The 245311-nt window shown below is 35.5% G+C and overlaps 2 protein-coding genes across 3 annotated transcripts; both read right to left on the bottom strand.

The window, feature by feature from the left end:
• Window positions 1-12569: 12569 nt before the first annotated feature.
• LOC129236383 (glutamate-gated chloride channel) lies at window positions 12570-170381 on the bottom strand. Of its 2 annotated transcripts, none has more exons than XM_054870741.1 (14): window positions 169679-170381; window positions 157532-158026; window positions 94776-94955; window positions 91116-91228; window positions 73644-73714; window positions 52140-52209; window positions 47271-47507; window positions 44855-44989; window positions 33178-33330; window positions 32544-32708; window positions 24156-24262; window positions 18309-18433; window positions 14122-14226; window positions 12570-13913 (listed from the first exon to the last, which is right to left on the bottom strand). In XM_054870741.1, exons 3-14 carry the CDS (start codon window positions 94835-94837, stop codon window positions 13904-13906), a joined length of 1353 nt encoding a protein of 450 aa, XP_054726716.1. In that variant the 5' UTR covers window positions 94838-94955; window positions 157532-158026; window positions 169679-170381; the 3' UTR covers window positions 12570-13903. The 2 variants fall into 2 exon arrangements, with proteins under 2 accessions (XP_054726716.1, XP_054726715.1); XM_054870740.1 differs by lacking the exon at window positions 73644-73714 and adding an exon at window positions 89298-89365 and having other exon boundaries at window positions 14122-14238.
• On the bottom strand, window positions 117479-118234 carry LOC129246416 (uncharacterized). The gene has a single exon (XM_054885270.1). The coding sequence runs from the start codon at window positions 118232-118234 to the stop codon at window positions 117479-117481; it is 756 nt and encodes a 251-aa protein (XP_054741245.1).
• Window positions 170382-245311: the final 74930 nt, after the last annotated feature.

Here is a 245311-nt window from a genome sequence, read left to right on the forward strand (position 1 = left end):
GAATTTTGTGTTTCATTGAAAACTTTGAAAAAAAAAGAAAATTTAGGATGAACTGCAAAACCCCCTCCCTTGGTGCGCGCATGCTTCAGGGGCTTACGAGTACAACAATAATTATCAATCAACATTTTATGCGCTGCTTTTGTAGTTATACATCTAAGTTCTTTATTTAACTATTCATAATTTAATTTATTTTTATTTATTACTTTTTATTATTTTACTTAAATATCACTATTCACATTTACAACAAAGCATTTTATTTTATTTTGTCTCATATCAATTTTTGTTTAATTCTTATTTCTTATTTATTAGTTGTTGGTTGTTGGTTGTTTATTTTATTTTATTTATTTTTTATTACTATTTAATAGGTTTTATCTAACGCTAAAGCTCAACACTTACATTTGAACTTTTGAACTAATCAAAATTGGATTTGAAATATATTTGAAAGTTATACGAAAAAATGTGAAGTTGATTTATAAAAATTTATATACATAGTGAAAAATGAAGAGCAGTATTAGTTTTGCGTTATGTAAGAAAAAATAAATAAATAAAAAATGAAAAAATGAAAAACTAAAAAAATGTATAAAAAAAATGCTATGTAAAAGAAATGTTTAAACGCAAATAAAAAGTAAATGCCATTTTTTTAGATACGTCTATTAATATCAAATCTCAAAGCTCGCATTGGGAATTTGCTATGTAGAATTCATTGTGGTTTGACTGCATTACGTGCGCTTGGGTCAACAACGGTACATAATAAATACGAGTATCTAGTTCCTTTATTTCCTTCAGCTAACTCACTTTTGTAGAGCCTTGCAACTCTTATTGATATTTATTTTTTTTTATTTTTTTTTTTTGTTCTGTTTTTTTATTTTTATTTTTAGTTTACAATTAAATTTTGTGGCTGCTAACATTTATCGGATGGCTTGTGAAATTTTATTTGATCTCCAATTTTGTGTTTGTGATTATTTTTGTTTTTGTTTTTCTGTTTTTTTTTTTTGTTCTTATGCATGTTCTCTTCTAAGGTGTGCATGAAACCAATAACTAGATTCAAGGTTAACTGTTATTTTTTTCTGTTCTAAAATTGATAGTGTTTTATGGCAGTTATGTGAAGATTTATTGCTTACTGGACTTTGTGTGTAATTTTGTTATAATTTTTACGAGTATTTAGTGTTTGATCTCATTTGAATTTTCTTATTGTTGTAATGTTTTTACATACATACAGTTCAACTAATAGATTTATATACTCAATCGTATATACTACACTACATACATACATAACTTACTAATTTACATAGTTTACGAATAGGTGGAATAGTGTGGTTTTTTGGAGTTGAATTTTAAAAAATATTTAATGATATTTTTGTTTTTTTGTGGAAAAGTATAAGTATAGGTATTTGATATAATTAATAGTGCTAGAGTCGAATTAAGCGAAAACGAATTTGTGCGTAGCGATAAGAAAACTGCAAAGGATGCGAGATTTACTAGAAAGTACCACCAGGCGAAGGATCAGAGAAACAGATATCAAACCGTCGTATAAGAAAACTGCGAAGGATGCGAGATTTACTAGAAAGTAGCACCAGGCGGAGGAGCAGAGAACCAGATATCACATCGTCGTATAAGAAAACTGCGAAGTATGCGAGATTTAGTAGGAAGTAGCACCAGGTGAAGGAGCAGGGGAACAGATATCAAACCGTCGTATAAGAAAACTGCAAAGGATGCGAGATTTACTAGGAAGTAGCACCAAGCGAAGGAGCAGAGAACCAGATATCAAATCGTCGCATCAAGAAGCGCAACACAGCAAAAGCGACTCGCAAAGTCCCACTTTTTTTGTTTCTTTTGATTTCTTGGTAATCACGAGCTGTATGAGCTATACGATGGCATAGACATCGCTTAAGCGTTTAGCGCGCCAATCAAGAAAAAGAGGAAGTCACGGAAACATAACTGAGTGTAGCGCAGTGCAGCTCGGAACCCAACCCAATTAAATCGTTAAATACTTTTCCTATTTAAGCTTGTGTTGGATCCATCATGAAAATAATAGAGAAGATGTGGCCTACAACATACCGTTAAACGGCTCTCTGCCAATTTGAAGGAATCGCTTGATTTGCTGAGGTAACAGGGGAAGTAATGGCCGTTTGTTTACTACTAAAATGAGACTGTGTTTGTGAATAAGAAATCAACGCGGCCATTACTCATGTCACATCGTTGCCATCTGAGCATGGTTTGATTAGAAAGCTAAACCTCCTAGGATGATAGATTACCAGGTTCGGCCTTCAGCAATGGTGAAAAATGAACTTGTGAGTGTAACTGTGACAGTCATGTCACCGAAAACTGGAAAGCAGGACTTTGCCCGCTCTTTTCACATTTATTCCCACACTCGTTCAAATCGATTCTTTCAAATTCGATGCGAGCCGTTTAACGGTCTTATATTGGCCATTGCACTATGATTTGGCTACAATGTCATAGGAGTTTCGAAAGCAGAATTTTGCACGCTCAGTTCATAAGTATTCTTACGCCGTTCAGCTAGAACTCCGTATTAAGCATTCCAGACGTAACAGATTTCAGCGCTCTATTCAGCCGACAAATACTCGTATTATAGTTGAATAGGGCGCTAAAATCCACTGCGCCTGAAACATTTGATGCGATGTTCCAGCTGAAGAGTGTAGGACTTCGTTTGATGAGTATGAAATGAGAATTTTGCTACCGAATCCCTTATGGTATGGCAACCGAAGTTGCTTTCACAATTTTGCTTCAGATGACCACACCTGGTAATCTATCAGCCTTGAGTTCTATCTACTGCCTTCTCACCAAGTCGGCTCACATTGTTTCCTCATTCGGCGTTCTGTATTTAGAGCCCGGCCATTCGGCGTTTTCCAGATACATATCTTTGGCAGCTTGTTGATAATGCGATGAGTTGCGTGGGCAAATGAGTGTTTTTAAGTTTTGTGATTCATAAAAAGTTGTTTGTGTTGCTCGGTTTTATGTAAACTTTAGCGCTTCCATATTTTCATTTACTTTGCTGCCCTTCTACTTTTTAGAGCCTTGCAACTTTTCTCTAATTTTGCTTTTTTTACATCGTCTTCACCAAACCAACTGGGTGCTTGTCTCGAGGTGGTTCTTAGACAGGCGGTAATCGCTTAAAAAGTTTCCTGGCTAAAGTTGACCTGCTGCCTACAATGAGACATACGTTTTTTTTCGGGATAATTCCCCGAAGCACCATTTACACGAGCGGCTTTTGTTGAGCGCAGTTTAATTGCTTAGAAAATTCATTCACGTAAAAGCTGCTTTAGTTTGTTCTGAAGCTGTCAGTCAGTATAATATTTCTCCAGCCTGATTTTCACGATTTTTCGCTTAAATAATGATTCGGAATGTGGAAGACTTATTTCCAAATGAATACTTTAGCTCTATTGAATGAAAGTACAAAAAGTTCATGAGCTTAATTTGATAGTTGATGAAACGTTGAGAATTTGGCAGGGCGAGTGTGCAATTTAATCCAGAAATAACGACTGGCTCTCGGATCTCAACGAGGTAGTTACCCATTTAATGAGATTTTGCCCAAAACTCTTAGACGATTTGATTGCAAGATCTATATTAGTTTACTTAGCCGTTGATTATTTGTAGCCATTGTCAGTTGTCGATTGACGAATTTGGTTGGTGTAATAATTTTTTACTGGCATAAAGCTGTAGAACACCATTACATTTTATTCAATATCTTTATTTTGAAAGTAACAGTTTGACAGTAACAATAAAGAAGTTGGATTACTAGTTTGAAGTAAGAAATGACGGCTACAGACTCGTAGCGAATAGATCAGAAATTCTAGTGCATTCGCACAGCGCCTATATGCAGTAGGACGGGTCGATTTAAAAATCGCTCATTGCTCTGTGAAAATCGTATTCTAGGGATCAAAATAAGAAACTTTGCCGAAGGAACCATACCTCTAAAACGAATTCTCATGTCCCCCAATTTAAAAATATCACCATTTTTGGCCTTTACATGAAAAAATCAGCTAAATGGCTATGTTTTTTCTTTATTTTTATTTATTTATAATAATATTTATTATTTCTTTATAATAATATCTATTTTTCTCTTAAGAAATTTTTTTAGTCAGACCATATGTAAATGAAAAAATTAATTTAAGTGAGTTAAAGAAAAGAAACTAAAAAGTTCGACCCAAATTGGGGGACATCAGAATTCGTTTTAGAGGTATGGTTCCTTCGGCAAAGTTTCTTATGGGCGATTTTTTTGCCTCCCCACAAATCGACCCGGCCTAATATACAGGTATACTCCACTTGAAAAATCTTGATACACTCCTATACGACTCTGGTGAATATCCGTATCCCACTATGAACGTGGCAACGAAGTTGACCAGCGCGATGAAGTTTCCGTCTTGAGCAGGCCGCATACAAGGCTCAAAGATACGTCATCAACCACTCCATGTATGCAAAGGAACTGCGATGCTTCTATATCCTCTTTTCGTGTTTATATTCATTTCGTTTGATAGAACCGCAGCGGTTGGGGACGGACGTTCCGCACATACCGAACTGGCGCATTTCAACTCTTAGGTTCTTCTAAGCAGATGCATATTTTGGATCGCCAAGTTCGCATAATGATTTCTTAACAACTCTAGAGATGAAGAGCAGATACGTTTTACATTTTTTGTGGAAATGCTTGGTATTAAACTGGAAGTTCACTTCTTCTAGCACCTGAAATGGTTAGGCACAGTTTCGTTGGTTATGTGGATTTAGTGAGCTAATAAATCAAGCAGGTTTAGACGCAGTACAGCTTTTATAAGGATGCGTAATCGATTGTTTTTTATTTTATTTATTTAATTTTTTAGGTAGTAGCTGCCGCAGAAAATAAATTTTGACAAGATTCAAGCGGGAGACCATTGAGTTCGATTAGATTAGTTTACAGTCCAGAGCATCCAAGACGTGAACCATGTAATTTCTACGTACAATCATAGGCTGAATGCGAAAATTCGCATACTTTTTTTTCTGTCTTGTAGTTTTTGAAATATCACCTAATAATGGGCTTGGATAAAAGATAAAATGGTAGATCATAAAAATGCCTAAAATCTGGAGAAATCGGTAACTGATTTGCACGCTTGATATAAAGCACAAAGTATAGAAAATTTGGCTGGGAGTATTCGCAATTTAAATCAGTTGTTGTTTTTGTTATTGTATCAGCATAAACACTCCCAAAACATTCACGGAGAATGCTGCTAGAGTGACAGATCTTGGCTGGATATAAATCCGGGTCGTTGCGGTAACGTACAACCAGCTGCCGTGGAAACGACAATAAGTAATATTGAGTGGTTATCGATCTCATCAACTCAATTATTTGCTTATTAGCTTGACTACCAGACCCGGTCCAGTCGGTCGCTGGGTATGAAAATTTACCCAATTTTTTCTATGTCGCGTAGTTTTTTCTTGCCGGCAAGTGCTACTTTGGACTAAGTAGGCAATTGAGGAGTAAAGTCCACGCTCGCCGAACAAAACTAATATCGTATGGCGCAGAAGCTTGAACAATGACAACATCCGATAAGGCGCCCCATGGAGTGTTTGAGAGAAATATTCTTCGGAAGATTTTGGACCTTTACACGTTGGCAACGGCGAGTATCGCAGGCGAGATATCTTCAAATAACGATTTCGGATTAAATTAAAAATGGTAGATCTTAAAAGTAAAATATGATATTTGGCGGAGTACGTAAACCGCTGCAAACAGTTGTGGCATCAAATTTTGTTATTACATAGTTTTTAGAAAATAATATGAAAATTTTCGATTTATATTGTAAGAAATATATAAAAAGAAAAAACATTTTTGAAAAATATTTTTTTTACTAATTTTTTAAAGATACAAATTACCGATTTTAATGGAAATTTGAGGGTTTGAAAATTGGGTCAAAAATCATATTTATTTTTTTTTATTGTTATTGTTATTGGTATTAGTATTTTTTAGTATTATGCTAAGCAGCGAGGAAACGTGGGAAATCATCAGTAGATTCGTGGAAAAAATTCTAAATTCTCCGGAGGAAAAAGCGAACTTGGACGCAGTCACACAAACGAAGATTTTTCAACCAGAAAGAGGGAACGCCACTCTGAAGTAATGCGAACGCGGTTAAAGGGTGGGCGACACAATAAACCACTGCTGCGATGGCATCTTCGATGATGCATTAGACATTTTAAAACTCCTCATAATTAAAAATTTATAAATATTTTTTTGTTTTTATTTTTATTCTTTTATTATTTCAGTATTATTACGGTTCAATTACTATTATTTTTATTATAATTTCTTTTATTGCAATTATTGTTTTTATTAATCATAATTCAAATTAAGGTAATCATTTTTTTATTTATTTTTTATTCTTTTAGTTTTAAATCAGTGTTATAAAGGTTCACTTAAAATTATGGGTTGTACAACTAATTAATTTCGTATTTGTTACTAATTTCACATCTATTTTTGCAGTCAATATTTTGACAGTGACAGTTATTCTATGTTAAAGCACGTCAAAAAATCAAGTAAATTTGATATGTTACAGTGAATATTAGTAAACACACAAATTTTTTTTATTACAGTCAAAATGTCAAATTACGTTCCAACAAAACAGCATTTGCGGGGAGGTTTCCTTTGGTCTTCAATTTAAAGAAAAGTGCAACAGAAGCACATCGTTTGCTCTCAGAAGCTTATGCTGAATATGCTCCAGAGGTTAGAGTATGTCAGCAGTGGCTTGCTCGATTTAAAAGTGGTGATTTTGACATAGAAGACGAAGAGCGATCAGGTCAATCAAAAAAGTTTGAAGACGAAGAAGTGAAGGCATCGATCAAGATCCATGTCAAACTCAAGAAGAACTTGCAAAAACATTGGAAGTCACTCAACAAGCCATTTCTAAACGTTTAAAAGCAGCCGGATACATTCACAAACAAGGAAGTTGGGTGTCACACGAATTGAAGCCGAGAGACGTTGAGAGACGATTTTGCATGTCTGAAATGCTGCTTAATCGCCACAAAAAGAAATAGTTTTTGCATCGTATTGTCACTGGCGATGAAAAGTGGATTCATTACGACAAAGCGTGAAAGATCATATGTGACGCCAGGCCAACCCGCCAAATCGACACCAAAGCCGAATATTCATGGTTTGAAGGTAATGCTCTGTATTTGGTGGGATTAGAAAGGTGTGCTGTACCATGAGCTATTAAAATTGGGACAGACGATCACGTGAGAGCTATACAGGCAAGAATTGATACGTTTGAAGCATGCAATAGCCGAAAAACGGCCAGAATGGGCGACCAGACACGAGAAATTGATTTTCCATCATGACAATGCTCGGGCACATGTTGCAGTACCGGTAAAAAATTATTTGGAAATAGCCGGATGGGAAATTCTACCTCACCCGCCTTATAGCCCAGACATAGCTCCTTCTGATTACCACTTGTTTCGGTCGATGCAGAATCACCTTTCTGGAATACGGTTCACCAATGTTGAAGGTATTAAAAAATGGCTTGATGACTTTCTGGGCGCAAAAGATGAGAAGTTTTTTTGGGATGGAATCCATAAATTGCCTGTAAGATGGGAAAAAGTTGCCGCTTCCGATGGACAATATTTTGAATAAAATATTTTGTTCACTTTTATACTTAAATAAATGGTTGTTTTAACAAAAAAATACGAAATTAATTAGTTGTACAGCCAACATATTTATTATTTTATTTTTCTTATAATACATAATTAAAATCTTAATAATTTTTTTAATTTTTTTTTTATTTTTTTAACTTTTAAGTCAGTACTATCAGGTTCAATTTATATTATATATAATATATTATTTATAAAGTACTAAAGCAACTAATTTAAGGTCGGAAGTTGAAAACACATCAAGCTTAAGTTTTTTGAATAAACACAGAATCAATATTATTTTGAGTAAAAAATTAAGAATCATCTCTAATATTGATAAAAATTCTATTTTCTTTTATTCTTCCACCGGTAAGCATAAAATTAATCTAAGGTTGCATTAAAGCATTGAAAGCAAAAAAATGTTTCTAAATTTAAAAAATATGCTAATTATTCTAAATCTAAAATTATTTATGTATTTATATTAAAATATAATATAATTTATTGTTGTTAGTTTTGTTTAATTCATCTACATGTATTTGAAGCAAAAATCTACAGTTAACTGGTTTACAAATGAATCCTAGGTAATTCAACTACCATTAACGACCAATAAATTGAAACAATTCGAAACGAAATAAGTAAAAAATAATGCAAAATTCGAGGTAAAGGAATCTTATAGAGCAAAAGTTAAAAATATTGAACTCTAACTATTGGAAAATATTTTTGTTTTTCATATCAGATAAACAAATATTTATAAGTATCTATTAAATATAGCGAAACGTATTGAAATTACTAAAAAATGTAATCTAGAAAAATAAATTCAAAACAGAATCAAGTAAAAAAAGTAGTAAATTTTTATACCCACCAGTCAATTGCTAATATTTTCCCTCAAACCAAAACACCTTTAAAAAATGTGATGAAAATAATTCGTTCGTTTTTTTCTTTCGATTTTACAAAAAACATTGGCATTTTATTTTACAAACAAATTTTAACCTAAATATTTTTTTAGACATAAACTTTTTACTTATTTGGTTTTTGCTTAACTTACACCGCTTAAAATATTTTTATATATAAATAATACAACATTTTTCAAATAACATTTACTAATATTTTAATAACAAATTATTTTAAAGATATTTACAAACATAATCGCAAATACTTTTATGCATGAGCTCGATATTTGTAGAAATACTGTGAAAAAAATTATAATTTTGAAAGTTAAATTAAAGAAGTAAAGAAAAATTTTATATACTAGAATATTTTTAGCCAACAGTAGCGAATTAAAGATTACAAAAAAATTGTACTTCGAGCCGATATTAAATTCCCATGCATTTCTCTCAAGTGGGGCCTTTCACAAACAGATGGCAGCAAGATCGAACGGTTAGTTGAGAGCTTCCTACACACTCGATTTGAGCACTCTAATCAAGAGTTTACAAGAATCGACAACGGATATTTCGCAATCAGCACGAATTCGAAAAAAAAATTCCTCACATATTTTAGTCGTTAGTCACCCTCAGTAAGCAGACACTCTCAGTCGCCAAAAAGACCCTGACCTTTACTGGTCATTGTCTCATTAGCTTGCACGCCACCAGATTGCGCGTTCGTTCGAAAAATGTCTGTGAAAGTAGACGTGCTGGGAATGATGAGAATACTACTTGTGCAACACTTGTTTTGCCGACATCGATACTATATAGTTGAGCAAATGATTCCAATACTCGAGAAGCACTTTGTTAAGCAAGTTGAGAATCATTATGCCTTGAATACCAGGACATTAATATGACAAAAATTATTGGGAATACAATTGAAGTCAATGTTAATTATAAACCGCCTGCTCCATCGTCAGCACCCTAAATATGTCACACTAGGGACTACCGCCAAACCCAACTCAATCTAGATCAAAAGGCTGAGTGGCATCCCAACATAGTTAATTTTAGTTTTTATTTGCTCATAAACATTCCCAATCCATTTACGGGAATTATGTTGAAGTGACATCCCTTGACCGGGCTAGTTATTAATACCGATTCGTTCAGGTAACATATAACAGACTACCTTGAAAACGTAGTCTCTCATGCAGCGTAACAAATTAGAAATCCTAAATTACCGATTTATATATTTTTTCATTGACTTTTGGTCTGGGAAAAAAAAACTCCATGACGCATCTTTTATTTTTTCTTTCAATCAAAATTGAACGCAACCAGTGTTTATAGTGGGCAGAGTTCACTAAAAGTAATACAGTGCTTTTTGTTGCTATATTCACTGATGGCCCTGCATAACCCTATAAAATGCCTGTAGAGCTTTTCACGATTTGCTCGTTTAGAATCGGTAGCTAGCATCGAAGGCGTCAAGTTAGTTTGTAGATATTCAATTGCTGATTGGCTGACAGAGTAAAGAGTAACAGATTCTACTGTAGAGAGAAAGTGGGAGAAGAAGAGGGAGAGAAGAAGATAGAGTGATAAGAAGATAGCGAGAGGAGGGAGAAAAAGAGCGGTCTCCTTCATTGCTGGCTATTCAGGTTAGAAAGATTTTCGCTTCGATTTACTGTGAGCTCTTTTTAGCACACTGTACTACCGACCCTAACATTTTACCTCACCAAACTCTTCGCTAAAAATTATTACGAAATTTGAGTGAGGTGCCTGACCCCTTTTCATAAGTTGTTATCAGGCATTCTGGCGTGTAACTTGTTTTTAAAGTAACATAAAGGAAGAGTGTAATCTTACACATAAATTTTCGAGTGTTCGCGTCTAAGGTCCTTTACATTTGCAGAGTTGCATTGAGTGCAGTTGCTTGGAGACTAGAATCAAATTTGCTGTACAAATCGATTGGTTGAGGTATCAATAGGAATTCCTGCCAACTTTAGAGTTGACAACAATGTCATATTTATTCCAAATCCATTGGGAATTCATGTCTTACCAGAGCTGCTATGAGTTGTGTGCTCAATTCTAAATATAAATCTTTCAACTCACCTAAGGATTCTTGAAGGATTCAATTGTGGGCACAATTTTAATTATAGATCTTTAATTTCATTTTAGGATTCTTGAAGAGTTCAAGTGAAAGCATTCAAGCCGGATTTGGGGATTTTCGCTCTTTGTCGATTCTAAGTCCTGCTCACCGAATAAACTAAAACGCTTCAGTAATCAAAATTGTTTTTGTGAAAAGCTGAATAAATTAATGAATAATTTTTTTTTCGATTTTTTTAGTTGTATGTAAATATGTATGTAGATATGTACATATATGAAATTCATAAATAGAGGCCTTAAAACTAATGATGCGAGGATGAATGATCGGGCAAAAATATGAATGAGTTAATGCACAAATTTTGAAATACATACATAAAAGTGGACTCACTGCTTTTCAAAAGCAGCAAATTGCTGGATTTTAAGAAAATATTTAATCGTGTGTAGCTTACTTTAGAATCCATTTTAATGGAAGTGAAATTCGAGTAACAAAATTTGTTTATGAAAGTTCGGGTTAATTTATCTAACAGAGTAACAGGTGAATGACTGAAGTCTGAAACGTATTTTTTGCAAAAGTCCACAGTTATGTATGCATTTGTATTACTTATACAGTTGCGGACAAAACTCTCCGTACGACCCCTTTTTTCTTAATTTCTCCCGATCTAAATCATTTAAAAGGAATGTAATGATGCAATTTTGTTTTAAGTCTAATTATATAACAAATGTAAACAAAAATTATTTTCAGTATTTACTTTAAAAGTTATTCACGAAAAACCAAAAAAATACACTGACAAATGTGTATATACGTTATATTAAGACACTTATTTTGCTCTTCTTTTCTGCGAAAACTTAACTGTAAAGTACCGTTTGTTTTATTTTGTGATTCTACTTTGCATTCTTCTTAAAATTTATGGCATTCTGTTTTTTGAAATAGCTGAATTATTTCATTTAAGCAAGTCTATGGTACAAACTATTTGTAAAAACTGTGAAACATCCAATTCTCTGTAGAGTAAGCCGTGTAGTGGCCTGCCCAAGAAGCTCAACCGGAGAGATGTATCCTTTATTCGCAAAGCAGTGAATCGGAATCCGAAAATACATGCTACTGATTTGGCCCAGGAGGTAGCCGAGAGGTATCAAATTGTTGTCCACCCACGTACAACAACCAGGGCCCTTAATAATGAAGGTTACAACTGCAGAACTCCTCGCAAGAAGCCCCTTATAAGCGAGAAAAACCGAAAGCTTCGTCTGGAGTTTACAAAAAAGCACCTTAATAAGGGAATAGAATTTTGGAAACTAGTTTTATTCACTGATGAGTCCAAATACAACATATTTGGATACGACGGCAAAGCCAAAGTTTGGAGAAAACCAAACACTGCCATGGATACTAGAAATCTGATTCCAACTGTAAAGCATGGTGGTGGCAGTGTCATGGTTTGGAGAGCAGTTGCAGCCACAGGAGTTGAGAACCACGTTTTCATTCAAGGAAATACGGATCGCTTCCAATACAAGACCATTTTGGAACAAAACCTGATGCCACCCGTGAACAAACTAGGTCTAGGCTCGAGATGGATTTTGCAGCATGACCCGAAGCATACTGCGCAAATCGTCAAAGACTGGCTGCTGTAATATGCTCCAAGGCAACTATATTCACCTCCTCAAAGCCCGGACTTAAATATTATTGAGCATGTTTGGGAAATTTACTAGTGCTCCAATCCTCAAAGAGAAATTGCTGGAGGAATGGCAGAATATCTCGGTGGAGGAGCTTGAAAACTTGGCAGCTTCAACGCCCAGACGTTTGCACGCAGTCATCGATGCTGGTGGTGACCCAACAAAACATTAATTTCCACAAATTTAATCAGTTTTCCTAGATAATTCTTATTTTCTAAGTTCGTAAGTACACGTTTTTCAGTGCCGTTTTTTGGTTTTTCGTGAATAACTTTTAAAGTAAATACTGAAAATAAATTTATTTTTTTATTATACATTTGTTATATAATTAATCTTAAAACAAAACTGCATTATTACATTTCTTTTAAATGCTTTAGATCGGGAGAAATTAAGAAAAAAGGGGCCGTACGGAGAGTTTTGTCGGCAACTGTATATATTGGACCGCAGCAAAAAGTAGGACAAAAATTTGAGATCGATTTGAGCACTTGCTGAGAGAGTAAATTGTATTTTTGGAAAGTCTACAAAATTCGCTCGGCACCTCAGTTGCGGTTATTCGTAATTAAAAATTTCTCATTTCAACAAATATCGTTAAAAAGGTATTAACACAGCTATTTTATATATTCGAAATAATCTACTATCATCTCAAAATCGAATGTTATGCACGTTTTACGGAAAACCGCATCAGATAGTTTATACGAGATTTCATTAAAATAAATTCTATTTTTTCTTTAATTTTATCAGATTAGTACTTTTCAAGTAAATAAGTTATAAAAAAATTATAAAAAGTCAGAAAACGTGAAATATTTTCTGGTGCCGAAATGTTCTCAAATTGCAATTCTCTCAGTAATTGTTCAAAAGCGATTGCTACATTTCGACCTCGTTTTTGTGAAACAGTCTAAGATATAATAAATTCAGCATTCCGCATTCACTTAAAATGTGTTTGACTTTAATTTCAATAAAATTATAAAATTTCGAATTAACAATTTTGAGCTTTTAATTTGTGTGCATTTTGTTTTTTTTTTTTTTTTGTAATTTTCATACATCTGTTTTTCTTATGCGTAACAATCAATAATAACTGTGAATTTATTGCGACTTAAAAGTGTTAATCTTAAGCGTAAATATGTATGTATGCATAGTACAAACATTGATTTAGCCTACAAATGATGACATTTATTGTATTATAAAAATCATAAACCTCTGTCTGCATGTATTAACCGCTAGTTTGTGTGTACATGACATGGCATGTTGGTGTGTGTGACTTCATGTTTTTAAACTTTTCTTGCTATGAATTTTCTAACTGTTTGCCTCATTCGCACACTCATAACATATAACCTATTTTAATAATTAATTTAATTATCTATTTTTTTTTATTTAATTGATTTTTTTAGTTAATTTTTTTTCTTTTTCTTACTTATTTTAAGTTACTTTACTAATTGTATTATTGTTGTAGCTAACGTTCTCGCTGTTACCGATTTTAACGCACCTTTTTCGACGTTTGTGTTTATTTGTATGCAATTGTTTGCCTCTTTAAAATTTGATTTTCGCGCGTAATGCTTTTTATTTTATTTATTTTTATTTTTTCTTTATTGTTTTCTTTTTGCTTTTGATTTTTGGATTCTACATAGCTGCTTATTCCTAGTTTTCTGCACTGTGTTTTCATAGATTTCAACATCACAATCAGATCGCCTTTAGAAGGTCCTTTAAATTTCCAATTAACGCAGAAGAAGCCAAACCGAAACAAAGCAAATGAATCATCAAATCATGACGTAAACACAAAAGCGTTAACGTAAACGTAAACGTAAAGCAAAGCATAGAGAACATGAAAAAGAATGAATACATTAGCGTTATCTTTAGCAAATTCTTTGTGAAATTCAAAAATTCATTTAATTATAATTTTGGCATTTACTCATCCTCTTCTTCCCTGAAGAGATAAGTGCTCCAGTAGACCAGATTGAATAACGCAAATACTAGCGGGAACGTTATTCGTGATATAACATCGATCCTCTTCGATCTAGAACATTGTCTTTGGTGAGTGATTTTGCAGCAGTTTAAAAAATATATATATACGCAAAAGAATTGATTAGTTGATAAATCGCAGTATATTTGGTGTGAATTTGTGTTTGAACGAAGTGGTAATAGTTAGTTTCAGAAAAAAAAGAAAACTGTCTTACAAACATAATTTTTTGAATTTGAATAAGTTCTCGCTGTTTTTTTTTGTTTTAATAATTAGAAAAAAATAAAATTTATTAAAAACATATAATTCAATGCACCCTGAATAAATTATCAGTCACAAGGCTCTACTTTCGTCCATCGTCTATCAGCTGCTCATCTGCTGTTCAGAGAGCGTCTTGTATTTTGCGATTTTTTACAGCCTTACTCATTTTTTCACAATGTGCAGAGATGAGCTCAATATCAGACCGTTAGCCGGTTCTCAGCTAGTTTGAAGGGCTACGCTGATTGGCTGATGGAAATGGGGGTGATGAATGCGATTTGTTTACGAAACAAATAGAGATTGTATTGGTGATATACGAAAAAACTCAATAGAGTTTCCATTAATGTTACTTAGACGGAGTGGGAGCGAGTATTTACTGCTCAAAACTAGGGATAAGGCAGCCCATTAAGCTGCCAGACCACAGCAGTATTTTCCAAGCGGAAGTTTTTGCTGTGGGGAAAGCCGCGGAGCTAGCCTACACTAGAACAAGAAAGAACTCAACAATTAATATTACGTGGACAGTCAAGCAGCAATTTAGTCCAAAAATGTTCGACGGAGCAAGGAGGCCATAGAAAGGCTAGCCCCAAACAGTAGGCTACATATCTATTGGGTACTTGGTCACAAAGGCATTATGGGGAACGAAATAGTAGATGAGATAGCAAAAAGTGCTGTTACACTAGCTTTTGAACAAGAGACCAAACCGCTAAATACAATATACAGCAAAAGTTATGTGTAGAACTAACGACAAAAACTGACTCAATTTGTACTTACGCTCTCGAGAAAGGACTGCAGAACTATCATAGGTATGCTAACAGGCCATAATCTATTGGTTGCACATGCGTACAAGATAGGGATTGCTAACACGGACAGATGCAGAAAATGCAGAGAGGATGTTGAGGAAACTTTAGAACACCTTCTGTGCGTTTGTCCATTATTATTAAAAACGCGACTAAGATGCCTGGGAGCCCCACTGTTTGAGGATCTGGAAGACGTCTCAAAAGCGGAGCTCCCAGCTCTACTTACCATAGATTCGCCAAAAGCGCTGACATACTACATGATGTCTACTTTCGGTATTCATAGAGGTTGATCTCCATCTGGTATCGCTAGGGGCAAAAAGTTTCATGCGCGGCTTATTGCCAACCAGGCTAACCTAATCTAACCTACTTTGTTGTCATTTAAACAACGACTGATTGAACGAGTATGTGAATACGTGTGAAATGAGCGTGCAGAATTCTGCTGCCGACTTCGCGGTGACTTGGCAGCCGAGGTTACTCTCCCAATTTTGCTTTGGATGACCAAACTTGGTAATCTGTCATCCATGTTACTTCTTACCATCTACATAAATAGCAGTAATGGCGCTGTTCGATCCCACTTGGTGTGCCCAAATGAAACTAGTGGTGATTACAAGCAATACGCATTATTACAAGTGGCGCTTGACAAATACAGCTAACGAAAAAGGATAAAACATCAATGTTTTGACCCATTTGGACCGTTTATTTTTCTTTCTTCATTATTTATTAGGCTATGAACAGTTATACAAATTACCGGACTACGGCAGTGTGTTCCAAGCTGAGATCTACGCAGCAGACTAATAACTACTACGAACTCTCAAATAAACATTTGCATTGACAGCCAAGCAGCCATCAAAGCAATTGGAGCTGTAATGACAAGCTTAAACTGTGTACTACAATGCCGGAACAGGATCGATGAGCTAGGAACTGAGAAACAATGCACCATCTACTGGATGGACTATGTGAGATCTACCGGACTACCCAGGTTCTACCTAACCTAACCTATGGCTCATTGTCTGACAGAAAGCATATAAAATTTAGAAAAATTCCAACCTCACATTATTTTCCAATATTCATATCAAGAGCTGGTAAAAGAACAGAAAATCCTAATCAAATTGATACGAATAAAAAGTCTTTAGCACATTTTCATTACCTTCTGAGAAAGGGAATGCATACTGAAAGCAGCGACATACGCGATTTGCTATACTCCTCTCAGTGAGTTTGACAGAATCAGCTGATTTGCTGACGTTAGGTATAATTGGACATTTGTTTTCATTTTGCTGTTTTATTGTTATTAACGATTGAATTTATCGTATTACATCGTTCCCTTCAATGTTTGCCCAACTGTCGCGTGACAGCCAGAAATGCTCTCATAATTTTCGCAATCTTGTAATCTATCATTCTTGCTCATTCTGCATGAAGAATTAACGCTCTCTGATCGAGATTCTGGGCCTCGCCCTCATTAGTGACTTTTTGAATGCTATTTTTTTCTTTCTTGATTACACTCATCACTTTGTATTACCTGGGAGATATTCATGGCTGAGTGAATACAGAAGGCTGAGCATATCAGGTGCTATATTTGTACAAACTTTTTGTCTACAAATAAATTTTATCTCTCTATTCTCTTTTCTATTACTTTTCTTTTTTACATTAACCTAACCTAACTTTTGATGTTTGCTTAAAAAAACTTCGCTTGTTTCAGACTCGCTTCTCAGTTTTCTCACATATTTCATCTACGAACTGTGCTCACTTCAGTTCGCGCGGTATTGTATTCTATCACACTTGGAAGTTAATAAGAACTGTTGAGAGAGTATATGCGAGAGTATTGCGCATCTCACGCTACCGCTTATCAGTTCTCAATAATTTTCGAGTTTTATAATATTTTTTTTTCAAAATTCTTTTCTTTCTCTCCATATTTATATGTTCCGATTAAGAACGTCATTAAATTGCACTGTTCAATTTATTGGCAAGGAAATAAAAAAAATTTTGTATAAACCGAACTTTGTCCCTTTTTTTCTTTCAAAAGTTTGCAAGCTTCTCCCCCACAGTTCATCTAAAGCTACATCTCAGCGAAATTGCTCTCAAAATTCTCAAATTGAGCAATTCTGAATTGCTACTATTGGTTGTTGTTGTTATTGTAGCAGTTCACAAAACTATCCTGCGTCGTGAAGTTATCGGTCGTCGTCGCGTACCTCATCTGACTGTAAGACTAGGACAGTGTGGCTGTTTCGACAGTGTGGATCCAAAGGCAAAGTAATGTTAGATGTGTGGGTTTAACAGGGCATATGAAGATGTTGTTAGTGTCAGGCGGAGTACCTTCACATGCCGGACTTATGCTGAGTATGTGTGGGTAAATGCTCAGTAGGAATTTAAATTGCTACACTAACCAGAGCATAACTATGCCAGAATAACGAGTCTGTTGAAACTCTTCGCCTGCGATATTTGGGCAGAGAGAGCTCATGAGAGGGGTAAGTGGTAAGCTCTGTCAATGTTAGTAACGGCGTGTTTGTATAATAAAAGGACTATTTTTCATCTTGGGCACTTGCTTAGTACCAACTCACGAACGCAAATCATTTTACACGAAACAAGTAAGGCAGTGTAAAACATTGGTCGATTTTTTAAATTTTCGCCGGTCTTGCTCATTCACTCCAAATCGATGGTGGGCACTTTACAATGAGGTGTCTGTAGTTTTCATCGTTTACAAAAACTTATTTCGCGATGAACAGCGTGAACTTATTCAAATTCTCATGCAAGCCATAAAAATGCAAAAATTCCATTTATAAATAAGAAATAAAAGAGAAGCTCTTCAAAGCAGAGAGAGAGAGAGAGAGCTCAAAGATTCATTGCAAAACCAAACACAAAAAATTGTTTAAATAAAATTTACAAAAATTACCATTCAAGTAAATGAAGAAGCCATTAAAATTTGCAACGCAACACAGATCAAACAGCCAAAAAGGAACTGCAATTGAACTCAACTCAAATCAAATCAAAAGAAAATACACACATACATACGCATATTGGTACATACGTGTATATGTATGTATGTATGTATGTACATATAATTTGATAAGAAATAGTTTGATTATTTACCTTGTAGGAAACTTTGACAGCCATGTCTTACAGCAGTTTGGACGTTTGGGCGCCTGCATATGCACCTCGCACTGACGCAACTTCTCCAGGGCCATCGGATCGCCGGGATGACGCACTAGCGGCTTCTAAATTTGCATTTTTTTGTGTTGGCGCACATTTTTCACAAAAGAAGAATGCGCACACACATTTGTTTGTCGTTGTTGTTGTTGTCATGTTTTTTTTTTTTTTTTGGTTTGTTTTGATAACGATGATAGAGGAAGGTTTTTTGATATTGATTGTTTTTTTATTGATTGATTTAGTTTTGAAAAATGTTTAAATTTGTTTCGATAAAATTTTCAAGTTTTATTTTTTTTAGTTTGTTTGGTGGTGAAGATTTGAGGTTGTTGATGTCAATCGAAATGACAAAATGAAAAAGTTATGAAACAAAAATAATTGAAATGTTAATATTATTACGGTAATTAATTTTGCATAGCCAATTTGTTAATTTTCTTTTTGTTCAAAATATTAGTTTGAAATTAAAACTGAAATTTATGTGTAATATTTTTTAAATTAAACTAGGAAGTGGTGTGGCATTAAATACTGGTGTCTTTAGTAGAGGTTAGTGGTTTAAAATAAGTTTGACTTAACGTAGCTTTTAAAAAATTAAAAAAGTAGTCTTACAACATAATTAATTCGGTTATATTGAGATTTTTATACCTTAACACAATCTTTTTTAAGAAAATTTAATTAAAGAAATATTTTAGCAATTTTTTTTTCAACTTGAAAACAAAAACTTGAAGAAAAGTTTTGACCTAAATCAGTAAAATTTGTATATCCCGCAAATATATTCTTCTTCTTGTTACGCGCGATAACCGCTTAAACGATTTTGGCCGAGCGCGCCAAAGCGCGTGCTTATCGACGCCAGTTGGACACACTAAGTGAAGCCAAGTTCTCCTTCACCTTCTTTTGTTTTGTGAGATAACTTTTGTTTTGTCCATTTTGAGCGTAGTCTCATAAATCCACGATTAGAAACGAACTCTTCCGAAAAATGTATCAGCTCTTTCTCACAACCCTCTCTTGAGGCCGGTCTTGTAACAGCAAACACTTTTTTTAATGCTTGATTGGGTGATAGCCACTGGGATTATGCGGCAGAAATGATAGAACGTTCCACCTAAGCTATCGTTAAAGAAGAGTGCGATCTGTCGTGGTTTTTATGGAATGCAACACCTTTCCTATGAACGAATTCTGGTCAAAATTGGTCCATCACATGATTCCATATGGATAGCGTCAAATAAACTACAAAACCTGAATAGAAAGGACTTACGAGCTCTCACTAGATGCATAGGGACATTGTAATCTTTGTTACATTTAAGGCAACTAAGCGCCAGAACTCATCTCCGTGAATATGCACCTCTCGCAAAAACAAGACTTGCTCTAAGTCCATTGAGGATATGGAACAAGAAGTTTGAAACTCAACTCAGCCTCTAATTATAGGCTCTGGGTCACGTACAGTAGACCACATTAGTTGCCTCAGTACACTATGGCCAAATAAGAACTAACTAACTGTTGTATGGTAACAGCTGCAGCCATGGTAATGGTAATGGTTGTACGGGTTAGGCTAAGGTCTTTATGCACTGCGACCAGATTGAGCTATTTGTCGTCCCGAGGAATCGAAACAGCTCTTAGGAGGGTGCAATTGTAGGGCTTCCTCCTCTAGTAGGTACGAGCCCAGTCTCCTGGGTCTGCTGTGGCCTAATGCCCAGTTGGTGATTAAGTGTTCTATAAACTTCTTTTCATCACAGCAGGTATAATCTTGTACTAGATAGCCCTAAGTGCTCTACAAATTAATCTAAGGCCCTTTTTATCTAGGGTTAGAGCAGATTTTGCTTTGTTGGCATTGAAGTTCAAAAACTTTTTGGAGTGATTAAGGCTGCTTGTGCTGTTCCTGTGTTCCCTGATTTTAGTTTGGATCCATTTTTTGGTTTTCTATTTTATATTATTTTGGTTAAAGTCGAAAAATGGGGTTGGTGCAATAAATAGCCTTTCTGACCCTTTTTTGGCATAAAAGTCTGCCTTCTCGTTTCCTTCGTGCCCCTCATGCCCTGGCACCCAAATAAGTGAGACCTGATTATGAGTGGCCAGTTTGTTGAGTGCATTGTTAACTCTTTGACTTGAATGTGAAGATATTCCTTTGTGAACCGATTGGCTGTCCGAAAGATATTTGGATATGATATCCAATGTTTCCATTATGGCGAAGAGCTCCGCATGGAAAATTGTAGTATCTGTACTTAGTGTTAGGGATTTGTGCGCTCTAGGCCCCACTATTCCTGTTCCTACTCCATGGAGTGTTTTGGAACCATCTGTGTAGCCTTTTTGTGAGCCATCATTTATCCGTGTTGCGTTAGTGTTTCCCTAGACGGGAAGATAACCTTGTATCTCTTTATAAAATTGAGTACAGGTGGTCATTCGCTGCAGCCATAACTGAGGATGTAAAGGTTCAATACGGAACCTTAGAAACAAGAAGACTTCTTAATTCGGCTCTACCAGAATCCCACTCTTTTTTGTAAATTATTTGGAAAATATATGAGACTCTTTGTGATGGATAAAAGTTCACGTCAAGGCCTGATGGGGTCAACTTACTGCGATGGCCTTCGCAGCCTAAAGTTTATCGAACAAAAGTTTAGTTCTAGATTATATTGTTCCAGGGATGGTCGTAACCGTAGATGAAGCATACAATTTTCTTAACTAATATTTTGGCCCGCTCTTGCTTTGAGTGAAAGTATACTTTTTCTTCAAAATTTTCGGAAAAATATATTCTCTGGTCATTTTTGAAAAACTTGCCCTCAAAGATCTTTTTCTTATTTTTTATATTAAAAGCTGAGGCTCGGCTTAGTTATCCCCGCAAATTTCTTTTACGGTTTATATTTAAATGAGTGCAGTGAATAAAAGTTAAAAGTTGGTATGGTGGACTTTGAACTTGGATATGAAAAAGGAGCTTAAAGGAAAATGAAAACTTTCTATAAATTTTTATACAAAGAGATCGACATTCATTTGATATAGTCGAAATCCAAGTTATTCTTTTTTTAATTAAAAATTGTGTTAAGGTATTTGAATTCCAGCATTAGACGATTGATTCTTATTTAGTTTTATAATAATTTCTAATTTAGATAAAAGATACAAACAAAAAATTGTAAGTATAATAAAAATATAATAGAAAAAATCTCTATGAGTTTATATCTATCATAGCTAAGTAGGTAAGATATCTTATAAGGTATTTTCTATATCACTTCTATATCAAGATGACCCAAATGGAATAACCCACTAAATTTGTTTTATGGCAGACAAAATGATACACCAATTATTTATTTTTTATTTAATTTGGACATCCAAGTCAAAGTGTAATCCGCCCTCCCCACCTGTCCTACACTAAATTGTGATTAACTTAGGAAGATTCTAAATTTTTAAAATATTTTTCCCAGTTAAGTGGAATCAATAACTCAAATTGGAGTCCTTAAGATGATGACAACTTTTATCAATTTTAAAAATACTTGGCTATCGGTTTCGATAGCTATTTGTGATGTGTGAAAATGCACTGATACCCTGCCTCAGTTGAATTTACAAAACCTAATCTGCTTTTATAAAGTGATGCTCGAATAATTATTCATTTTCTCCGTAGTTCCTAGGTGGAGAAAAAGGTCTCGAAAGGGGCTGAATAATTAAACTCCGGTGACCGTTTGCTCAATGTCTGGTTAATATTGCATTTAACCTGAGGTTAGTTAACCAGCTGATAGATTGAAATGGCAGTTATGTTTTCATTAAAGTCTGATCATTTAACGTTGGGTGGGCTCAATAATTGTGAATGCTATAGAAAATTATTTACAAAGTAGTATTTGGAATACTCGAGAGCTGCACATCAGATGAGTTTGGCTTAAAATTATAGCGTCTAATTTATGATGCCAATTTGTGCGTGCCAACTCTGATTTCTGTTTGTTTACGTTAATAATTTTATTTTAATAAAAAATTTTATTTCACAATTAAAAAAAAAAAAAATTAATACATTTAATAATTTAAAAAATATATTTAATAATTTAAAAAGTTTATTTGATAATTTAAAAATTTTATTTAATAGTTTCAAAATTTTATTCAATAATTTCAAAAGTTTATTTAATAATATCAAAATTTTATTTAATAGCTCCAAAATTTTATTTAATAATTTTTATTTTATAACTTTTTTATTTGAATAAAAAGAACAGCTCTTAAATTTTTCAAACTTTAAGGATGATTCGTATTATTCTTATCTGAGAACTTGCCTTACAGGAATTCAAAGAGGTGGGCGGCTTCCTGAGAGGTAAATCAAATCACTTTGTTTTTGCACGATTTATTTGTTGTTTTTCAATACACTTCTGATTTAACCTAAATAAAAATTCATTCGCCCCAAAACTTTTCATTATTTCAAATATATCCTTAAATTTTTTTGAAGAGTTAACAAAGCAAAATTTTATTTGTTATTTTGACTGCAGCATCAGCGCGTCATTTTTTTTTTTTTTTTTTTTTTCAGAGGTAAATATATGCCATCTGTCTATGTGCAGAGATCAGCTTAGACAGAAACCTCCGGAATGAGGCTCAAGGCTCTGTTATCCTGTGGGATTCAGTCGTCACTGGTTTTTGGGTGTATTGAGAAATTAAACTTGCTAGGAATCCACAATGTGTCGCCGGACACAGAGGTATAACTGAGAACCCGAGCTCTCCCTTGCTATGGAACAACACACCAGAAAGGGGAAGTTTAGAACAGAAAAGCTAAGGCTAAGAGATATTAGCTGGCACCAAATTATAGGCCTGCGACAGGCGAAGTCTTTACTGGGGGGTATAATCAAAAGAGGTTTACAAAACTCATAACACTCTCTAAGGATAAGCTGAGAATGTTCACGGGCATGCACTAACTCTTGCGGTTCCTGCGTCCAGTCCCCGGAGACTTCAGCCCGCATTCTCCTTGAATGTGACGCTATAGCGCGACGAAAGTTGACACTTCTTGGGCAGATGCAGCCAGTAAAAAGGGTATACACTTAGCCTAAGCCAGCTTTATCTTAAGTTTAAGTATAAGACACTATGTTTAATAAAGGATCTGAGTTTTTGAGGTACAGTGATGAGTAGAAGGCACAAAAGGCCATGCGGCCGAGGTCCGAACCTCAATTTTTTTTTTTTTTTTCAATTCAAATTCAACTGCCAATTTTTCCTTCGGTTTGCAGGTAACTGAAGTTTATCATCCAACTAATCTCATTAGAATTTAACTGGCAAATGTTCGCGAACCAGACGTTGAGAAATAACATTTTTAGGCATTCACCGACAGGGTTAGGCACAGTGAACTAAATAATTAATGCAATCAGCGGTCCATCACTTAAAAGTTGAAACACTGAAAAATTGAATACTTAGACCTTATTTTATTATTTTCAATACCACTAAAAAATTACTGATATTGCAGTTTAGGGTTAGTGCAAAATGCGCTACCCTGTTTACCGCTAAAGTTCTGATTGAGCGCTTACCCAGACATTGAGAAAATGGAATTGAACGGTAACCCAGAGTTAAAAATTATTATGTATCTACACTTGTACTTACTGAAAGGGAGTTGTTGTGAAAGCTTGTGCAAAATTTAAAAAACTTCACTCAAGAATTTTAAAAGTTATTTTTCTTAACAATTAAATGGACTTCAAACTGATTTTAAGTGGATAGACTTAAGATTCAACTAAAACTCTGAAGAAGTGAGTAGACGTAAATAACAAAAGCTACGATACTTAAATAAACCGTTAACACTTATAACTAGAAGTTAGTTAGTTAGTTTTTGTTTGATAAGAAAAAGTTTTTGACAAATACCATTGCGAATGTTGCATTACTGTCTGTGTCGAGCAGATCTGAAGCAGCATCTAAGCTGGCCTGCTCCAAATCGCGACGTTTCTTTTTCATATTCTCCTTATGCATGTCTGCGGCCCGATCCGTATATGTTGCGTGCGATAAAAAATGTTGGACAAGAATTTATTTGTTCACACAACATTTGTGCGTGTGAGTGTGTTCGGTGTATGCGTGTGTGTGTGTGTGAGAGTAAAAATAAGATAGTGTTTTTGTTTTCGATGAATAGCAGATGTAGCACAGAGCGACAGATTAAAATACAAATACGAACACGAACGCATTAGTTTGGTTACAAATATAACAACAACAAATGATAATTTAAGAATGTATTGTTAACAGTTAGTTTTTATGCCATATGAGAGTGGCGGCGACAGTGACAGTGATTGGTTTTCCAATTATTCGGAGTTTGTGTGCGAGGTCAGGTGGAATTAAAAAAAAAACATACACACATGCACAATGAGACATAAGCGCAAATGAGACATAAAAAATTAAGAGACACACATTTAGCGACATTTACAGCGTTACGAGTTGCAATGTGTGAAGTAAATAAATTTGCAAAAGACGGAATTCAAATAGTGGAAAATTTGTACATTGCAAATATTCAAAAAAAAAAAAAAAAATAAATAAATAATGATAATAATAAATAAATAAAAAATTAAAAACAAAAAATTTATAAAAAATAAAATTCAATAAAAAAAAATTAAAATAAAAAAAATAAAATTAATTGCAAACAAAAAAACGAAAATTATGTGTTTTATGTAGTATTGTATGAATATGCATGGAAATGATGAAATATGAAATGAAAGAAGAATAAAAAAAATATTATTTTTTAACATATCACATCAGTATTTGAAAATTTTATTTTACAATTCAAAATGCAAATAAAAAGAAATATGCCATGAAAATGCAACCATGTATCGAATATGACAATGTTTTGAAATGCATTTTTTTTGTATACATTTTTATTTTTTTTTATTTTTTATAGTAATTAGTGTGTTGTTAATATTTGTGGTTTATTGTTGTTTTTGTAGTAGTTATTATTAATACGAAAGGCAGGATGAAATAAGAAGATAAAATACTTGTATTAGTAGAATGTCCTCAGTGAAGACTTAGACATTTTTATGGTAATTATAAAAAAATCAATTCACGTGAAAGTCATACAAATGAATATTTATTAGAAACCGTTTGCTTTATTTGAAAGTTTTAAAACAATTTTTAAAAAACGTACGATATTTTTTTGATTGAATTACATTAGAGCGCAAATCATGAATGTACTAAAATATTGAAGACCAACTGCGAGCGTAACACTGGACTTGCCCTAATCACTACTCATTCGTACTCCTACGATTTCTTCTCGTGCTCAAAATTTTAGGCACACCACTATTTTTTTACAAAATATAGTTCATACTACAACAAGAAACATATAAGGCAAAGTTTCAAACTTTGTGTAGCATTTTTCCAAATTTTTTCAAACTTTTATCACCTAAACTTTTTAACCAGCATTTTTACAATTTTCTGGGTATGCAGTTTCATAGAACATTGAATTTTAGTAAAGCAAAGAGGAAGTCTCAAGTATGCACAAAATACCGTTGATTTTTGAGAATTTTTTTTTCGCTGATGTGTCACGCCCGGTTCTTCCATACAAAGTCCGCGCTCGATTTGTTTTAAATGGACGAAAAAGCCCAAACCCTAACACCGATAGCAAAAAAAATTATAATAAAAGCTCAAATTCTAATTTTCGCCCAAATGCGATAAATATTTTTTTGTGAACGTGGACACTCTTGCGATTGGTGCGGAAATTAAATAAAAAGTGCCAACATTTTTGCGCAACGATCAGCCTGCCTGAGATATTACGAGAAAGCTGCTTAAAAGCCATTTGTTGGTTTTACGTCTTGGAAATCAAAAGATGTTGAAAAACCAACAGTCAGTAAAGGTGGAAGAGCTAAAAAATTACAACGGTAATAGCGGTACTTTAGAAGGCTTCGAAATTCGCATAAACGGATGACGAAAATCAATAGCGAAGCGCTAAACAACAAATCAAATATGTTAAACTACCAGGTGGTAGGTGTTAAACACGTCAAGGTCGTTACCCCATCGGAAAATGTATACTTTTTGCAAATGGCGTCGGACATCAGTCATATTTCAGTCTTGAACTAGACAGCTACAGTAAACATTTCTTGTAAAGGTCAGCGTTTGGTATGATTTCCGTGGGTGCCTGTCGACTTTGGGATTACTCCACGGTGCTCAGCGGATCAAATCAATGAGTTGATCAGCGTGCCAATGCGCCAAAAGAATTCACGATACCAGTTGGTAATGCGGAATGGACACACTAGCAATTTGGTTAGGTCCGATAACTATTTACCTTCTCTGCCGTAATTTGGGTCCGGCACCCAGTGGCAATGCAACCTCACATCGAGCATAAAAGGCTTTAACCGCATTTGAGTGTTAAACCAAAAGCACCACGACAATCCCCAAGGGGTTGTCCACACGAACAGTTCGGAGCGAACTCTCAGGTCTCCCGTTACCCGTAGCCCCAGTTTCAAGTATTCGTTCAGACTTCGTAGCCAAGACTACTACCAGCTGAGCTTCCATACAGCTGTGGACTTGTAGCCGAGGGAAAAAATAGTCAACTGGACGTCCAAAATATCTGAACGCCCGTCTAAACACTCCACGTGCTTATTGGCCTAACACTTCACTCACATTATTAACGTCCATCGGTCCAACCATTCCCCACACCTCAAAATTTCTAATGTCTGAGTACATCATGCATTCGCAGAGGACATTCACCGAGTCCTCCCCTGGTTAACCTCATTCCTCACTTACAGACAGTTTCAAAAAAGTATTGGGTAAAGAAAAAACCTAGGCTGTTGTTGTAGCAGAATAAACATTCCCCATACTTACATACGGGGAATGCTGCTGGAGTGACAGTCCTTGGCCGGATATAAATCCGGGTCGTTTCGGTAACGTAGAACCGATTATAGTGGAAACGAGTATATATACGTCGTTGCGTATGGAAGAGGATTTGAGAAAATTCTTCAAATTTCACTATATATGACAAAAAAACAACCATAATGCCACAGCAGAACCACGAATTCTTTGCGCTTCGGGGAGCGAATAGTTGAATATTGGGGTGCTCAAAAAGTACTCAGATCATACATTTTTTTTTTATTCCTTGATATCTCTTGTCAAATTTACAATAAATAGTTTGTAAATGAGATTATTTATATAGTTATATGAAGAAATACCGCTTTTAATCAGAGCATGGGGCGGAAACAAACTCAGACCAACGTGAGCGATCGTGTGTAACTTGTTCGAATTTCATGCCAGGAACATCTTGATTGGTATTCCGCGTGTGTTGATCGCATCCAAGTTGTTCGTGGTCGTCCTCTTCTTCTGGAGCCTTGTGGATTCCATTCTAGGGTCATCTTTGCGATGCCATTGTCTTCTTTGCGTCAGGTGTGCCCAATCCAAACGCCAGAAGAAAATCATATGCATAAATTGCGTGCTCTCACTATTTACTAGGCATGATGCCGAATATGTAAACTGATTTGACAGCTTGCGTAAACATCTTTAAGTTCTTACGTAACTTAAGTCAGGTTTACGTCTGCAGTAATCATACCACTAGAGGCTCCTACTCAAGAGTTTGTGCACTCAAACCGGTTCGTATGAATCAAACGAGTGTCATTACTTATTAGCCGAACAAGGAATACACCTATTTTGAATACCACTCATATCTTGCAAGGGTAGGCTTAGTAAATGGCACAATTTTTGCAATCCACGTAGATACCTATCGAGTTTCCGTAACTGGTATAAATTTGTAAATTTCTTAAAGCCATGCGAAAATGGCAAATGTGGTTTACTACGTTAGGTTAGCATAGTCCCAGCTTGTCCTTATGGAAGATAGGATAGATCTTTTCCACGTGCCCTTTTCCCGGTAGGGGCTTCTGCTTCTCTGAGGATTTCAGAGGGACAACGCAAAACTGTACACATGAAGCTCATTTGCGGGTCGAAAATGTATCCCTATTTTCTTAAAGCCTCCATTTCATACGAGTATCTAAATCCCTCCTGTATACACTGGCCATGGGCTAATAATCATTTCTGGCGCCAGTTTATCGATAATAAGCGCGGGTGCCGAAAAATATTTAAAGCTTATCGAGCTAAGGTAAAATAGAGTAAATTAAACAAAAAAAATAATATAAAAATAATTAGCGCGTACACTTCACTTTGGTGCAAAAGTCGAAGACTAGAAGAAAATCCACAAAAAACGGAATTGATACTGTTCAGCAGAAAATATAAAACACCTGCTCTTCAACAAAAGGGGAAAAATCCCTTAAAGTAACAGAAATCGCTGAATATCTAGGACTCGTACTGGATAGGAAGCAAATTTCGGGGCTCACAGTTGCAGATAGAGTACGCAAAGCTACGACGGCGTTATTACTCCTGCGGAAGGCTCATTGGGGGAAAATGGGGTTTGAAACCCAGAATGATACACAATTACAATTCTCTACTAAGGTATTGCAATACGGTGGAATGCCCTTGAGAAGGACGTGAATATTAAAGGAGTTAACGAGGTGCAAAGACTTGCATCTGTTCTTATAACCGGTGCAATGTCAACCATACCATCGAAAGCACTGTATGCGTTCCGTTAGCACGTTGGGGCTTCCCGGACAGCTGAACTATACAGTCCCGCTTATACTTGCCATTACGGGACGATGTAAGTCAGGGCGAGTCCGTCCATGTATACACAGATGGCTCAAAGCTCAAGGGCAGGTTGGGCGAAGATGTATATTCCGAACATCTGGGGATCCGAGCATGACTTTTGCAGAAGTTGTCTAGACGAGGAAGAGAAAGAGACGATCCCGCACCTCCTGTGTCTCTGTCCCGCTCTGCCCAGATGTAGACACGCTATTTGGGGTAGACAATCCTTTCATGAATTGGAATATCTCGGCTCTGTCGGAATTAAGGAACTTACAAAATTTTTGAAAAATACACACTGGTTTTAGGAAAGATAAGGAGAAGTTCGTCACGCAGCATCACAATGGGCCATGAGCCTGAGTGTGTCCCACAATGAACACCCGCTTCAACCTAAGCTAACCTAACTTCTGTTAAGTGTTTCGTCGAGCTCTGATTCCTATTTGCCGCGTGCGTATTGATGTTGTTCCACAAATGGACGCCGAGGGGCAAATGGTTTTTATGAGGAGCTTTTTCATGACAAAAATATTTTTGGAAGTTTGCCATTGCATGGCGAGGGGCGATTGCTATTAGAAAAACACTTTTTCTATCAGCCATTTAGTGGCCACCAATAAAGTACTACAGGGTTAATCAGCAACCTAATTTTGCTTACCCTAGCAAAGAGAAATGTTTAGGTGCGTAAATCATTGATTATGCAATATAAGCTGGCGTAAAATTAATCATCCAAATTAGTTTATGAATAACTTTTTTAATAAACAAAAAAACAAAATGATTTCAATAGTCTGGAAGAAACTTTTGTATGCACAAGTAAATCTATAATATAAAAATGAATCGCAAAAGGTGTTGGTAAGCGCATAACTCAACAACGCATGGACCGGGAAAACCCTAAAACAGCACTTTTTTCCACATACAAATATTGCGCCTTCGCGTTAGAGGATCTAATGCGTTCACACAAAAGTGATAATATCGTGAACCCGACCAAATTGAAAAGTCAAAAAATGTAAGAGTAAGTTACATCAGTTTTCACGTCGTTGCATGTGTCAAACAAACCGCGTTAAAAAGCGTTTATTATCTTTAATAATTAATTTTGATTGATTTATATCGCGTTTTGGGCAAAGTGTTTTAATATCTGCGATTAATAATTATTGCATGTGACATAATTTAGGTAAGTATATTCGATATGCCTCCTATCCTAGTTTAGGTAGAAGAACCCGAAATGCTACAAACCAAACTAATTACCATTATAATCATACTGCACAAGAACGTGACGACCGAAATGAACGTGAAATAATTCATATATCACGAACGCGGGAAGCGGGAGCGAGAGATTCCACTAATAATCGCGCAAGTTTGAATCGAGCTGCTTAAATTACGATTTATCAATTGACTACAGTAACTACCAATGTGTTACTATTGAATCTATAAACTTGTTTTGCTCTCACTGTAAGGCATTGAAATACAAAAATGAAGCCAATGGATTGTGTTGCGCAAATGGGAAAGTGAAATTGGTACCATTGGATCCACCACCAGAGCCATTGTACTCATTGGTTTCAGGAATAGGACCAGATTCTATATACTTTTTGTCAAATATCCAACAATATAACAAATGCTTTCAAATGACGTCATTTGGGGCAACAAACGTAGTTTGGGAAAATTTCATGCCAACTTTTAAGGTATGTATTATAGCAGTTAATCATTATTATTTTAGTGAACAAAATTTCCTGTTGACTAAGTAAATATGTATCTTTAACCTTCAGTTCCCTAATCCCCAAGAAATAGATTACTTAGTCATAATATTATTTGGTGATTCAAATTAGGAGACAGATATACATTTTAGGAACAAATATTATTTATATTTGGTAAAATCATTTTTTTAATTTAGAGATACAAGGGCAAGTATATCATAGATCAGGTTCACTGTTACCAGCGTCAGATAGCAATGACAAATTCCTGCAAATTTATTTCATGGGCACTTCACCACAAGAAATTAATATTCATTGTTCACATAACAATTTACTAAAGAGGTCTATTGTAGAACAATTACAAACTTTATTTCATGAGCACAATCAATTGATTATGATGTTTAAAACTGCACTGGATCTGATGCCATCTGATAATCACAAAATTGTAATCAGAGCTGATAAAACAGCTGTTGGCCAACATGCAAGACGTTTTAATGCACCAACTATTGATGAATTTGCCATCGTTGTAGTTGGAGAAAACATGGAATTCCATGATATTGTTTTATATCGTCGGAATAATCCATCGGTTATTAACCCTATGTTAATAATAATAATAATTAATTATGTTTTGTCATTGAAGCATCCACTTTATAAATATTGTCAACTTTAGGCTCCCACTATCCCTTTAGATTATTTTTCAATCAGGTTTGAACCTTAAGTTCCCCTCTTAGTTTGAAGTCCTCTGGCAGACATCCCAATCGGAGTTTTTAGTGGGTCCCAAATGAGTGTCCAAAGTTCGTGGAAGCAAAGATACTTAGGTCAACCGAGCTGACCCTTTTCTTTACTACTCCTGAACAGAACCGTCACCAGGATGATAGGGCGGTGTGTGAGGGTCAGCAGAGGAAAAACGTCTTAAGGTCGAAATATAAGCTACCACATTCAAAATCTATTTGACAGAACGAAGTCTGTCGGATCCGCTAGTGAATAAATAAATAAAAGAAATATAATACAAGATGGCGCAAAGTGAATAATCCAGTGTTGTTTTTGAATAACTTTTTTACTAAGTAAAAAAAAAAATTTTTCTTGATCAATTTTTTTTTTTAACTTTTTGCACGCAATTGCTTGTCTGTTTGTATAGTGCAGCTCTCTAGTTCATAAGTGTCAAATATGTGTGACGTGCGGCGTCATTTGCCAAACTTGTAAATCTTCCGATAGGGTGATTAATTTTGCGCCACCTTGCAGTTTCATCAAAGCAAAAGGTATTCTTATTTCGCAAACTCCAATGTAATTCAATCAATTAGAGGCACATTAGGTAATTCCAAATTTTTTTAATTATATTTGAAAATGTTCAAATTCAAAACGCACTTTTCGCAAAATACGCAAAAGACACGATGCAGAATTTTAATTAGTCATTATTGATAAATTAGTAGTGTAATTTTTTTGATTAATTAAAAATATATTTATATGTTTGTATATACGTGTAGAAATTTAAATTGTCATAAATGCTGTTGTTGTGTTGATCTACAATAACATTTGCTGTGTGGCTATACTTTTATTGTATTAGTTTGGCAAGCTGGTAGTAGTGTGTGGTAATTTTTCAAATAGTTGAGTTAATTTTATTCTTTGCTTTTTTTTAATTTTTTTAAATTAAATCTTTTTTAATAAATGTTTTTTTTTTTATATAAAAATTAATATAATATTTTTTTTTAATTTTTTTATGTAGTTTTTTTTTTTTGTTTGTTTCTCATCTGTTAGTTAGCTAAGTAGTTTTGTGATTGCACGCACACTCATTTGTGTATTAGTTTGCATTTATTTTCATATTTTTTGTGTAGTTTTTTGTTTTTTTTTTTTTGTTGTTATTTACAATTACACACACACATTCAAATATGTGAAGAAAAAAATAAACAAAATACACCATCAATTAATACAAATACATTGAATAAGAAGCATATAAAATCTCAATTACTAGCTTTATTCAAACCTGAACGGGAGGCATAGTTCACCAGCGCGAATTCGAGCAACGCTCCAAAGACGAATGTCAAACAGACGCCAGTCCAAACGTCGATCGCCTTTGTGTAGGAGACTGGCGGCAGTGAGGCATTTATGCCAGACGTTTGTGTTGCCATGGTGAGCAGGGTGGTGACACCTGTAAAATGTCCAAGTGAATTGTGACGAAAACTGACGTGGAAAAGCAAATATCGATAATTTTTGACTTATGTGAATAACTAACAAACTAATTACAAAAAAAAATAAAAAAATAAAAACATAAAAATTCAACTAAACAAATTCACTATGAAAATGAAAAACACAACACACAACAGAACTCTGAGAACTCAGCAAACTCAGAAAACCGTAGTTGTACGAGTATTCTTCAAAAAGAGTACCTGAGTTGAAAGGCATAACAAAATACTACTTCGGTAAAAGTATTGTTTAAGTACATAAGTGTCGTTTTATTCTATTACTTAATAGTTTTTGATATATATTTTATTATTTTTTAAATTTTCTTGTTGCATGCTCGTTTAGTTGCTTTTTCGTGTTTGTTTGCATTTACTATTAGTTTACTGTGCTTTGTATGGTTTCTGTTTTTGTTTATTTCGTTATTTGTTTCGACTTACCCAATGACACACGTGCTGGTACGGCGCCTTGATCAAGCCAGAATGACACCCATGAGACAATGACCAACATACAGCATGGGATATAAATTTGGATTAAGTAATATGAGAATTCTCGCTTGAATAGTAGATCGACTTTGAGGCAACTGTATTCACCTATGAGTATACAAGGTATCGTACATAAAAGTCACAACTGAAAACATTTCGTTGGGGAGCTCACACAAATCAAAACAATTATGAAATATAAGAATAAAAGTATTTCAAGAAAATGAACTAAGTAAGTAATAATTAAAAATTCAGAAAGAAAACAAAGAAAGTTAACCAAATTAATGTTGAAGATTAGTAGAAAAACTATACAAGTACGAGTAGTTTGAATACAAAACAAACAAACGTAAAAAAACAAAAATTCCTTGCAGTGTTTCTTCAATATATTTCTTTAAAAATTATTGGAAAATTTGTTTGCTTAGTTTAGTAGCGAAAAATTATATATAAGTACATATCCTTTCCTGAAAGAGCTTGACAGGGCAGAGAAGGAGTTAGCTACGAATCCTGGAGGACTAATAACGCGGATTAAATTTTATGAGGAAAACAAATGATCACCATAGATATCATCGACTGTCCACCCTGGAGGATGAGAATATACTTCTTCTTCCTCTTGATTGGCGAGATAACCGCTTAAGCGAATTTGGCAGAGGATTTATATTTATGTATATATAATTGGCGCTTACACCCTTTAATCGGCCAAGCACCCAAGCTCCTCCACCTATTTGTGGCGTGCGTCTTGATGCTGTTCCACAAATGGAGGTATCTACAGTTTTAAAGGGTCAATCAACAAGGGTGCGACCTGAATTTGCTTACCATAGTAAAGAGAAATTCTTAGGTGCGCAAATCATTGATTATACAATATAAGGTGGCGCAAAACTAATCATTCAATTTAGTTTATGAATAACTTTTTTAATAAACAAAAAAAAAAACAATGATTTCAATAGCCTGTAAGAAACTTTTGTATGCACAAGTAAATCTATAATATAAAAATGAATCGCAAAATGTGTTGGTAAGCGCATAACTTAACAACGCATGGACCAATCTTAACAATTATTTTTTTAAAACGTTCCTTGAAGTCCAAGGATGGTTTTTAAGGCGAGAAAAATTCGAATAACTTCCGGGAAAACCCTAAAACAGCCCTTTTTTCCACATACAAATATTTAAGCCAAGTTCGAGTTTTAAGCCAACTCCGAACGGCAAATGGTTTTTCATGAGGAGTTTTGTCATGCCACAAATACACTCGAAGGTTTGCCATTGCCTGATGAGGTGCGACCGCTATTAGAAAAAACTTTTTCTATCAGTTTGGTGTTTCATGCTCGAGGGTCGAACCAGAATGGTAGCCACGCACTAATTCATTCAGCCGTGGGGGTCGCCAATCATCCAATTTTGATTAACTTATTTATTAAATAAAAAAAAAAAAAAATTCCCAAAAAATCCTCCAATTTTTAATAACTTTTCTATTAAATAAAAAAACATTTTTTTTTTTAGTGACGGAAATCTTTATTTGGACCTTTAAAATATTTTCTGTTAAGTGGAAAAGATGACTGCCGTCAGTATTTATAACATTTCTCTAATCTGGGTTCCAGGACATAGAAACATAGAGGGAAATGAAATTGCTGATGAGCTTGCCAGGAAGGGAACTGAATTGGCCTCAGAGACCAGGCACCGGCATCTCCCTGACAGTTGTTAAAGGGGCACTGCACAAGTAATTTGTCAGGAAAGCGCAGAAAAGATGGAGCTTCATTTCTTCATGTGCTATTTCGAAATCCTTTGCCTCAGTATAATATACACAGGACTCAGAAAATCCTTTGGACTCCTCGCTATTCAATTTCTAAACTCGCAGCTGTGTTTACCGGTCACTGGACGATCGGCACATACGCGGAAAAGCTAACCATTTAACCCCATTGCAGAAGTTGTGGGGACCTTTCAGAGAAGGAGACTGTGAGCATTTGCTCTATAAATACCCGGCTTTGATAGCTAGACCATTAAGGTCGCTGAGTGCCCTTTTTTCTACAGCCTGGAGCAGTGCGCCCACCTAAATTCCATCGCTCTTCTCATCATTACATCAACAGCTCAAGAAGGAGGTCTCGGTATCAAAACGGCGCTTTAATGCTACTTGAAGAGTGCCAGACTGGCACTTTAACCATTTCACCTACCTACCTACCTATGTTCTAATGGTTTTGGAGTGATGAGGCCCTAAAAGACATATAGTGGGTTAAAGCATCAACTGCTACTTCACAGTCACAAAGTGGCGGCTTAGTATGCATTGTCAAGCAGTGCAATAATTGGAGTATAATCTTTAGAAGGTCGTCAAGGGTAAGCAATTTCTGTGGACGGTGCCTGTTATCGGCGCATGCTAAACGCATATTTTCTGCCAATAATGAGAGAACCTCCTAACTTCAGTACACATTCGTGGTTTCAACAAGCTAGCGCCTACCGCACACGACCAGGGAGATCATGGCGATACTGCGTGGTTTCTTCCATAGCAAACTGATGAGCCGTTTTGCTGACATAGCCTGGCCACCCAGAACGCTAAATGGTACCTCAAAGTAAAGTCTATGAAACAAACACAACGACCATTTCAGAACTAAAAGAAAATATCATTCGCGAGGTTAATGCCATTCCGACATCACTTCTCCAACAAGTGGCACGGAGTAAGTGGCTAGATTTTAACAGTGTATCCGACGTATTGGTCAACATTTATAGCAAATAATCTAAAAACAACAAAATTCGGACTTCTTTTTTGTAATATTTATCGAAATAAATGTTTGCATCAGTAATTCCTTTTTAATTTATCTTTTAATTTCTAATTCTGCTACTGGATACTTAGAAGTTTGTGGACAGAAATTGTAAAGGGGTTTCCAAAAACAGGTGTTACAGGTGAATGAATTGCGCTATCGAGAGATGATTAACGATTTTTTATAGCCGGATTTGGATGGTATGGATCTGGATAACATTTATTTTCAACAAGACGGCGCTACGTGCCACACAAGCAACGAAACCATTGATCTTTTACGGGAAACGTGTCCGGGCCGTGTTATCTCTGGAAGAGGGGACCACAATTGGCCACCTAGATCTTGTGATTTAACACCTTGTGACTTTTTTCTTTGTGGCCATTTGAAACAGAAGGTCTACGTCAACGGTCCAAGGTTGATTAAAGACCTCAGAGATGGAATTCGTGAGGCTATCGAGGACATGGGGCAGCCACTTTGCAATTCGGTTATGGAAAATTTCATGAAAAGGATATTGTCCTATATTTTAATTCGTTTTATACAAAACATTTTTGATAAACTATTCGCTCTTACGCACAGTGCGGCCGATTCCCGGAAAGCTGGCCAAAACTCAAAAAATTAAGTAATTGATTCAAAATTTCTTACTCGGGGGTTGTCGGGGTCGCTAATTACGAATTTGATCTTAAAATTTTGAAAATCCACCCCCTTCCACCCCTATTGGCCACCCCCTCACGTGGAATAGCATATATTCAAGAACATAATCAAGATGGATGTAAATTTATATGTTTTCGGGGTCGCAAGGTAGCAAGTGGTAGCAGCTAAATCTTGTTTTATTCAGTAACCATTACTTTTTTGAGTAACCTTTAATAGGTTTCGAAGCAGCATATGACGGCGTTGTATTACTATACAGTTTGAAAACTCAAATTTTATAAAAAAAATTGCAAAAAATGTATCTACGTATTGCTGCAGCTAAAAATTTTGTGTCGAGGTATTGATATGTACTAAAGATTTCTCGTATTTTACTAACCTTCCGAAGATGATTCCACTTGGTTTTGTTCAATTTACTCCATTACAAAATCTTTCAAATGTGTACAACTTTCACTATTCATCGGCAGTAATACGATGCTCAAACGAAGGCCACGTTGCGACTGAAAATACAGAGGATACTTAGGGTACAGGACTTTGCTATGAACGGTTTTCACTACTCAAGGCATTACTGTAGCCAACCCAAAGACAAAAAAACTCTATCTAGAAACTTTTTTTTTCGACTTTTGGCCAGCTTTTTGGGAATCGGCCGCACTGTGTTACGCCCAAAATTTTACAATTTTATAATAACATTCCTCTGATTAAGTAGTTGCAAAGTTGATCCTTTTTCATAGAGTTTAACAACCTTTTTAAGGAACGAAGCTGTGTCCATCGGCCTGATAAGGTGCGCTGTTATATTAGATATTAGTTGGGTTAGTTCCCTATTTCCCTAAAATTCCAAAATTCGGGCACGAAACAACAAATGATAAAAAAAGTGTTTTTTCTAACAGCGGTTTGAGAATGTTTCTCCCATGAAAAGCACCTCATAAAAAACCATCTGCCGTTCGGAGACGGCATAAAATTGTAGACCTTTCCGTTTACCAAGACGCGCACAACAGGACGCGCTCGACCAAATACCCAACAATCTTCCGCCTTCCTCTTTCTCCATAGAATGGACGAACAGTCGATGATACTTATGGTGGCCATTTTTATTTCCCCTATCAGGACTCATAGCTAACTCGTCCTCCGCCTGAAAAGGTGTTTTGCTACTACTCTGTGAAGCTCTTTCAGTGAATACTTGGTTGTTTTGCAGATATCTGAACTGCACCAGCGGCTCTGCTTTAGCTTTATTAATGAAAACTTTGATATAACCTACTGTTCCTGCTATGTTTGACCCTAAAATTGGCTTCGGTTCAATTGTATACTCCAAAAAACTGCAGTTCGTCAATTCATCAGCCAGTTCTTTGCTTTAAATACCAGAATCACTCGGCATCCACTTAATTCAAAGCTCATTCCACTTTGCAACGGTGTTTGGCCACAACTCGCATTGAGTCCTTTAATGGACTATTTTTTAAGAAGAGTACGCGATTTCTAGGACCTTTAGAGATTTCGTGGCTAACATTGCAGACCCGAAGTTTATGTGCTATTCGTAAGTTGCATAGAACTGTGGGTTGTTCCATTTGTAGGAAAACGTTGAAACGTCATGCCGATATGTAGAAACAGAAGTCTTAATCTTCGATTCAGAATTAAAAAAAATGTAATTTTTTTTGTACGTTTTTATTAATTTAATTTTTCGTTGATTTTTTTTTTTAATTTTTGTTTTAAATTTTTTAAGTTTTTACAGTTTTTATTTTCCAAATTTTTTTTTGATGTAGTTAGCCAAAGTGGAGATAAATGGGCCACACAATAAGAAAGGCGGCTTTGATTCACAGCTTAACAAGAGGGGCGCTAGAATGGAGCCAGAAGCTAGGAAGCAGATGTCCCGGTGGCCAAAATAGCACCTGCAGAACTTGCAGCAGCAAATATAAAGGGGGGTAATACAAAAATAACAATAAAAATAACTGCGCGGAACTGGGCCAGATGGAAAAGCCTTGCAGAGGCTATATGCTCCCAAGAGATTAAAAAAACGAATTATTTGGAATGTTAGTTAACTTGCAGCAGCCAATATAAGGAAGACGTTAAAAACTAACAACAAAACTAACTGCCCGGAACCGGGTCAGATGGAAAAGCCTTGTAGGGGAGTGAAACTAGAAGATAAAAAAAATTATTATTAAACATATTGAGCTCGCATTTAAAAAATATTTCTTCTGAAATGTTAGTGCTTCTTAGAGTTTCATCGTATTTTTCATATTGAAAAAACACTGCGTTTGAAAAATAAAAATACAATTAGTCAAAACTCATAACTCTTTTTTAGTCATAGGCAAACATAAATAACAGCAGCTGTTTTCGATTTTTTTTAGAGTTTATTTTTCTTGCAACAAAAATATTAACGGAATTGAAACGTACTTTAAAAATTGCGTTTTTCTGTGAATCTTAAGATAACATCTTTTGTTCATTTCCGTTAATTTGTTGGCTAAGCGTTCCATACTCTTCAAGACAAAGTTGTTTATTAGTACTCATTCTCATATTTTTTGTTAGCTTTGTATTTGATTTTTTCTTTACGAAAGTTTTTCATACATTTTGCTCTACTTTTTTTCGCATTTTTTTTACGCAGCTTTAATTCGATTTTCCCAATCTATCTCATCAATGCATCTGGCATATAGAATTGTTCATTTAGTCCAATTTCAATTTGTCTTGCATTGTGAAGTTCTTCGCAGAAATCGCAAAATTGGGTGAAAAGTTAAGAATGTGAGTTGGAATTCTGAAAGTTTCAAGAGTTGGTTTGTTTCTTTTTTATTTTTATTTTTTATTTTGGTTATTTGGCTGTTGGCTGATAATGGATATTTAAGAATGTATGTGTGTATGTAGTTTATGAATTGGATTTCGTCAATAGAAGTCTGCCTTTTTATCTGAAATATTTTGCATGTAAAATTGAAATCTGAATTCGTTTTATTGTTTTTTTTTTTGTTAGCTGAAATTTTGTATGTAAATATTTATGTTATGCAAATGTAAATTTCTACTTAGAAACGGCGCTAAGATTGTCAGTGAAAGACGCTAAGGTTTTCTAAATTTGGCTACACATCAAATGCATAACGGAAACCATGGATACTAACGAACTAAAAATATTAAAAAAAAAATGTTCATTTACTTTCCTTTTTTTCTCACTTCAATCAATTGCTTGATCTTTCGAGTTATTTTCATATTTCACTACAACAAAATCAATTCATACCTTTGAAGATTTTTCGATAATTTTGCTTTGACCAACTGTTGTCTCATTCAAGTAATACAAATTAGAAATTTTTAATTTTCCTGAGTGATTTAAATATTAAAATTTTTTTTCTTATTTTTTTTATTATTTTCTTTTTTTTTAATAAATGTATGTATGTATTAAAAAAATGCTCAATACCATGCTTTGAACTCATAATGCAAATTAACATAAGGAAAGTATTGGGAAAACTGTGTGGAAGTATATTTTGTAGATTACGAAAATAAGTTTTTAACTGAGTTTTTCAGTCGCCAAATCAATGATTGCTGCTTTCAAAAAGGTATAATGAAAAATGTTTGCCTTATAAAAAATGTTTATTAGTGGTATGGCCAAGACACATTGCGCAAGTAGTAGTAGCAAAATTATTCATCCAAGTTTGTTTTTGAATAAAATTTTTACTACGTAAAAAATGTTTTGAGTGATGAACATCTTTATTTTGATCTTTACGCGTTAATTTCCATTTCTTTTCTTTTCTGCGAAACAAAACCATGATGTGGCGTTGCCAACCACCTTGAGTTTTTTTTTTTTTGAAAATAACTTTCTGTTCCTTCTGCAAGGGTAAAATTTTGTTTATATAAGGTGTAGCAAAATTAATCACCCAATATTGTTTTTAAATCACTTTTTTACTACATACAAAAAAAATGTTTTTGAGCGATGAAAATCTTTATTTTTTTTCCTCTTTCTGTTGCTTGTGCAAAGCTAAACGTTTTTTTTACTGAAGCTGGCGCAAAATTAATTAACCAATTTTGAATTTAAACAATTTTCTAACTAAATACTTTTTTTAATGAATTTATAGAATTAAAAAAAAATTTTAATGATGGAATTTTTTTTTTTAACTTTACGCACCCCATTGTCTGTTTGTATACTGAAGCTGTCTGTGTCAACGCCATTTGCGAAAATTAGAAATCTTCCGAAAGAGTGATTAATTTTGCGCCATTAATTTTTGCGTGATTAATTTTGCGCCACCAATTTGACTTTTTTCTACTTATTCGGTTACGCTTAACTGTCAAGCTTTGTTCATAGATTTTGACATTCTAGATACCAAAAGCAAAAACAAATACTTTGCTCTTGTTGGTTTTGCGCTACTGCTACTTACTAACTCGGCAATGTGCCTTGGTTATGACTCCGCGAATCATCAAGTAAAAGAAAACTTCTGTGTGTTTGTGTATGCGTGTGTGTGTATTTTTTATTGTAACTAAATATTATCATAATTTTTTTCTTTTTTTCAAATACAAAAGCTTGAAGGGACAAAATGGCTTCAGAAGTACAAATCCATTAGTTCAGCGACCAGCATGCAAAGGCAAATAGAGCGAGAGAGATCTATAGATGGATGTAGAATTATTTATGTATATTGAATTCATTCGCAAGCTGGATGAAAGAAAGGGTAGTGAAATTCTCCAATAATTACCAAAATTACTATGGTCACTCAATTTGCTTAAAATGTGGCTGAGGTACATGCAAACGTAGCTCAACTTTGATATCTGCACAACTTCCGAAATAGAAATTTGATGTCTCCGTATTAAATGGGTGATTACTAGTGGTATTTTCTAGTATTTTAGGCACACAGTTTAAGCCAATATATTGGAACAGATAATTAATGGGGTCTATGGTACTACGTATTGTTAACGGGATTCTCCAGTTTTCTGGACGCAAGTTTCGAAAATGCACCTCGATCCTATACAGAGAGGTGAGAGCACGTAAAGGGTTTTTCAATTGGCGCGGGTCGATTTTGGCGCCCTGTGGCAGCCATTTTGTTTTGGTGACATCTGTCAAATCTTTTGTTTATTATTCAGAACAGCACGTTCAAATGATAAAACTTTATTATCAAAATGAGTGTTCATTAACGCAAACGTTGCGCGCATTGCGCCCATTTTTCGGTAGACGTGGTGGCCCTTCCAATTTATTATGGCCCATATTGAACCATATGGACCTAGACGACAAGTGGTTCCAGCAGGACGGCTCTACGCCATTTTCTTCCATTTCAACATCTACCCGCCCTTATTGAAAAACCCTTTATAAGCAGACATAATGCGGCCTATATTGTCTGTTAGCGCACCTGTCATTTCTCGGGAAAAAACATTGGAACAGTGCTCCTTTACGATGCCGTCCCCCACGCTTTTACCCTCGAAAGTCGGCGCGTCTTTCGACTCACCGATAGCTTTCCAAAGATAGCTTTTTATAGAGGGTCTTCCTTTTCCTTCCTTTGCTATCTTCAATAGTTGGCACCTCAGGTACTTTCAGAACTGAACCGCTGCTTGATTTTTATTAACATAAAGCTCATAGACTATGTCTTCATATAGTTTGCGACATTCGTCGTTTTGAATGCGTAAAGATTCATAAATCTTTCGCGCGATTCTCTACTTCCAAGCTATCTAATCAGATCATTTAAATAACATAATTTGCTCTAATTCATAAGACCGCAGTAGCCGAGTAAGTTGGCATGTGACTACGATTTTTCTTGCATTGATTGGCGCGATAACCGCTTACATGATTTTGGTCGAATATCCGAGCCATCCGAAGAGGCCATCCATAGAGAAAGTCACTGATTGTCATTCACTTGGGAGTGGCTACGACGATTCGTCTACATATAGTCCCTGCAGCTCACAACTTTCGTACTTCGCCCAAGTAAGCTCTGGGTAACTTCCGAACATCCGTTCGAGAGCGGGCTAATGTGGGAAGACGAAGCAACCCAGCACAGCTGGTTGTGCGCTGAGTTTGCGGCTCGCCACGTAAAAATTCCATCGCTGCTCAAAGTGAAGTCTGCCTAAAGGAGGTTGGCCCCTGGAGGCAATCTCTCAAGGGACATGGTAATATTTTTGGGCAGTTAACACCGTATTTCTCTGAACTTCGAATAGATCTCTCAATCCGAAACTGGAGTTTGAGGATCGGGTAAAGGCAATCTTTCCAAGTAGGCAGGATTGGAACGAGTGGAAAATCTGAACCGAAGCTGTTACCTCTGCTTTCACAGACGTCTCCAAGATTGAATCGGGATTCCGAGCAGGGGTTTTCTCTTAAACAGCCAATTTATCTTTTTTCTTAAAATTACTGATTAATGTTAGTGTTTTTCAGGCAGAACTCATTGCGATCCTGCATACATGCAAAATGCTTAGGAAACGTGAGAGCGAGGGAGATATTAACATTTTTTCCGATAGTCATGCCGTCGTCAACGCTCTAACGACGCCATGGTGCAGATCTACTAAACAAGTCCTGCAAGGAGAAGATCAAATACCTTTGGTGTGCAGTTATCATTACACTAATCTCTATTCCAAGACATAGGAACATAGAGCTAAATGAAATTGATCATGAGTTTGCCAGAAAGGGGTTGACTGAGTTGGTCGTAGTGATCTCTTGCCCAGCCATCGGCATCCCTTTGAGTGTTGTTAAAGGAGAATTGTACAACTTATTTCCCAGGAAAGCGCAGAAAAGATGGAGCTATATTTCTTCATGTGCTATTTCGAAAACCCTTTGGCTATAGTACAATAGATGCTGGACTCAGAAAGTCCTGGAAACCCCATGCAATTAAATTTGCAATCTCGCATCTGTGTTTACCGATCATTGGACGATCGCGAAAATGCTAGGTTTACCATTTAATCCCCATTGCTGAAGTTGTGGGGTCCGTGCAGAGAAGAAGACTGTTGAGCACTTGCTCTGTGAATGTCCGGGATAGACGATTAAGGTTACTGAGTGCTCTTTTCTTCCGCCTGGGGCAGTGCGCCAACCTAAATCCCATCAATCTTCTGCATTACATCAACAGCTCTGGCTGGCTGTAGATATTTTCCCGTTAGAGGTCTCAAAATGGCGCCTTAGTGCTACTTGGGGAGTGTCAGAGTGGCACTTCAACCACTTCACCTATCTACCTACCTATACAACAACGAATGATACATTTAAAATTAAACAAAAAATTAATATTGCTAAACATTTCAATATTACTTAAAGTTTTAAGAGATTTTGGATCACTTTTCAAAGAAAACATTTATTTTTTAATTGAAGTTGAACTAAGGAAATTTGTACGGTAATTTTTTATGTATTTGTTTTATACTTCTCAGGAATAGTTCAGTAATCTACTAATTTAAAGATCGATTCGGAAACGAGCGGAAGGAAATTGGCAATAAGTGACAATGAAAAATCTATTCATGCATTTAGAGCTTCAATTTTTTTTTAATTGGAGAGTGGTGTTAGTTTAAAATTTAAAATTTTTTCGCATACTGCTAACTCTACGGATTACTAGTTTTAAAATTATCTTTTCTTTCTCATGACTATGACTTCTCGACTGGGATCTAAAGTGGTGACGAGTACATTTCAATTTGTGTGGTGTCTATGGGTATGTATGCAATTGGGTACGTTTGGACTGGTTGTAAGCATTATTATTGGTATTTCGATTAACAAACAACTTCTTCTTTGCATATTTGTTCAAAGAAACCAAAACAAAACGAAAAAAGAAACGTTAGTAAACGAAAGTAAGAACGTTAATAATATATGTAAGTAAGTAAGTAAGTAAGTAGTAAACAAGCACAACAGAAAAACATCAACAAGTATTAAAATTCAAATATGAAATATATGTAAGTAAGTATATAAAAGAGGCAATTGAATAATTGAAAATGAACGCAGGGAATCGATTACGTAATTATTGCATAAATATTATAAGTCAACGACTTTTTATATAATATAAATTTACTAAGGACTTTGAAGTTTTATATAGGTATATGTATGTATGTATATGTATACATGGACTTATATGTATAAGTAGGAAAATGGTTATTATACGCATATGGAAGTATGGCTGTATGTATGAAAGTACCGTTGGGCACAGTGAACGCAAATCAAATTGAATGTATGATAGTTGAATGGATTCATTACAATTTATTAATCACACAAATTATAGAAGAATTTTAATGTTTAGTATATTAATATAATTTTTTTTTTTCTTTTTTTTTGTAATATTTTCGATAATACGCGGAAAGTAACATTGCGCTGAAAAGTTTGAGCGAATAAAATATCCAAAGAAACAACATACCCGTATTGGTTTTACTGTTACAGTAATCAGTCAAGAATTTTTCAAGTGTAAAGCGAGGTAGGTGTAAGTTTTTAACCACTTGCACGGGATCACCCTCCTTCCACAGGAAGACCAGATCGTTTGTTGTCCAGCCATCTGCGAAAAGCGTAATTCAATTAGTATTAAGTATGTATTTGCCTTTATAGTGGATATTATTATTATTATTATTTATTAGAGAAATATAAAATATTGCACTAACAATTTTCACACACTGGCTGCATTGGCCTTCGTTGTTTTTGCACTTAAGTAGTATGGATTTGGTAGTGTTGATTAAGTTCAAGTTACTTTTACAATGCTTTGTGTAGATCTATTTCTTTCAGAAAGTTAAACAAGTTAGTTATGTGTGCCGAATCCTCTTAAGACGGAGCTCGTCTTATTTACGAGGAAATATAAAATACCCAGAGCTCAACTTCCCTTAGTAGCGGGCGCTCACCTGATGCTTTCTGCGAAGGTGAGGTACCTAGATATTTTCCTTGACAACAAGCTTAATAGAAGTCCAACATTGCGGAAAGAGTGAGGAAGGCAACAATAGCCTTGTATGGGTGCAAGGGCGCAATTGGCAAAAGATGGGGCCTTTCGCCTAGAGTAAAGCCTATCTTGTTATATGGATGCATAGTCTGGTGGAACTCACTAGAGAGGACGTCATTGGTTAAGAAGCTGGAGAGAGTTCAGAGGTCGGCGCTCATTGGAATCCGTGGGACTCTTCGAACGACTTCTACTCTGGCGCTCAACGCAATGTTAAATGTGGTACCCGTAGACATCGCAGGAAGAATCGCCGCTACACGTACCGCAATCAGAGTGAGGGGCTCGGGCTGTAAGCTCAACCTCACTTATGGGCATTCAAGCATCCTTAGAAACTTCGAGTTCATCCCCCTGTCAACGGATCAGTGTATACCCTCGCGTAGTCCAACCGGAACCTTCTCCACTCATATTCCATCAAGGGAAGAGTGGACGGGGGGCTACACTTGGAGGCAGGGGCTGGTGAACTTGTTCACGGATGGATCGAAGTTGGAAGGAAAGGTTGGCGGAGGAGTTTTCTGCGAGGAGCTTCCCATTAGATTCAAATTCCGGTTACCGGACCACTGTAGTTTTCTTCCAGGCAGAGGAAGCCGCAATCAAGGAGGCAGCTGATTGGCTGCTCACATGCGTACTAACAGTCAGGAAAGTCAAGCGGCAATAAGGGCCCTCGGGTCAGTGACGGTGCATTCGAAACTGGTCAGGGAATGCCTGACCTCACTTTCGACTGCATGCGAATTCTTTGACATTGACCTCATCTGGGTTCCTGGTCACAGCGACATTGCGGGATACTGCGAGGCGGATGAGCTGGCCAGACAAGAGACATGTGAGGTTATCTCCCCGCGAAAGGTGAGAATTGGGACTACCCTTGACTACCTGCGGTCTGCTCCTGGAAAGATGGGCATCGCGCCAACTCTGCGAGTGTTGGGCAAGTACACAAACTTGTAAGGCCGCGAAATCCTTCTGGCCACGTGTGGACCGGGGGCGCTCGGGCGAGCTTTTGAGATTGAAAAAATATCAGCTCTCGAATCTCGTGGGTTTTCTCAGAGGTCACTATTCACGAGAAATGCGTGCTGTGAGGCTAGGAATTACCTCAAGTCTATTTTGCGATGGATGTATGGAGGATGAGGTGGAATAATCTTAGCACTTTCTCCTTAGCTGCCCTGCTCTGGTGGGGCTAAGATCCAGACATCTTGGCTCTTACTTCTTTGCTGCGCCTGCTGATATAGCTGGCGTTGACATTAAAAATCTGAAGAATTTCATCAGTAGCACAAAGCGGTTGACGCAAACGCAGCGCAGTCATCGTTCGTAATCCACACACTCCAAACCCACCCTCCTAACCATCCCAGCACCACCTCTCGCCGCCCTCTCCCCGCATCCCATCGGTCTTCCTCTCTCACCTCACCTCCTTCATAATGGTATCACAAAGGACGAATCCGTTTTTCCTCGTCCAAGTGTGCCCATTCCTTGGGCAACTATACCAACCTAACCTAAAGAGGCAAGGAATCTGTAAATGTTCAAAAATATGGTTCGAAAAGATAATGTAACGTCAAACTTTTTAAATATTTTTTTATTGTATTAAAAACAACTAGCCTCATAGTGTAAAAAATGAGTTAGGTTTTTAAAAAATTAAATATGTAATGAAATTTCGCCTTGCAAGTGCATGAAATCAAAATCTTGAATTAAATTGAACTGAACTACGAAACTTAGAAGCCGCAGGAACGCAGATATTCTCTGAAAATTTGCTTATTTATTTTATTTATAATACTCAATATTTTTTTTGGTATTTAAATCACCCCTTATAACCCTTATATAACTTATATATTTATTTAGTTTTTTTTTATAGTTTTTTTTCACTTACAACTAGCCATGCGCAGCGAGCATATTTGTCGATCCAATGGATACAATTTCAGGTTCATGGGACATGCCAGAGTCAATGAGATACGAATACTATATAACACGGAGCCATTGGGAAATATGCGAATGTAAACGTTAGGCATGATTATATTATGGAAATGGCCCTCTTTTTCGTTTGAGAAGAACAAATCGGGCATCCACACACGATTCGCTTCAGTCAACGTTAGATACTTCAGACGACCTGTGGGGAGGAAAATGTATTGTTAATAGCAAATAAAGATTTTTGTAGTTTCTTAAGGTAATTAAATGCCTTTCATAGTCACGATTTTATTGCCAACAAAAAAAATTTATATTTTTAATTATTATTTTTTAAATATATTCTTTAGTATTAAATAAATAAATATTTTAAATTGGTAGCTTAAAGATTTTCTAGTAAGAGAGTATACTTGCATACATTTGTTTAACTTATGAATATAAATTTGTAATTTGAATATTACATCAGTTTTCTAAACTTCCCATCTCATATTTTTTGTAACTTCTGGTGTAGTTATTTCCTTTTGCAAATACTTCTGGCTAGCAAAATACCGGCAAGTGCCTTTCATATATAGAAGTCACTCCAACAAACGCTAATCTGACTAAGTGATAATATCTGATAAGGCAAACATTGGGGTATTCGAGAGAAATGATGGTACTTTAATAGCCGAATGGATTGGTGCGTGTCTACCACTCGGATGTACTTAGTTTCGAATCTCCGTACTTAAGACACCAAAACGATAGAAAAAGGTGTTTCTGCCATGAAAAAGCTGCTCATAAAACATATCTGCCATTCGAAGTCGGCTGTAGGTCCCTCCATTTGTGGAACAACATCAAGACGCACCCCACAAATAGGAGTAGAAGCTCGGCCAAACACCCAAAAAGGGTATACACGTGTGATGAGTGGTAAATCGATATTTTTATCGAAAAGTCCGGTCTTTTTTAGTATAAACTTACATAGAACGTTTTCACCTACAAGTTCTTTTTTCAGTGAGTTGAAAAATTCATCTCGTCCAAAAGACTCGTGAAAATTTTGGTGCGTGATTTATTACGAATTTCGACGTGGATAATCGAGATAGAAGTGCATTGATCAACTTACTGGGACTTTTATCATCGCAGCACCGCACTTTGTCACTCTCAAATGCTGGTACTGGCTGTTAATCGTTGCAGAATGAATTTCTTACAGGCCGTCTAAAAAAGATTGTTATGCCAGAAACAATCGTGATATGCCTCAACGCGAGATGGGCATATCGCGAAATAAAGGCATCGGTTGATGTTCGGTATCATTACAGGACAGAACCCATGGGGTCAGCATATGACTACCATTGGAATCATTGAGGACACAGTGTGCTGTCATGCTTGGAGGAGGCGGATAGCACTGAGCACTTTCTCTGTGAGTGTCCTAATATTCGTTCTCTAAAACTGGAGGATATTTACAGATTTGCCAAAGAATACGGAAAATTCTCACAAGACTAACTATCTCTATCTCTGTCTCTATTCTTTCCTATTTCTTTCTCTGATATTTTTCTCCTTCCCTCCTTGACTATCTACCCCCTTTCCAGAGCTTTAAATACAATGGGCTTTTTAGCCTGAGTGTTTAGGAGCCACCAAATCTCCTGGTGCTCCTTGGCTCGACCTTTTCAAATTTCAATATCAAGGCATCGTTGTGCACTAGTGGGATCGCAAGCTTTCAATATTGCATGAGCCTTTGGTTGTTAAGAGGATTTGTTCTCGTTGGATACCGCATAAATTGACAATTGCCCAAAAAAGAACACGGATTCGTATCGATTGGTGTAAAGCAATGCTGAAGAAATTCAGTCGCGGTGATTCAAAGGCCATCTATGACATCGTGGCAATCTTCTTGACCACGAAAAGTATTTCGCCGAAGGACTGGTCTGAATACTCAGAATCCTAAAGCGTATTTTGCATCTATGCATAGAAGCTGGATACGAAACAGCAATCGACAGTATGCGTATTGAAAAAGCAGTTTAATTCAACAAAAGTATTTCGCGGAAGAAGCACCTCAAAGCAAGTGGTCACCTGGTTTTCCCCATAAACTGCTCATGCCGCAAAGGTACCACTACATAGATAAACTTAAGACTATCAATTCAGAGTATTACACAACCATTTATTTCCCAGCAGTTTTCGTAGAATTAAGGAAGCCCAACTGCCGTAGACAAATCATCCTTTACCCATCCAATGCGAGTTCGCACGCATCGGCTCTCTCCCGTGAGCACTCGAAAAATCGCATCAATGGATGATCCGCCTTACAACCCTGATTTGGTAACTAATGCTTTCTTTTTGTTCACGAACATCAAAGTTGAGGTGCGAGGTTGCCGTTTTTTAATGCCTGAAGGGGCTGTTTTGGAGTTATCCGCTTCTGAGCGGCAAAAGTGCTTTGAAAATTGTTTGAAGCGAATGCAGAAATGTATTGACTTCCAGGGGAAATATTCTCAATTATTATTATTATAGACAATTATTTCCACTGTTATTTTACTATACTTTCACTGTTGGGTGCAAAATATCAAAGGTATCCATCGTAAGACCTCTTCAAGACATACAACGGTGCGTGCAGACGGTGCTAGGCCTTTTCTTTCATATACAAAAAATTCGAGTATTTGATTTCTGTGGGAGAAAAGGCGTTACACCTCTGCGAAAAAAATGTCAAAAAACAACGGTATTTGGTAGCTACTTGAAATTTGCACTTTATTATACTGAAATTCAATGAGCTATTAAGCTCTGCATACACAGAAAAGTTCTTTAAATTGTGGTTAAAAAGTTTAAGTGATGAAAGTTTGAAAATCTAGGTGAAATTTTTAAATTTTTTAAAAATATTATACAAAGTTTGTATCTTTACGTTATTTGGTTTTTGTTGTAGCATGAAATAATTTTTCTTATACCGAATTTTTTTTGATGTATTGGAATGAATTTATAATTTTGCAACGGGGTGTACTCATTAAATGAGGTTTTTTAGCAGATCTCGCTAGCTTTTATAAGTTGCGGACTCTGTGTTTTTTTTTTTTTTTTTTTTTTAGGCGTTGTGGTAGCGCGCTACCCTCAAGGCTGAGCCTGTTTCTCTCCATCACCAGGGAAGGCGCCTAGTCGCCGTTGCTATATCGCAGTCTTCCCAGACGCCTCATCTCTTTCATAATCTCAGCCACTAAGTCGCATGCCGCATTCCACTGTTCCTTCGAGAGGAGCATGTGATGTACAAATGTTTCCGGCGAAGGAGGTTCTCCAAAGGTTCTATAGAGTCTTTCTTTTGCAGAACGGAAGCGCCAGCATGTGAAGAATATGTGGTGAACGTCCTCTAAAATGTTTCCATCGCAGTAGTCGCAATAAGGATTGTCGTCGTGGTTAAACCTGTAAAGATATGCTTTGAAGCATCCATGTCCACTCAAAAACTGGGTCAGGTAGAAGTCCACTTCTCCATGTGACCTCTTTAACCAAAGCTTTAGGTTGAGAATGCATCTGTGCATCCAACGCCCTTTGGCCGAGTTGTCCCAAATAGTTTGCCACTAGTCGATGCAATTATCTCGTAACGCGGCCCGAGTAGACGGACTTATAGGTCGCTGTGCTCTCGCTATTTGGGCAGTTTCCATTGCTAATATGCCTAGCGGGTACATGCCAGATATTACTAAGGCTGCATCGTCGGACACCGTTTTAAAGGCGCTACATATGCGTAGTGCGCACAACCGGTAGGTAGACTGTAGACCTCGAAAGTATGATACATGATCCGTTTTATTCGCCCAGATTGGAGCACCAAACAAAATTTGGCTTTTCACGACATTACCCCGAAGCTGACGGCGATTTTGTTTTAGTCCTCGTACGTTTAACATCAGCCTCGACAGCGCCGTCGTGGTGGTGGATGCTTTTTTGTTGGCGTACTCGAAGTGTACTTTGAAAGACAGCCTTTTGTGTATCATTATTCCCAAGTATTTGATTGCGGGAGTGGTCGTTATGTTGGAGTCTCCGATTCTAAAAGAGATCTCTTCTGGCTTTTTTTTGCTAGATATAAGGATTGCTTCGGTCTTTTGTTGTGCTAGGTCTAGCTTATTTTGGGCTAGCCAAGATTGCACGCTGAAAACCGCCTGGATCGCATTGTTGCGGATATCGCCTAGATTTTAGCCGTTACCACAACGGCAATGTCGTCGGCAAAGCCAACTGTCTTGGTTCGTTCTGGAATCCTGACACGGAGTTTTGGCCTCGGTAGTTTAGCGCAAGTGCACTAGTCTGCCATCCCGGAGGTAGAGGGTTCGTATACCACGTAAAGCACGGTCCTGGCACTTTTCCAAATTTACCCACTTTCCCTGTTTCTAAAAACAAAAAAAATCCTCCAATTCCATTCCCAAACCGCAAAAACTTATCCTTTCCATCCTTACTCCCGCACAATAGTCTGCGCATTAATTGCATTGTGGCTGCTAAAACAAGCAAGAAAACAGCGGGCGTCCGCGGTAATAGCGCAGACACACGAAATTTAGCGAAGTCCTCAACCATTTCTGCAATCCTTCTGCTAGAAATATGTGAGACACAGATGGCGCTCCAAGCAGTAAGAAGGCGTTGTTTCTAAGCAACGACAGGTGGGCATTCCCACTTAGGACTGGTAGCGGCAGGCTAATGACCTATTCTGCCAGAAATCAAAACAGATTAACGAAACCAGCGCAAGACTGAGTCTTGTCGAGGTCCTATGCTCCCGAGAGTAGTGAACAAGGAAACAAAAATTTATCTTAGTGCTCTCAAGTATTAACAATTAACTTATGCTTTCTTAACCGCCTCTTGAGCGGTTACTGTTTGTAGATACCACAGATAGGTAGATAAAATGTAAGTTTAGCATCCTTACCTTGTATGTCATCGAATTTCAGCCGCTCGTCTGTCCACTGCTCGCGGAAGGTCAACTGCACGCTGTATTCCTGCACACCCACACACACGAAAACGTCGATTAGTAAAGCTCATCGTAACATAAAAATCGGTTTAATTTATAATTACTAAATGATGATTATGTTTTACTAAACTACAATGGATTTTCTCATTATCTAATGCGCTCGTTCGAATTATTTTTTCAGGTAAATAATTTGCAAGGGTGAAATGGGTCGATTGCAATTTTGCACAATAAAATTTTCATGATTCGAATGGGTGCTACAAATTTCATGTCGAATATTTCGTAATATTCCAAAATTTCCATATTGGTAATTCTAAAAATTGTACGAATTTTTAAAAGAATGAGAATATATTTTTTGGAAATTTGGAAATTTTGCGTAACAGTTTCGTGTATTTTTTCGTTTTTGGTTTTGATTTTTGTTGGTAAATGCAAGTATTTGGTCGATTGTTTAACGATTGGGTTACGAATTGATTTGAATTGAAGTAGCGACTAATTCAAATGGTGGTGGATGGGCGTAATATTTGGTTTACTTTTATGTTTAGTTCTTTTTGTTTTTAATTTATATTTTGCTTTTGCTTGGGTATGTTTTCGATATGTGCCATTATGCGTGGTTTTCATTGACCTTGAATTTTGTTTGTTTGGATTTTTTTTTTTGTTTTTTGGGTTCTTCGATCTGATTCGGGTTTAGCCTCTTCTGAATCGGTTATGATGATTTAGTGTAAGCAATTTTTCGCATAAAAACGGTTTGTTCAAGCATTGAAAGAATATGTCAAGCTAGTAAACGATAACGTCAGGCAAGGTATGTATGTAAATGGGTGAATGCAACATCAAAAGCGAATGCGAAAAGCGAAAGCGAAAACGAGTAGCAGATTTATGGGTTAGTACGAGTATAAAATTGCAAATCGTCATGCAGCTGGTTAAGCGATGGAATTCAAAAATTTCAAGCGAAACATTCAACAGCCGCATACTCCATACAAAGCATTGCAGTAATAATAGACATCGATATAATTATATATATTTTCATATGTAGGTATGTATGTATGTGAATAAGTATTAAATATAGAAAAATAACTCTTATCAAATATAGCGATAAAGACATCGAAACGACAGCTATTTGATATTTAAATAGAATATAAATAATATAGAGTTTTAAATAACTTATCGAAAGCGATGCACAGGCAATAAAGCATATCCTCTAAATATGGCAAGCTTACGTTCATATTATATATAATTTTGTATAGATTTTAAACTAATATAATAAACATTAAACAAAATCGTAGAGAAATTTCTATGTGGCTTTAAAAATTGTGTCTTAATAAATTCTTAAAAAAGAATTGTGCACGTAACAAATATGGCGATGAGCCAAAATCAACACAAGTTGCAACATTTTTTCAGCGGTCGAAATTTTTCTTGGATTTTTCTAAATCGAATCTATTAAAGGTTATATCAGTACACCAGCTGACCTTTTTTATTTTTTTCTTTCGTCGTGCAGAGAACGATAATGATCATTAAGATTCTCTGCGCCATGTACGTTAGAATGCCAGCACAAAATGAAATGACGAAAGCCCTTTGATTCGCACCATCATCGCATGTTTTAGCCCCAACTGTATGGCGGCTGTTCAACATAGTCCGCCTTTTCATTTTCTTTTCTACTTTCATTTGTCGTGAAATTCAAACATACAAAACTTTGTTGTGGGTCTAGTGCCACCACCTCAATGAACCCGACTTGGTTTTATAATTTTGTGCTTCAAACGAAAAAAAAAAAACAAAATACGATTTTGACAATTTTTCGAAATTCGAATTTTTTCCAACTTAGAGTATGAACACATGACGACGGCACTTCAAGACGAAATGACAGAAAATTTTGGTTTGTTTTTGACAATTACTCTCTATGAAATAGGGAAATATGGAAAACTACAAAAACTTTCGATAGAAAAGTAAAAAATATTTGAATAATTGCTTATAAATCCCACAAATAATGGAAATTTCTAAAATTACTTGTGACTCCCGCAAATAATGGGTTTTATAGTATTTAAAACTTAAAATAAGTAAAGAACATCATCGTTAAAAACTGAGTAAAAAATAAAAACCCAGCTTATGCAGGAAAAATGAAAAAATGTCTGTACATTAAAAAATTTTCGAACTTCGAAAAAATTAAAAATATTTCAGTAATTGCTTATAAGTCCCACATATAAAAGGTAAAGAACATCGTCATTAATAACTGAGTAAAAAATAAAATCCCAGCTTATGCAGGGAAAATGAAAAAAAAAATGTCTGTATATTAAAAAATTTTCGAACTTCGAAAAAAATATTTCAATAAATACTTATAAATCCCACATATAACGGATTTTAAAAAAATGAATACTTTAAACGAGGAAAATGAAAAAAGCTGCAAGCTGGAAAGGAATTCGAACTTCGAAAAAAATTAAAAATTGCTTATAACTCCCACAAATATTGAATTTTATAATACTTTAATACAATATACAATATATTTTAAACCAGGAAAAAGGAAATAGCTGCAAGTTGGAAAAAAATCCGAACTTCGAAAAATTGTCAAAACTGTCTTTTCATTTATTCGTGTGAGGTAAAAGGCGATAAAACCAAAGAAAACGTTTCTCCGTCGAAAAAATGTTGATGCACTTCACAAATTTTGGCCCAAATAAATAAAAAAATGTATGCGATATTGTTCTCATATAAATAGTCATCTAAATTTAAGTATGAATTATTAAAATTACCTTGCAGTTTTCTATTTTCAGTTATAATTAATTTCGGAAAACTAACATGCATGGAATGATGATATATTGTTTTCTGTCCTCTATATCATTTACATATATTTAAATATATTGGCCCGTAGTCATAGCCTAAGGTTAAGCCCATTTTAGTTAAAACCAAATTATAATTCTAATCAATTTATTAAATGAAAGATATGTTAAATCTAGCTTCTCATGGTGAAAAACATGAGAAGGTGTGGTTAATATCAGACCGTTAACCGGCTCTCAGCGAATTTGAAAGAATCACGTGATTGGCTGACGCGATTGGGATGATGAGAAAAACCGAGATGGTGTTGTTGAAATATGAAAAAATCAACAGAGCCTCCACTGGTGTTACTTCGTTACGTCCGAAGTTACTCCACAATTTTGCACGGCGCACCAAATGCAAAGCATAACATAGGGCGTTCTCTGATATTACCACTTTGAAAGTGTTCGTATCACCCACAGCTCATTCTTCTACGAATTACAGACTCATCGTAGGTAAATATGAAAGGGTCATCAAAAAGCCTCAGACGTGGAATTCTTCCGAGGGAAGTTGAAAATCAAGAGTAGTGAATATTTGCCACAAAACTCACTGAGAATAAATTTGTGAAGAAACACAAGGTCTCCAAATCCGTATGGTCGTTACGTTCATAAATGTCAAAACTTGTTGAAAAATATTTCATGAGTGTCAGAGAGACAATACGACGGACCCATCTGGCAACCCTGTTACTTTTGACAAACACGTCAGATCGCTTAATGACATACCGCGTTGGAAGCGTCAGTCCAAGCAGATTTTTACCATGGAACAGTACACGCCACGCGAGCGCTCCCAAATTGTTGAAATTTACATTCAACAAAAGAAGTCAATTGTGAAAACTCAACGTGCGTATAAAAAATTAAATAATGTGACAAGTGCGCCTTCTAAGAACATCATTAAACGTTTGTACGAAAGATTTTCGACTGGTGATGCTCTTTCTAATCCAAAGAGGCCAAATCAAAACCGACCAAGGCGTCGCCAAGGACATCGCGAAATTGCCGTTCTCAGCAGTTGGGCACTGCTCGGACTACTTTATAACGAATTATCCGCATTGGTTTGCATTTATTCCCGTGTAAGATTCAATTGACGCAAAGATTGTTGCCTGCGGACAAGCCTCGTCGATTGGAAAGGGCCCAAAGAGTCATCGAAATCCGTCGGGTCCGTCGAATATGGGCCACCCTGTACTATTTGCTCCTAGCGAGGTTATATTTACTTAGTAGAATTCTTTTGGAAGAACACATACCAAGTTTTAACCAGATCGGTATATTTCTTTGTGTTTGGCATTCGATTGAATCGAGGAAGTCGAATGATTTTCTTCTTCCATCACGACAACGCACCAGTTGACGTCTCAGCAGTTGTGGTCGCAAAATTAATGGAAATAGCGGACCACTGGTTTCACATTCCCCCTTTTTCCAGACTTGGCATCCTCAGATTCCTCGGCCTAATATTTGTTCCCCAATTTGAAGAAATGACTGCCGGGAAAAATATTTTATTCAAACGAGGAGGTGATTGCAGAAACGAATGGTAATTTGTTAGACTTGGACAAATCCTATTATTCGGAAGGGTTCAACGAACTAGAACAGCGTTGGATGAAATTAATTTTATTTTTATTTTTATTTTTGCGCGCACTTTTCAAACGACCCTCGAAGTTCTGTATATTTCGACTAGAGCCAGCCATCGGAAAACGACTGAAGTGAAACATTTAATAGAGTGCTATTTTTTCTAAAGGGTGGTTAAATTTCAAGGGCCGATGCCGAATGTGAACCACACCTAAACGTCAACGACACCGTTGGACATCTTTCTTTGGGGTTATTTGAAAGAAAAGATGTACGTCGATAAGCCAGCAACAATTCAAGAGCTAAATGATGAGATATTTTGGCACATTAACGGCATAGAACCTCAATTATGCCTCAGCGTCATCGAAAATTTGGACCTGGACCATCGGATGGAGGTGTGCCGCCGAGGCCAATATTTTATTCTACACGGAATTGAGCCACACCAATATTATCATAATAAAGAGAAATGATAATAATTTCCTAAAAAAATTGTATTTTGTTTAAAATCAACACCGGCCCTTGAAACTTAACTACCCTTATATAAAAAGCCTGCGCTGCCTTTCAATTCTCTTGCAAAATATTTTTTATAAAAATATATTATATTTCAATGAATTTTGGTACAACGAAATGCAAGTTTCAAGTGTCTTCGAAGCCGTGTTGATTTTTAGCAATTTTTTGTTGACAGTGCAAGGATTTCGCTTCCATATAAAAAATTCGAGCAATTTGTGCGGAAGAACAGGCTTGACACCTCAGTGAAAATAAATTGTCAAAAAGTAACGGTATTTTGTAGATGCTTGAAACTTTCACTTTATTAAACTAAAATTCATTGACTTATAAAACTGCATACTCAGAGAAATTCTAAAAATTCTGGTTTACAAATTTAAAATTGAAAGTGAAATTTTGAAAAATTTTGGACACAATTTTAAACTTTGTACGGTTTTTATTGTAGGTTGTACCATATTTCTTATAAAAAATTTTTGTGAAAGTTTATAAAATTATAAATTATTTTATAATATTTTGCTACGAGGTGTGTATGAGAAGAAATCGCAGAGTTACGATAAAATAGTGGTTAAGGCAAATATAAATTCTACCAAATATAATTTTGATTTGTGAATGCTTCTAATAATTCTGCCGGTGTTTCATTTTAAAGTTTTAATATTTGAAAGGTAATTTTTCGGAGCAAAATAGATATATTAATAACAAGTGTTACTATTTCCTCGTAGAAGTAGAAAATTGAAAATAAAAAAATTGGTCCGCAGTCATTCAAAAAAAGTATGAAAAAAATATTTACTGAGGCGTTTAAACGTCAGCACAATACTCTTGTCCGCTGAAGAGTAAAATATAGACCTTATAAATCTTTGACCCATTCTTCTTCTCGATTGGCTTACTGATTGAATCTAAAACAGCCTAAATTTAAATTTAAGCATCAGACTGCTGCTAGTTGAGTAGAAAAATCAAGTGAAGTAAAATTGTTCTTCAGCTGAACTACGATATTAGCAATAAATATTGAAACAAACAAGTTTTGTGGACTTATAATTACTACTGGTTTTTATTCGAAATACATGAAAATAAAACTACAGTTTGAAAATAGTGAACCAAAATAAATTTTACAAATTAATTATAGTGAACTGATATTAGTAAACAAATTAAAAGAGAGGTGAAGCTGTCAACCTGAATTCTAATTCTATTGATTTTCTACCTGTAAAATTAATGTATTAAAAAAGGTGGACCATTGTTTATACGTATATTTGTTTTTTTGGAAAGTTCATGTCATTTTGAATCTGTCAGCTATCGTTCAAAAAAAGGTCTAAATTCTGTAGTCTAACTACGCGTTGAATCACTATTACGAACTAGATCACTTTTCGGTTGAAAAAAATTACGGAATATTAAAATTTGCACACTCGTAGGTAAACATCGGGTAGAAATTGGAATGCTAATTGACCACAAAAGCTATCCTCGTGTTTGTCCGGTCCTTAGCTGAACGGACCAAATATTTTTGTTGCTGTTGCCGACAATGCGTGTGTGTCTGTGTACCCTAACTACTCGGCAAAAATTACAGTTTATGAACTTTGATGGAGAAAGTTACACGAGAAAGTACGAGCGCATGGTGAAAATAATTTAGAAGATGTGGCCAAGATCAGACCGTTGACTGGCTCTCAGCGAATTTGAAAGAAGCAGCTGATTGGTTGGCGTAACAGGGGTCATGACATGACAACATGGCGTATATCTTAGCTATTAAATATTATTCATATAAGACTGAGGAGAAATCTGCATAAACACCTCGGCTTATTGACTTATATAGTTAATTTTAGACAGAAATTGGAGGAAAATTGGAATTGACTCCGACATCGTTTCTCTATATAGGATTTTATAGACCCGTAAATTGACAAGAATTTTGTTAAAAAGTGTCCTTTACGAAAGAAGTGTACGAGTATTTGTATCACGGCCGCTAAGTGAGCAATCGAAATGTTGGTATTTGGGTATCGGAAACTCCAAGTGCGGACTAATTTGTTGGTGTTCATAACAGCATTAAGGTCAACAGAGAGCGCTGAGGAGACATATTAGTAATTTGTTTTTTTGCAAACCTATTACAAATTTGGATGCGAGCGAGCCTTTTTTCGAGCAAAATGGCGACTACGTGCCAAATTTTAGTCATGTCAGTTGGTTCCCATGGAAGTACGATTTGAAATTTTTGGAATATTCTTCGCAACATTCACTCTTTCTAGTGAACCAAGCATCATTAAAAGTGGTTGAAAGTTATTTTAAGGAGTTACATGGGGGTCGTCGGGTAAGAAAAGGCCTATTTAAATTTTTTTTTTTATGTAAAAAATTATTTATTTAATATAATTCAAACTTTTTTCTGTCTTATAGACACATATTTAAAGAATAATTTCTGAAATTTTCAATGATGTCATTTCCGGTGACCCCTCGAAAAAAAGGTGCGTCCGCGTTGTCAGCATAAGGATCATGTCAGGATCATCAAAAATGAAAAAATAAAATGAAGTGTTTTAGTCGAGACCATAAGCTCGAGCTTGAACGAAGGAAAGAAAAAAAAGTAAAAATTGGAATTTTGGCAGACATTTTTCGAAAAAAATGAAAATTTCGGTCAAATTTGCTTAACATTTTGTTTTTTTTAAATAGTTGTAATTAAAAAAAAAACCTTCATCCAAGCACGAGTAAATTGTATTTCGAACACCTGTGTCAAATTTCATTAAGATCGGTTGAGTAGTTTTCGAGAACATTTGACAACCGACTTTGAAAACACGGTTCCGAGAAAAACGCATTTAAAGTTTTGAGTAACAATAAAAGTGGCTTGTAGCGCACACTTTCCAAAGGCGGTATCTCCGAAACTATTATTCGGATTGACTTGAAATTTTTAGAATAATATTCTTGAGATGTTGTAAAAATTAATAAGCCAAAAAAATCGATTTTTTGAACCCACGAAACCCATGTAACCCCTTAAAGCATTTAAAAAAACAAGAACTAGTCAATAGCTCAGTCTCTATAAACTCCAAAATTATTACAAATATCTTTCTATAGCTGCGTTCTGCCTGACTGGTAAGGATTCCACTGTTGTCGGTTGCGCCGAAATTCAAACTTAAAAAATCTTACTAATTTTTAGAAAATATTTTATTGTTGAAGTCAATATCTTCCTTTTTACGCACAACAGCGTTAACAAATTTCCTCACTGCCTTATTGCCGCTTGTGAGCCAAATTGCTGGGATTTGTGGGTCGAGGTACCCTACTGGAGGTAAATCTCTAACTTCTATAAAGTAAAAAATATGTGAAGAACGGCACAAAAAAGCACCCTTATACAATAATTCCATTCAGCTTTACCCACATGGTTCGGAACTAAGAAGAAAAGCTGGTACAGACAGCTTTTCAGAGCAACCAGAATAGAACACGTCGTTCCGCCTGCCAGATCATTGTAAGTGCTGTATTTGAAGTATAACTTCGTATTGGCAGCGCAAGTGTGAAAGTTATCACAAGCAATGAAATCTGAAATTGATCGATTTTCTCCCAGTATAGCTAATCAACAGCGAAAAACAAGACCAGCTTGCCAAGGAGCATAAAGCAAATAATTTATAACATAACTGTTATAACAAGTTTTGGCGTTCATGTATCCAAAAACCTTGCAAAGTAAGGGAAAGTGAGAAAGCAAAATTACATTTCATTTTGAGGGGAAGTTGCGAGTTTTTATTGTAGTCAGCCAAAACTTTAATCAGTTGTACGAAAAATGTGCAAATTGTTACTGGCTTGTTTCATGTACTTGTTTTGATATTTTTCTCTTTGAGAGGGAATTCTCGGCAATTTTGTTACTGGCAAGTTACTGGGTAATTTTGGCATGAACCGATCTCATATCAAATATGGCAACGGCCGCCATTGAAGTACATTTGATACTTTTAACATTCTCGGGAGACAAAAGTCAAAGGTTTCTACAGATCATTTTGAGTTTGAAGTGTTGTGAATCTTTTAGATGACTGAATTTTCATACATCATTTCTCCTTATCATTATTGTAGAGACCAGCATTTGAGGAGAGTGAGGGAAAGACGTTGACGTGACAACTAGCGAGTAGGAATGAATTGATGTGTAGATGCGAGATGAGAGAGATAAGAGAGTGCGGAACGGAGCACGAGCGCGTAATAAACGAAAAGCCAATCATTGAGTTGTATTGCGAAATTGCGACTTTTATTTAACGGAAGAGGTCATATAAAAGGTGGATTATTATTATTATTATTATTAGAAGGCCATTACGCACTGTGACCAGAGCTGATCTATTGTGAATGGCCTATTTTTGTAACCCTAGAGCTTTAGGCTTTTTAAAAATTTTAGCACATTTTTGGTTTTGTTGTTCCAAAGATTGCATGGAGATATTACGATAGAACCAAGGTGATGAAGTCTCTGTCTGCCCAACGCAGGACATTCACAAAGCACATGTTCTGAGCTTTCTATGTCCATTTCGCAAAAGCGGCAAACATTGGTCTCAGATAGACCAATATTATTTAGATGATACCTCAGGCTGCAGTGACCTGTAAAATATCCTGTTAAAAGACGCAGATCTACTCTGCTTAGTGAGAGAAGCTTGTCAGATATTCCTTTGTTGGGACTTAGGAGTAGTTTGGCTTGACGCTGACCGGCACAGTTTAGCCAGTGTGCAGCAAATTTTCTTTCTTCCCATTTCCTAAGGAATTCATTAATGTGGCCTTTTGTGAGTCCACAGAAAGGCTCAGGACCAGTAAGTTGCATATTTGCTCCTTGTTTTGCAAGGTCATCAGCCATTTCATTTCCCTCATGTCCCTCATGTCCCGGAATCCAGCGCCTAGTGTTACTATGTTGAGGTTCCCTAACGTGTTGAGAAGGTTTAGGCAATCATTTACCAATTTAGAGGTGATAGTTGTTGATAGAAGGGCTTTTAGAGCCGCTTGGTTATCTGAAAGTATGTAGAGGTGAGTACCTCTAATTTTCCTGCTAAGGCATTCTCTCACACATATTTCAATGGCATGTATTTCTGCCTGGAATATTGTTGGGTAGAGTCCCATCGGAATCGATTTTTTGAATTTAAGTCCATTGATTCCTGCCCCTGTTCTACCATTTTCCAATTTGGACCCATCAGTAAACCATAGCTGGGAGCCAGGTTTGAAAGTGATAGAATTAGTTCTCCAGTCTGTGCGTTCATTAATTATAACTTGGAAGTTCCTGAAGAGTATTGATTTGGGTGATAGTATATCATCTCTATGAAGAATGGGACTATGTAGGAAGTCTTCCAAGATCTTTAAATGTCCTTTCATATCCCCACTCTTAAGTTCAGATATACCTTTTAATCTTAAGGCACTCGAGCGAACTTCCCTTTCAATCAAGATTGGAAGCGGTGGTATGTTTAGGAGCACACCCAATACATCCGTGGGACATGTTTCTATAGTCCCTGTAATACCAACACATATCATCAATAACCGGTGGGTTATTCCAATTATTATTTTATTCAGAAGCAACATGAAAGAACCAGTGCGCACGCTTCATGGATTCAGAGTATTTCTCTGGGCCCCACATCCTTAATAAAATTTTAGTATTTATCCTCCTTCTGCATGTGAATTTCCGTCACTCTCATGCCATCCTTTAGCCAGCCGCCATATTTTGGTAGCTGTCAAAAATTAGAAACTGTGAAGTTGCTAGAGAGAGAAGGAGAACATGCTACCTATACCTTACCGCTAGAAATAACTAAGAGAATTAGTTTAAACCAACATACGGACTCACTGAAGTGTTGGGACCCAGACACATATTTTGTAGGTTGCAGAGTGCTATACAATTCGTATTGGGTATGTTTCCCTATTTAGGACTGGTAGCGGCAGGCTAATCACCCACCCTGTCAGAAATCAAAATAGATTAACGAAATCAACGCAAGACTGAGTCTTGTCGAGGCCCTATGCTCCCGAGAGGAGTGAACAAGGAAGAAAAAAATGTTTAAAATCTAGAGAAGTTTAAATTTTCAATCTCGTTGCTACGAAAAAAAAACATTCTTTTGAGGGATATATGAACATATACGCATATTTTTGAAGTTTTATGATGTAAATATAGTAAATAAATATATTTTTTTGCAAATTTAAAATTTCACCATTTCTCTTCAAATATTGATATGGTAACTTCGCCAGCCTCAACTTACTAAATGTGAAATCATATTTAAATGATATGCGTTTGTTTTTTATAAAGATTACTAGGTGCAAAATCATGCCCATTTATCTATTTAGGTACATGCAACAAATATGTGGGGAAATTTGTAAATATACAAAAGCAACTAAACATGATTCTATTTATATTTATATGTATGTAAGGGGGCGTAGGAAAGTTCGAGGGTCGTTATTAACTGAAAAACTGAACGAAAACAATGTTAGCAATTTTTTTTGTTTGGAAGTACAAACTTGTAATAAGCAAAATTGAAATAACTGACAATACAAAGAAGTTAGATATAGAAATAAAACTAATTGAACTGGCTAAACTGAACGAAAATCTCTTAAAAGGAAAGTACATGTTTAAATAATATTGGTTTATCCTAATGAGAAGCGAATAAACTGCACGTAATGAGATACAAAAATAATTATAGCATGAAACTTTTTCTAGTATGAAATTTTTGTTAGTATAAAATTGTTGCTAGTATGAAATGTTTTCTAGTTTAAATATTTTCTAGTTTAAATATTTTCTAAGATGAAATATTTTATAAGAATTTTTTTCTAGTATGTAATTTTCCTAGTATGCAATTTTTTTTAGTATGCAATATTTTCTGGTATGCAATATTTTCTAGTATGTAATATTTTCCAGTATGAAATATTTTCTATTATGCAATATTTTCTAGTATGAAATTTTTTCTAGTATGCAATATATTCTAGTATGCAAAATTTTTTAGTACGAAATTTTTACTTCAGAAAATTATTAATTTTTTCATGAAAAACAAAATTTTTTTTATGTCCTATTAAGTAATATTCGAAAAAAGTTCTTTGCTACCAACCTATTGAATTGAACGTTTTAGAGAATATATGTATGTATGTTTATTAAATAAATGTATGTTTGTTCGGAACTTCTCTGTTATACTGCACTCACGCGTTGTTTGTTTTGCTAAAATATGCATGTAGGTATTTTAAGTAGAATTATATAACAAACTATTGCGGTGGACTCACTGTAAAGCGGGTGGCATGTTTTTCGACTTCGCTTTACATATTTTTTCTCACAAAAAAAAACAAAGAAAAAAATATATATTTATATTATAGAACTCAGAAAATCTCAAAAAAAAATGAAACAAATTTTATGAAAATATTTGAAAATCAAACTAAGCGACTCAAATGAAAAGTTGATGAATTTTGTGCGCCTACCGGTAAGTTTTTTACTTTATACAAATATTATAATATTTAAAATGATTAGCATAGTTAGCATTTGCGTCTATAGTGATATAAATATTTTTTACTCTGAATTTTTTTAACTTTTTCAGCAGATGAATACTTACAATGTAACTTAATTGGTTTTTTTACAGTCAAAATATAAACATATTTACAAGCTCATTATTTTGTATGCTTGCGTGTGGCAACTCTTTGGAAATAAATACACTTGTGTGGTGTTACAATAGGTTCGCATGTATGTTGTTGTAATATTTGTTACTTATTTCTTATAAAACACTATTTACTGTTTGGCAAGTAAGTTGTATTTGTCACTCTTATTTGATTGCTTTTAATAACTCAGTGATGCAATTTCTATGAACTTTAAAATTTGTATTGTTTTTTATTTTTTTTTTTGTATATTATTTCTTTTTATTTACTTTCATTTCTCTATTGGCTTGTGTGGTTAGCATTTTTATAGTAAACTCAAAAGAAAAATTAATAAGTAAGAAAATGTAGCGATGTTGTTGTTGTACAAAGTGTACTCGAAAAGTTGATGAATTAATGATGCGACAAGAATATTTGCTTGCGACTGTGAATATGCGTGAATGATTTCCAATAAGCTGCTTAAAAGAAATTCTCTTGACATAAAATTTTTTTTTTCGAATATTATTTATTTATGATAAAATTATTAAGAACTAATTTCATATTACAACAATAGTATTATTAATCTCAATGCTGCAATTAAACTATGTAAAAAATCATCATCTTATTCAATATTAAAACGGGTGATATCAAAACCCCTAGTTTTTTAGGCTAAACTTCATTTCTGCTGCAACATTTCGTGAATAAATATAAAATTAATAAGGTTTTTTAATAGTTAAATCAAGATAGCTAATCTCAAGGATACCCACTATTTATTTGTACTATTAAAGGGTGGTCCTTTTAAGTCAAAGCTTTGGTATTTCTATAATAATTTATATTCACTACTTAAAACACTTCCTTCTCACAAACATTTTTTTTTTTTTAATTTCGATGCTTGAAAAAACTCGCAACCATTCTATGCCACATGGGCTGAAGAGTCCCAGGCCTAACACATAGATGGCACAAGTTTAATTCACTCACCGCTTTTTCAGTTAGTACTAACCTTATAAAGACAACTGTGAAAATTTCATGATATTATATTCATTAGTTTGTGAGTTATTGAGCTAAGGAAGACGCTACTTTTGTTATTTTCAAAATAACGAATCAAAAAGAATTTCGTGTTTTAATTTTACACTACTTGGGAAAAAATGGGGGAAAATACCGATCAAGCGAAGCAATAGCGAAAAAAGTTTTATGGGACTGCGCCCCATCAGCAACAACAATAAAACAATGGTTTGCTGACTTCAAACGTGATCGTAGAGACATCGATGATGCACAACGCAGTGGGCGCCCGATTGAGGCGGTAACACCAGAAATCATCAAAAAAATCCACAAAATCGTTTTAATGATGGAAAAGCTGACATGGTAAAAGTATCAAAAGAATATTTTGGCCTCATATTGCATGAGCATTTGGCTATGAGAAAGCGCTGCTCAAAGTGGCGCTCATTGTTTTGTTGCATCAAGCCAACTAAAACAATGACAAAACTACATGAAATGCACTTCGAATTGCTCCCACATCCACAGTATTCGCCAGATTTGGCTCCCTGCGGTTACTGGCTGTTTGCAGACCTAAAAAAATTGCTCGCCGGTAAGAAATTTCGCTCGAATGAAGAAGTCATCGCTGAAAGTGAGGCCTATTTTGAGGCAAAAGATAAACCAATCTACCAAAAGTGGTATTGAAATGTTAGAGTGGCGCAGGAATAATTGCGTTGTTTTTGGTGGAAATTACGTTGATGAATAAAGCTAATTTTGAACCAAAAAACGCGTTTTCTTTGTTAGGCCCAGGACTTTTCAGCCCATGTATTCAACTTGGTGTTTAGTGGAAAGCAGAAACCGAAAAGCAATTCTAATGGTTTTTATTCAATCGTAGCCAACAACAATATTCGTATGCTGGAACGGTTCGAAAGCTCTCTTTAACTCAATTTTAACAGGTATTCGCTATAGGAGAAAAATCAAAATGCTTTCCAATTGATTTTGAGATTTTTGCACCCAACTTCATGTAGTCGAAAGTCTGCATACGATAGCTGCAATTGTCAATACAGGGAAAACTGGAATCAAAAGAGTCCAATATACGAGCGCAGCGTAGCAAATGAGGTTAAAAATTGCTCTCGAACCCACAACTTGATCAGAATTTGTAAACTTTTGTTATTCGATTGCTCATCTGGAGAGATTGGTTACTTTTTGTTGTTCACTGTTGGAATTCTTGTGGCGCGCATAAAAACGCATAAGCTCACTCACCACGCTTCTCTTTCTATTCGAGTTTGCATTTCTTTATTGTGCCGCCCTCTAATAACTTTAGGTGGTCATCTTTTATAACGGTTCTTAAAAGCATTCGATCTTAAGCAGTTCTACTGAATTTTTTTTTCTCGCCACTTATGTGGGCATCTTTGAACTTTGAATAAAACAACATATCCGTTTTAATGGTTTCTTTCCTTGGGGGCAAAATGGTTTCTTATAAAGATTAAACTTTTTGTTTTTGTTAAATACTTAAACTAAAGCTTGGAATGATACTTTTTTTAATTTTCTTAGACCTTAAAGAACCATTCAAATTGGATTTTAAATCAAATGCACACAGATACCTCCAGAAACAATCATTTTGAAGATGGCTAACCTTCTTCCTTTCTAAAATTATCGAGGCTCACTTAAACGCAATCGCCTAACCTAAACTATTTTTATAAATATGAGTAAATTTTTAATGAATACTAGATTTATAAGGCTACTGAATGTTTTAGAAAATTCATACCTACACATTTATTTTGTTATAGAAATTAATTTCGAAAGATTGCTTTAATTACCGCCTCCAGAATTCCTTTAAAGTTAAAAAATAATAATACAAAGAAAATTTTAGAAAATATGCCATCAAAATTCCTATACCCAATGAATACTTCTACTTATTTTTGTTTAGCGGATTAAAGAAAAATATTTCTATATTTTTACGAAAAATAAAATGTCGGCGAGGCTGTCAATAATTTGGTTTTTTTAAATAAATCTCATTCAGTCAGTTAGGAAACCTTTTCACATATTTTTCGAAATTGCAAGACTAAAAATTTAGGAAATGTGTTCCGTGTATTAAATTGGAATGGAATCCGAATTGGGTGCTCAGTTGTGAGGCTATCGAGGACATAGGGCAGCCACTTTGCAATTCGGTTATGGACAATTTCATGAAAAGGATATTGTCCTGTAGCGTGGTCGAGGTGGTCAAATGACTGAATGTTATTTTCCACTATTAACGGCATACCTTCCTCTTTATAATGAAATAAACATCCGATCATTTATATTAAAAAATAGCCTTTTTCTTTAAATATCAAAATAACACCTCTTATTGGAAATCCCTTAGCCCTAGACTTACTGAGAGTGGGCTGGTGGAATGCCTTCCAAAAAGGGCTATCGAAGCAAAGATAGTGTGCGGCTCTTTTAACTATTTACGGTCCGCTCTTTGGCAGGTGAGAGCTGAGTCTGCTTAATGGCATGTAAAGCTAGCCGAATCCTTCTTATAGCGATTGGATCGAAGGAGGTCAAGATAGCTTATCAGGCTAATCAAGCCACAACTCTCGACTTTGAGGAGGGTCTTAATAGCACATTTTTAGATCAAATGCCCATGCAGCGAAAGTAATCAAAACTTTAAGTGCCTTTTTAGGTAGCCCATGACGGCTCATCAGCTGCTGGAATATTCTTATGACTGAGGAGCTAACAGGGATGATTATTATCCGACTGCAGAACTTTTGTATGAGCAAATATCCACTATCTATTCCTAACTCGTGGAATGAAATGGCATTGTGGTTGATCTGATAATGGCATCAATGCTTCTAAAAATGTCTTCATTTGTAGGATTGGGTATAAAAAGAAGTAAACTGAAAAAAATGTTGAAAAAAATTTAATAATTTTCAGATTTATTGTTGAATGTTGAATATTTTAGAATAGTGGACGTGAAATTTCCTTGATAATTTTTATTATTTTTGTAACCCGTTTTTAATTTTTAGCAAAAACATACATTTTAAAGAAATTTGTTTAGGCCTTTTTAAAAAACACAGGTGTTGAGCAAACAAAAAAAAGTATTTGTAGCGTAGTACACATAAGAGAAGTGAAACTTTCAAGCCAGTCCAAGAAAGAGGGAGAGACCCGAGAGAGAATGAGAGAGACAGAGAAAGAAATAATATATCTCTAAATAAATTCACAACATTTGCAGAGAATACAAATAGACAAAATTTAAAAAAAACGGAGAAGGGTCGACCGGTGTAGGTAAACGGCGGACACAAGCCGTGGCAACAACGCGCACTACTCCGAGCGTTTATCACCCGCACAAACGCAGCGATTCCAGGACCGCAGCAATGGCACAAGGAAAAACTTAAGAAAAATATCCTAAAGTGTATCTAAGATATATATAAGGTATAGCTCTCTCTCTCCTTTTTCTCTACCTTATATCTTTTTCTCTCTCTCGCGGAACGAAAATACCTAAAACGTTGCATGGCCTTGAAATTTCACTCTCCAAAAATACTAAATGTCACTAATTGACCGTAGCAGCGGCCACTGAAATCGCATATAGTAGTACTTCTTACTGCTTTTATTCATACATTTCTTCTGGCTACATGAAAATTTTAAACACCCGTTAGGACTTCTGCATTGGGTATAGAAATTATTGAAAATTTTAGTTCAATGTATTTAAATAAACATTTTAAAATGAAATTTAATAATACCAATAAATATGTTTAAAGTGAAGAGCAGTAAATAGTGATGTCATAGATATATCAGATGAGACCAGATTTATTACAGAAATAAGTTCGAAATCACTTAGAGAATAGAAAAGTTAAGAGAATTTGAAATATCAGCGAACTAAAAAATATTTATTTTTATGCGAAACTAGAAGTGAACTAACTCGTGTTGAATTCAGGAATGTAAAAAATAATAGCATGAGGAATTCAATAGAGTTAAAAAAGAGAAAAACAAAAAAAAAAATGCAGGCCATTAAAATTTTGAAAGAATTTTGTAAAACTAAACTTTAACCGATAATTTATATCTAATGGCAGAATCACATACAATAGTGGAAAATAAATTATACAAGATGGCGCAAAATTAATCACTCTATCCGAAGATTTTAATTTTTGCAAAAGGCGTCACACGTCAATCGTATTTGACACTTGTGACAGCCTCAGCACACAAGCAGACAAGATATGGAGGAAGTAAAAGTTAAAATCAAGATTTCCATTACGCAAAATATTTTTTTTAAATTTAGTAAAAAATTTGTAAAAAATAAAAAAAATCATAATTAGTTTTGCGCCACCTTGTATATATCATATTAATATGGATGAATGAAATGTAGTGGCATGATAACTCATAGATATAGGTTGGATTTTTTGATAGTTACAAATTTGTTAACTTTTTGTCTTCTTCTTTAATTACAATTTACAGTTTACGTGTCGATAAATGAAAAAGAACAAGCGTTTACAATTAAATTAGTAGTTGTACAGTTGAAAGTTATGGCTTAGGATAGAAGAAATAAAGTAGTAAAAAAAACATGAAAAACTCAAATTGTTGTAAGGTTTCAAAAAGGAATGTTCAATTTATCCAAAGAAAGTACACATTTTAATTTTACATGGAATGTTTATTCTTGTATAATACAAATACATTGATATTGTTCATTATCATATACGTACAAATACAAATATTTACTCAGCTTATTCAATCGATATATTAAGAATATAGGGGATTAGTTAGTAAAAAAATATATATAATAATATTTATAAAATCATAGATCGATCAACACAAAGCACTTGTTTCTGTCCTTTACATAGAAGACTTAGTTGCTGTAGTGGCCGTTATTGTTGGTAATAAATTAGTGGCTGTACAATAAAAACTCAAGGGACCGAGTAAACGAGTTGTTGAAAAAGCAGAGGACGTTAAGCGAGCGCATTTCGTGTTGAGAGCGGGGAAGACAGTGAGTGAATACCGTCCAGCAGCTGTATGGGAATATAATACAGTTAAGAATGTGAGAATTTTGAGCTTAGTGGATAGAGGTGACCTGTTCAAATGGAATGTGTTCGAATGAAAGTTGGAACGTTGTTTTCTTTGTACTCAGTATTTTTCTTTGTTGAATATGAAGCGAGAGAACGAGAGAGCATTTAAAGTGTTGCGCCGTTAAAACCTATACTTAGACGTCGAAGTTTTGTGCCATCGTATGCACTATGCAATTGACAGGTAGTATTTCTTAGCTCATTATAGGCAGCGAAGTGTTTATTAAGCATTTTATCTCAGCAGTGTTTGTCGTGTGCCGTAGATTTTTTGCTTGAAAGTGCAAGTTAGAAGCGTGTAAATAAAAAAGTAAAAAGTAAATTTTTGCAAAAAGAATTTCAATCATTGAGTGATATTTGAGTGTTCGGTGAGGACTCAGGTTGATTAATAAAATTTTTTTTATTTGGTTCTCCACACATAAATGAGTTTGTATTTCTATGTTAGCAATAGATTTGGAGAAAAGTTACACGGGGTATTCACTAGAGAGAATTTAAGCGTTTGTAAGATCAGTGACTGAACTTCGCCGAACCCTTTAACTTATCTGATAATCAGAAGCAGGGCGAAGGACTTTTATATTATCTATACTACAAAGGTGAATGTCTGTATGTTGTCCGCGCATCACTACGAAACCACAACTCCAAATGACGTAAAAATGTTTATACATTCATATTTTCACCCAATGAAGGTTACAGGCATGTTTTTATGATGGAGCTCCCTTCCCACATCCCCCAGGCCGCGCCACCACTCTCATTCGTCACTAATAATCGGATATTTGCTTAATCTACAAAATCTTAGTTTTTCCTATTTTCCACTATTTATAGCCCACTCTAGATTTCATAATCCGCATAAGCTGTTCAACTATGATCCAAATGCAAAGTTCAAAAACGGTTGGAGATAGAAAATTAATAAAAATAATTTGGCTTGATATTTATGATTATAGCAACGGATACCGGGTATTGTAATATTATGGTTATTAATAAAAAATTATTTTCTATGAAATTATTGTTTGCAATTCTTTAATATACATATCCTAAATCCCTCAAAACTACTCCTACGCGAGCGGGGCCGCGGGTTAAAGCTAGTGCCTAATATGTCTCAGTCTAATAAATTATGCGTTATTTGTTAGCAACTCGTGTCAAACGTGCATTTAAAGTAGTTTTTTCCTATTCTAAATCTCTGGCAATATCTGACAAAAATTAACAAAAAATCAAATGAGCAGAAAATAAAATGTATGTAATTTTTGTTTTCCAGCGCCCCTGACACAACGCCTTCAGGAATGTGTTTCAACACAATATTTACATATGGCAACTCTATACGAAAATCTCGGTAAATGGCGCTCTAATTTCAGCTTTTTTATTTTACAAATTTGCAATTGGCGCTTACACTCTTTTTGCGCATTTGTCCGAGTTCCTCCTCCTATTTGTGGCGTGCGCTGTTTCACAAATGTTTTATTATACAGTGCGTTAGAAAAGTATAACACAAGGACTTATTGACAATTTATTTGTTTTCCGATTTAATTTTAATACATTTTTTTAAGAAAATATATTTCTTTCTCCTACTCTCCTACAAAAGCCATTAAGTTTACTAAAAAAAAACAAAAAAAAAAAATAAATAAAATAAAATAAAACATTTAACAAATTTTCAAAATTCTCAATCAGAGTTTTTAGAAAATTTTCATGTGCGCAGTAGATTGTGCCAGTAGGTACTGTAAAATTTGCCACCGGTGCTATAAAATTTATAACATTTTAAAGCATCTTCCAAAATATTTAGGAAAAATATTAAAATTTACTTGAGCTGGAAAAATTTGAAAGTCCTTCCAAAAATCTCATTTAATTTCATTTTTACACACTTTTAGGCGGACATTTTAACCTTAAATTCTTTTATCAATTGAGTTGATTTTTAGAAAAAAAAATTTTTTTAAGTAGTTTTACTTAAAATATAAAAAACTCGATTTCTTAAATATTTTAGCGAATTCTTAATTTATAATACATTTTATTATTCCGGTAGAAAAACATACACTTTGTTTGGTGCGGCACCCTAGTATACGTACGAGTATACATATACCTGTTCTATGCGAATCAGTTAATTTTCTTTTCATATATTAAAAAAACGCTATAGTCTAAATATTCTTGAAGCGGTGTGGCATCTCTTAATGTTCACCAGGCGGATGGATGCCCTTTAACTCTAGCATCATATGTGTGAACATGTATTGACCGGGATGAATATTTTCGTCTTTTCTTGCTTTTTGATAAAGCGAAGTTGGGTCAATTGGCACGCAAACTAAGATTGAAGTAAGCCATTCTTTAAAGGCGCTTCTTGTCTTACCTGAGGTCTTTTGTATCTAATTCCGCATTGTTTTCTCTTCTAAATATTGTAAACAAAATCGATTGTTCTGGTTGTTGTAGCACCATAATCATTCCCCATATATGTATGCTGCTGAAGTGACAGTTCTTGGGCGGATATAAATCCGGGTCGTTCCGGTAATCGGTAGTCTGGTTCTGCGCGTTGAAATGCTTGCATACCCCCTACCTACCGCAGCCACATAAAACAGTCAGTTCCCCCTTATAATTCTGAGCGTTGAAACCGTTATTTTTCTGAATCTCATTGCATACATTTGTTCTTGTGTGCAGAAATGTATGCTACAAATATTTGTGATATGGTACTCTACAGCTACAGCTTCGTATTTGAGCTTACATAGATGGCAAGAGTACCACAGGTACACTAGTACACACACACAAAAGTAGCACTAGAGCGTCGTTTTGATGTATTTGAGCTTAATTTGAACTAATCTTACTTCACTTTTAACTCTACAATCATACAAGGAGATCAATGTGACTGCGAGAGCGCAAACTACTGTAAGAGAACGCTACTTAAATACGAGTACGACGTGCTCGCTCAAATACCACTCAATGTTTTCTGATATATTCTGATAAAAAAAGTAACTTTATTCTTTTTGCTCTTCAGTGTAAGAAAAATATTGTGTTGTTTATATAATATTAAGTTGGTATTTCTTACAAGTAATAAAATAAATTTTAGAATATTAGTATTCTTTTGTTATGATATGTTTGGCTTTGAAATTTTTTCACTGCTTAAAGACTTGAAAACTCACCATTTTATAATCATCGATTTTTGATATTGACCGTAGAAACATGTTGACATAGACATACGTGGGCATATTTTCTAGAATATCACATTCGAATAGGACCATTTAGTAAAAATTTTTTTTACAAGAGTTTACCCAAAACAAAAATATACATCGATTGGGTGATGAAAAATAAATAAAATGAAAAGTAAATTGGCTGAAACAAAATAAGTGTGAATTTTTAAATTTATGTATTTAAAAAAAAGGTGAATGGTTTTCCAACATTCAATGTTGTTGAAAAATTATAATTTTAAATAAAAACTCGTTTATCGTACACTGTGGTACAAATGTTTGTATTTTTTTTTTCGTTTTTGAAAAAAAATTATTTGTTTGTTAAGAAAAACCTTTTTTTCAAGAAAAGAATTTAAATTTGATACAAATATAGGTACGCATATGAGACCGCTGCATTCGCTAAATTTTTAGATCTCCTCAAAAACTATGTATGTACATAAATTCTTATCAGCTAAACTTAATTTTTTTTCTAAATAGATTTTTGCATAAAATTTTCTTATCAGCGCTAATTCTAGAGTAATTTAATATTTTTTATACTCAGTAATGTCACATATGATATTCTGTTTAAATTTCACTTACAGCTACAGTTTGCCTTCGCTTACAGTACATGCCGTAAATATTCGTACTAATTGTTTCTTTTTTATTTTATTGTTTTTTGTTTATTTTAGAGCATAGTGATGAATTTGTGAACAAAATGAATGTAAAAAATGAAATAAATTTAAAAATTTTTTTTGTTATAAGGCATGTTTTGAAAAATGTCTGTATGGATCTCATTTAAATAAACAAACTTGCAAATAATAAAAACAAATACAAATAAAACCAAACCACTAAATGGTGCATGTGAAATTGGAATTAAGAAAAATAAAAATAAATAAACAAATGATTCACTGCAGTTCAAATCAATTGGTTTTTCCAAATAACTAGAAAACTTATAAATTAAATAAATTTCGCAATGCATGCCACACATTTTCCATTTTCGCTTGCTCTTCTTTACACTTTGAATTGCACTGGATTAGCCTATTTTTTTGTTTTTTTGTAGTTTCTTTTTTAATTTTTCATTGCCTTTTCCTTTTCCCAGAATCTCGAAAATTTATATTTTGAATAAATGAATCTGTAGCCAACAATATGAAACTCTCAAATAATATTTAACAACTTGAGCGTAGCTAACGAAATATGTTTAATTGTAATGATAATAATCGAAAACAAACTAACGACTACTGTTAATTAGTGAAACTATTATCAATTGTTGAATTTTTGTTTTTTGTTTTTGTAATATAAACTAATTTCAAATCACATCGAATTCATACTTTTGAGCAAAAATGAAATAACGACGTTTAAAGCATACAAAATATTTCGAATTATTATATTTTGTTTTTGTTTTTTTTGTAACAGGTACTTGTATAAGAATCGTTTTTTTTTCATCAAACACAATATAGAAATTAATAAGCATAAGTAAATCCAACAAAAAAACAAAACCAAAACCAAGAAAAGAAGAAAATAAGAAATACCGTTAAGCGTCAGAAAGGGAATGTGTAACTAAAACACTAACATTTCAACATCGATTGCATTTTCACATATTCGCTCATCATCAATCAGTTATTGCAATTTTTACGAATATTTTCACTATAATAATATTCAGACTTTTGTTGTTATTTTTTTATGTTATTACTGATTTCGAGCGAAAATCCTTCTAAATGGTTTATATGTAAATACAATAACTAAAAAGGCAGGATACTTAAATATTAGTAAATTTTAATTGAAATACAAGTTAAGTTGCAGAGCGGGAGAAATATAGAGGTAATTAGTTAGATATAGATAGATGGAGATAGTAAAAGAGATCCAAAAGACATTTTACAATAATCGTAGTTAAATTGTTTAATTGTAAACTTTATTAAAAGATTAGAAGGAATATATTACATTTTTTTGCGAAACGAAATTAATAAATAAAGAAAAAAGAAATAAACGGGACACAGATTTTAACTAAAAGCAATTAATTGAAAATTGGCCGCCGTAGCTGAATGTGTTGGTGCGTGACTACTAGTCAGAATTCAGAGAGAACGTAGGTTCGAATCTCGGTACCTGAACATCAAATAATAGAAAAGTTTTTTCTAATAGCGGCCGCCTGTCGGCAGGCAATGCCGAACCTCTGAATGCATTTCTGCCATGAAAAAGATCTTCAAAAAAAATATCTGCCATTCGGAGTCGGCTTACAACTCAAGACGCACGCCACAAATAGAAGGAGGAGCTCGGCCAAACACCCGAAAAGGGTGTACGTGCCAATATATACAGGGCCGTCGAGGTAAATCCGGAAAACATTTCGAAAGCTCTGGAGCAGTAGCGTTAAGTCTAAAACCGCTGATAAAGGGACATATTTTTAGTGTATTGTTTTCTGATTGACATTGGAGTGCCGGAGTAAGTGCTAGTGAAACGATGAGTCGAGAGCAGGACAGAAGAGCTACGATACTAGAGTCACTTCGCGCCGGAAAAATCCCTAAAGAGATAGAGTGGTTTGGCTACAAAAAAACGCAACCCTGAATGGACCGCGTGGCTGCTGGAAGAGAATATGTGTTTCAGCAGGACTTCGCACCTGCTCACAAGGCAAAGAAGACTCACGCTTGGCTCCAGAATAACCTACCCTACCACTGGTCAACAGATTTTTGGCCACTTTCAAGCCCAGACTGCAATCCTCTTGATTATTACGTGTGGGGCACAGTTGAAGCAAAAGTTAACGCGAAGCCTCATAACACTAAGGACGCTCTGAAGACAACCATCGAGGAAGTGATGACCACAATGGACAAAGAGGAGGTAGCTCGCGCATGTGGGCGCTTCAGGTCCCGGCTGGAGCAAGTAATTGCACGAGATGGAGGTTACATTGAATAATTTTCAACTATGATATGTGTACTCACATTATACAAAGTTAAGTGCAAATAAAATTATTTTTGAGTAAATATTCAATAGTTTTGTTTTTAAGTTCAACATTCCGGATTTACCTCGACGGCCCTGTATACATATAATTGAAAAAATGTAATAAGAAAAATTTACGAAGATTAGGTATATAGGATTATGAGTTCATCTTCTTGTGGATATCTAAGAAGTATTACAAAATAATATCTCTTAATATTTTTCGATATTAGTGGTGGCTAGCAACTTTCCACATCCACTGTATGAAATGGTGACAATCACTGGAAACTGTTCCTTACAAATTCCAGTGCTCAGCTATACAGTCAGATATTTACGCGAAAGGTTTATGCGACACTTTGCGCTTATGTGCCATTCGCATATGAGACCCACTGTAGGCTGGAAACACTAAGTGAGAGAAAGATTTTTCCAATATCGGTCGCGCCTTGGTTGATAATTGCAATTCTCCGAGCGTATTTCTGCCATGAAAAATCTACTCGTAAAAAACACCATCTGCCGTTCGGAGGCGACATATAACTATAGGCCCCTCCTTGGATTCGCTCATCCCAAATATAGCAAAAGGAGGAGCTCGGCACAACACCCAACAAAGCGTGTAAGTGCCAATTATATATATAAGTACATTAGGGTGGATTCCTCTCCATACAAAAAAAATGTATACTGCTTTTTCAGAATTATGAAATTTTCTATGTTTTAAAACTTCTGCCAAAATATTGAAGTTTGCGTGAAATGAATCTAAAAATCTCATTATTTTGAAGCCATTGTTAGAGTGTTTTAAGCATTTTTATGAAGACTTTTAAAACAAAAATGTTTCTAATATTGAATGATGATGATTTTATTGAACAATTATTTTTAAAAATTAATTTTATTTATTAGAAGTTCGAGGTACTTTTCAAATTGGTTCTGCTCAGGAAAATATTTATTCTTGTATTTTTCTGAAATATTTTGGCGGTATTTTTAAAATATAATAAATTTCATAGTTCAATGACTTTGTGAACAAAAAAATTGGGGCCAATTTAATTAGAAATAAGAAAATGTTTCTCATCGAGGCAATAAAATCGGTATGCCATATTTTAAGATCCGACTGTAATTATAAAGAAGATATTACGAAAAAGGTGCGGCTGAAAAGGCGTATTTCGGAATTGACTCGCAAAAATATTTTAGCTTCAAGTGTGCACGGCGAAGCTTTTTTCGATGCATGTACAATGTACACTCTGTTTTAAAAAAAAACCTAAATTTTTCCAACTAATAACAATCGCCTTCTGGTTCGATATGAAATTTTGCGTGAATTTTGAAAATCTCAAGCCATTCCTTTTTGGAAATGTTGTTGAAGGGGGGTGGCCACAGAAGCTTCAATGATTTCAATCGCTTCATGGCGCTTTCTCTTCATCAAAAATACAGTATCGGGAATACTTAGGGAATAATAATAGTCACTGGGTACCAATTCACACGACTATGGGGAATAATGCAACGAAATTGTTTGTGTTTTTTTGTCAGCAGTTCGCTTAAATCTCTTCACCGATGAGATCGATTTTTGCTATTCTGCAGCTTGTGGGGCACAAATCTTGAATTGAATTTAAAATTACTTAAAATTCGATCGAAATGCGTTAAAAAGTTATCTGAAGCGTTCACAATCCTATTCCAGTATAACTTTTACAAACGGTTTTTTATTATTTTTAATGAAATTACGCACTTTTGATTTCTTTATCTTTTCTGGTAATCATCCACACCATGGATAGCTTCTTCCCTTTTGTCGAAGCTAGCGTTTTTCAATTCTTACTATTTAATGACACATTTTGGTGTTTTTTGTTGGCAGATCTAACAAGTCTAATACGAAAGTGAACCGATAATTTTAGGCTGCAACTAATTTTCTATCGGTAGTCAAAAATATACTAGCCTAGATGGCACATAACTGAGAAATGGCGTATTTATTTCACAGTTCAAGCCTCATTTGGTTTTATTTCAAAGTATGTCAATGATGGACTATCATATGGAGTTCCTAGGTTTTCTAAAAGTTGGCGTCGTAAGCTACTTTAACCTTCCGTTAAACACCTCTTTGAAAACCTTCGGTTGGGCACCAGCGTCTGAACTTTTTTCGTTCTGTTCGAGAATCCTTTTTAAAAGGTTATATCCATAAATCGATATAAAATACAATTTTAGGAAGCTACCTGGAAGCTTAAGTCATTAGCCATAATAGAAATATGTTAAATTCACGTCCAAAGTCGAAAAAGTCTGGACAATAGTATACACAAATTAGTGACAAAATAGGAACTAATAACGCAGCCAATAATTTCTATTATTCATATATTTCGGTTGCTTATCATACATCGGTTCAGATTCCATTGAAGGCAATGGGCTGCACAGCAATGTTTTTTTATTTCGACAAAAGTGTCTTATATTGTGTAAAAAGTGGGTCTGTATTAATTGTTGCATTTCGGGTGTTAAAATATTGTCGAAGCAGAATAATTGCAACGGCTCGAGTGAGCATTCCCTTCTCCTCGACAATTTTCTCCGCAAATACGAAAAAGGGGAAGATCTGGTGTTATATGATGTGATGCTTCATTACTTGCATAGCTCTTCAATTGGGGCACGACTTTTGAAAGAAAAGAGAAGCGATGAATGTAGTGAATTTCTGAAAATTATCGACCGTTTTTTCGATAGTCAAAAATTATCGATAGTCAACATAATACTATCGATAGATTCAGATACTTAGAAAATGATACGCTGGAAATTATTATAAGTAGGGAGTGTTTTGTTGAGATACGTAATGATCATCGATCCGGAGAGCAGCTACACATTGTTCATGCACAATAGATGCTCAAGTTACCCCACCGTGCATTGAAAGAGTCTTAAGAAAACGCATTTGCAATGCCTCTTTATAATGGAGGGATGGAAAAAAATGAGAGGAAGTTAGGAACCGAGTTGCCTAAACGAACTCGCATTAATAGAAATATCCAAATTAATATAATTAAACGAGCTTAAGCAAAATTAATAAATTAAAAAATCAAAGTAATATGAAAAATGAATAGAAAATATCTAAAATTAAGAAATATTTCAACTAAACAAATAAACCACACAAAACTTTAGAATTTTCTCTCTTTACGCCAAAAAAGTACATCAATATTCAAACGATTAATAGTAATATTATTAGTATTATTTTAATATATATGTATGTATGTATGTTAAGACTCAGTGTATAATCATAACACTAAATTATCGTATAAATAATAATACCAGTTATAATAATATTCATAACAATAATTAAATTAGTAAATCGCGTTTATTCGTACACATAAATGATATTCAGATATTTAATTTGTTAGTTTGTATGTTTGCTGCTTTGTTTACTAGATTACCACAATTTATTATGGAACATTGTCTGTGTGTAGTTGTTCATTAAGTGGAGGTGACTTTTTTTTTTTAATTTTTGAATAGAAAAAGGTTAAATAGACACTCCTAAGCTAAAACTCCATACCAAGCCACACACCACACAAAACCTAGTACACTTGAGTAGTGTTGTTGTTGTTTAATTAGAATGATAGCCTAAGTATTATTTCACAAAATGCGAAGCACATTTTATTGCATGAGGCACCTTGGAGGTATTGGCAGCAACTTTTTTTCCATAGAAAGAACGTTAAAAGCTTCCATTTCATAGGTAGGTAAATAATCTGCGTTGAATAACTATGGCACAGGCACTTATTGACAAGTTTCCACAATTTATTTATTACTTATTAAATTTGAATAAGTTTTTTATAAAAATATAGTTCATTTTCTTACGAAAACTAACGAAAACGCATTTCGCACTTTGTGAAAATTAAAAAAAAGAGAGGATTTTCATAATATTTCGTACTTTTTATATTAATTGAAAATTAGAATTTCTTAGAAATAGCCGTTGATTTTTGGCATTTTTTTTTCTCTGCCAGTGTTGAATGTTTTCTTCTGCATCAAAAATGTGGAGTATTCGTAATATAGAGAAAATGGCAGCCAGAAAAATTTGATACTTGAAACTTGCACCAAAATTTAAAGGGCTACAAAACAGCATACCCAGAATTTTTCCAAAAAAAATGTCATTAAATATGGAATTTTTTTAATTTTTTTGAGTTTTTTTAAATTTGCAAAAAAGTTTAAAACTTAGATTTATATGCATGTTTTTGTAAGAAAATTACCCACATTTTCATAAAAAAATTATTAAAATTAAATAAGAAACGAAAACTATCAAACCTTTCCAATAAACCTTAGTGCTATAGTTACTTAAGGCAGTATGCATGTATGTAAATACAGAAGAGACGATAGCGGTAGTTGTTGGTACGTATTGCCTATACTCGTATACTCGTTAGCTCTACCTAGAAGAGAGTGTGACACTGAGCAGGAAAGTGTGAGTGTGATTGGGGAAAACGCATGAGCCATGGCAGATTAATTGGTTGTCAGTAGCGGAGAGCGCAGAGCGCAGATTACTCAAACGCGTTCAAATGAAATGATTTCGTTTAGAAATAATAATTTTTTATAACTTTTTGGGGTATTTTATGGTCGTTGTGAATGGGAGATGGGGGATTTAGGTGTTATAGAGTTGCACTTAACAATAAGAGGTGCGAAGCGAACTTTCGGTGATCTTCAAGACGGGCATTTTTGTTTTGTTTTTTTGTTTTTTTTTGTTTCCACTTTGGATACAATAGATGGACTCTCATTTTTCGGCGCTTTTCTAACGGTTTATTTTTTTTGTTTTTTTTCTAACTAATATTTTATGCTCTGCGGAATACATACTACTGAATATTACAAGTATTTGTGGTGTGATGGAATGTAACATTTTTTTTGTTTTTGTTTTGTGTTTGTTGTTATTCCTACACGCACTTACCATAGTAACATCATCGATTTTAGATATACTTCTTACGAAAATGTTGACTCGCACAACAGCGGGACCATCTGTATAATACACACACACACATTTATATTTAGGTATGTTTATATATGAAGATAGAGATTCGTTTTAGAGTGTAAAGGAAATGCGTAAAAGAAAAATGATTGGTTGTTCAGATTTTAAAGTTTTTTTTTGTTTTTTTTTTTAAGTATTTTTTTCTTCTCTTGTGAATATAATTTTTTGCATGTCAAACAATTATGTCATAAAAATGTTTGGGATTTAAAGAGAGTTAATGTTTTTGAATATATATTTTCTTTCTTTTTTTGTGGTTTTTTTTTATTTTTGTTAGTTTTTTAATTTGTTGTGTTATAAATTGTAGCTAGATAACTTAAAAAATGATTTACTTATATTTTTTGTGCCTGTTAAGTATTTTCGTTGGCATTTCTTTACCATAACTAACGATGCAGATTGATTACTGGTTTATTAGTTTGTCAGCGCCATTCGTCATTGGCATTCTAAAATTTTTTAATCATTTTTTGTTTTGTTTTACTTTTTTCCTTAACCGCTGTAACAAAGTTTTCATATATACATATTTTAGATGACACTTTTTTATGCTTATTTTTAATTTAAAATAAAATAACTTAACATTATCATTATTAAGTTGTTTGAAGCACATTTTTTTTTAATAACTTCGACAACTTTCTTTAAGTTTAAATACTTGAAAAATGACATGATTAAAGTTCGAAAGAATTTACCAATATACTATTAAAAACTTATATAAAATGTTGTACTGAAATGCTCAAATTACAAAAACTAATGGAAATAACTTAAGGGAAACCTACACTGGACATGAGGAGAAGCCAAAGCAGTCGACAAACCAAATCAAGAATATCCAAAAATTAACTCAAAACCCGAATTTACGAATAATCTTTATTCCAGCTTGTAGACAGTGGGTTTAACTGTTTATTATGTGATAAAAATTGAGCATGAGAAAGTTGCGCTGAAACAAATTATGCTTAAAGTCTAAGGGGACTCTCCGTAATTAACGCGCTAAATAGTGAAACGGTGTAATGAAAATGTGACTGTGAAACATATTTACCTAAAATGGTTAAATGCTGGGCCTCACGCAAGGCTGTTGCACAAAAAAAAAAAAAATAAAAAATAACAAAAAATTAAGAATGAAATAACCAGTAACCCAATAAAATGAAGCTTATTTACTGCAACCAAATTCAAACCCATCTGTCGTAAAAAAACAAAAAAAAAAAACAGAAAAAAGAATAACCCAATAGTATTTCTTTAACTCACTTTGAAGAAATTGAAAGCAAATCAACTGAAACATAGTGAAGCGTATTTGTATATAGTTGTCTAGTTAAATAAAAAATTTTAATATAAATATATATGTAATAAATAAATTGTATACGGAGCGTTTGGTAATGTAGGAACTCATCTTGGAGTTTGGAGCTGGAGCACATACAAATACATACATAAATCGAATTATGCATATTATAAATTTTTTAGGGGATTTGAAGTAAAATTCACTGCATAATTGAATATTTATGGACTTTTGACAAAACTACTTAAGTGAACTTAGCAGTTTTTAATTTCACATCATTAAGTCCTCATCTTTTCTAGCGAAATTTTATAATTCCATTCAATTTTTATTAAGATGAACTTCTAAGCTAAGGCTATGAATAATTAAAAATTTAAATATTCCATTGGAATTCAGCAAATTAGTGTTTAAGAGGAAAAAATGTCTAAGTCTATTTAAGTCATTTTGTCAGAAAGCCACTGATATTAAAGTAATTTTCATATTGATTAAATAGTTTTCTAATAAAATGTTTAGAACTCATTTTTTTTTGTTGTTTTTGTTTTTTATCATTGCAGAAGTATATCAAACAAATAACGATTACAAGGAAAATAGATATAAATATTAAGTAATGTAATTCTAGGAAACTTCGTTCAATCTAATTCATAAAATACATTTGCAAAGGTGACTTTTTGAAATGATGAGCTCCTCCTATTTCGTCTAGTATGATTGATTTTAGGTAAAGTCTTTAACTACGTTTGCGATTTATACAAATTTATCCAATATTTTTAGATTTTTTCGTTTAATAATTAGTATTATTTTTTTGTATTTATGCTAATTTGGCATCGCTTTTAAAAAATAAAATGTATCTGAAATCTTCCGTGTGTACTAGTCAAAAAGAGTTTACAAATAATGACTGCCATTTTAACTAATTATTTGCATTTAATTTGCACTATAAATTTTATGAAAGCTTTATTATTATTTAATTTAAAGTGTAAAAATTTAAGTGTAAAAAAAGAAGGCCTCTTAACGTAACTCGGTGATTAAGTTTTTCTTGAAAGCTACCGATGGTACTAAAGATGTGTAAGATTATGCAATAACCACGCGGTAACCAAAAAAAAAAAAAGAACCAAAAAGAAAATTAGATATTTGGATAGATTCAATATTAGTTTATGTTCGAAAAACAACCGTATAAAATAGAAACGAGAAATTTTCCACATTCAATATTTGTTTCTAAAGATGTACTTCACCACAAAAAAAAAGGAAAAAACTCATAAATACCGCCTAAGCTGACTGATTAAAAAGTCTAAACTTGTGATAGGAATTTTAATTTGCTTTAGTTTATACAATTTGGAAATCGCCTAACTACATTAGGTAACACTTAACAATAATATAGCGAACTAAAATTTTTCCGAACTCAAAAATTTAAGCTTAATTCTGTTTGGAAGCTTGTTAAATTCATATAAATTTTGTTTGGAAATCCGACTTCATATGTATTCGGCTTCTAGGGCAAATTTTATATGAGAAAAGTTAATCAAAAACCTCTGGCCAAAATAATTTTAAGCTAATGTTATCCTAGTCTCAAAACATAACATTCTCTGGTAGAACTGTTTTCTCAGCTAACCTTTAACATTACAGCTCAATGTACAGTGTAGGCAAATACACTTTCGCTCTCTCACATTTTTTCAGAAGTAAAAAATATTTAGTTTAACCCTATATTTTTTCAAAATTTGGCTTCATAAGTATTTGGATTCAGTCACAAATTAATTGCTTCATAAGTATTTGGATTCAGTCACAAATTAATTGCGAGAAAAGTTAATGAAGTGTCACGATCCAAAATCATTACAAATTAATGTTAGCTTAGATCCAAATACGGTTAATGTTTTGTAAATATGTAAATGTTTTATTAACATTCTTTGTTTTCTCAGCTAACCTCTAACATTACAGCTCACTGCACAGTGCAGGCAAATCACTTTCGTTCTCTCAATATAATGAACACATTTTTTCAGAACTCAAAAGCTTTTAATTTAACGCTCTTTGGAAAACTGTTATATTTTCTCAAAATCTGACTTCATAAGTATTCGGATTCAGGTGAAATACTTAATACTAATTCAGAGATTAGTAAAATGCCACGAGCCAAAGTCATTGTAAACTAATGTTAGCATAGATAGATGTTAATGTTACATTAACATTCTCTGTTAGAATCGTTTCTCAGCTAACCGCTAACATCTAACAGCTCACTATAACGTGCAGACAACTACACTTTCGCTCACACAAAAGTTTGCTTCGGACAATAATGTATGCATTTTTTGTTGTTGCGTTGATGCGCCTTTTACAATTTGTAGTGAACTTAAGAGAAATTAAATTAATTAAGATGATTAAAATAAATAATAGAATGCCGTACTCGGGTTGGGTACAATATGATTTTGGTTCAAAATTCTGTATTTAAAATTCTGTATTTAATATTCTGTATTCAAAAATCTGTAATGCAAAATTCTGTAATGTTAAAATTCTGTATTGCGGAACACTGTAATTTTAAATTTTGTAAATCAAAATTATGTATTGTCAAAATTCTGCATTGCAAAATTCTGTATTGAAAAATCGGAAGAGCATATGGATAAATAAAAAAAGTGCGCACTTTTTTTATTTTTCCATATGCTCTTCCGATTTTTCAATATAGAGTTTTGCAAAACAAAATACTGCCAATACATGACTTGTCATTGAATTTTCTCGAGGATATGGCATACAATTAAATCCAAAACGAATCTTTAGTGACTTTGAGATAGGTATTATATCGGCTGCCAAAAAATATTTTCCCGATACGAGATTGCAAGGATGCTTCTTTCATTTTAGTCAAATAATTTGGCGTAAAATAGAAAAAGAAAGGTATATTGTGTAATATATTGATATACTGAACAATTTCATCCCAACTACCATAAAGTACTGAATATTTAATTTTTTTTGTTTGCAGATTGGTTCAGAAATATGGAAATGATTCATATTTTTCCTTACATATTAGAATATTAAAAGCTCTGGCTTTTTTGCCTCACGACGAAGTCTCTGAGTACTATAATCAATTTTATAGTACTCTTGAAGAGGAAGATACAAAACAGTTTTGCTCGTGGTTTGAAAGAAATTACATAGCTAGAGACAACTCCCAGCCAAAATACCCACCAAAATTTTGGTGTGCACGATGAGTCCAATATCGCTTTCCCCAGAACGCAAAACAGTATTGAGACTTGCATCGTCGGCTAAAAGTTATTGTTGGGAAACGAAACTCAGGGTTGTATAAACTAATTAATGATCTAAAAGGCTTTCGCACAAACCAGCTAAAATTCAAAATGGTCACAAAATTAGTCAAACGAAGAAGGCTGTAAAAGCAAACAACAGAATTAAAAGAATAACAAAAAAAAGGCTTATATTAAGGCATGTTTCTTTTCTAAAGCGAATTGCAAAAAACTTAATAATATAATAATTGTTTCGCATTATAATGTAATAACTTTTGTTTTGAATGAATTTTTGAATTTTTCTTTAATTGACGTATGTATATATACATACCATTGTTTCTATAAAATCAGAATTCCATTATTCATAAAATAAATGTGCTATTCAGGTAAGCGTACTTATCAGGTTATCTGCTTATTTCGTTATATTTTTACAGCATTTTGATCGAAAATAATTTTGATTCCAGAATTTTAATATACAGAATTTCAGTTCTCCATCATTTTGATCATACAGAATTTTAAATACAGAATATTGAACCAAAAGAATTTAGGCTGGACAGAATTTTTTGTTTGATTTTTACAGAATTTTCATCCAAAAGAATTTTGAAAAGCAGAATTTAGTACCTCTCCCGCCGTACTCGCCTGCATTACCAGCCTTGCAAATAGTTGATGCAGGTAGTGAATTTTTACACCGCTTTACAGTATTTCGAAGCTCGTATTTTGATCTTCGTAAGGCGGTTGAGAAAACGAAAGCGTTAAAGCGAACTTTAGAATTAGGAATAGTTTATCGTCTCATTTAGCTTTCTTTATATATAGGTTAGATAAAAAAACTGCACTTAGTAGGCACGTAAAATACTGGCTATAAAATTAAGTAAAATGGGTTTTTAACATTTTGAGTAGTAGTTCATATAAATAATAGTTTAAAATAATAACGTAAAATAAACATAGCACTTTAGAGTTAAAAAATTTGTGATCCTTTTATGTTTTAATTTTGAAATTAATAAGTAAATTAAAAATTAAAAAAAAATATTAACACTTTAACGACCGGGCACGCCAATTGGCGTCATATATGAAATAATCATATTGCGATATGTAATCGTGTAAAGCAATTTGACTAAAACTAGCTAAAAACTTCAAATACGATGCGTAAGTAAACGTCGTATTTAATAACGTCATCTTCACATAATTTCGCATTTCGTGAAGCTCAGTTCATGACAAACCGTCGTGTGAATTGCAATAAAATACGTTTACTTGTAGTGTAGCTATCACAAAATTTGAATTAAATGTTCGTTATAAGCAAAACTAAAATTGTAATTATACTTTTTGGTTGTCTGCTTCACCCTTAGAATTTAAATCCTGATAACAATGGATGTTTGTCAGATATTCCTAACGATTATGACCACAGTGACACTGGTGATAGTGCAAGTGAAAGTGGCTCTGATAATAATTTTTCGTCCGCGTGTTCTACGTGTAGCCTATAGCGATTATGAAGAGGAACACGATGTTGAGTCCGACTGGAATGATGATGACCCACCCCGAAATAATCTGCCATTTGAAGGTAACCCAGAACTACCATTTAATCTAGATAAGAATATAGACGATATTGTGAGCCTGTTTATTGGAGATGATTTGTTGCAAACAATTTCATGTGAAACAAATCGCTACTATCATCAGAATTCCAACGCCCGTAAATTACCCAAGAAAACTGAAAAATGGTATGATGTTACGGTTCCCGAATTAAAAATTTGGTGTGGTCTTGTTATTATAATGGGACTAGTGAAGAAAAGTAAATTGAGTGATTATTGGTATACTAATCCTTTTATAGAGACGCCAATATTTTCGAAGACAATGCCTCGCAACCGTTTTTTTTTTCAAATTTTGAAATTTTTACACTTCGTAAATAATGAGGACATTCAAATCAATTCCAGTCGATTATCGAAGTTGCAGGCAATTATTGACTATTTTTCAGAAAAGTTCAAAGAGATTTATAAACCAAATGCCCCGGTAACAGATCATAGGTTCATAGCAAAACTCCCCGGTCGATAAAGTGTTAGAGTCTTCATCAAATTTTTTTTATGTTTTCATTGCGAAAATAAATAATTAAATTTCAAAAAAATATGTGAAGAATTCAAAAAAGCATTTTTTTTAATAAATAGTTATTAACTTCAAAATCAAAACATAAAATCATTTTTTTATAAAATTTTCCATAAATTGTTTTTAATATAATTATTAATTTCGAAATCAAAACATAAAAACATTTCTTGTTAAATATTTCATTAATTTTTTTTTTAATTTTATATAATTTTTAATTGCAAAATCCATTTTCTTATTAAGTTTTTTAATTTTTTTTTAATTATATATATATATTTTATAGCTTCGACGCAGTAAAAGACTTTACCTATTAGATTTGCGTTTTTATTAATTTTTAATTTGTAATTTGACTTTATTTTATTTTTATTTTTTATTTTCTTGATAATCAGAAGACATTTTCTTGAACTCAAAATGCAGACAAATCTATAAACTAACTAAGTAAGTGTATATCTCTGAGCATATGTAAGTATGTAGGTATTTGTAATATTTTAAATTATGTGAGGTGAGTTGAAATTTCAGCCGGGAGATGCACGAAAACTAAAGAGAATTTTAATTTGGTTCTTGCAGCCGATCGTGGTGAGTAAGTTGTTGTTCGTGGAAGCATACAAATGGATAAACTTTTTTTGCTAATGCTGCGCTTAACTGCAAAATAACTAAGAGTATATGATTTTTGCTAAAGTTTTGCTAAAATAATCATTGGCAATCGAGTATTTGCTGCGCTCACTGCTAACTATTTATGTATGTATGTGTGATATGTATTACAAATGCAAACTATTCGAGAACTATTTTTGTATATTTGTTTAATTTGCAATACAAGTATTGTTTTTTAACGAGAAACAATTAATTTTTAGTTTTTGTAAATGTCTCTAGACTTACGATTGGTTTGAGAACATTCGAATATATGTGGGTATGTGATAGATAATTATTGCTATTAAGGGCTGTTTCGAGCAGTAAACGAATGGGGAGAAAACGGGGATTTTTAGCAAGTTTTTTGCAATATAAAATATTTAGATATATAAAAAAATAGATTTGCGCTTTTTAGAGATTTTTTTTTATTTGGTAGATGGTGATGGATATTTTTGGAATTTTTTTAGAATTAAAAAAAAATTATTTTTATTTTTTGTTTTTGATAACGAGTAATTGATGCAGTTTGAATTATGTGACAGCTATTTTTATATTTTATTTGTTTATTTATTTTTCCTTTTTACGCAACTTACCATTTTTATGTCACTAATCGTCATTATACTTCGTACGAAAAGATTGATTCTGACTATAGCGGGGCCATCTGTTTCGATACAGTAGGTACACACATACATTTATATGTAGGTTTTGTTTATACGAGTATGTAAGAAATGTGTTTGTGTTTTCAATAATTTTAATAAAGTTAAATAATTTCTAATTATATTCAATTGCAGGTAAATTTGTACAATTTAATGTGTGCGTGAAAAATACTTATGCTAATGGTATGCCATTTATAATTTAAATACTCGCAGATGTAGGAAACTCATATGAAGTAAATAATATTACACAAAAATTTTAAACTACACAAATACTTATTAATAAAGGAAATACTAATAATTTTAAGCTATACAAATTAACACTCTGAGACATAAACTCCAATTAGATGTGAAAAAATTAGAGCGAATTTTTCTAAATGTCCTTTAGCTAAGTGGCATGGTTAAGAATTAATTTTTTATACGCGAAAAAAATTTGATTTGCATTAAGTGAAAATGTTCCAATTATGTTTATACTACCCAGCTAATGGATAATGAATAGCTTAACTTCAAAAAAAAAAAAAACAAATTATAATAAATAAATCAAATATAAAAATAACCGCAAATATTTTAAGTTAAAAAAACAGTAGTTTTGAATTTCTAATAACTTAACATTATTAAATTTTACATTGGTAAATTCAATATGAATATCTATAACTCTTTTAATAATTTAGAATTAGAAATATACTTATTTTACTTTAATTTAGTTGTGTTTAAAAAAATTCTTAGCTTACTTTCGCATTTGCATATAATTTTTTACTTCATGTTTTTGTTACAAATTTCATAAAAATATAATAAATGAAACATAAAAATATATATTTGCTGCTATCTTCATGGATTAAGTCGTTATTTGATATTTTTTCTAAAAGGAATTATCTTAAAAAAATATTATAAAAAAAAGTTTATTAAAAGTTCAAATTATTTGTGGCAATAAAAATACATTTGCCATCAATTTTAAGGATTGGCTCTTCTCTTAAATGGGTTTTCTAAAAAAGAAATTTATTCTTTAAAAAAAAAAATTGAGGAAATTGTTTCTTTAAAAAAAAAAATTAAAAACGTTTAAATAAAAGTTAAAGCAATTTGTATTAAACTTTCAATCAATAAGACATTTTGCGGTTGAAATTATATTTTTTAGTTAGACGTATTTTATAATTTTTTGCACTGAAACACAAATTATTTCAAATATTTTTATTAAACATTATTTTAAAATTCTTAAATTTTTTTTTAATTAAAATAAAAAATGTGTTAATGGTATTTCTTAGTAAGATGTATTTCATAATTTTTTTTCCTTGAAACATAAATTATTTCAAATATTTTTAGCAAATATTATTTCAAAATTCTTAAAAAAAATTTTTAGATTAAAATAAAAAATGTTTAAATAATTTTTTATTTAGCCGTATTTCATAATTTTTCATTTGAAACATAAATTATTTCAAATATTTTTAGCAAATAGTATTTCAAAATTCTTAAAAAAAATTTTTTAATTAAAATAAAAAATCTTTAAATCGTAATTTTTAGTTAGCCATATTTCATAATTTTTCCTTTGAAACATAAATTATTTCAAATATTTTTATTAAACATTATTTCAAAATTCTTTTAATTTTTTAATAAAAAAAAATTTTTTTTTGTTTGTTTTTGCCTTTAACACAAATTTATTATTCGCATATAAAATGCATTTTGGTATACGAATTTTTTTCTTGTTGTTGTTTTTTTGGTATTAGAGTTTTGTGTGTATTTGTTTGTTGTTGTTGTTTTTCTTACCCGTGCCGTTAATTCCGGATGGACGTATTCTGGCATCATATTTTCCTGCACCTAAAATTTGGTCTAAGACTTTTTTCTCCTTTTCTCGGAAATTTATTTTGGCATTATTAGCTCTGAAATTATGATATGTACGTACGTATAATTGTATTAATCGACAGCAAGTCATCAAAGAAATAATTATAATTTGCTTTTGTAAAATTTTTGTTGTTGTTTTTTTATGACATTTACACAAAATATACCAATAATGTTTGAATAATTTACGAATTTGCATATAAATATTTGAAGAAGAAAAAAAATGGTGGAGAATCAATAGTACAGTAGTGAGAAAAAATTTGAATTAAGTAATTAAAAAGTACAAATACATATAAAAAATTTTGTAGTGAAGCGAAAAATTTTGATTTTTTTTTTGTTTTTGTGTTTTGTTGTCCTTTTCACTCGGAACTCCGGTTAAACCTTTGTTCCGGGGTTCAACATTATACTGCCGCACTTATCATAGTATTTTGCGTCAGCCAGAGCATATCTGTTGGCATTTTGTGTTGTAGTTGCTCTTGCTGTAGACTGACCCAGATATGCTTTGTCTAGCATTTGCAAATAATTCCAAAATTTATGCTCCGACAAAAATTAAAAAACATTGCATATATAACAGCGCTTCTAAGTATAATACATAGAGAATTAAGAGTTGGCGTGTGTGTGTGTGTAGTTTGGCGTGTATTAAGACAATTTTTATTTATATTTTACATATGTGTAAAAAAGTGTGCAATGCGATGGAGATTAAAAAGCGCGAGAAATACTTTTTGCACTTCTGGTCATTTAACTTTCATTCAACTGTTTGTGTGCCAAAAAATATGCTAAAAGAGCTGAACAGGTGAAAGCTGACTGCCCCGAAAAAAATTCATATGTACGTGAAACTATATATATTTACATTTTATATAGTAATACTGTATAGCAGGTATCTAGTTTTTCCTCCAATTTCATTTTTTAAAGGACTTCGAAATTTCAAAGGATAAAATTTTCCAAACTGTACCACTAGAGAAACTTAAAACAGTCACTTGTGAGTGGTGCATAACTTTTTTTTGCCAGAAGTTTTCGGAGAGTTAAGAAAAATCAGTTGCTGAAGACGAGTCATCTTTCAACAAGAAAATGCGAGCCTTTACGTATTGGCTCACAGGAGAGTTTTTTTGAAAGTTTCAAAAGATTAAATTAACGGGTCATCGGCCTTGTAGCCCCGATTTGGCACTTAATGATTTCTTTTTTTTCTCGAGCAACAAAAATTAAATGCGAGGGGGACGTTCTTCAATGCCTAAAGAAGCTGTTGAAGCCTCTAAACAGTTTGCTTTGGAGGTATTCACTTCTAAAGGGCAAAAGTGCTTTGAAAATTGGCGCAACCGAATGCAAAAGTGTATTGACTTTTTTGCAGATTATTTTGAAAAACAATAAAACCATTTTCATTATTATTTTAATCTGTTTTCATTACTGGGCACAAAAGATTAAGTGCGCAACTAAGTTCCCGCTGTTTGTCAATAGATGCTGCCAGCAGTGTGTGCTAGTCGATTCTAACATAACCTAAACGTCACGAACCAAGCTTAGACATATGGTAAACAAACTGCTTTGACATATTAGTGAGTTTGGTCTGGTATCATACCGAATAATCGTAATTTGCGGGAAGTGTTCAATTTCCTCTTTCATTCGAAAAAAACGGCGGCGGATGCGCATCCAGGCTACAAAGAGTTTATGGAGATGCTGCTTTAAGTGAAACAACGTGCCGAGATTGGTTCCGTCGATTTCAATGTTGACGACCGTCCGCGTGCAGGAAGGCCAAAAACCTTCGAAGACGCTGAATTGGAGGCATTGCTCAATGAGGATCCGTGTCAAACGCAAGAAGAGCTTGCTTCAGTATTAGGAGTTACCCGCCAATCCATTTCAAAGCGATTGCATGCTTTGGGAATGATTCAAAAACAGGGGACTTGGGTTCCTTATGAGTTAAAACCAAGGGATGGTGAACGTCGCTTTTTTGGCCTGTGAACAACTGCTCCAGTGGCAAAAAGGGAAGGGTTTTCTTCATCGCATCGTGACGGGTGATGAAAAATGGATTCATAACTGCAATTCCAAAGAAAAGAAAGTCATGGGGACTACCCGGTCACGTTTCTACGTCGTCGCCTCGACCGAATATTCACGCTGCGAAGGTTATGCTATGTATTTGGTGGGACCAAGTTGGTGTTATGAACTGTTAAAACCAAGCAAAACCAACACTGGGGATCGGTATCGACTTCAATTGATGTGATTCAACCGAGCACTACGCGAGAAGCGGCCGCAATACGCGGAGAGACATGAAAAAGTGATTCTACAGCATGACAACGCTCGACCTCACGTTGCCAAATTCCTTAAAACCTACCTGGAAACACTAAAATGGGAAATCCTACGCCACTCGCCATATTCTCCAGATATTGCGCCGTCCGATTATCACCTGTTCCGATCGATGGCACATGGTCTAGCTGACCAGCAGTTCCATTCATATAAAGATATCAAAAAATGGCTTGGTCCGTGGCCTCAAAAGATGAAAAGTTTTACCGCGACGCTATACGAGATCTACCAGAAAGATGGGAAAAAGTCGTGGCCAACGATGGATTATGGTTATTCCCCACTTTTATCGCCTGAAAAGGCCTCTATTGAAATTTTCTGTAAAATATTTTTTTGGAATATTTAACCCTCCCTTTTCAGATTTTTTAAAATAAGTGGGTGGTTGGCCGAGCTCCTCCTCCTATTTGTGGTGTGCGTCTTAATGTTGTTCCACAAATGGAGGGACCTACAGTTTTAAACCGACTCCGAACGGCAAATGGTTTTTCATGAGGAGTTTTGCCATGGCAGAAATACACTCGGAGGTTTGCCATTGCCCGCGGAGGGGCGACCGCTATTAAAAAAATGTTTTTCTCAATTTTGGTGTTTCACCGAGATTCGAACCTACGTTCTCTCTGTGAATTCCGAATGGTCACCACGCACCAACCCATTCGGCTTCGGCGGCCGCCGACCCTTACCGGATAGAAATGTTGGGTTAATATATTCCACAAAAATATGCGCCATCAAATTTTATTATAGACGCCTAAACCCAATATTAACGGTAAATCTAGTTTTAAATGCGTTTTTCCAATTAATTTAGATCAACGACAATGACTCTTCCTCTTCATAATTCCTTTACAGCATTTTTGTCTATTTTTTAACGCACACTGTTAGCAATAAACTGAGTAACTCAATTGGAATGAAAAATTTGAATCAAATTTTTTTCTTCAACTAATAATCCCATTGCACTGCAACACTTTCCGGCTTTATTTGCTATTGAACTGGCAACTGTCGGATGTTTTAAATTAGACAATTCAATAGCATAATTGCATACTGGCACAAGTGTGAGCATGTGGTTGTATGCAAATACATGTGTATGTGTGTGTAGATGTGTGCAAAAATATGTGAGAAAAAGCTTTTAATACAATATTTTTTTTTAATTGCGCTCAAAGGCCAGGTCAAAAATAATGACCATCCGATGAGTTATAATTTTTATAGATATTTACAACTACATTCTAAGTACTTATACGTATGTGTGTGATTTACATTTACGCGTGTGTAGGTTCATAAATGTGTACTCATGTGAATTTCGGCAAAAGTACTTACAGTGATGCGCTACATAAACTGGCAAAGTAAAATATCACCCAAAAGTAATGACCGGTGCCCATGATTTGAACGATCTGGCGATTATTGTTTCTGTGTGCGTGTGGATGTTTGTAGATGCGTAGACGTGGTTTTCTCTCCTTTTTTATCAGCTAATGTGGGTGTTCTTTATGAGTTCCGTGGCTGTAAGTAGAAAGGAATATGTTGCTGATATGAAATATTTTTTATTACAATTTTTGAGCGATTTTACAAATTTTTTCTTAAAATGTTCGTAAATTATTTTGGAAAACATTTTGAGTAGGGATATTTTTATGAAAAATTCAGAAAAACTTAAAAAATATAAATTTGTATGTATTCAAATTCGATTTGGCATTTTTTTATCGTAGATCTAATACATCCCGGCAAGTCCGTAAATTTCCAACATCCTTAAGCGGTGAAATCATCCCCTAACTATCGAAACACTTAAAACCTAATGCTGAAAACAGTGACCTACGTACGCAGTCCCTTACCGCAGCCCCTACCGAGCACAAAACTGAGCAAAACTCATCCGTAGAGAACAACTGCGTTCTTTTAGTTAAACATTTACACAATATATCAGTTTGTGTGTGTATGTGTTTGGTTGGGTTGATGTCGAAATTCTGTATGTACAAAATTCTAAAAACAAAATTCTGCTTTTTAAAATTCTGCTTTTTAAAACTCTGCTTTTTTAAAATTCTGCTTTTTTATAATAAAATTCTGCTTTCTAAAATTCTGCTTTCAAAATTCTGTATTACAAAATTCTGTATTAAAATATAATGCTAACAATGTTAAAGAGGTAATGTAATTATTTAATTTATTATTATTATTATTTTTTATTATTATTCGAGATATTAAATAAAAAATAATAATAATAATAATTTTTTCTTCAGTTTCGATAGAATCTACAGTATTTTTGCGTAGAGCTCCTTTTCGCGTGGGCGGCCTTCGGCCGCGCTTCAAAAAAATAACCCTCATCAGTCCAACTCCGGCTACGCAATCCACAGTATTTTTGCGTAGAACTCTTCTAAAAAAACGAACAGCTGCGAAGAATTATTAAGAAAAGAAATGAATTAAGTCACACTACATATTTAAAAAGAATTCCAAAAAATATTGTAATCGGCTAAACTAAAATATTGTTATCGCTTAAACCTATACATATTTATATTTATGGAATAAATGTTTATTTTGTTACTTCTTGTATGACGAAAATCACAAAACTTGAATAAAGCAGAATTTTTCGCATTAAACATGCAGAATTTTAGAAAGCAGAATTTTGAAAAAGCAGAATTTTGAAAAGCAGAATTTTAAAAAGCAGATTTTTTTTGCAATTTACAGAATTTTGTCACCCAGAATTTTGTAATACAGAATAATGACACGCTCCCTGTTTGGTTGTATCTACACAATGTTGCCATTGATATTTTTGCTTACTCACTTTTTCACATATCCGCGTTATCAGTTACAATTTTTCATTGTTTAATAAACCAAAGCCAAAAACCAACAAATGCAAATAGTTCATTTATCCATAATTAACATTATTCAACAGTGTTTTTAAGTTATTTTAATTAAAATTATAATTTTCCTAAGTTTATTTTGTAAATGAATTTTCAAATATCGTGAAATAATATAGGGTGGGCCATGTAAAATTTTCTTTTTGAATCGGCTATAAAAAAAACTAATCAATATTTTTTCAAACCTTTTTTTTTTTATTTTGAAGATTGACCATTGTCATTTATGAATAAAAAATAATATCGTTCAAATGACTGCCACGACTGGCTTTACAGTAGGCCATTCGATCAACCCAATTTTTAAGCACATTTTCGATTGTGTACCTATTGTTGACATTTAGTAGAATAAAAAAAAATAGTCAGCTGCGCCGTAGAGGGAGGAAAATACGTCAGCTTAGCAGGCGAACTTGTAAAATGAATTAAAAAGTAAAACTACTTAATGCCGATTGAAATTTTTTTTACATAATTTTGGACACATATGAAAATATAATAATGATGGTTCGCTGCGTTTATAGCGGTGGAAAGACCGTCAGCCGAAGCATTGAAAATTCCGCCCGCCGCCGAGATGTATGAACGCAATGATACATTCTTGCTCGGCTGACGGTCTTTCTACCGCTATAAACGCAGCTGACCATCATTACTATATTTTCATATGGGTCTTCAGTATTAAATGAGTTATTAGACGCTACTGGACCGCTACTGGACCACCTGACGGCCATCCATTGGATGGTGTCTGCCTTCAGTAATAAAATTAGTCGGCATGAAATGATGAGGTCAAAATGACCCCTGGCTCCCGGACTATAATTGTTTTCAAAGACAAACCTAAATTATTCACAGGAAAAATTTCAAAAAATTGATGTATACGTTTTGGAGCTTCTGATTCCGAATTCCTTATTTGTCCTTAAATAAAATGTGTTAAAATATTCCCACTGTGTGGCGTCTTGAAAATTAAACTCACAAATAATTTTTCTTTTTTTTCATGAAACGGCAGCCATCGTAGCCGAATGGGTTGGTGCGTGACTACTATTCAATCGAATATCGTAGCTTTGTTGTTTTTAGCTGCATCTGTGGTATTTGCACTACGCCAAGGTCAGCGAATATCTGTTTATCTTTTTGCTCTGGTCTGAGCACCACTTTAGGGTGAAGAGCTGAGCTGTATATGACACGTTTTGCCAAAGTGGAGTTATATTTTGCCACCTCGTTCATGTGTGAAGCATTTACTTAAGTTTTTTAATTTCGTGAACACCTAGAAAGCCAAATTGACATTTTTTTAGAATTTCTGGCAATCCACAATAGCACTTTGCCGACACTCGTGACTACGCACAGGATTTAAAAGACACGTCGCAGGTAAGTTCCGTATGTAATTCCAACTGAGGGCTTTATATTTCCTATTTATTTTGATTTTTTTTCAGGACACCTCTCAGAACACAACTTCGTCACACGAGTACGTAAGTAGGGGCAGACGGAACGACAGTCCCATTATCAACGTATTTGCATTAAATGCTTAGCCGAATAAAATATTTTTCAGCTTACATAAGCGCACATTGACGATATTTTCATAATTTTACTTGTTTAAATGTGGTTTACTATGAAGAGCATAACATTTTGTTGAATATATGGGCTTTATGGTTATGAGATCCATACATAGCGGACACACACATATTGTATATTTGTACAATGTGCTATGCATTCATATTTCATTTAGTTAAGGTCGGAAATTGCCAACAAATTAGCATGAGAAACCAGAGTGACCACCACCGTTTGCAATGAATGGCCGAAAGAGGTGAAGGCCATTTACAGTTCATAAATTTGTATGTGCATGTGTGCGTTGGAATATTTTTTCGCGCGGAAGCTTTTATGCAATCGAAAATTTGCAAAACAAATCACCACATACACACACATACACACATACCATTGTATCTGGACAAGGCCTGACAAGCGAATTTTTGACAATAAATCACAAATTTAGTGACAAAAAGCAATTCAGTTTTGGAAGAGACATAACCGAGTTTAACGTAAAGTGCGAACAACAGGTTTTGATCGCCAAAAATAAAGAAAAAAGATAACTTAGCAATCAGTGCTTCTCAATCAGACGGATAATTGTAAAGCAGACAGGTCATATTTCATTTTATTTAAGTCCATGATTACAGGAACCTTATAGAGAAGGCACATAAAAAAAAATAAAAAATAAAAAATTGTCGCGTCCACTTATATAAGGTCAATGGACAAAAACAAGATTTCTTGCTCCCTAAATAAATTTTTTTTAGAAAACATGTTATTAAAAACAAAAAAAATGGATGATTAATTTTGCGCCACCTATTGACCTATTCACTAATTTCACTCTTACCAATGGTCAAAAATAAGATTTCTTGCTCCCAAAATATTTTTTTTTTTTTTATTTAGAAAAAAAAGTTATTAAAAAAAAATAAAAATGGATGCTTAATTTTGCGCCACCTATTGACCTATTCACTAATTTCATTCTAACCAATGGTCAAAAATAAGATTTCTTGCTCCCAAAATATTTTTTTTATTTAGAAAAAAAGTTATTGTAAAAAAAGGATGATTAATTTTGCGCCACCTATAGACCTATTCACTAATTTCACTCTTGCCAATGGTCAAAAATAAGATTTCTTGTTCTCAGAATATATACTTGTTTATTTAGAAAAAATGTTATTAAAAACAAAAAAAATGAATGAATAATTTTGCGCCACCTATTGACCTATTCACTAATTTCACTCTTGCCAATGGTCAAAAATAAGATTTCTCGCTCTCAGAATATTGTTGTTTTATTTGAAAAAAAAAGTTATTAAAAACAGAAAAAATTGATGGTTAATTTTGCGCCACCTTTAGACCCATTTACTAATTTCACTCTTGTCAATGGTCACAAATAAGATTTCTCGCTCTCAGAATATATATTTTTTATGTTTAGAAAAAAAGTTATTAAAAAAAATAAAAATGCATGATTAATTTTGCACCACCTATTGTCTTATTCACTAATTTCACTCTTGCCAATGGTCAAAAATAAGATTTCTTGTTCTCAGAATATATATTTGTTTATTTAGAAAAAAAAGTTATTAAAAAAAATAAAAATGGATGATTAATTTTGCACCACCTATTCACTATTTCACTCTTTTCAATGGTCAAAAATAAGATTTCTTGCTCCCAAAGTAATTTTTTTTTATTTAGAAAAAAAGTTCTTAAAAAAATTTGGATGATTAATTTTGTGCCACCTATTCACTAATTCCACTCTTGACTTTTTCGCATGTAGCACATTTTAATTAGTGCTTACAATCTTATCTTAAGTTATCTTATTTTATCTTAAGCGCATAAACGATTTTTTAAATTTCTCACCTCCGCTCCATCAACTTAATGTTATGAAAAATTTGTTCTTGTATGAAATGTAGCCTGTTTTTATCTCTCTATCAAAAAAATGGAATATTGATACAAATTCAATATCTAAACGTGTAAACAAATCGCTCTTTCTACTCTCAAATCCTTGTCAAATACACAAAATGTTCCCATCTGCTTCTACGCTGTTGCATGAAATTCCCCATGGTTGATAATTTTTACATTCCCATGCATTTGCAAATTCACTAAAATCTATGTAATGTCACACGCTTTCGCAATAAATGAGTATTTCCTAATTACATTTGGCCGCTTAACGATTAATTAAAATCATGAACATTGGCTGCCCCTTGGCATTTCAATTATTCATGCAACATACATACATATGCACATACATACACACCAGTAGGGAAATGCAATAGTTCGGGGGCTATTGTTTAGTTACTGCTTTATAGGAAATTACTAGCTTCAGGTACGATAAAATTTCAAGAATTGTGTTTGGGTTATTGGCTACCACCTTTTCTTTTAAGACTTTCGCTTCGACATCTATTTATGTTCCAAGACAGCTTAAAATGCCATTCACTTGTGTGAAAACTCCTTGATTTAAAACATTTACATTAACTGTAGCAACTCCCAGCTGAGAATTTAAGAATTTTTGGTAAAAATCTGCTTTTTCTTAGTTCTCTCTGATAGTATTTTTATTTTCCTTCAGCAAGAGGTATATTTTTAGACCTACACCTTAGCCGAACAACTGAAATAAATGCATCCCTTTTAAGGTATTTGACCGACCTTCACCTTCGATTTGTGGCGTGTGCCTGGTTATTGCCATCCTTTACATTGTCCCTTGAAACATCATTGAAACTAAATTCTTTGAGGAAAAAAATTTCTGAATAAAATGTTCCGGTCCTACAGGGAATATTTGCTTTAGAACAGCATACATACATATATATGTAAATACAGCATTTATGTATTTGTCATTAGCAATCATGGATATTAAATTGGCGCACTGGCCAATACTGTCATTAAAATTTTTTTATGTTAGTTTTCATCTACCCGCCATTATTTCGATTTAACTGCATTCTGAATGTAAATAATTATTTATTTAAATGCACTTACATACATACACTTGGTCTCACATAAATAATTTTACATTATTGGCAATATTTTTCATGGTAATTTTGTTTTCATTAATTTCAAAAAAGGGTAACTTTTTATTCAGAGTCATTAGAAAACTTCTGTGTATGCTGCTTTAGAGCGCATTAAATTTGAATAAAATAAAGTGAAACTTTTAAGTCGCTCAAAAAATGCGTTATTTTTCGAGATTTTTTTTTTTTGCCTACGTTTTTGCGACCAACTCCAAGGTTAACTTTTACATAGATAGTCAGGCAACCATTAAAGTAATTTAGTCAGCATCGTTTAGTATGACGTCCAAGATAATTTCAGAGCAATAAAAAGGTTGTTAGCGAATTGTAAGCTACATTTCTATTGGGTCCCAGGCCATAAGCGCATTAAAGGGAACGAGATAGTAGACGATAAGCGAAAAACGGGTATATCTATCCTCAGTCATGGCCAACAAATTACCAAAGTCAACGAACGAATCTTATACAACGAACTAAACGAAAAAATGATCAGAAACTTTAGAAAAAAGCGTGCTGACGGAACATAGCCTAGTAGCGGCGTATGCTTCGAAGATAGGAATCTCGGACAGCGAGGAATGCAGGAAATGTAGGGAGTAGCGCTGAAAGGAAACTGTAGAGCATCTCGTTTCTGGACGCAGGACGCGTTATTCAAACCACTGCGGAGAATATCGGCAGCGTATTAAACTGTCGGATAGTCATGGGCGAATGGGTGTCCAGTATAATCTGGAAGTAGAGGAGGCAAACAGAGGAAGCCCACATGGAAGAGGGAAGGAGGGGAGAGCCTTCTCCTATGGAACCTAGTGATAAATCAGATTCTAATCGAACTTGGGAATAGCGGACCGAAACTGACGTCACGTGGTGACGATTATGCTGTTATCGTATCAGGTAGTTGCCTACAAACGATGAGTAAAATACGCACAAGGACGTTTGGGGAGATCTACAAGTAGAGGAAAATGGTTGGACTAGAAGTAAATCCAGACAAGATGGACTTAAGTGACAACTGGTCACACAGGTCGACTTGACACCAAAAACATCCACTAAATATCTAGGCATTTTTGTGAATAGCAAACTGCCAAGGAGATTAGATGTGGAGGAAAGAGCAAAGAAAGCTCCTAATATCTTATACGCATCACACATTATACACTCACACATTAGATATACATGGCGGTCCTTAGACCAATAATGCTCTGTGGTTCGCTAGTAGGGTGAACGGCGTGCGATGCAGTGACATACGTTAAAAGATTGGAAAGCGTGCAAAGGGCTGCAGAAATATATGTAACTGGCGCTATAAGCACAACTCCACTAGAAAGAATTCTTAGCTAGCATCCAAACAAACTAGTCGTAGGAAATTGAGCCAAAAGATTTGCTCTAAGACTGAAGATGTCAGTTAAATTTGGCAAAAAGTTTACCGTTATTGCAAAGCAAAATGGATGGCAGAAAAATCTAGAATCCACATACCATACATGCAAATCCCTTACAGATGGATGCAGAATAGCGGAAGGAGTAGGAGCGTCTGTCTTTTGTCCGCAATTTGATCCCCAAAATTCTTTCAGACTCCCTAATTACTGTAATATATTTGAAGCTGAAATCTACGCCGCAACAAAAGCAACTGAATTAGCTCTGGAATTAACTCGTCTTAATACTCGGACAAACATTTTCTTTGATAGGTAAGCGGCTGTTAAAGCAATTATGGCTCGGAATCTATTCAACAATGCATATCCAAAATGGATGAGCTCTGCTCATTTCAGCAGGTCACTATTTACTAGGAATAGAAGATACGAAAACTTCAAACTTTATTTTATCACTCTCAGGAAAAGACGGTAAAATAATGGTTGGAGTACCGACGGGACACTCTCTTACCCCATTTCACGCAGCGAAAATAAGATTAGCCCAAAACGATGCACGTTACACATCCAACGAAGCGAATGCTGGAGACACTATGGAGCACCTACTTTGTCACTGCTTTGCTCTTTGCAGGACTCGACAAATGTGCATAGAATCAACATATTTTTCATCCTTGAAGGTTATTGCTGACAAAACGCTGAATGGCTTATTAAAACTCGTGAAGACGTGCATTAAGAATTACTCAAAACAATATCTTCGACTCCAATTACATACCACTGGTAACACAATGGATCCTAGAGGTCTAAGCGAAATCTTTTTACAGCTCAACCAGCCTTACATAACCTAAGTTGGAAATGTAGGATATTTTTAAAGTCACAATAGAAACAGGCACCATGCGGATGGACTACGTAAAATACATAACTAAGTCCATCCGGTATCGCTTTGACTGATGCGATGACTGCAGAACAACCAGTTCAACCTAATCTAACCTAACTAATTGAAATAAAATACTTTAATGAGCATTTCGTCTTCCCCTTCAACTTCGTAATAACGAGATTTTACTGTATTTTCCTAATAAGCGAATGCCATCTGCTGGTTGAAACCGTAGAGGAAGGAAAGTAGGAACCTTGTTACAGGAGTAGTGCTGCACAGGGAAAATGAATGAAAAGTGTCACCAGTACATATGCACATACATGCATATATAAGTACATTTCATGCGTGTGAGCGAGGAGCTTCCACAATCCAATACCAAGCGGTATCCGCCCAGCAATGATGTCTATAAAGACAACAAAGTAAATAATCAATTTGCAACACTCGAGGCACGCAGGAATACTATCCTTGTCAACAATGATACGTGGTTGTAGCACAACAACAAAAGCATCGGGCTTGAGCTATACCATACACTTATAGACCGCATTGGCCGAGAGTGCGTTCGAATCATTGGTTTCACTTTCTGTGCCCATTTATTGCCAATTCACGAATTTTCATGCATTTTCTTCTTCCCAATGGTTAGTTGCAAGAATCATCGAAGCATAGGAGGCAAATGCGCAACACTACATTGAAACCAGCAACATAGTCGGAAACTGGGACAATAGCAAACCAATGAAGCTACAAGCAGCAGAAGCAACGCTTTACGCCGCTTTGAGCTCAAATAGGGTAGCGCCACTGCCAAGCTACGAAGCCTGTGCCTGGTAGTGCAACGATAAACGACTTAGCTGGAACGGAGTGAGGGAACAGAAGCAAGACAACATAGCAACTGTTTACAAAGGAGCATCAGCATAGCCTGAATTTGTACAAATATCTGAGTTGCATCAGCAAAAGGCCGTGGAAGGCTAAAATGTAGCAACAAATTATTGGTTTAAAAACAAAAAATGCAACAACACATAAAGAATTTTTTAAAGGAAGAACAAAGAATTTTGCAAAATTTGTAATTAATTTATGCGCTGTTGGTGTACATATTTTTTCACATATTTGTTTTGGTCTACGTACAGTTGGTGGCAAATAGGTTGCTCGAAGTGTTGCCAATGCACAGTGAAAATTTTTGAATTTGTTTTTTTTTTTGATGAAATGTAAAAAAAAATAATATTGTGCCAGGGCGTTTTAAGTACTAGATATACAAAATACCAGCTCACGTTTGTCTCGGCTCACAGTGCTACCAATGTGGACAAAAATACAAAAGTTGAAAGTCTTGGAACTGGGGTTTTTTAATATCATTTGAAAGCTAAAACTCCAATTAAGACAATTTTTCAACCTACTATATTTTGTGATAAAATTGACCTTAAGCCTTATAAATCCCCTCAAACCACAAGTAATTTTTACACACCGTTTCCCTTCTACTCGTGGCATATAAAAGCAGTTTTGATAAAAAATGTGTTAAAAATATATTTTCATCCTTAACCAAATTTATTGCTGTACTTTGGTAAGTGTAATTATAATGAGCCCAAAAATATATGTCCCATGAAAAAAATAAAACCAAATATTGTTTTTTTTAATATTAAGTAAATGCGTATATGATTATGCTAAACCCCGAAATTGGGAACATTTATAGACAAACAAATATTCTCAAAGTAAAGGGTGTTTTTTAGAGGTTAGGTTTTCAAGATGAAATAAAACGTGTATAATTTAATGTTATGGCCAAGAATTTGGCTTTATTATAAAGATAAGGGCTTGCCATTATGTTTTAAAAATGATTTCGGGCAAGTGGCCGCCGCGGCTGGCTCGAATAAATTCCAACCAAGAGGCCCAATTTTCGACCACTTTTTGCAGCAATTGGGGCCGTATGTCAGCAATAACGCGCCGAATTTTCTCTTCCAAGACGTCAATCGTCTCGGGCTTATCTGCGTAGACAAGCGCTCACCAAAAGTTTCCTTCAATAAATCGATTGTTGCGTTGGCTGTATGGCATGTAGCGTCGTCTTGTTGGAACCAAAGGTCGTCCACATCAACATCGTCCAATTCAGGCACGAAAAAGTCATTAATCATGGCTCTATAGTGCTCTCCATTGACTGTAACATTATGGCCGGCTTCGTTTTTAAAGAAATATGGACCAATGATTCCCTCTGCCCATAGAGCACACCAAACAGTGACTTTTTGAGGATGTAACGGCGTCTCAGCAATGGCTTGTGGACTATGTTCACTCCAAACGCGACAATTTTGCTTATTGACATACCCATTCAACCAAAAGTGAGCTTCATCGCGGAACAAAATTTTCTTGTGAAAATCGGGATCGGTGGCCATCTCGTTTTGGGCCCAAATTTGCACGATTTGCAAACGTTGTTCAGGTGTAAGTCTATTCATTACGAAATGGCAAACCAAACTGAGCATAAATCAAGTGACAGCTGTCAAAAAGACCATCTACGAAAAAAGTAGTGCCAACTTGAAAACCTAACCTCTAAAAAAAACACCCTATATCTAAATTTGTTTATGATTAATGGCAAATTGAACTCTCTATTATAAGGGGAAAGTAACATTTTGTCCACCCCGCAAAAATATTATATTTCATTTTGAAAAAGTGCCTATATGCCTATGTTTTCGTATTTGTTTTAGCTCATATAGCTGAGCTATACGCGAAAGCATCTTTTGTGAATGTCATTAGAGCAGACTTTCTAAAATGAGGTGTCGAATTAAAAAGTATGACCAGAGGTGTGCAATACAGTTTTATTTTTGGAAGCTAGAACTCGTCGGTTAAACGGTGTGATGTGATTCATTTCTACGAAAGAGGGAAATAACATCATTTTGGCGGAGTATAAGAAACCTAATCAACAAATTAATTATTTCGAATGTGATATTTTCACAAATAAAAACGAGATTGCGGAAATTTCATACGTGAAGAATTGCACCAAAATCGGCGGTCCAGTAGCTAATTTTTTAATCAACATCAGTTCTTTAAGCAGTTGTTTCATATGACATGCAACTCCTACAGAAATGAACGTTATTGAACAAAATAGAATACTAAAGCCAAATCATATAAGTTTAGGTTATCAACTCTCTCTTTTGCTCGATTCGATTCCTCGAATCTTTACTACACATAACCTACCGCCTGCCCTTTAAGACATGGCAAGTACGAAATGAAAATAAGGATATTTTTATTGAAAATAAAATGCGCCTCAATCAAAACTCATCTACTGTTGACATCGTCCACGCTTCCGGCCATATAGCAGGATGGGAATGATGAGCGTTTTGTAGAGTGTGAGTTTGGTCCTTAGAGACAGCACTTTGCTTCTCAATTGCCTACTTTGCCCAAAGTAACATCCATAGCAAGAGCACGAGCATCCATAGGCAAGAGTCATTCTCCGCTTGATCTGCAGGCTGACGTCATGTTTGTAGTTTATGCTGATCACAAGGTAGACAAAGCCCTTTACAACTTCAAATTTCTGGTTTTCAACACTGATTGTGCAAGACGCGACGTCTCCTTGTAAGTTGACAGCAAATACTTGGATTTGCCCTCTTTCGCCACAAGACCCACATTGCTCGCTTCTTTCTTAAGTTGGAGTATGCCGAGCATACGGCGCTCCCAAGATATACGCTGATACATAAGTTTAGTGTGTTCCAGAAAGAGTTTAGTTTAACAAAATGGGCGACGAAAGAATTATTTAGAAGAAGAATTTTTTATTTGAGATCAGATAAAATAATAATTCAGTATTCCTGGCCACAATTGAAAAATCAAATAAACAAATACGATTGCTTTTTATACTTTATCTTCTATTCCTCTATTTTTCTCTGTATTATGGTTTTATTGTAGTGTAGATTCCACTGTTTGTGGGTGTGCCAAATAATGTTTACTGTTGCGAAGCCAAAATGCAGAAAATGAAAGGCGAAAGGCAATATGTGGTTTTTCATTGCGTGCAAGTTGCCTTTGCCCGGACTGCAGGCATGAGTACACACAACTACATATACAGAAGTACAGAATTACGGCTGTATGCAAATTTGTGTATGTGTATGTGTATGTGTGAATGAGTGCACCTCTGAACTCCGCTGCAAATTCACTGGTGCTGAAGTGGTTCGTTTCTAGTGAATTTTGAACCATAACTGGTTCGCGATCCTTTTTTATTATTATGCCGTTAATGTTATATATCTCCGTAAGTTTCTTTCCGATTTACTTGAAATTGTGCCACGGCATTAAGGAAGTATTATTCTTTAGAAAAATGTAAACAACAAAAAAGTAGATTTTTTTAAATCTAGGTTTCGCTAGTTTCAATTTTCTCTTGCTTGACTCTTTCGGCCACAGTTCCACATCTCTGATTTGCTTCAAATCTCAACACAAAGGTAAGGATGTACGTAGAATTAAAAGCTGGCGCAAAATTAATCATTCGATTTTGTTTTTGAATACATTTTATTAAATGAAAGAATTTTACCAAATAAGAACAGAAATTATTTCGACTGGTGGAAATCTTTATTTTGAATGGTTACTGGTTTTTATGAGGAGGTTTTTCTGGCGGAAATACACTCTTGGCTTGCCATTGCCTGCCGAGGGGTGACCGAGGGGTGATTTTTTCCATCATTTTGGTGTTTCATGCACGGAGACTTGAATCTACGCACTTCTAAATAGTAGTCACGCACCAACCCATAGTGAGCAGAGCGAAATATAGAATGGTCGCGATTTTATTCAAGCTTCGAAGTGGTCGATATGCCTTTTAGGACTTCGTGGCCTTTTTTTTTTTTGTAATCTGCCGATAGGGGGATTAATTTTGCGCCACCTTGTACTTTAAATCATTAGATACCCTTAGCTGCTTCAAATTTAGCGAAATTGTGCTCGACAATTTTTCCCTAGTTCAAGTTTTCCCTACAAAGAAGCTACTTCGACACAATTTCGACACAGTCGGCTTTGCAGTTTGGCACTCGACGGCAGTGCGTTGCCGGCTGTGTGGGTGGTAGCTTTCTACAAAAAATGTATGTGTGTGTGTATGTAAGGCTATAAATTCGTACATACAGCATTGAAGCTGGTGTTAACGAAGTCGCTGCTGCGGTAGACTGAAATGCACACTAATACATGCAAAGTGTGTAAAAATGCAAGCCATACGTTTATGTGCGCCTTGTGGTAGACTTCACGTTAGAGAGGAGACACTGCAAGCTGAGTAGTTGCTGTATATAGCATAGTTGTTGCTGTGCGCTGTTGCCGAGTTTTTATGCTGATTGGATTTTTGCCTTATTTTCTAAAGGCGTCCGCTTAGCATAGCTTTCGCCAAGCGCCTTGCTGAGGCTGTAAGTGCAAAAATATGTACTTTTGCAGAAAATGTTTTACATACACGCGCAACTAGGAGCACTTGTATATACAGATGTAGGTATGCATGTATGTATATCGGTGTGAGCGGTTGTTTGGTAAGCTCTGGTGGAAGTGCGTTACCACAGTGAGAGCTACAACAGTCACTTTCACCGTTTTTGTGCGTATTTGTATGTGTGTGTGTTTGTGTGTGTATGTGCTATGGGCGAGGCAGATGAAATAAAGTCAAGTGTTATGTGTGCCACAAAACTGATTTCTCTGGTTGCTTTTGTCAGTAAATGTAAGTAAGTGGGTCTCAAATGCGTTGTGTGTCATGTTTCCATGTTGCTTCGAAAAGCCAGTTTGTATAGAGAAAACGGCAGTAATTAAAGCACGACTTTCAAGTGGATACCAGGGTCTGGTTAGTTAGTGACTGAATAAGAGCTTTATGGAATTTCTGGATAGATGCCTCGCATGTAAGCAGAAAAGTGAATAGGCAGCATTTTTTTCTCTTTGGCGACGGAATGCCGTGTTTTGAAAGTCGATTTTCTGTATTAATAAATCAATTAGCCAGCATCATTACTTCTTTAACAAATTTTACAAAATTGTGATTAAAGTGTAGCTACTTATACTTGTATATACGCCCTTCAAATGACATGAATGTATCCTTTTCTATGTACAAGAAATAATTAATGAACCACCTCTCTGAGTGAAGTGTTCGCATAACCTGATGGCGTGCCGAGATCACATGACTCGAAGCAATATTGACTTGAAAGATTTGGAAAATAAATAAGTTGGATTCATATTTTTTATATATGTTTTTCTTTTTTTAATTTCTAGTATTTATAATACTTCGTTTATTTTTCAAAAATTAAAAAATGTTTTTTTCTTAATAATATATCTGATTATAATTGAATATATGTGTACTAAGTTATAATACCTATATTTATCTATGAGTTCTACTTTTACTCCTCAAAGATGTTGATAACCTAACAATAACAATAAAAATCTTTCAATCCATCAATGTTAATTTTTTGATAGCTAGGCCAGAAATATAAACACCAACCCTCGTATTTCACAGTAGCCATAAAAGCTTTATGAATGACATACTTTTATCGCATTTCAATTTATTTACCTTCAGTCAAGGTATATCAAAAAGGTATAATAGCAATAAAGCAGCTTTACCTTTTTATTGTTTTAAATTTGTTCTCTATTTTATGTCTTCTCTAAGGGGCAAAACTATGTTTAACTTTCATTTAATTTTTGTCTAGAGAATTCAAGCAACAACAAAATACCTACCATTCTTATTATTGCGCTCCTACTGCTACCTTCAGTGATGTTCTGCCTATTTTTAGTTTTTTATTTCAGAAATTTACTTAGAAAGAAAATTATGACTTTTGATGAACCGCTTTTCTTTTCATTTTAATAATCCCTGAAATTCACTTGAAAGAGCGGTCAGTATTAATAGTATTTTCAAAGGGTGATAACAAAAAAAATTTTTAAATAAATAAATTTTTAAATAAATTTTTTTTTAACTACAAAATAATAATAATTTAATAAATTAATTAAAAAATAAATAATAATTAAAAAAATTTTAATCAAGTTTTAAAGAATTTTTTTATTAAACATTTTTTATTGAAACATTTTTTGTTAACTTAAAATTGACAAAAAAAATCTTGTTTAAATTAAAAATTAGTTAAACAATTATTTTTGAATAAAAAAATAATAATTAATTTTTAATAAAAAATTAAAAAAGCATTTTAGTAAAAGCATTGGAAGTATTACGAAAACTTTATTTTTTAATTTTCTTAAAAACAATTATTTTTTAATTTATTTAAAATTTATTTTCAAAGGGTTGCCACATGATAACAAAAAATTAGTTTGTAATACAATTTTTAATAAACTTTCTTTAACTACAAAATAATAATAAACTAATAAACTAATTAACAAATAAATAATAATTAAAAAAAAATTTAATAAAATTTTAATAATAATTTTTTTTTATTTATTATTGTAATAAAATTTTAAATATTTTTTTTATTAAACATTTTTTTATTAACTTAAAATTGACTAAAAAATCGTGTTTAACTTAAAAATTAGTTAAACAATTATTTTTTAATAAAAAAATGAAAATAAATTTTTAATAAAAAATTAAAAAAGAAAACATTTTAAAAAAAGCACTGCAAGTATTCCAAAACTTAAATTTTTCAATTTTCTTAAAAAACTATTTTTTAATTTACTTAAATTTTATTAATTTGCAAAATTGTATTTTCAAGGGGTTGCCACATGATAACAAAAAAGTAAGTTTAATAATTTTTCTCTTCTTCAACTACTCAATAATAATAATTTAATAAATTAATTAATACATTTTTATTAAATTTTTTTTCAACTAAAAATTTATTAAAAAATCGTCTTTAAATTAAAAATTAATTAAACATTTTTTTTTTAATAATAATTAATTTTTAATAAGATATTAAAAAAAGCATTTTAACAGAAGAATACTTCCAGGAAAACTGAATTTTTTAATTTTCTTTCAAAATTAAATTTTTTGCTTTATTTAAATTTTATTAATTTGCAAAAGCGAAAGTTCTTAATTTATTTAAATTTTATTTTTAATTTATTTTAAAAAATTTCTAATTTATTTAAATTATATTTTTAATTTATTTAAAAAAAAATTTTTTAATTTATTTAAAAAAAATTTTAAGAAAGTTAAAAACATAATTTTTCCGAATACTTCCAGTGATTTGATTAAAATGCTTTTTTTGGTTTCCTAAATTTTAAAATTAAAAAGAAAACGAAAAATTTGCAAAATCCCTAAATTTGGTTTGTGATCTCAAAATCGGATATCCAGACTATAGTGAAATCATTCAATATTTTCCTTTCCTCCGAATTACCATAACAAAAGTGCAAAAAACTCCGACAAACTCACATTTTTCGGCAAATTTTGTCTTCTAAAAATGGCACAATGAAAATAGGGAGCAATAAAATTTTATGCCAATACAATGGATCACTTCAAGTGAAACCTCATTTAATTATAAAAGTGTCCGATATCATAATTAAAAACATTTCATGTCAGGAAAACCTTCATTTTACCTTTGCAGCTTTTCAATTTAAGAATCTCTTTAGTAATTGTTGCCTTTGTGCAAAAGTCGGTCGTGCCAAGCTAAATATTTGAATAAACATCCTTAGCCATCCTGTCACACTTGCTTGCCCACCCACCAGCATAATTTAGCGCTTAGTAAAAGCTGTCGAAAATGAGGCAAAACAGCTGCCAAACAAACACGACCTCACGCACCACTTCCCATCCTCCAACGCTTTTGAATTGCTGCTACTTTACGAGATTTAACTAACATTGAAGGTAATTAAGAGGTTAGTTGGTCGTTCATAGCAGTTACGCATAGTTCGCTGAGCTTTGATGTGTGGGGCGCACGACCGGTCTGTTAGGGGGTCGTTTCGCTGAGGACATCACGAAGGTTACGTATGCGTTGGAATTTCGCCTTCAATGGTAGTTACATACCTGAAAGTATGTACGCACACACACACATACACATGCATGGAGTTGAGCACCCGCATGCATTTGGCGTTTCTGTGGTTTACCGCATGGCGAACCAACACGCACACATCCATTTCCTCTGCTGACTACTTCACTTTTCTGTTTCTCTTTCTCATTCTCTATTTCCGTTTCGACTTTAAGAAATTAAAGACTAACGAAGTGTCTTAAACGGTGGAATTTTAATGACGTTCACTTTCCTTTTCGGCCATATGGGTTTGATAATGGAAAGCACCGTTATTTAATACGCATAAACAATATTTAGCTTCACTTAATGGCCTCATAAAAACTATTGTGGTGCTATTAGAGATTATCCGTTGAAAGCGTGCAGTATTCTTATGAGTTCCATTTCCTTTATTATTATTATGGAGAGATTTAGCACCTCAACCCGTGAGATCTTAATATGCAAAAGCGCTTAACTCATTTAAGCCTTAAAATTTGGTATATTTTATATTGCCATAAATCATATGAAATATTACAAAATTAATAACATAAAACTTTGGTAAAAAATAACTATCAGTGTGGCTCTACATTCGTTTATCTGTATGAGCTCAGTTCGAAAACCTTTGCCAGTTTTCTTCCTTCTTCGCAAAGTTATGTCTGCTATTCATGTCCACTTATACATACATCCTTTTGAGTCTGGAGCTTGCATTTCGTACGCTTGACATGGAGAAGCCCACGCAGTAGTTGTATTTGTATGCGTTTTGCCATCTTCATGACATATTCATTGAGAACGCAAGGCGATTCAGCAACGATCACATCACAGCAGCAGTGAAGGCGGTCGGTTTATAACGAATCGACGACAAGCCAGACTTTTGAGTTAGTCACTACAATATCGCACAGAAGGCAAAACGGCAGTGGGTTAATATGTCACTATTGCAACTCTTCCGATATCTCCTTTACTTTAGAGCCATCTATGAGCACAGTGGAATTATTGGGAATATCGACGGCGTGCAGCCTTCATATGTCTGCAGGAGAGGAACTTGGACGCAGGTACATCATGTGTCCTGGGACATAAACGCGGCTCTACTGTTGTACTTTTATGGTCCTAGGGAGGCATTTAGCCCAGGTGGGAGGATTGTTATAGCTAAATTGGTGTGGTTGTTTGTATGGATATAGAGAAGGGGGTAAATGGAATCGCAATGGAATTGATCAAGTTACATTTACACAAACGTGAAAAATTACGAAACATCGATCAAATTCATGAAAGATATGTTCAGTTTCGATTGTGCATCAGACGTTAATAAGTCAACAACACTAAGAGGCAACACCATCGATTTGACTTTTTCAAGACACATTACACTCGAAACATCCCTTTCATTTCCTACCATTCCTATCAACGTCCTATTCTCAACAGAGAAATGGTTCATTACCATGCACACAGGAAGAAGGCATATGGAAATACAAATATGTGAATTTATATACCTACATATGCGCATATACATACATATATATGCTCACTCAAGTAGGACAGAGCCAGATGTCGAACGTTGCCGAACGCGGGGGCCGATTGTGCCTCTTTGTCGTTCGTTCCGCGTTCTCGCTTGCAGTTCAAGCAAGAGAATGCCACACGAGCAAGATAACACCGCATTTTTAGGTGCGTGCAGCCGGCTACATCTAATTATAAGACATTATCACGTCAAAAAAAAAATGCCTTTGCAAAGCTTGAAGAGCTCATTTTTATATCGACTTCGTAGACCACCGCAATATGCTTTTAGTACCTTCTCACCTTACATTGCTTGATTTCATTTGCGTTCTGCGCCATATAAGAGGACGGGTATAAAGGTATCAAAAAACCGGGGTTTTCTTTCTTCCGGAGAGGGCTCTGCTTGCAGTCATTATAATTATTATCATTACAAATGATTAAGCGGTCGAAAATATGCACAAGCGACAGTAAGCCATAAAATATATAAACCTATCAAACACTAAAACCTAAAACCTGATAAATGTATAAATGTATAAATTTTACTTTTTGTTTGGTAATGTAGAATTTTGGAACGCGACGTAATTTTCAAAATGTGAGGAATATGCAAGTTAGACGGCGTGGTGTATTGGCAATATACTGTTGAACGTACCCATAATTGTCAGATGTGTCGATTTTACATTCTTTAATTTAGTATTTCACAGTTTGGATAATTAGACGTATCAGAAAATTACGAAAATTCCTTCGCAGTAGTACAAAAATTATTTAGTATGGAAACTCTTACTGGAAAATCTGCATGTGCCTTTTCAGCCGCCGAGCGTGCCAAAATACTCATATAGAAAGAAAGCAGTTAATAGCAATAAAAGGGCAAAATTATAAAATGTCGAGGGATACAAAAAATATCTCGAAAATTTAAGAGGGAATGTAGAGATTTGTAGCCACTAAAACATAGTGCGAACATTTATTTTTCAATCGCCCGTTTCATGCATAGCAAAAACGCAATGACTGAGAGAAACATCATAGATAGTTTTGAAAAAGCAGTCGTTAGTTCTTCGGAAGGTGAAGATGGAGAACCCAGTGAATTTAATAATAACAGCAAATACGCAATAAAGCCAGAAAGTGATGATTTTGATTTAGATATTGTAAATTTTTTTTTGACAGATTTGAAAAAAAAAATGATCCAATCAATGACTTTCACAAATTATGTACAAAAACCAATGAATTCAAGAGTAACCTGTCATCGCAAAATATTCAAATGGATAAAGTTAAGGGTAGTTTGGAAAAACTGTGTGCTAAACACATCACAGGTTTCGAGTGTTTATATGAGCAATACAAAACCAAACGTATTCGGTATACAACTTTTCACGACTCAAGTCACGCCAGTCCAAAAGAAAAATCCCGCTGATCAAAATTACATCAATTGTCATGGAACTCAAAGGAAAGAAATTGGTTAAAAGTAAATGGAAAAATCTGCACAATAATCTTCCATTCATGCGTTGAATGTTAAAAAGTTTACTGACTTGAAAATAACAAAAAATGGCAATTCTTCGGATTTATCTCTTAATATCTTAGGCTACGGTCCGCAGAAAGGCATTGATTTCGGAAAACCTAGAGCCATATACTACTGTGGGCAAAAAGTAAGGTGAATTTATTTGTTAAACTTCGCGGGATTAAAATTTCGCTCTAGTTATTTTTTTCATGAGTTGGCAGCACTGTTAATAACATCTGGGCCAACTTTCATGTGAATGTCATTATCAGTAATATATTTACGCTTGTGTTTACCAAACGACCAAGAGTGGATTTTTCGATTTTTACAATGTCTGATTTGATTGAGCAGAGAAATGCCATCAAATTTTGTTTGCGGAATAAAATTTCGGCTGCGGAAACGTTTAGCATGTTGCAGAAGGCATTTGGTGATTCGACCATGTCGCAGAAAAATGTTTATAAGTGGTACAAGGACTTCAAAGAGGGTCGAGAACGTGTTGATGACTTGGAGCGCTCCGGACGACCATCGACGTTAACAGATGACCAACACGTCAATAAAGTGAAGGAGTTAGTGCTCAAAAATCGTCGGTTGACTGTTAAAGACCTTACTGATATGATCGGAATATAAGAAGGATCTGTGAAAACCATTTTGAAAGACCATTTGGGCCTACGAAAAGTCAAATCTCGTCTGGTACCGAAAACTCTCAATTTCTTGGAAAAAAGTCGTCGCGTTGATGTGTGTGAAACAATGCTTTCAGACTATCAGGACAAGCTCAAATGCATCATTACGGGAGATGGGACTTGGATTTATGCTTACGACCCTGAAACAACCGACCAATCAAGCGAATATCGTGCTAAAGGCGAGGCCAGACCGAAAAGAGCCAGTCAAAGTCGTTCAAAAATAAAGGTCATGATGACAGTTTTTTCGATTTTCGTCGTGTGGTGCACTAAGAATTCCTTCCACCTAGCCAAACTGTTAATAAGGAATATTATTTGAGCGTTATGCGTCGTTTACGTGAAGCAATTCGTCTAAAAAGACCAAAATTATGGGCCAACAACTCTTGGTTTTTGCATCACGATAATGCACCGTCTCACACTGCACTCGTTCTTCCACGCATATCGTTCCGCAACCACCGTATTCGCCTGATTTGGCTCCGTGTGACTTCTGGCTATTTCCAAAACTCAAGAGACCACTCCGGGGAACGCGCTTCGAGTCGATTGAGGAGATAAAAGCTGAATCGAAGAAGGTGATGATGGTTATACCGGAAATGGACTATTTGGCATGTTTCGGGGATTGGAAAAATCGTTGGCATAAATGTATTTCATCGAGAGGCGATTATTTCGAAGGGGGTGAAATTGATTTACAAGAATAAATAAAGATTTTTCATTTTAACAACCAAATTCACCTTACTTTTTGCCCACAGTAGTATTGGACATCTGAATATGATCAGCCATCCAAAAATTTAAAACTTCCGATTAACATTTTTAAAACATTCAAAAATATTTTTACAGTACCGTATTTATATTTTTCAAGTTTCATGAAATTTGTATGAGGCTTTTGCTTTGATATGTTTAAAATTCATATAATAAAAATTTGATTTATAAAAGAAACTATTTATATTACTTTTTTTGTTACTCATGCGAAATATAATTGTGAATATCTTCATGTGGTGTTTCTGCTATGCGAAGGCTTCTCATAAAAACCATCTGCAATTCAGAGGTGGCACCTTTCCATTTGTAGGACAACATCAAGACGCAGATGAAAAATTTGATTTGAAATTTGGTCAAACACCTAGCACCTAACTTAAACATATATACATGTAGGCAAAGAAGCATGTTTACATAGGTATGTATGTATGCACATTAGGGCGGGTCAATTTGTGTGCAGCGGTATTTTCCAACATCGTTCTTAGAAAACTCGGATTCTACATAAAATGAAAAGCTCTAAATAAAAAAAAATTTAAATTAAATTTTAAATTAAATTTTTTTTTACATTAAATTTTTTTAGGCAATTACTATTTTTTTACAATTTTTAGTAAATTTGTTTTTAATAATGGTTTCTGATAAAAAAAATTATTTTAATAAAAACAATAAAAAAAAAATGGTTTAAAATTATATATTTTTCTTAATTATTAAAAAACTAGTAGTTGTTATAAAAAAATGTGTTTAATAAAACAATATAATTTTAATAAAAACATATAATTTTATTTAACTTATTATAAATTTTTTAATACTTAATAAAAATATATAATTTTTTTAGACAATTACTGTTTTTTAACTATTTGTATTTTTTACAATTTTTAGTAAATTTTTTTTTATAATTTTTTGTAAAAATATTTTTTCAATATTTTTTTTTAAATAAAAAAAATTCTTCCAATAAAACAGTATGCAAGGTTATTTTACCTTTATATAACCGAAAAAGAAAACGCACGTTTCCACTGCTCGGTTGCTTTATTTCAACTAACTGTACATATTAAAACTAAGAATAACGGCTGCACCAAATTGTACATGGCCAACTATGATTCTTACAAATCATGGCTTGCTATGATTCTTACAATCATTGTTTGCTGTGATTCTTACAATTCTCCCTCTCAACCCAGTTATTTTATAAATTACATTTTTTAAAATTTTCCGTATTTTAATATTTTCATTAAGACAAAACTGTAATAATAATATTGCTACTTTTGAGTACATTTTAATTACATTGTAAGCTTTAGCAATTTACATCCATTTTTATGTTTCAATTTCTTTAAAAATTTAGTCATTATATCTGCTGCATTTGCATCAGAATTTACAAAATGTACCTCGATTTCGCCCTTTTCAAACAACTCACGGACGTAATGAAATCTTAAATCTATGCGTTTACTGCGCTTGTGCACCATCGGGTGCTTCAGCAAAAATTGTGCACTTTGATTATCGCAATGCATGTTCGTAGGTTCATTTACGTATCCGTCATACCCCATTTCACGCAACAACGTTCGAAGAAAAACAACATCTTTTGCGCCTTGACATAGAGCTATATATTCTGCCTCCATTGTACTGAGGGCAACGATAGACTGCTTTTTTGATTCCCAAGAAACCAGACCATCAGACATGAATATTACGTAACCGCTGCATGACTTGCGATCAGATACGTCACCAGCCCAGTCGGAATCTGTGTAGCACACCAAATTTTCGCCTGTAGATGAATAAGTTATTTTCGCTGCTGAACTCTGCTTCAAATATCGTAACACGTGCTTCGCAGCTTTAAAATGTTCTTCATGTGGATGATTATTAAATTGTGATAATTTAGATACAACATGGGCGATATCTGGCCTAGATATTACCGCCAGGTACATCAACCCTCCGATTAAACTTTGGTATCGCATCGCGTCAATATCTTTACACTGCTTCTCACACTTCTTGAGTACCGTGCCATCAACCCAAGGTGTAGTTGCCGACTTGCATGAGTCCATTCCCCATGTTTTAAGAAGTTGATTCACATAATGTTCTTGATGAATTGATATTGTGCCAATAGATGCATCTCTCTCTATTTCCATACCTAAATAAAACGATACCGGCCCTTTATCTACAGCTTCAACAAACTCATTTAGCTGCTTTAAAATAATTTTCGTCTGCCCTGCATTAGAGCAAGCTAACAGCATATCATCCACGTACAAACCAATAAGACACAAATAAAATATACACAACTATCCGCTTGACATCTTTTGAAGCCCATAGTCGTGAGGATTTCGGAGATCTTTTTGTTTCACTCGCGGCCTGCCTGTTTAGGACCGTAGATGGGTTTAATTAATTTGCACACCTTGTTGGGGTATCTTGAACTTTCAAACGCTAATGGTTGCACCATGAAGACGTCTTCGTTTAAATCACCATTTAAATAAGCTGATACTACATCGACATGATTAACCACCAGTTGGTACTTCGCTGCTAAAGCCAACAACAATCGAATGGTCGAATGTCGTACAACAGGTGCGTAAGTCTCGGTGTAACCTTTGGGAGCACCCCTGAGCTACCAATCTCGCTTTGTACTTTTCGATACGACCACATGGTTTTCGCTTCTTGGTGAACACCCACCTACAACCAATTATGTTTTTATGGACCGACCACCAACACCCACGTATTATTTTTAGTAAGCGAATCGAACTCTATTTGCATAGCTTAGTAAGTAGACAATTACTATTTTTTACTATTTTTTTTTTTACAATTTTTATTGTAAAATTATTTATTTTATTTTTTGTAAAATTTTTTTTTCAATATTTAAAAACAAAAATTCTTTCAATAAAACAGTACAAAATAGTAGTTGTTTGAAAATTTTTTATATAATTATTATATTTTTCTTAAGTATTAAAAAATAGTAATTGTTATAAAAAATTTTGCCTAATAAAAAAATATAATTTTAGTAAAAAAGTATAATTTTATTTAAGCAATTACTATATTTTACTATTTGTATTAAACAATTTTTGTAATAATTTAAAATTTAAATTTTAGTACTTAAAAAAAAAAACATTTTACTAAAAATATATTAGTAAGTCCTTAAGTAAGTCAGTTTTTAATAATTTGGTTAATAACTTTTTTAAATAAAAACGTTTTCTTGCTAAAAATAGTAATTGTTTAAAAAAGATTTCTTTATGCATTTTTTATTAAACAAAAAAAAAATTTAAAAAAAATATTTTTGTTTATGTTTTGTTTATACTCTTCCTGTTATATCTATATATATATTTAATTGGCGCATACACCCTTTTTGTGGTGTGTGTCTTGATGTTGTTCTTAATTTTGGTGTTTCACCGAGATTCGAACCGACGTTCTCTCTGTGAATTCCGAACGGTAATCACGCACCAACTTATTCGGCTACGGCGGCCGCCTATTACAATACAATATTAAAAATTTCAATGAATAGCTTTGTAGCACCATCTAGCAGCAGTTCTATAAATAAAAAATTTATATCACAAATAAATTCTTCGTTCCAAAAACTCCCAAGTACAAGTTTGTATTAAAAAAAATTAATATGCATAATAAAAAATATATTAGTCTTCATATGAATTTCGCATTAGTTAAAGGTAATCTCTTTGAAAATTTGAGGGTTTCGAATTCTGAAATATGCTCTAAAGTACGTTTTTCCTTCGAATTGTATGCAGAAATTGAATCTGATTGGAATGATGTCGGAAACAAAAATGTGCCCACCCTAATATGCATATAGATACATATATATACACGTATGCAAATAAGTCCTCGTAAAGCTTAAAACTATGGCAAACAATGATGTGAATAACCTTTAATTTTTGTTGCATGACAAATAAACCGAGCCTGTAAACATGTCAGTCAACGAACAATTGGGCCAATATAAAAGGACTTGAATGTTTGCCTATCCACCATACATATAGATGCACTGATGATGCATACCCTGCAAGACAGCTGAGTATCAAATAAGTGCCTATACTATCATTATTATTCATTACAAAACTGCTTAGCATTTTAGTCAATTTGGTGCTAGCCTCGGGAAAAAAACTGAGTAATTTTCGTTCGAAAGAGATAGAATATCTTCAACTCGCATAGAAATGATGTACATATAAGTGAATTTCTTTGCTCTAAAAGGGCAAAGCAACTAATCACTATTAGGCGATGTAAATACTACTGACTACTGACCACTGACTAAAAAACTGGCTATAAAACTGGTCATTGTTGTCATCACAAAAACCGCAGTGTCTAACTTGCTCAGCAATGTCTTGTAAGGATGAGTACCTACCTATAAAAGTTCAATTACTTACATGCATATGTATGTATATATGAGTAAGTGCAAATAAGGTTTTGCTTTGAGGTGAAAGTCGCTATAGGTGACAGTTTGGAGGGGACAACTGAGTGATGGACGCGGAGCTACTACTTTTGACAACACAAAAAAAAATATTGAACACGTAAAGTGGTTTACTGGTTATATTGAAATAGCCGCATAGCATGACAGGTGTAATCGGGTTAAAAGCGTTGGAAGAAATACATATAACTGCATGCACTTACCATCGTAGCCTTGCCTGATTTGCTTGTGTGCATTAGAGCAATAAGGGACGCATTACTTCTTTTTTTTATGCATTTAATAAAAGTACTGTGAAATAAAACATTTCTGCATTGTGCACTGAAACCATTTTAAGACGCATTTAAATGTTTTTGAAATGAAAATTCATTTTATACAAAAGTATTATTAGACTATAATCTTTGAATGAGATGACAAATGGACGGAATGCGCTCAAATGCGCATATAGCATGCAATGTAACGGGTGTCTTCTTAAGCATATAGCATTTTTCACGATGAAATAAACTTCTTCAAACCTTTAGCTTTTATTACGTTGCAAGTTTTGTGGCATTTTGCGATCATAAATATTGGGTTGGCAACTACGTTTCATTACGTTTCTTTAGCAAATCGCAGCTGTAATGCGTTGCGTTAAATGCGTTTCTCTCAGTTCGTGAGGAACCCATGTATGGAGTTTTTGAACATAGCCAAGTTGTTTGAAGTGGTTTTCAATGCATGGAGCTTCTCTGCAATCTCACGAATTGTACTGTGACGATCCGAATCGCTTATTGCTTTGATTAGGGCGTCATCAACTTCAACTGGACGACCAGGACGTTTTTCATTTTTGAGTGAGTTTTGCGTGCGGCCTGTAAAGGCGAATGGAGCATTTTTCATCTTGCAGCATAGCCGTGCATCTACAATACGAGTATTTCTCAGAGTATGGGATGCTAGATTACACGTAGTTGGCTTGTCAGCTTGGCGTGTCTCTACAAAAATTATGCAAAAGTAAAGTTGCGTGAATTTCTTACATGGAGGAAATGCGTAACGTCCTCAGGGGAAAAAATTATGAAAAATCAAAAAGATTTTTAAGCGGCTCGTTATTATACTAAAATAAACTATATTAATTTTTGAATTTTTAATTTAATAAACTCTATTAATTATTAAAATTATTTTATAAAAAATAATGAACATTCAAAAAGGATAATGAACAAAACTGGTTAAATGGCTGATGTACAAGGTGGCGCAAAATTAATCACCCTATACGAAGATTTAAAAAATGTATAAATGACGTCATAAATCAATCATATTTGATGCTTGTGAACTAAACAGTTGGCGCATACAAACAGACAAGCAATGGGCAGTCGGTTTTACATAGCCGGAACGACCCGGATTTACCTATATCATCCGGACAAGGACTGTCACTTCAACAACATTATCCGTATATGTATGAGGAATGGTCATTCAGATATAACAACAACACAATAAGCTACGGAGCGCAATTTTTCGCAAGAGCGTCGAATAATTGTGTCGATTGCCAGTGTTACTGGCAGCGTAATCTTCTATTTTGGCGGTTTGACATGATCAGCAAAATCGCCTGATTTAACCACCCCAGAATTCTTTCTTTGAAGCTACTTGAAGTCGCGGGTTAATGCTAATAAACCTAAAATAGACGTAGCTCTTCAGGAACAGAAATGACTTAGCAGGAATGCGAACAGTTATCAACGGTAATCTTGTGGAATGTCATAAAAATTGCGATAAAATGAGCACAAATGTGTATCGACACTGGTGGCAGCCACTTGATTGACATCATTTTTTCACTTAAAAGAAAAAATTGTTAAGGTCCAAGCAAAGATTTTCATTACCCAAATATTTTTGAAGTGAAACTTCTTAGGCGTCGATGGCCGAGCGAGAATGGAGAGTAAAATTTCAAGGCCATGCAACGTTTGCGGCATTTTCGTTCCGCGAGAGAGAAAAAATATGTAACGTAGAGGAAAAGGAGAGAGAGAGCTATACCTTATATATATCTTAGATACACTTTAGGTTATTTTTCCCGAGTTTTTCCTTATGGTTGCTAATTTCTAGTGAGAAATAACACTGCCTACTTTTTGGTGCTTGTTTGTTGGTATAAACTTGTGGGAAATGTATTTTTGGTGCCTACCTTTTGGGGTTATATTTCCTTGGTGCCTACTTTTTGGCGTTATATTTCCTTAGTGCTACTGTTTGGGGCATTTTTGTTCCCAATTTTTTTGGGTGCCTACTTTTTGACGTTATATTTCTTTGGTGCCTACTATTTGGGGCGTTTTTTGGCCCCAATTTTTTTGGCGTTTTTTTTTTTTGGTGCCTACTTTGTGGCTGTTATTTCCGTTTCCTGGCTAGTGCTTGTGCGTATTATAAAGTGCTATCCATTCCGGCGTCGAATTTATTGGTATTGCCTTGCGATAATTTGTGCCGTTGCTGCGGTCCTGGAATCGCTGCGTTTGCACGGGTGATAAACGCTCGGAGTAGTGCGCGTTGTTGCCACGGTTTGTGTCCGGCGTTTCCCGACACTGGCCGACCCGATTTCTCCGATTTTTGTAAATTTTGTCTATTTGTATTCTCTGCAAATGTTGTGAATTTATTTAGATATATATCCTTTCTCTCTCTCTCTCTCTCATTCTCCCACGGGTCTCTCCCTCTTTCTTTGTCTGCCTTGAAACTTTCACTTCTGTTATGTGTACCATGCTACACGCACTTTTTTTCTTTTAGTAAAAAACTATTAAAAAGCAAAATTGGATGTTTAATTTTGCGCCACGTTAAGCTACCTTTTTGTCGCGCGGTGTATATTTCAAAATGATAACATCGTTAAAGGTTCATCTCTATGAAGTGCTGTTTGGATTTTTGCACGTTTTGTCATTCTCTTCAGTTTAAGAAAAAGTACAGAATTTTTGTATATATTTTTTCTACTGAATTTTGATTTTTAAGTGTCCAAAATTTCCAAACGCCAGAGCATACTGTATAAAAATATCAAAGGCATTTGTTTAAAAGGACACATAATGGCGGGTATTCCTATCTCCAATTCTATAAAATTAAAAAATTACCCGTTACATCAAACTAAGAAAATTCACAATTTGCGTGCCCGTTTGAAACTACACCCGACCACCAGAGGTGCATACAATCAAATCTACACAACAAAGCCACATGAGCAACAGCCCTGTAGGAAAAATCTACTGGCGTACCTTCAGAGAGCTCTTATACAAACTAAGTAGAAATTATGGGCATGTACGCCCATTTTCCCACAGGGTATATGTAGGCATATCACGCACAGACATACAAACATCTGCTACAGATGTAAGCCCATGTGACAGGCGCATGCGAGCAAATATTTCACCATTTGTAATTCATAGTTTGTTTATTTACATTTTAAATGCATACTGAATATGCAAATTATGGCTGGTGCAAATCGCAAATTGCCATGCAACATATGAAATCGATTTTTCACTTATTATGGCGTGAAATGTGTTTTTAAGCATTTTTGGGTAGTGGAACTTCGTGCGATATCCCTTTGAAGAATCAGGAAAAGTGTATGAACATTTTTAGAAAATTAGCCAGCCAAGAAAAATACACCACATGCTGAGCACTTTGTTGCATTTGTCAAATCTGAAAGCAGATTGAATCAGAATTCGATGCATTGCTTCTCGTGCCCGTTTATGGTACACCTGCAGCGCGCGAAAAGTGATGACACATCAATATTTTGACCAGTCCGTACTCTTTTTCTAGTTTGTTTTGAATATTCATTATTTTTGTATAAAAGCAAAGCTCATTGTCTAAGTTTTTTCAGATTTTAATCAGAATAAAAAAACAACAAAAAAACAAAAAGTCCTGCATGCAGTCTTTTAGTCGATTCAATTTTGGTACAATACAATCAAAGTCTTGGCGGCGATCCGACTCAATTATATCCCCAAAAAATGGACAGAAGTAAAAGTGGTATTCATTCCAAAGCGAGGGAAAACCACACATACGAAACCGAAGGACTTCAGGCCGATTATCCTATCATCCTTTCTGTTAAAAGCCCTAGAACGCTTGCTAGATGTGCATATCAAAGGAGAAATTTGCAATAAGCTATTACCGTCCCAACACGCATACAGCAAAGGCAAATCAGTAGAAACAGCGCTCCACGCGCTAGTTGACACGGTTGACAAATCCCTTCACTATAAGGAATACACCCTCGCTGCCTTTCTAGACATCGAGGGTGCCTTCAAAAATATATATCCGGAGGCTATAGCAACTTCACTAACGGAAATTGGAGTAAACAGTGCACTAGTCTCGTTTATAGAACGAATGCTAACTGGGCGAATGATAAGCGCGAATCTGGGTGACACATCCACTAAGAAATACCTGATCAGGGGTATACCCCAAGGTGGGGTAATGTCTCCACTTCTGTGGAACTTAACTGTCAATAATCTTCTTCAAGAACTTGAAAAAATGGGAGGGAAAATAATCTCATATGCCGATGATATTGTTATAGCAATCTCGGGGAAACACCTTCCAACATTATGCGATCTTCAACAAAGATCCCTCAACAGACTATCACTTTGGTGTAAAATTCGAGGATTTAAAGTAAATCCGGAAAAAACTGATCTGATACTATTTAGCAGGAAACATAAAACACCTGCTCTTAAGCACATATTTCTAGGAGGGAAACTACTTAGATTAACAGAAAAGGCGAAAAATCTAGGACTTGTACTGGATAGGAAGCAAAATTGAAGGCTCACAGTCGCAGATAGAGTAGCAAATCTATGATGGCGTTGTACTCCTGCGGAAGGCTCATTGGGAAAAAATGGGGTTTGAAACCCAGAATGATACACTGGTTGTACACAGCAGTTATTAGTCCAATTCTCTACTACGGTATTGCAATACGGTGGAATGTTCTTGAGAAGGGGGTGAACATCAAAAAACTAGACAAGGTTCAGAGATTAGCATCTTTTCTCATAACTGGCGCGATGTCAACCACACCATCGAAAGCATTATATGCGACATTAAACTTCCTGCCGGTAGATTTGCAGGCAAAATATATCGCGCGTAGCACGGCAATAAGGCTGAACACTCTAAGTACGTGGTCAAATAAGAGCTACGGTCACGGCAAAATCCTGGCTCGCACTTCGGAGATTCCCGGATTGGTGTACTATGCACTCCTGCCAACACTTACCATTACAAAGTTCACGACCCTCTTACCCTCAAGGGAAGAGTGGGAATGGGACGATGTAAGACAGGGCGAGTCTATCCATGTATACACAGATGGCTCAAAGCTCGAGGGTGGGCGGAGGTGTATACTCCGAACATCTGGGGATCTCCTTCAGTTTTTGGCTCCCCGACTACTGCAGTGTCTTTCAGGGTGAACTGATGGTAATAGTGAAAGCCGCGACACTGGTACAGTGTCATGCAATATCTGGAAATGACTTCTACATATTCACTGACAGCCAGGCGGCGATAAAATCCCTCGCAAAACAGTCAACAACCTCCAAGGTAGCCATGAAATGCAGCACATAATATAGGTCCCTGGCTATCGCGACATTGAGGGTAACTGCAGAGCCGATGAACTAGAGAGACTCGGCACCAAGTTGAGCGATGAGTACATAGACAAGGACATAGGCATACCCTTACAAACATATAAGCTACTTATCCTTGAAGAAATCGTAAGGAAAGCAAACGATAGATGGCGCAATGAAGCCACCTGCAAAATCACCCATCAACTGTGGCCGACTCTGAATGCTAAACGCACAGAAGCAAAAAATGTTCACGCTTCCTTTTCTGAATCTTTAAAATATGCCAGGTTCTAAAAAGGTAGTGATAGGAATTGAATTTTCGTTATGTTTGGCTACCTACCGAGTCTATTCAATTACATTATTTTTGGTACATATATGATACCTCCTTGAATACCTAAAACGACAAACTGGTTTTAAAAATAAATTTGCAGAATAGATTTCATACAAACATTTTTATTTTTTATGATGTGAATTTCCTACTTAGTGAAAAATCGTAAATTCAAAACTTTATCAAGCAACCATTTTTAACTGTCAACGCTTGATTCAAATTTTTTTTGCTGATTTTCATAAATTGACTTACCCTTTAACTTAAAATAGAAAAGCAGTCGAACCCTTGAATTAGTTTGAAATGAGTGGCCAGAGAGAGGCCACACGTGGACGAAAATCAAATTCGGCCTTTGTTAACCTTTGAACTAACATTTAATAGAAAAGGGAGGTACAAGCAAACAAAAATATATATATTTTAATGTATTTTAAAATCACATAATATCTCAAAAATGGCTATTAAATTAATCGAAAATTTCTTAAATACTAATTACCCTGAGTATCAAGGCAGTATTTGCCGATAACTCTTTATAAGTAGTGGTTTACCACTTAAAGTTCATCTTCGGTCTGTAAATTTTGACAAAATACAATAGCAACTTAGATTTTTTTTGTCAAATAACTATACACAAATAAATGTATATACATACATAAATCCTACCAAGCCACATTTTTCTTTTCTTTCAATTTATTAATTAATTTTCTTTTTAATTAAAAATGTTTTTTTTTTGTTTTGCCTGCCCAACAGTGTGACGAGCACCAAACTACTGAGTATGCACCATCTAATCTCACATTTGTGGCATGCAACAAGTGTCGCATAATATTATAAAATACAAATATGTGCGGATGGTGGTTATGCTGCCACAACAACAACTTCGCGCTGAAAGAACAAAAATTTCTTGGCAAGCGCTTGAATTTCCTATTAGAAACTCATGTAATATTTTTATGCAGACACACACACACATACATACATGGGTGTACGTTCAAGTGAAAGTGCCATTCGCCAAAGAGGTACCTACCTATTCGACTTGCCAAGCGGTCACCGCATGTTCCACCTTCTAAAAATTGCCACCAGCAGCTGCAGCCTAGTAAATATTTTGTCGCCTTTGGCTGGCGTCGCGCTTCGAGTGTCATTTGCGAAGGAAATTGTGAAAATTGCGCAACCTATGCAGCTTTATTGGCTATACAACGTCAACAATAACATCAACAACAATAGAATCAGCAGCAATAAATAAACAATAAGGAAGCGCTTTTTATGAGATAGGCGTCCACGACACAACCAACGCTCGGCTGCTTGGGTGAGGATATAAAATTTCTAATGCTTGTGCAAATTTCCACTTGATAATCATATTTCTCATATTCTGTTTATTTATGTACTTGACAAATACATATTTTGTGAAAATATTTCATCACAAAGTGAATGACTTGGTTGTGCAAGCAGTGACAAATTTATCGCCAAAGTTTCAGTTCAGTAGTGCAAGTTTTAAGCGGCTAAAAATCGCTGGGATTTTTAATAGTTTTTTTTAAAGGCTTTTTGCATTTTATTTCTTGTAAAAATTAATTTCTTGTGGAAGAAAATGCTTAAGACCGTTTGAAAAAAAAAAAAATTTTTTTAAATCAGCAGCAGTTTTTACAAATTTCACTTAATCTGTATAGAAAAAACCGCCCTCACTAATTAAAATTTTCTTTTAAATTAACCGGATTCCTTAACTGGAATTTACACTTTATCATATTAAGTTTTTTTTTTAATTAACCGGATTCTTTTGCCGCTCAAACCTTACACCCTATTGTACCAAAATTCCAGGGACTGTAAAACTGCATACTCGAATTTTTTCCAAAAATTCAAATTAAAAAGTTCCAAATTTAGACCAAACTTTGTTAAACTTTTCTATATTTTGTATAAAGTCTGAAGTTTTGATTTATATGTTTTTTGTTAAATAAAGAATGAAAATTATTTAAAAAAAAATTAAAAGAAAAATCATCGTGCACTCTCTGCGCATTCGTTTTTTTCTTTAAGTAGACCACAACTTTCTATCGACTTCATCAAAAACAAAAAAAAAACAAATGTTACTCGAAAAATATTGTACATATTAAAAAACAAGCCAATTCTGCTTGGCACTAAAAGGCTTTCCAATTAGAGATGTTATTCCGGTAAAAGTCAACGGTTTCGTTACTTGTGTGACACGTAGCGTCGTCTTGTTGAAAATAAACGTTGTCCACACCAATACCATCCAATTTCGGCCATAAAAAATAGTTAATCATCTCTCGATAGCGCAATCCATTCACCGTAACTTTTACTCCAGCTTCATTTTCGAAAAAGTAAGGTCCAATGACTACGCCGAACCATAAATCGCACCAAAGAGTCACATGTTGAGAATAGAGGGGCTTTTCAACAATAACTCTAGGATTTTCTGAGCCCCAGATCCGACAATTTTGCCTGTTAACGAAGCCACCGAGGTGGAAATGGGCCTCATCACTCAAGATGATTTTTCGATGGAATTCCGGATCATTTTCTTGCATTTCAACGACCCAATCAGCAAAGACACAACGTTGTTGATGATCGGCCGGCTTGAGTTCTTGTGTTAACACGACTTTATAAGCCTTAAGGCCCAAATCTTTATGCAAAATACGGTGTAATGACGTTTGTGGAATGCCAAATTCCAAAGAACGACGAGGAATGGACAAACCTGGGTTTTCTTCAACACTTTCGCCTACAACAGTAATATTTTCGGCTGTTCTTGAGCGACGTGCACGGGTTTTATCATTCACATCACTAGATTGTCCCAACAGCTCGATTTCTTCACCAATTTCTGTATTGCGGTCCGACAAGGTTCACGATGACCCAAAAATGTTCGTGTTTTACGAACCGTCTCTGTCAAATTTCACCGTTTTTATAGTGAATTTTAATAATTTCAATGCGTTGTTTAAGCGTGCATCGCTTCATTTTTATTAATGGCGTAGTTTCTCCTTGTCAAATATCAAAAAATGACACCTACCGAAATAGCTGTCTATCCAAAATAATATCTGTTATTGGAAAACCCTTTAAATATGTGAACTCTCGTTTTTTTCTTAAGTAGACCATAGTTTCTTATCTGTCAAAAAAAAAATTGCCTCACTGAAAATCGTTATTGCGCTCTTTAATTTATTTGGCATAGATTTTCAAATCACATTTCATCAGAACTTATCTCAGTGTGCCCTTTCTTTATTTCAATCATAAACACTTGGCACACCTTTTCTCACCGACTAAAGTTTCATCATATCAGTGCTTGCTAATTTTAGTTCGATATCCATCACAAGATTCTATTAGGAGAAAAAGTAATTTACAGAATTGCAATTTTAAAAATTCCATTGCAAATTATTTTTGCAAGAGCTTATGAACCGTTTCCCTATTTTTCATTCGTTTTTTTTTTTTCCTTTTCAATTGCACCACCCCACCAGTTCAACGAACAGCAAATAATAGGAATATAAACGAGAAAAAGTAGGCAGGCACCCACAGGAAGGAACGAAGAAAACTCATCTACAGCATCAATTTGCAATTTGCTTAATTAAAAAATCGTTTCGATCTCGACGTGAGTGAAAGGGCATCTGCAAACAACAACAACAACAGGCGCATGTGAACAGTTTATGAGAAGCCAGCAAAGCCGATGGCGAAATAGGAACGGAAAGGTTTGAGGTCTCCCGAAGACGGACGGATGGTTATGCAATTGATTTGCGTCGAATGTCTTCGAATGCGAGGACAGGTGCAAAAGTGCAATGCTGGCAAGCATTTAAAGATAGATTGTAATGACATTATTAAATTTCTAGTACGAATATCTTTGTATATCTGCATGTGAGTTGAATGTATGAGTGTGCGAATGATGTTCACAAATGCACCGCAGAAAAAATTATTAATATATATAGAACAAGTAAGGAATTGCGTAATTTTGCCCGGCCCGCACTCTTTATGCACGAACAAATTTTAGTGAAATTTAATTTGGGCTGGCAGGTAATTTGTGGAATTGCTGGTTTTAACTACCCACACGAGAAACTTGTGAATTCTCTACAGTAGTTGATTTTGTCAGAGCGAACAACTACTGATAAAATGTATTCTAAATTTAACGAAATGTTTTACTAAACTAAATAAAATATTATTGATACTTTGATTTATAATAGAAGGTTTTTATTATACAAAATTAACGAAAATAAAATAAATTAAAAAAATTAAAATAGTTATTTCTTTTGCTTCTACGCCCAGTTTAGTTCAGGGGTCCAATTTTTTCTGCTTTTAGATAAAGACTATTTCATTTACTAAAAACAGTTAAAAATGGCAGCTTGATAAAATTTTTAAATTTTTAAATTCTTAGCTATCCAAAATGGTTTACTATTTAAAAATAATATAATTGAATAGACTCAGCAGCTAACGAAACATCGATTCCGACCACTACCCTTTTAGTACCTGTCATAATTAAGCAATCGAAAAATGTCGGGTGAACATTTTTTCTGTGGCCGGGAAAACCTCTATATGTTAAAAACTCGCTATTTATTATCGTTTTTTATTTGTTTGTTTTTTATTATTTTATTTTTATTTTTTTATTTTATTTTATTTTATTTTATTTTATTTTTTTTTTATTTTATTTTATTTTATTTTATTTTATTTTATTTTATTTTATTTTATTTTATTTTATTTTATTTTATTTTATTTTATTTTATTTTATTTTATTTTATTTTATTTTATTTTATTTTATTTTATTTTATTTTATTTTATTTTATTTTATTTTATTTTATTTTATTTTATTTTATTTTATTTTATTTTATTTTATTTTATTTTATTTTATTTTATTTTATTTTATTTTATTTTATTTTATTTTATTTTATTTTATTTTATTTTATTTTATTTTATTTTATTTTATTTTATTTTATTTTATTTTATTTTATTTTATTTTAGTTTATTTTATTTTATTTTATTTGAGCTTAATCCATCTCGGCTATTGCCGGAGATTACACATCCCGGATAAAATTTTCAAGGGATTGTGCTCTGGTGGAGCGTAGTCCAAGTTCTACGCCCATGCGATTGCTATTGCTTAAATATTTAAAAATCTACGAACTATTGCACATGTGTCCAGTATGGTCGACTTCTGCATGTCTTCTAAGAGGTGTTGGCAGTCATACTTCTTCAAGTTTTTTATTAAATGCTTAGGCACTAATCCAGTGGACGATATAATTATTGGAATTATATTCACTTCCCTCGCTTTGTACATCTGTTTCAGTTCTATAGCCAAAGCTGCATACTTCGATACTTTGGTGGAGTATGTGCTTTGGATGTTGCGATTAAGGGGCACCGCTATATCGATTACTTCGATCGTTTTATTTATCTTGTCGAACAAGATAATGTCAGGTTTGTTGGCAGCTGCTGTTTGATCTGTCGATATAAATCTGTCCCAGTACAGTTTAAAATTTGCATTTTCGATTATTGCCTTATTTTATTTTATTTTATTTTATTTTATTTTATTTTATGTTATTTTATTTTGTTTTATTTTATTTTATTTTATTTTATTTTATTTTATTTTATTTTATTTTATTTTATTTTATTTTATTTTATTTTATTTTATTTTATTTTATTTTATTTTATTTTATTTTATTTTATTTTATTTTATTTTATTTTATTTTATTTTATTTTATTTTATTTTATTTTATTTTATTTTATTTTATTTTATTTTATTTTATTTTATTTTATTTTATTTTATTTTATTTTATTTTATTTTATTTTATTTTATTTTATTTTATTTTATTTTATTTTATTTTATTTTATTTTATTTTATTTTATTTTGTTTTATTTTATTTTATTTTATTTTATTTTATTTTATTTTATTTTATTTTATTTTATTTTATTTTATTTTATTTTATTTTATTTTATTTTATTTTATTTTATTTTATTTTATTTTATTTTATTTTATTTTATTTTATTTTATTTTATTTTATTTTATTTTATTTTATTTTATTTTATTTTATTTTATTTTATTTTATTTTATTTTATTTTATTTTATTTTATTTTATTTTATTTTATTTTATTTTATTTTATTTTATTTTATGTTATTTTATTTTATTTTATGTTATTTTATTTTATTTTATTTTATTTTATTTTATTTTATTTTATTTTATTTTATTTTATTTTATTTTATTTTATTTTATTTTATTTTATTTTATTTTATTTTATTTTATTTTATTTTATTTTATTTTATTTTATTTTATTTTATTTTATTTTATTTTATTTTATTTTATTTTATTTTATTTTATTTTATTTTATTTTATTTTATTTTATTTTATTTTATTTTATTTTATTTTATTTTATTTTATTTTATTTTATTTTATGTTATTTTATTTTTTTTATTTTTTTTTTTTGTTTTATTTTATCTTATTTCTTTGCCGTTTCTCAACTTCCTGAATATGTGGAGAGAAGTTAGCCTATCCTAGGCCACAAATTCGCCCTGAACCTATAATAGAGAGGCCGCGCATTTCCTGATTGAATTCTGCCTCTTCATGCCCAGTAATTCCTGGAACTCATAGGATACGTACCTGATTGTTCTGATCTAAGATATTCAGATTACTAAGACATTCCAGCACCAGTTTTAATGTAACATGGAAAGAGTTGAGAGTCTAGACTGCTGACTGATTATGCGAGCGCGACGAAGCATTGCTCAAGCATTTTAAATTTTTTTCTGCCTGTCTCTCTACTTATCAGGAACGAAGTTCAGCGCACTATACAGGCGAGTTTGCTGGGCCGGCGGTGCTGGGTCGGGTACAGCATTTAAACAGTTTCTCGATTTATTTTATTGTCCATTTAAAACGTGTTCAATATAAAAATATAATAAATTTTACTTTCTATAGCAAAATATGGTATTGGTTTATTTTATAATAAAATAAAATAAAAAATATAATAAATTTTACTTTCTATAGCAAAATATGGTATTGGTTTTATATAAATACTTTCTTTTAGAGGAAAGCATAGAAACACAAACTGAAATAGAATTTTTTTGGGAGTTCATGGAACAAAACGACTAACATCTTTGCTAAAGCCAGTCATATGGTATTCCTTCCTATACTCACACTTTTTTCATTCCCAACTGACTTTTAATAACTTCTGTGCACCAAAAACCAAATATAAAAATATTTTTATTTACCTTTTCGAAAATTTCTTCCTCCATTAAGAGAAAAGCTACTGTACCGCAACATGACTTTTATAAAATATTAGAAATTTAATAAGTAAGTAAGAAAAGTAAAAAAAATTGTTAAAATGTAAGCACATATTTTTCTACTTATGAGCAGAACATCTGTTTCGGTAATCAATTTTGTTTTACCTCGAAAAGAAAAGAGAACAGGCATGAACAGCAACACCAAATTAAATCAGAATCAGTTTTCAATTGTAATAATTTCCAATTATGACATGGATTCATTACGTTCATTGATCATTGCCTCTTAAACTGATTGCTATAGAAAAAGTGCGAGCGGTCCAAATGCCAAAGACCAGCTTATGCATTAAGAATACCCTTTCGAAGGATTCACTTTCGTAAGTAAGTCAGCAGAGTCGCACACTTCATTCGCAGCGAAGTTGATTTTTTGTACTGATTAAAAAAATATGAGTGAGAAAATAGATCAAAGAACTGTTGTGAGATTTCACATGAAATTGGAAAGCCCTGCTGATGCAACTTATAATTCATTAAAAACCAATACATATGTAAATATAGGGTTTTACAATAACAGGTGCTACAGGTGAATGGATTGCGCTATCGAGAGATGGTTTACGATTTTTTTAAGCCGGGATTGGATAGTATTGATCTGGACAACGTTTATTTTCAACAAGACGGCGCTACGTTCCACGCTAGCAACGAAACCATTGCTCTTTTATAAGAAAAGTTTCCGGACTGTGTTATCTCTCGGTCACAATGATCACAATTGGCCACCGAGATCTTGTGATTTAACACCTTGTGACTTTTTTCTTTGGGGCCACGTGAAAGAGAAGGTCTACGCCAACAGCCCTGGGTCTATTCAAGACCTCAAAGATGGAATTCGTGAGGCTATCGAGGACATAGGGCAGCCACTTTGCAATTCGGTTATGGGAAATTTCATGAAAAGGATATTGTCCTGTAAGTGTGGTCGTGGTGGTCATTTGCCTGATGTTATTTTCCACTATTAACGGCATACCTTCCGCTGCATAATGAAATAAACATCCGATCATTTATATTAAAAAATATCATTTTTCTTTGAATATCAAAATAACACCTCTTATTGGAAAACCTTATATTTATTCCAACGAATGCAAGGTGGCGCAAAATTAATCACCCTCTCGGAATATTTATAATTTTTGCAAATGGCGTCATCCCCCACTTATTTTTGAAATTTGTGAACTTAACAGCTGCAGTAACAAATAAGCAAACTATGATGATCGTGAAGGTAAAAATAAAGATTTCCATTACTCAAAATCATTTTTTTTTTTTAATTTCGTAAAAAAGTTATGCAAACACAAAATTGGATGATTAATTTTGCGCCACCTTGTATATAATATCTATAGTTACACGTATATAGGACATTTTTTATAGATAACTATTTTTTGTAGATAAATTGGATTTTTGGGACCTGTTTGCCCTGTCAAAACTGTAATGCCGCTGTGGAATCGCTCCACATGTTCGTGGAAAAAAATTTTCATCAAGGTATTAAAAAAATTAAGGTTGTGACCCAATGAACAGAAGTAGTTAATAAAAATTGATGAAAGTATTCAATAAATTAATGAAACTGCTCGTATATAACTTTTTTGCAAAGAAATTACTGCTAATATTTCTACTTTCAATTAATATCTGAAATTTATAATCTAATTGTTTGAGGCCGAAATAAAGATTTCCTTCGCTCGAAAACATTTTTTTTACTTAGAGAAAAAGTTATTCAAAAACCAAATTTAGTGATTAATTTTGTGCCACCTTGTAGGTTTACATGAAAAAATGGAGCACGTACAAAACATCAAACATCGATATGCACACATACACAAATAAATAAATATTCGCAAAATACCATACATAAAAAGTATTTCGTACACTGAAATCTTACCAAAGTTTTCAGCTAAATGGCCAAATCTTATCGGCAGACGCGTTAACTCAAAAGAACAGCACGTTTTATTATAAAAACAAAATGCAGCAGCAGCAATAAGAATCATAAACTAAAATAAGTCGTAAATGCAGAAACAACAATAATATTCGCTAGCAGAGCGTGAAGTCAGGCAAATATGCAAAGCACGCACTTACTCGTAGGCTCATAAACTATTTTATAGCATAGTTGGAGAAATTTATGGGTATATAGTTTTTACAATTGGCTGTTTTTGCGAAAGGAATAAGTGGTTGATATATACATACATACATACTCGCATGTAGATGAAAGTGAATAGACCTAGAGATGGTAGAGACATATTTTATTAGTACCCAAGTGGTTCGCTTTTAGAGAATTCAGCATCATGTGACTAGTGCGCGCTCCTTCTCTTTTCCACGTAGGCGGTAAGGGAATTTTATATGGCGATATTCTGGAAAATGTCAATTCATCTCCATTCAAGTTCGAGTCACTTTCCAGACAGCTGATAAGTAGAAAATCAATAACTTTCTGAAATGAAATCGACTCCACTCGAGCACTGCATAACATTAATTACTTTCCACTAAGAACCTGGTTGAACTGTGTAAAGTTTGGCTTTTTGAAAAGAATATTTCTTTTATTTTGTAGAGGCCTCAACTTTATTAAGTACCATCAACACAATTAAGCGAACTGAGAGCGAAACGAAGAAAATCCTTTTGAATTCGTTCAGGTCTATTAATATGGCAAAGCTGATGTGGCTGCCATATAAAGACAGTACATTTAAACTTAGATCGTACAAATGAGACTTATACAAGGTGGCGCAAAGTAAATCATCCAATTTTGATTTTGAATAACTTTTTTACTAAATAAAAAAAATGATTTTGAGTAGTGAAAATCTTTAGTTTTCATTGCTTCACTGTTTGTATACTGCGACTGTCTAATATTAAACTGTCAAATATGAGTGACGTACGATAGCGTGATTAATTTTACGCTACTTTGTAGTAACTTCAGCGTATATGGATGAGTGAAGTTTGAACCAAAGAATCAAATAAGGACAAGATTACTCACAAATATGAATTTAGAATCAAAAACTACACCCAGATCTGAGACTTCATTCTTAACAGTGAGACGCTTAAGATCCTTAATTAAATATGAGTTAGCAAGTACAGTAACTGCCTGAGCTTAGAGAACGATTTCTGAGAGCGCTTCGTAAAATTCAGGGGTATCACATCAAGCCGTGACGTTATTGAGATCTGTTTAGAGCTTAGGCGAGTGGGAAAGACCCGAAAATAATTTCATATTTTAAAAATTTTTTAGTCGCCTGCATTTAAAAGAAAATGCGGCAATTGAAATCCCTCAGTTATATCATTAACCAAGTTGATTGAGACTAATGGACCCGGAATACAGCGCTGAGGGACACCAGAAACTATATTCAATATTAACCAATTCGATTAGTTTCAGCTCAACAAATACAAAATCAAATAAGTTTAACTGGGAATATATTTACTGCAAAGCAGATTTTACTTTGATAATAAAATAAATCTAAAATATTATAACCTCCAAATATAAAAACAGCAACAACAAAAAAATTAATTTCATAAGAAATAGTTCAAGCAACAGCTGGTAAGCGAGATGAGAAACAATATTAACAAAGACACGTATGGCACGGACCCTCTGATGCTCAGCGTTTCTCCATGTTGATGTTTTTAAAGCTTGTTTCGCAAGTGGAGAGTCTTCTTCTTCTTTTCTGATGAAGCTCATTTTCACATCGGTGGCTACGTCAATAAGCAAAATTGTCGGATTTGGGGCTCAGAAAATCCACACGTTACTGTAGAGAAGCAAATGCATCCACAACGAGTCACTGTTTGGTGCAGTTTTTAGTCTGGAGGCATCATCGGGCCATTTTTTTCGAAAATGAGCGAGGAGCCGCGGTTACAATAAATGGCGAGCGTTACTGTGACATGCTCAACGAGTTGTTTCCAAAAATTGAAGAGGATGACATGGACGACATTTGGTTTCAACAGGACGGTGCAACTTGTCACACTGCCAAAGTTACGCTCGAACTTTTGGCTACCGTTTTTGAAAACCGAATAATCAGCCGAAATTCCGATATCAACTGGCCGCCTCGGAGCTGTGATTTAAGCCCGTTGGACTATTTTTTGTGGGGAGCCGTTAAGAACAAATGCTATGCGAACCATTCAGAGACGACTGATGCTTTAAAACACGAAATCGAAGTTGCCATTCATGAAATTGGAGCCCAAACAATCGAAAATGTGCTTAAAAATTGGGTTGATCGAATGGCCTGTAAAGCCAGTCGGGGCAGTCATTTGAACGGTATTATTTTTCATTCATAAATGATAATGTTCAATCTTCAAAATAAAACAAGGTTTGAAAAAATATTCATTAGTTTTTTTTTATAGCCGATTCAAAAAGCAAATTTTACATGGCCCACCCTGTATGATTGGTTGACCCTCGTAGCTGCATTGGCACTGCGAAACGAGGTGATATTTTTTTGCCACTCAGCTGATTTTTTAAACCTTTAGCACAGCAGAAATGAGGAACCCATGGTTAATGAATGAAAACCCCTATTTATAAAATTAGTAAATAAGAATATATTTTTGTATTATTTACTGAATATCACCTAACCATAAATGTAAGAAAAATGTTCGGATTTATTCACACATTACCGAGATATTTTGCTATAAAATATACTTATTTTTAATACTTTTATCAGTTTATCACTTCTAAAATTTTGAAAAAAAGTACTTAAAGACATTATTTTTATCATTCGATGACAGCTAACTAAATAAGTATCAGCACAAATTTTTTCAATGCGGAAAGACTCGTCAAATTCGGAAAATATCTTGTAGGGCTGGGCATTTTTGTACTACCATTAAATTGCATTACCACTAAGTTTTTTTAATAAGGGTTTCATTATCACTAAATCTTCAATTTTTCAATGTTTGAATTATTTAGTGCATTATGCCCAGCCCTGATATCTGGTATGGGAAAAATTAAATTGATAAATTACTTTTACTATTACTCGTATTCCGCATGCGAAAAGCAGCAGAAATTACTTAAAATTATTTCGGAAACTTTTCCTTTTTTGGTGGGTGAGGTAGGGTTCGAAATTCCCTCGCATTTACATATGGTGTGGCCACTAAAACAATTCCTTTTCTGCGGAGACTCCCTTTCTGGAACTTTTTTTTCATTGTTCCCTCCTCGCGGGAGCATAGGGCCTCGACAAGACTTGTCTTGCGTTGGTTTCGTTAATCTATATGATTTGTGGTAGGAAAGGTGATTAGCCTGCCGCTACCAGCATCCTGAAACTACTTCTGCATTATTTCGGGAGGGCCCAGAATGATGCTCATGAAATGAACCAATTCTATTCACCCAGGTCTGGGTCCTCCATTCTTGTAGCCGCTTCATGCTATAGGCTCATGTATGTGTCTGTCTGTGAGGCTATGTTTTGTTTGTTGTTTTAACCGCATTCCAGTTATCCTAGCGTTCAAACGTCTGGCCGATCCCGCCGGTCGGCGCGATGTCGCCAATCTACTCGCTCAGTGCATCTCTTTCCCCGAACCATCTGTTGCAATCAAAAAACATGTGTTCAGCATCGTCGTGTCTCGCAGTATATGCACCTAGGGTCACTTACCTTACCCAGGCGCTATAGGTACTTTCGAAACTATCCGTGGCCCAAGAGAAACTGAGCCCGAAGTTCCTTTGAATCTATTTACCTGTTGTAGGAATGAGCTTCGGCATCCATTTGCCATCCGATTCAGTGTTGCATCGGCTTGCCACCGCTGCTTGGCTTGGCATCTCCGTTCCGCGGTATTGTGGTGGCGTGTTTTCGCATACTTTTCTCTGTAGACTTTTGTTCTATTTAATTTTACTTGTGTTCTACTTAGCCTATACGAATTTTTGGGGCATTCATTGCCTAAAAATTAATAAATAAATATTCTGAAACACCAGCCTACTAAAAAAATAAAAGGCTTAATATTAATATATGACTTTAATATAAAATTATAACTTTTTTATAATATCTTGAGTTTGAGGCTACACAACTGAAAGTAAAGTAGTTGGATAAGAAATTTTTGTTTACCTTAAGAGTCACTCATCTATAGGCTATTATTTCTATAAAAAAATTATTGTTATCACAACTTTCATAATGAAGTTATTCCCAGCTGCATCTACTCCCCCACTGTTCGTTGCTAAAAAACGTTTAATATAAATTTCTGCAATCAAGTGTTCAACGCTGTTTGTTAACATGATTGTAACCGCCCTTGCAATGTAACACTGCGCGACGAGGCGTATGAGCAACAGTTATTTATTTGCTTTATTGCACACATATGACAACATGTACATACAAAGGATGTCAATCCCTGAATCACGAATACCGATTTTTTAAAGTTCCAATCCTTTTCGGGATTTCTAATTTCTTGCGAAGCACATGAAAGAATTGACGCAGACGGAAAAATCTCCTTTTATAGCAAAGTCATTTCATAGCAAAGTCGCTACATTGAAAAACAATTTGAGTTTACAACACTTTTGTAGTAGAAATCAGTTGGTTTTTTTTTGTATTTATTGCTCAACTCTTCAATTTACTGAAACGATAAAACAGTAAAGTTCAGCTTAAAATAAGATACCTAAAGTGATGCTACGACTCCCATGGGACTTCTCCATCAGAAAGCTTCATGAGAAGTCAAAAACTCAGATTTCGTCAGATCAAATACAAAATTTTACTGAAAGATTTCAAATTTGTTACAGTTTTTCGGACAATCTGCGAGTACCTGAACTTTCGTTGTGTTCAACTAGGTCGTGGTACTTAAATGCGTACAGATTATCACTAGCTTGGAAGATGTAAAGCGGAGGTTTTTTAAGGTAGTTTGTGATAAATATATAAACAAAATGTTGTAGATGTAGAAGGTTTGTGTCATATTTTGTAAATTGTGCAATTACATAAATATTCGAATGTTTTTCTACTTAATAAATTGCTATCTTATCTTAAATTCGGCTTGTGTGAAATATTATTAAGATAAAAGAGTAAACTGCCATCCTTAAGAAGCATCAATGAGCTCTTCAAACAAGAACGACTCTAAAAACCAAAACAAAAAAAAAATTATAATAATAATAATGAAATTAAGTTCTTACTATCATTTCAAGATAAAATTTAATTTTGTTCCGCACAAAACGGAGTCACCTTCATTTTTTTGCTTTGAGCTTTTTCCGACAAACCTACCTTAACTTACTTTATCAGATATCGGACACGATAAAGTATTATTGAATGCGTATAAACTTAACTATTGTCTTCTGTTTTGTTACTAATATACTAAACTAATTTTCACTTTCAATGAGAAAATGTATTTTAATAATAATTTATTATATGATAGGAGAGCTTCTCAAAAAAAAATAAATGCAATTTTTATCGAGTTGAGTGGTTGCGAGTGGGCTATATAACCCTCGGCACTAAAACCGCGACCCCGGGATTGTAATAGCGACTTCCTGAAAATCCCGTTACACTAAAAATTGAAAAAATGGGCATCCCTAATATATGCATATGCGTTCAAGTGGTAGCAGAAAGTGAACGCATAATTGAATTAACTGGCTTTTAAGTGACTTTTTCGATGTTGTAAAGAAATGCGGAACAAGCAATTTAGCGCTGACAAGCAGTCGCATGCATACAAATATGAATACCATAAATGGACGTATGTACATATGAAGGCTAGCAAATTCCACATATCGTACAAATACCTACATATCATATGCCCTTAACAAGTTTGTATGTACGTTAGGTTGGCCCAATTTGCTTCCACATTTTTTCCTAGCATAATCGGATTCTTAATGAAATTCTAAGAAAAACGTCCCTTAGAGCATAGCACGAAAATCAAGTTCGATCGCGTCAAATTGTAAAAGAAACTATCTTTCATTAATGTATTAACTTTAGAAGGTGGCGCAAAATTACTCACCTTATCGGAAGATTTTATAAATGGCGTCGTACCCTAAGCACCTAAACAGCGTCTAAAGATCAAAATAAAGATTTCCGGTACTCAAAATAATTTTTTTTATTTAGTAAGAAAATTACTCAAGGGCAAAATTGGATGATTAATTTTGCGCCACCTATGATATAAAAATTAGATATGTCAGTTTGATAATAATAAATTTAATAATCTATTTTCTCAACTAATAAAGTCCTTGAAATGAGACAGGAGCCGTTCTCCATCACTCAAAATAAAAAAATTTACTCAAAATAATTTTTTTTATTAAGTAAAATAAATATCTTTTTTTATTTAGTGAAAAAATTACACAGGCCTGCGAAATTTAACTTTTTTCAGTTTCTAGAGTGGCTGTACTTGTTTCTTGTAGTTTTTTATGCGCTGAAAACGAATCTGACCTTCAAAATGCTCCATCACGTCAGGATTTTTGGTAATTTCAAAATGTCATATATTAACTTTTTTTTTTTAAATCGTACAATAATTTTAATAAAATGGGTTTTAAAGCTAAAGAGTTGTACTATGCGACCTTTTCGTCGAAAATGGAAAAAAAATTTCTATCCCAAAAAAAATGATCAAAAATGGCTAAAATGGCCATTTTTTGACCTTTTAGGCTTCATTTACCAAAAATCCTGACGTGATGGAACATTTTGAAAGTCAGATTCGTTTTCAGCGCATAAAAAACTACAAGAAACAAGTACAGCCATTCTAGAAACTCACCCTCGCAGGACTGTGTTATTTAAAAACAAAATTCGATGATTAATTTTGCGCCACTTATTACAAACAAATTAGTCGTTGAATTGATACAGGGTCCGTTTGCCATTACTCAAAATCATTTTTTTCTTTTAGTTAGAAAAAATTTTTTCAGAAACAAAATTGGATGATTAATATTGCACCACTTATTACCTTCAAATCAGTCGTTGAATTGATACAGGGTCCGTTTGCCATTACTCAAAATCATTTTCTTCTTTTAGTTAGAAAAAAGTTTTCAAAAAAAAAATGGATGATTACTATTGCGCCACCGTGTAAGGATTCATATTTTCTAATACTATATTATATAAAAGCTTTTTATTTTCAATAGAAATTTGTACTAAAAACTTTGTTATGAAAAATTTGTTGCTATCAAGCTATTTTTTATTTAAAAACCACTGGTTAGTGCTGGAAAGCCAACTATTACAATTTTTTTTTAATCTGAATAATTTTGTTTTTGAATCATTTTTTTAAATATTGTAATAGACAAATTAGTTGCATGCACATTTTACAATATTTCAAAAATATATTAAAAAAAAATGTTCATGACTAATTTTTTTTTTTTTTTAATTATTAACATTTTTACACTTATTTTGTTTTAGATCCTTTTTACTTCCAACAGAGGTGCCTTCTTTCATTATCCAACTCCCATAAGTCCCTCTCTATTTTCGTATTAATTAGGTACAGCTGCTTTTGAAATTTGGGTGGCTCGAAATTGACTCCAGAGATATGCTCTACTGGATTTTTTTCTTTAGAATCGCATGCAAAATCCGATCCGAAAATTTTTTTTCAGCATCATTCCATACAAATTGACCCACCCTAATGTACGTATAGCCTCACCCTTTAATGCAAAGACAACCACATATAAGCTGCTATTCAAAGCAGCTTCACGCTACATATGACGCCATATGCAGCAGCGTCCATGAAATGACTTCGAATCCCTGCAGTGACTTACTCAACTTCTTTCGCATTATGAAAGCTGGTACTTGTGGGCGTGTACCTGTGACAGTGACAGGATATCGACACATCATCAACAGTAAGGCATGCACAAAATAATGTGCTATGAATAGCTGCCTGTTGAGGTGCATCAGCAAGTGTGCGCACTGCGGTAGGTGAAGCGGATATTACTTTGTACGCCCACAAAATTGACCTTTTCAGCTCAACCGCAGCACGAATGCACTTACCAGTGACTCGAAATGCAAAGTAATTTCTGCCATAAACAAGTTGTTGCTGATTTTATTGTATTGAAATGTTTTTTCCTGCTGAGTGCAGTGTCATGCATACATCTATGCATACATACATATGTTCATGTGTATGTGCCAATTTGTGTTTGTGGGCTCACAACCTACAGTGGCAGCGTGGCATGCAACAGTGTTTGCAACATTTTCATCTTTTTGTCATTTCATCCGCCTGATAGCTTTGTACCAACAATTGCATCATGTTCGCACAAGTATCGCCCCTAAATATGTCGCCTTTATTTGCCTTTAGTCTATAGTAAGCCCGTGCACAGAGGAAAGCGAGTCAATGCATGCACAGACGGAATCGCATCACAGACATTTTTAATTTTGGTTTTATATGCCGGAAATTCACATCTCACTCGCTCTCTCTCTCTCTCTCTTTCACTCTTTCTCTATCTTCCACTTCTCCTCCCCTTCCTCCCTCCCTATTCATTTTCATTTGTTCACTATCCCACTTTTACATTGATTGCATTTTATGGTAGGCAAGCAGCAGCCGAGGCAGACAACAAGAGGCCAAGAGGTGATGGTTCGTGGTGGTCCAATGCTGGCGAGGTTGGCTTGTCGGACAAAGTAATTTCATGCATAAAATGTTACTTTGTAAGTTTTTAATTAAATTTCAAATGCACTTTGTGCTCTAAAAACACTGCAGTATGGCAACAATAGCTGCAACAACAAAATGGGTTGCACAGAGCATCAGAATTAGCCTTGCCATTTTCTCTCTGCATGCGCTGTCATTACGTGTAAAACAAGCTTTGGACTGCAGACAAATGGGCCTTTCATTTGTGGCTTTTGAAACAACTGCGAAAATGTTTTTTTTAAACATATTTTTTGAGCACAAAATAGATTTTGACGCTAAATGCTCGTTACGTTGGTCTACTACAACATGAAAGCTAATAATAATAATAGAAAAGTCTGTGTTCGTTAAAATTTAATTCAAAAAATCTCGCAGCAACACCTCAAATACGGGGGTTCACCTTTGAATTTTGAGCCTTTGCGAAATTGTGTGTGATGAGCTGTTAATCGATATTTTTATTGAAAAGTTTGGTAGTTTTAACATACATTTACATGCAGCGTTTCCGCTTAGAAGCTTTTTTTCTTCTTTTTTCAGTGAGTTGAAAAATTCATTCCGCCCAAAAGATGGAATTAACTCGTGAAAATTTTCGTGACATGATTTATTACGATTTTCGAGGTGGATTATTGAGGCAAAAGTGCATTGATCAACTTACTTCGACTTTTGGCGTTGAGGGACCACGTTTATGTTAGTTACTATGAAACGCTGGGACAGCAAGTTCCAAAGTAGCCGTTGATTCTTGCACAATGAATTTCGTGCACGTCGTCCAAAAACAGTTGTTGTGCCTGAAAAAATCGATGCCGTGGGTCATTTGATAAAGCACGATAGACATATTGCGAGATAGAGTCATCTATGGGCATTAAAGCATTATAAAAAAAAAAATACATACATAATATTTTCAAACTTTTTGCTGCTGTGATAAATGTTTGAAATATTAAAAAAATTTTATCACAATGGAAAAAAGTATGAAAACATAGGAATATTTTTTTATAAAAGAGTCTAATTAAAAATACTTCCTAAGAACTGTATTTAAAAGTATTTGTTTTAATTTTTTTTAATAAAATTGTATCACAATGGAAAAAAGTATAAAAACATTTTGTACAAAAAAATATACAGTAGGTTCTGTTTTTATGCGGCTTTTTTTTATGCGGTTTTGAAATAGTGCGTTTTTTTTTTTTAATTACAAAATGCATGTCGACCTATCGGGAATTGTACATATAAACAAGATTCTAAACCAGCTAAGCAAAAACTCATCACAGATTACATCAGAAATGCTAACCCTACAAGTATGGAAGATATATAAAGATATAATTTTCAAAAATACAATATTTTGTTTATGCGATTTTATTTAATTATTTCAGATTCATGCGGTCTATGGAACGTATCTATAGTAATAATATGGGACTAGTGCCCTTTTTTATGCGATTTTATTACATTATTTCAGATTTATGCGGTTTTAGCATTTGAAACGTATCTATAGTTTTACTATAGAACTAGTAGCTTTTTTTATGCTGTTTTTTTTTATGCTGCTTCTTGCGGAACGTATCTACCGCATAAAAACAGAACCTACTGTATATTCAAAAATGTATTGAACATTTTTTTATAAAAAGTTTGATTAAAAAATATTTATAAATATTGTTTAAAAAACTTTTATCATAATAGGAAAAAGTATAAAAAACATGAAATTGTTTTGATAAAAAATTTTTAATTAAAACAATGTATAAAAATATGTATTAAAAAATTTGCTTATCACAATAGAAAAAAGTATGAAAATAAATTAAATTTTTTTTATAAAATTTTTTTTATTAAAAACAATCTATAAAAAAATGTATTAAAAAAATGTGTATCCCAATAGAAAAAAGTATGAAAATAAATAAACTTCATTTTATACAAAATTTTTTATTAAAAACAATGTATAAAAACATGTATTAAAAAAATTTGTATCCCAATAGAAAAAAAGTATGAAAATAAATGAAATTTTGTTTATAAAAATTTTTTTATTAAAAACAACCTATAAAAAATGTATTAAAAAATGTGTATCCCAATAGAAAAAGGTATGAAAATAATTATTAAAAACAATGAATAAAAACATGTATTTACAAATTTGTTTATCACAATAGAAAAAGGTATGAAAATAATTATTAAAAACAATGAATAAAAACATGTATTAAAAAATTTGTTTATCACAATAGAAAAAAGTATACAAATGAAAAGTATTCATGCATTTTTTTTTTATAAAAAGTTTGATGAAAAAATCTGTTGAAAGATTTATTAAAAAAACAAATCCTCAACCATCTGTGTGATGCTTTTGCCAGAAAAATGTGACACACAGATGGCGCTTTAAGCAGTAAGAAGGCGTTGTTCTTAGGCAACGACAGGTGGGCGTTCCCACTTCTTAGGACTGGTAGCGGCAGGCTAATCACCCACCCTGTCAGAAATCACAATAGATTAACAAAACCAACACAAAACTGAGTCTTGTTGAGGTCCTACGCTCCCGAGAGAAGTGAACAAGGAAAAAAAAAAAAATATCAGGTCAGTTCATAAGTTCGTGCGTTTATTAAAGGTGGTTTCAGAATTAATAAAAAAGATGTTTAAAGTATTTATTAATCAATGTCTTCCCAACATTTAGGCAAATTTTTAATTCCCTGCTCAAAAAATTGTTTGTCTTTGGAGCCAAAATACGCTTCGATATCCCTTTTTATAGCTTCTTTTAAGGAGCACTTTTTGTTACTCATATGGGACTAAAGTCCACGGAAAAGGTGATAATCACAAGGTGCAATATCCGGAGAGTATGGTGGATGCGGCATTAGCTTCCATCCGAGCTCGTTCAGCTTGCCTAATGTTTGCCTTGCGGTATGAGGTCTTGCGTAGTCGGGGTCAAACGAAACTTTGCGTCTCTTCACTAAAGACGGTCGATTTTTGTTAAGTGCCTCATTCAGGTTTGATAGCTGATGGGAGGAATAATAATCAGCAGTTATCGTCTGGTTTGGTTCCAGAAGTTCATAATAAACAATACCGGCCATATCCCACCAAATAGGCAGGAGATTCTTCTTGGGGGAAGGCCATCTAGGGGATCGGTTTTCGTGTTTCCGAACAAGATTATTGTAAAGGACCCATTTTTAGTCACCAGTAATGAAACGGTTCAAAAAACTTTCTTTTTCAAGCCGTTGCCGCAGCTGAAAACAGACATTCATTCTCTACCGAAGGTTGGCGACGGAAATTCTATGCGGAACCCATTTTCCCAGCTTTGAAACCTTTCCCAACTGAACCAGGTGCCTGTGAATTGTTCCATGCGATGAATTTAACCTCTAAACTATCATATTTAATTAAATCGAAAAATTTTAAACTTAACATTTTTTTAGAATTGTACGAGATTTATTGTAAGGTTATGTTACCTTTGTATGTTATAAAATGAAAACGCTACGATTGCTTTATTTCAACATATAAAGGTAACATAACCTAACAATAGTTATGGACCCAGCACGCTTCCACTGCGAAGTTACACAACTTTTTATGTGTATTAATTCGCTAAGTTTCACGCTTAATATAATTACTGCCAATACTTTCTGATCGGTTTTTATCCAGAGAGCCCTTGCAATTTCTTCGTCCGGCTTTTCGCCGGACACAAATTCCCACAAATCTAGTGTTATTAACGGGCTTTTAATCTCTACCGGCCACACCGCCAAATTGTCCGGAGAAAGTTTTTCTCTATTTGCAATTGCACTCAACAACGGTTTACCGAAAAACATTGATATCACATTGGGTTTTATCGATATTTTTTCTTTTTTAAATCTTAAAACAAAAAAAAAAACAAACAAAGTTTCTAGCAAATCGGAACTTGCTGGTAATAGAGGGGAAGTGTGGTATTCATATTAAAAACGTTTGTAAGAATATTTTTCAAGTACTTAAAATTTGATCTTCCCAACATATATATAATTTCTTAAGCGTATGGCTGAGCTGTTCCTCCTATTTGTAGTCTGCGTCTTGATATTTTTCCATTTTTGTAGGAGTCTTCAGATTTATGCCGCCTTTGAACGGCAGATGATTTTTTGTGAGGATATTTTTCATGGCAGAAATACACTCGGAGGTTTGTCACTGCCTACCGAGGAGCGACGGCTATTATAATACTTTTTCTAGCATTTTGCTACTTTATGCGTGAGATTTCCAACACGTGCAGTTCCGAATCGTAGTCCATCACCAACCTTTTCGGCAGCCCGAATATGTAGTTACTTCCCTACACTGATAGGGCATATTTACGGTAATTGTCGGGGGACTGTGCAAAATAAACAGCACTGAAAAAATATTAATGTCCTATACGTAACATATAATATGAAAGGACACTGCATAACTAAGCAATTCGAGTGTATAACAAAATAGCGATACGAAATAGTTCACAACCTTCCCCAATACATAAGAGCATACAAGACTTTCATCGCATTCGGATGGACCACAGGCGAGCACGTAGAAAGCGAGGAATTTTATTTCATACCCACAACAGGCATATTATTTCGATTGTGCATATGTATGTTTATATGTATGTGTGTATGTATGTACAAGATCTATTAAATAAATTATCACCTTATTATTTGTTTCCTGAGCAGTAATGCTAATTTTATATGCAAATAACTAAGTTTGTACTCATCAGCCAAATGACTTTAGATAAATCCCCCTTCAGCCACTCACCCTAATGTTTTCTAGTGCACTCCAAACAACTTGAATGCAAATTATGTGTTGGTGTGTGCGTATTTTAGGCACATTTGCCACCTTCTGCTGTTTATAAGTATACCCGTAGCAAGCCACTTTTTTCTTCTGCTATCGTTCACAAAAGTGAAAGTGTGATTTAAGGCTTGGCATCTGTCAATATACGCAAATGCAGCGAGTTGCAGTTGTAGTAATACCCCCCGGCGCACAAGCAACATAAAATCCGCTTACCTACATATATCCATACCCACACAAACACACGTATATATATAATGCTACGAAAATATGTCTGGCATGCGACTTAGAGGGAGAGAGAGAGAGAGATGGAGAGTTAGAGATAATCATTTCGGGACGCAAGCGATCCCGGTTTAAGTTCAAAGAAGAAGAAAATGCGCACATGATTAGGAAGGTTGAGTAAAATATTCGAGCGTAAAAGAAGGTGTTTCAGAGTGGTTTCTTTGCATAAACTTCGAATTTTAGAAGGAAGGTTATAATATTAACTAAAAACCATATTTAATATATTGTATAATAAATTAGTTTAGAAACACATCCACTACACGTCCTCTCACCACCCGAAAAAAATATAGGACCAACTAAATTTCTTATAAAGGATGGTTAAGTTTCAAGGGCCGGTGTTGATTTTAAATAAAATAAAATGTTTTTAGGAAAGTATTGTCATTTCTCTTTATTATGATAATATTGGTATGGCTCAATTACGCATAGAACAAAATATTGGCCAAATGATCGTCGCGGCCTCGGCGGCACACCTCCATCCCATGGTCCAAATTTTCGATGACGCTGAGGCATAATTGAAGTTCTATGCCGTTAATGTGCCGAATTATCTCATCCGTTAGCTCTTGAATTGTTGCTGGCTTATCGACGTACACCTTTTCTTTCAAATAACCCCAAAGAAAGAAGTCCAACGGTGTCGTTGACGTTTAGGTGTGGTTCACGTTCAACATCGGCCCTTGAAATTTAACCACCCTTTATTTCATAATCAGTTTAGGGCTAGCAATTTATGTTTTTAATATTTATACATTAAATGTTAAACGTTTTAAAAATATCCGCATTCACGAAACTTAAATTAATTATTAAAAAAAGTATTGGAGTGTTGGATTCTCCATTGATTATATCTTGTCGAAATCGTCAAAGCGTCGATTTGATTTAGTTTTTTATTATAATATAATATATTTTGATAAACTTTCGACCATTCAACATTAATTGCACTTCCACGGCTTTGAGCACTACCAAACTGTCGCCTATTTTTGAAAATCGATTGTACATACATTTTTCATAGGCTTAAGGTCAGGGCTGTAGGCAGGCCATTCTAAAATTGATATCTTTTGCATGAACGGCTGCGCTGTCCCGCTAGAAAATCCACTCCTCATCGAAATTATCACCAAAAGAAGTAAAGCTCTATATAATTGATACTATTCGTTTTTGGGGATATGAAGTATAAAAACGCTTTGACTTTCACACTAATAACCATGAAAGAGTCCCACAGAGAGTTACGAGTCGCTCTCTCCTGCTTTTTCTCACTTTTATCATGCCAATACATTCGGGAACCATCTGGTCCGCCCAAATTGAATTTATTTTAATTGGAAAAAATCACTCTTTCCTTTTCATCTTCACAAAATTCGCACTTTTCTGCAAACGACAATCTGCACTGTTAGTGTCCGGTTAACTTAGGTTAAAGTACTCCTTGAACCTACTCTAGACAAAATTTGTTGCATAAGACGAGTAGTAACTTCCAAACTAATAGTGGGTTTAATTTCAGCAGGGCTATTTGATTTATTTATAACTAAACATTTGATTCCCGAACATCTCTAGTGCTAAGTTTCTGTTTTCTAGCACTTTTCTTACTACAGCCGTACTTTCTTTATTTATTTCTTTATTTCAAATGAAAGTAATGCAGAATCACAGTTTTCTTCTTTTTAATTTTGAAGTTGGCTCTCGGATTGTAAGACCTTTGCCTCTCAATGCTAAAATATGTTCCTGCTTAAATTCAGATAAATCTGTACCGCGCGGCATGCTTTTTGTTTCTAATCTATAACAACCACATAAATATGAGAACGGGATAAAGCGATCAAAAACACTAAAAATTTATATTAAAAATTTATTTTTTATAAAAAATGCGAAGTAATTTCCCTAGAGATTACGTTTTAAACATACAATGAAAGCAACGATGTTGAGACATTGTTCTATTACTACTTTAATAGTTCATAATCATCTTGGTGACAAGAAGGCGCAGACTTGAGCGGTTCTGATACCCAAATCCTCCTAACCTATATATTTCAGCAAACAAGCAGCATTTGGTTCAAATAGGAAACACATCATGCATATAAAGTTAATATAGGTTCCGGCCGAACTGTAGACTTTCTTGGTTTATTTTATCCCTATGAACTAGTTTTTATCGTCAAGTTAAAGCCGTCACAGCGTTAACGACCCTCAAGAAGAGCGTAAGAAAGGGACGATATAAGAGAGGGTGAGCTTATCTGCGTATACACAGATGGGTCAAATTGTGTATATTCAGAGTACCCGGGGATCTCAGCTTTCGCATCCCCGACTGTTGCAACATTTTTCAGGCTGAACTGATGGCAATAATTAAAACCGTGAAACTGGTAAAGTGTGATGCGATACCTGGATATCTACATATATTTTTACTGATAGCCAGGCGGTGATAAAATCGCTCACAAAGCCTCCTACAACATCTCAGGTAGCAATGAAATGCCACAAATCTCTGAGCGAGATACCTGAGTCATTTCACCCAAAAGTAGAATGGGTTTCTGGCCATAGCGACATTGAGACAACTGCACGGCCAATGAACTAGAGAAGAGAGGGGCACGAAGCTGACTGATGAGTATGCAGGTTAATAGGTAGAAGTGGCAGTCGGTTTTTAAACAAACTCACTAAGACCGTTGCCAACCCATTGTGTTACCACAGTGGCAGTTTATCTGCTAGTCCTCGTTAAACCATTTTGTTTTAAACGCAAACCCATTGATCTGACTGACCCTTACTTGTTTATCCTTAAGGCCTTCAAGATCGAGGAGCATAGATACTTTTGCTTAGTGGCATGCCACGCAGGACAGGGACAAAGAAGATGTCTGATAGACTCTTCTTCCTTCTCATTTTTGAAGCTTCTGCGGTAATCGAAATGGGATACATTCATTCTCTGAGCAAGTCGTTCTAGAGAATAGTTGCCTGTGATCAAAGCAACTAACATAGAGACGTTTTTCCTTGACGGATTAAGTAACGCCTTTGAGTGCCTGACGTCCCATTTTGGTCAAAGTCTTTTTGTAGCGTTACATATCAGAATATCAACCCATCGCGTGTTTATAGGTTGTCAAATCAAGAGGGAGACGGGTGGTAGTGCCCTTTCTCGCTAATTTGTCTTCCTACTATTCCACTGAGTAGGCGGAATCTCCTACCGACATTTGTTGCATGTGAACAAAATTTGTTATACCTATAAAACGTGAAATTTTTGATTTCGTTTCGTTTTGATAGGGCAAATCTGAAAATACCGAAATGAACACCTTCGAAACGACGCGAAGTTAATATCGGGATGTATGCTAACGGGTTTGCAAATTTTATGCTGCGCCCATCTCTACGTGCTGTTGACGTTGTCTAAAGCGGCGTGTTGAGCTATGCATTTCGATGTGTGATCCTGTATTTTTCACAGTCACCTACTAATTACAATAAATCCGCTTATGCATAAATATATGCATTTATCCTTTCATGTAAGAACGTTTGAATGCAGGGGATGTGTGTGACGGTGTGTAAGCAGCTCATAAATTTCTTGCGAGATTGAGTGCTTCTCCCATGATTTACTTATGCAAGTGCGTGTGTGGGTGCGCTTGTGTGGGATGCAAGCTAATGCACGTGCATCGGCATCTTATTACACCTTTGACAGTAGATTTGCATGCAGTTTAATGTATTTTTTCTGTTTTTTATGTAGACATATGAGTGCGACATATGATATTTCAATGCCACTAAGAATTATTTTTTTTATAGACGACTGCTTAAGCGCTCTTTGATTGCTAAGTGTGTGTTTTTTCTTTTTATATCTTCCGAAAGGTGTGTGGGCGTCTGATACAAGAAGACTTGCAAAAATAAGCGAATATGGATGGAACACATACACAGGCATACATATGTATATGTATGTGCATATTTGTATGACTAAAGCAAAGAATGTCTGCCTACGACTTACGCTTCTAATGGGCGCAGTAAGTGAACTGATAATTCATTTTACGATGAATATTATTGACTTATTGATCTTTTAATTTACTTTCGGTAACTTAGACGGTAAATTCAAAGGATTTTCTTTCATTTTTTCTTTTAATAATTTTGGTTATGCCTGAGTTTTAGGTGAGTTATTTGTTATTAATTTTATCATTTTATTTCAAGGTTTAGACAAAAAGCTTATACGCGGCTGTTATTGCGTGTAGGTAAAGTAGAGTAACAAAAGAGTGGTTAAGTTTCAAGGGCCGGTGTTATTTTGAATAAAATACACTTTTTTTGGGAAATTATTATCATTTCTCTTTATTATGATAATATTGGTAATGCTGAATTACGTATGGAACAAAATATTGGCCAAATGGTCACCGTGTCCTCCGCGGCACACCTCCATCCGATGGTCCGAATTTTCGATGACGCTGAGGCATAATTAAGGTCGTTAATGTGCCAAATTATCTCATCATTTAGCTCTTGAATTGTTGCTGACTTATCGACGTATACCTTTTCATTCGAATAACCCCAAAAAAAATCCAACGGTGTCGTTGACGTTTAGGTGTGGTTCACATTCAACATCGGCACTTGAAATTTAACCACCCTTTAGATAAGCTTTCAGTGTCTTAAAATATGAGAGAGGACTAAATAGAAGAAAATAGAATTAGCAGCAAGTACTCGTCAAACTGGTCGGGCAAAAGGTCTTCATGTAGCATTTTCTAATAAAAATATAAAGCTTTCACACTACTTTAGAAAATATTGTTACGGTGGTTGAAAACTAATCATACAATTTTGTTTTTGAATACCTTTTTTAATAAATAAAAAAAAAGAAATGAAAGGAATAATGCATTTTTTTATTTTTTATGGTCTTCAGGCTACTCATGACATGATGAGGCTTACTCAAAACATGAGAAATCTTCTCTGGGTCCTAACAGGGCATTGTCTAATTGGCAGGCATGTCAGTAGACTGGGAGCGCCCTATAACGACTATTGCAGAAGCTGTAACGACATTGAAGAAGAAGAGACTATAGAACACTTTCTATGCGGGTGCATGGCTCTGGAAAAATAGTTTAAGTAACTTTTTGTTTTTAATTAAGCATCCGGTTTCCCTTGTTAAACATTTGAGAAGGGAATTTAGAAGCAGAGATTAAAGAATATCGAAAAACAAACCAAAAAATTGCAACATAACTTCAAACTTTTATCGTAATTTCCACAAAAATTTGTGGTAGGTAGTTTTATAGCCCATTAAATTTGATATAACAAAGCGTGTGTTCCAATTTGCTAAACAATCGCGTTGGTTTTTGAAAATATTTTTGTTTTTGCTGACTATGTTGGGTGTTCTCCCCTATATAAAAAAAAAATATCTGACATTTGTACATAAAGCGCAAGATCGCCAGCAAAATAAAATAGCCCAAAATTAGCGCAAACTGTAATAGATTATAAATTGCTTGCTCGTAATTTTTATAAAAATTCTGTTTAAAAAGTTTAAAAGTTGGTGATAATTTATTAAAATTTTTTCCAATTTGCACAAAGTTTGAATCATAGATGCTATTCGCGCCCCTCTTTATAATTCATCGTCCCCGCCCCTGTACATCCAATTGTCGTTACAGCTATCAAATTTACATTCACACTCTCTCATCACTGCAGTTGTTGTTGTCATCGCTAACGTCGCTATGGTCTTCACTGGAGCTCCCGTTTACTTACTTCCACTATCTTCGCACCTTTCGTTATGCATTGTTTTTGCCCAATAAATTACAGCTTAGCATAAGTTTGTCGAACTATTTTCGCTCATTGAATTTTTTTGTTACTATATACTTCAAAAAATCATACGATATGTGACCTTTCCAATGTACCATAAGCGTCTTGGCTTATGTATATCTTTAATTTAGTAATAAGAGCTCAACAAAGCGCTTGTTTTTTTTTTGATATTTAAAATCGTGAAAAAGGCTTCACGATTTGCCAGATGCCATATGGCTTTTATTGCAGAAAGAGCTATATTTTCTTAAAAAAATGTATTAAAACTAAATAAGAAAAGAATAAATTGTCAACACTTGTCAACAAATCCCTAAACTATAGTTCTGAAAAGCGTTTATTAATTTTGGCCATCTCATATGCAATTATTTTTACACATATCCGTTTCTCCTTAGATGTGTTTTTACGGTAAAAAACTCTTTACAATTTCCAAAAAAAAAAACGGGGTAGATGAACAAAATAATTAAGTCAAAATAAAGATAAAGATTAAGGTAAACTTGGTTTTAAAACCAAAATAATTAAATTAATTTTAATGTAAATAAAATTTAAAAATTATTTTTTAAACACAAAATGTTTATTAAAAAAATATGCTTTAAGAACGTAAAAAATAAAATGTAAAGATTTAAATAGTTTTTTTTCTAACATTTCTTTCAATGTTTTAATTTTTTAAAGTTTTAATTTTAATAAAAAAAATTTTAAAAAAAATTTATTAGATATAAAATATGATATTAAAAAAACAATTTGTTTAGATATGAAATATTAGAAAACAAATTTAAAAACAAAAATTTTTTAAGACATTTAAGTTTTTTTTTAATTTTTTTTCACATTTTAAAAAAGTTTTTTTTTAGAAACATTTATTTTTTTTAAACATTTATATAAAAAACATTTTTTTTAATTTAATTTTTTTATTTTTTTTTTTACGTTTAAAAAAGGTATTTTTTCTAAAAAAAATGTTTTAAATTAAAAAGAAAAATTTCTAAAGAAATTTTTTAAGAAAAAAAATATTACCAAAGGTAGGTGATAGGTAGGTGGGGTGGTTGTCATAAAGGCACACTTAGACCTTTTGCAGGTCCATTGTGATACCACTGGAGCTTATCCTTACTCTACGTGTTCCTTTTCAAACCATCCGGTAGCTTTAATAAACGAGCAGAGCTTCGTTAGTTTTAGATGGGCTATGTCTGCTACATCGGTTAGAAATACTGTATCAAGAGGGCGCAGCCTTCTCAGCACTCACACTCACAATATTACCAAAACAATGTTAAATCCTTGTACGATGCGTAGTGCCTATCTAGAAGATCACACCTTGAAACCTTTTACGGGAAAACGCATTTTTCAAATTGTCGTGACATCTCTCTTAAATAATATTCGATCGCTTGGCTAAAAATTTGCGTGAACTTTTATGTAGAACTGCTTTTTTATGAACTTACTGTTTGCAAAGCTGTTAAACTTAAAAAATTTTTATGTGATCATTGATTCATAAGAAGTGATATTTTTCTTACAAATATTTTCCTTAAAAACATTAATATTTTTCTAAAACTTTTTTTTTATTAAAAAAAAATTAAAAAAAATGTTTTTTAAATATACATATTTTTTCTTGAATTTTTTTTTACTATTTTATTTAAACTAAATTAGCTAATTTGTTTTCTTGTACATCGAACCAGTTTTACCTTAATTTGTATCCCAATTTTTTATTTAATTATTATTTTTTATATACTAACTTTTACGATTTTCTCTCATAAACACCCTAAAGATATAGTTCATACGTGCAGTGCAAAGTTTCAAACTTTGGAGATGAAAAAGAAACTGCTTCGGTACAACACCTCCTCTGTGAATGCCCTCAATTTCAAAGAAGCCGTACCAAATATCTTGGCTGTGAAGACCTGAAAAATTTGCCATATGTCTTACTGGAGGAATTAGAGTTACCTTCTTAAAAAGAGCTAAGTAGCTTAAGCAACTTAGTTAGGTGATGGAAACCAAATGCAGGTATCACAATGGGCCTTAGAGCCACCGAGTGCCTGGTATTAGATAAACAACCTGGTTTACCTTCCCTAAGATTTCAAAATTTGTACAAAATGTTTAAAAAAATTTCAAAACTTCATCACAACCTTCAAATTTCAATCAAAATTTCTAGAATTTCCAGAATATTCAGAAATTTCTGGGTATGCAGTTTTGCAGTCCATTAAATTTTAGTAATAAAATAATTTATTAATAAAAATCAATTTAGTATTAAAGTGTAAGTTTCAAGTGCCTACAAACTATTGTTGATTTTTGGAATTTTTTTTAGCTGAGGTGTCACAACCTCTCGTCAATGCAAATGCTCGAATTTTTTTGAAATCCTAGAAAACTCTTAAAGCTATTAAAACTCTTAAAAAATGGAGTACTTTCACACCTTTAAAATGGGTTCCTCGCTTGAAAAGTGTGAAATAAAAAAAAATTTAGCGCAGTGTAATTTACTTCCTCGCTGCTAATAGATCTGGGTAGTAGGATTTCTTATCGAGGGACATCGTTGCTCCTTCAATTCAGCATTTTTGTAATTCTTACATACAAACATATCTTACGTGTCTTATTAGTTATGTAGTGTCATAATACAGTTAATTTATGAAAAGCTAATGCGTAGACATACTGATGCTTGGCCACAAAGTAGCGTAGGAGGCATTCCTGCATTCGCACACATATAAATATAAGTATAAGTATGTATGTATGTGTGCATATACATTTGGCTCATATTTCTCCCCATGTGTTTATAACTACCAAGGGATGCAATCCAATAAATATCACTCGAGTACAATTCATATTTTATGGCAATTTGAGACTTACCTTAATTAAAAGCTTTCGACGCTGCAGATATCTTTCAGTTACTATACAATTTCTCGCTCTCTCGCTCGCTCACTTTCTCCCTTTATACTTGCATATTGCCTTTCGAGCCGACTTTGCTTTTGTATTGAATTAGTAGAAATATTTTGTTGCTTTCTGTCGATTCCGGTTGTCAATTAGAATTATTGACGTTGTTTGTTCGTTTCGATTTTAGTCATTATTAGAATATAATCTGAATATCGCAAATGTCTCAATAAATTTCGGCGAAGACTTTGGCTGAATGGCTTTCTTTTGCAATTCTTGTTGATTTTTGTTATTATCTCTTTTATTATTTTGTTTTTTATTTTATCTCAATGGTAATTAAATGCTTTGTGCTTGTCTAATTTTCACTTTGCCAGGCTTTGGACAGTTCATTAAATTTGTTTGGCTGTTGATTTTTGTTTAGTTGAGAATTTCGAGATATTTATTTGCGTCATTTGTGCATTGCTCGATTGATGCCTAACGAAATGGTTTCATGTAAAATATTTGTCAATTATCAGGTAATAAGCACTGAAAACTAAAGTGAATGCTTCGCAAAAAACCTTGTTTTATAGGTACTAAAATTTTAAAAATAAAAAATATTAATTAGAATGTTTTTAATGCTTAAAGCCTTTGTAGGGCTTCCCTTTTTAGATGTTTTTCCTGTAGTAATATTTAAGAGTTTCCTAGTATTTAATCGTTGGTACATAAATAATTGATGCTTGCACCCTGGGCCCGATCCTATGGAATGTACTATATGATGGGGTACTGCAACTCCCAATGCCGAGGGAAGTGCAAATAATAGGATACGCAGACGACATTGCGTTGGTCATAGTCACCAAAACAATCCCTCAGATTTAAAACATCTGCAGCGAGGCAACAACAAAGGTCAAACAATGGCTAACGGCGGTTAAACTCCAGTTAGCAGGACAAAAAACAGAAGCAGTTCTCATTACGAGTAGAAAAAAGTTAGAAACGACCACACTAAACATTGATGGGTTTAATGTCACAACACAAGCGGCACGCGGCACTAAGATATTTGGGTGTAATGATCGATGCTCAACTAAGCTTCAAGGAGCACATTAAAAAAACATGCGGAAAGGCAGCCATGGTGACGGCGGCACTGTCAAGAATTATGGCCAACATCGGTGGTCCCACTCAGAGTAGAAGAGCGCTCCTGGCTAAAGTTACCCAGTCTATACTCATGTATGCAGCACCCATATGGGGTAAAGCCCTGTTACAGAAAACATACGCGAAGAAGGGGGAAATAGTTTGTAGACTAAGTGCCCTTAGAGTTGCCTGTGCTTTCAGGACAGTGTCGTTTGAAGCAGTATGTGTCATATCGGGTATCATGCCACAAGATATAACGGCCTCTGAACTGGGTACAGTGTATGACAAAGCCTTTAGGCGTCAGGCGACTAACTTCGGAAGAGCGTAAAGAAGAAAGTCGGCGGAGCATAATTGAGTGGCAAACTCGCTGGAACCTAGCGACAAAACGGAGATGGACGCATAAACTTATCAGAGATAACTACCTGACACAGTTCCTGACGGGACATGGATGCTATAGAGAGTATCTCCAAAGACTCGGCCACGAGGACGCAGCAGACTGCTCGTTCCGCGGCAACGGTAGTGAAAACGTGGAACATGTCTTCTTCTCCTGCCCAAGATACGCTTCTGAAAGAATGTCCATTGAAGAAAACATAAAAGAAAGATTAACCCCGGGCAAAATTATAGATCACTTGCAACATGATCACATGTCGAAGTTGGTGTGGACCAAGATGAGAGAATGGTCCGCAAATGCATTACAGGAACTGCGAAAAAAGGAATGGGAACGCAGTAAAGAAAGAAGACAAAGAAGTAATGAAGGTTAGACGGAGACAGAAATATGAATGAAGAGCCATAATGGCTAGCTTGGCCCTGCGATGCAATGCTTAAATGGCGGTACCGCAGGGACAACTAAAGCTACAGAGGTCGGAGTTAGGGTTTAGTACGTAGGTGTACTGTTTCGCAAGCCCAGTTTAGTAGTAATACTGACTGTGCGTGGTCCCGAATGAGGTGCACCCTTAGCGATCAGTATGAATCGTGCATGCTGTCTATATTAACGGTACCTATATAAGATTCCCCCTTCGGATAAAAAAAAGGGCAGATTTTTTCTATGCGAAGCTTTCTCATGACAGAAATGCAGTCATTGCCAGCCAAGGAGCGACGACTATTACAAACATTTTACCTATCATTTAATGTTGCACGCCTCCAGTAGGCATCGAACTGTAGATAAACCCAATGTTAGTTCCTACCAAACACACTCGGCTATGACGACCACAACCTAACACCCATTAAATTTACTCTACAATCAAGGCAACCCAGCAGCCACTTCAAAAACCAGCAGGAACTCGGACTAATTTGGTTGTGCGCAAATATCTGAGTTCGCTTTGTGCGCGCTCTTATTTTATTTTCCTCTACTTCCTTTTCTTATTATTCCACTGTGTTTAGTTAATTGTACTCGCATACTTTTTTCAGGTTTCTTCATTTCTTTAATTCGTTGCTTAATTCAATTGTTCTTGGACTCCACGTAAATTTCATAATTTATTAACTCTGCATCCTTGTTTCTTTGCAAAAAGGCGCAACAGAAGTGAAGTGGGCAGATAAGAAACAAAGTGGAAAGGCAACAGTAAAACTTGATCCACTTTGTTTTTGAAATAATGTCAGTTTCCGGTCATTTACTCGCACATCCGTCGCGGTGTGTGTTGTAGCGACCAAGTGCCAAGTCGTGGGCACACATACACGCACACATAGGCACACGCACACAAAAATATCTACGTGTATATGCAAAGCGTTTTTTAAAAGCGCAAACCATTTCAGATGCTCAACAACAACAGCTACAAAGTGCGAGCGTTGGCGTTGGCGTTGACAAAACGACTTGAAACTGGCGACACAGTTGCCTAGATTTGGCTTAGCTTTTACTCGCATCTCTCTCTGAATTCGTTATTCGTCTGGCCTTTTATGGTCGTTGCTTACTTTGTTTTATTTCAATGCTCTTTCAGATCTTCTAACTACTGCCAAGCAACTCCTACCAGTTCGTTGCACTGTTGTTTACTAAGTACAACATTCATATATGTATGTGTGTGTGTGCGTGTAGATATTTATCAGTCAAATTGTTGACCCAGCAAAGCATTTGTTTGAACATCTTTTTGGTTCTGTAACTGTAGTAACCAAATAGAAGTATATAAAACCCCACAGGAACTGGAAATAAATGTTTCAAATAGAAATAAATGTTTCAAATGATAAACTAGAATAGAAAGGACCATTTAACACTTCATTCCAAACATCCCAGCAGTCATTTTTATAAAGCCCAGAGGTTCAGAAATTTGAATTGTGCAACAGCTTCTCAAAGAGCCCGAATAGAGGCCTCAAACAAGATTTGTCCAGAAATATGCAATGCAAGAGAAATATTTTCGCATTGTAAATTCGGTAACAGGACAACCAACACCAACTAAACTTTCTCGATAGGCCATCATGGCACTGACACGAATAATCCAGGTTATAGGTATAACCGCGGCCGCCGTAGTCGATGGGGTTGGTGCGTGACTACCATTCGGAAGTGCACAGGCTCGGGTCTCCGTGCACGGAACAACAAAATGACACAAAAAATTGTTTTTAATAGCGAAAAACAGAATTGTACGCGTCAATTGCATATTTATTTTATTTTTGTATATTATTATTTATATATGTACAGTTATTTCCGGAGGATTGCCTCTGACATATCTAAAATATCTCGTGTATGCAGCTAAAGTTCGTATGTTGGCAACTAATATTTGACTAGCCCACCCAAACGAAAGTAGCGACATGCGCGGAATAGATGTAGGTCATCAATCTAAGCTAGGCCTATGAAATATCGACAGACCTGCCTTGAACTGCATTTGCGGAGAGACTACCGTAACCATAAACTACCATAAACTCTCGACCTCGGATTGATCGCTATATACCTATGAGATGAGACTTTCAGCTATTAGTCCATAGATGACGCCGAATCGCACGCATTGTTGGGTAAAGATGATGGTCAAATGCAAGAAATGATGTCAGAGCAGTTGGGAGTGACTCAAAAAACCATTTCCAAACGTTTGAAAGACATGGGCATGATTTTAAAGGCTGAAAGGTCAGCAAGAGAACCGAAAAACCATTTGTGAAATGCTTTTCTCCCTGTTCAAAAGGAAGTCTTTTGTGCATCGAATCGGTACGGGTGATGAAAAATGGGTGTATTTCTTCAATCCCAAGCGTAAACGATCGTATGGTCCACCCGGCCACAATCCAAAAACAACGGCCAAACCAAATCGCTTCGACCGCAAGGCAATGCTGTGTGTTTTCTGGGATCAGCGTGGCATGATTTGGTACGAACTATTAAACCCAGGTGAAATAGTTGACGGTGCACGCTACAAACAACAATTGGCCGATTTGAACAGTGCTATACACCGAAAACGCCCAGAATATGGCGATCGGCGTCACAAAGTAATTTTTCTTGATGACAATGCACCCCCACATCGAACAAGAGCGTCCCGGGAATTGGTGGAGACATACCAATCGGTACATGTAGTTTACTCACCAGACTTGGCGCCTTCCGATTACCATTTGTATGCATCGATGGGCTACGCACTATCCGAGCAGCGCTTCAATTCTCACGAAGAAGCCAAAAAATGGCTCGATTACTGGTTTGCGGCCAAAGACGACCAATTTTTTTGGCGCGGCATCCACAAATTGCCTGAGAGATGGGAAAAATGTATCGTTAGCGATGGCTATTATTTGGAAGATTAAATTTGTAACCATTTTTTGTTTATAAACGTTGGAAATTGAAAAAAAGGCTCATTTCATAGGTATCTACCTTACATTGGATGCCAATCCCGTCTCATCGCTAACAAAGCGTTTCAACTGTCTCATGGGACCAACAATTACGTTGCGGATATAGAAATAGTTAAAATCCAATAAAATCCCAGTTTTTCATAATTACCCTCGACATAGTATGGGTACGTTTAGCATATGAGAAAGAGATAGTGTCACTAACTGTCTAACCATCTTCTCATATAAACCCACTTAGGGTTGTCGGTCTTTAAGCCAGCTTACTTAGACGTGTTGCCGATCGAATGTAATATCATCAAAGTCTGCTACTCCTCGTTAAACTATTTTGTTTTAAGTGCAAACCCAGTGATCTGACTGACACTTATATCGCTCATGTCATTAGTATCATTCAAAAACACAGAGCCAAAGTATCCTAACCACAGAGCCAAAGTATCCTAACCTAATCTGACAGACACTTTTTTAAGATTTTCTAATTTCGTCTCAAATTTGTATAAATTAGTGAACATAAAATTATATAAACTATATTTTTCGTCAATATTTTATTTTATTTATACATTTTTATGGGATAGTCTAAGCTGATATTTTTTACCCGTGCGGATCATTTTGACCCTTTTTAAATCTGAAAAATGTAAAGTTTTTATTTAATTTAATTCAACAAAAACATTTTCCAGAAAACTTCAATGAGAGTCTTCTCAGGCGAAAACAGTGTGCGATAACAAAGAAAAGTGCACCATTCATTTGTGATGTATCATTTCCCGTCTTTTTATGCTCTCAAGTGCTATTAATATATAAAAACACACATAATTATTATATGTACGTATGATTTATAGGGTTTTGGTTTTGCAATGAAAAAAAATATTAAAATTTAAGAAAAATAATTTAGCATGGAAACAATGGTGAATATTGTAAAAGGATGAAGTGCCTTAATTTTGTGAGCGCAAGTATGTATGTATTCCTTCACTTCCCTCTGAGATTTTAATAAATACCAAGTTTTTATTTTAACACAAATTCGTTTCTTCACAGTACTTCGAAAACACAGAATTATGAACCAAAGGAATTCAGGCGGTTTAAAACTTATTATATTTCATATTTATTCTAAAACGATTATCCAAAAGTATATTGTAAAGTAGAATTTAGAACCACTCCCATTTGAGATATCGAAATCTTCCAGTGATTTTATTTTAAGTTTTTAAAATACTACGAAACATATCACACAATTTGTAGGAAAACTCAAAGTCTCTACTCTATTACTATTGTTATTATTGTTATTATTTATTAGAATATAATTAAAATTACAGATTTAACTACTGTAATCTCACTAGCTATCAGGGAAATCGGCTAATCTCTACTTTATATTATAGATTTTATACTGACTTAGCCTCATCATCTCAAATTTGGTAGGAGACCCGTCATCAGAAATGCGTAGCATAACAGATTTCTTGCCTTGGTTAAAAATATTAAAGTTCTCTACATCATTTATTTATTTATTTGTTTAGTCTATGTACAGCAATTGCTGTTAAAGGCAGATATCCTAACACCCTTACATGAACATTCTGCGCTCTAACATGGTCACGCTTAGGAGCTGGACTGCGAGCAGGGGACTCGCTATAAATCCCACAAAAAGTGAAATAATTCTCTTCACAAGGAAACATAGGCTTCCTATAATCTCGCCGCTGATTTCTAATGGTGTGGTGATTCCTTTGACAGAGAATGTCAAGTACTTAGGACTCATATTAGATAGGAAACTCACATGGAAACCTCATATTGAGGAAAGAATAAAAAAGGCCAACGTTGCATTATATTATATACTTGCAAAAACGCGGTCGGTATTAAATGGGGGTTAACACCTCGCGTTACTCATTGGCTATATACTTCGATAGTTAGACCAATCTTAATATATGGAATACTTCTATGGTGGCCATCTACTCTAAAGGCGAGGCAAATACCAGCTTTTCTAACCCAAATAAAGCCTAGAAGTGCTAATCAATTTGCGCGCACTAAATCTCTTAGGGAACAACGTGGCCGTCGTTTCGGCGCTTAGACTCAAAAGTATGGCGCTATGGAAAGAACGGTGGTTTGGCCACGCCTGTATTTTGCACATTCTGAACAGTTACAAACAAGAAATAGACTATTCTATTCCTAGACTTACCTTCAACAAGCTCTTCAAGACAAGTATACCGTCAAGAAGGGAGTGGCAGACATCAAGGCCATGGAGAAGAGGGGAATTAAATTTTTATACAGATAGCTCCAATCTGGACGATAAAGTTGGCTATGGAGCATTTTGGGAAGAATTAGTACTGGAACTATCCGTTCGACTACCAGACTACTGCAGCGTTTATCAGGCAGAGGTTCTAGCTATAAAAGAAGTGGCGACATACCTAAATACGCATGCCGTAACAAAAATGACTATAAATTTATTCTGAGATAGCCAGGCAGCCATCAAATTGATGAATGCGGCTATACTAAGATCAAAGTTTACACAGAAACGCCGGGCAGCGCTAAATGATATCAGATTAGCGTCGTATTCAAATTCAGCCTTATTTGGGTTCCGGGACATCGAGATATTGAGGGAAACTGTATAGCTGATGAGCTAGCCAGAAAATGTACTGCTCTTCAAATGTACAGTGATAAAAGTACCATTGGAACACCTTTGGCCACCAGTAAATTAATAATAAAAAACAACATTACCCAAGCGGTCAATAGGTCATGGGAAGATGAAGATACATGCTTAACAGCCAGGGAAATAAACAAGAAAAGGACAAAGGAATTGCTTAGCCTCTCAAAAGATTATATCTCGAAGACCGTGGCTTGTGTCACCAGCCACTGGCTATTTGGCAGGCATTCCTTGAGACTAGGAGTATTCCATGAATATTGTAGAAGTTGTAGAGATGAGGAAGAGGAAGAAACAGTTGAGCACTTCCTTTGCAATTGTTCAGCCTTAGCTAAAATCAGAGCAGGTTGTCTAGGTAAACACTTTTTCTCTTACAAAACTATCTGGCGCGGGGATTAGACCAATCCTACGCCTCATAAGAGCCTCAAATGGTTGCATGGAAATAAATAAACAAACTTACCACTTCCCAATTAAAAATACATTTGTCAGAGAAGAATAATCCAGTGGGATAGAACCTAAGATTGAGTTCAATTCATGTATGGCTCGAAGAAGAGGAGCATTACGAGAATACTCAGTTTTACATTTATGGTAACGCCATAGAAAAGAGAAAAGCTATGAGGATTACACTGTGGTATATTAAAACTAATTCTTTCCTAAAGAAATGAGCAGTCAATAGTCAAGTATAGTGTACACTCTCCTAACAGACACCTCTCTTTAGCGGACGCTACCCATAGGCGGACAATTTTTTCAGACATACCATAAATCCTAACGAATTTTTTAGAATTTTTTCCTTTTGAACAGGCAACCTTCCATAAGAAATAATTAACTACTTTTTACACTTTTCTCATGAGCGAGCAACTCCCATAAGACGAAAAATTGTTCAGTAACTTGGGTGTCCGCTTAAGAGAGAGTACACTGTATATAATTCGAACTTTATTCATACGGCTGTTGAATTTACACATTCAGTGTACGCCAGACATTCAGCTAAAAGTAATTACTCAGCTGGGTATTTTTAAAAGTTATCAGTTAGTCAAAAAGTATCAGGCGGATAAGCTTGCGGTTGAATTTCCAATAGCTCTGTTACCGTAAAACCATGAAGACGGAAGGCTGACGGGGACAAATAGATGCAACCGGAGTCCAATTCAAATAAAAATTTGGTACTAAGTTTAAAATGGTGGCTAGCCAATGGCATTGCCTAATTCATAATACGAAAAACATTGTTTTAATAAGTTGAATACGAATCGTAATACTTTTTTAGTTTTCCGAATGTAGCGAAGTTTATTTTTGAACTATTGGACAGAATGGCTTGTGTGGGGTTAACACAACCAGAAATCTCCAAAAAGCACCTAGAGGTAGAGGTGGCAATTCAGGTGTGAGCTTGAAAAATATATCAGCGCTTACCCAAAGCGTATCTGTATTATTCCATGCTAGGAAATGAGTGATTTCTCACCAAATATAAATTGTCTATGGTACATTCAATGCTCAGCAAACAAACTTCCTATGAAGGGGAATAGAGTTATATAGAGTATCTCCGAATGAACTCTTTCAGACAGTCTGCAGTTAAAATTCCAACCAATAATCAGTCTCGAGCTACTCGTAGTAGTATGTTAAGGCTCGGCAGCTCAACCCACTTAAACCAATATAGCTAACTACTAGGTTACCAAATGGCTTCCTATCCTATCTTGACTGGAAGAAACTGCCTCATAAACCGGCTGGCAGGTCAAGAAGATGTGTGCTAAACTTATGAAAATCGTGCTGAATCTTTGCCTTATATTCATAATCTTAGTTAAGGTAGAGGTGGTCATTTAATGACATTAAACAAGAGAGGCTTGGGAATACTAAATTTTATAAGATTTTTGTAGGACTATAGCTCAGCAGCAAAATGCGCTATCGAATTTAGGGCATAATGGCTTTCAGCCTAATCCCACCGCAATAATATTAATTTCATACCTGCCGCATCACTAATATACTTATTGATATATACGTATTTAGATATATTTGGCACTATACGCTTTATTCGGTGTTTGGGTTGGCGTCCTAAAGTTTTTCCGCAAACTACAGAAGCAGTAACATTTTCAAACATGGAAAAACACAAAAATGGGTTAAAAAAGTCGGTCAAATGAGCCAAAAGCCTCACTAAACCTAAATTCTTTTAGTCTAAGTTCTATAACTCCCTAAATTCATATTTTTACACAAAATTATGAAAGCGTTCACCTTTTTAAATATGCAAAAAACACAAAAATCGATTTAAAAGAATCCTTCAAATAAACATAAATTTTTCCAGAATTTTAAGCCGCCGCCGAACGGTAGATGATTTTTTATGACAAGCTTTTTCATGGCACCTGAAGTTTTTCGTTGTCTCCTGAGAAGCTCTCGCATCACTAATACACTTCGATATTATAGCATTGTACCCGTAGAGGTAGTTTGTATGAGTGTAGTGAAAAAGATTCCAACGAGACATGGAGAAAATTCGCAATACCATCAGGGAAAAAACTAAAAAATATAATTTTGAGCCACCTCAAGCTTGCAATTAATACACTTTAATAAAATTTAATGGACTAAAAAACCGTGTATCTAAGTTTTCCTTTTAAATACTGATTAAAAAGTCAGAGTCTTTGGTGAATATTTGTAGATTTTTTATAAGTTTTGTACACAGCTTAGGAATCGCTTAAAACGAAAAAAAAAATGATTTTTTTGACCTCATAAACCAGGCTCCTCCCTTAAAACTTTGATTAATCTGATATTTCTTGTAGAATGAGCTATATTTTCATTAATTTTTTTCATAAAATAACGGTTATCCTTTGATATTTTCATTCCATGCTAAGCCCGAGCGAATTTATGAAATGTTAAATGACAATCAGACAATAGGAACATCTGGCACATATATTTAGGAATAGCGCATGAAATTTTCATTTGTATTTTCCAAACGCAATATGAGCGTGTTAAAATTTCTAAGGTAGCGGTGGAACCACTTCTTAACATCAAGGTGTGTAACTCAATGCTCACTCTACGAAGCCAAAGCAAATATTTTTATTATTATCACATCTCTAAATACTCTACACATTCAGAATACAAACATACATACGCATGATAAATATGATACTATGCTTACAAGTTTCCTTCAATTCAATTTTATTTAAATCAAATCACTGATTTCATTTGCCACATCATTTTTATGCTAAGCAAAATTTTCAAAATTTTGTTGGTTTCATCTCGAAAAATTATTTTAGCTCCCTCAAATGTGTACCTCTTATCATTGTAGTTGTATTTATACACAAAAGTTATTCACTTTTTAAGCTCAACACTGACACACAACTGCCGACAGTTGCAATTGAAATTTTTGGACTTTTGGTTTTAGCAAACTTTGCACTGCGAGTACAGATTTTCAACAGTAATGAATTATATTTTTTTATTTTTAATTTATCTCAGTTTTGCTGTAAAATCAACACGACAATACTTTACGTAGCGAGTAGACGATGCGTATTAAAGTCGAAAGCAACTGCGAAACATTCACGAACCACGACTACACTTCAACACTTCAACAGTACTTCGGCAGTTGTAGGGTGGCGCGCACAAAAATATGCAACAAACCAAAGTAGAGTGCCATGGCAGTTATCATACAATGCCTCGTATGTGTGCGCTGGATGACCGCGTTGTGGCAATAACAACAAGAGAAGGCAATAACCAAATCAGCAGTGAAGGCAACAACAACATATATTATTTATGGAACACTAACAAAAACCCATACGCATACCTACCTAACTTTGAGCCTTTCCTGAGCCTGTTTTTTACTACTATACACACACATACATGGCACACCGAACTCATAACTCTCACTCACAGTTGTTGGACATTCGATTTTATTGTTGTTGTTGTTGTTATTGCTATTGTTTTTATTACAAGCATTACAGTTTTCCGAAACTCAAATCTAATAGCCTGATTCCTGCACTCGTGTTTTTGCGATGTATCGGCGTACACACGTGCACTCCCATTTATGTATGTATGTGTGCGTGTGTTTATATGTGTGTTGCTTTCGAAGCACAGCACACAGCTGCTTTGATGACGACGCCAGCTGCACGAAACAGGATCAGGGTGTGGTGAATATGTTTTACGTATCAAAGCAAGAGACACGGAGAGAGAGGGAGAGAGAGTTTGTAAGCAAATGGAGGCATAGAGTAAATGAGAGCAACTGCAAGGATATGGAAACTAAGGCGAGGCAATCAGCGCACAACAACAACAAAAACAGCAGTAAGTATAGAAGAAAAACGTAGATGACGTTGCTGTCGCTGTTGCTGCTCATTTTCCACAAGCAGCTGAAGATGCCACAGCAGCCAGCGCAACAGAAGCAGCATCATGAAATAGCCGAGGAGGAAGCACTCGTAGGTGAAGAAGAAAAGCCACTAAAGCACACGAAGTTACAACAGTTATAAAACTAGTAGCAGCGGCAGCTCGCAAGAAGCAGCGGATAGAAGAAGTAGAGGCAGAAGAAGAAGAAGAAGGAAAAAGAAGACGACTCCGGTGGCCACTACACATCCGTTTTGGAAGCTTTTTCACTTTACGCACACCATTTTCACATGTTTTACCAACTTTCATTTTAAATATTTTTATATAAATATGTTTTAATAATATTTTTGTTGTTTTATTTTTGGTTTTCAAAAATGCTGGGGTGCTACCTTTTCGTGATATTCATAAAAAACACGATTTTCTAATTCTGTGCTGCTATTCTTGGCTCAAAGGCTGGCGGTGCTCACTTTTTGAAGTAGGTTTTTTTATTTTGTGTTTTTTTTTTTGTTTTTGCGTATATTCACAGACGTTTTTAGGCGTTTGTGCGCATTTGTAAGCTTGTGTGTATGTACGTGAGTTGACTTGTGCGCGTGTATGTATGGTAGTCAAGTAAAATATTGGTAGCTGCCCTTTTTTCACTGGGTACTTTATTTGCTGATTTTTTACGTTCACTTTTTGTTAGCTGGCTTCTTTTTTTTTTTTGTGTGTCTTTATTCAACTACTTCTTTTGCCGTCGCTGGTATAGAAACGCCTTTTTCCTGCTTTTTTCCGTACACTCGCAATTTGCAAATTTATATTGATATGTGTGTGAAATTGTGAGTGTGTGCGTATGAAAATTATTTTCCTTCGCGTTGATGTACTTTAGCTCATTTTAGCATTTTGCACTGCATAAAGCAACTTTTTTCACATAGCAATATTTGATAATTTTTAACACTTAATATTCCTAATTTTTTCTTATACTTTTGCTTTTCGTTTCTTTTGTTAGCTGCTTGCAAATGTTCAATAGATTTTCTTTTCTTGTTATTTTTTTTTTCTTTTTTGCTTGCAACTTTTCACTATGACGCGTTTACGCTTTTTACCGTTAAGCATCCGTACACGTCAACTGTCTCCACCTGACTGAGAAAATCGATGGCGCAGCCAGATCTCTGTGTGCTTGCCACACGCGGAGCACAACATGGAGGCATTTGAGGCACGTTTGCATAGATTTATGCTTAGTTGTAAGTAAATGGGCATGTGTTTGTGTGTGTGTGGATATGTATGTGATGGTAGTTAGATGGCGGCTGCTGGCGCTCTGCGTGACGCCACACAGCATCCCCATAGCGAGAGAGAGTGAGAGAGAGAGAGCTTTCGCTCATTGGAGCGCACTCTCTACTCTCAAATTTTATTTGGGCAGATTTATGCTTTCGCTCTAAAACGATATCAAATAAATTGTTTCACTTTATTTCGTAGTTCTTTATTGTGTTTGCTTCTCTTCGCTTTTGATTATTTCTTGCAATTTTTTTAAGCTTTGATTTTTATTGCAATTTTCTGCAGTTTATTTTTGAAACATATGATGCTGAGTATAATTCAGTTAAAATTTCTTGCTTTTTAAATTCCCTCTATAAATCAATGATGTCTCGCGCTCGTTGTCTATAAACGAAAAATTATTTTTACTGAAGTTCATCAAACACTACGATATATAAAATGTTGCGCATACGCCACGCCGCACGGCACTTTTTAAAGAGTTATGGTTTGTGTTAATTTCACCGTTTGCGGGACTTATTGTAAATCATGCGTGGGAAATTTGTTTCAATATATCTACTAGGCCAGTAGTTGTGCAGGTATTATTTCTATACTGTCTATACTGAGTTTAAACTGTCAAAAGTAAGATTAATTGAAAAAAATATTTAAACAAATTAGGCGGCCGCCATAGCCAAATGGGTTGGTGCGTGACTACGATTCATAATTCAGAGAGAACGTAGGTTCGAATCTCGGTGAAATACCAAAATGAAGAAAAAGTTGTTTCTTATAGTTTTTTCTACTTCCCAAGTAACCGTTTTTATAACATTATGAGACCTCCAAAAGGCCAGACGTGAGACCTCCAACACCTAAATATCTACAGCCAACCAGAGCTGTTCATATAGTGGACAAGATTGATGCGATTTGGATTGGCGCACTGCCCTAGGCTGTCGAAGAAAGGATCACCCAATGATCTTAATCGTCTAGCTGCCAAACCCGTCCCTTAACAGAGAAAATGCTCAACAGCCTCCTTCCCCACAGCTTCGGCAATGGGGATTAAATGGTAAACCTAGCTTTTCTGCGTGTGTGCTAATCGTTCAATGACCGAAAAACACAGCTACGTCTTTGGATATTGAATGCCGTGGAGTTTTCAGCACTTTCTGAGCCTTCCGTCTATTTAACTGGCGTCAAAGGGTTTTCGAAATAGAAGTAGTAGAAGGATGAGTATCACAGAAAGCACAAAATTGCTTGGAAATGAAAAAATATATTTTTTTGGTATCGGTCAGTCCATAAGGTCGTGCGTTTATTAAAGGTGGTTTAAGGTTAATAAAAAAGATGTTTAAAGTATTTATTTTTCAATAAAATATTTTCCTTCATTATTTACAATGTCTTCTCAACGCTTAGGCAAATTTGTAATTCCCTGCTCAAAAACTTTTTTGTCCTTGGAGCCAAAATACGCTTCGATGAGGATTAGCTTCTTTTAAGAAGTAGTTTTTGTTACTCATATGGGATTGAAGTCCACGGAAAAGGCGATAATCAAAAGGTGCAATATCCGGAGAGTATGGTGGATGCGGCATTAGCTCCCATCCGAGCTCGTTCAGCTTGCCTAATGTTTGCCTTGCGGTATAAGGTCTTGCGTTGTCGTAGTGAAACAAAACGTTGCCTCTATTCACTAAAGACGGTCGATTTTTGTTAAGTGCCTCATTCAGGTTTGAGAGCTGATGGGAGGAATAATAATCAGCAGTTATCGTCTGGTTTGGTTCCCGAAGTTCATAATAAACAATACCGGTCATATCCCACCAAATAGAAAGAAGTATATTTTTGGGGTGAAGACAATCTCTAGGGGTCGGTTCTGGTGTTTCATCTTTATCTAACCATTGACGTTTGCGAACAGGATTATTGTAAAAGACCCATTTTTAATCACCAGTAACGATACGGTTCAAAAAACTTTCATTTTCAAGCTGCTGCAGCAGCTGAGAGTACACATTCACTCTCTGCTGAAGGTTGGCGACGGAAAGTCTATGCGGAACCGATTTTCCCAGCTTTTTCCAACCTTTCCCAACTGAACCAGGTGCACCTGAACTATTCCATGCGATGAATTTAACTTCTGAGCTATCATATCGACTGTCAAATTTGGCTCAGCTTCCACGAGTTCGAGCAAGGCGTCGGGGTTAAAGACTTCAGGACGACCAGCGCGCGGGGCATCCTCCACATCGCAGTTACCACTTCGGAAATTTGAAAACCACTTTTGCGCAGTCCTTCACTCACGGTATCCTCTCCGTGAACAGTGTTTATTTCTGCAGCAGCAGTTGTTGCATTTTTACCACTTTTATAAAAAAATACAAAATATGCCTCTTATACGCGTTCGAAGATTCCATTTTATTTTTTAACAACGCGTGCTTTTATCCACCATTAAAATCACTTGTTGAATACACAATATATCAAAGAAAATATAAATAGTTCCACTATATTCCGCGAATAATTTTTTGTATGCAAAAATCGTACAAAAGTGAAATTATGGGTAAAATACGCACGAACTTATGGACTGACCCTGCTGACATACCGACGACTAAGTATTGAAAACGTTCTTTTCAAACTTTAGCCTTGATTATCTGTGAACATTTTTGATAGTTATTTTTTAGAAAATATATAAGTATTAAGCAATAAAATTTACACATCACATCCTAAAGTTTGGCTATTTCAACTACTCGTGTATCAATGTATGATAAACAAATACCCTTTCGGTAAATATCGGCATGTCTATCCAAGCAAGTCTAAATGAAAGATGTAATCACAAGCGATACCTCACAGTACGTATGTATATGTACATTGACAACTGGATCTGAAAGCGTTACCTGTATTATTGTTGCGGTATTAGTTAGTGCTAATTCATTTCAATGTGCAGTCGTTGAAAATAATAAATAGTCATTTCATTGCTGGGGAATTAAGCATCCTTCAGCAAGCAGTTTCGAACTGTGCCATAGTTACTAACACTAGATATTAGATATTGAGTACTACCAGAATTAGTGAGTTAGCAGTGAAAAATGTATATACCTATATACAGTAGATTCTGTTTTTATGCGGTTTATTTTTAAGCGGTTTTGAAATAGTGCGGTTTTTTTTTTAATTAAAAAATGCATGTCGACCTATCGGGAATTGTGCATATAAACAAGATTCTAAACCAGCTAAGCAAAAACTCGTCATTGCCTGCATCACCATCCAGATCAGACGTGTACATTTCCTCAAGTGACGAAAGTGATTTTACGCCAAATCATAAACGAATGCGCAACATGTGGGTATTGTCTGATTCTATTTCTGACGATGTAAATTTATTTTTCGATTCTGACGTTTCTTAAATAAAGATATAATTTTCAAAAATGCAATTTTTTGTTTATGCGATTTTATTTAATTATTTCAGGTTCATGCGGTCTATGGAACGTATCTATAGTTATAATGTGGGACTAGTACCCATTTTTTATGCGATTTTGTTACATTATTTCAGATTTATGCGTTTATTTTTGAAACGTATCTATAGTTTTACTATAGAACTGGTAGCTTTTTTAATGCTGTTTTTTTATGCTGTTTCTGCAGAACGTATATACCGCATAAAAACAGAATCTACTGTATATATATATTAATTGGCGCGTACACCCTTTTTGGGTGTTTGGCCGAGCTCCTCCTCGTATTTGTGGTGTGCGCCTTGATGTTGTTCCACAAATGGAGGGCCCTACAGTTTCAAGCCGACTCCGAACGGCAGATCTTTTAAAGAGGAGCTTTTTCATGGCAGAAATACACTCGGAGGTTTGCCATTGCCTGCCAAGGGGCGACCGCTATTAGAAAAATGTTTATCTTATTTTTGGTGTTTTCACCGAGATTCGAACCGACGTTCTCTCTGTGAATTCCGAATGGTAGTCGCGCACTAACCCATTCGGCTACGGCGCCCGCCAAAACAATGCTTAAGTGGAGCTAAATTTCGTCATATTTTAAGCGAACGATTACTCCTAATCTAAATTGAAAGGCCAGTCACTTTGCATAGATGATCAAGAAAGTTATTACTGTATAGTTGGAGGCATTCCGCATTTTGCCTTGCCGCTGCCTGACCAACTTTGAAATCCGATGTACTATATATTGGCATACAGGGTGACAAAAAATAACTGTATACAAACTTCTCTGTACAATTAGATGAATGTAAATTTTTTTTAGCGAATGCTCTTATTTTGTGATTGTTGTGTGTATTCTGAAGCACAAAAAAAAGTATTCGTTTCTGTTCCAGCTTTTTTTAAATACTTTGTGTAACGATGTCAAGTAGTCGCTCAGCTATTATAGCCCTGCATCAGCTAGGAGCACACAACTGTAAGATGGCACGGAAGCTTGGAATTGCGCGTTCAATGGTTTCTCGTGCAATCAAATGATTTGAGGAGCTTACTAATGAAGGTGACCGTCCTGGAAGAAGAAGAAATGAAACTGTTAACACTTCCAACAACCGACAAATCATCAAAAAAAGAGTTCAACGATATTCTATGGTCTTGATGAGAAAAATTGCTCGTGAGACAGGCATCAATCGTGAATCAGTTCGCCTTATAGCAAAAATGAACTTGGGCTTAAGCCGGATGAAAACAAGAAAATAAGACTCGAAAGATGTCGCTCGTTCCAACGCCGGGCCGCAGGTACGGGCAGGGAAAAAATCGTCTTTACGGATGAGAAGCTGCTTACCATTGAACAAGCTCACAATCATCAATTGGTCTACAGAAGCCCTTGGACCTTCGTCCATTGTTGAGCATCGTCAAAATCCAACCACAGAGCAAAAACAACCCAAGAGTTGTGCAAAGCCGATTTCCCCTCTTTCATTACTTCCCAAGAATAGCCACCCTACTCACCGGATCTCAATTCGCTAGATTACAGCGTATGGTCGATTTTGGAAGCAAGGGCCTGTGCAAAACGCCGCAAAACTTTGGAGTCCCTGAAGCAGACGTTGCGTCGAGAGTAGGATCGCATAACGGTAGACGTACTACGGCCAATAGCCCAAATTTTTTGAAACGTTTGAGCTTGTGTATTCGTGCTAAAGGTGCCACTTCGAAACTCGCTGAATACTCGTATAATGTTACTCAAACATTGTCTATTAAAATTTCACAATTGGTTTTAAGCTACTATCAATGATACATTTTTTTCATTAAAAATTTTTGTGTGTACACCATGCAGCCTTGGTTTCGAACAACAACAACAACACTCTCTCTCTCACCGACGTCAAGTTGAATTCAAAATGCATACAAAATGCAGAAAATTCAGATGTTTTTGTACAGAAACAAAAGCAATCTATTAAAATTTATTCAATAAAGTTTATTAAAAAATGTTGAAAAATTATTTTAATTTTGCTCAAAGTTGTAAGTGAACTTTTTAAACCAGCATAATTGTTTAATATAGGGTTTTTCAGTAAGAGCGCTTCAACTTTTGAACTTTTTTGAATAAAACACAAACAGTTTGACTTTTTTAACTAATGTTTTTTTTTATTATCGAGTTTGAACATATACATTTAAGTATGAAATTCGATTTCTTTTGCATGACCACCGCGTGCACGTTTTACGAAGTCCAATCGTTGAACCCAATTTTCGACCACTCTTTTGCATAAATCGGCCGAAATTCCAGCAATTTCGCGTTCAATATTGGCTCTGAGCTCACAAATCGTCGCCGGCTTGTTACTGTAGACCAATGACTTCACATAACCCCAAAACGGGACGGCTTGTTAAATGGACCGTAAAATGGCCGTAATGCTCTTAAAGTAGCAGCAACAGAACGATTATTTTCATAAAAAATTTGCACAATTTGCAATCGTTGCTCAAGTGTGTAGCGTTCCATGATGAAATGTATACTAATGAAGTTTACAAATGACAAGTGAAAAATAAAAAATATTACGTCGTTCGCCCTCCCTATCGGAAAAAAGTTGAAGCGCACCTATTAAAATACCCTATATATATTTAATGTCGACCGAGCTTCTCCTCCTATTTCTAGTGTGCGTTGATATCTTTCATAAATGGCGGGATCTACAGTTTATGCCGCCTCCGAACGGCAGATGGTTTTTGATGATGCGCTTTTTTATGACAGTAATAATAGACTGTCTGATAAAACGCGAATCTTACCATAACCAATAACCAAAATGGAGATATATGGTACAATAATTATTTTTTGTTTTTTGATACCAAAGTACTGAAAGAACCAAACAGTAAATTAGCGATTTTCTCCAAAAACTTAGTAGATAGTAGATCTGATAGTACTGGTGGGTGTAACCACAGGGCACAAAACCTGTGGTCAGCATATAACTACCGTCATCATAGCAAATCATTAGCGATGCAATATGCCTATCCTGTCGTGAGAATGCGGACACTGCAGAGCATTTTCTCTGTAGCTATCCGGCGTTTTCTAGAATCAGACTTAGGCTTTTGGCTTACGATGTACTGAGTATCAATAAGGTTTATACTCTTCCTCTTCCGGATATCTTAAGATTCATCAATGAAACGCGGAAGTATTTATCCTGCCTCTCTGTTCCTCCCACTGTCCTGCATCCGGGTACAGTTGTATTCTTGACTGAGTGCTTGAACTTAAAATATAATGCAGTCTTTTCTACTGAAACCATAGCCGTAACAAAATATTTATTGAAATATTCATTGGAAGTAGCATCGTGAAATTAATAGAAGATTTGACACGATAGGCAAACCGTGCGTATTAAAAAACATAGATTTATTATATTTAAGGCATTATAGGGTGGTATTCAACTGTATCTCCTATTAAAAAGGAATTTAAAAAATTAAATTAAATTAAGGAAAGCGAAAACAGTAGCTTTTGATTGGAGACTTTTCAAATTACTAGCAGTACTATAAAATTTCCGGTACTGTACATATACTGGGTTAGCGGAAAAGTCGTCCTAGATACTTAAGGACATTTTTATTTGGGTCATTAAGGGGGACTCTTATCAGTCGGCTTCAAAAAATTTCAATTTTTTGTTTTACTGAAATCGATAGATATAATATATTATAAGAGAATATGCCCTCAAAATGTTATAGCGGAATTCAAAGTGATTTCGGAGTTACAGGCCTGTGTACCGTCCCTCGTGCGAGTATACTGTCTACTTTTTCAAAACTTTGAAACACGTTCTCTCAAACCCATGTTTTTGAAAATGGCGTGTAAGATTTAAAAAAACGACGAAAGTTATCGTTTCAAACCCATAATCTACACATGTAAAGATAACTAAAATGCGCAACTAATTAACTAACAAAATACAAAAAAAAATTCATTTTTTAATGTTATTTAAAACAATTATTTGAAAAAAATGGTGAAAAAAGCACTTTTTTTCAATAATTATTTGTGTGCTCATTTTTTCATATTTTTATACAAAAGTAGTCTATTATATGCGGGAAAACCTTCTGAATAAGAGAATATTTTTCTTTTGTGTTTCAGGTGAAAACTACGACCGCAATCTTACACGCCGTTTTACTAGCGCGCAACGAGAAGCTGTGCGAGATCCCTCATATGTCCACCATTTTGTCTTTTTATTTATGTTAAAAAATTGTTTATTACTCTTCAATCATGCCTTCAAATAAATGCAAAAGATTATTGCTGTGTGTCGCTTTTTTCACCTCGAAAAAAAATTTAGAAAACACACATTTTTTGAAGCCACTGATAAGAGGCCCCCCTTAATTCGTAGATTATTAAAAAAAACCCGTTTTTTTTTTGTTTTTTTCGCTTGGAGGTACTTAATTTTTTCTTAATGTTTTTTTTTTATTTTTTGTTAAAAGATATGCAAGTTAATATAAGTTATAAAAAAAAATGTTAAAAGAGCTGCTTTATTTATTACGGTATACCGATTTTTCATTAAAAATTGTCTACATCAAATCATTACAAAAAAATATAACGAATCATCGGCTAGAACGACTTTCTCGGTACATACATATATAGGCTGGCCATCAAGTAGTTGCCATATAGACTGAATTCTCGGCGGCTGTTTATAGGATCTCTCATAAAATTTTGTTAAGTAAATTAGCTAATTTCTGATTTAATTTCGCCTTTCTAACTTTTATATTATCATATTTATCTGGCAGGACCTGCTTAAGTGTACCAGAAAACACAACTTCCCGTCCTTTCCAGGTAGCATCTGGTGTTTTTCAAGGTAGTTTTCTCGGCTCACTTCTCTTTGCAATCTTTATTAATGATATAAGTTCATGTTTTCACTTTTCGAAGTTTCACTTGTATGCTGATGATCTTCAAATTTACTCCGCCATATCGAATATTGAAGATGCAGTTTTATGGCAATCTGATATGGACGGAGTTTATTCTTGATACGAGAAAGATTTCTTGTGTTTGAATGCGGACAAATGCTTTCAAGTGGTTTTTTCAAGAAAATCAAATACCACATATTTTACCTATACTATTTTGGGGTCTAAATTGAAAATTGTACACCAAATTATCGATGAGCGAGGGTATTTTTCGACCGTAAACTGCCTTTCAGTAGCCATATGGATTATTTAATTCCTGAATGCTTACGCTGTGTTAGCCTTTGTTAGGCATAATTGCACATATTTCTGAGATCCTTATTTACCCTCAAAAAGTTGTTCATAGCATTTGTTAAGGACCATTTTGAATATACCGCCCTTATCTCGCGGCCTTTCGAAGCTAACGGGTGATTTTTTAGCTATTATCCTTTTAAACAGTTGGCTTAAACAGCTGACGCACGTTTCTTGTTTTGTTTCACTGTCAAACATCTTCAGTTTGGTCTATAATTTAACCATGAATCGTCTTATAAACGAACAACGCTTACAAATCATTGAATTTTATTATAAAAATGTGTGTTCTGTTAAGAAAGTTTAAGTCTTGGAAAGTTGGCGGAAGATCCACTTTTTTATCGAAAAATTGTGTTCAGCGACGAAGGTCATTTTTGGATCAGTGGGTACGTAAATAAGCAGAATTGTCAATTTTGGAGTGAAGATCAGCCAGAAGAATTGCAAGAGCTACCAATGCATCCAGAAAAGGTCACAGTTTGGTGCGGTTTATGGGCTGGAGGTATCATTGGACCGTATTTCTTCAAAGATGCTGCGAATCGTAACGTAACTGTGAATGGTGAGCGCAACCGTGAAATGATATCCAACTTTTTTTTGCCCAAAATGCAAGAGCTTAACTTGCATGACAGGTGGTTCCAGCAAGACGGTGCCACATGCCACGCAGCACGCGTAACAATGGACTTGTTGAGAGGCGAGTTCGATGAACATTTTATTTCACGTTCGGGACCTGTCAATTGGCCACCCAGATCGAGCGATATAACGCCTTTAGATTATTTTTTGTGGGGCTATGTTAAAGCTCATGTCTATTCAGGCAAACCTGCTTCAATTAACATTGGAAAGAGTATACCAAAATTGGACTAAGCGGATGGACCATTTAAAGCGCAGTCGCGGTCAACATTTGCAAGAAATAATCTTCAAACATTAAATTTAATGGACTGTACCATCGATTTAAATAAAAATGTCATGCATTTTTCTGAATTTTACGTATGTTTTTTTGAAAAACTTTCCTATAGCTCTTAAAAAATACACTCTAAGAAGCAGAAAATTGAGTGTATACGAAAAGTTTTTATAAAATTTGCGTTACGACCGCTGAACTTTTTAGAGCCTTTGCCTTCATAAACTCTTCGATGTCAGATTTTGAATTTAACATCACTACCCAGCAAAAGAACAATTTTATCATTTTTCTTTTTACTCAAATTGATTGACTGGTACCTCAAGAAGTTTGCTTCTTAATTTACCTGTTAGAGGCTTGCGCCATTTTGCTACATTAAGCTGAGCTACATTAACTATGGGATCAGCCATTGCGCAAACCTTAAGTGTCTGCAGGGACAGCCAAGCTGCGCTCATGGCCTTAGACAGCCCCCCAACCACGTCAAGCGTAGTCGAGTCCTGTGCAACCAGGCTGAACTATGTCGGCAGACATAAATGCTAACATGGGTCCCGGGACACGTGGGTATCGCGGGTAACGAGATCTCTGACTCTTTAGCTAAGATGGCCTCTAAGGCCAACTTTTTTGGCCCGGAGCCCGTTCTGCCACTCCCTTCAGCAGCCATCAAAGCCTTGACAAACTCAGAGAGGCCTCAGATGGACTAAACTGATGTTACCTGTCATGCCCGATCGACTGTCGCAGTTCTGGAGGCTGGTTGGACTTTTGGCGGTCCACTTTCTATGGGCGAAGCACATGGAAAAGGTAGGCATCTCAGACAGTGCACTCTGCCCAGCTTTTGAAGAGAAGGATGAGACGGGGGACCACTTCCTGTGCGTCTGCCCAGCCTTCGCTCGAATCAGCCTTGCGATCTTTGACACTGATGTGTTAAGAAGCGACCACCTTGGCTCCTTGGCACCACAAGATCTACTCAGATTTCTGCGGAGGTCGAGTAGATATAAAGCAAATTAAAAGGGAAACTCGAGTGCAGTACAATGGACTTAATTAATGTCTAAGTGCTGCACTTGCTAGTCTGTCCTGACAAAAAACAAAAACCAAACAAAGTGAACTCAATGTCATCAAAGATGTCGACCTGTCATCTCCAAAGGCGTCGAAAATCTTGGCTCTAAGTCATATACAAACACATAGATCCTAGTTCTAAGTATACAGCTGTAACTGTATTACTTAGTTAAATAAATAAATAAATTTAAAAAAATCGCCCCACTTGTTTCACGAAGCACCAATTTGAAACGCTTTCTACTAATAAATTTTAATAAAATATCTTAAAATAAATCACCAACATTTTAAATTTCACTCTGCACGCAAATGACAAATATTTTGCTACGAAAATATAAAAACTATAAAATTAAAACCAAAATGAAATCAAGCACCAATAACAACCATTTTGTAGCAACATGAGAACATGTTCACACACACAAACATAAGTGTGTATATAAAATAACGACCGCCAAGAGCAACCATTGCCACGCTTATCACTCGCCACCTTACAAAGCAATTATCCTCGGCAGCAGCACCATCTATCCATATCTATTATCCACACCAATACTCGTACATACAAACATCCAGCTGTGCAAAACAATCATCGGCATATTCATCGCCACAATCATTGTCATCATCGATGGCTTTGTTGTGCGGCTGTGCTTCAAACCGAGAGCCGCAAACACCCATAGGCACATGGAAATTTATGTATGCATGTATGTATGTATGTATGTATACAAGTAAGTAAGTAGGTGTGAATGTGTGTATGCTCAGTATTTCTATTTTCTATTACTGCCATTGCTACTTCTATGATATTTCTGCAGATTGTTATTGTTTCGCATTTTACTATTGTTGTTGTTGCTGTTGCTGTATTGCTGTTTACTGCTGCTTTTGTTTTCATAGCTGCAAATTTCGCTATGCACGCAATTTTCATTTCCATAAATTACACACTTCACAACACACACACATATATACTTTTATATATACACACACATACATATACAAATACACATCCATAGACACATACTTATACAAGTTTATATGTTCATATGTATTGTAATGTAGAAAAGTATGTAGATGGATGCCAAAAAATATTACTTTGTTGCACTAAAATATAATATCATCCAACAACATACAGTGCCTCACAAAAGTATTCGGTTATATTTTTTCTCGGTTATAAAGATTTAAAAACTCATCTCACTTTTTATTTACTGCTGTAAACCTAATTCAGTCAATTCATTCCGATGAGATTTTTTTTCTAGAAAAAAAGAATATGTAAACATTTTATTTCTTTTGCTTTATTTCATTTCTCAACATAAACATAGGTTAGGTTAGGTTGAAGCGGTTGTCCCCTGTGGGATACACTCAGGCTCATGGCCCATTGTGATGCCGCGTGTGGAACTTGCCCTTATCTCTCCTAAAGCCAGTGAGTATTTTTCAAAAAATTTTAAGATCCTCAATTCCGACAGAGGCAAGATCTTTCAATTCATTAAAGGATTGTCTACCAAAAATGGCGAGTCTATGTCTGGATAGAGCAAGACAGTGATACAGAAGGTGCGGGATGTTGTTGTTGTAGCAGCATAAACATTTCCATACATGTGCTGTAGTGACAGTCCTTGGCCGGATGAAAATCGGGGTCGTTCCGACTGCCGTGGGATCGTCTTTTCCTCTTCGTCGACTAGAAAACTTGCAGAAGTCATGTGTTTGCACACCCATTCTCTGAGCGTGCCTACCGATTAGGTAATGCCCTTGGCAATGAAATCGATGTGTTAAGACTGTGTTTAGTAGAAGTTCTGTGCGTTTAGCATTAAGAGTCGGCCACAACTGGCATCATTACGCCATATTTCATTCGCTACTCTGGCAATTTCTTCAAAGCTAAGTAGTTTACATGCTTGCAAGGGTATACCTATGTATATCGTTGTCTATATAGCCATCGGTCAATTCGGTGCCGATTTTCGCTAGTTCATCAGCTCTGCAGTTCCCCTCAATGTCACAATGGCCAAGAACCTATGTTATCATTAGGTGCAATGACTCAGCCATCTCGTTAAGAGATGCGCGCCATTTCATGTCTATCTTGGAGGTTATCAACTGCGGATATCGCATCACACTGTGCCAGTAACACGACTTTCATTATTGCCATCAGTTTAGCCTGAAATACACTTCAGTAGTCGGGAAGCCCAAAAACTGAAGGAGATCCCCAGATGATCGGAATATACACCTCCGCCCATCCTTCTCTCGAGCTTGGGGCCATCTGTGTATACAAGGATGGACTCGCCCTGTGTTACCACGTCCCGTTCCCACTCTTCCCTTGAATTAGGAGAGTGGGGAACGTTATAATGGCAATTATAGACGGAACTGTATAGTCCACCTGTCCGGAAAGCCCCAACGTGCCATCCAGGATTTTGCCGTGGCCATAGTCCGTGTTTGTTCACTTACTTAAAATGTTCAGCCTTATTGGCGCACTGCGCGCAATATATCTTGCCTGCAGGTCTACCGGAATGCGAAAACAAAACAAGAGAATTCACGCCGCAGCTTAAATGATAAAGTTAAAAAAGTTAAAAAAGCAACTATTTATTTCTAATTTTTAACATTTTATGGTATTTAGTAAAGGGTGATCAATTAGAGGTGTCGGATTTTTAATTGAAATAAAACAACGAAATTTCCAATCAATTGGGCAGTCGTTACTATTTTTTTGTAAAAGCATACATGAAAACTGTGTCATAATTCGGCCATCCGTGCACATCAATGGCTCGCTGGAGAACCTCGGAGGTCGGTATTTCATGAAAAACTTTGGTTATGTTGGCTTCAAATGTGTCAATCGAAGCTGGTTTACCCACAAAGCATTTAGACTTTACATACTCCCACAAATAAAAGTCCAAAGATGATAACAAACAATCTTGATGACCAATCTGCTGGTCCGAGACGAGAGATAAATTTACTCACCGAAACGACGACACAGTAAATCCATCGTTTCGCTGGTGGTGTGGCAAGTAGCGTCTAGTTGCGAATTGTTGGAATCAAATGTTGTGGAGATCACGGGCTTCAATTGAAGGCATCTGGCATCAAAAAGTCGTTTAGCATGTCACGATAGCGTTTGCCATTCACTGTTACATTAGCACCAGCCTTGTCTTTAAAAAAATATGGGCCGATGATTCCTTCAGCCCATAGCCCACACCAAGCGGCTGTTTTCAGTGGATGTGATGGCGGTTCTGGAATGGCATGAACCATTCAGTAAACGTTGTTGAGGTGTCAGTCTTGACATGATGAAATGTCCATGAATACTGTAAAGAATCATGCATTTAGTTTGACAGTAGTCACGTGTGATGTGTCAAAAAACCCCTATTGAAAAAGTACCTCCAATCTGATCTTCCTTTACATATATGGAAGAAAAAGCGTGGCACCGCCAACAAGAAAAATTGCCAAAAATTAACGGTATGTTACTTGAAACTTTATTTTACTAAACTCCAGTGGAAACAAATACATTTCTAATTCAAAAAGGCATTAAGGGGGGCCTCTTATCAGTCGGCTTCAAAAAATCGTTTTTTTTTTTACTGCAATCGATAGATATATTATAGGAGAATATGCCCTACAATTTTTATAGCGGAATTCAAAGTGATTTCGGAGTTACAGACCTATGTACCGTCCCTCGTGTGAGTATACTGTCTACATTTTGAAAACTTTGAAACACGTTCTCTCAAACCCATGTTTTGGAAAATGGCGTGTAAGATTAAAAAAAACGACGAAAGATATCGTTTCGAACCGATAATCTACACATGAAAAGATAATTAAAATGTGGATTTAATTAACTAACAAAATACAAAAAAAATCATTTTTTAATGTCATTTAACACCTTTTTTTGAAAAAAATAGCGAAAAAAAGCACTTTTTTCAATAATTAATTGTGTGTTCATTTTTTTTTCAATTGTTCATTACTCTTCAATCATGCCTTCAAATAAATGCAAAAGATTATTCCTGTCTGTCGCTTTTTTCGCCCCGAAAAAAAAAAAAATTGAGAAAAAACACCTTTTTTTGAAGCCACTGATAAGAGGTCCCCCTTAATCACCCTAAATTATAGAACGATAAACAGTTGCCAAAATTTTACTTTATGGTGGACATCACGGCGTAATGAAATGAGCTGAATCTAAAACTGCGAGAAACGGGAAACCCTGTATATGTTTTGGTAGAAGAACTGGTTTTTTTTTGAAAAAAAATTAATAATTTTTGCAGAAGATATTCAGAGAGGCAAATTACTTCATTTTCAATTTCTAAATTTCAATATCGCGATAAAACCATTATGACTGTTAAGACGAATTACGTCGTCATAGATATACGAAAAATTAAGGAGGAATTTGCTGACAGATTTGAGCAATTCAAAACCAACAAAACCACTCTAGCATTCAAATTTCAATTAAATCCGCCCAACACAAATATCATAGCAACGAAATCCACATTGAGCCCTTTCGAATTGATACTGGATCTCTACAAATGCAATGCGTCCATTTAAAAAGTAAAGCTTTGTGGCGTGGAAAATTTACAGAGTTGAGAAACAAGTTGGAGGCGTTGGAGACTCGAAATGTATTACCTAACGCAGCCAAAGTGAGCAGCTTTAAAAGATATGACGCGAGTTGAGGCACTTATATTCGACGCCTGGACTAGTCTTCCAGGTTGCTATAGTGAGGTGAAGATGTTGGTATTTGGAGTGCTGACTATCTTCGGATCGACATATTCGAGCGAGCAAGCCGTCTCTTGCCTAAAAAAAATAAAATTTGGAGTCATGTTTGAAACCTAAACAGCAAATTATGAGCCAAAAGTATCCAACCTTTCTAACATCATGCAGAGCCAACCCCACCATTGCACTTGTTTGCCCAACTGTTTGTTATTGAAAAAGACGTAAGTGTTGTGATCAAATGTTTCATGCTTTAAATTTTTTGCTTAAATAATATGTAATTATCTAATGATGCCACATATTTTGGATATGGGAATAAATTTCCGCCCTCGTAAAAGAGCTGTCGCTGCTGTGATCGCTCTAGTAATATACTGGTGATGGGAAGGTGTATATGTGAGGTCTCGATCACAGTAGTTGACATTCGTTTGAAACGTAAAGATCCTTTTTTATCTGACGTCAAAAATGTCTACGTTCGTCCAAAAAAAACACAGCATTTTCGGGAGGTCATCCTGCATTACTACCTTCTAAAGAAAAGTGCAGCTGAAACGTGCCGTGTATTGATCAATATTTACGGTAATCACGCTCCATCAAATACAACTGGCAAAGAGTGGTTTCGATGCTTCGAATATGCACAACTAGAATAATAATTGGATGAAGACGCATGTTGAATCCTTGATGATATGTTGGAGATTGACAGATCAACCGTCGGTAAACGTTTGCACGCGATGGGAATGGTCCAGAAAGTGGGTAACTGGGTGCCACATCAAGTGAAGGAGAGGGATATCGAGAGACGTTTGGTGACGTGTGATTACATTTTTATTTATGTTTTATATTAAAAAAATACTTTTAACACATTTTTTTTTGTTAAACAAATTCATTTTTTTGTTATATCGATCCCAAAAAAGGGAAAGCTGACCCCACAAGCTGAACATGCTTCTTGAACGCTTGAACGGCAGAAAAGAAAAGGATTTCGGCAACGCATCGTCACCGGCGATGAAAACTTGATCTATTATGATAACCTTAAGCGTCGAAAAAGTTGGAGCCTGCCAGGTGAACCACCAAAAAAAAAAATTCATGCATCAAAGGTTATGTTGTACATCTGGTGGGATCAGAAGGGTGTCATCTATTATCCTTAAATCATCTGAAACTATCACTGGCGATTGTTACCGACTCCAGCCTATGCGTTTGCATCGAGCTCTTAAAGAAAAGCGGCCGGAATGGGAGGGAAGGCATGACAAACTTATTTTGCTGCATGACAACACCAGGCCACACGTTGCTAAATCGGTCCAAAAATATTTAGAAGGACTAAATTGGGAAATCTTGCTCCACCCGCCATATTCCCCCGACATTGCACCTTCGGATTTCCATCTGTTCCGATCAATGAAGTCAGCCCTTATTGGAGAGCGGTTCATTTCTTACGAGAGCATCGCAATGGATCAAGTCAAAAGAACTCGTATTTTTCGTCAGAGGAATCCCTACGCTGCCTGAAAGATGGAGCAAAGTTGTAGCTTCCAATGGCCCATGCTTCACATAATATCCTGTGTTATTTAATTGTTTAAATAAATCATTACTGGGGCTAAGAAAGTACGGAAAGTTATTCGAATACTCATTCTATTATTACTATTATTTTTATCAAAAAACTTTACTTATGCGAGTACTATTTATTGTTGGCAAGGAAAAATTTTGTGGCTCTTTCAAAACTTTGAAGTTTTCTAAATTGTAATTTTACATCTCTTCCGACTCAAACGGTTGTCGACCGCTGCGCTAGGCGAATGTTTAGCCATAGGGTCTTTTGAGAACGGTTGCCATTGTGGCTTTTAATTTTAGAGGAAACTTAATTTTTTAACGCTTTTTTACATGTCCTTCGGTTTTATGTAAAGGGTGGTTAAGTTTCAAGGGCCGGTGCTGATTTTGAATAAAATACAATTTTTTTGAGAAATTATTGTCATTTCTCTTTATTATGATAATACTAGTACAGTTCAATTACGTATAGAATAAAACATTGGCCAAATGGCCGCCGGGGTCTCGGCAGCACACCTCCATCCGATGGTCCAGGTCCAAATTTTCGATGACGCTGAGGCATAATTGAGGTTCTATGCCGTTAATGTGCCGAATTATCTCATCCTTTAGCTCCTGAATTGTTGCGGGCTTATCCACGTACAAGGTGTTCTTTCAAATAACCCCAAAGAAAGAAGTCCAACGGTGTCAAATCACATGATCTTGGCGGCCAATTGACATCGCCGCACAGTGCGGCCGATTCCCGAAAAGCTGGCCAAAACTCAAAAAATTAAGTAATTGATTCAAAATTTCTTACTCGGGGGTTGTCGGGGTCGCTGATTACGAATTTGATCTTAAAATTTTGAAAATCCACCCCCTTCCACCCCTATTGGCCACCCCCTTACGTGAAATAGGCTTTCACTGTTTTCTCTCATTCTCTCTTCGTATTTATTTCTTGTGCACAAAAAATAGCATAAAAGCCAAGGTAGAAGTGGTAGCAGCTGAATCTTGTTTTATTCAGTAACCATTACTTTTTCGAGTAACCTTTAATAGGTTTCAAAGCAGCATATGACGACGTTGTATTACTATACAGTTTGAAAACTCAAATTTTATAAAAAAAATTGCAAAAAATGTAATATATCTACGTATTGCTGCAGCTAAAAATTGTGTGTCGAGGTATTGATATGTACTAAAGATTTCTCGTATTTTACTAATCTTCCGAAGATGATTCCATTTGGTTTTGTTCAATTTACTCCATTACAAAATCTTTCAAATGTGTACAACTTTCACTATTCATCGACAGTAATACGATGCTCAAACGAAGGCCACGTTGCGACTGAAAATACAGAGGATACTTAGGGTACAGGACATTGCTATGAACGGTTTTCACTACTCAAGGCATTACTGTAGCCAACCCAAAGACAAAGAAACTCTATCTAGAAACTTTTTTTTTCGACTTTTGGCCAGCTTTTTGGGAATCGGCCGCACTGTGCGCCGCGACGTGAGATTATTCGGCCATCAAATTTTTCGCGCAAAGGAGCCATTGTTTCGTTAGCTGTGTGACAAGTGGCACCATCCTATTGAAACCACATATCGTCCACATCCATATCTTCCAATTCGGGTCATAAAAAGGTCGTTATCATCTCACGATAGCGAACACTATTCACAGTAATTGCCTGACCGGCCTCATTTTGCAAAAAAATACGGCCCAATGATGCCGACGACCCATAAACTGCACCAAACAGTCACTCTTTGTGTGTGCATTGGTTTTTCGGCAATCACTCTTGGATTATCATCCGCCCAAATGCTGCAATTCTGCTTATTGACGAATCCACTGAGGTGAAAATGTACCTCATCACTGAAGATGAAGTGCGCGATATGCGTTTTGATTGTAACGCCCGTTTTCATAATAAGCCTGAATAACTTTATTACGTTGCTCGATTGTGTATCTTTCCATGGTTCAAATTGAATTAGTCTGAAATTCAAAAATGTCAAATGAAATGCAAAGACTTGACGTTTAGGTGTGGTTAACACTCAATATCGGCCCTTGAAATTTAACCACCCTTTATAAGATTTAAATTTAACCAGAAATAAATTAAGTTTGCTACACTTTCGAATTCAATAATTTTTATGTTTTTAATTTATGAAAACAAAAAAAAAACATAAAACTTCAAACATACTTTTGCTGGGTGGAAACTTAATGGAAAATGAAATCCGTTAAGGGGACAGACACCTGTAAAATTTCGAAAAAAAAATTTTTTTTTCATAAAATGTTAATATTATAAAATCCTTTAAGAATACGTCAACAAATACTTAGTAACGTAAATTTAAGTATTTCTTATATTATAGATCGTTAACCGTGACGACTCTATTCTTTGCGTTCGGCAGAGGTATAGTTATGTATTCAAACTTTAGAAACTATATTTCTCGATTTTGCGGCCGCCGTAGCCGAATGGGTTGGTGCGTGACTACCATTCGGAATTCACAGAGAGAACGTCGGTTCGAATCTCGGTGGAACACCAAAATAAAGAAAAACATTTTTCTAATAGCGGTCGCCGCTCGGCAGGCAATGGCAAGCCTCCGAGTGTATTTCTCCCATAAAAAACTCCTCATAAAAATATCTGCTGTTCGGAGTCGGCTTGAAACTGTAGGTCCCTCTATTTGTGGAACAACATCAAGACGCACACCACAAATAGGAGGAGGAGCTCGGTCAAACACCCAAACAGGGTGTATGCGCCAATTACCTATATATATACATATATATATTTTTCGAATTGGCGTACACGATAACTCGAAAAATTATTGATCGATCTCCTTGAAATTTGGCACAAGTTTTCGAAAATTTTTCGAAAAAAAAATTTTTCCGAAGCAAAAATAGTAAGAAAATTCGCCCCAAAATTAATTTTTTTTAAGCATTTTATTCCGCGAATTTTTTCCCCAATGTTTTAAATTCATATAGAAATTATGACATTAATAAATAAAAAAATGTTTGGTTTTTTGTATTCAGGTCACTGATGCCGATGCTACAATGCCCGCCGATTGAGAAGCCCCGCTGCGGCCTTCCTGGAAGAATTGAGTGTACATCCGCCATTTTAAATTATTAAATAAAAAAAGAATTTTATATTACATTACTTTAATGTGGGTATAAATAAACTGTATGCCAATTCTGAAAAATATATTTTGACTTCTTCATTTTAAATAATTTTAATGAAAATCAGGGAAAATATGGCCGTCTACAGGTATCTGTCCCCTTAAGTGAACAGAATTACTATGTCCTTGCGCGACTATACAAACAATGTAAATATCTGGGAATAATAATATTAAATGTGCCCCATAAAGGTGAGTGCGCCTTTTTATACTCCAACATGCACGTAAATGTAAATTTGTGTATAGATATGTATGCATGCATGTATTTATGTATGTATGTGTGTATGTAAGCGCACATATGTTCGCAATTTCATTAAACGGGCAATCGATTTTTTTTTTTTTTTTGTTTTTTCTCGCTTGTAACTATTTATTTGTGTAAACAGTGTCGAGGGAAACAAGTGCCACTGCAGCGAATGACAGCAAAATCAACGGTCACAACAACAAACAAGCCAAACAAGATAAACATTAAATGTAATAAAAACGAAAAAAGTAAAAATAAAATCAAAAATAAAAAATAAAAACTTTCTGCAGGACTTGTCACAAACAGCAGCAGTTCAGGAAGACAAAATCTGAAAGAAAAGCAGCAGCAGTGAGGCAGTTCGAGAGAGGTGTGCGCTGACAATCATGATGAACATCATGAACAATGAACTATAAAAAGCGAATATTATATGGAACAAACACACACACCTCCACACACAAAACAAATGCACATTATCTCTGCAGTAGACGTACCGCCACACCCACACATACACACACACACACACAAATAAATTGTAAAGTGCACACATTTGCCGGCAGGAGACATTGTTGGACATAGTCGAGGCACACAATGCCAGTGAAGGAGCATAGCCATAAACAAAAGCGCACATGCACAGACACTCACACACATGCACACAAACTATAATTCTTTTCAACACATTGATAAACATAAATAAATGATATTGACAGTTTGTCTGCGTGTCGCCTTTGTGCTGTCGTTGTTTATGTTGATGTTAATGTTGTTGTCCTTGCCGTCACCGTAGTCACTGTCACCGTTGTTGCTGTTATCGCTGCAGTTGATTTTCATATTATTGCTATTGTTTCTGTTACTATCGCCGAACATTTCGTTATTGCCGGTGCTGCTGCATTTTGTTCAATCACTTGTTTGTGGGCGTTTGTTTGTGTGCACCAAAGTCGAAGTAAATGTGTGTGTGTGTGTGTACGTGTGTTTATATTTTTGACATTCACTCACTTTGCACCACTCACCGCGCTTCGCAGACCCTTCGCCTACCTCTCGCTCGGCGGGACTTGGTTGACATCTAAGTTCACCTCTTCATAGGTGGCAACAGAGGGGCGGGTTGTATATTTTCTTGTTTACTTTCGGCTCAATGGCCATTGGAGTGCATGTTAAAAGTGGAAATATTTTAATCGCCAGGAATTTATTCTGCTGTTTACTATTTTACGTTTATATGAGGCACGCCCACCTGACTGTGTCCGCTGCCGTGTTTTTCCGAAAATTTTATTATGTCAATTTTTTCTATTTTTATAAAAATCAGTTTTATACATATTATTTTTGTAGATATTATTATGGATGCATATGTGCTTATGGACAGCCGCTGAAAAATACTTAAAAACGATGCGTTGGCAACTATACGCTGTAAGGTCTCATTTTATGCGGTGGATATGTTCTACAGAAGAGCGCATAGAAAAAATTAGCATTAAAAAGTACTCTAATTGCCTTTGAAAAGTAGGGATGCGTTCCATAATTTTATTTTCTTGATGCCTAATAAGTCCTTATGGCAGTCTGTTACAAGTTAAGTCCATTATATTATATATATGAAATTGCAATACAGTAGATTCTGGTTTTATGCGGTTTCTTCTTATACGGTTTTGAAATAGTGCGTTTTTTTTTTTTAATTAAAAAATGCATCTCGACCCTATCGGGGATTGTATAAACAAGATTTTAAACCAGCTAAGCAAAAACTCATCACAGATTACATCAGAAATGCTAACCCTATAAGTATAGAACCGCCTGCATCACCATCCAGATCAGACGTGTACATTTCCTCAAGTGACGAAAGTGATTTTACGCCATTCGTTTAGGATATGCGCAATATGCGGGTATTTTCTGATCCTATTTCTGACGATGTAAATTTATTTTTCGATTCTGACGTTTCTTAAATAAAGCTATAATTTTTAAAAATACTATTTTTTGTTTATGCGATTTTAGTTAATTATTTCAGGTTCATGCGGTCTATGGAACGTATCTATAGTTATAATGTGGGACTAGTACCCTTTTTTATGCGATTTTATTACATTATTTCAGACTTATGCGGTTCTTAGCACTTTTGAAACGTATCTATAGTTTAACTATAGAACTGGTAGCTTTTTTATGCTGTTTCTTGCGGAACGTATATACCGCATAAAAACAGAATCTAACAAATTTGAAATTTTCATTGGAAATGATCACAATTTAATTTTATACAAGCCTTCAAACGATTAGATTATTCAGGTATTGCAACACGGTTTCCATGGATATTGACGTCACTGCCCGAACCAAAGATTATTTCAAACTCTCCAAATTTCTGTGTCCTCCAATTCTGACCACAAACTGTAGTCCAATGGATTCAGGTTTGGATATCCAAACGACAAATCTTCTGCGGCTATGAACCCAGGAATATTGTTTTTTAGCCACTGCTGAGTGGTTTTTCCCTTATGGGCTGGAGCGGAATCTTGCTGGAAGATCCAACGCTCTCCATTTAGAAGAGTACTGCTCAACTGCTTCACCACACCTTCTAAGACATCTTCCTGGTACACGTTTGCCCCTGTCTTAACTCCTTTTTCGCAGAAATGAAGAGATGTAACGCCTTTACAAGACACTGCCGACCAAACTATTACAGAGGCTGGCTGGTGGTCACGCTGAACGGTTGAAACATTTTTGCGTCTTTAGAAATTTTAGCATAGATTTTGTCGTTTTGCTTATTAAAAACTTCTTCAACAGTGAAAATTATCTCATCTGTGAAAATAATATTTTCATGGCCATTGACCGCGCGCCATCGAAAAGCTGCTTGCATCTGTCGAGTCTACTTTTCTTCAAGCGCGTTGTCAACAGATAACCAGTTGAGCGACGGTAGGCTTTCATGTGGAGATCAACTCTAATTAGTCTCGATATGGATCTGGTCGGTGCATTCATTTCCCTGGACATGATTTTCTGCTTTCTAAGGGGATTTCTGCGAATTCTTTCTCGAACAGCTTGCATGGCTGAGGAGGAACGACCACTTCTTTTTCTAGCCGTGACTTCAGCCGTTTGGGAAAAAAGATTTATAGTGCGGTAAGCAAACATTTTCGAAATATTAAATTTTTCCGCCAACTCGTAAACCTCACTTGCATTTTTACCGCACTTTTGTAATGCAATCACTGCAATGCGATTTTCCTGAGCTCCGCACTCCGTTGTTAACAAGCGAAATTTGCCATTAAACTAAGTATAATTTATGAGGAGGCAAAGCATACCAACAAGAGCAAAAATAACGAATCTTTTTGCTGCGAATTTGTTCTCGCCGTATTCACTGTAAAATTTTTAACAGAGTTTATGGCAAAACTAAGTATATTAATTACTCAAATATATATAATATATTTGCCAGAAAATATGCACTGATTCTTTCCGTATCAAAAAATTATTTTTGTTTTGGTTGAAATAGCCAGTCCATATAAATACACGATTATATATATGAATTTCTAAGGCACGTGCAGATTTTTTAAATAAGTTTTTTAGCTCATTATAAAGTCTCTTTGATTATACTTTCGTCTTCCTTTAATTAGAGCTTTCCGAGTTGGTCTAAATGTGTCTGCTTTGATGTGCCCACAATCCATCTGGCCCTAAAACTAAAGTTTCCTGTATTTCCTCACAGTTCAGTTACTTGAGCGCTCATAACAAATCAGCGAAAGCTCTTCAATCATAGCGTCTAATTCTATTTCCCTAAAATTACAGCCAACTACTTTTTCATTATCTTGTTAACATTGTTAAGTAGCGTGAAAGACAACACGCGGGCTTTGGTATATGTACAATTTTCGAATACTCTTGGGTGTAATTGAATGTGCATGCGTGTGTGTACAAGAACACAATGCGCGAGTATAAGCTTCCCTGCAGGGAAAAGCCGAACTAGTATGAAAAGAGGCTACGTCAGGTACTGGCATTTGTAGAGGAAATCGAACTAGTTCAATTTGGACTAGTGTAATACCATTAGTAGAATGGTTAATTTGTCTGCAATTTAGTTGATTTTTGTTCAGATAAGGAATTTAAATAAGAAAGTAGATACTGATAAATATACTGGGTTGCCCATATTCGACGGACCTGACAGATTTCGATGACTCTTTGGGCCCATTCCAATCGACGAGGTTTGTCCGCAGGCAACAGTGTTTGTGTCAATTGAATCTTATACGGGAATAAATGCAAATCAATGCGTATAATTCGTTGTAAAGTGGTCCGAGCAATGCCCAACTGCTGAGAAAGACGATTTTGGAATGTCCTTGGCGACGTCTCAACACTGGCCCGTACAAGAGCAATATTCTCATCCGATCGCATTGGTCGGTTTTGATTTGGATTAGAAAGAGCATCACCAGTCGAAAACCTTTCGTACAAACGTTTAATGGTGTTCTTAGAAGGCGCCTTTTCACATTAATTAATTTTTTATACGCACGTTGAGTTTTCACAATTGACTTTTTTCGTTGAATGTAAATTTCAACAAATTGGAAGCGCTCGCGTGGCGTGTACTGTTCCATGGTAAAATCTGCTTGAACTGACGCTTCCAACGCGGTATGTCATTAAGCTATCTGGTGTCTCTGTCAAAAGTAACAGGGTTGCCAGATGGGTCCGTCGAATATGGGCAACCCGTATTTGCTTGAAAACCACTATATTGAGGTCTATCAAATAAATAAATCTGGTGGAAAATATTTTTTAAATCCTTGTTCACTCCGCTCGGGAGTAGAGAGCCTCGACAAGGCTCATCCACCGTACACGACTCTAGGCTGTTGTTTTTGCGCTGTTCTATGTGATGTCGGCATCTGCTTGTTCGCGCAACGTCTACGTTTGCCAAGTGATCTTTGCAGACCGCGACCTCTGCTCCCTTGCGCGTTACAATCCAGTGCCATTCTCATGGTGCTATTTGGTGGTTTTCTAAGCGTGTGGCCTATCCACCGCCACTTTCTGTGTTTTATTTGCCATAGGAGTCTACTACTATGAGGCTATTTAAATTAAGTAGGAGATATCTAAGAATCGAAGTAGTCGTCCTAACTGAGCTCTGTCCAATAGGAAGGCATGCCAGTAGATCATAGGCACTATCCAATGACGATTGTGGAATCTGTCAGGATATAGAATATGAAGGGATAGCCATACACCTTCTAAGCGGGCTGATGGCTCTGTGTACAAGGCGGTCGAGGTTGCTCGATCTCGCATTTTTAGCTAACCTTGCGAATGTTGCGAGTCTCAAACTAGCTGGTTTATCCAGCGTTTTAGAGGTCACACAATGTTTTAGAGAGGGAGAAATTGAACAAGGATGGAATAGATACGATGATATCACAAGGGATCGCTACCTGGCCGGGATGCGTCGACGTACAGCCACTTCACCTTCCCTCACCAGACCTAAATAATATTTGCTTGAAACCGACGGACTGCCACTTCTATCATACCTACCGACCTACCTACCTACGTACTTACCTACCTACCTAGCCTCACAGCACAAGTTATTATGATAATCGGGAGAAATAAAAAATACCTGGATGAACTTATTTTCAACAACGACAAAGCTGCCAGAAAGTTGAAAGAAAAAACCAAATCTGTGAAGACTTCACGCAAGGTGGAGAGAAGACAATCGGAAGACATGATAATTAGGAACTTGCCGCTTCGAGCGCGTACAATCGTTTAAGTATCTGGGCGTCACTGTGACACAAATCGACAAAAGCTCACACGAGACAATACAAAGCAGGATTGCGTCAGGAAACAAAAAATATTATATTTCGCTCATACTTCGCAAAATACTAAAATCTAAACTGCTTACGAGAGATTGCAAACTATGTCTATACCAGTCAATAACACAGCAATTTCATGCATACGGCTGTCAATGCTGGACAATGACTTCTAAAGATGAATCATGTCTAAGAGTATTCGAGCGAAAAGTGATGTGTATCTATTGGATACGCTACTATGAACAATTGCTGAAGCTATGTAGTAGCATCGACATCTTGAAACTGCGAAGGTTGCGTCACATTAGGCGCATGAGAGATGACCGCTACCAGAAATCATCAGGTCATACAACAATGTAGCGCCTAAAGCACGAGGGCGTCCAAGACAAATATGGTTTGAACAAATTCTAATGGGCCTGAGGACGCTCGACTGTTGCCGAGCATTGAGATGCATGGAAACGAATCATGAACGAAGCTAAGACTCGCTCCGAGTTGTGAAGCTGCCCAATGATGAGGAAGATGACATGTCAATGTAATATTCGCTATTTTTGCTACAACTTTTTTGCAAGCACTCGAAGCAATTTTAGTCTCTACTAACTGCCATCAGATGAAGCAGATGCCAATCAACCAGAAATGTAATTAAGAAAAAACTTTAAGTGTGTAAAAACCGGTTTTTCCAGAAAAGGACGTCGCAGAAAAATCCTCGCACCAACCGGAAAAAAATAGAAATACGAAATTTCACTAGTCTTAATTTTATTTAATGAGTACCTTAAATTTTATTTCTTTATAAGTTGTTTTAATTTTTTAGGATTTACTTCACTTTACTTGAACTGATTTTTGAATGTTTAAACCATTGCCGATTCATTTCACTTTACAATTTTTAATAAAAATAACAAAAAAAAATCTATGTACAGGCTGTATCAGAAAAAAGGAACCGTCATTATTCATGAGGTGTAAACAGTGGCGGATCCAGGATTTCATAAAGGGGGGGGTCCGGGGTATTTTATAAGGGTGTTTTTATTAAAAATCAATTTCGTGAATAAAATATGGCATTATTCGCGCTGCATGTCGTGACTAGCCGATGAAAAAACTAATAGCTCTAGATATCTTGTAAAAAAAATTCTAAAAATAGTAAAGGACTTTGATTCAAAATTACAAGAATAATTGGCGATTTTTATACATCGTGGGACACCTTCATAAATAATTACGCCTATTTAAGATACAATATATTATAACATGTGTTGGAGCCAACTTGCAATTCAACCATGTATAGTTTAAGTACGAAAAAAATATCAACCCTGTTTGTAACTTCTTTACTTCTTCTTCTTGTATTAATGCTTACTGTGACTCAATTCACTCCAATAAAGTTCTTCAAACGAAACGGTCGTGTTTATATATAATATTATATATTTAATTGTGCTTTTCTCTAACAACATGTGTTGCTATATAACGGCAAGAAAGTTACCATGAAAGAGCCGTTGCAGCTTTTCCTTATCGTAACGGCGACACCCTGTGTACTGTTAACTCGAAATTTTAAATAGCGCGCCAACGAAATCGCGATGACGGCGCCGAGTGATTTTTCCCTAAGTTTTTTTGGTGAATAACTAGGCTATCTTTAAACATGCATGAACATGCTTCTATTCTTTTGTTTCTTTCAACGAGCAGAATACATTGTGTCGAGCATTTGTTGACAAGTAGTTAATGTGATTGTTAATACGCCTCCTAACATGAAGAGAACATTATTTTCTTATTTCGAGCGCCTTGATCCAGAATCAGAACCAAAAATAAAAAAGAAGGAAAAACAGGTAAAGTTAAAAATTTGTATCCAAGAACAGTCAGTGTACAGTTGGTGCTCAAATTAATAGAATCACTATGAAAAATTCAAGTTTCAGCCATTTAACTGATAATAATCAAAGAATAGTCTATTTTTAATATTTTGTTTATTAAATTTCTATAATACGACAAAAACAATATTCAAACCAGTCTTTTATTAAAAAAATATCAAAAAAAAAATCAAAAAATCAATATTTTGCGTGAGCACCTCGTGCAGCAATTAAAACCGGAATCCTTTTGGGTATGCTTTCAACGCATTTTAAGCAGTTTGTTTTTATTTGGTCGTCATTTTTCCATATATTTTGCAGTCTTTCGCTCAGTTGTTCTTTATTTGTAATATTATCTTTCGATATTTCTGTCTTTGTTGACTCTTAAAGGTTGTCAATTCTTGATTATTTAACCACAAATTGCCAAAAGTCCTGACGTGCTGGAGCATTTTCAAGATCAAATTCGTTTTCAGCACAAAAAAAACTTCAACCGAAAAAACCGAAAAAAACCCGAAAACCCCCCCCGTGGATCCGCCACTGGGTGTAAAATATATATATTTAGTTTTTTTTTACATGAAATTATGTACAAAGCTATGAGTCGTAATTAGTCAATAAACCGCTTAGTCTTCATCGTTGCCGAGTATAGTCTGCTTTGAACCAGCTTTTCTGCGTAGCTCGTCGACAAACAATACTAGATTTTGCGAACTTGACTCACGAGTTGCTTTAAATCATGGACTGGCTTTCCGGCAAGATGCTTTTTCATAGTTCACCACACATTTTCAATGGGGTTGCGTCTGGGGACTAAGAAGGCCAGCCCATTACTGTGACGCTATTTTCTTGTTTTGTTGTTTCTCAATGAGTTTTCCAGAGAGCAGTGGTTTTGATGATGTGAGACGGTAGGATATGTTCGCATCGCTTAGTCGACGTTCGATGGTATTGATACTCACATCTATTTCCTGTTTAGCAAGAACTGATCGTGCTTGGCGTAGTCACAAAGAAGGGTCCCGCTTAAAAAGTTGGACAATCACTTTATCCTGCTGTTTTGTCATCGCTCGCTTCAAGCCGCGCTCGGAAAAGTCATCAACATTTTTGTACACCTTATACCGCTGATTCCACACCACAACAAACTTTTCTGATTTTTTAATTACTTTTGCAACCCTTACGAATGCGTGCATAAAAATACCGCCTCAAAACGCTTTGTGTACTTTTCATTCAGTTTTGTTTGGTTGTGTTTGCCGGAAAGTTTCGAACGACACTAACCTGAGTTAGCACTGAGCTAATTAAATTTTTAGCTCATAACTTGCAAGTTTGAAGCGACTCAAAATTCTCGTTGATTTTTGATAATATTTTCCCCTTACGTTGAAATAAAAAATATCGTGCATGCGTTATAGGGAGAAAAGGCGCAACAAATTCAGAGGAACAAAATTTATTCTGATTTATTTTGACGTTTACGCGCTCCATTATTTGTCTATTTGTATACTGCAGCTGTCTAACTCACAAGTGTCAAATATGATTGACGTACGGCATCATTTGCAAAAAGTATATATCTACCGATAGGGTGATTAATTTTGCACCACATTGTATGTACATGCATTGGCATAGATAGGCATATGAGCATAGACTGACCAAAGCCAATGCGAAGCGAACACAAATAAGAAATAATCCAATGAAGTAGACAATGGAAGTAGCACTTAAATTAACATAAATTTGATATATTGTCGCTACTACAGCTTTAGCCCATCGTTGGTTGGGGTCAATTGGCGTAGAAAATCGCTCAAGCGACAAGTCGGCGAGGGAAAATGATGGCAGGAGTTACAAAACATGTTCACATCCTTGATCTGATTTAATGGCTTTCCCACCATGCCATTGTACACTCCTTCCCCTTTCCCCCCATGCCGTTACTGTGAAATGAAATGTATTAAATTTATTGTTATTGTTATTGTTTGATTGCTGAACGTATAACAGGAGAAGCAAACGGCAGCCACCACACAATAACCATAAGCAGTCACAAATGGTGCACAACAACACTAATCATCAGCAGGCAGTCTCAGTCTCAGCCCGAGTTTCAGTTTCAGTTTCATTTTCAGCTACATGAACAGCCTCTGCGCAATCCCAAGTGTTGCCATTCTTCAGGTCAGCGCAACGCCTTTACCGGGTTAATTTCAAGTGCTATGCCGTTCATCGGAGAGGTGACAAGGATGCACCAAATGGAACATAAAACAAATCGTGACATGGTTTTATATTTACGACCCGTTGACATAATGCCAGGCAGTCAACATTGTTGGTGTCCCACATGAATAAGCCATATGAAGGAGCTTTGTTGAGCATTTTGGTGGCGAGAAGTGGCGAACGCGGTAGGAGTGGACGCAGTTGCCAGCGCAAAGAAGGTATTAAATAACATTTAAGTACTAATAAAGAAAATAAACAGTGGGTACTTAAACGGATTTACACTTATGAGCTGAACAAATTGGGCTGGTAGTTATACGTATGAGAAATTGCCTAGCGGAATTGCCACATAACGAGGACATTATTAAGTGGCGTCTGTGGCGATGTGCGAGATAATTATTTCGCTGTGATTTTCGGGGCTTTGTGTGTTCAATACGTAGAAGACAAATAAGATGACACTTAAAAATTAAAGAAAAAAGTATTATTCATATTCGTATTAAACGAAAATGTGCAATCTAAGAAAATGTGAAATTTAAATAAATTGGTTGAAAGTTGCATATAAACATATAAATCTTATTCTCAATTTGAAAATTTTATTTTTGTCTTATTCTCCTCCAATGTGGTGTACGTCTTGATGTTGTGCCGTCTTAAGTTTTACGTCGACTCCGAACGGGAAACCGAATTTTATGAGCAGATTTTTCATGGTAAATATACAGTCGGAGGTTTGCCATTTCTTGACAAGGGGCAACCGCTAATAAAAAAAAACATTTTGTGTTTCGTGCCCTCGTTGTCTCACTTCCGGATAGTAGTCACGCACCAACCCATTCCGCTGCGACGGCAAAAACAACTGCCTGGAGAAGATGACGTTGGTCAAGGACTGTCCTTATTGAAATCAATGTGGTGCTTCGAACCACTCCTACTTTAGCACTTATCGCAATGCTAACTGTAGTGTCCGTAGATAGCTCAGGAAAAATTTGCGCTGCTCATTTCCATTCAAAGTGATAGGCACGAAGCTTGGCCTGGGCAAAAGCTTGACTTAAGCTACGATCACCACAGCAATCTTAGAAATTTTGAGTTCATCCCGTGGTTACTGGTCTGAGCTTAAACGGGTCAAGCCTTTTGCATTCACATCCCCTCATGAGAAGAATGGTCGAGGTGCAGTTGTGGGCGCAGGGCTTTCTGAACTTGTTCACGACAGGCTGGAAGTTGAACAAAAAGACTTGTGGAGGAGCCTTTTGTGATTTGTTTATAAAATCAAGATTAGGTTTCGGCTACCGAAGGACTGTAGAGTGTTCTTAGCAGCTTTCAAAGAAATAATTAACTTGTGTAACAACTGTCAAGGAAGAAAACATTTATCCCAACAGCCAAGCGGCAACCACGGGCTTGGGTCGCTGATTGTGCTTCTAAAGTAAGAATGGTTGATAACACAGCGTTCAGGGAGCAGGGGAGCTGATGAGCTACCTGAACCGTATCTGATGAGCACGCTAATAGGAGACTGGTGAAGTGGTCCCCGCCACACACGGAGAAGATTGTGATTCTTTTATTGTTCGCACAAAGAACCACTCTATGAGCACTGAGCAAGTACACAAATTTATAAGCTCGCGGGGATCAGAAACGCTTAAGGGAGCTCCAAATACTAACAAAGCCTCAACTCTCAATTATAGTGAGTGTCCCAATCGGGCAATGTCTGCTAGCAATCCTTGTGGTGAAACTTTGGATTACTTGGTTTCTCTTTTGCCACAGCTATGTGGAGAGGTTAGGTTAAGTCAGGTGAAGTGGTTGTCCTTCGACGCATTTAGGCTAGTTAGAGGCTCCTTGTGATACTACCGGAACTATTCTATCCTTACTCTACTTGATCCTCTCTAAATACGGTGGACTTAGCTCAACGTCTTCTTTTCAGCTGTCCTACTTTCTAAGAAATTGGCCTCTTGGTTTCACTGTTTAGCTAAGCCTACAGAAATAACACGCTTGAATATTGCCCATCTGCTGAATTTCTCCAATAGATCGAAGCGGTTAATAAATCCTATTCAGCTTTCCAGCTTCCCCTTTTCCCCTGATACTCCAATGGATGAACTTTTAATTACCGTCCAATAGGAATAAGAAATAAGAGAGCAAAAAGAAAAGGACCTAGAAATAAGAGGTCTAGCCTAGCGCAGTCCAAGGGAGGGCAACCCAAGTCTCCAAATACTGCAGCTTTAATCAATCAACCCGCCTTAACCGAATAACGCAGAACTACCATTCGAAGTACTGAGGTCGAATCTCCGCGAAACATCAAAATGAAGAAAAAAAAGTTTTTCTAACAGCTGTCGCCCCTCGGAAGGCAATCGCAAACCTCCGAATGTATTTCTGCCATGAAAAAGCTCCTCATAAAAAATTATCTGCCGTAAGGATATTAAACGTATCATTTACTGAACATTAAAGTTTTATTATAAATCAATATTTAGATTCATATTTCTAAGCATTTTTTATTGTCCCCTAAGAACCATTGAATGGTGCTAATGGATTTCATCATTTCTATCAAAAATTATATAAATTTATTTACTTTTTTCATTTAATTGAATTTTTGATATTCCCGCCCTTTGAAAGCGAAATGCCATTATTTGAATAATGGTTGAAGTAATTTACTCCGCATGCATTTTTTATTAATATAAATTATTCTATATCACAATCGCACACCCACAACATCAATCCTCCAACATTTATTTTCATTAATATTCTTACTTCCATTTTGCTTCTTAAAATTACGACTCATTTTCTCCCATTTCATTCAAAGGCATCATCATAAGGAGCAGAGAAAGTCGAAAATATAAATACGCAGAGTCAACAGAATTGACTTTATTTAATTCCCCATCCCAGCGCACTTAAAGGAGAGCGATATCACTTTAGGGATGAGCTATGGGATGGCCATGTCAACCATGAGCTACCTACAGGCCCCTCTGGTGCCAAATGCCACAAGTAATTATTGCACTCAGCACTCGCACAGCATTCACAATTGCACACACAAACACGAACGCACACTTGCTTAAATACACACTTACCAGTGAATGGTCAACTGTTTAATTATCGAGTAGTCTCCAATGCTCGAAAGTGCTCAGCCAGTAGAGTAAGAAGCGCAACTGAAGGACATTCGTCAAGTTGGTTGAAGCTGTCGCGAAGGATGCGAGTGCTAGCGGTCCACATAGCAGTCATACTTATACTAACATAGCATCGTACAAGTGTGTAAACGTATTCGCGCGTACATACAAACATTTCACAAGTCAATCGTAAGGACAGTCAACCAAGTCAAGAAGTATTGTGGTAGTCTGTAAGTCGGACAGTCGTAATTTTCTCATTTTATCAATAAATCAGTATGCCACTCATCCAGGCAACCAATGGGCGATCGAATTCAATTCATCCATAACCACTGCTGCATTCAGTTATGCTGCTGTGTGAAAGCTTTAAAGGGTGCGCGCGCAAAGTTTTTTCATCTTGACCTCCAGCTGAACCGGTCTACTCTTGCTATTGGAATTTAATATCTTACAGTCGAATTTAGCTGAGTAACAATAGCAAAAACCATGAAAAACTTGACAAATACTCGTTGCAAGAAAGACCAGGGTTAAGATACGCGTTGAGCACTGGGCTAGGTTAGCAAAAGGATATGGAACTGCAAAAGGGTTTCTTTGTGCGATTTGATCTAGTTCTTCTGTGGTAGAAGTGGTGACCGACGTAGCCAAATAGGTTGGGGTGTGATTTTCATTGGATAGTGGACATAAGACCTCAAACGATAGACAAAGTTTTTTCTAATAGCGGTGACATCTCAGCAGACAGTGGTTGACCTTCGAGTATATTTCTGCCACGAAAAAATCTCCTCTAAAAAATTCATATGCCGCTCTTAGGGGACTTAAAAGCAAAATTAAAAAAAAAATAGTTTACTATTATTGGGTAGTCGAAAAAGTCTTTTCGTATTTCTAATCAAACTTCAACTCATTTTTTTTATAATTATAATGAACTTTATTAAACCAAATATGCACCATTTTGGTCGACCACCTTTTGCCATTTTTCTTCTTGAGACATTATTCCATCAGTGTAAAACTTTTGTGGTTTCTCGGTGAAAAACTGCGCCAAGTAATTTTCACAGGCTTCTCTTGAAGCCAACTTTACTCCATTAAGGAAGTTCTGCATTGACCGAAACAAATGGTAGTCCGATGGTGCAAGGTCAGGGCTATATGGTGGATGCATCAAAACTTCCCAGCCAAGCTGTCCCAGTTTTTGCCGAGTCATCAAAGATGTGTGTGGCCTAGCGTTGTCCTGATGGAAGACGACACCCTTTCTGTTGATCAGTTCTGGCCAATTTTTTTCGATTGCTTGCTTCAATCTCATCAGTTGTTGACAGTAAAGGGTAGAATCAATCGTTCGAGCAGGCTGGAGCAGCTCATAGTGGATGATTCCTTTCCAATCCCACCAAACACACAGCATAACCTTTCGAGGCGTCAATCCTGACTTTGCGACCATTTGTTGAGCTTCACCACCCTTGCACCATGATCTTTTTCGCACATTATTGTCGTATTTGATTCACTTTTCGTCTCCTGTTACCATTCGCTTCAGAAATGATTCGATTTCATTTCGTTTCAGCAAAGAATCGCAGATGTTTATTCGGTCCATTAAATTTTTCACAGACAATTCATGTGGTATCCAAACATCGAGCTTCTTTTTGTAACCAGCCTTTTTTAAATGATTCAAAACCGTTTGATGATGAATGTTTAGTGCCTTGGCGATGTCATGCCAGCTTATGTGACGGTCCTGGTCAATGTTTTCCATAATTTCATCGACTTTTTCAACGATAGGTCCACCGGATCGTGGTGCATCTTTCACATCGAAATTTCCAGAACGGAAGCGAGCGAACCATTGTTGTGCTACACGAACTGATACAGCATCGTCTCCGTAAACTTCACAAATTTCATTGGTGGCTTGCGTAGCATTCTTCCCTTTTTTATACAAAAATTTCAAAAAATAGCGAATTTCTTCATTATTTTCACTCATTTCTGAACAGCTATAACTTTTTTTCAACTTCTCCGAATTTAATTTTGTTTTGGTTAAATGAAGCTTTAAATGTCACCTTTCTAACACCATATGATATGACACGATGTGATTGGTAGTACTGGAGATAGATGACTCCAACGACATCTGTTGACAAAATACGAAAAGACTTTTTCGACTACCCATATTTGTAAACTCTCCAGATATTCTTTCAAGGTTAAAAGGTGAAAGTGTAAGATAAAATATGATTGAACAAGCTCCCTTGCAGCAGGTCTAAATACAGGTCAACCCTTGGGAATCTGCGAAATAGTCCAAGAATATTATTTCAATTTTGAGCAATCGTGAAATGAATGAAAACCGAACTTTTATTCCAATCTGCAACCAATTCAACTGTTCTAGCCAAGAGGGCATATATAATAGCAATAATAATAATTGGCGCTTACACCCTCTTTTGGGTGTTTGGCCGAGCTTCTTCTCCCATTTGTGCTATGCGTTTTTACATGGTATTTTTCTATGAAATGGAGAGACGAACAGGATCCTCCGAACTGCAGATAGTTTTCTATGACAGAAATACATTCGAAGGTTTGCCATTGCCTGCCGAGGGGCGACTGCTATTAGCGAAAAATTGATGTTTCATGATCGCGGTTTGAGCTCGCGCATTACCGTATGGTAGTCACACACCAACCCATAAGGCTACGGTGGCCAAACATACTTCCAGAAAAATCGTGATTCAGACATGAAATTTGGTGCCCAGTCTCTTCAATTTTGTTTATCTTCACATAGCCTACTATTAATTGGTCTCGCACTCCAAATTTCATTGTGGTGTGACTTAGGTTTACAAAATTAGTACTTACTAAAAATGTTTGTTCTATAAGCGACGCCGCGCACCCTTTCTTAAGCTCACTTTTATGTATCCTATCATAGTACCGGGTGGGATGGCAATACAGCGAATCATTTTCCTAGTGAAAAGCGGGACAATCAAGAACGAAGCCTCAGATTTTCTTATGACTTTTATATAGAGCAAAAGAAGTAGTCATTGCGAAACCCCTTAGAATTAGACCTCATAGGCAATATTTAGTCCTGCCAATTGGCATAGTTTTGAGAGGTGCCAGTCGGTTCTACGTTACCGGAACGGCCCGGCACAATCAAGTGAAAAGAGGAAGAAGGTCCTTTTTGGCTGTTTATGTTCGTACTAACCGCTTCAAGTTACTGATGAATGTGCGATATTTAATGATAATACCGATGAGAGAAGGGCAGCTGAGAGGAAAGTACTGAGATGACTCCACCTCGTCCTCCAAACAGCTTCTGCAGAAAAGACTTGAAGCAATCCCAAGTCTTGCCATATGAACACATAATGGACCACGTCCGGAAGGGATACTTACTAAATTCAAGAGCTGCAGCTTTGTTGGCCTTAGAAAATCTCTCGAGCGTCCCCGACCTACCCGTTGCCAGAAGTATCTCGCGACTTTGCATGTTTGTGCACTATACCACCGCTCGATGAGTTGACGAGACCCATTTTTCTACAGACAGACCTCTCATTATACGATGAAATGGTCCCTAGGATCCCCTATCCCGCCAGCTCATCAGTCCAGCAGTTTCAGTCTATATCGCTATAACCGGGAACCCAAATAAGTCTAATATCGAAGTACTCGGATGCAATCGAAAGAGCAGTCAAGTATCCCCCGACTAATTTCGAACGCACAAACAACGACCCCAAGGCTCTAATTGCCGCGTGGCTATCGGAGCAGATATTTACATCCTCTACAGTGATTACAGAAGTAAGCAACCAAATTAATTGCGGCTACACCACAGTGACCCGGACTTCTATTGATAATTTGAGCCTGATGGGAAGCTTCTCGCAGAATACTCCCCGTCCAACTGTGTACCATCCCTAAACATGCAAACACAAGTGTATAGCATTGTTTGCGAAAATACAAGATGGCGCAAAATTAATCACCCTATCGGAAGATTTATAATTTTTGCAAATGGCAGCATACGCCAATGATATTTGACACTCGTGAATTAGACAGCTGTAGTGAACAAATAGACAAACAATGGAGACAGTAGAGTTCAGGTTTTCATCACTTAAAATCATTTCTTTTCTTTAGTAAAAAATTAAAAAAAAATCTGGATGATTAATTTTGCGCCACCTTGCATAAGTGATCCATAGGCATCTTAGATGAACCAGTGTTCTATATTTTAAATCAAGAATCTCATATGAAAAAGCCATACGGAAAGTTAGTGCCGCATTCGTTAATAATTTAAAACAGACGAAACTATGAAATGGTATTTTTCAGAGCCATCAGAGAATTATTACAGAGATGGTATAATATATTTGAAGGATTAAGTTGAGCGCGGAGATTACCCTGAATTAAAAACAAAAGCGAAAAAATGCTCCGAACATTTTACTTCACTTAATATTAAGTAAATATTTGTGAAGAATATTTTTTGATTTAAGAATTACATCCACATCCAGCTCTTGCCAAACACAGACTCCTCCCATTCCTTCTGTTAATATTTATTTTTTATTTATTATCGCAATTGACTGGTGCTTTTGCCACTGGCAGCAGCATTTCATTTTCGTATCCAGTCTTGTCGTATCGTAACGGCTGCTATTTTCACCCTCAAGAGGCATTTGTTGCTCTCCTCCCTTGAATTTACTCAAAACTTCTTGTTGTTGCTATTAAGCTGTGAAAATTTTCGTGCAGAACTTTCGTTGCTTTTGACACTACTGACTGCTGCGAGTATATTAACCCAATTTTTTTCTCATACTTTCTACGAACTACGTACGCCCCTCTGCACCAGTGACCTGATTTCTGTGACGTCATTTGGGAAATTCAATTGATTTACAATGAAATTATGTCTGCATATAGGTACAAGCACATACATACTTACACGCACGCATACACACTAATATCCTTCTTGTCTTCTCGTCGTTGCATCAAGCCTCACAAACGCATCCCTATTTATAGGCCAGACCACCGGTGTAAACGCGTCACACTGCGATAATAAACGTGTGTGTGTAAACTCACTGTATGTAATAAAATGTGTATGTGTATGTATGTGTGTATGTATAGTGAACTTTGTACGTCAAGGCTTATGCGCAACCTTCGTAACAGGTCAATTAATTCCTAATCAAAGAAAATACAATTTGGGCTATGACGGATTATTAATTAAAAATAGATAAAATCTACGAAAACGCGATAACATTACAACAACAACACGAAATATAACATGAAAACGAGTAATTTCATAACAGCAAAATTTAGTGTTACAATAATAGCAATTTTTTTGTTGCAGTTATACTTCTGTTTCTGGTGACTTGAAAGGCGGTTTTGATAGCAAGACGAGATGAGCCTTAAAGTGGTAGCCCAACATAACCCATGTGGCTGCACAGAACTGTATTAGACGGTTCATAGTCCCGTCAAAATTGGCAAGAACCTTCTCGTTAGTCTTTCTAAAGGAAAAGAGCAAGCAATTTTATAATTTGTGCCACAGCCACAGTTCGAGGACATATTTGGTCTTTTGCTACGAAGACAACCTAGAGAAGAAGTCGAAAAGAGTTTGGTCGAACATGAGGGAAAGGATGAGGGTAAAATATCTCCCCTATTGGGTGGTTCTACACCTACAAATCTGGCTGCCACTGACTCACCAAATTATTGTTTCTCAGCTTTCTCTTCTGGATGCCAAGTTGATTGCATTTACATCGACTTTTCTAAAGCCTTCTACAAAGTGTTGAAGTGTTCAATGGTGTTGATTGACAAGCTCGCTTTCTACTTTTCCGCAATGGCTTAAATCCTATTTAAGTTGTCACACTCGATGACGTGCAATCTTAACCTTTCTTCGCCAACACTGATGTACCCCAAGGTAGCATTCTGGGTCCATTGCTGTTTATTTTGTTCATAAACTTCACTGGTTCTTGCTTTTCGATCAAATCTCAACAACTGTCCATCTTGATTTTTCTTTGCCTAAAACAATTTTTAGTGTTATTCTGAATACGATGTCCTACTTGATATATAATTTTTAATAAGTCTGTATCATTGACTAAAAATGCAAAATATATAAATAAATAAACACTCAAAGTTTACCATCAGAGTGGAATATATAGTATGTCAGTGCTGGGATTTGAAGCTTCAAACAAGTGCTTTGTATACTTAGAAATCAGCATAGACATCATTTAGAATGTCAGTCTTGGGATCAAGTGAAACATAGTTTTTAAACTGTATACTGCATATAATTCTGGGCATTTCGAGATTGGTAGGCAATTGCAAAGCAGCCCTCTTGCGCATCTCTCATATTGCTCAATTTTTATTTTATTTTTTTCATTTACACAGAAAGGCGGCGGATGTGGCAAAATTATTTTAGTGAATGGCTCTATGGTAGTTTTATGCACCTGTAGATTAGAGCACACACAAATCCTCCACACACATTTTCAGATAGTTTAGGAAGGAAAAATAAGTACTTTAAGAAAATCTGGGCATCTGTAATGGGAAATGGCCATGCAATTAGACTTAAAATCTAAAAATTAAAAAAAAGTAATAGAAAGCTTTAAAGTCAAATATCTCTTAAATAAATAGTTTAGGAGATATAACATCATACACTTTTCTGGAAAATGAAACCAGAAATATTTCTCCTATACAAACTACTCACCTACGAGTATCCATTATTTTGATTTAGTTGAAATAAAATTTTTCAAAACTAGTTTTTTCTTACGGTCAAAATAAATAAAGGGTTAAATTTTACGGGCCGATGTTGAATATAAACCATACCTAAGCGTTAAGCTTTTTTCAACATTTCATTTGATATTTTTCAATTTCAGACTAACTCAATTTAAACCATAGAAATATACACAATCGAGCAATGCGTTAAAGTTGTTCAGGCTTATTATGAAAACGGCCGTTCAAATCAAAATGCATATCGCAAAAATCCCTATCGTGAGATGATAACGAACTTTTTATGGCCCGAATTGGAAGATATGGATGTGGATGATATGTGGTTTCAACAGGACGGTGTCACTTGTCACACAGCTAACGAAACCATGACTCTTTTGTGCGAAAAATTTGATGGCCGAATAATCTCACGTCGCGGCGATGTCAATTGGCCGCCAAGATCATGTGATTTGACACCGTTGGACTTCTTTGTTTGGGATTATTCGAAAGAAAAGGTGTACGTCGATAAGCCAGCAACAATTCAAGAGCTAAATGATGAGATAATTCGGCACATTAACGGCATAGAACCTCAATTATGCCTCAGCGTCATCGAAAATTTGGACCATCGGATGGAGGTGTGCCGCCAAGGCCGCGGTGGCCATTTGGCCGATATTTTGTTTTATATATAATTGAACCATATCAGTATTATCATAATAAAGAGAAATGATAATAATTTCTTAAAAAAATTCCATTTTATTTAAAATCTACATCGGCCCTTGAAACTTAACCACCCTTTTTGCAAATAAAAAAAGTTTACGGATATAATGCGGCCCAAGTAGCAAAAAGATTCAACTTTATTCCAAATCAATACCATCAATAGATAATTTTAGCGCTCTTTCTGTGCTCATACGCACGACTTTAGTTTTTTTTTTTTTGGATATTGAAGATCAGACTGTCTTTTTAGTCTTAGAACGTCAGACTGGTTTTTAAGCTACTTCTTGCCCCGCTTGGATCTTCGTTGCCTTGTCAAAATAGTTGTCTGACAGTAGGCAGATGTAATCTTCACAGGCCCGATTGCAGTCCGCAGGTAATGCCGCCTCCAGATGGTATAGCATCGTTCTATTCATTGTATTCGCTTATTTTGCCGTTTTTTAATCAAATAAAAAGCAACAATCTCTTTCCCCATATTCTTTTTTAAATAACATGCTAAAATAGCACCGACAAAACTGATAGAGACTGTTTTTGAGACCAAAGACTGCTTGCCGCATAGCAACTGGTCTAAAAAAAGATTTCACCGCCGAAAGTCTATTTGTGACTAGAGGCTACTTACTGTACACCGAAATATATTTGCTTCCTCCGCAACACTAATTAAACTAAACCGATGCCGGTGCCGTCACAAATAAAAGCTAATGCTGCACTTTTTTTGTTCTAAATAAAAATATAAAAATAATACATAAATTAAAGTTATCTGGTATCTCTCCATATACAATGAAAGACATATAAATAGTGAAGTCTGGTGTAAAAGCGAAATAAATGTGAAAAAAATAAAGTTTCAAATCTGTTGAAAAGCTTTAATGATGCGGCATAAATCAAAACGCCGCTCGTAATCACAATTCTGCTCTGAGTATTTCCGTAACATTTTACCGCTCTCAGTAGTGCACGACTTTCATTCAACAATGCTCAACTTCAACATTCCCGAAACGAAGCACACTCACAGGTTGCCCACCACACATACCACACTACTACATATACCTTTCACACTACTTCGTAGTTCACTTACAAACTCGCTCTCTATGTTGCTCTGCTTTCTCTCCTTTTCCATACTTCTCCCACTGACACTCTTTTTATCAACATGAACGGGGTATGAAATGCTGGTTAAGTGCACCAGCACTTGACACAATCTCAGCAAATGGGTGAGCGCGCTCCTATACTTGTGAATGGGTGAGTTGGTGGTGGTATTGTCCCACCGAAATCACGCATACCAAACAAACAACAATAACATGCCCGATAAAAGATGTGATAACGAATAGGAAGATGTTTAATGAAACAAAAAACAAAATGTACTCAAGAGCCAAACAACAATAAAAGTATTGAGGAATGCAAAGACCAACGGAAATAACTGGAGTCCTCCATATGCCGCTCCCATATAACGCTGACACATATGCCAGAATCAATTTGTCAGAAATTACGGGGGGACTGCTTTGTCATTACTATGGGATGGGATATGTAAATAGTAGTTATAAATAGGCTGAGTGTACATACATGCATACATATGAGCATATGTATGTTGACATGCAAAGGACATACACGTACACTTGTTTGCCATCAACTTCCGGTGCAACATTGAAAATGGCAAAAGCGGAAATTTCCTCAACTTTTTTATAAATTCTTTTTTGATTCGAGTTTCTGCTTTATTACCTCGTAGTGATTTCCATATTTTTGATACTTTTTCTAATTCTACGGTAAATGTGCATATATTTATTTATATGTGTTTAGTAGAGTACCGGGGCAATCTGTTTACTCTTTAACTGGTTTCAAATATATATGGGAATCGAATGAAATTAAATGTGGTTACATGTAGGAGGGCCATACCTCGAGTTTATTGGGGTGAATTCGGTAAGTAAAATCACCAATTGATATGCGAGCGAGTTATAGGGTTATGTGGCATTTTCTAGACTAACAGAAATTTCGAAAATAAAGTAGCCAAGAGGTACTGTTTTAGGAATTAAATACTATACACAGGAAGCATACGGTATTTGAGGACAACTTGGGAGTAAAAGAAAATAACCTTAATTTTGAAATCTATGAAATCATTTAACAAAACTGCCACTACCTGCAATAAACTCCTCGATCTGAGCTCGGAAACGATTGTATGCCCGAATCAAATATTTCTTATTCATATTGGCCATAACGGTATTAATTACAACATTTAGAAAGAAATGGTGTTATGGAGATGCCTATAGGTTTTACGCTCAACTACGCCCCATATGTAGTAATGCAGGCGATTAAGGTCTGAAGAAATGGGCGACCAAAAGTTTGATGCTCTCAGGCGCTTCATGGTACATATCTAATATGGGTTAGAAGGCGTTTTGACCGGCTGACTCGCTGTGTTCGCTCCGTCATAAACTGCCTTCTGCACATAACATAGGTTTTATACCAGAAATCTTACTCCTATAATACATACAGCGTTGCCAATATTCGACGGACCCATCTGGCAACCCTGTATCTTTTGACAAAGGCGTCAGATCGCTTAATGACATACCGCGTTGAAAGCGTCAGTCCAAGCAGATTTTTACCATGGAACAGTACACGCCACGTGAGCACTCCCAAATTGTTGAAATTTACATTCAATAAAAGAAGTCAATTGTGAAAACTCAACGTCCGCATAAAAAATTAAATAATGTGAAAAGTGCGCCTTCTAAGAACATCATTAAACGTTTGTACGAAAGGTTTTCGACTGGTGATGCTCTTTCTAATCCAAAGAGGCCAAATCAAAACCGACCAAGGCGTCGCCAAGGACATCCCAAAATCGCCGTTCTCAGCAGTTGGGCATTGCACGAACCCCTTTACAACGAATTATCCGCATTGATTTGCATTTATTCCCGTATAAGATTCACGTATAAGAAGACGCAAAGATTGTTGCCTGCGGACAAGCCTCGTCGATTGGAAAGGGCCCAAAGAGTCATCGAAATCCGTCGGGTCCGTCGAATATGGGCAACCCTGTATAATATATTACCGACTTGAGCAGCAAATGTTTTTAGTATACAGCTGCGTCCCAAATAATAGCAACAGTTTTTTTATTACATTTTTTTATGTGTTTATAATATTATAGTTTGTTCTACAGCAAAAACCATATACCTCGAAGCTCTAAACTTTCTACACAATGCACAAAATTTAAAAAAAAAATTAAAAAATACGTACCACCAAATTTCCAACTTTTTACTCAGACATTTTTTTAGAAAAATTCTATGTACGCAGTTTTATAGCGCATTAAATATTAATATAACTAAAAGCAAGTTTCAAGTTGCTCAAAACTCTTGTTAAATTTCGGCAATTTTGTTTTGATAGAAGTGCTGAGCCTTTTTCTCCATATGAAAGACTTCCGAACACGCGCTTTGTGCACTGCCAGAGAAAATCCAGATCTTATTGGAAATAAGGCGTGGAAAAAGGACCGCGTACTACATAAAAGGTCATCATTTAATTCTTAACTTTAAATATTTACTTTAAAGTTTATGTAGCAACCCTACTCAAAAATATTTACACCAGCGCTTGCTTTTGCTCAAGTGTGCTATAATTTTGTTCACCTAACGATTGTAGGTAACAGCATTAAGGAATTGACATAGACACTGACGCATACATAATATAATACAAGGTGAAGTCCAAAATACACAAGACTGAGCTGAAACATGATAGAAACGACAGGAGCTTTGTTCTGATAACTTCCAGTTTATTTACTCAAAATAGTCCCCTCTGGTCTCGATACACTCTTTCGCGCTATCTAAAAGCTTTTCGAAAGAGTATTTCAGGTTATTAAACGGAATGTCTTTCAGGATGCCGGTACAGGCCTTTTAACTGACCTCTACAGACGCAAAGCGTTTTCCTTTCATGACCAAATGTCCGTGTAGGTAGAAGTCACAGGGAGCCATATCAGGCGAATACGGTGAGTGATTGATGGTTAAAGTGCGATTTCTTGTCAAAAAATCAGTCACAAGAGTGGATCGAAGAGATGGTGCATTATCATGCAATACGCGCCAGCTTCGGTTTGGCCCAAAGTTCTTGTGGACAATTCCCTGGGAATCGTAAAAACAAATGAGCATCGACTTGATTTTTACTTCTCCAAACGCGATTTTTTGGGTGATGGTTCGTCTGAGGCCTTCCATTCGGCACTTTGACGCTAAGTTTCAGGTTCATGTTGGAAACACCACGTTTCATCACCAGTTACAATGTTGTAAAGAAAGTTTTGGATGTTTTGGAGATATTCAACTCCGACTTCATGAATTTCAACGATGATTTCGGTTCATTTTTAATAAATTTACGAACAATTTCGATGGCGTTTTCGGCGATTACTGATTTTGGGCGGCCCGTAAGCTCATTGTCATTTATGTCCTCAATGAACTCTGGCACGAGATCATCGCCATAAACTTTTTTCATCAATTCAAATGTTTCGGTAAACGTTTTACCGATTTTAAAACAAAATTTGATATTAGCTCTTTATTCGCAACTCATTTTTGTACCGATGACACAAGCATACTGACACTTGAGATGCAATCCCTTCACTTCCACTGAACCGAATGTCACCAAGTTTTGACTGGAAGTCAGCTAGGGATGTAACTTCCAACGCACGAACTCATTAAAAAGATGACGCCATCAAAAATATTTTTAGTTTTGTTTATTTTGGACACCGGACACCGTGATCAAAATAATAGTAATGCAGTATTTATACCAGTTTTGACTACTTTTCTTTTATTTTTCTTTCACTTTTCATCAACATTTCAAAGTTTTTTTTCAGTTTTTATTAAATTCTAGTAAAGTAAGTGCAGTTATGAAATGGTTCGAAATATTCGCTAATTTTTGATCATTTTTTTCCGCTGATCAGAAAATTTAGGAAAAGGCGTGTTGACCGGAAATAGCCCATGCGTATGAAAGGAATCTCAGACAGTGAGGAATACAGGAAATGCAGCGAAAGGGGATAAAGAAAACTGTAGAGCATATCCTTTGAGGATGTGCCCCGTTATTTGAAATACGCGTAAAATATCTAGGGGCCCTACAGTTTGATGGATTGGAAGATACCTCAGCAATAAGTTGGAAATGTACCCTTAAATTCTCAATAGAAACAGGTTCCATGTGGGTGGACTACTTCAAAACACATAAATAAAGAACTCCATCTGGTAGCCAACCGGTCTATGCGTGACTGCAAGCCAACCAGTTCAGCCTAACCTAACCTAATGGATGTTCATAAAATCGAACGTCCATATAAATGAACGGGTGCTGTAATTGATTTTTCAGTTCGTATATTATGAAAGCATTGCCCTTTGGCTTTAATACAACTTTTCTTTTTATTAATGAAGAAACTGAATCACTTAAAATATACTTTTAATGCTATTAAGTTTATTGAAATATTTGCAATATAAAAATTAGAATGAAAGATGTCGAATCGTACCAAAACTTTCTACGTCGTACTTAAGCACTTTCGTTAGTGATTTTGTGTGGGAAAATACAATTCTATTGAAACCCCCAAACCTGCTATGAAATCTGCATATCTCGCTAATTTATATTTGCTGTTATTAGTAGAACTGCCATTTTCGCAATGATTTAAATCAGCCCAGGGTCTGCATAGGACAGCCGCTATGTACCAAAAAAGCGATTTTGTGGCCCTCTTCTCACTAAGTATCCACGTCTTTTCCCGCTTGGAAAAACCACTAAATGCGTAGTATGTAACTGGTCCTTTTATAACCAGTACTCCTTTATTGCGCTGCATTTATGCTCACATCTAGAAGTACATAAATATCGCATACACATTTTCCTGATCTTGCTTTATTTTCTTCTTGGCTGTTTGAAACTTTTGCTTTGTAGGTTTTTTTTTTATAATTTTTTGTTTTTTTTTTCTTACTTTTTTCTGTAGCTGTCACTGACATTTTTGATGTTAATTTCTTGTTTCATCTGTCCCTCAACCGCTTATTTGCAATTTTTATCTACACTTTTTTTCATTAAAGCTGAAATGGTAAGGCCTGCGAACGAGAGTAGAAAATATACGCACAAGCACACATACATATATACTTGTGTAACGCGTAAAAGAACCAAATTGAAAAATGGATTTTTATGTCACTCGGTTTGCCTTTAACATTTCAAATTTGTGCCAGACTTCACTCATCAACGGCCGCAAAAAATGTCATAATTCTGATTCTACTTGTTTAATTTTATGAATATTTTGTACGCGTTGAAAATATATAAATGTTATGTAATGAAATGTGAGCCATTTTAAATTTGGACACAAAATGCTAAAAAAATATACAGAGACATGCAAACACACACAAATACAAATATTTAGCGAAATAAGATAAAATTAAAAAATTGTATTTGTTGTTACCTGCTGATAGCTGTACGACTAGCAAAAATATTTCAATACTATATTTAGAGCGTACGATTTCCCTAATGTGAAATGTGTTTTCAGTTGATTTTAGAGTCACGCATCCTGTCTGCTCTATGCCTCAACTTCTAAGTAACAACATCCGTTTATAGCTCTCAAATAGCTCGCCTTAAGGCCAAATCTCGAACACCAAGCACGAAGCGTTTATTACTTGATGTTGGGGATGCAGAGCTGCGGTTTTTCCCATCCCCAGATGCGGCATTTAAGTTCATTAAAGAAACGCTGAGCTGGAAATACGCCTCGCCCAAAGTGTATTTCAATAAACTCTTTCAAGGCAATACAGCATTCAATGTTTTCTAAGAGTGCTAAAATCGACAAAGTCAGCTCTTTTATTGGGTATTGGAGCAAACGATTTTTTTGTTTTGAGAAATTGAGTCATAAGTAAAAAAGTGATTTCTCCGACCTTCGAAGTTAGCCTCCGAGATCGAGGTATGCACCTTCGAAGCTTGAAATTGGAGCTTTCATAAAAATATATTTAAAAATTATGTGTGTAAATTACTAAAAAAGTCCTTATCCCCCTAATCCACCTATTCCGCCTATTTTAATAGTGTGTAACTTTTTGCGCAAAATTGTAGTACGGGTGATATTAGGGGTCAAAAATCAGATCTTCGAAAAATGTAGTTCATCGTTTCATAGGACTTCTGCGTGAGTGACTCTTGTACGTTCGAAGGACTTTCCCTACAGATGTGATCATTTTGAAGATTAATCACACAAATATTTAGTTCCTTCAAAAAACCTATCAAACTAAAAATACTTAATAGTTCTTACTCCAAAATCATATACAGCAATTCATTAAACTTTGACGTTTGGATTCATAAAACAAAAAACGGCGGTTTAAAGTCCAGAGAGACATAGTCCCACCAAGCATTGAGTTACATGGCTCAACTCAACTATACCAACAACTCGAATACCATCAGATTAGCAGCCAAATACTCGCACGTGTTTAAAAGCCGACGAACAGCAACAACATACGAGAAAATCTCAGCCCGCTAACCCGACTGGCCTCTGCTTGTTCAGCAAAAAGCAAAACGGATTGTTCACACACATTTCAGTTGTGCAACGGGCAGCAAAACATATTTCGCAATCACCTCAGCGTGACTTCAAAACGCAAACTCTGTAAAGGAGCACCGAGCAACAATAGGTGCTGGTGGCGGGTTGCTCATGAGGATGGGATGGTAGTTGCATGTTTTTTGTACCGTCCACTGCCTGCCATTTGTGGTCGCACAGTGTGCTCAACGCAGCGCTTTCGGCCATCGCCAGGGGAGTGGACCTACTTTCCTACTTTTCATTGCAAGCTAAGCTAATTTGTTATTTTTTGTGTTTAGTAAGTTTTGCTTACATATTTTTTTTCTTTTTTGTTCTTATTTTGCAGCCTTTCTGCTTAGCTACTCTATTCGTTTATTTCGCTTAATGATTACCTTTTTTCTTGCATTATTTTATTTTTTGTATTTTTTCCTTTTTTTGTTTACTTTTTCTTGTTCATCTGTTTTTTCTTGTTACCTGCTGGTGATTTTTATGGCAGCCTCGTTTTATGCCAGCCACATTTTTTAAATTCGCAAATTATGGGACAAGGCTTGTGCTGTTTTTTTTACTGAATTTAGTAAAAAACATTATGATTGTAGCCCCATAAGAATTGTGCGGTTGTAAGGAAGTTTTGTTTATGCGCCTAAATGTACGCAACCAACTTCTGTGGTTAATTTATCTTAGGTCTGCATATACAATTTTTTCCCCACTTTTTCGCGTATATTTGTAACCAATAAACTAAAAAAGCAGCCAGCCGATTGAATTCAAATTCACAGAATAAATTTTTATCCCAAGCCAATTAGAACAAAATCGCCAGATTTTCTACTAAGTAGAGCTGTGGTCGGGGTATCACTAAAAATTTGGCTCAAATTCGAAACGGATTGTTCAATAAGTTTTTCGGTGCGACAGGAAAAAATACAACTTAATAGTTTCAAATATACTTTACAACTTAGTATAGTCTCCCTGAGCATCAATACAACGATACAATTCCAACGAGATTCCCATTTATGAATTCCATGCCTGAAGTGAGAATCTAGAAGGACTGCAAAATACGCTTCCATAGCTGTTATGGTTCCACGATTTCATGAACAACGCTTTCCACTCATGTATTTTTTTTAGGTCTGGAAACAGTTGGAAGTCACTGAGAGCCAAATATGATGAACAACAATTCGAATTTTAATTCATGGATTTTAGCCATTGTCAATATGCTCCTCTGATCTTGTGCATTCTTCTGATGAAAAATATTTCTTTTCTTTTGCAAACAGGGTTATATCACGAATTTTTACCTTCAGCTGATCTAAAAGGTTACAATAATATTCAGAATTTATTGTTTTACCAGTTTGCAAGTAATCCACAAGTAAAATTCCTTTCGCATCCCAAAAAACATATGCTGACATCGTCTTGACCGATTTCTGGACACAAACTCGTTTCGGAGCCGAAGAACATGATTCACAACACCCTTTAGCTTCCTGTTTTGATTTGGGATCATAGTGATAGGCCCAAGTCTCATCCATAATGATGAATCGATACACAAAATCCAATTTATCCTTTCGTAAAACTTTCTAGATGTTGCTGAGAAAGTCGCATCCAAACGTGTTTTTGTTCCATTGCTAGCGAAAACGGCAGCCATTGTGAACACAGCTTTCTGAAACCCAATACTTCAGTCAAAATATTGGCATACACTGCCCAATGAGGTGCTGTGGGGTTCTGCTAAATTTCTTTCAGCTGCTGTATTCTTTCTACGATTTCCGATGATTTTGCTGACCTTGACGAGGAGCGTCTTCAAGGCTTGTACGACCACGTTTAAATTCAGCAACCCATCTTTCTACTGTATTAATAGATGGCGAACAGTCCTTACGCACTTTCGACATTCCTTCATAAATTTCCTTTGCTCTTAAACCTTCCAAAAATAAAAATTCCATCACTGCGCGATAGTCGATATTTTCCATTGTAGAAAATGTTATGACACGTCGATACTAAATGGCTTGTAAACAAAGAATTAATTGACAGATTGAAATGAAACTTCACACACTTTAATATGAAGAGTGTACGAACATAGCAAAGAGAAACATAGGGTGATAGCAACGCATTCTCTTATCGAACCGCAAAACTAAAGTTGCATAAAGGGAAATATTTTGTTCAAAAATCGATCCGATATATATATAAATATTCTACTTCCACTTCTACTTGCACTGTTTGTAGCAGAACGACCACACTGACTTAAAGCAGGATTGTAAATATGTGTGCGGTCAAACAAAAGAGCAGCTGCTGTGCACGACACGCAACAACACACATACAAGGTGAAGTCCAAGACCAGCATCACAAGAATGCTTTTGATGGTGCCATCTCTTTGATGAGTTAGTGCGTTGGAAGTTACATCCTTAGCTGACTTTTAGTGAAAACTTGGTGACATTCGGTTCAGTGGAAGCGAAGTTATTGCATCTCAAGTATCAGTATGTTTGTGCCATCGGTACAAAAAAGAGGTTCGAACAAAGAGCTAATAAAAGGTGGTTAAATTTCAGGGGCCGATGTTGAATGTGAACCACACCTAAACGTCAACGACACCGTTCGACTTCTTCCTTTGGGGTTATTTGAAAAAAAAGGTATACGTCGATAAGCCAGCAACAATTCAAGAGCTAAAGGATGGGATAATTCGGCACATTAACGGCATAGAAGCCTCATTTGCCTCAGCGTCATCGAAAATTTGGACCATGGGATGGAGGTGTGCTGTCGAGCCCGCGGTGGCCATTGGCCGATATTTTCATACGTAATTGAGCCACACCAGTATTATAATAATAAAGAGAAATTACAATAATTTCCTAAAAAAATTGCATTTTATTAAAAATCAACACCGGCCCTTAAAACTTAACCACCCTTTATAAAGTTTTGTTTTAAAATCGGTAAAACGTTTACCGAAACATTTGAATTGATGAAAAAGTTTGTGGCGATGATTGGCCTACACGTTTCAGAGATGGTTATGAGGATATAAATGACAATGAATCATACCAGTACCATCAGTAATGACCGAAAACTCCATCGAAATTTTTCGTAAATTTATCAAAAATTAACCAAAATCATCATGGAAATTCATGGAATCGGAGTTGAATACCTGCAAAATGTCGATTTATCGCATTTTAACTAATCATTTGGGCTTACGAAAGGTATGTGCACGTTTCATTCCGCACAAGTTAAGTGAGCACCAAAAATTGCTCAGAACTCAACATTCGAAAGACCTCATTGAAGAGGCGAGAAAATATGAGAACTTCCTTTACAACATTGTAACAGGTGATGAAACGAGGTGTTTTCAACCTGAACTTGAAACTAAGCGTCAAAGTGCAGAATGGAAGGCCCCTGACGAGCCAACACCCAAAGCACCCGTTTGGAGAAGTAAAAAATCAAGTGGATGCTCATTTGTTTTTACGATTCCAAGGGAATTGTCCGCAAGGAGTTCGTGCCAACGGGCCAAACCGTCAATGTAATTTTCTATCTTAGCGTTTTCAAGCGTTTGTTGCATCGCATTCGTCCCATTCCCCCTGAATACCGCGAAGGAGGAAGCTGGCGCTTATTGCATGATAATTCACCATCTCATCGATCCACTCTTGTGACTGATTTTTTTACTAAAAATTGCACTTTAACCATCAATCACCCATCGTATTTGGCTGATATGGTTCTCTGTGACTTCTACCTATTCGGAAAATTACATTTGATCATGAAAGGAAAACGTTTGGCGTTCGTACAGGCAATTTAAAAGGCCTGTACCGACATCTTGAAGAACATTCCGGTCAATGAGCTGAAAAACTCTTTGGAAAAGCTTTTAGATCGCGCAAAACAGTGCATCGAGGACAGAGGGGACGGTTTTGAATAAATATACTCGAAGTTATCAGAACAAAGCTCCTGTCGTTTCTATTTTAGCTTAGGCTTGTATATTTTGGACTTCACCTTATGTGTACCCACACAAGCACATGTGGATGCGTAAATACATTTTATATTCATATTTTAATAGAGGTCCACAGAAAGCTGCAAATTTGACAAATGGCAAACATGTGCCCAAATGCACACACATACATACGCACATATGTAAATAAATATTTGACATCATTTCTGCGCTTACGCATGCCAGTATATACACGCATGTATACACATCTATGTGCATTAAGGTGCACCTTAACTATATATGTATATATTTTTTTTATAACTCCGTTTATTAAATACAATCTGTTTTAACTTAACATTCAGTATTATTTATATTTACTTCATTATTAAAAGCAGTATGCCTAAGAGCTCCAAGTGAAGCTCGTACGCAAAATTCAGATTTTCTCAGTCTTTGTGGTAAGTTGTTCTTATAAAGGGTGTTTTTTTTAGAGGTTAGGTTTTCAAGATGAAATAAAACGTATATAATTTAATGTTATGGCCGAGAATTTAGCTTTATTATAAAGATAAGGGTTTGCCATTATGTTTTAAAAATGATTTCGGGCAAGTGGCCGCCGCGGCTGGCTCGAATAAATTCTAGCCGAGAGGCCCAATTTTCGATCACTTTTGCAGCAATTGGGGCCGTATGCCAGCAAAAACGCGCCGAATATTCTCTTCCAAGACGTCAATCGTCTCGGACTTATCTGCGTAGACAAGTGACTTCACATAGGCCCACAAGAAATAGTCCAGCGGTGTTATATCGCACGATCTTGGAGGCCACGCCACAGGTCCACGGCGCGAGATAATGCGCTCACCAAAAGTTTCCTTCAATAAATCGATTGTTGCGTTGGCTGTATGGCATGTAGCGCCGTCTTGTTGGAACCAAAGGTCGTCCACATCAACATCGTCCAATTCAGGCACGAAAAAGTCATTAATCATGGCTCTATAGCGCTCTCCATTGACTGTAACATTATGGCCGGCTTCATTTTTAAAGAAATATGGACCAATGATTCCCTCTGCCCATAGAGCACACCAAACAGTGACTTTTTGAGGATGTAACGGCGTCTCAGCAATGGCTTGTGGATTATGTTCACTGCAAATGCGACAATTTTGTTTATTGACATACCCATTCAACCAAAAGTGAGCTTCATCGCTGAACAAAAACCATTATTTTCGAACCGCGCGAACCGAACCATTATTTTCGCATTATTTGCAAACGTTGTTCAGGTGTAAGTCTATTCATTATGAAATAGCAAACCAAACTGAGCATAAATCAAGTGACAGCTGTCAAAAAGACCATCTACGAAAAAAGTAGTGCCAACTTGAAAACCTAGCCTCTAAAAAAACACCCTTTATATTAAATTAGAGGCTCGTGGATTTGGAGGGATAGGATGCCAATTATTATATTTATGACTAATACTCGAATAAATGCACGCATATGTACACGTAGTATTCTGGGTTGAAACCTTTGAAGGATTTCTATGCTTGACATCGAGACTGAGCCCCATACTTGAACCCCATATGCCCATATTAGCTTTAGTATAGATTTGAGCAACATTTTGTTATCCAGTGATAATGCAGATTTTTGATTGAGTGGGCGATTCAACAATATTTGTGAAAGTCCTGTTAGCCTTCTATCGTGTTGAATACCCGGGTATTTTCCTTGATCAGCTCAAGGTATTTGGCAGTGATTTAACGGAGGAGGACAACAAGGCTTTGCGAAGTGTGAAAGTTATCTGGATTGGTTGGCTTTTATACGCCACTTGTCCAAACAGGTATTGACTTTGTCGAGCTTGTGCTGCAGTACAGATGAAGCAGTGGTGGCAATGGTGGCCATTATAACCCTGTCGTCCGCATATGTAGCTGTGTGTGTGCTTTTTGCCAAGGATATAAACAAAGTAAATAAAGTGTATAGGAACACTATTTTGAGGCACGCCTACTTCAATTTCGTGAAGACCACTAACTTCATTGTTAATTTTCACAAGAAAATATCTACTTTCTAGGCATGAATTAAGCACCTTGTGAAAGCAGGCAGATCTATTTTGAACTTGCATAACAGGCCTGCATGGCAGACTTTATCAAATGCTTGAATTATATCTACAATGTAGGCCGGGTCGATTTGTGGGGAGGCAAAAAAATCGCCCATTGCTCTGTGAAAATCATATTCTAGGGATCAAAATAAGAAACTTTGCCGAAGGAACCATACCTCTAAAACGAATTCTGATGTCCCCCAATTTGGGTCGAACTTTTCCTTCGGCAAAGTTTCTTACTTTGATCCCTAGAATACGATTTTCACAGAGCAATGAGCGATTTTTAAATCGACCCGCCCTAATCTACAGGGTCCGGCACTCAAAGTGTAACCAATTAAAAAGGCCATACATTTATTTTGGAAACTACTTTTATTCAAGTCAAACTAAAAATATGTGTGAAAATAATACATAAGAATTAATTTACTTTTGTTCGATATTACCACCTTTTGCCTTGACTATGGCCTTGAGACAGTCCAGAAACGAATCGCCAGTTTCTCGAATGTGACTTCCAGGTTTTTTGGGACACTCGTGGACAATGGCTTTTTTCAGCGCCTCGAGACTGGTGAATCTTTTAGTTCGGACTTTGCTCCCCAAAGAGAATAATCCATCGGATTCGCATATAGTGAATTTGAGAGCCATTGTGTGGACGTTATGAAGTTCGGAACGTTGGTTTTTAGCCATTCTTGGTTCACTCGAGCTTTGTGTAACGGTGCCGAGTCCTCTTGAAACGGCCATGGTCTGCCACCAAAATGTTGTCTGCCCACGGCTTCAAAGCAACCTCCAGAATACTTTCCCTATAAAATATTTCGCATTTACCTTGACGCCAGGCTCGATGAAAACGATTAGAAGGCGCCTACCTGTGGCGGGTGCTGTCTCCTGGTGACCAATCGATGACTCAAATTCTCGTATGAACGGTCGGTCAGATAAATTCTGTCGATTTGGGAGTTTACGAATTGATCAATTTGAAAAATTGTCTCGTCAGAAAACACAATGTTGAGATTGACCGCTTTCGGCCAAGCAAAGCAACACCGTCGCTCTCTCAAGTCTGACTTGTTGCTGCTTTGGTATGAGATCAGGCGCCTTTTGGATCTTGTAAGGCTTGAATTTGACATAATTTTTCAATATACGGCGGAAGCTACGGCAAGATATTTTCAGTTCTTTCGCCAATTGATTGGCATTTCGACGGGGATTTCGCTCCAGTCGCTTCTTCACTTTTCGAACCATTTCACGTGACGTTGCAGCCTTTTGATGACCACCTCAATGACGTTTCGCGAGGGTTACACTACGAATGCCGGACCCTGTAAAAAGACAGCAGCACAGTATTCTCTCTTTTCTAACGCTTCTCTAGCGAAGTTATGGACAGAATTGACCTGCTCAATGGTCGAGTGGTGTCGGTGAAATCCAAACTGGTGTGTGGGAATTAGTGTCTTCTGTGCAATAATCGGCTTGGACTGTTTTAAGAATAGTTCTTCAGGTAGTCAACTTATTGGCCTATAGGGGGAAACCATATCTGGAGGCTTACCTGACTGCGGCTAGTAATCAATTGCTCAAAACTTCCTTGAAGATAAAATATGGCCACATACTGTGCAGACTTGACCTATTTAAGATCAGTTTTGCTCTAAGTCAACTCATCCGCGATGCAATTTTCACGAATACTTTGAGTACAGAAACCCAGACGACGTGCGTAATGCATAGCTTAGCTACTCCTTCAGTACAACTTTGCATTCAGTTGATGCTTTGGAAAAAGAATTATTGCGCTGAGGAGATTTTATGGCAGTTTGACTGTCGGAGTAGTTAGTGATCGGTTGTGTTGCATCTGATGAATTCCTGATCCACTGTGCAGCCTCCTTTAGGACTAATAATTCAGCTGAAAAGGTGCTGCAGTAGTGAGACAGCCGTAGTCTAAGGTTCAGTACTTCTAGGTAGATGTCACTCGCAATATCTGTATTGTGATAAAAGGATTTGGAGTCTTTTTATCACAAAAAATCAAAAATTTCTTTGAAAGATTCAGTACACTAACAGCTTTTTTAGAGAAAAATCCTTAAGTACGGAATGATGAGCCCTACCACAATATTAATTTGGATTTATGTACTAAATAAAATAAATATTGCTATGATTTGGGAGAAAGCGCCGTTAAGTCTATGGAGCATTTCAATAACTTATTGTCAAAAAATTAAGAAGGAAAGCAACAGGACGCAAAAAAATGGAATATTTCTAGGGCGAGCGATGCTCCGTAGCGGAAGGTCGAAAATTAAGGTTCACCCTAATCTACATATTTATCTATGTAAGCTTACTTCCTGCTTCTGTATTTACCTACACGTATTCGTTGGTCCTGTTGACATAATAATTGACGAAACATGCAAAAGAACTGACATAAGATGCATGGCTCAAATTCAAGAAATTCTGTTTTCCATGTAAACACTCAATTTACTATGAGCTGACAAAAGTTGTGCCAAATATTGTATTTGTAGGTCCTGTAATGTGTTTTACTAGTCATAAAAGTGTCCGCATGTGCGTGATTGGGACCTCAAGTAAATATGTGTGTGTATGAAGGTCCGCGTGCATGTATTGTGTTATTTGTGTCATTGGCATAAGTTGGCATAGGCAGCTTAACAAGACGCACAGTGCACCTTGATTGTCTAGAAATCACAAATTTCTGAGTAAAGAACTCCAACCTGATTTGTCATAATTTAATGGGAACTGAGCCGAAAATACTTTTGTAGCTGGAATAACTCAATATCAGCGTGTGACAGAATAAGCCAAAAATATAAGTTTTGTAACGTACAAATCAATCAACAAAATATTTTTTGCAAACGGATTTTCTGGAAACGACTTCAATTCTAGCAGCGAATTCTCTTTCACCTCTTTTATTGCCTGAGAACTATTGTCGGGGAAGCAATTTGAGTTTTGGAGAATGAAAAAAGTTAGCCAGCGCCTTATCAGAAGAATGTGGTGATTGTTCGACAATAAGAAGATGTCAAAGGTTGTCAGAAATGTTGCACAATGAACGAAATAGAAAGAATCTGTCAATCAGTGGGGTGAGAAAAATTTTTTTTTGTACGACATATTACAGAGAAATTCATTAATTTCGTTTCTAAATTGAATTATCTTCATTGATTGTTCGATGAATTTTTGTAGCCTGAGTAGGTACTTGAAGCTTGCTAAAATTGGTACACTGGGCGTATGAGTTACTAATAATTCACAGACTGGCTGGTCATCCACACATACATACAGTGTTTTACTAAAGTAAGTATGCACCATGATTAACAGCCGAATATGTGAATTTATTCCCAAAATAATTCGACATATTTTTATCAAATGTATGTATGTAATTGCTATGCAGAATCCCTAACAAGAATATAAAAGACACGATGCCGACATATTGTTCCGTTATCTTGTCTGACGTCATTACGTAGGAAACGGTAAAAATCATATAACAAAAGTATGTATGCAGTTCGCAAATTTGTGTATTTCGTTAGTCTTTATGTGATTTATTTGCGACAAAAACCATCAAATTTGTTTCGTTGTGTAAGCGCGAATTATTTTTAAAGTTATAAAGTGAATTCAAGCTAAAATTTTGGTCATGGCTCCTCGAGGCAAAGAACTTTCACAAGATATGAAGGATTTAATAATAAAATTGTACAAAGATAATAAAAGCCAACGCCAAATTGCAAAAGATGTTAATAAAAGCAACGCCACGGTACAAAAAATTATTGAAAAACTTAAAAGAGAAGGTAATACCAAGAACCAACCAAGAACTGGTCGCAGGAACGCAGGATAATTGTACGAAAGGTACAGAAAAACCCCAAAACAAGTGCCCCTGAAATACAGGCTGAAATGGAAAAAGAAACTGGCAAGACTTCTAACCCCCAAACCATTCGTCGTGCTTTGTATACTACTGGTTTCCATGGTCGGAACATCCGTAAAAAGCCGTTTGTAAATAGTACTAACAGAAAGAAAAGACTTGAATTTGTAAAACTGCACGAAACCAAAGACCAAAACTTTTGGAATACCGTTATTTTCTCTGACGAGAGAAAATTTAATATTTTTGGTTCCGACGGACGAGAAAAAGTATGGAGAAAAGTAAATTCAGAGCTCGATCCTCAAAACATGACCGGCACAGTTCAACATAGTGGCGGTTCAATAATGGTGTGGGGTTGTATGGCGGCTTCTGGTGTAAGAAATCTGGTTGTGATTGAAGGGATAATGGACAAAACTGTTTATCTCAACATTTTGAAGGATAATTTGAAGCAAAGTGCATTAAAATTGGGGCTTGAGCGATCATTTGTCTTCCAACAGGACAATGACCCCAAGCATACTGCTCTAGTTGTGAGAGAATGGCTGCTGTATAACACACCAAAGCAATTAAAAACACCACCTCAATCGCCAGATTTGAATGTCATTGAACATTTGTGGGAACATTTTGACAGACAAATAAGGAAAGATAAAATAAATGGCAAAGATGACCCAAAGAAAGCACTTATGGAGGAATGGGGAAAGATTCCAACTCCTGTGACTCAGAACCTGGTAAACTCTATGTAATCGCGGTTAAAAGCTGTCAAAAAGAGGAAAGGCTATCCAACGAAATATTAACAGTTTATTATAATTTTAAAATTTTTTCTTGAATTCGGTTTTTGATTGAATGCATACTTATTTTTGTAATGTGATTTTAAGACTTTTTTCATATTAAGCCGATCTGGCTAAAACAAGAATTACTTTTATATTATTTTTTGTTGTAAATATGTATATAAGACTTTGAAAAATAAATAAAATTGTATTTTGTTTTCGTAGTGTTACTTTTGAGTTTTATTTCTTTTGTACCATGGTGAAATCATCGCTGCATTCTTACTTTAGTGATACACTGTATGCATATTTAAATGTGTTAGTAATATACAAATTTGAACATTAATCCAGCGATATGAATTATACGCCAATATGTGGAATTAGAAACGGTTAATTATACTACAAAAAATATTAACGATTTTTTTTATGCCTGCGTATCCCTACTAGGCGTATGAGTAATCAGTCCGCAGAAAACTACTGCAATGACACCGCTAAGGTAGCGCCTTAAGGGGTAACACCACTGTAGAAATTTCAAAAAATTGATTTTTTTTTTTATAAGCTTAAAAAATTCTTTGAACCTTTTAAAATACAGAACAAAAAGTTTTATACGTTACCGAAGTCTATTTCATAAATATTTTAAGCTTTTAACCAAGCGTTAGTGACTGCTACCTAACGACTTCTCCAAATTTCCAAACTTTAAACGCGTTTTTCTCAAAACACATTTTCTGAAATTGGCACGCAGCATAACTCAAACAATTTTAAATATTTTTAATCAGGTTTTTCACTACGTCTGTATAATAACCTTCTTAAGAGAAGAGCGTAGGGGATTTTCGATAGATTAATTTAAACGATTGTTATAATTATTTAAGTGCCGTTTTTTAGTCCAAAATAGAGTTTTTTCCTTCAAATGCTTGCAAATTCCACAAAAATAAATAATTTTTAAATCCCCTACGTGTTTCTCTAGCTATTCTTATCTAGATTAAGAAAAAAAATTTTTCTTTGTTCCAGATTAAAATTTGCACCCTCTGTGCTGCGTGCCGCGGAGCTCCTTCAAGAGAAACCACATTACAAAAATGTCTCCAATGCCGCCATTTTGTAAAATTTTTCGATCAAACTTTGTAGTTTTGTATTTTAGTATATAAGTAATAACTTCCCAAATCAGAGTGATTGTTTCCCCTTTCCTTCTATACAAAAAAATTCTTTAAAAATCGTGTTTATTTTACGCGTGTACAGTGGTGTTACCCCTTAAACACTTGAAACACTGAATAAATTTGAATGTTTTTGATGCGAATGCATGAACGATAAACCACTACTAGTAATTGATAAACAACGGCCAAGTGATTATCGATTATCAACTATCGATGTTGATTGTGAGTGCCGAATTGGCATTCAATTGTCGACTGTGAATAGTTGTTTGTAGCTCATTCTTCTACAATTTCTAAGTAAATTAGTTTGGAAATTATAATAAAAAAATATAATATATTTGTAAGAACTACAGATTAGAAATTATAATTTATTCTACTATGTATCGAAATTTGCAATAAAGGTTTATTGTTATTATCATTATTAGACTACTGAACACTGCGACCAAAAAAGATCTATTGTGCAAAGCCTGCTGAGGTACCCTATATTTTAAATGTTTTTAAAAATTGTACTACATTCTGGGGTTTATTGTTCCATAATTTTTATAAATGCAAGGCAATACTACCGAAGTGATGCAGTTTTTTCGCCCTAGTGCGGAATATTGGCAAATAATGAGCTCTGAGTTTTCAGTGTATATTTCACAGAATGGGCAGATGACTGTAAAGTAACCAGTTAAAAGTCTTACCGGGTATATACCTATGAAGTGAGACTTTCAGCTATTAGTCCATACATCTCGCTGGGAGTATTTTTAAACCTTCCGAAATGTCTTGTTTTTTCGTATGTCATCTGTCAACAATATTCAGTTCATTGTTTGTTACGTTTTATACAACAATGCATTTTTGTCGCTCTTAAAAATGTCGAATTTCGTGCCTGCAAACTACGACTTGCCGACATCGTTGATCTTCTGTTATCAATTAAAAACAAACGCTTCTCCCGGTTCAAAAGGAAGTCTTTTTTGCATCGAATCGTTACGGGTGATGAAAAATGGGTGTATTTCTCCAATCTCAAGCGTAACTGATCGTATGGTCCGCCCGTCCACAAGTCAAAAACAACGGCCAAATCAAATCGCTTCGGCCGCAAGGCAATGCTGTGTGTTTCTGGGATCATCGTGGTATGATTTGGGACGAGCTATTAAAACCAGGTGAAACAGTCGACGATGCACGCTACCAACGACAATTGGCCGATTTGAACAGCGCTATACACCGAAAACGCCCAGAATATGCCGATCGCCGTCACAAAGTAATTTTTCTTGATGACAATGCACCGCGACATGCACCGCCGCATCGAAAATGAGCGACCCGGGAATTGGTGGAGACGTACGATTGGGAACCGCTGGTGCATGCGGCTTACTCACCAAACTTAGCGCCTCGGATTATCATTTGTTTGCATCGATGGGCCACGCACTTTCCGAGCAGCGCTTCAGTTCTCACGAAGAAGCCAAAAAATGGCTCGATGATTGGTTTGCGGCCAAAGACGGCCAATTTTTCTGGCGCGGCATCCACAAATTGCCTGAGAGATGGGAAAAATGTGTCGCTAGCAATGGCTGTTATTTTGAAGATTAAATTTGTAACCATTTTTTGTTAATAAACGTTTGAAATCGAAAGAAAAATTCTCATTTCATAGATATACACCTGGTAAGTCTACTCTGCTGAGTGAAAGTACAATAGCTTACCACAAATTCATCTTTTCGGCGTTAGCAATGATTTCGCTTGTCGCTGACCGGTAGAATTTCGCCAGTGTTCAACAAATTTCTTCTCCTCCCACTTCAAGAGCAATTAGAGGCATGTTTTCCTCTTTTTTTCAGCTAGGTTGTCCGCTATTTTATTACCCTCGTGTTCATGAATCCAAACTAATAATACTGTATTGAAGTTCCTTAACGTGTTAACAAGGTTCAGGTATTCATTTACCATTTTTGAGATGATTATAGTTGATGAAAGGGCTGTCAAGGCCGCCTGACTATCTAATAATATGTATAAGTAAATGTGGTTTCCTCTCATTTTTCTACGAATTCATTCCCTCACACCTATCTCAATGGCAAGTATTGCTGGGTAAAAACTCATCGGAGTCGGTCTTCTGATTACTTTTAATTCCATTGATTCCCCCCTGTTCTACCATCTTCTAATTTCGACTCATCAGTAAACCACATCTGAGATCCTGGTTTGAAGGTGGTAGAATTAGAAGAAAAAGAATTTCCACTTTTTCTTCAAAGTTCGTGAAAAGAATGGGTTTGGTAGATAATTTATCAACCCTTTAAAGAAAAGGAGTATATGGAAAGTCTTCTAAGATCTTTAAATGCCCATTCATACTTCCACTTTTTAGATGGGAGAAAGAGAGGTCTTTTAGTCTTAAAGTGCTCAAACGAGCTTCTTTTTCAATTAAAATGGAATGCGGTGGTATGCGATCAAAACTATTGCGTTCGTTAGGTATGTTTTCGTTGCTCCTCTTACACCGACACAAGCAAACGTGCAAACGGGTAGATCGGGGGCGCTCAAGGGTACTTCTAAGACAAACAAAGCGCAGCTATGGAATTTGGTCCGTTTGGTATCCGGTGAGACTTAGTCCCCTGTCCTCTCTGTAGAAGCTGTCTGAAGGATTTAGTGGAACCATCTCGCACCTTCTTCTCAGCTCCCCTGCTCTCATCGGGCAAAGACTTAGACATCTGGACTCTCACTTTTTCGGATACATCTGCGGATATTGCGGATTTCACACATCTAATGAAATTTATCAGTAGCTCAAAGCGGTTAATATGAATGTAATTAGCCACTAGTGGTCGTCATCCTCTAATCCAAAGCCCTTCTTCTTTTCTCCTCCTGTATAGTTCTTATTCTTCTGTTTCCCGCCCCCTGTATGATATCACAATAGACGAATTTTGATTCCTCTGCTACCACCAGCTGGTACCGCATCGAATACTTTCAGAGCCGAAGCGTTTGTATCCATTCGGACAACATGACCAGCCAACGAAGCCAATGGATCTTTATTCACTGCGCTATGTTTATGTCGTCGTAAAGCTCACACAGCTCATCGTTCCATCGCCTGCGATATTCGCCGTCGCCAAATCATCGAAGTATAAGCGCAAAGTGCAAACAAAAGGTTTGTGCCCGATGACGTAGAAGCTAACCAGCTGTTTTTGTTTACAAAATAGTTTGCGTGATCTTTTTTGCTTTGTTCATGCATGACCTTTTTCTCACAAACCTGTTCTTTTTTTTATAATTTTGCTGTCTCAAAAACCGCATAATGCCTAAACTAAATGTTTTACTTAACATTTGGACTTTATTTTAATATTTTTTTTTATTTTCTTTTTATTTTTATTTATTGTATTTTTTTTTTTTTTTTATTTACTAATTTTTAATTTTTTTATTTTAAAAATCCTTATAAACGTGCTTTTAAAATGACCAATTCCCGTAAATGTAGTCAAATGGTGAGGGTTTACCACTTAACCTAATTTTACACGCCAACACTGTTGCCCTCATTTAAGTCAAATTTTGGCAGTTGAACTCACTCTTTAAGCGTCTGTTTAACATATCTCCTCTACATGCATATAAATCATACCTCACACATTTATACAATATGGGCACACAACCCACACGCACACACATGCGCACTCGTCCGCCTTTGTAGGGTGAAACTCTCTATTGCTATCAGACAAGTTGCCAAATACATGCAAACAAATTTACATGAAACGGTATCTGTGTTTTCTCAGCTCTGCAAGTGTTTGCTTGATTAATTGAATTTTATTTGAATGAGCACTCACACAAATATATATTTATGTGCGTAAGGAAATTATTTACTTTCATGTATGGGCGTGCGTTATATTAAATTTGTATTAAACGAATTTTAGTTTTGCGAAAAACGCAAGAAAGAAAAGTTAGGCCGACCGTAAAACTTTTTCAAATTTTGGATATTCAGCAAAGTTCTGAGATTTTTAGCAATGGGTTCTTCTAGGAAGAGCGAATGAATTCAAATAGAAAGTTCATTCAAAAAGTTCTCGCTCTTTGCACTCAACTTCACACTTGACAACCGGGCAATGTGCGCTGTCGTATTAATTGCTGTACTTACCTTGGCAGCCAAATAACATCTACCGGCGGTGCTAAAGCAAACATAGAACACCGAAACGCTAAGACAAAAGACGCTTTCGCAACTTAAATAAAAATTGATATTCGAAGCACCTAACAAGAAAAATTTAGCTTCGTCTTTTCGACGCTAACGTGAAATCCGTTCTGCTCTACGGCTGTGAAACTTGGCTGGTGGCGGACTAAAATACGAAACAAAATTCATACGTTTGCGTATCGCTGTCTTCGCAGAATTCTCCGTATCTTGTGGCCGAAAAAGTGCATCTCAAATGCAGATCTTCTCAATAGATGTAATGGTCCCATAAATATTGAGGTTCGGGAAATATGATGGCGCTGGATAGGGCATACTCTGCGCAAACCAGCGCAAAAGAGCACGAAACGTAGGGCGCCCAAGCGGTTTATGGCGCCGTAGCAACAGAGATGACGAAAACCTGGCATGAGGACAGGTTGAGGCAAAAGCTGCAAACCGAAATGGAAATCACTTTTCTGGCACTATGCGCCCAATGAACGGCGCGGGAGCAATAAATCATCATCATCATCATGCAGAGAGATTAAAAATGCGCTGCAAGTAATCGAGAGGATGACAATTCTGAGGATGACAAAATCTCATCTCATCAAATTTCGTGGGCATCCTCACGGGGCACTATCCGCGGGGTACACATGACGTGAGACTAGGAATTACTTCGAGTCTTTTTTGCATCAGCTGTATGGAAAATGAGGTGGAATCATCTCAGCACCTGCTCCTTAGTTGCCCAGCTTTCGCGGGACTAAGATTTACGCATCTTGGTTCTCACTTCTTTTCTGCACCTGCTGATATAGCAGGTCTTGATAACAAAAATCTGATGAGCTCCATCAGCAGCATAAAGAGGTTCCGGGACACCGGAATAGAAGGTAACGAAAAAGCCGATGAACTGGCAAGAGGGGGATCTGCCATGAATAACGTTCTTGCAGAATCGGTATTCACACCATTAGGTGCGGTCGAAAATGCAATTTCCCTAAAATACCTTCGAATCTCAGATTGTAGATGGAGAGACCAGACGAAATGCAAAATCAGCAGGACGTTATGGCCCACCTCAAGCAATCGTCGACATTGATAAACATGAAACGACGGGACGCCTGGAGACTAACGGCAGTCATAACTGGCTTCTGATCTATCGGAGAACAAGCCGCCAAAATGGGCATCCCTCACAACACATACTGTCATAGTTGTAAACAACCGCAGAAAAAGGAAACAATCTTCCATTTCCTCAGTGAATGCCCTGCCCTATGGAAGGACAGAATGTTAACCCTGGGCAAACCGCTGTTCGAGAGTCTCGAGCAACTGTCTGGCTTAGACGTCAACAACCTAATAAGGTTCCTAAATCCAACCAACCCAGTTTATATATTTATAAAAAACCATTAAAACTTAATAACTTCATTAACTTCATTCCTATTTTCCACCCCTCTTCTTCTATTATTGTTCGGAATTTTCTCATTGCATTTTGGAGCCATTTAATCCGTCTTGACCCCATAGCTCATGCTTATTGAGCCATATCCGAATATTTTACAGGTAAATTCAACATTTACATATTTAGACATTATGCCGCAATATCAATCAGTGACAGGTTGAGTACCTCATCTCTCGTCCTCATCGTCCCCTATAGTGCAAAGTGCACCAAGACATTGAATACTTTCCATAGGTATCTTGTATGTTCCTTTCCTTAGCGCGGTTCACCACAATAGCACCAATACATTTTAGGAGAAGATTGACGCCATGCAGCTCCCAGCATTCTTTTACATGCACATAGCGTTACTGGCCTCTCTCTTCCTCTTTTTCTCTCTTAACATATTGTGCTTCCATGATATCCAAAATTACTCCGAGGTCCTTCGCGTTGGTGGTTTACAGCTCTAAAATTTAGAGTATTTTCAGAAAATTTTGTTTACAATAAAAAAAATGAAAACCGATATTTAAATTGTTTAGGCTTTTTATTTGACTTCTCTTAATAGGTCTATCGATAAGTTCGTGCGGTTTTACAACAGATGGCGTAACTTGATTATTATTCCATCGATCCACATTTCCAAACATTCATTGGAGAGCTACTGTCGTAAGGCACAAACGTCAGTATAAGTTTTTTATTTGAAGCGTAAACAACAATATTTTTACCACACTTGAAAATGTCGAATTTCGTGCCAAATAATGTGTTTTTGCGGGGAATTCTTCTTCATTATTTTAATATGAAGAAAAAAGCAGCCGAAAGTCATCGTATCTTGGTGGAAGTTTATGGTGAGCATGCTCTAGCTGAGCGAACGTGCCAGAAGTGGTTTGCACGCTTTAAAAGTGGTGATTTTGGCTTGGAAGACGAAGAACGCGAGGGTGCGCCGCCAAAGTTCATGGATACCGAATTGGAGGAATTGCTCGATCAAGATCCGGCTCAAACGCAAGAAGAGGTTGCAAAAACTTTGGGAGTTGATCAATCAACCATTTCCAAACGTTTAAAAGCCATGGGAATGATCCGAAAGGTAGGCCATTGGGTGCCGTATGAATTGAAGCCAAGAGACGTTGAACGCCGTTTTATGGCTTGCGAACAACTGCTTCAACGGCACAAAAGAAAGGGTTTTTTGCATCGAATTGTGACTGGCGATGAAAAGTGGGTCCATTACGACAATCCAAAACGTCGGGCAACGTATGGATACCCTGGCCATGCTTCAACATCGACGTCGGGGCAGAATATTCATGGCCTGAAGGTTATGCTGTGTATCTGGTGGGACCAGCTGGGTGTTGTGTATTATGAGCTACTGAAACCGAATGAAACGATTACGGGGGATGTCTACCGACGACAATTGATGCGTTTGAGCCGAGCACTGCGAGAAAAACGGCCGCAATACGCCGATAGACACGACAAAGTTATTTTGCAACATGACAATGCTCGGCCACATGTTGCACAAGTGGTCAAAACATACTTAGAAACGCTCAAATGGGATGTCCTACCCCACCCGCTGTATAGTCCAGACCTTGCGCCATCCGATTACTATCTCTTCCGATCGATGCAACATGGCCTGGCTGACCAGCACTTCCGTAATTACGATGAAGTCAAAAAATGGATCGATTCGTGGATTGCGGCAAAACCGACCGAATTTTTCACAAAGGGAATCCGTGAATTGCCAGAAAGATGGGAAAAAGTAGTAGTAAGCGATGGACAATACTTTGAATATTAAATTTGTAACCATTTTACGTCAATAAAGTTTCAAATTTCGAAAAAAAACCGCACGAACTTAAACATAGTCCTATGAAATTTTTTTTTTTAATTTGATAATTTTAAAAATGGCGCAGAAGTTGACCCTCCCGAAAAATTGGTCCTGGACGGTGTTGTCCATTTTGGCTCTTCTATTTATCTGAAACCCAAAAACCAAAAAAAATTTTAATCACTGTGACTGTAGCTATGTCCCGCATTAAATAAAAAAAATTACAGAATGGCGCGGTTTTGAATTTCACACTCTGAAAATCGGAATTTTTTCAGTTTTTTAATAGAAAAAGGAAATAATTGAAGTAATAGTACGGGCGATAGCCATTGATGTTGTGAACCACACCTTAAAATTTCAGACGATTTTTTTTTTGACAACACCAGGCTGAAAAAAGTCGTTGGAGGACCGCTCTCTACCTAGTTAATGGGCTGTAGAAGCTATAATATTCGGAATTACCGCATGGAAATTTCACAGTATATTCTTAAGATAATAATAAAGGGTGGTTAAGTTTTAAGGGCCGGTGCTGATTTTGAATAAAATACAGTTTTTTTAGAAAATTATTGTCATTTCTCTTTATTATGAAAATATTGGTATGGCTCAACTACGTATGGAATTATCGGCCAATTGACCACCGCGGTCTCGGCGGCACACCTCCATCCGATGGTTCAAATTTTCGATGACGCTGAGGCATAATTGAGGTTCTATGCCGTTAATGTGCCGAATTATCTCATCATTTAGCTCTTGAATTGTTGCTGGCTTATCGACGTACACCTTTTCTTTCGAATATTCCCAAAGAAAGAAGTCCAACAGTGTCGTTGACGTTTAAATTGAAATTTAACCGACATTTATAATTTCGAAATATCGAAAAAACAAAAACTAGATTCAGGATCTTGACTTTCTAGTAAAACGTATTATGTCCGTTTTGTCAGCGTTTACCCCCAGGCCTGCCTGTGTTGCCCATTGCTGCACTGTTGCCAGTGTGTTATTCATTATGTCGCTTATGGTGTCGAAGTATATGGCTGTCACCACTATGGATATGCCATCTGCATATGCTACTAGTTTCGATGCCGTACCTTCAAATTTCTTTAGGTGCTAAAAAGCTAATCTCTGATTAAATTCTTCCATCCGTATACCCCTAAAAAAACCTTCAAACCTAAACTTTCCTCACGTCGTGCAACGTATATTATTTTTTATTTAATATATCTCCCCATGAATCGTCAGCGTTCTGCTTGCTCCTTTGAAAAAATTGGTGCTTTATTGTGGATGGTAAAAGTATAATTAAATTCCTTCAACTGTTTTATAAATCGTAATTCACGTCGCTTAACTTTCTATAACAACTTTTGCATAAAAAGATATGCACATCGAGTGCCTGAATACATATTTACTTAACGTTACCCACGAATGACTTTAAATGAACAAACAAACATTTCAACTTCTAAATGTGTCCACCTGCCTACTTTACTGCTGTTTTATTTAGTTTATTTCACAACTAAATTTTTAGGAGTTTTCGAAAATTGCATGTGGCAATTAAAAACTTTGTTGACTCCCAGCATTGTACTTTATACACGTACATAGCACATGTGGCCAGTTTGCTGATTTTAGATTTTATTACTATTCTGCTCAAGCGAATGCTTTAACCCTTCGGTTGGGCAACCTGTGTACTTACATGCATTTGTATGGGAATATGTGGCAAATACGCTTTAATTATAATTTATTTTTAAGTATCACAGGTATATATTTTTAATTTCTTACCTTTTTCATTAGTTTCGGTCTGCATTAAGCAACCTACAGAAGCAAAAAAAAAAAAAACCCTGAAAATATTTGGTTAATAAAAAAAAGGATTTTTAAGGAGTCTTTATTTTGACTCATTTCGAAGAAGGTTGAAGACACAAAAGTGCATTACATTGAAATTTGTGGTAAAATATGAAATGATTTTTATTTATGGGTTCGGTGGAAAGCAAGCAAAATATGTATACGAGACTTTTGAGTGCTGCGGGCATACTGGATTCTTGCTTACAATAAAATAGAAACGTGTTTTTCGACGAAGCTTTTCGCCTCCTTGCAGACAACCTCTTGTTGTTGTTGTAGCAGCATAAACATACCCCATACATATTGGGGGAATGCTGCTGAAGTGACAGTCCTTGGTCGAATATAAATACGGGTGGTTAAATTTACGTAGAACCGACTGTCGTGGGAATGAACTTCTCGTCACTGTCGGTGTATCGGTGGATCCGGTTGGTTGGTTGACCACAATATTCTCAGAGATAGCATTGCAATTGGTTTGTTCAAAAATGATTTCATAGCCAAACGCGTAGCGAATTTATAAGTAACGGTGGAGAGTTCATAGGATTTTTGATATTTGCAAGGGTCCATTTGTTCGATAAAGTCATCAAAAAATTTCGCCTCGCAGCACATTTTTTGAGCCCATCAACTTCCTTGCAAATACAATTTTTTTTTTAAGTAAAACTTCTTTGCGCGTGTCAGAGTATAATTTCAAGGCCGCGACACACGAACTAGCGTTACGAAAAACCGTCACGAAATGTATAAGCCTAAGGCATAGAAGCTATCCTCTATCTCCGCTTTGTGCGGTGCTTCGTAGTCGCCCCACTCTCTAGATTCGTATTACAGAGTATACACAGACAATATACACTAATACTATGCCATATAAATGTCTATAACTATATGTATACTGCAGGCTATGGCCTATGTCATATGGTGACATCCGTAAACACGCGCATGCGCGTGACATTACAGGGGCGAGGAGACGCAGACACCCAGACACGTAAAAAACGACGCGGATTTGTGTAGTTCACGTGTTGATCAAAATTATAGGGTTTTTCAGTAAGAGCGCTTCAACTTTTGAACTTTTTTGAATAAAACACAAACGGTTTGACTTTTTTAACTATTTTTTTTTTTATTATCGAGTTTGAACATATACATTTAAGTATGAAATTCGATTTCTTTTGCATGACCACCGCGTGCACGTTTTACGAAGTCCAATCGTTGAACCCAATTTTCGACCACTCTTTTGAATAAATCGGCCGAAATTCCAGCAATTTCGCCTTCACAAATCGTCGCCGGCTTGTTACTGTAAACCAATGACTTCACATAACCCCAAAACGGGACGGCTTGTTAAATGGACCGTAAAATGGCCGTAATGCTCTTAAAGTAGCAGCAACAGAACGATTATTTTCATAAAAAATTTGCACAATTTGCAATCGTTGCTCAAGTGTGTAGCGTTCCATGATGAAATGTATACTAATGAAGTTTACAAATGACAAGCGAAAAATAAAAAAATTGCGTCGTTCGCCCTCCCTATCGAAAAAAAGTTGAAGCGCACCTATTAGAACTGGAATGTTTTGATACATTTTTATAAATATACTATGTCAAATTTAGTATCTATACGAAGAAATTAGATATCAGTATATTGTGATTATGAAGGATCTATTTTCCAGAGTTCACAGGTACTGTTGAGGAAAAACTGCTGTGCCTTACTAAACCCGATTTCACATCACTAATTTGAGTATTTCTGAGTATAATTTTTTAATAGTTATATTATTGTATTAGATAACCATAAAAAATATGATTTCCAATTTGGTATTACTTCAATATGCCAAAAACGCCTACTGAACGTTCATGAGAATACAGAGCTCGGAAAAAATTGTTGAAACAAGAAAAAGCACCAGCGCAAGCAGCAGCACAACGCAATCGAAAATGTAGGGGTCGACAGAAGGCTTTGAGAAATGCAGTCGCCACTATCGGAGACGAATAATCATCGACGAATTCCATTGGGCCAAGAGAATTACCCATAGTCAATCCAGACAATCCACAACCCAGTACCAGCAGAGACAAAGGTAACACATTGCATCAATATTTATCACCAACGAGTGGCCAAGCTGAGCAGGCGCAAGTTCCTGTTGAAAATACTGAGGGAAAATAATTGTCGTTCAATTTTTAGAACATCAACTGAATTACAAATGAGTAATGGCCGCTATATTTCAACAACAAAATCAGGAACAACAATAGATGTCGTATTTTCTATATCGGCACAACCGAGTGAAGACCAAATATATTCTATTTCAATACCACAAACCGATTGAGTCCACTGCTGCTATTGCGCCATCAATAAAAAATGTACAGGCTATTGAAGCACCGACTAATGTGCAAATTTCAGAAATAAATGAATAATAATAGTATCCGCTATTATTGTATGTAATTTTATAAAAAATCATTTCAATCCTCATTAAAATATTTAAATTTAATCCAGAAATTAAGAAGTTTCACTTCAAATATGCGCACATGGTGCCGCTGGCCTTTTTTTTTAATTTTTGTATGTATAAGAAGTTAAGGGGGAGCCTGCTTTAGAGACTTCAAAACATCGATTTTTTTGGCATAAATATCTTCCCAAACTATCCAAAAATGTGTCCTCAAAATTTCAGAAGCAAATGCAAAATATTTTCGAAGTTACAGAAGAAATTGTGAGAAAGCGTCGAGCAGCTATACGAGCGGCCGGATCGCCCGACATGCGATTTCTCGGTTTTTTATTTTAACGATTTTTCCTAATTGGCGGGAAAGATAGGGAAAAAGTTAAACGTCCTATCGAAACGAGATAACATTGATTGTATTCGGAACTAAATTCTCTTCTAGTTGAACCTAAAAAACCTTAAGAAAGATATGATTAACCCACTTTTTAAACAATCTAAGCTGAATTTGTTTTTCCAAAAATATGCATTTTTTTTAATTAGCGAAAAATTGTTGAACTAGAAGCTATACCTACTATACTAAAATAAACATTTTTTTGGGTTTTTGGTTTCAGATGAAAATTACGACCTGCACCTTTCCCGCCGCACGACACATGCACACTCGAGGCGCCTCGGCAAAATGCTTGCACCAGGCATAATATGCCTTATATTTTAGTGAAAAAATTGTACAAGACTGGTGAAATATATAACAATAAAACCTGAAAGTTTCGTTTCAATCGCATATTTCTTTCCTTCCCAAAAAAATCTACGAAAAAATAGATTTTTTGAAGCCTCTAAAGCAGACTCCCCCCTTAAATAAAAAGCCTGCAAAAAATAATATCGTTTTTATTTTTTTATTATATTTATTCCTGAAAATACCATAATTTTTCGAGCTCTAGACCAACGGGACCCCTCGTTTATAATTTTTGTTAGCTTAACTCGTTGAGCCCGGCGTCGGTCCCTAGGGACCGACAGTGAACTTTCCGTTTGGCCGGCGTCGGTCCCTAGGGACCGACAATGAACTAAGACCGATAGTTAAAAAATAAATGTATAGTAATTTTAATGAAGTTTATTGAGACACTCTAAACAGAATATATTTTCAAAGTGTACTTTTGTCTGCTGCAATTCGTTTCTAACTAATCGCTCCAGTCTCCAGTCTGAATATTCCCGATTGCTCGCTCGTTGCCGGCCAAATGGAAAGTACAGTAATATCGATGCCGGGCTCAACGTGTTAATTAAAGCTTTTGAGATAGATTTTTTAAGGCTTCTGCGGGGATAAGAACGAATCCGAGTGATTTTTTAAATGTAAGGAGTTTTTTTTCACGATTTATCTCTGCAGGCGGAAACAAAGAGAACTGGTTTTCAGCTTCATGAATATCTGTGAGCAGTGGTGCCTAAGGTGTTGGATGTGGCTTCAATGTTTTTTCTAAATGATTAGCAAAGAATCAATTTTCTCAGTATCGCTCTCAGCCCAGAATCCATTGGGTTTATTAATTGGATGGTTAAAGTAGATCTAAATGGATCCACTTCATCATCGTTATCTTCATCTGTATTTGCATGACGAATACTAGTGCCAATGAGCTCTACTCCATCGCCCCTTATGATGCTTTATTTTGCGCGTAAATTACTTTTTATTTGGCACTAAAGCGTTAAGTGTTCAACGTTTGCTTGTTGACTGAAAAGAATTGAAACCACAACCGGTTTATAAAGGGTGGTTAAGTTTCAAGCACCGGTGTTGATTTTGAATAAAATACAATTTTTTTTAAGAAATTATTGTCATTTCTCTTTATTATGATAATACATATTGGCTCAATTACGTATGGAACAAAATATCGGTCAAATGGCCGCCGCGGTCTCGGCGGCACATCTCCATCCGATGGTTCAAATTTTCGATGACGCTGAGGCATAATTGACGTCCTATGCCGTTAATGTACCGAATTATCTCATCCTTTAGCTCTTGAATTGTTGCTGGCTTATCGACGTATACCTTGTCTTTCACATAACCCGAAAGAAAGAAGAACAACAGTGTCAAATCACATGATCTTAGCGGCCAATTGACATCGCCGCGACCTGAGATTATTCGGCCATCAAATTTTTCGCGCAAAAGAGCCATTGTTTCGTTAGCTGTGTGACAAGTGACACCGTCCTGTTGAAACCACATATCGTCCACATCCATATCTTCCAATTCGGGCCATAAAAAGTTCGTTATCATCTCACGATAGCGAACACTATTCCCAGTAACTGCCTGACCGGCCTCATTTTGGAAAAAATGCCGGCCGGCCCATAAACCGCACCAAACAGTCACTCTTTGTGGGTACATTGGTTTTTTTGGCAATCACTCTTGGGTGGGCGAATGATAGCCCAAATGCGGCAATTCGGTTTATTGACGAATCCACTGAGGTGAAAATGTGCCTCATCACTGAAGATGAAATCATCACGAAGTGCGCGATATGCGTTTTGATTTGAACGCCCGTTTTCATAATAAGCCTGAATACCTTTACGCGTTGCTCGATTGTGTATCTTTCCATGGTTCAAATTGAGTTAGTCTGAAATTGAAAAATGTCAAATGAAATGCAGAAAAAAACTTGACGTTTAGGTGTGCTTCACATTCAACATCAGCTCTTAAAATTTAACCACCCTTTATATGTGCGAGTAAGCTAAATAGCTGTAAAAGATAGTCTAAATATAGATTTACCATGAAAGGGTAGAAAAAATCAGGTAGAATAGTCAAAATGCGTCATATTTCCACACATTTGTACTGGGGTTCAGCCAGACGCGAGATGCCCCACCGAAGGTTTTAAAAAAGCTGTCCAACGCAGAGTTAAAGAATCCAAGCAAAGCATTTATTGCAGCAATGTCATCCATATCTATGGAAACGATATGAAACACAAGGGCTGCACCCTTCAGGAGTCTGTATTAAAGCAAAAGACGATCAATTTGCAAAATTGTTTGGATTATCAGAAGCATTTCTACGAAATTAATATAAAAAAATCAAATCTATAATAAAATATAAAAACTTATTTCTTAAATTCTGAAACTAATTTGAAGTTGGAACAGAATTTATGGCGCAACAAAGCACAAATCACAGTTTTTCCCGCACAGTCGTGTAACGTAAAGCTAATTTTACGCGTTATGTGAAAATTTCGCACAAAAAAACTACAAAGTGAACAGCAACTATTTTCCAATTATCGCACTCTGAAATTCTGTTTTGTTTTCAAATTCGAATCTTCACAATATTTCACTGTAAGCAAAAGCACAAACACTTCACAACAGCCAATGGACAGTAGCCAATGGACAGCAGCAACAGCCAAAGGACAGCAGTCAACGGACAAAGATACTCAACAAACAATCAAGCAAAACCCAATAGCAGACATGAGCCAAAAAACAAAAGATTAAATCAACCAGATACCCGAAAAATATCAACAACTAGCCAGGCTAAGCATGTAGGTGTGTAAAATTGGCGCTATACCACTACAGACAGCAAAAACTTGGCTAAAAGTAGCCCGTCCAACATTTACTCACAGCCGCCATAAACACTTAGCCTACAGCTGCTGGCACTAAAACTACGAGCACAGCAAACGCCAGCAGACAGGAGTCAATGCAACAGTAAAAAGCAACAACAACAACATCAGCAAATCTTTGTATGTATGCACGTATGTTTACAAACACATTCAACGGTCTACCGAACTGTTGACCTACAAGTTTTGCAACTTTTGTCTAAGCGCCCACCAATTTCTTGTCCAAGTCGAAAGCTCTGGAGTAGCTGTAGTGAGTAGCGCCATGGCATAGCAGCTCAAATCGACCACAACTCGAAAACATATCATAGGCATCCATGTTAGCCTGTGTTGACACCCAAACGGATCTACTACGAGATCCAAACAGCCACTGGCGCTATGCCAATGGCAACGTGACAGTAATCCGAATTTTCCACTTACAAATATGCACAAAAACTAAGTAAAAGCAACTTTTGCCAACAAGCAAAACAAACAAAAAACAGATCCAGATAGATAAAAGACCAAATACTCGAACATCACAAAGACTTAAGAGCTAAAGAAACAAACCGAACGGTGCATCTAATGGCCGGTTAGT

This window comes from Anastrepha obliqua, chromosome 1 (genome assembly GCF_027943255.1).
Source record: "Anastrepha obliqua isolate idAnaObli1 chromosome 1, idAnaObli1_1.0, whole genome shotgun sequence".
Lineage (NCBI taxonomy): Eukaryota > Metazoa > Arthropoda > Insecta > Diptera > Tephritidae > Anastrepha > Anastrepha obliqua.

What these genes read in the sequence shown, in the direction of transcription:
- LOC129236383 (XM_054870740.1), bottom strand. Translation starts at nt 94,837, where the DNA reads ATGGGCACCGGTCATTACTTTTGGGTGATATTTTACTTTGCCAGTTTA. An exon ending in AGTTTATGTAGCGCATCACT is followed by an intron (nt 91,229 to 94,775) that starts GTAAGTACTTTT and finishes TCATAATTTCAG; the next exon opens with AGCTAATAATGCCAAAATAA. An exon ending in CTGTCAAAGTTTCCTACAAG is followed by an intron (nt 14,239 to 18,308) that starts GTAAATAATCAA and finishes CACTCACCAAAG; the next exon opens with ACAATGTTCTAGATCGAAGA.
- LOC129246416 (XM_054885270.1), bottom strand. Translation starts at nt 118,234, where the DNA reads ATGGACTCATGCAAGTCGGCAACTACACCTTGGGTTGATGGCACGGTA.